The 231,317-nt window shown below is 39.2% G+C and overlaps 2 protein-coding genes across 2 annotated transcripts; one reads left to right on the plus strand and one right to left on the minus strand.

Annotated features, from left to right (window-relative positions):
• Positions 1 to 22,863: 22,863 nt before the first annotated feature.
• On the minus strand, positions 22,864 to 156,627 carry luzp2 (leucine zipper protein 2). The gene is made up of 12 exons (XM_029498667.1): positions 156,458 to 156,627; positions 85,707 to 85,824; positions 81,937 to 82,007; positions 78,432 to 78,513; positions 73,219 to 73,281; positions 50,608 to 50,670; positions 41,408 to 41,470; positions 39,084 to 39,158; positions 38,167 to 38,334; positions 30,100 to 30,204; positions 27,397 to 27,468; positions 22,864 to 23,092 (listed from the first exon to the last, which is right to left on the minus strand). The coding sequence occupies exons 1-12, from the start codon at positions 156,517 to 156,519 to the stop codon at positions 22,985 to 22,987; spliced, it is 1,050 nt and encodes a 349-aa protein (XP_029354527.1). The 5' UTR covers positions 156,520 to 156,627; the 3' UTR covers positions 22,864 to 22,984.
• A 37,588-nt stretch (positions 156,628 to 194,215) lies between these two features.
• Positions 194,216 to 196,124, plus strand: LOC115041326 (leucine-rich repeat and immunoglobulin-like domain-containing nogo receptor-interacting protein 1-B). Its single transcript, XM_075353361.1, has one exon. The coding sequence runs from the start codon at positions 194,216 to 194,218 to the stop codon at positions 196,085 to 196,087; it is 1,872 nt and encodes a 623-aa protein (XP_075209476.1). The 3' UTR covers positions 196,088 to 196,124.
• The last annotated feature ends 35,193 nt before the right edge of the window (positions 196,125 to 231,317 follow it).

The raw sequence follows: 231,317 nt of genomic DNA on the forward strand, positions 1-231,317 counted from the left end.
AGGAGGAGAAGGGCTACTGTGGTCTTTTTGACCATCTTCCAGAGCTTAGCAGGGTCTGGAAGGGAGTTTGCAAATCGAGTCCAAGTAGCATGTTGACTTGGCAGACCTGAGGCAGTAGGTTTAACTTGTTTCCTTTTTGTCGAAATGACATAAAATGGATTTGATCTGATGTCGATCTGGCTAATAACCACACTCCATTGTTTTTCGGTTGAGATTTCTAATGAGCTGATGGAAAATCATTTATTACAAATCTTGTATCTGTGATTTTAATAGCAGAAATAAAAGAATTCATGAAACAATCCAGAACCATTTCATCATGAAATATGGAAAAGGCCTCCTGATGTCAGATGAACAGAGGTCTTTTTTATTTTTTGTTTTTATGTCATTTGGTGACCACTAAACTTGCGGGGTGTTTTGTGTTTGTTTGAATATTGTGTTAGATTGCTTCTGTGGAGGTCATTGCTAAGCTTCTTAAATAGAGGGCGGTACATTAAGTCAAGGTTAGCGCCCCCTCCCACTGTTGCTTGCTCCAAAAATACAATATGCCGACAATGATTTGTCACGACTGCCAGTGAGCAATAAAACCTTTGTTGACAAAAATGGGCAACGTGGTGTACCATCAGCGGGCCGTGTAGATGAAGTCTTGAAAAGATTCTGGATTTGCTGTGGGATACAGAAGTATTTCAAAAATCTGTCTGGAGGCAAACATAGGATATGCTAATGTTTTTCTGTTTCATTTACATACGAAAATGTCATTCCCAAGGCCACATTCAGGCATCATTGGCGTAGTATTGTTTGAATGGATGCGCTAAGATCAAAGTATTGAGCTTGACATAACACAGTGAGCCGTGTTAGTAAAAGAATGGCCACGTAGCGGTAGGAGAACATTACATGGATGAGGAAAATAATAGATGAGAGGGTAAAGTAAGCACTTATTTAAATCTGGCCTTTCTCTCTCTGCATCTTTCTTTGTTCTGTCTTAAGTAACAGAAATGTTATCTGCTTTTTCATGCTCCCACCCACTCCCCTTACAAGATGAGTGTTATGTTGGTGTTGATGTTTATTGCTGTAGCTGCTGGCCATGAAGCACAGAAAACTGCTGCTCTTTCCTCTCGCAACACAAAAACCCTTCTTGGAGTTCCCATTAATGTAGACCCAAAGGACCAGACTGCAGCGGTAGGTGCTCTACCATGAGGCATTCCACCAAAAGTGATATGCTGCTGCTGCCGTTTGCCAGAAGGGCAAACCTTTTGAAATACCATTTCAAAAATTTTTTTTTACAATTATTATGGATTTTTCAGAGTGATGTCATTGCTCTTGTGGCCCATGAAAAGCAATATCATTCTGAGCTGCAAACAAATACTTCTCCCTTAAGCAACTGCACGACTCCTTCCTGGCCTCATTATGAAGCAAACTCTGCTCTGAAGCTTCCCTTATAATAACATGATGTCAGATCCGAGTTTATACCCACTATTCACATGAGGTTCGAACATTGCTCTTTAATGTTGTCCTTGACCTTGATGACAGCAGCTCAGTCAAGATTTTTTTTTTTCTCCTGAAGTTATTCACAGTAAAAGATGAACCACAGAGAGTCCATTCTCATGATGTGTCTGATTAAAGTTTCTGCAAAAAACATACAAGACACCCCTTTCTTTCTGTTATTTTAACCCTAACCCTCTCACATCTGATGACAGGACATGGTGGACTACTTCTTACACAAGCAGATAATTATCACAATGTGGAGTACAAATATTGGGGCAGTCTCCACTGTCCACAGTTTAATATCGAGTGCAATTTTTCTACACATTAACCTCAATCAGAACTTTACCATCTTAAATGCCATCTTGCGTTGTCACTTTACCAGTGAGTCAACTTGTTCTTGCCATACAGTATTAATGACTTTGCTGTGATTCAGGCTCGATATAATGCACTGATACTGCTCTTTGGTTCAAGTTCAACCGTGACTGGATTTAGAAACCACTGATGTATTTCGATATGCGGTAATTGCATGCTGGTTTCATTAAGCTCAATTTATCAAATTTTGCTGTCTCTCCTATCCCTTCTTTGGTATTCTGTTAGGTCTCAGGAATCATCAGTTGTGCAAGGAAATTAAATGTCTCTTGGTAGAAATGGTTTCATGAAGGCAAAAACACACACACACACACACAAAAACCAACATATAGACTTGAAGGTGGAGATGTTCCTTTTAATACAGAGCAGTACTTTTTCTGTATTTCTGACATAAATGAGTCATGATTATTTCAAGTTTGTTCGAGATTTGAGAGCAGGCTATAGTGTATAATAAAGAAAATCAAAATGCCTTTCAAGTGACAATGGATAATTCTGTCCTTGTTGGGGTGGCTATATTTCAAAGAGACGAACAACAGAGATGAATGTGTAATAATGGCAGAAACATCGCAGAACTGAGTGCTCACAGTTTGGTCAGGTTGAGACACATTGCAATAGGCTGAGAAAGAGATTTAGGTTTGGGTTAATATCAGGTGCCAACCAACTGTGACATCGCCATCGTTCGCAAAGCCTCTGTAATTTGGCTGTTGCTATCTTGATTTGCTACCCTTTTTTTGGAGCAGAAGAAACCATGTTTGGAGGGGAAGGTGGAGCTGAGGTGGAGCGAAGGCTGGATCTGTTCACTTACTCACTGTCAGCTACACATTAGCCATGCTCTGATGCAAAAAATGGAGATTGGAGACTATAAAGACTATAAAGTCATTAAGAAAACATTTGCTGAGCTGATAAATCAAGGGAGAAGAAGGGCCCTTTTCCATTTAATATAGTCCTTTTTACAACCAGTGGGTCACTCGTGTGGGTTGTTGGATGGAAGGCAGTTTAAAGCGCTCAAAAATTGGCTTTGCTTTTCAGACCCAGTGTCTACCTCCCCTTTTACATATTGTTTGTTGGTCAAACAGATATTTCCTCAAGATTAGGGAACTTGAGATGTCATAGTTACAATAACAATCATATAGTAAGTGTGCGGATGATCATGTGGATTATTGTGTAAATTGGATTGTTGTGCAGTTGTGCCAGACATCCCATAGGCTGTCACTGCGTCATGGTTTGTTTCTCTTCAGGTCACTGTTAGTAGTTGATTCATTCCTCACTTCAGTCACTTACCATCTGCACATAAACAGTCACAATGAGCCTGACCTTGACGTGTGACATTGAGCTAGTTAAGGATGTTCAATTTATCTACAAGCGATCATGTTGTTTTGATTCTGGGCTTTTTATAAATACAAACTCAGGCTTCAAGAAATTCCAAGACTAGATTATTTTTCTTTCTCTAAATTGGTAATTTTCAAATTTTCCACATATACTTATATACACATATATATTTAGTTACTTTTTAAAACCAACCTCACATGTCACATGTCTAAATGTTAATACTGTGGCTTTTAAGTGGAAAAAAAAACCAACATCAAATTACAAGATCTAATTACAAAGTGATCTTCCACAGTAATACATTGCAATTTCTGTTGATTTTAGTTATTCGTCAATGGTCATGGACATTAGCACCTTTTGAGCTAAGTCTGATGTTGAAGGAGCACGGATGAATCATCAGGGTGTATGCAAACAGGAAATGTAGGCGTGATACTTGAAAAATAACAACACTGTCCATCTATGCATGAAAAGAAATCTCTGTGGCTTATTTTGGAATATAGTTTTTCTTGCACTGAAGAGGTGGCAATAATGATATACACAGGACCTCCAGGTACATGAATGCTTCATTTGACTGACCAGTGAAGAAGACCCTAGTTGTGGAGCATGACAACTCAAAACTGTATTTCATATAACCATTTCCAATACCAGTTTAAAGAGCATTACCATTAAATACCAGAAAATGGAAAAAAGCCCTTTATAATAAGCTGACATCCAGTTTTTCTTTTGGGGGGGGGGGGGGGACTGGGGTCAACCAGAACCCAAAAATATGTATATGTATATATTTTATGCATTCAGAAAATTTTTAAACAATAAATATATAAAAATGGCACTCTATAAATGTGAGAATGAATGCCATTTGCAAAAGTAAATGCCAGGCTCATCCCATCGGATTGTTAACAGCATCCATGCAAAAGAATTTCTCTGTAAAATCTGCTTTTATTTAGTGTGTCATTACATGGGTGCTTTTTGTTCATTGGCACCCTGAGTGAAGGCCGTGTCTTCATCATGTTTTAAAAGATAATCGCACATCGATTCAGTCGACATTATAAAGAGTTGTTTCATTAAACAACATGTTGAAATGGCCGTAGCTGTTGCAGGGCTGCTGAGGGGCTGCTGTGAATCTGGGGCCCTCTGATAAGGAAGGTTCCACATGCAATTGCATTAATCATCTTTGCAAAATGGAGACAAGCTGTGTATCAGACATAGTTGTGGTGATAGAGTCATGCACACTGAATCTCATTATTTCAGCTAACTGAAAAACACATTGTCAGACTATACCCATTAAGCAGTCAAGAAGGGCTCAGAGACGATCTAGTGCCTCCCAATAGCCTTCTCATTCACACTCTGTAAAAGTCAAGCTCCCGGCAGGTCGACATTTTCTTCTACCACCTAGAGCAGTGCAAACACTACACACTATCTCAGCTGGCATTGGAGGCTTAGATATCAGACATAAAATCCTAACTTGGAGCTTCAAACAAATATTATTTCTGACACAGAGGCTGATCATATCTACAAAGCTTTAATGACAATTCAAAGGGAAGTTGGCGGGCTGTAGATGTTCTGGTGGTGGATTGGAAAGTCGAAGGTTTTAACAAAAGGGTCAGGGCAGCATGGGGGTGAATTTTGGTAGGCGTTAGACAGTATGTTCGAGCAGGGCTGACATTTTCTCTTCCATTATTGAAGCGCTAAAAACACAGCTACCCACTGCAGTGAAAATATCTGTTATGTGTGTGAGCAGGAGGGCGCAAAAACAAGAGCCAATAACTGGCTCACGTTTAACAGATTTCATGCAAAAACAAGGTTCCAGAGGACAAAAAAAAAAAGAAAAAAGATAATCAATGACAAAAACAAAACAGAGCAAAAACAGGAACAAGGCAGGCACAGAAAAAGGACAAAGGTCAATCCACAGCAAAGACTGAGGAAAAAAACACACAAATGACAGAGAGAGCCAGCACTACTTACCAACGTATGTGAACTGACAAAGAGAAGGGAAAGAGTGGCGAAAAACAACCGGCCTCAAATACACAGGCAGAGGGGGAGGTGGTGGGCTAGATTAAACAAAGGAGGGAAGGGATGGCAGAGCAGCAGCCCCGACACTTAACAGGTGTAAACTAAAAAGTTGCGTAGTTTGAAGTTATCACAAAACCTCCAGGCAAAGCCAGGTAATCCATAACAAACACAGAACCAAAACAAAACAAACTATATACACATGAATTCTGAGAGACTGATTGAGTTTCATTTAAGAATATATAATATTCTATATAGAAGAATGTATGACGAATGCATCACACTAAATAAAACCCAGTGGTTTATTTTTATGTCAACCTCCCAACATTCAACAATCAACAATAACATGAATCACACTTATAAACAAGCAATCATTCAAAACATCATAAAATGTTGAACTTCCTCTTCTTCTTCTGCTAAGTGCTTTTAATTAGTGAAAATGGGGTTATGGAAATACCCTGGCACAGTTCTCAAATCATCTCAGTCATTCAGATCCAACATTTGGATGCAGTTTTGAACTCATCAGCTGTTATTGTGGCCGTTAGAGGCTGTAGAGTGGAAATCAGGGTGATTGTAGGCAGCGGGGACTGACAGTTCAATAACATTTGCATGCTGACGTGATGCAGATGAGCCCTTGTTTTCACAATGGAGCAACACACGGAGGAAGCTGTGTCTTTGCTGACTCCACCGACTTGTTCTCATTGTTGAAGAGTGTTATTCTGTGTGTGTGTGTCTGTGTGTGCGTGTGGGCAGTTCATTGCTCTGATTTCTGATTTTGTGTGTGCGAAGTTAACCGTATTCTTAAATCCTCAAAGAGAAGAAGAGCTGATTCATGGATCCTGGTATCAGAGAAAACCAACAGAGAATGAGAATCATTGCTGCTTTCAATGAGCCCATTCTAACAACAGCTAGAACGCCTGCCATCGTGTTCAGGCACAGATGTTCTGACAAAAAGCAGTCGTAGTATTCCTCCGTAAGATGACCCAGGACTCATGGTTCGACCATGCCCGTGTCCAAATTTCAGTTTGCTCTCAGCTCCGCAGCAGCCCCCTCTGTGGGTGTTCCTTCTGTAGTCGGTGTCTTCAGGTTACAAACACGCAGCACAGATTGTGGAGGTATATACTTTACTTGTCGCTGTTTGGGATGAAAACAATAAGGACTGCATGCTCTTGCTTTGAAAAGTAACAAATTACCTGCTTCTTGAAAATAGTCTGATGCTACAAGACATACATTTCTGATAAGATCAGCAGAAAGTTTCCCTCAAAACTCCAAAAATCCTCACGCACAGAGGTTAGATCCTTTGTTAGGCAGAGAACTGATTCACTAATTCCTGCTTGGAAGTTTTAAATGTAGGATAATACTCACAAATGTTTCTCATTAATTAACTTGATCAAACGTCTACACAGAAATGTTTTAATTTGAGGAATCTGTGATCTGTTTCATTTTTCTTTCCATTTTTGCAAGTTGGCACATTTAATTAAAATTTTTTGTCAAAGGTGTTTTTACAGTTTTCAGTACAGTACAGTATCATACAGTAGTTCCACACATTGCAAATCTCCTCACACAAATAATATTGAGAGAGATATGCAGCCCCATAACACGCTGACTCACAAGGTGAAACAAACAATAGCAGTCGCACTGTTACAGCTGGCAATCAAAAAAAAAAAAAAAAACTTTTATGAAATGGGGATATAAATTCAACTCAAGGTTATTCCACTGTCACTCTGATCCTGGGCATTACTGAATTTTACAGAAGTAGAGGTAGAGCTGAAGTTGATGATTCATTTATTTTTTTATGTTTTAATCTAAATGAAAGGGGAAAGGAGGGAGGACTTTATGGCTCCATAGCCAGCATCTCAAGCCTTTAGTTCGCACTGCCCTTGTTATTATTTTTGAAGAACGCAAACATTAATTCTTCAGCAAGAGGTTTGACCTGTAAAATGTCGAAAAATACTGGAAAAATTTACATTATTTCCCAAAAGGGCCTACACAACATCTTGCAATTTCTCACTTCACTGCATAATAATTTTCAGCTGTTGTCAGAAGTGAGATATTTACTCTGGTATTTTCTGTAATACTGGACACATTAGTATTCAGAGCAGACACCATCAATCATAATAGCTGTTCAAGTTGACTGAGACATTATCAGTAAACATTTTTGCTCAGTAAAGACCATCTGGGTTGCATTGTTATCCAATTATTGGCAAAAAAAAAAAAAAAAGAAATGCTGTCACAGTGGGAGGCAGAAATAAAGAGAGTGTGTGTGTGTGCGCGTGTGTGTGTGGGGTGTGTTAGTTTGGTTTGTTACTTCCACTCTGTCCAGTCAGTTACAATACATTATCATGGGCTTTGCTTGTGAGACAAGTTAATAACGGCTTTTCGTGACTTCAGCCGAGGCATGAAGGCGGCTCATGGACGGGCCCGTTCTCCAGGTCTACTGCTCTTCACCTTCAAAGTTGGAGGCATGTTTTCTTTATAAATACATCACTTCACTTCTGAACTATAGCAAAATTATGTTTTCTGAACATTTTAAAATGATTAGAATATAAATATAATGCACCGGGACGCCACGCTGTGCCTGAGAATACTATACTCCAAATTAGAACAAATAAACGTACAACAACCTCATCTTTTAAACACAAATCCTGTTAAATTGTTTTCAAACTGCGGCACAACAAGGTTATCTGTTGCCTCCAATTCAGTCTGTGTCTGGTGAAACTGGCCTAATTTGCATATTCAGCTCCAATTGGCCACTGGAGTCCTGCCTCTTGGTTTCTCAGCCTAAAAGTCTCCTTAGGAGGGGTTCAGGTGTAATACGATATTTGGGACTTCCTTTTCAGCACAAGCAAATGGAATAAATCAGCACCTACTGCTAGTTTAGGGACGAAAAAAAAGAGGAAGACAAACAACAACAAACAAAAACGTTAATTATACCAACTTAAATTCAATGATGTTTTAACTTTTTCGATGATTTAATGTATTTTGTTACATGGCCTTTGTCATTATTTGCAGCACCTGAAAGCCATACAATCCCACATGTGTTTGGAAAAAATGACAATAAAGGAATGAAACTGAAAACGGAAACATGACACAAAGGTGCACTTACCTTTCTATAACGGAAATGTCAGCGTTCACACTGTTATTCTGTAAATGCATGAAATGTTTATTTACACATATTTACTACCACTACTTTACAGTTTATTTACATTTATTTAGTTTTAGGGCATTAGGGCCTATGTCAGACAATGTATTTTGTAAAATAGTGTTTAGCAATTTTACTTATTTGTATATGAAAAATTTAATATGTACCTTAAAATTTGTTAATTTGTGTAACCATTATTAATCCAAGTGAGCAAAATAAGTGAGAACTGCAAATTAAGCGCTTTAGTGCAATGACTCACCATTCATGTGCACACAAGTTATTAATTTGATGCTTCAAATGTTTAATTTATATTCATGAACTCTCAAAGTTTATCACACACAGACACACCTGCTGTCTCATAGAAGCTGACTGAATATTTAAAGAAAGCCTGTAAGTCATAGCTGCATCTTTGAAATGTGGCCTCTGTCAAAATGCAGACTTACTTCCTGACTGCTGCAGAACGCCAGGATATCTGTCAATTACCAGCTCAGCAAAAAGGACAATACTTAGGGTCATTCTGACTTGTAGTTTGAAGGCAGTAAACTGTAAAGTCTTCAGCAGTTTGACAAGTTGTTTTCAAGTTGCTTGTGACACAATTGTGAAATTGTCACAGCTGCTGCTCATAAACCGTGTTTGTGCTGGAGGTGAAAAGCAAGTGGCTAAAACCAAATCCAATTTCTTCTTCTTTAATATATAATATACAACAAAGCAGATAAGGCCCTGTTTGGTTTCACTAAAATGTGCTTTCACTGGGCTAGTTTCCTGCAAGGTCCACATCCAAATAAGCTGGACTCCATCCGATCCAAACTCATTTATGTATTTACTTTTTTTTTTTTTTTTTCATCTGACTGAGAATTTTCTGTGAATGTTCATTGGGCTTCTTTGGCAAAGTTGAGTCTTTTTGTGAGCGGTAGCTTTCTTCTAGCTGTGGATGTTGATTTCATGTCTGAAGTCAGAAGCACTGGCCCATTTGTCTTTGTACAAAGTTTGACCACGGCTGTTTCAGCTAATGTCCAGTAGTCCACTGATGCTCCTGTGCGATATCACATCTTTATGGAGTCTCATCCTTTGTCGTCCAGGCACAAGGAGTCATTTCGTTTTAGAAAGAAACCAGGTCAGAGGTTGTTCACAGGTTGTTTCATAACTTTTCCCATGCAGTCTAATATAAAAATGACAGGTGCAGTCGCTTCTGCCCATTGAAGTGTGACTTTAGGATGCATTTTTCCTGATGCGCTCTGTCTGTTGTTTTCTTTACCCATAGGATCAAACAACATACACTTGATCCAATTATTGTAGGATGAGACAGATTTGAATCTTAGTGATATTGCACAGAGCTGCCATACATACATGTACAAATGATGTACTTTAATAGTCGTTCTCTCAATAAAATCTTAAAGGAGAGAAAATGTTCCCCAAATAGGTCCCCAGTAAAATCACGAACTTCACCATCATACCCCAGCAAGTTGTCAACAGCTAATCAATTGTTTGATTAGATCTCAATCATTGGAAAGCACTTTTCTGTTGATTGATTACACACTGAAGTATGTATTAGTTTGGTTTAGTGACGGTTACTGAGGCGTGCGATAGGTCAGACTGACTTTCTCTGCTGGACCACAGGGTGCACCACTTCAGGTCTTCTAGCCGTCATAAATTTTCTTTTGGAGCGAGTCATTGTGGTTCATAGTTTACATTTTCTTGTCTGAATGCAAGTTAGTATTCTAATAAAAATGGACCGCCGACAATTATTCTTATCAGACTTATCTGGCCATTGTTTACTCTGAGAGACACAACAGGAGTTTTCAGCTTTAAATAATGATGTTGCAGATGTCTTTGAACATTAAATAAAGACTCTGGTTCCTTGTTTAATGCATCTTAACATTGCTAGGACACCACATATTTAATTTTTGAGCCATCAGCTGACCTTGACTCTGAATAAATATCTGGACAGCAGCCACGTCTCAGCGTGCTTTGACACTTTAAGGACACAATCCAGATGGAAGAATCTGGGTTGTCTAATCGATTTTTCTGCTGTTTGCTCAGGTTTGTTTGTGTCGGAACAATCCGGGAGCCCTCCTTGTAAGAATCAGCTCAGTATGGACCATGACAATCTCTTCAGTGGACTATGCCATTAATAAACGCCAATCTAATCTGCAGGAAAATAATTGTTTACATCCATTTAATACATTAGATAAATATTTTTTTCGAGTTGAGAAACTAAAACAACAAAATAAGAGCTTGAATATATGTCAACTACAATAAATTTCCTGTGGAGTGAGATATGATGCCAGAATCAAATTTTCTTCCCCGCTCTCTTTGTCTGTCTTTTTTTTTTAATGCTGAGTAACATACAGCGAATGAAGATTAATTCAACATAGTGAACACTAATCACCATATACTCTAATGAAGCTTTGTTAAATGCTAGTCTCTACAGAGTGGTTAAATCTATTGATATTCTACACCAGCTCTCTGCTGAGAGTGTTCCTATTGGAAAAATTGGTTGTTTTATCTAAAACAACCTTCTGTTTTCCTGGCAAATGTCCTCTATTGGCACTGCAAATGTTTGCCGTCTCTGACAAACGTGAAAGTACGAAGCATGGCGTTATCACACAACAACAACACCTCAAAGGGGGGCGGGGGGGACTGGGGCGCAGATTGGAGGTTTGATTTAGAAGAGCACACAATGTGAACATTAGTCCAACATGGGATTTTTCTTTTGTCAACATGATTGCTCCTAAACCCCAATCAAGCATTTTCCTTTGCCCGCAATCTCTTTTTAGAGGCCTTCGCTTGCCCAAACCTCAACTGTAAAGGTGGAATGTCCCATTGGTGGCATTGATGGACGACTTCGTTCATCCTGCCAAATGTAAAGCTTCCATAAGTCTCTGTTGGCCTGTTGACTCCTCATATTCACAGCAATAAAACTTTTACATTGGTAAGTGAGTGAAATTATCTAATTAGAGCTGATTAAATAATTAGGAAAGGAGTTTCATTGCTCCCCTCTTTATGTTCATCTGTGTAAGAAACACTGGATGTTCCTTTTCAATAAGGGAGAGGAGAAGATGCCTTCCTGCAATCAATTACAACATTTAAAATGACAGTGTCTTTGTTTTTGACACAATTAAAAGTTATGGCAATCCTTGTGTGATTGGCTAATTTTAATTTCTTCTCTTTTGAATCCAGCTATTTGAGAATCTTGTGCATGGCGGCGTAGTGGTTAGCCCTGTCGGCCCACAATAAGAAGGTCGCCGGTGCGCACGTTCTCCCCGTGTCTCTGTGCGTTTCCTCTCACCGTCCAAAGACACGCAAGGTTAACCGGTGATTCTAAATTGACCATAGGTGTGAGTGGTTGTTTGTCTCTGTTTGTCTTTGTGTGTTGGCCCTGCGATGGACTGGTGACCTGGCCAGGGGGTACCCTGCCCCTCGCCCCATGTGAGCTGGGGTTGGCTCCAGCAGCCGAAAGACCCGGAAACAGAAAAAGCGACTGACAATGAGTGAGTGTTTTTATCGTCTTTGACGTCCATGCATCATTGGGTTTGACTTTTCCCAAAGTCCCCATTCATCCTTCTTCACATCTTGAACGTCATGAGTTGTCCATCAAAATGAAAATGAAGTGGATAGAAAGGAAACATTTTTTATATACTTTTCGGTCACAGCCCTTGTAATGAGGGAAGTTAAACCACTTTTGGATTGTGTTTACGCAGCTAAACCTTTTTGCCTGTTTCACCTTGGCAGCTCTGGTCTGACACCACCTAAAGGCAGATGGCCGTCAGCCAGTCAACACAAATTTGTGTGTTGTGTCCCCTCTTTGTCCTCCCTGCTGGCAATTTTCTGGAGTCCTTTCACCTCCTTTATGCCACTCGCACAATTTCGACAATTTCTTTACACATTGAATTGCTGAAATGATTGAAAAAAAAAAAAAAAAAGTCAGCAGTGGCATTCATGTGCTCAGGCATACACAACGTGGTCAGGCCCTCCAAACTTTGCTGCCACAGCCAGCCGTTCTGACTTCCACTCTCCTGTCCAAGAACCAGAAAGCAGTAAAGGGGGGAGGGGGGGGGAGGAGGAGGGGGGGGGGGGGCACAGCGGAAAGATTTCATGCTCAACAGCTCGGAAAACACTTAGACTCTTCAGAAAATGCTCTTCCCATCAAGCAGACCTAAAGATGTTGGTGAGTCAGTTAAAAATACACTTAGAAGAATGAAAGGGAACTTGGCAAGTTAGAGACATAACAAGGTTACTTGGTCCCAGAGCCAAAGCCAAGAGCAGCAAGAGAAACTGCATTCTGTTTGGAGGCCCAGTAAACAAATTAAAAAGCAATTTTAGACTCAAATCTCAATTTATTTCTTTTTTTAACAGGGTAGAAAGAAGCTGAAATCCTCATGTATGTGTTTATTGCTAACTGTAATTATCTGTAATTAAATGAAAACAAGAGAAAAAGCCGTGACCAGAATCAAATAAGAGTCACATTTAACCTTCTCAGCTTAGCACATTATTCTGGCTACCTGTGTCTTTCAAGGCGCTTACTGGAGTTCCTGTCTATAAAGCTTTAATGGGCCTCTCACGCTTCCCTACAGAAGAGATTTTTTATTTTATGTCGGGGGCAGATCACAGAGGTCATCCACTGCTTTTGCTTGAAATGTTCCTTATGTGTCACATAAAAGTACCAGTGAGGCAGCGTTTTTTTTTTTTTAAATGTCCCTGAACAGTGGAAACTGAAAGCTCTTCAGTTTTTTAGCCTGACTCTTCAAGTCAGAGTAATACCAAAGCTTTTGTGCATTTTAATATCACTTTTTCATTTCTATTGTATGATTTACTTCTACTTTTACTTGTTTTATTTTTATAAAGTTTGGGCCTCCATTATCTCTTTTGTGTCTGTGTGAGAAACGCGCTTGGATAAGAGCTGCTTTATATATACAGTTGAGTTGAGTTGAGGCTGCTTCTCTTATCTCGACTGTCACATCTCATCTCCCCCAGAACTATTTGTTTTGTATGGTAGCTCAGGTCTCTTCCCTGAAGATACACATTTTGACGAAGCAGTATGAAGCATTTAGCAATATTTGCGGACCACTCACCTCGAAGCGTCACGTACAGTAGAAAAACCTATTAGTGAACTGTCAGACCGCTTCACTGAGGAAAATTGAAATTATTTTGCTGTTTGTCCTGCTCTACCTCACTCACTGTAATCTCCTTATTTCATGCTCTGCCTGTTTTTGTTGCATTTGTGCGATTCTTTTATTAGTTGGTCAGTGTGTAGTTTTTGTGCTCAGAGCATATTTGTTTTTCACATCATGGGTTAATTTAATGAATTATGGGAGACCATTCTGAGCAGGTCCACAGTATCAGAGGCTCATTTGCATATTTTTTTTAATTCAAATATCTAGTCCCAGCAAAACATAGGCAGGTGCATTGCAGTGTGATGCAGTTTTTATGTGTCTTGCCACTGAAGTAACTACATCATCGTGAACAACAGAAAACATTTGATTAGGCTGGATAAGTTTCAAACTAAGCTCAAGTGAGTGAGATTGTTACTATCTGCTCCACTAAATCAGAAAAAGCATAAAGGGCCTTAATCATTTAAGTTATATTAACTCTCAGTTTTGTTTTAACATTACATCAAATAACTTCAGTACTGGATGAAATCCCTCCATGTGTATTCACAACTTGTGAGCCTCTTTCATCTCATATTTTGGTTTTATGGTTTAGTTGCGCCACTCCATGTTTTTAGCAGCAGCAGGTGACTGCATAGCCCGTGCAGTTATGCAGGTGGCGGACAACGAAGTGACTGTCAGCACAAGAAAGTCACCAGTTGTTTCAGAAGCTCTTCTCCTGTCTTTCAATCAAGAGCTAGGTTAGAAAAGCAAATGTCACAAATCAGCAGGAATGATTTCCCTCTTAAACAGGGCTAATGGTGGGGGGAGTCGAAGACTGAAGAAGTTACACACAGTAGTTAAACAAAACACTGTCTTGAGCTGTCACATCAGCCGGAAAAATGGTTCTGTTCAATCCCAGCTCACATCAGGTGCCTGTCCATCGAACAGTCAAAGCTGACCAACCACTCACACCTACGGACAATTTAGAGTCAGCAGTTAACCCAAACATGATGTCTTTGGACGGTGGGAGGAAACTCACGCAGGCACAGGGAGAACATGGAGACTCCACACAGAGAGGCCCCAGGCCAGGAACCAGCCCACGACCTTCTTATTGTGGGACAGCAGCACGAACCACTATTCCACTTTAATGCTTTTCTATCAAATCTCATTGTGCTTTTCCTCCACCTGTTGCTGAAATATATATATAAGAGTGGACATGTTTTGAAAGAGCCCTAAACCTGAATGTTGCCTAATGACTGGAAGTTTCCGTGAAAACCTGTCCTTGATTTATCACCTTGATTTAAATTTTCCTGATGAGTTTGATGTTGATTTTCTTACGTGATGGTCCTATCTCGAGGAAAACAGGTATGGATCAGGATGTTGCTACCATGTGATTAACAGGCCCCTGAGGGGCGATTGGTTCTGGCAATAAAAAATCCTCGACATCAACAATATCAGACTTAGAGTGAGATACACTGATGCCACCTGGACTGAACAGAGTGGAGAGGTGAGATGGCCGACGGTACAATGGACAATTTATACCTGTTTGTTTTGACCGGTGGTTGTTTCAAATAGGAGCTAGGAGGCAGGAACTTAAATTCAAGGTATGGGGATTAGTACTGTCAGACACGACTGACTGACTCCTTTAAAAGCTGTTTTTATCAAGATGTGACATTTTTCTGTTGTGTACCAATAATTTTGCTCTGGCCTGAGTTTTCCTTGATAGTGATTTTTTTCTGTTTGAGGTAAATGGATTTGTACCAGCAGATGAAAGCAAGATGAAAAACAGACAAAGTGAAAGATCTGTAAAAGAGACAGGTCAGTATCATTTAGCAGGCTTACTATGAATGAGTCTTCTGTGGACTTAACATGATGGTTTTCAAACTCACAACAGCAGTCATTTGTATAGAAGATACACAGGAGTGGAGAGAGAACACAGCCTTGAGGAGAGAAAGTTGATGTTGTTGTCCATGACAGAAGACAGAGGACAGAGATTTATCACTCACTCCTCTTCAGGTTCTCCTCCAAATATATTTTCTTCGGGTTTCCAAAAACCAAAAATGCGACTGCCAAATTTCAAACTTTGAGGCATCACAGTGGCAGTTCACAAACCAATGGGAGACATCATGTAGGTTTAAAAGTGATTGTCCAGCTTTTTCTGTGCAGCCACATTTACATACTGTATCAGGGTTGACATCATACACAGGAAGGCTGAATACTTTGTGTTTAAATGAGAGTTCTGCTGAATTGGATCCTACAGAAGCAGAAACTCAGCCGTCTTTTTTTCAGAAGCCTGTGTAGCTTTTATTAAAATGCACCACAGTGGCTTTGAAGAACAGTAAAATTCTGGACAGTTTTCTCTCCGCAGACATGTTTTTGTGTTAACAGAAGATTTTTACAAAAGAAAAGATGCCAAATCCGGCGTACCAGCTCCACAATGAATTTCATTTGCATTTTACAGACACTTTTATCCAAAGCCACTTTTAGAGTGAGGCAATTTGTGGCTCGGTGTCTTACCCAAGGACTCCACCAGCACAGGGACAGGAGGAGCTGGAGATCAACCCGTCAGCCCAGCGATCAGCAGGGAACCAGCTTCATCACCTGAGCCCCCTCTATAGTGGCAGTAAATAGAGGGGAGTCGGGGAGCCGCTGCTCAAGAAACTTAGAACGTTCTCTCTATTGTGTTGCATGAAATATTAAAATAATACTTCCCCTTTCCTGTGATCTAAATGTAGTTATTTAAAGAAGCAGTCTTTTGCTTCAGGTGAAACTGAAATCCATGCTCCATAATTCAGTCCCATTCTATATCGTGCACAATGCGACCATATGTACAGTATTAAAAAAGGGTTCACCACACCAGCCTGTAGCCCCAGTTGAACTTTAACACGGTGGCATTTGTGTGAAGTATCTTTTGCTGGAGAGGACAGAGACACTTAATCATTAGTCTTTTTTCTGTACATCAGGGCAGTGATAGCCACTCAGAGGTCTTCATGGTGATGATGTTAATGTGTGAGGTGATGGCTGATATAAATTTGAGAAGGCTCAGGGGTTTAATGAGCTTGTAAGATAGAGGTGCACAGTTTTACACCAAGTAAGCGTGTTATTTGTAAATAATTTAAAACATGGTGTTTTTGCAGCGGCCTATTTTTAAACCCAGGCTGCTAATAATGAAACACAACATCCATCCCGACTTTAATGGCGCTCTGTTGTTTTCTGCTCTGTTTCTGTATTCTATCTGCGCTTAGTGAGCGCCTGATTGGACACCATTTCTACTGAGAGCTGGACCTTTTTCAGCCTTTTCAGAACTGTTGGTTCAGTTGGTCCTTCTGCATGTGATGAATTACAGATGCATCTATTCACAGTCTGTGCTAAGGGTGTCAGAGTGCAATCTTATTACTCACAGGACTAGTCTAAAAATCATATTTTTTGTGTAATGAAACAATTGGTCACTGCGCCAATTAGTTCACGCAGATATATTGAGGCCATTTTGTGCTGTGTTGTACTAAAACCTTGAGACCTTATTTGATAAAGTTTCAAGGTGCCAGAGATCTATCAATGCTGTTGCTGTTCCTTTATCACGGAAACGTGCTGAATTATTTTGTGCTGCCTTCCTTCAAATCGTGTCCACTTATCAGAGGCTAAAATCGTACCTGTGTAAATAGAGTTACAGCAATGCAGATCGTCTCTAATCAGTCCTGCTACTGTCCTCACACCACTTAGCATGTCAGACAGAGTGAAAAGGTTTTTACAGGCTTCAGGTCCTCAGAGAAATCCCTGCATGTTCTGCTAAAACATTTGAATTACTGCGTTTGAATGTATGCAAAACCCCATCAAGGCTGAGTACATAACAGCCTGACGCATTCTGCATATTAATGTTTTTAAAATGCTTTGAAAATGGTAATTACAATTCTATTTTTTGTTTAAGAGCTCATTTGAAAAGAGTACTTAATTTTGTGACAGCGGCCATTTGCATTAATTGGGGAAAGTGCTCATCATTGTTGCCTGACAATTTTTGAAAGCTATAAAAAGTTATAGCAGACCTTGCACTCTGATCTGCTTTGAAACAAGCGCTCCATGATTGAATGTGGGTGGTACAGCTATAACACAGTTGTGGTTTAAGGAGCATGGGGGTTTTTCTTTTATGACAACATTTTGACTTTTTGTTTTTGTCTTCTGTAATCTGTAATCTGTGACTGTTGCCATTTGTTTCTGCCCAAATTCCATAAAGTTTAATTTATTAAAGCATTGATAAAGGAGGAGGTGGATGGAATTGAGTCACTCGACAAAAAGTGGACAGCATTAGAGAGTGTGTATTACAGACGCATGCATAACACATGCTTCTGTGGTTTCTGAGTAACAGCCACAAATATTAAATTGTTGATTGTTGGTCCATTTTTGCATGAGGGCCAAACCTTTGGGGCACTTGAACTGTGTTTTGGGGCATTTAATAGAGCAGAGGGGCTGAGAACTAAGGCGGCACCGCTGTGACCTTTAGGCAGTGTGTCATCGGGCATCATCATTGAAATAAAGCTTTCACAAAAGGGCAGTGTGGTGCAGAAGTTAATATAGATATTGATTTTTCCATCAGATAATGAGATATTCTCAGGACATTACAGCACAACACAATTGACAAACTTAATCCAGATTCTAAAATAATGTTTTTTTAAGATTTGTTAGCAGGATAAAGAACATTGTGAACATTTTGCCAAGAATCAGCTCAGCTCAGATCAGCTATGCCTTCTGTGGTGCAGGCTGAGCCTGAAATCTTATTTAGTATTCCTGCTGAAATATCTGTCTAGTAGTTGGAGTTGTATTGACACATTGTTATTGATACATTTGAAATAAGATCACAACAGCTGACCTATTGGTCCAGCTCCACTTTTCCTGGATTTCCAGTCAATAAAATCCAATACAATTCCATTTTATTTATGCAGCACATTTTAAAAACAGCAAGGTTGCCAAAGCACTGCTCAAAAAAACGAAACAAATTAACAAACAAACAAAGAAACAACAACAACAAAAAACAGAATTAAAATCTATTGAAAAAGGCTTATGAAATACATAAACATGGAAACAAAATACTAAACAAAAATACTCAACTGCACCCAGACTTGACTTTTTGTGTTATAATAACTTGAAACAGAGACGCAATCAAGACCGTTGTGTGTTGGTATACTGTATGTCTCTTAGGGGTTAAATGAATTGTGCAGTGTGTGTGTGTGTTATTGACTGCAAAAATTTAAATATATTAAACATGAATTGAGTAAAACTGCAAAGAAATCATTTGGAGAAAGTTGTAAACATAGACTTTTTCTTCTGTTTCTTTGTGACCTGTTTTGCTGGAGATGATTAGCTTGTGTCCTTGGTGCTTCGCTGTCTATCTATTTCATTTTATATTTTCAGTTGTTGAATAAATAGTCCCGAGTGAGCTTCAGCAGCTGCAACTGTACCAAGAGGAAGGTAAAAAAAAAGTTGAGGGCAGCAACGCTGATGTGAGAACGATCGATGTGACATTCAGGCTTTTGTAGCTGTATTTAATTATGTGTGTAATGAATGTTCGACCATGAGTTGGGCAGTGCAGGGTGTGCTTTGACTCCACTTATCATAGATAAGCCTCAAATTTCTATACTGAGCAATTCATATGAAACAAAAGGCAAATTGTTCTGGCTCAGTCATGACACTGCAGTAGACCTTAACTCTGGTGGCGCCTTCTATCAGAATTTCAATGCGGGACCAGTGGATTCTGACCGATAAAAGGTCACGTACAATATGTAGCTCAAAAGCTTGTCAATTCAGAACTGAGACCATGACTCACCATGGCAACACGTTAAATGGCAGCTGACCCTGGAAATCTTTTTACGATTTTCTCCTCGATGAAGGATGGCGCTAAAGGTTGTTTCACAGCTGATCAGGAACTGAGAGTGGAGAGTGTGAAACTGCTGATATTTGCAAAAACAGAGTAGTTAAGAGGATTTAAAAGACATCATACCTCAAATAGATGTTGGAAAAGATAAAAAAAAAGAAAAAGTCTGGTCAGCAGGGAGAATTGAACTGATCTTAAAATGTTTTTGCGGTTATCTGCTTCCTAAAAATGCACATGTAATCTAAAACATTGACAAACGTAGTGTACAGGTTATTTTTATGTCTGAAAAATGAAGGCCTTAAACATGCTGACCATAAGGGGGGATGCATCATTGGTTGGGAAAACTTGAAAGTCAATGGGAAAATGGTCCTGCCATTCATTGTCTCAGTAAACGCTTTTCTCTTGAAATTTAGGTGCCAGTGTTTATTAAGTCTTTTTTAGTACAATGTGATGTCAGTTTCTCGTGTGATTGACAGCTGTACCAGTTCACAAAGCAATGCGTGACGACATGATGGGTTGCCAGCTGGCTGACAATGAGATCCAACAAAATAGATTTGAAAAAATCAGCAACAGCAAAAATGAGAAAATGAGAAAATGAAAATTTAGTGTGAGTGCTTTCTTTGTCTCTACAAGAGACAAATGAGATATTTAAACACCTGAAAGTAAGACAGTCCTGTTTGTTTATAATTTTCTGCTGCTAAAGACCATTTAATGGAGGTGTTTTCCATAGTGGCACTAATGAGCCCTGACAATCACAGGACCGTCAAATTCAAAGTCAGCACTGAATTGCGACTGCCATCCAACCAATCACCACAGGGTTCGTGCTCATGTTGTCCTCAATAAAGGGTTCAAATGTTTCTTAAAAGAAACACGTCTGCTGCGGCTCTTTGTCCCAGGTTTACTTTAAACAGAATTGATGGGAGTGTAAAGTGGCTCCTCCATCACAGCCCTCAACCTGATTAAAGTCATTAACTCTCACAGAGCGTTAGCAAGCTGATCTTTAAGCGCTGTGCATAAAAGAGCAGTTGAAGTGGGCAATCTCAACACACTTGTGCGCGCCCCGTGAAGAATTTTGTGGTTTTTCACGTATGTTTCAATCCGGTATCGCGCCCATCAGCCGACGTTTAAAAGGAATCCTTGTGCTGTGTAATTAGTGTGAGTGTTTAATTAGGTTTGTGTGTTTACGTAGTGAGGGGCCACTCCCTGTCATACTGTAATGCTTCCTGTGAAGAGCACAACCATTTCCCTGTCAGTAACTGTGAAAGAATCTGAAACTCAAATCCACAACACAGCAGACAGGCATGAAAAATCATATTATCATCATGCGTATATAAAGTTAATGTGCATCTGTATACATATTTGTATGTTTTCCATTCATTCAGTGTTATTGAAGTGAGTCATTGTTTTATCTCATCTCTTTTTCTTATCATGTTTATATTTCTGAGTGTTATATCAGTTTTGTAAAGTGATTTCTTAAGAGACATCTCAATAATGTTGATTATTGTTATTATTATTTACTGAAGTTATTATCATAAATAATAAAAAGTAAATAGGAGAAGGCTACGCTGTGTAATGCTGATACTGTGCTGGAGTCCCTCAGTTTCTGTTCTGAGAGTCCCTCTGTCTCTGAAATAGTTGAAATCCTTTTAAAATGAATTGTGATAACTTTAATTTTACAATCAGCAGTGTTGTATGTTCAGGCCAACCAGGAAACACTCTCCCCTTGGCTTTTAAAATGGGTCTCTAATGCAGCTCAGCAAGAAATGAAATCTGAGTAACTGTCCTCAGAAAATCCCATGAACATTTTCACCAGCCCTGCTTCACACGCAACAAAATGAAGGCCTAAAAAAAAAAAAAAAAGAAAAATCCTCTTGGCCATCCAGGTCCGTGTACTTCATAGCAAGCTTGACTGTCATTTCTTATCCTCCCATCATCTCACTCAGTAGCTTTTTGAAAGTTTAAACGCAGCATCTGCACAATCCACAGTAGGTCTCCAAATCCCAGTGCCAGGGCCTCTTTGTTTGCTTCTCAGCAAGCTGTAGACCGAAGCTGAAGGGACTCTCCAACTTGCAAAAAAGATGGATTATGGGCCTCAAAATAGAGCTGTGCACCTGTCGACTAACATTTTCCAGCCTGGACACTCTTGGATCCAGTGACCACACAAAATGTCACATGAAGGAGATGCTAAGACCGCAGAGCTGCTTGGAGCACTCGGTAGCTTGACAGGAGCCAGTGAAGTTTCTCGCATTCAGCAATGAAATTCAAACACATAAAAATGATAGCTGTCAAAATTTGTTTTGAAATGGTGACAGTTATGTCGATAACACTGCTCTGAGGACTAAGGGTGTGACTGTACTTCTTCCTTTGAGTTTTTTCCACTTTCACACATCTCCTCTGTGTGAATTTCACCGCAGCACACATAAAAAGCGTGTTTGAAGTGTGTGTATTCACCTGTTTGTTTTACTCACAGTCTGATGGGGTTCAGTTTTCTGTCGTTAATAGATAAAAATTAAGCTTTGGGTTATTTTATTTATTTTTTTCAATTTGAAGCAATTTAAATTTAGCTCGTTGCCTTCGTGTGTCTCATGACTCATTTTGATCCGCTGTTTACTGTCTTTATAAAAATCCAGGTCACATGAAATCTGTGTTAAGCGCTTGAGCTCACATTAAGACATATTTGTGATCGTGTGCCAGTAGGCATAAAAAATGTCCTCGCAACCACGCCGTTACGTGAAACTGGTCAAGTTTGGTAATTTAACAGTATTATGTCTTCTTTCTGACTTCTTATGTCTTCTTTTTGCTTCTTCTTAAGCAAAAAGAATGGGATGTTGATCACAAACATGCTCACTAATTTCTTTCCCACAAATAACCATTTATTCTTCACACATTTACTGAAAATTACAGTTTATTGAAAGAACACAGAAAGGTCAGATAACACAGATACATGTAGCTAAGAGTTACTACTCAGTGCATGGCACGTTCTCAGGGAGACGACCCATTGTGAGTCTTTGGCTCTTTGCCTCTGGAGTGTTCAAGGCAGAAAGAGTGCTGAAATATTAAATGTTGAACAGTTGGCCAGCCAACTTGAGCCTCTATATTTCAAAATGTGGAGGAGTAAATTAACCTTGCTACAATGAGTGACAAACAATATTCTAAATTGGGTAGTAGTAGTAGTAGTAGTAGTAGTAGTAGTAATAGTAGTAGTAATAACAATAGGAGAAGGTATATTTTTTTATTTGTCAACTGATTTATACTTATAACAAGGATACAGTGTCAGACCTCACCAGTGCAAAGGGATTTTTCTAGAAAGATCACACGATTAGAAAGCAGTGTCCTCACTCAGAATAAAACTCAGATAAGTAAACAACAAATGAACAATCATGAAACAGGTTACCAGTGCCATCGCTACTGCTTCAAAAAGAATTTCTAGAATGCATGCCATTTTACTATGGAGGGTTTCAGATGACAGTTCAAAACTTGACAATTCCAGTGTCTCGGCATTTGCAAACAATGCTGATATGCGTATGTATAGCCGTGTGTGTGTATATGCGTGTGTTTAAAAATGTGTGTGTCTGTGTATGAGAGCGCACGTTTCTTTTTTTTTTTTTTTTTTTTTTTTTTTAGTGAGTGTGCGCAAGTGTGTGCTCTTAGAAAGATCCTTCAGGCAATGCAGGAGCTCTGCATTTTGGATGATATGCTGTCCGCTCAGTTGTATTTATGTGGCTTTAGCTTTTTGCTGCTGCCTCCCTCTGCCTCCTCGCTGTCGTCTGAGAGCTTTGTGTTGAATTTTCCACTCTGAGCTTGGCTCCTTTGCTGTTAGGTTCAGAAGATAAAGATTTATAATGAGCAAGACTGACACCATAATATTCCACAGCAGACATGTCTGTAGTCTTTGCAGGAAATGCTCCTAAATATCTGAGGGATACAAAGGAAGTGGAAAAAAAAAACACATTGTTCTTATCCTGGCTTTATATTTAGGTCTTTGAAATGAGCAATCATTAGTGGATAATAAGGTCCTTACATTTATACCATATCATAGTTTAATTAGAAAGGAATTATTAATCATAGTATTATAAACAGTATGTTACATTGTAAGGAATTCATTCATTCATTGCATTATTCACAATAGCATTAAAAATAAGATGACTTTGATAAACTGATTTGTCAACACAGACATCATCAAAATGACTGATTATTATCCATTATTATTATTATTATCATTATTATTATTATTATTATTATTATTGTTATTATTACATGATTACATTACTCAGATATATCAGTTATTGACTCTAAGGCACGAACATTGTCTTTTGAAGGCGAGTAAATCCTTTATTAAGCCAATAAAGAGTTAAATATTCTCTTAAACTGCCCTTCAATCTGTAAGTTCTCTTAAATGAATAAATTATTCTAGTGGTGTTATAAGCAATTATAAACTTCTAAGACTTTTATTAAGATTAAGATTCTTAGGATTCCCAAAGTCCTCATGAATGTCTCTGTAATCACACAACAGATGAGTTTACAGCACTATTATTAACACTTACACTTTTTTTTTAACACTAATTACATTTCTAAGTACTTGAAAAACTTGTCTCACATGATGTTGTGAGAAGGACCTGAATATAAGGAATTGCCACTGGGAGTTCAGTGCGGGGGTTTATAGTAAGTCATTGTCGTTGTTGCTGTTGGTCACAATTTAAAAAGTTTAAAGAGCTCTGGCTTAAAAAAACTTTTAGAAAACCAAAGAAGTTTAGCATTTCGGGTTGTGGGGTCTCACGGAACCCACTGATGCAGGCCCATCCTGCAGCAATACAAAAGGCTAAATAAACACAGTTGTCATGACTGTTATGTGCATGGGAGTATACCAAAGTGATATAAAATTTAATTTATTCAGAAAGCGGATTTAAATGACTCTTTAAGGCTACAGTCGACTGACAGCTTAAATGGAGACTTCACAGCCTTGTCAGTCTGTTATGATGCAGGAGGTTTTGAAATGGTGACTTTGAAAGATGAAGCGCCCGTGGGTGAGGACACAGCAAAGGAGTCCAGCAGGTTTTTTTTTTTTTTTATTCAGCTCTGGAGTTACTTTTGAGAAAACATGCAATTAACTACCAGGTCAAAACCAGAAGTTCTGAAAATCAGCGCTGACGGCTGTCTGTTCTTGCTTCTGACGCAGCAACACGTAGTGTGAGTTTGTTTCTTTCATTGTTATCGTTTTGATGAATCCTCTCTAATGCTTGAAAGACAAAATCATTGGACTTCATTGTATTCCATTTCATCTGGGGTTTGGAATACTTTAAGTCATGTTTGGCTGTGACATGTGTAAGCATTGAGCACAGACTATAGAAAGCAATGCCCCAAGCAAAGCATCTGTTTTGTGTTTACCGACGTCACTTTGTCCATGCCTTTAGGCTTACTGCGTTACACATTACTCTGCATGGCAGTAGGTTACAGTGCTATCATCTAGCGCCAAGCAGCACGCAGCTCCACATTCATCCCATCACTTTGAAAAGAACATGATGGTACAGTCTGACTCTGACCACGTAATTTGTCAGTCAGGTAATTATTGCGCACAGACTACATCTTAAACTTGGTTATGTACTCAGTGTGATTCAGTCACAGAGACTCGGAGCTCAGTGACTTCTCCTCCATCTGCAGACAAACTCCCCCTCGCTTTAATGCACTCCTGTGGCTTCTTGCCAGCCGCAGTTGCCACCCATTTTGATATGGTTTATCTGTTTGTGTGAATATGTCATATTAATCAACGTCAACCCTACCCTGAAAGATATCTCCTGGGTTTTTGGAGAAACAGTAGCAGCACAGCCAATACAATCAAATGTACCAATGCTGACTTTATTTACGTCCATGTTGTCACTATGTTTGCCATAAGGTGTGTGGTTCGCTTCGCTCTTGTACCCTACAGATTAAATATTGGTGAGTCCTGTCCTGTTTTATTGTGGGTGTCAGTGGTTCTGTGGGTGCCAACAAACTAATTAACTGACTGTGCCACAGCAGGCAGGCGGGAGGCTCCAAAAAAACCCCAAAAAAACAAAAACAAAAACAAACAAAAAAAACAACAACCCACACACAAAAAACAAAGGAAAACAAACCATCATCTATCTGAAAAATTGTCTTTTTAAAAATTGATGCTTTTGAACAACTATATATCTGACTCGGTTCATTTTTTACCCTTCATATTCTCGCCGTTTTTATATTCCAGTTGGTGTTGCTATGCTTTCACTGGCACTTTTTTAATGATTTCAGGACTACTGGAGAGAAACAGCACTGACGCCATCGTTCCTCAGAGATGTGCTCTGTTGTTCAGGATATCAGGGGTTTGCTCAAGTGCAATGAAGTTCAATTTTTGACTTGAGAGGCAGTAGAAGAGAAACTTTTATCCCTTGCAGAATAATCATGATGGACCTAAGCTCATCTCACTAAATGCTATACAGGTTAGGTTGCTCCATATGGCTTTAAAACTTCCATAATATATTTGCTAAAGCGGAACAACAAATGTTATTCTCCTCCATGTTGTTGACATTGCAGTTAATCTGTCTGAAAACTCCTTTGCGGTTGTGTGTGTGTGGCAGCGGTCTGTCAGACTGCCGATGTTCTGGGCACATCAATGAGAGCCTCTTTGTCTTATCAGTCTGCCACAGGAGACTGAGTGAAGAGACAAGTGCTTATTTTACAATTCATTTCGAATAGAAAGTGCAGGCGTCGCTCCGTTTTGCCTGAAATCTTTCCTTTGGCTCGTATAATACACACACCAGGTGCGGGGCCACAACAATAGCCTTGTGGCTGACACTCAGTGTCTAAGTTTCACAAATCGAACACGAGAACATATAATGAAGGTAGAGCAGCGACAGGAACTGAGGCCACTTTAATGCAGATTGATCCACAGGGACTGGAATGCCAATCAGTACTAATCAAATTGTTTCCTACATCGTGAATGGCAAGTGCTGTGCATGAGAGATACCAGCAGGCAGCAGGGGCAGAGAATCGATTGTAGATTCATTTCTGCAACACAATGTGAACATTTCCCAATTAATCAGGCACAAACAAAAATCATAATAACACAGTCACAATCATTAGTCCAGCTGAGGCATTACAAGCCGTCACTTTCAGCGTGCTAACGCTGTCGGTCTTACATTTGCTGCTAAAATGCTGCTGTGAAAATGTACAATGCTCCTTCTCTTCTATTTTCTTCTGTTCTTTTGTCTTGTTTTGATAAAGAGCAGCTCAAAATGCCTCTGGGAACTGCTCTTGACTTCAATAACATGTAACACATTATGTAGAGCCATTTCACTACATTAATTCTTAAACAGAACACCATTATTTTGTTCTGCTTTGAATCAGTGACAAATCTGGCACTAAACACATCAGCCAAAGTCAAATCTGCCCATTTGTTGGGATCTCCTCTGAAATATTCCCCGTATTCTTGTGCAAATAGTGTGTGAGTCTAAAAATGGTTGTGCTGCCACTTGGAATGCAGGACAGTTGCTCAGTTGCACAGTACTGAAGCAGCATTGAAATGAGATGCATTGTTTTCCGGTGCCATCTGCCACTGCCAAACAGGTGTGACTCAATTCAATAATATGAAGAGGCAGGCAGTTATGCTCAGGCTTTGCCAGGGCATTGAATATTGTATAGTATAGGCGTAGCTGGCACATTGAATATTTGATTTTCGCAGATTGGTTGCTTTCCTCCAGGAACATGTTGGAGGCATCAGATCTTTTCAGCACACTGTATCACTAGCTTGGCTTTGTTTGATATCTTTGTGTAATACTTTGTTGCAGAATTGAATCATCTCGGTTGGTTACTGGTTGCCAGACACTGTGTTAGTTGGGCGGTGTCGGTTCCTGTACCTACACAGTTCTCCTGGATTACAGGTTTCCGGAGTCTTTGATTTACATCATCACAACAGGATTGGAAGAACCCATTAGTGCTTCGGTATAATCCGGGGCGCGACAAACGTGAAACGAAAAGTGGATTTTGATTCAAATTCGTTGAAGATAAGAAAAAGGGCTGTCCTTATAGCAAACACCTATCACCCTCATTAAACTCACTGGAGTCACGAGTGAAAAGTTGAGCTAAGTTATCACAGCGACACTCACCTGTGGCTCTGGTAGCTTTTTACTTTCTGGGGCTGTGTCCTCCGTCGTATTCTGGAAACAGTTCCCTCCAGCCTGTCGGAGCAGGGGGGAGAGTCTCAGCACAGTGAACACAAAACAAGTTCACAACTTGTTCAAAGGCAACAAAAGACGAGTGGAGCCATATCAGTGACATTAATATGCCCTTTTGATTTTCACATAAAAGTTACAAGGCATTTCATTGGCTACTTTTACAACCATGGAATGATCTAATTAACTTTCTCATTTGTTTTATGACAGCAATCAAGAACAAACTTAATAATCACGAATGATTATCGTCCTAACTGTTGTTGCTTCTTAAGAAGAGCTGCAGCATTTCTGCTTTTTCTTTTACAGCTGAAATCCCAGATGTTGGGCATTTTTCTGCATTTTCTGACATTTATCTAGTTTGTACGAATACTGAAAATCATTAACAGTTGCAGCCCTACACGGTAGCCTATATTTTGTGTTAACATGGCAGTTACACAACAATGACATAATAATACATTTGCTGTCATGTGTCACTGTTGCAAACTCTTCAAGCCAAAAAATTCTGCAGCTTCATACAGGATTAACGTCAGAAAATCCATTAATTACTCCGCTCTAATCTTATTAGAGCAATTGGGAGCGAGTTGTTGGGAGCACCTGCTGTACGCCAAGTGTTTTGGTTATTCTAATCCCAGGAAGGATGAGTGATGAATGAGTGTTGAGCTTCACATCACTATGAGACGATCTCTCGCCATTTGACGTATATGTAGTAACTTCGTGCATGAGGAGATCATTTGTTATAGTCACATTTTCTTTTCACACTGAAGCACCGATTGCAAGATGTATACATTCATGCAAACTGTCACTCCTCATTTCCTGCCAGCCTACAGGGAGAGGAGCATGGACGAAGGTGTCGGGATGTTCACAAGAAAACGCAATATCTGCGTCTCTGTTTCAAGAATACTTCCTCTCATCTGTACCAGAAAGCTCTTTTCAACCCTGCCAAAATTTTATAATCCATTACAGAACACCAGCATACATTCTATTTGCCTCGATTTCATTAAGGAACGATCTCTGTGACACAGTTTCCACAGAGAATCGTTTTCTCTTTGGGTCGCATCCCTCTGTACACCCCAGTCTCCTGTGGTCTATCCATTTTTAACTGCAAGAGTCACTTGTCAAAATCCACATGGAGCATGTTTGCTTTCTCTGCTTTTGTCAAAGCCTCATGGTTCTGACAAAGCAGGAGAAGCTCATTCTCTATGGTAACTGACAGCTCACAGTTCTGTGGGTTTTAGGTCTGCAAGCAAGTCTGCTCCTATAAGGTGCCAAAGTCCTTCACAAGAAGTCTGAATAGTAGAGGTCAGCGAGACGCTCTTACCCCGCCAAACAACTCAGACTGGCTGAAAAGGCTCCTCGATGTGAGAGTGAATATGCTAAATTTTATCTTTACCGTCACTCCAGTCCTTTGTACACATGGAGTTCAAATGCATCATTGGCATTATTGTTGGGGAGATGCAAGGCTGCAACAAACAACTATGGATCTGTTGGGTTACTTTGTTGTTTATGCCCCTGTGACGGCTGCGGCCTGAGTCATCACCTTTTCAGGTTGTTCATCTGTTTGTCTTTGTTACAAATGACTAGAGGGAACCAGTAGATTCACTCCAACTCAAGGGTGAACTGATAGGATTTATATGTTAAGAAGTCAAGGTCACTGAGACCTTTCCCACCCCGTGCACTGTGAAGAACAAGGTACATTTCTCTGTATTTGAGTTTCCATCTACAAAAAATGTGCTCAAGTGACATAACTCAAAATATTCCTCAATATGTATTACCAGGTTGCCAGGTTATTCCATATTAATTATTTAATTCATTCATCTTCTACTGATTATCAGTTTCCAGGCTTCCAGGGGGTGCTGGAGCCAATCCCAGCTCACACTGGACAGGTCGCCAGTCCATCACAGGGCCAACACACAGAGACAGACAGAGACCAACAACCACTCACACTCAGACCTACAGACAGTTTAGAGTCACCAGTTAACCCAAACATGATGTCTTTGGACGGTGGGAGGAAACCCACACAGGCACGGAGAGAACATGCCAACTCCACACGGAAAGGCCCCAGGCTGGGAACTGAACCTGAGACTTTGTTGTTTTGGAGGAACGGTGCTAACCACTACACTGCTGTGCTGCCTCTTACTCCTCATTACTATCCTTAATTGTCACAGTAATCTGTCAGTGTTTGACAGGAGGGAGCCTTCTTCTATTGTCTTCAAAACATTCAATCTAAAATTATATCGAAAAAAAAAAAGAAAAGAAATGAAACATATTCTCACAATTGAAAAGCTTCAAGTGTTTTTGCTTTATAACTGACTTGATTAATGTGACTAAATAGTTGATAAGGCTGGTTGTTTTAGCACCAGTGAGATTGTAAACTTTTAATGAGCAATAACAACTGATTCAACCATTAAAGTTGAACCATTAATTAAAGAATATGTCATCAAGCTGAGACTTTCCTGTTGCAGTTCTGGGATAAAGTTTGGCATTTAATGAACCTCCTGAAGACACCAGAGGAGTAGCAGTGCCTTGTTTAATTTCTGATGAGGGACCTGAGCATGAATTTGGTGAATGGGAGAACCTTGTGGATATGGGCCCTCTGGTCGCACAGGCCATTACAGTTTAATTACTCTAAAGGCTCACCTTTTCCATCTGGCACTCTTTAACACCACCACTCTCTCTCCTCATTATGCCAGGGTTCATGGGTGATTTAGTGGCTGTGACAATTCTCTGAACTCGAGAGATATCCTGTTGGAAAAAAAGAGAACATTTCAAATTTAGGTTAAAAATAAAATGCGTAAATGGCTTGTTGATGCAGCAGCGGTCCCGGGGTTGTTGAAAAGAAAACAGTTCTAACTCAAAGGTTCAGAATTGTTTAATTTATACTACATTTAAACTAATTAAGCTTGTTTATTTGTCGTAAATAAATTGTGGTTGGAATGACTATTTCATAGCAGGCAACAGGAAGAGCAAAGGAAATGCAGTTCTACAAGCTAAAAAGAGAATTATTGAAACGCTTAGGCTTGGAGGTGAGCCTGGTAACAGTCAACCATCATATAGCCAGTACTAAGATCAAAGCATTCCTCAGGCTTAATATGTCTGCACAAATAGTTTAAATTTGAACGACCGCAGGCCAAAGTAAAACCCCACCAACTTAAAAATCCCCGGCTGATTCTAAACTCTGATTCACAAAACAGGCTTCAAATGAGCAAAACGGAACTCATGTGATAAAAACAAATATTGTTATTATTTATTTATGACTGTAAGTTTTATTTAAAAATGTTTACAGTTATTTTAGCAGTGCTACGCTGCTGCCCAAGCAGTTCATTAAGCTAAATGTTCACAAAGTCACACAGCGTGCTAACGAGGCAACATGCGAGCGTATCCTTAAAGCACTAAAAAGAGTAGAGCAGAGGTGGGTGGGAGTGTTCATCGTTTAGTAGAGTTTGGGTCATAAATTTAAATAATGGACTAATTCCAGTTTTGTCCTCATGAGGGCGCCGGATGGAGAGTCTGGGGTTAATCAGTGTGATTAGAACTCATTCGTTATGGGCCCCGAAAAAAATGTCATGGCAGCCCATCCAGTAGTTGTTGATTGTCATCCAACAAGCTCAAGTGGCAGCATGCTTAAAAATATATGTACCTCATGTGCAGTTATTATGTGCTGCCAAAGCCGAATAATAAAGTTGTTTGTCTGCATTTCTTCATATTGTTAGAAAAAGTGTTTTTTTACACATGATACAAAAGAACAACAATCTTCATTGTTTTTCGTTGTTCCGCTCTAAATTTTTCATCAAAGAAAGTGGAAATCTAAAGTTGAGTGCCATCTAACTTGGAAGTCCCTGATGCTGGACCTTCCAACCAGCACGCAATTGATGTCTGTATAAATGTTCACAGATCTGCTTTGAGTCTGACAGGATTTTAGGAAGTGTCTTTTTCCGCTGTGTGTGCTGCACATGATGGACAATGATGTTTCAGTGAAGCAGCCCACTGCAGAAACAGTAAAGAGTGATGTCAAGATAGTGGGTGGAAAACAAGACGGACAGCCAGAGATGAAAAGGCTCTCTCTGGAGGTAGAGGAGCAATCCACACCACTACCACCTGAAATAATGTCTGTATGAAAAAAAGAGCGCTCAGAACCAGTGGTGTTAGAAATGCCCTTTGCTGCAGCATGAAAAGAAGTAAACAAAAACTATGGATTTTACCACAGTTTGACTTTTTTCCCGTCAAATAAAAGACAAGATGAGTAATGGTATAGCTCTCTTCAGCCTGACTACGCACACAACATTATTCTTAGGTTCATATCTTCAACATCCCTGAAAGTATTAATAGATTCATGTCCCCCCTTTTTCTCAATAAACTCTTAATGTGTGCCTGCTCAGTATTTCTGAACATTTCTGTGTCATTGCTCTGCAATGTGCTGGCAGTAAGATATAATCTCTTACAATATGCTTATTTCAAAGCGTGACTTCATTAGAAATGGCCATGGTAAAAGGGGTCATGGTTGTAATAAAACTTCTGTAATGACGCTATAAATTAAGACAGTAGCAGAGTAACCTAGCACCAGCTGTTGTTGTCATATAGTTGAGGCTATTTCTTGTCTATGTTTTCATGTAGTGATGTAAATATGCATTAGTGCAATCATTTACAAAGGCATAAGGACATATTGTAGTTGGTCCCATCAACATTTTGCTTATTTACGATATTATGATTGGAGTTTTCTCAGGTTGGTGGAATTTCTTTGTCAGCAGACTCCCTGACACTTTATAAAATCAGCCTTATGTAAACTGTAATGAACTTGGTGGAAAATGTTCACCAGGCTCATCTGCTTATATGAGTAATATTGACATTATTTAGAGCAGCTCAAGCTTTTATCCACATAAAGGTGCAAACTATTCACTGCTACAGTACAGCTACAGGGTGTCATAGAGAAAGCTACTTGCTCTTGGAAATAGCAAACTGGACTACAGATGTGTAGGCTTGTGGCTTACAGCATCAGCTTCAGGAAAAAAATTCAACCGGAAAAATGCCAACCTGTCAAATGTATTCTGAAATATCTTCACATTTCCAAGCTGTTCGGACATCTTTGACTTTTCCTACATTTCCTACAGGAGTTTTTTTTTTTTTTTTAATCCATTCATTCATTCATTCATTCATCTTCTACTGCCTATCTGTTTCCAGGTTGCAGGGAGTGCTGTTTGTTCACAAACGGGTCTTTCTGATGCATATTCTCTGTGTAGGAATGGCTGATTCGTTCATGACTCATGAAACAGGGTCTTCGGGTCCTGAGTCTCTCATTCACTTGTCTCATGACCGCTGCACAGGCTCAGTGTAGAAGTGAGTGATTCATTCACGACTCATAACTTCGGGTCTTTCGTTCATTATTCACATGGTTACAGCTGGAACATGGCTGATGCTGCTATTACTGGTGAGGAGAGCTATCTGACGTTAGCTATGTAGCTATGAGATGGATTTTTAATTTGCCTTTTTGTTGGAACAAATTCATACACTATGGGTCTTCAGTGACCAGCTAGGCTAAAGTGAACAGCCACCACAGAATGAGGATTTTTTAAATTTTAATCAGTCATTTCAACTTCAGTAGGCTACGGCCCAAAAGGGTGCTCAATAGTTTAAAGCAAAAGTGAAAGCTGTGCTTTTTCAGTCATGACTCAAATGCCATGATTCCAATGAACGAAATTACTAAATTCATTTTACTGAACAAGATTAAAAGACCTGAGTCAGTAAAAAGAACCAAACTTCCCATCACTGGTGAATGGCTGACTGTCTATATATGTTGGCCCTGTGGTGGACTAGCAGCTGGTCCAGGGTGTGCCGATCTCTGGCCTAATGTTAAATGGATGGATGGATGTTGAACCACTGGACAAAAGTAATCCAGGAAATGATACTTGGATTAGATGTGGAATTTTTTTCTGCAGTCTGCCACATATTGTCCTGGAAGCAGCAAACTGCAAACAAGAGATTATTCCTCCAGTTTTGTCTGCAGCAGCCAAGCCTCAGCTCAAGGCTTGACTGTAGTACAGTGCTTAACTGGGTCAAAAGTGGTCTCTGGTGAGTAAAAAAAGCCAAATGGTTTCAAGATGAACACAAGCAGTCTTAACCTGTCACTGTCAAACGCCATTCTTACTTTGTCTTCTGAAGAAATATCTTTTTAGGCAGGTTCAGTGGTAGTGACTTCACTCAGGGAAGTGACCAAAAGAATGACAGATTTGCTTTTCGGGGTGAACATCCGAACTTCTGTCAGCATCTGTCAGGATCAGATGAACTTTATAGTGCAGCAGTCGAAGGAAGGAAGGCATTTAACATGCCGTTTCATCTGCAAATCAGCGGCCATTGTGTTGTACAAACTCAATAAAGTGCTTAAAGTTAGAACAGTTATCATCATCATCAGCTAGTGTTTAGTTTTACTGCAAACATCATTCAGAGAGAAAATATGATCAACGAGATAATGGGTTTCACTTCTTTTTCTTATCTGAACCTCTTCATATCACCTATAAGTGGCGAACTGTCTGACTATGAAAGTTTAATATCGAAGAATAATTGAATTTAAAAAAGGAAAGAGCTACTGAAGTGAATCTCTTGGTAAGGTTTCCCATATTTGTTGCATAAAGCAAACGGTATTGTACCATCCAGTCAGTTGATAAATCTCTTAAAGCTACTTTTTTATGTCCTGTCAACTACCTACTTGCTCCTCCTTGCATGGCAGAGATGAATTTCCTGTCCATTTACATAGACAAGAAGACAATCATAAAAGTAAATAGTAAATGCTGAGAGCAGGGCTATGAAATGCCTGATTTCTCCTCCGGCACACTGCTGCAAGCATCTAAGACATCGTCTCCCATTACTGTGATGAAAATTGCATGCTATCGGACCACAAGAATTGGCTCTTTCTCCGAGACTGTTAAATATGAAGCAACTTCCACTCCAATCTTGCTGATCTCTGCATCTTCAGACTAATGAATCTTTCACTAGTAAGAAGACCATGAGTATGTATGCCTGTGTGTGTGTGTCTGTGGCAGAGAGAGAGGAGGAGGAACAGGGCCAAGATCTGGGGGAATCTTATCTGTGGCATCAACCAGAGCTTAAGTCCCATTATGTTAACTTGAACTACGAGTGTGAATCTTAAAGTGGTGTCAGTGAGCACTCGAACAAACATTTCTGCACTTACCCACTTTGGATTGAAAAAAAAAAAACAAAGAGGAGATTTTAGTCTAAGTGTGCTCACCATGCTCAAATGTATGCTTTTTTTATTTTATCACCCTCTAAGTGGATAAAGACTCGCTCCATATACTAAAAAAACTTTCTTGCCTTGTTTTTTCTCTTTTTATATATCGGTGGTAGCACCTTTATTACCAGCTTCCTGCAAAATAATTCTGTTTTGATTGCCAAACATAATTAGTATTAGATTAGCAGTCAGTCATATATTAGAATGTCTGACTAATGAGATGCTTTTGGCCACAATTCCCACTAATATGTCATGTTCAAAATTACGCAACAGAAACTGAGATGTAATAGCTCTGCTGAGCTCTTTCATGCTGTTAATGAACATAATGAGGAACACCATTCTTGACATTTGGCTTATTGGATTGTTTCCCAACTTATCAGCTGTTGACCCTTTGTGTGCTATTTTTTACTGCTTAACTTGAGATAAATTGGGCAGGGATTTAAATGAGATGTGACCCACCTCCACTTGCACAGGGCCAATGGGCAGATGGAGTGCTCCAGTAATCTTTACAGTGAGGGTGCACTTGAATTTATCAGACAGCATGTCATAATGTACAGCACCCACAGGAAATAACAGAGCAAGCAATTGCTCACAAGTGAAGTGGTGCTATTTGTATGCTCATGAAAGGGGGAGTAATAACGCCATTAGTATGGAAAAAAAAAAAAAAAAATCAATCCCCACCCATCTTGAGTTCACTTGTCTATACTTGTGAATATGCGAAATGCATATTTTGCCATTGTGCTTGGATTTATTTGGCTGAAAAGTGTTGCAAAGAAAATGACAGAGCATTAAACACCTCAGCCCTGTTTTGGAAAAAGAAAGTGGCAATTACGGAAATGTGTGTTGAAGCTGCAGCAGCGGCACAATAGGGCCATGTGTAGGCCTGGTGCCATCAGAGCGTGGTAAGAGGTAGATAAGGAAAAAAACAAAAAAAACAAAAAACAACTTGACTGCAGCGTCTGCTTCTCAGAAATCACAACTATCACCATTTCTGATTGAGCTTGACTTGTCTTCTTGTTGAAGGACCATAATGATAGGTAAGGTGTTTGTTTTATAAAAACAAAATTGATGTGTATATTCTTCTGTATTTCTGCAGTTCTGTTTATTTCTAATTCTATAGAATACCAGGAAGACTTTTGATTCATACACTATTGATTTGTTTGTTATTTTTCTAAACAGAAAGAGGTATTGACTAGTAAAACCTTGACACCTAACATTAGTTCTGAAATGTCAACCTGCTTCTGTAGCAAAACAAGAAGTAATATCTACAGTGAAGACATAATCCTTTTTTTTTTTTTTTTTTTAAACAGTGAATCCTCCCAGCAACTGCCATTTTTTTACTCCTAAAAAGGATTAGAGCCTGAGCTCTTAGTTGAGTCTACTGTGACCTTGACTTGAAGAGACTCCAAACAAAGACTGTGTCACACTGAATTAATAATTTCATAGAGAACAAATTTAAGCCTGACATGCCAAAACTCCCATAATGCTTGAAATTAATTGGGCTTTACTTTCAAAGCTACAGCGCCATGGAACATAAAGACTGACATAAATTACTCTGACTGCTGCTTGATTTAGACATTTTATTATTCTGTACAACCTCTGGAATTGTATTTGCCCAACTGTTTATATTTTGTAGTAATTATTTCCTGGGCTATTTCTCTCACGCGAGTGATACTCGGAGCATCAGGCTGACAAATAGCCACTTGAAAAGGAGGTAATAATCGGCTAACTCTTAAATTCATATCGCCGACAGTGTATTACTGTACGTGTGCTCTGATGTGAGGTGAGATGAATATTTTGGCACTGACTTTTATGCCATGATGTCACCAAGCTGGATGTTACAATGTGAAATGAATTTCAATTTGACACAGACAGGAGAGAGGAAGAACAGTAGCCTTCTTTATCTAATCTGCAAAGTCAGTGAGAAAACTATGCTCCGCCATTACAGAGGCAAATCCCAAATCCTACTGGCTTTGCATTTTCTCCTCACACAACAAAGTTATCACACTTTCATCAAAAAATATTGTCACTGTAGTCTTTAAACTGGGATCACTGACAACCTAATCGACCAGATATTGCATGACAAATAGGCCTTTTCATTGCAGACATTTGAAGATGTCAGCCTGTAGAAAGTGCAGAACTTATTAAGTTTAATAAGGGCACTTCTGTTTTCTGTGCTGGCTCTTTGACATGGCCTACTGATACACTTAAATGGAAAAGAGCCATTTCTAATTCTATTAATTATACCTGAGCTTCTTCTGGTTTAAAAAGTCAAAATGTCTGCTCATTGGTCATGCTTCTGATTACGCTGAAGGGCAGTAAAAATGCATTTCAAATTCAGGGTGCATTGTTAATTCAAGGTTATGGTGAATGAAGCTGCCTTGAAAAAAAAAAAAAAAAAGTCCCAACAATGGAATCTGCAATGATTACCACAGAGACTTATACAGCACGAAATGTGTTGCAAGGATCTTTTTGACTGCAGCTGTTGTAAATGTTTACACCTCACATTATTACTTAGGCAAGTTGTTGTAAGTTCATCCACTGTCCATATCTTTTATCCTTATAGGGTTGTGAGAGGGGAGCTGGAGCCAATCCCAGATGAGATATGGGGAGGGGGAACAGTCCACCCTGGACGTGGTCTCCAGTCTCTGATGTGCCCATAGGAAACCCACACAGGCACAGAAAGACATGCAAACTCCAGACAGAAAGGCCCCAGAAATAGGGTTTGAACCATTGGTTTGAAAACCACTTTACCACTGTGCCAATACAGAGTTCGCGGTTTGCTGTTACATATGGCTGAAAACGTTTGGTGTTTATGGCTTAGGAAATGCAGGCTGAAGGACCTAACCGTTGATTAGAAGACATACTGAGATGGTGAAAAACTGTTCGACAATGTGATTAATTTATATAACAAAGTAAGTAAGCCTTTTGGATGACAGGCGAAATGTCTTCAAACAAGATAAAGTCCAGTTGCTTCCTACTAAACACTCTAAAGCATAAATTATATACCAAAGCTAATTATTTTTTCTTGGCAACATGTCTGCGGTTACATGAAACAGAAGAGAGCTGCATTGGAACCACGGCTAAGTATATTCAATGGTCAAAGAAATTGTTACGGCCTATTAACTTCAGGATGAACAACCTAAACTCATAATAACGTATGAATGCTTATCTTTGACATTTCTCAGTCCCTGCAGGATCTCAGGCAATGCATTTCAACTTCTTCCTCAAAAAACACAATGAAAATTCCAAAAATGGAAATTTTGCTGAGCTTTCTTGAATTATTTCCTGGAGGGACTGCTTTCTCAAGATCAGATATTGATGTCTGGGACATACGTATAAGCTAAGATATAAGCTAGACTGAATAATAATAATTTGCCTGATTCATTGAAAAAAAAAAAAAAAAAAAAAAAAAACAGGCATTGCTCTGGCTAAGTCACACAGGACGACGGTGAATACTGAATTACCTTGGCATGTGGCTGCTGAAAGGTGACTCTGGGGCTGTTGATGAGTGATGAGTATCTGAATAAGTGACTGGGGGAGGTGGGAAATCTCTGACTGCTGCTCGGCTGGTCGTGCAGGACAGCTGAGAAGCAGATGTGAACTGTATCCTTCAGTGCCTTCAGCTGGGATTCCTGTCCCCAAACAAGATTACACACATACGAAAATGACTGAATTTGTTCATTCCCCCCTCCGTCCACATGAGGAATTAATTTAGGCATTAAAGCTTGAGAGTGACTTCAGAGCTGCCGGGAGGCATTGTAAGGCAATACATGAAGCAGAACTCACCAGAGGAATAAAAATAAGAGCGTGTAGCAGATCATTTACCTTTAATCAATAACAGCAATAATAATCGGCAGGATGATTGGTCAAATCACTTTATAACACCGTCTGAAGTCAATACTCCTGACCTAAGAGGCAGAACTACCTGTTCCTCTCATCAGCCTTCTCAACAAGTATTTCTAACCCATCTACCCTGCCCCAGGTGACACTGTGTAAATATAAAAACAGCTACATGCCACTTAAAATGAAGCTCCTGCATGTGTGCACCCAAATGAAGGGAGAACATTTTTAAAATACATCCTCAGTAATAACAATTTTCTCATTGCTGTGGATGATGTAGATTTATTTTTTTTTAACCTTTACACATATCTGCCATCCTGAAAACTCCACTCTCAGATTTACACAGAGCAATATCACCTTGCACACTTTCATTCATTTCAAAATGTGGATTATTTATTTGGTGCTCAGCAGGGTTTAAATAGGTCAGGTGAGAAAGGGAAAAAAAGCTAAACTAATCATTGCACAAATAAAGAAATGTTATCAAAGTGTCACAATGGGAAAAGAGTTTAAATGCTTCATTTCTTCTTTATTTTTTACTGACCTTATCCAGTGCGGTCTTCTCCAGCTCTTCCTTGGCTAGAGTTAACTTGTGCTCCAGGTCCATTAGCTGCTGCCCCTGCAGAGAGACATGACTTAAGAAGTATTTCTCCATCTCCACTTCATCTCCCCAGCACGGTCAACGGCACAAATGAGCGATGCCTCTCTTTTCACCTTACTTCTTAGAATCTGTAGTATGACACCTTCACGCATGATGGAACACGTGCATGACATGCTTTCAGCACTACGCAAACAGCTTGCATGCTTCAAAAGGGAAGTACTGGAATCTCATAAACCTTCACCATCATTGTGGCGTTACAGTGATTTAGGTCTTAGTTTGATTTTAGTGCTCAAGGGCTGAGGGGAATAATATGACTGGTCTACTTCAACAGACCACAGTAAAGTGCAGAAACAAAAAGGGTGCCAAAGTAGTCAGATAAGCACAAATTCACGCAAAACCAAATTGAAAAAGACAGAAAAAAGTTTAATCTTGGCAGCTATAGGAGCGGGCCCCCTGAAACAACCAAGCACGTAATGAGCATCATTGCTAGAGTTTAATCCCTAAACACAAAAGGCCTTTTTTTCAGTAAATGAGCTAACTCCATTTGAAGATCCACAAGTTTTTCAGTATTGACAAATTCATCACCAAGAAGAAAACAAAGCATGTTTGTCTGTGTAGATGTGGCCGTGGTGATGAACTTTGACTTGTTTGGGTGACAATAATAACCTAGAAGAACAACAAATTTCAAAGACGGGTGGTTTTCTTTTTCTCTCTCTGCTTCATTTTTCAGACTTATGGGGTGACTCAGCGAGTGTGGTGACACACCAGTTAAACACTGCACATGATAGCAGATTTCATGTCATTTTCATCTCGATATCTTCTTCAGGTTGGAATTTTTGATAGACCCTATCTGTCACTTCTACCGCTCAACAGGGCAGCTGAAAGTTTTCCGCAAAATCATGCAGGGAAATTCAAGGACAAGCCGTCATTTACTTCTACAGGGTTTTAAAGGAGACAAAGAATCAGCTCTTTCACTCAGAAGGTCTTTTTTTCACTCTGAGGGCGTAAGTTGTAGCTGTCGCACTCTGCTCAGGGGGTATTCCAAAAGTAATAAAGCTGGTTTTTTAATCATGGACACAGAGACTTGTCTAGAAAATCTTTATAAAAGCAAGTGGCAAATGAAAGGGAGAAGCATTCCCTGATAGATATTTGTACTATGCTAAACATAAAAGACATTGAATGGAACTGATAATAAAAAGGCTATTACAATAGTCCAACTTTAAATGTGAGATATTTGCCACTAAATTATAGCCAGTGCACATTATTATATGATGAAGAAAAGAAAATTTCAGAACACCAGCAGAAAATGTACCTTGACCGACCCCCCCTCACCCGCCGTTAGGCTGATGACATTTACGTAACTTGAGTGGAGCTCCTCCACTTCCTGCTCCCTCATCCCCAGCTGGGCTTTTCAACCGAGCATATGGGGAATACAGATGAGTTTTCAGGAATAACTCAAGGGAACAGAGGCGTTGCCACATGACGCATTTCTATCTGACCTTTCCATTAGCGAAAAAGCAGATTGCCTGTCATCTGTCAAGGATGACTATTTTTAAAAGACAAAGTACAATAGAATTAGCTTTATCCTGCAACTCTAAGAAGCACCTCCCCCCCCCCTGACAAACAAACAAACAAACAAAGAAAAAAAGAATAAAAAGTCTGTGTGACATGTTCCGTTTCACTGAGCTGGAAGATTTTGGGTGAGTCGCAAACGGGCAAACAAGTCAATGCATCTATCATTCACAACAAACAGAGGCTAGGAATAGAACAAGAAACAGGACATCTGGTACAATATATTCAAGCACCGGTCTGAAAGCATAAAAAATCTGAGGCCGGGGGCAGCAGTCCTTTTTATTCACTTATATCTGCCAAAGATTTAGGGATGATGAGTCTGAAGGATCAAAACAACATTTAAGATCTGACATTGTAGCTGAAATGTCGAGTGACATTTTGACACTGCGAACAAGAACTGAAAGGTCAGCTCATGTATCCGTAAATCTTGATAAATACAACGTGAACACTCAGATCTAAGAACATTCATTCCTTGCAATGCAAGGGGCAGAGCACAGGCCTTAGGAGTATGTAGAAGAATCACTGGCCGATTAATTTTACTGGCTGGTGCCTAGCCGGAAGGGACTTTGTAATTGAAGACTGAATTAATTGGAGTACCTTCTGCAATGGGATCATCCTTTCAAGGTGTTCTGAAGTACCTGTTTACCGATGGTATAGAGCTACTATAAAGCCACCCCCCTTCAGTTTGAGCTTACCTTAAAAATTAAATCCTTTTTCCCGTACCGGAGTTCTTTCAGTTGAGCCTGGATTTTTTTGGACTGCAAGGAAAAGATAAGGAAATAAGTGTTAGCTTATTCAAATAGCAAAATTGGTTTTAGATCACGTCTGCCAGCTGCAGCAGAAGACTCCTTTGTGAGTGTTCCCTGGGCAAAGCACTTACTTAAAGGAAGACCCGACCAAGAGGAAGAGAATATCACATCTCCCCTTCACTGAACTGCATAGTCCCAACGCTGATGCAGTCATGCGCTGGCTGCTTGCCCATTGTCTAAACCTGTATTCTCACTCCCACTGTACACATTACCACCGCCGTCACACACACACACACACACACACACACACACAAACAAATGGAACAGTTCCTCTCTGCCACCCCAAAACGCGCGCAGTGACCACTCTGCTACTCAACATTAGTGGGGCTACTCCTTGATAGCCTGATACACAACCATCCTCAAAGCTGCTCATCATGTGAGCACAGACACTCAAAGCCTCCACATGGGACCCTGCAGCCATTAGGAGTTTTTCCTCACTTTGTCCTCAGTGAAACTCGAAGATGATTTCATACTGGTGGTTTTGAAGGTACGTATCAGTGATTAATGAACATGCAGATAAAACTGCTTTGACTTGACTTGAACCCACCTTTCTTTTTATTCTAATCTATAAACTTTAAATCTCCTTAATCAACTCTGCTTCTGTGTGCAACGGTATTTTTATCCACCTGTTTTTGTTGTGCCTCTTCACCTTGCAACTGAAAATCAGTGTACATATGAAACACAAAACCCCAAAAAAGAAACAATGACAGAGGACCAAACAAGATGGACTTGATCACAGCTTGAAAATTGCTCCCTGCCTTTGTGATAATGCACAATGAAGTCCACAACTTCACTTCATCACATAGTTCTAATAAAATAATTAAATCATGACATATGATGAATGTGATTTACAGGTCACACAATGTATGGCTAGACTGATAAAAGGAAAAAAAAAAAAAATACTGCCAGTAAAAAACTAATCCCATAATCCATCTGTGTTTTCCACACAAGTGAAATATAGTTTTTTCATCTAACATTAACCACTGTAAGGTTGAATAATACAAAGTTACCTTAGGGACTCTAACTCACCTTACCATATTTGATTTGGAACCATTAAGTTTGTTTTACTGTCAGCTAGGTCATAAAACGAAGAAATTATTTTTATGTGAATCAGTTAAGTGCAGATTTTGAGGTCGTAGAATGCCTCATAAACGGAGTCACACACGGAGAAACGGAGTCACACATTGTGAAGTGTTAACTTAAAATGCAAATACCTGACTCGAAAAGTGCTGAGCTCTGAGACCTGCCAAAGCATTGGTCTATTATTTACTCAGAATACATCATGCGAGCTGTCTTCTCTGCCAAGGGGAATCAGAGCAGCATCTTTCTCATCTTTATGATGGCTGGAAATCTGCTTCATGTTGCTTTTCTGATCCCCCTAATCTTAAATAGTCAACAAACTAAACCAAATAAAGCGACGCATCCTCTAACATTGTGAAAATCTTCATAAGATGAATCAAAGAGAGTTGTCATCTTTGTGAAACTGAGTGCTGGATTTTTCCAGCTATTATTTTGGTTTGATTTGTACAAGCTCTCTATGATCACCAGCTATGTGCCAGCTTTGTCTATGAGCTTTCTGGTCATGGGATGGCAACATACAGAGTGTTCATTAAAGGCTGAAACAGCAACCTGTCTAATCTGGAAATAGTGCACAATAAACTAAAAGTGTTTGAAATGAGAACGCAAAGGTGGGAGGGGATTTTCTGCAATCTTGTTAGTAAAGTCATTTGATTTGGTAATAGCACAAAAAACGTTTTAATCTTTAAATTTAGGACCAAGTTCTTTATTACAAGCTACTCCTGGCTTTAATTCCTCTCAGCTAATGAATACTTCCATTTTGTTCAGTTTACTAGATTGTGCTTCTAAGCTGTCCTAATACTGACATCTGCATTTAATTCATCCTTTTACCCCCTTCTATATTTTTGTCAAAGTGTTACTGCAGGAGGTTCAATGGCAAATTGGCTCACGGTGTTAAAGAAGAAGCCACAGTGCAAACACCTCGGTTTATATCTGTATTCATAGTCTGTGCCTATAGCTCAGTGTACCATAAATACTCCCGCGGGAGGAGAGGACAACTGCTTCAGATTACAAAGAACAGATATAAACGGGTGACATGACATGACAAGGTGGTGGTCAGTGTGTGAAAAGTGTCCAAACATCCTTACCGTGCATTTATGCATGCATGCACAGAATGCGTACAGCAGCGTCACAGACCTGCTACACTGCTTTTCCCGTTTAAATACATTGCCCTATTAATGAAGTGTGTCTTATTGGCTGAAGCATAGGAGCTGAGGCAGACCAGGGCCTGGCAGGCAGCCGAAACGTACAGAATAAAGTATATATTTTATTTCAATCATTCCAGCCGGGGTGGTCTGATTTACTCAGTATGGGCAGTGAATCAAGTAGAATGGCAAAACAGTACGTTTGTTTTATTTTAAGGTTCTGCTCTTGTATGCTTACTGTGCTTGTAAACTGATTGTATTCTGGAGCTGGGAGAATACATCATCTGCCAAAGCAACATATTATTAAAACAACCCAACATCAAGCATTTATATGTGCGCAAGCTCTGCTCTGAATACTGATTTCTGATGAGTCATGAGCCATTTCAATATGGCATGACATTTGACTTTGTACTGTGAAAGTTTTGTTTCTCTTCAAATGCAGTAATTGTTATCTACTCATTATTATCGTAACCCTTGCGTGGAACGTGGCCTCATGAGGGAAGTGTGCTCTGCACCTCATCATGGCCTTTTCCTGCAGGTATCTGCAGACACTCCAGCCTTTACCCTCTTTGTTTGTCGTACATATACTGTATCTGCTGAGTGCTTTAGGAGGGGTCACTCTTCACTCCTTGCTACAGAGTACTGAGCTCCGTGTGACTGAGTGCCTCTTGCTGCAAGATATGTAATAAACAAAGACCAAAGTCTCCTCGTGTTACACAACAGTAATACGGTGTAGTGGCCTCAGTTTGCTGCCTGAACAGCCTCAGCTCCTCTGGCACGGATTCCACAAAATCTTGGGAGCTTTTCTTTGTAATTCTGATCCATGTTGACAGGATTACTTTACATAATTTCTGCTGATTTATCAGCTGCATGTTCATGCTGCCAAGCTACTTTTCCACGGCATCCTAAAGATTCAACTAGTCTCAGGTCTGAGGGACTCTGGGAGGCCACTGAACTTCACTGAACTCAGGTTATGTTTCAGCAAGACAGTTTGAGGCCTGTTTGCTTTGTGACAGCCTTGAGAGGATGATAGACTGGGGCTATGAAAATAATAAGAGAGACTGACATTCAAATGACGACTGACTGATATTAAGGGGCCTCAAGTGTCTCAAGTAAAAATACCTGACACCACCACACCACCACAGTGACCCTGTGATCACTGCTGTCTCATATTTTTCTTTCCCGCTGTCAGCAGTGGACCCAGATATGGGCTTCTGCTCTCTATCCCCCTCAAGGTTTGACATGTGCACTCTCAGAGGCTCTCCTGCTCACCACAGTTGTAGAGAGAGGTTAGTAGCCTTCCTGTCAGGTCATTTTCCTCTGGCCCCTGTCATCAACAAGATGTTTCCGTCTACAGTGCTGTCGCTCACTGGATATTTTTGTTTGTTTTTTCTCACCATTCTGAGTTAAATCCCTAGGGACTGTTATGAGTACAAATCCAACTTCAGAAACACTTAAACAACGCCATCTGGTACCAAAAAGGATGATGCAGTCAAAGTCACTGAGATCATATTGTTGCTCATTTGAATGTTGTATGTAAACATTAACTGAGGTTTGTGACCTTATGAGTTTATGCAACTGCTGCCACACCATTGGCTGATTGTACAATTAGGAAGTGTAAGGGAATTCTTGAGTTAAGTTGTGGGAGCAGATATGCCACCTCTATGCTGGCCCTTGATACAACGAGAAAAACTAACAACTGTTGGAGATGCACACAGAGGGAGGTGAGACACCAGGCACCAAATATGTCAGTGGCCATCACAACATCTCTCCTTTTACAAAATGCACACATGATGTTAGTAACTCCAATCTAATATAGTTGATCTAATACATATCATTGATCTGCTGATTATTTTTTCTTTATTGCTTTGTGAATAACACAATTAATGAAAATTGCCTGCCACCAAAATCTAACTAAATTTGAATCCATGCATAAACACACTCTGACTAGTCGATATGGAGCTTCAGGGCAGAACCTACTGTACATCTTTCTCACTCTGTGAGACACACACACAAAAGGAGTAACATTAATTAAAATAAATGATGTTTCATCATTAAAAGCTTGTGTAATTCAAACACATGAGGCAATGAAAGATGCTCTATTCATAAAGCCCTGTAGAATTAATTCTATGGGTATTCACCTTGAAATCAGTCATTATAGCAAATCCCCTCCAAATCCATGTTATTATGTTTCATCTGCATAAGGTTCAGGTGGACTAGCTGTTTCCATTAAGCCCCGATGCCAGACTGAAATGTAATTTTAGTAATAACAGAGGTGAAATACGGAAATGTAAAAACACACTTCATCTTAATGATAACTGTGGAGTATTACTATAAATTTGACGAAATAGCACTGCGTGACAAATCCATGCTCCAGAGGACAAAATGAGGCACAGCATCTCCTCCACTCAGCAGCCTTAAGCTTGACATTGACTGATGATATCTGAGCTATCAAAGGTTTCACCTGAGGATCGCAGCCAGGTCCAGAAAGGTAGCATGATAAGTTTCTAACAAAGAAGCGGAAAGCGTCAGATACAGTATGTACAGGAAGCAGCAGTAGCAATCTGAATAACAAAGGCCTGATCAATTTTATTTTCCAATTTGAAAGGAGGACTGAATTTGTAAATTGTTGTTGAACTTGCAAAGTTTGTGATCCACTTGTCCTTGTAACCTTTCCTCAATTATTTGTTTCTGAGCATTGACTCTGAGATGCATAAAAAAGACTTGCAACATAAAAGAGATGCAACCATTTAAAGCACTTGAACTCTTTTTACATTTAACAATGACACTTCCCTGAAATGTATTAATGAGGCTGTGGTTAATGAAATTTATTCAAATGCATTTGGAAACCTTGAGGTAGACATGGCAGTTAATTTAGCATTTTATAGCCACAAAAAATTAGAATAAAAAGGCATAGAGCCTCTTAAATACTTTAAATATTACGGCAAATTAAGCCTATGAAAGTATGGCATTAATATATTATCAGTCAACATAATTTCAATTTGGTCAGTTTGTGTGGAAAGCTTTATACCTGTTTTTCCCATTTATTGACAACATGATTAAGAAAACTCTTCCCTTCCCACGGCAAAACTGAAACAATAAGTAAGTTCGTCATTTGACAAATTGCTTTCCCTGGGAGCTTCTCCACTGAAAGGATTTGTCGTTTTTTTGTTTTTTTGTATAGTCAGTGTGATACCTTTGGGTTTTGGACTCTTGGTTGGGGAAAAAAGGAGCTTGAAGACTTTCAGGGTTTTAAAATTTAGAATAATCTGATAGACTGATAAATAATGAATTGATTCATCAGTAAAATAACTGTAAGGTCTTCTTTTTACAGCAGGTCTCGTTTCTGTAATAATAATACTTGAGCCTGAAAATCAGACATCGGGACTTCTCCGACTTCGTGATGTCACAACAAAACACGACCCTCAGCCATGCTGCAAGCCTAGTCTGTAAAATTAATGATCAGCTTCAACTCCACTTCTCTTCATGAAACCTTTAAAAGTCTAAAGGCTTTTGTGCATTTGGAAGACATGTCAGCAACAGTTATTGTATATGGAATCAGTTCACTTCCATTACTATAACAGCCACAATACAACGATCTTTATACTGCTGTTAACATGTAATTTCATGCCTTTTTAGCTGAGTAGTTTTTACCACACAACACAGATTAAGGGCACAAAGATGGATCCTCCACCTCACACAGCAAGCAAAAGCCAAGCACAAGTTAAAGCAGCCCTCTAAAAACGATTTCCACACCAAATGAAACGTTTTAATACACAATGCAGGAAATCCGAAAGCCTGTTTTCACAGGATGAGGATGCAAATTACACATAAAGGAAAGATGCTGTTTACTCAGCTTACTTGAAATGTATTGTTCAAAAAAAAAAAAAAAAGGTGCTTATGCTGGAAAAATTCATCCAAGGCCAGTGAGGGGGGGTATTTGCTTCAAAGCTGAGATTTAAGATTCAAAGATTTTAGAAACTCTGACTAAATCAAGGCTCTGAGGAATTCTCAGTTGAAAAGATGAAGAGATTGAAAGCATGAAGAGATGATTTCTAGACAACAAAGAATTCAAGAGTTAAGTTGTACTTAATGGTTAATCTGGGTTCAGCATTCCATGTCATGATGTTTATGAGATACATTGATATGTGCAATAAAACAAAAAGAAACTCTCAGAAAAATATTTTCACATGAACAATATATCATAAACAGCAGGCTTGTTAATAGGGGGTATGTTTATCTTCTTTCCAGAGACTGTGTATTAAAGTGATGATGTGTGCAATTACCTTCTCTGGTGGAAATTGTTTTGCAGCTTTAGTATCCATCTCTTTCATTTTCTCTACAGTAATTACAGTGTGATTTCGGTCCCGCCTGTAACCTTTCCCTTTTAAACAAATAACTTTCCAGGATTGTAGTAGGGGCATGGAAGAATGTGCCTCTTGCTGATTTACTCCAACTTTTATGGCCTCCCGAGGAAATTGAAGACAGTGACCTCCATCCACCTGTGTTCCATTAAAATTCTAGTAGCTATTTGCTCCCAAAAGAGCTGGAGGTTTACTGACCTTGATAACAGTCCTGCGGAAATAATCAGGCAGACAAGAACCGCTGGGCAGGAACCCAGATCAGTATTGCCAAGAGTGAGATATCGTCCAGTACAAGCACATGGACAACCAGTCTTCTTTTGTCACCAAATCATTTCCTTTTCTGTTGTTTGGAAAAAGGCTCAGCGCAGATTTCTGACAACTTCAATCAGGACCTCTTCATAGCCTCTGAGCTTATTCCAAATCTTTCCAAAAGTCTTATAATCAGACTTGGCTACATGGTCAAATATGGCATCATTATCTCATGGTTTGAATATGTGATGATGATTTGGTGAAGTGTAGCTGGTTACAGTATGTGTCAGGAATGTTCAGTCTTTCACTTTAACACTAATTTCCCTTGCCCCAACAGGGCATGAAGAGTAGCGCTAGTGTTGGAGCAGACATCAACAAAAAGAGCTTCCGAACACCAAATTCTCTCTGTGGACATTGAGCTATGGTAGGTAGACAATAAGCCACTACTGATCCGGCTGTACGATCACTAGACCAGCAGCTTTGTAGGCTCAGAATATTTATCTGTTCTTCGTTTTTATGCATAACCTGAAATTAATAATTTATGTCCCTCTACTACTTAATACACTAAGTCAACATAATATAGTGCAGATATTGGAGCAAGAGCGGACAAGTGATATTTTGAGATCCTGAGCTTTCGCAGCATCTGAGCCAGGATTTGTCTCACTACACACAGTCAGTGAGGTCCACCTAGTTAGAACTAACACAGTCTATATGCTAGTTGTGCAATAAATCCTATCTTCATTATGGTTTTAATGATGAGTATACTCTAATGTCTCTGGGAGTAGCTGATGCAACTTTATGATCATAATGGGGATATGTATTGTTTGTGGCACTGTGGAACTGTAATGCATTGTACACAAAAGGTGTTCTTCTGTAGTAGTTAACCATAATACACGCAAAGGAGGTAGTGGACAAAATAAAGAGAGTATCCCAGTATAGCACAGTAAGACAGCAACGCAAACTGCACATCCCCAAAATAACTGTAAAAGTGAATTTCCACCTCTCTAAATCAGTTCACATACTGTCGCCTTCATGGTGGTACGTTTAATTGAAGTCATCGCGTTAGCCGCTATCAGTTTAAGCTTGGTGTACTGTATAAGCTAAAAACCAAATGCATTTTCCAAAATAAAGCATAACAAAAGTGTTTAAAATTACAAGGTGCTTAAAGTGGACAAAAAGTACTGGCAGAAACATGTAAGGTTTTCAAAGACAGTGACGAAAGAAACTGCATGTAAGAGACTAACCTCAGACTCAGGTGCTCTCCGAAATGGACTGGAGGAATGTCTGAGGTAAAATGTGAGGGGAAATTAAGTAATCTGAGATCATGGGTTAATAATTCAGGAGCAATTTTAAGAGTACAAATTCCTGATTTCAGGGGCTCCAGTGTGTCAGTGTCCTCTCTCATATCTGCCAGGCTCAACAGTTGCTTGTCTTTGACTGCAAATCAAATGCAATTGTTCTGTCATTCAAAAACCTTGATAATTTCCTCAGAAACACTGATCAAACAATCCTCAGTTGCCAGGGAATTTGCAGAGAAAAATCTCCAATCTCTACCTCAAGCAGTCTGCATCACCACACTGCTCCAGGTTGTAAGAATTTAAAGGTTTTCCACATATTTTGGCCTGAATATGGCAAATACTTGGAATTACCAAACGCACAATTGCATAGTTATTGAGCCTGAGTCAAGACAGAGCACGAGCTGTCCTGACCTGAACATGTCATCAAGATGAGGCTACCTTGTAAGATCTTGCATGGCTAAATTACAGCCAGAGGATTGGTCAGCAGCTTGAAAACACAGCTCAAGGCTTCACTCAGAATGCGAACCCTGTGGATGCTGCTGACCACGACAACCGGCAGAAGGGCTGAAGTGACAGCAAAATTGACAGCCAAAATGTACTCGAAGCTGCTCTCACTAAAACCCAAGCTCCTCAGATTGCACTACACAGCCATCAAAGGCTTCACTTTTCAAAACAAGTTCTTCTGAGATTCAGCAGACATACAAAGCTAAGAGATTTTGTGTGTTTGTGAGCAAGTGAGGGATAGATATGAACTCTCACTGACCTTCACTGGATGTGAATAATAGAATTTAATTTCCTCTGAATCCTTGTTTATTCAAAAGAACACAAAAGTTTGGCTTTGATATCTGACCAGGAATTGAACCGGTTACACGAACAATAAGCAATCCAGTGAGGGGAGCTGGGAATTCATTGTAATTTTGATAAAATCTAATGCACTAATTGTGTATGCTTACCTCTTCAGCATAGGCATCACAAATTTTGTTGCCCGAGAGTAGTTTGTTTTTCAGGCTCTTGTTCTGAAAAAGAAAAAGGAGAGAAAGCGATGCCATTAGTATCTGCACCACATGTATCATAATTTTTGGAAGCTCATAGAGAGCAGCATTGACTCAGTGGACCTCAATGGCTCCAGCAAGGCATTTGGCTGTGCATGAGCTCTGACAGCGAGTGCTTGGTGGAGTCTCGATTTCAGCCCCGACTGAGGAGCAGTCAGGAATTTATCGTTTGAGGCTCTGAGTGTACTCAGCTTCATAGGCATGTAAAAGTTCAGAAATGCAGCTCAGTGCCAGACCCCAATGAACTTTAAACGTGATCAGTAAAGCCGTAAAATCTTTTGACTGGCAGCCAGTGGAAAGATGCCAAATAAAGGATCATTGAGTCTCATTGTTTGATGCCAGTCAAGACCCTTGTAACATTTTTAGAGACAGCCGAGAGCAAAGGTCAGCAACCTGCGGCTCTTTCATCCATTTGCAGTGGCTCCCTGTGGCTTTGAGGAAATAATGTGATTAAATAATGGCTATTTAATTTCAATAAATTTTATTCTCTTGAGTTTTTTTTGTATGTATGGTCTGTGATGTTTTACCTACAGAGCAATATGGTCTGTTACATTCATTTACATGTAATGTGCATAAATCACAGGTCTCTAAAGTGTGTAAATGTTTTTCTTTTTAAAAGAAAAAAGGGTGCAAAAGTTTGTTAACTGCACAGTTGGCATACATACCAAAAACCCAAAGAATAAATTAGGATATGAACATTTCTCTGAATTCCTCTTCTGTAAATATCCAAATTTCTTAAATTCAACCTGTCTGAGCTAAAAAGGGGGGGTCACACAACATCTACAGGGCTGGCACATTTTCTCAAAGAAAAGGTCACAGTCGTAATAAAACAATTTCTGGCCACAGGTGTATAAAACCAAGCTACCATGATCTTTGTTCACGTAAAGAGAACCACAATACACTTAAAGGAAAATCAGCAAAAGACACAGCCAGGTGACAGGGTGTAAAGACAAGGGAGAAGAAGACCTGAGGGTGATAGCAGCTTTGCAAAGGAACAAATTTCCTTTTAATTGACAATGATCTATATGAGCAAGATTTGCCCTAAAGGAACTTAGTGCTTCGTACCCAAAGTACCCATCCAATGGCCAAGATGAGCCAGAAAAACAGCACAATCAACCGTGACGAAGGGTGCAACACAAAATCCAAATGTACAGTCTCAGTCTGTGCTGTTAAGAGAAGGTTACTTAAGTTGGAAAATATCTATTGTGCTTTAAAATTAGGTTGACCCTCTCAGAAATGTTATTACAGAGAAAATCACTGAGCAAAAACAGTCTAATGCAGTGAAGAGAACAAGCGGGGACTGTAAAAAATAACGTGCCACCGAAGAACGGAACAGAACGGAAAAACAGACCACAGAAGCCCAATACATACAGTATAAATGGTATATAAATGCTCTTATCATTATGTGCTGTATGTGTGTCAGGCCTGAAGCGCTTTCAAACTGCTACTTAGAACATCTTTCATATCAAAGTTAAGTTGTAGCTGCAGAAATAAAGGGAGGAGCTGCATGTTAACACTTCTCAGCTGTTACATCTTTGCCATCACCTGCTGTTTGATGATAAGTCGTGCAAAGAGGATTTCTCTCCATTCTTTCCAAATCTGTGTTGACTGAAGGACTGGGGAAGTATTAAGCAAAGGGATCACACAGCCTTAAAATGGGTTGAGGGACGAAGGGGCCTGAAATGATCCTGCTGGCTGAGGAAGCCTAAAGGTGATCATATAACACTGGATTAGCGACAGGAAACTACTTCCACTGTTGTGTAATTAGGCGGCTACCACTTCCGTTTCATCTAAAGAGACAAATTAGATGCAACTTCATCATAGCAGCCAGTGGAGATTAATTAATGGCCTCCATTGAATCAGCATCACATTTAAAATACTAAATGAGTTTATCAATGAGCTAATTACCTGTAGTCAAGGATCCATTCTTCAAACCCAACTAACCGGACTCAGGCGAGGGCAATAAATATTCATTTCATTCATTCTAGCTTTCATTCGAGAAAACTGAGCGTGACGACAAAGACAAACGTGACAGCACGGACTTGGTGATAGATTTGGCCTTCGTTTTTCTCATACAGCACATATGTTAGCTACATGAACAAGCGCGTTCATCGGCAACTTCCTTCCTCTCCACGCTTGTTTTGGATTTGAAGGGATTAACAGTGTATAGGCGCAGAGTGCGATCTAACAGACTCTAACAGCATGCAGTTGGGTGCCAGGAGGGTGGTCCTCAGCATTGCCAAGACCAGAGTTCTGCTGGGCTTTTCGAAAGCACTAATAACATGACAGCACGGTGAATCCACCAGAAAACCTTATCGCAATGTTTGCTATGTGGAAGACACGGGAAAGGGGGAAGATGCGCTTGGTAGATGACAGGTGGTCTGGGCCTGAAGCAGTTAATTGCAATACCATGCCATTACAGTCAACATCACAAGACACCTGCAGACAGCCCTGGAAGGTGCAATGCACTTCATCAAAATGACAAATCTCAAGTAAACCGGGTGAAAATCAAATATTACCTATTTTGTAGAACTTTTCACCAAGATAGAAATGAGATCAGAGTTGTTTTTTTCATACCATGAGCAATGAGCAACAAAAAGTGATTTGATATAGCTGACTGCACAAGCTGTCAGTTAAAACCTGATACAGCAGCTGAAACTTTCAGTTAATGACCATAATGGATGATTGACAGTAGGATCCAATTTTGTTTTGGGATTGTAAATCTGAAACAAGCTGTTGCACAGTTAACATTAATGCAAAGAAAGAAAGAAAGTAAGAAAACAGGTCCATCAACACATGCAGGCGGATAATCATGAAGACTAACAGATCCATATGCCACATCCTTTCCCTGTTGTTTTCAACACACTTTTATTCATTACACCACATTTCAGAAACTGTTGGGGAGTTTGTCCTTTGGCATCAGCCTGTCCATGCTTTTCTTTGGCTCCAGTTCTAGTGAGGCAAGTTTTGTTTTTACTCCCTTGTAATTGGTATTTTTTAAAAGGGAAATATTTCCATAAAGAATTATGGCTTATAGATGGCATGTTAAGTTCATTAATAAAAATGAAAATTCATTATATTCATTTTCTAGATTTGACTGCTTGGTTTTCAAGACTGCTGACTGTTATTCAAGGATGATTTGGCTGTGATCCACAGAGGCAGTTTGGATGCAGAAAGAGAGGGGGTGCATCCACCAGCTGGCCCTCAAGATCTACTCATAAATGATGTCACCACTTCCACAATCCTCCCTCTGTGTTCTGGCATATCCTCACCATGATGACAGTTTAATGACTGATAGCAGTCATTCACGATGCAAGTTCATTTCTTTGTAGTAAAAATGATCAAATTGCCTTTTTTCAATGCCTGAAAAGCAGTAGAGTGCCACACACACAGCCTCACTGAGCTGCTAACATGGCTGTAGGCTCAGTTTCGTTTCCACTTTATAGATATCAAAATCAAATTGGACATATCATCACCAAGCAGTGTCATGAAGCACTGGTCCAGGCTGGCTGGCAGCGAAAAGAATAGTCAGGTACCCTGAAAATCAGCTTTCCATCTCCCTGCTACGCACCTGAATAAATGAAGAGAAATAAAACCAATAAAAGGTAAAAACTGCTGTGTGCTTCATAACTATCATTAAAAACACAACATGTATTATTACCTGATTGAGACAATATTCCACAGAGAAAATAAATACCACAGATGAAGTAAAGTTTACTTCTGAATTTCTGAAATAAAATAATATTAATAATAAAAATAAATAAATAAATAATAATAATAACACAAGAGTTTAACAAAGTCTGAATTAATTGTAAATAAATGTGCAGTCTGAGGAGCGATAACAAGCAAAAATTATTTCTCATGTAATTAATGAGGGAAAACTATAGAGTATCACTTCTGAACAGTTGAAGCTCTTGCCCTGACAAAGGGACCACCCCAAAGGGACATGTGGAACTGGCAGCTGTCATAAAATATGACAGAGTTTAGCCCCAGGACATACTGATAGTGAAAATGAGATCCTGTGGTGCCTGTATGTCACAGAGTGTCACACAGCATTATGCAAAATATGTTACACAGAGTTGCCGCCTCTACCCGGAAACAGATAAGTGGTAGAAGATGAATGAATTAGTGAATGAGTTGCATGTGTCGTAACATGTTATTCCCGCAGTACTGTCATTCTGCGGACTGCAGCATTTTTACATTAGCACGTTGTCCGTGTTTTCCATTCAGAAAAATGCAACAGCACACAAAAGAAGTTGTACAAATCTCACACCTTTATTACAGTCCCATGACTATGTTCAGCATCCATTCGAAAGACGTCAACACTCAAAAAACATCTATCTGTCTCAACTGACTGGAGTTATTTTCACACATTATGAAGTGGTGATATGTGGACAGCCCCTGAGCGTTGATATGTCCTATCTAGGCCAACTTTCACGCTACTTGACACACCTCAGTGTTGGGTCCATTTAGCCTAGGTGTCAGAAATCACCCTGACATTTTTTTTTCTTCTGGTCAAGGTTCTTCCCACATTAATATCATAAAGCACAAACAAAATCACAGTATAGTATTGTACAACTAATACTGCCATGTCACACATTAATGTTTCAGTCGACCCACACACACACCCATTTCTGCTCTTCATGAAAGAAATTAAACTAACCATAAAATGAGCAATTAATTTAGACAGTACTGGAATTCTTATTTTAGACAAGTAGAGCCACCCTGGCCATTTCACCAAAATTTCCTGAGACCACTCAGGAATGCAACAAGCAAGGACTCTGGTCAACGAGCTTCATTTCTTTTTGCCAAAGCAAACACAGTGATCAGATGTTTCTGTTGTATCAATGCTTTAATAGCTTGCACATCTCAGTTGTAAAACACAGTGTCATTATTCATAGGTCTTATATTTGGCAGTTCTTTTCCCCGGTTAATTTTGCCCCTGTTTACAGAGGCTGCTCGATCTTGGTCTTCATCATAAGTTTAATAATAGATGGACGTTGTAAAATGAAATCATTCTGGCTCTGTCCACTCGACAGGCCTTATCAAACGATAATGAAAAGATGCCATACATTATATGATGAATTACAATCTCTGACAGTCCAGACCATGAGATTTATCTACTTTCCCCAAAAAGATATGTTATGCAACTGGTGGAAGGATCTAATATAAGTTACTGGCATTAGCAAAGCAAATGTTCACTGTGAATGAGCTATTAAATATGACATCCCTCCGGACACCTTACAAGGCATTTGGCAGCTTGAGCTGAACTCATCTTGGCAGTTTTTTAAGGACTCTTAAGGTCAAAGGGGGGATTATGCATAAATGAAAAGATTGCTTTCATGGCACTGTTTCATTATTCCGATACATAATAATATGCACACAGTATGCAGGCCTAACCTGTGTTATCAAAAAATATGCAGTGCAGTGATTGTGATCCCTGCCATCATGTTAACATAGTTTTCATTACTGCTTCAGGCATACTTCATTATCTGATGGACACCGTGCCGTAACCACAAAAAATAGGAGTTTGCCTACTGAAACAAAGTATATGCAGTAAAATTTTAAATACCTATAATTTAGTTTTGCTGTAATCCTTGATGAGATACTGCATGAAAACATCAAGGGCTAAATGCAGAAGTGCATGACGTGAGCCAAATATCTGTCGGATTTCTTGTTTGCAGACATTACTTATTCCACCTGAAATCAGAGCCTTCAATTGCATTACATTCTTAAGTTGTTTTGATGCAAAGCACCTTATGTATCTAGTTTTTTTTTTCCCCTTCACTGACAAACTCTTATTAATGTTTGGCAGGTTTGTCACCCTCAGCCCCGCTTGAAACATACAGTATATACATACCAACCTGCTTCACCTATTGGGAAGAAAAATAAACACTTACACATAAAAACACACACATACATTATATCATGGAAGTTTTTACCTAAAAGCACTCTGAACCACAATTTAGTAAACACCCAAAGACCACTTATTTGTTTGAAGGATGTATGTAAATGTATATTGCGCACAAAAGGATTCAAGCAGTGTCTCAAAACCACAGAGTTCTGCATGACAGTTATACAGACCATTTTAACTACATCCCTACATGAGGTAATTACTTAGCAGTAATTACTGCTACGCAAGTAGTTCCTCATCTTCTGTTGGAAGAAGAGTAGCTGGATTCACGATTTTACATATTTGTGGTGTAGCATGTGTTAAATTCAAAATATTAAAATAATGAAGAGGTGAAGCTGGTGTAAAACAAGCTGGCTTTGCTTGTAACGGAGTAGCAGCGACAGCATGTGGAACTAAGACCTTCAGTGGTCGATAAGCAACAAGGGGAGATGATGATGACGTAATGGCTCGACTGCTGGAAGCCTCTGAGAATCACAAGCAACAGGTTCCAATCTATCCCCATGTTTCTGCAACAGCACAGCACTATAGAAGCCATTTTTTCTCATCCAATGTTAAAGTGAAGTTCTTTGACAAATCAGGAATGCCTAAAGCTTGTGCGGAAGCTAAAGCTTCTTTCCGCTTTTCAACTCAGAAGCATCAGGAGTCCAAGTCAAGAAATCACGTGCAGTCAGACCAGTCACATGCATCATATCAGAAAGAGGTCATGCCAACCACAACCACAGATCCATAGCCTATAATAACCTGTGCATCCTAACAAGCTCATCATGTGTTTCTTTGTGACTGGCTTAGGTAAAAACAATACAGCTGGAATTCGTTCCTTATCAATTTTGCTTTCGTTATGCGAAATAAAATAAATAATGCACTTGCTGTTTCACCACTGGAGTTTTTCGAGCCATGTTTTATGCCCTTGTGATGCCAAATACCTAAGCAATCCATTTGTATCAGAAATTCAATTTCCTTCAGATGTGGAGCAAATTAACAAATCATCCATATATTGAATTAAGGCGCTTCCTTTTGGAAAAGAATGTCCGGCCAAATTTTCTTGTAATGCAGCTGAATAAATTTTCACTGAGGAGACATATCCTTGTGGGCACCTTGTCCACTTGTTTTTCTTCCTCTTAAAAGCAAAAGTTAACCAGTTTTGAAGATTCTTTATCAGCTGGAACACTAAAAACAAATATTAGCCAAATCAATTACACTGTATTATTTTGCATCACCGAGAACAGAAGATAAAATTGTGACTGGATTAGGTTCTGCTGTTCTCGGATTTGCTACTATAAAATCCTGAATCATTAATGATGGACTTTTCTCGGACATTAGAACTGTTTCGTAAACCTTTAAAACACAGTGGAAAGGAAAGTGATAGAATAGTAGGATATAGTAGAATAGTGATGCTCTAATCAATGTCAGGACTGTACTGGTTCCCTTAACATTAAGTCAGCGTCATATTCTGTTAAATCTGTAGCCTTTGTAAGGATAACGTGGAATTCCAGGTTTCTTTTGCATTTTAATCAAATTAATAAGCAAAACAACAAAATCCTTTGTAATCGCTACTCCACTACCTCGTAACTGTTCTTGGTCTCCCAGGCTATTCCACTCTTTCCCAAAAGAGTCATAAATCACTTCTATATTTATCTGAGTGGAGTTTCTGTAGTGTTTTATTACTACAAGCTTCTACAAACTCACACAAAAAAGATTAAATAGAAGAAGGCTCAATCTCCCAAAAATAAAGAATCCCTAAAGAATGTTGGGGAATGGCATATCATCTCAGTGGAAAGGTCATTTTTTCAAGACCAAACCAGTCTCATTACAAACATTAGTTAGCCTCAAAGCGCATAATAAATCCCTACTTGGGCAGCCTATGTTTACCGGGCAGTCCGGGACGATGACGAATGAACGACTGATACTTGGAACATCAGTCATCACACTCATCTGGACATGGTACAGTCACCTTGCACTTCATAGGAGTTCCTGAAAGGCCATCTTACTTTTTTATTTTTTGGACAGTTGGAAAACGTCTGTGGCTGAGCTTATTCAGTGGCTCCAGTATCAACCAGCATCTCATAGGATATTGTATTGATTTTGATCTTAAACATCTGGAGTTCGGCTGCTCTCAGACTCCTTTCTGTTACCGTAACGGAGGCTCTTGTCATGACCTTTTCCAAGACCTCTGCCTCTGCCTCTGCCTCTGCCTCTGGCAATAGGATTGTAGTAAGCCAGCATCTGAAGTCTTCCCGCTGTCTGCTTGAATTTCTTCACCTGTTGTGTACAATGGTTTCAGTATATAAGCAACACTGAGCTTTCTGGAGAAGTCCTTACAACTTTTGCCTGGCTTTTGCGAACACGAGTTCACAGTTGCCATGTTGATAACAGATTTTTCCAATTCTTGACACAGGTCTCTTAGGTGAACCTGACAATGGAAAACATAAGCAGTTACCCAAGGTACAGCTGAACTCCAGTTTGCAGGTTTAACCTCTCCAGGCAAGCCCTCATTTTATCACACAAACATGCTCGAGCTCAGCCATTCTTGGTCTGCACTGGGCAACCAACTTTTTCCAAAGCATTTGCAAATAGTTTTCCACTATGCTTAGGCCCATTCAGCCGGCTCCATGGGACTAGGAGATTCTATGTGTTCATGTAATTGTTGTATAAGAGAGCTATTAAAAGAGCCATCTTGTGGCCACGTGAGATCAAAGTCAATTATTTGGTCACAAAATGGTGTTATGTAATAAGTTCATCCTGTATTGTCTTCAAATAGAGCTCTCCGTCAGGTCAATAATTCTTTCATTTGCTTCATCTATCCTCAAAGAAACTTTTATTTTTTTTTTTTTTCCTCAGCTCAGTTTCTATTATCTGGATTTGTTCACTGAGCAGTCACCTGTAGCAGTCACATTTGGCCTTTTAATTTTATCTACAAATTTCTTCCCCATTTTCTTCTAAGAGTTTTAAGTAAGGAATGCTGAAAACTGCCAATTTGAGGGAAGCCCAACTTTGTATGCCATTTTGGTAGAAACTGCACTGCTCTAGAAACCATGATTCTCATACATTATTTCAGCTGGGCCCTGCAAGTTTTTTTCTGGCGGCTGTTGACAGCACCTTTAGTGAACCTTTTCTTTCTTTTTTTTTGTTTTCTTTGACACAAAATACTAACAAACAGACAGGCAAACAGGGAGCTAGACAGACAAGCCAGTCCCAACAATAAATCAATAATCATGCATCTATAGAAGGCTTCTTCCCTCAAAGACAAATATAAGCTTACTTAGTTATCCTCTGCTTTCGAACTTCATCAGCATATATTTCTCACTTTCTTCTTTACGTAAAAAAATAAATAAATAAAAACCAAAATCTGGTCCTTTCTTTTTTAATTCTTTTTGGGTAAGCTATGTTCATACCAGGTCTTATGTATATCAGTCTCACAAAGACCAGCTATACATGAGCATAAAGACTCACAGTGTGAACGCAGCCCTGTTTTCTCTCTGGAAGTTTTGTCAGCTATTCCTGTGACCTCTTCTCTTCATTTCTCTACTGCTCTGGTGAAAAAGGAGTCCCTCTTCTGTTTCTAGGCCTTGGCCAGAGATCCCAGCGCTCTGCCTTTTTCTTGGAATTCCCTGTCCAAGCTTGGAAAACTTCCACCAAATCAGTGTGTGTTTGAACCTAAATGACCTTTAATTTTCCAGATTAAATACTAAACCCTTTAAGAATTTCACTCAGGATCACTCACTTGCTGTTGTCCAGGAGGAGCGTCACCACTTCTGACAAAAAGCTAAAATTCAGAAGCCCCGGGAGGCGATCATCCTGCCAGAAAACAGCCACAGGTGAACAGCAAGTCTCCATATCCCAAAAAAAACTTACACACATGAGGATTCAAGCAGTGTCTCAAAACCAGAGTGTTCTGCACAACAGTTATATCGAGCTCTGGAACGCCTTCTTGTTCCGGATCATTTTAACTACATCCCTACATGGGGGTCTTCATGTTGACTAGCAGGAGCTGTACCTACATATAGGTACAGAGTTGTTTGATGAAACACATATTTTTCCTTGTCACTTAATACTCCCTTGTCTGACTAAATTCATTACAGATGTAATGCTTTCCCAAGCTCCTTCGGGCATCTGTCCATTTAAAGGTTTTTATTCCATTTCCAGAAAAGGCGGGGGAGGGACTGTGTTTTGTTTCTATAGCAGCAGTATTTTGACACCTTTCTGAAAAGTTCAGAGTTTAAATTTGAGGCCTTCAGAGCAGCCATACAAAAAAAAAAAAGGCAAATCACGAGCTTTTTGGGGGAAATTTGGTGCAGCACTTTTCTCAAGATGGCAACGTGCACTTTTACTTGATGAGTTAAAAAAGACACTGACACTGATACCAGTTTAAGGATTACAACTGAATATCAGAATCCTAAAACCAGTTCTCAACCCTCCAGCAGTCATACAAACATTTTGATCCACACATACAGGAGCTGAAGATGTGTGTCCTCACCCTAATCCAGCCCTTTTGAATCCGCAAATGTACTAAGACAAGACCACACACACAAACAGCAATCAAGCTTGGGGAGCACAAGGAAATTTTACTTTTAACCTTGTAGGATCAAAATAATTGGTTTATCCTTCAACATTTGCATGAAAAGTTAAAGGCTATAGAATCAGTTCCCTACTTACTATCAAGCTGAAGTTCAAATAAACAGTCAGCCCTTTGCATGTATATTACTATTTCTAAATACTTTCCTTCTTCCATTTATTGTTAGACCACATTACATTACTACAATTTACTTTGATGGAAATATTGTTCACTTTCTCCTTCAGTCGCACCAAATGCATTAGCTTCTCTGCTCTTCTAATACCCAATGAGTCAGGGTACAAGATGCAAGACAAGCTTTGGGGTATTTGAAGGAAATAGCATAAGATGAACTCTTATTGATCCTCTGATGGAAATTGGGAAGGCCTGGCATTTCAAAGTAGCCTAAATTAGCCCATCTCTTCACTAACCCACCCACCTGAATACCAATCTTTTCAGGTGATTTCATTCATTGCCATTCATTGTATTTTCTCAAGCTCAATCAAAAATGGCAGAGCAAGCTGATAAATCAGATGGTGACAGTGAAGCCACTTAAACAGAGTGGGTTATCTGATGGATGAATTGAAGCACTACAGCTGTACAATGTGAGAAATGCCGAGACAAACTGATATTACCTCAAAATGAGTAACTGAACCTCGACAAGCACGGCGAGCCAAAAACATCGCTATCTACAGTGAGCTGAATTGGAGGATGGGATGAAAGGGTAAACATCCAACTTCATATATTGTTATGTCTCCTCTACTGCTTATAGTTTTCAGTCTGAGCTCGCTGATCTTAATCAGCCTGAGAACTAGTGAGATAGAGCAGTTAGTAGGACTGACAGCTGCCATCTTGAGCTGAGCTGTGTTGTGAATGCCCCGCAAGTTGTGAGTGTGGGGATCGTTCTCCCAGGAGATGACATGACATCAACATGACAAATACTTTAGATAAAAAAAGTTTATTAAATGTCGCTGGACGTAGAAGAGCAGTATCTGAGAGGATTCTAGCAACTATACTTTCTTACTAGTTAACAGCATTTTAGTGTAGTCACAAGGTTGTCATGGTGCATCATGTGTAATGTAAACTTACTGAATGCACTGAACAAGGCTTTTGGCTGCTTTTCAAACAGCTTTGCCAAAAAATGTAGCTGACATTTTCTGTAGCTATGCTCATTATGTAAATTATACTGCATCTCATTGAGAACTAAAATGTTTGTCTTTGAGTTACACAAAGATATTTGCAAACACAAAATAAACAATAGAAGCCAGCACCAAACAGATGCATCACTTAGAGAACAGTGTTATTTCTGTCATCTTTATATAAAAAGTACAATATTCATTTTTATTTATTTATTTACTATTTTTACCTCTGTTCAGTTTCTGCCGTCTCTGAAGGGAAAATGTAACACTTAGTGCTGAGGAGATAACTCCTCATCGTTACAAGTGACAGCTATCCCATTGTAATCTTTTTTGTTTGTTTGTTTGTTTATTGTAATGGCATCTCAAGTATTACAGGTACCGCGCTACTACCTGAATACTCATGTAGTAATGTCACTTCAAGCCTACTGTTGATGTGCTGGATTTACACACAGGATTAATAAATAGCTGTTCTTTTTCTCATATTAATGCTGAAAATACAAACGATTTCCACTGGCTAAATTTACGCTGACAAAGCAATCAAGCCTCTGAATCTGTAGCATTGTACCAAAAGTATTTTCTAAAATTGAAAGTTTTCAAACTTTGTTAAAGTATCAAAGTTAAATACTGTATATAGCTTTTGAAGAGATCTATCAAGTAATAATATGAGATGAGCACTGCCTTCTTGGTGCTCTTTTAGGGAATTTCAGAGGAATGTTTACTCTATAAATTACAGAAATTGAATATTTTCACAGGATTAGATCAATCTTATTAGATAAGAGAATAGCTAATATTGCATTACCCACATCGCCTCTGAAATATTATTCTGTCTTGATGGGTCTACAGACTGAGTACACTAAAACGTGCTGCAATAATCTATCAATACTATCAATCGAAATCATTGTGAAAAGTTGCATTTAACTAAAATTTCACTTTTACCTACGAAGTTCCTGTTTTTTTTTTTTAGGTTAGCTTATTATAAAAGTAATAAAACAAGGCTCAAATTTAAATTGTTACAAATACGCAGTAATGGAAAATTTAAAAATAACATGTGAAGCCTCAATAACACTCAGCAGGTCTGGGGTTCTTTCTCCTTTGGTAAACCAATCTGTAAGCTCTCAAAATGACAAAAAAAAAAACCAAAAACGGAAGCTGCTCTTTGTATTTTTATGTGGACTGTTATTAAAAGCTGCATTTTTCATGAAAAATCAAATACTTCAGCCCTGCAATCCTTGGGTTCACTTTCCTCTCAGAATAATAATAAATCCATCCTGCTAAAAATGTTTTTGCTGTGGGGTGCTGGTAGCCCCTGAACAGGTCCTCGTTGGTGACGCTAACCCTAACCCTATCAAATAAAACCTGAATTTTTTTTTTCTTACTATTTCACTGCTATACCGTTTTTCGCTTCTTTCCTTCTTTCTTTCTTTTTTTTTTTTTTATTTAACAATGACCGAATTCATATTGCTTATTAATTGCCACAGGTTTAGGCAGGACCCATACTGAGTAGCAATTCACAAGAATTTTCTCACAGTTCAGAGTTCAGTTAGTGTCCCTGCCAGGATATTAACCCAGTTCACCGGAGTGACAGAGGGTGTTAACAACACTCAGTAACAGGGGCAGGCTGGCTGAGGTGGCAGCAGGAACACTCTCGAAAGAGGTAGTGATAAGAACCAGGAGACACAAAGGCAGAGCTCACAGTCAGAAGGCAGGTCAGGTTACCAGGGCAGAGACGAGAAGACGTGGTCAGGGACAGAAGGCAGGTCAGGCACCAGGAGATCAGTCCGGAAATAAAAGAGTGCCGGAGAGTAGTGCGTGACGCAACGACAATCTGACAGTGTTCAAAGTTAAAATACTGGTTGGCTGATGAGTGGATAGGCGCTTCAGCTGGGGAGATCAAGTCTAGGAGATTGTGACTGATGAGGTGGTGATCAAGGAGGTGAGTGATTGTAGGCTGAGTATGACAGTAAATACTTAGTTTTTCTGATTTGAGTCCAATCCGATGTCTTGACAAAACCTCGTGGAGTCAAGTCACTGCGAAATTGAACATCCTGTCTTGCAACAGTGTTTGTTAAGATTACCTCTTACTTAAAAATGAAAATAAAACAAATAATGATAATTATTTTGAAAATCTCAAAGAAATATCTGCAGTCACAGCCCTCATCGTTCTTGAAGCACTTGGATGTATTTCTGCAAAAAATAGACTATCCACTTTACAGTGTCACAGCTGAATAGCACAGAAAACTGGTCACTGGTCTGGATGCTGAGGGCCAGAAATCAATATCCATGGCAGACGGTGAGGAATAAAGCAACGCTGCTAAGTGACAGCATGACACCAGGCCCCTGGATGCATGCAGCCTGCCTTTACCTATGTCAAACAAGTTTCTATGATTCAAGTTCAGCACCAGTGCCCATGAAGCCACACAGAGTGGAAATTTAGTGGTTAGAATCAGGAGCATTTTTAACTTTTTGCTATTTCATTTCAGCTACTGTAGTTTATATTTATGGAGTAGCTGTGTAAAACTGACTTTTATCAAGGAAATCTGTGCCTGTAGGCTCCAGAATTTATCAGGCTGTGAATGTCTCTGTTCACTGAAGAACTGGAGAACCCTGTCGTCTGTGCAGTACCAGAATAGATAAGAGGCTTGTTTCTATGATTTCTAATATTGTCAATCAATGGTTTATGAGTTAAAATTAATTGGATGATCCTGGGCTGTGGAGAAAAAAAAAAAAGGGGGGGGGGATCCTAAACGTGAGAAATATTACCTGGAAGCGAAAGAGGATTGGTGTTTTGGTTATTTCACAGACAGTAACTGCAACTTGTTATTTTGCATGTTACAGCACTTTGGTTGTGTCGGGGTGGGGGGCATATTTAATGCACCGCCCTCTTGCTCCCAGGGGGAACATGCTCTCCTGTCAGTATGAGACACTGAACCAACACTGCGTAGAGGTTTACCTGCCACTCCAGATTTCATTAAAAAACAAGCATAGGCAGAATTATTGTGAATACATGATTTGAAATTTACCTAAATTCTTCTCTTATTCTCACAGACCCTTCAGGAGTCACTCATGTTGATGTACTGAATCACTTTGTATGGGAGACCTTATGTTTAGTCTTTACTCACAGTTTTAATAAGGCCTAACTAGCTTTGTAATCCCCCAGCTAGAGGGTTATCAGTTCTCATTAAAAGAAAGACAACTAGAGAAGCCAATGTGGAATAATTCAAATTGCTCACCCTGACGTCATTCATTACATAAGCAGCCCTAGTGATAATGAGTCAACCAACAACAATGCCAGAACACATCTCCGCCAAAGCAGCTTCTGCTCTAAGTGATGGTAAACAGTTTGACCCAGCTCCCCAAGACACTCTGAGCGTGTGACAAAATCAAACAATCAATGACAAAACAAATCTCCTTCTTTTCATACAAAGACAAACTCAAATCAAAAATGACGTTTGCAAAACAATCTGACTAGACTTCAAAAGCTTGTGTACACTTGGGGTGGCACTCGTTGATACTTCATCAGCAAGGTGATGCCAAAGAAAAGAAAATACGAAGGTTTTGTTTTTCTACAGAGCTGAAGGAGATAAGTCTAGATAAGTTGTAAGTACTAGAGATGTGCTTCTTCTGGGACTGAAGCGGTGGTATAATAACTATACAAGTGGTCTGAGAACATACCCAAGGGGAAAACAAAGAAACAGGGCAGATACAGCAACAATAACACCAAAATGTGGAAAGCAATAGTAAGTGTTGGTACAGCAACAGAGCCACTGTGATACACTGTGAAAAAAAAAAAAAAAAAGCATGTAAAAATCATGCAACAACAGGGACAACCAAAGACATCCATAAACGTGAATGAAAATGGTGCCACACTGCATTTCAGATGGAAGGAGCCAACACCTCCAACTAGTCTGAGCAGCTGAGACAGACATCTGGATCTGTACTCAGAACTCAAGGTGAGTTAATACACAAATAAAATGCCATCAACAATCACAAGGTTAACGTAATAATATCTCATAATGTTACTCGGCTTCTGGCTTCATTGTTTCAAATATCATGGAAACCTTCTAATGAGTGTTACCACATCAGTCCATTGAAATCACTGTTGGAGCACTGAATGCAGCAGCTGCTTCTTTTCGACTGTTTGCTGCGGTGTCAGATTTATTTATGTGAATTATGAGGTTCCAATAGATGGAGCTGACACTACAACAACCGCATTTCTGGTATCACGACACCCTACCCGAGTGACATTTGTGACCCAGTGATTATTAAACCAAATAAGATCACTCTTCTATTCACCGCTCACTGCTTTTGCATCTTCCTGAACTCATTTCCTGCATGGCTCTTAGACAGCGCTATAGGAGTAAAGTGCTTCTCCATTTGGAATAAGTTTCCAGTTAATGTCAATGAAACAGACACTGACTCAGTACTTTATACCTAAGACCCATTTATCAAATACAACACGCATTAAAAAATGGTACCATTTTCCAACATCAATTTGTCTCCTCTTCTTCCCCTTTGCCAACAATAAGTGAGCAGCCTGATCAGTATGAGGAGCTCTTTAAAATGAAAGCTTCGTTTTTTTTGGTTGATATAAAGAAGCAAGAAAAAAAAGAAAAAAAGGTGAGATCACATTAGAGAATGTTACATTCGATTACACCTTATTTTGTTACGGACTCAATAAAAAGCCAAAGCAAAAAAAAATAAAAAATTATAATAATCCACAAGTAACCAAAAAATACAGACAGCAGCATACATACACAATAAGAAATAAAAAAATCCAGATAAAACAGGAAAACAACGTTATTGCACACTCCCCGCAGCCTGGTGGATACAAAAGAATGTTTAAAACGGTTTAGTCTGCGTTTTGGTGTCTAACGCCTTGTTCCAGAGAGTGAGAGTTCGAACTCTATGTGTAGGATGTGTGACAGGTCTGACAAAACCGCAGCAGCAGCAGCAGCAGTCTGGTGCTGCAACATAGGTTTTGACGGCACATGAGAGATTGCCAGACCGCGCTGCCATCCCGGACCTAATGATGCACTCCAATACTGCCTGAACATAATTTTCAGACTCACACCAAACACCCACAATCCCCATAAAAAAATACAATCTTTGTTGCAGGCGAGAGCACAAATAGTCGACATGATCGTTAAAAGTGAAGAGGTTATCAAGGTGGATACCCAGATGTCTGTGTGTGACCGATTTGATCTCCCCGTTGTGTTTGTTACTGATTGAGAAAGGAGGACAGATCCATAAACTGTTAACCCAACAGCTCTCCCTGAGACATGTTCAACTCAATGTGAAGCTGTCCAATGAAATAAAGCGTGCGTGTTTTCTGTGGCCAAATCAAAGATTCACTGATAAGCTTTCCAGGTTTCTCCCTGATCTCAGTGGAGGGAGAATCGATGCTTCGGGTTGAGGCCGCTGAGATCAGAGTTGTTTTGCTGCTGAAAATGGTGTGAAAAGCGCATGATGTCATAAAATGAAAGTGCATGCTATATCCGTGAAAACTGAGAGAAATACGAGAGGAATATGGCAAAGAAACATTCTCATGGGGCAGGTGAGTATTATACACTTCTGCCTTCAACTTTTCACTGCACAGTTACTGCTTGATTTTTGATTCATATTCACAAATGTCTTGACTTTAATCAGAGCTTCATTTGCTTAATCAAAACCTCATTCCTTTGACTTATCTTCAGGGTGCAGAAAACTCCAAATCATGAATTTGTAACTAAGTAGGTGTTGATTGTATGGGTGGTCTTGCCATCTCTAAGGAATGCCATCAATTGCTGCTGATTGCTCATTTCTTGTTGTTGCTGAGTTGAGCTTGGTAAAACTGCTTTGTTGTGTTTTTATTTTTTACGTCGTTTAGGGCTCATCCATCTCAAACTCATAATTTATTGGCTGTGAGATTCATGTGTTATTGTTATGCTCCTCCCCATGTTTGCAAGTTGCCATAACGACCTAAACAACACCGATTTGATGACCAGATTTTATTTTTGGTCCTTAAAGATATACAAGCCTGCTGTCTACAGAAAATCTATATTAAAATTGGTGTTGAATCGTATTAATTTTTTGTTGTTTTGTGCAACATCAGCTTGATCGTTAGCTCATATTGTTTGTTCCTCCTTAGTTCAGACAAATTTTTGTGAATCTGCACAATTCAACCGTCACAGCTTCGTGGATCGGTGTGATTTTTTAATGCATGCTTTCATTACACACAGAGTGGTGGTTTTCTTGTTTATAATTTAATGTTTCAGAAAAGCTTTTTTGGTTTGTTTGTGTTTTTTCCAGAAGTAAAATTTCCATTGTTTACCAGTGGATCCCAAGCTGACATTCAGTGTTCGTGCTTGAAGGTCAAGGGCAGACTGACAGCAAAGGAAGGATGCCAAAAAATATAAAATTCTGCCTCGCAAAATGTATTTTCTTTTACACTTTGCTCAACTTTTGACAATTATTATTTTCTTGTGCGTGCGTTATCAGATCAAGGGTGTAACTTCGAGTAGACCATTGGTGGGGTTGAGATTGCGAAGCACGTCTGAGGATACTGAGGCCCCTGTTAGATACGCTGCCCCTTTATACTATTTTGCGTTCATGTTTTTGTGGGTTTTTTTTTCTCTAAAAATTACTTAATCAAGGAGCCAAACACACACACACATCTTACTGTAGCTCCTCCCTTTTTTACATAATAAGGATTCTCTCTTTCTGGATGCCACTTCCGTCATTGCTCTTGCTTAACAACTCGAGCCTGTTGTTTCTGATATGTGCCTGTAAATCACTCTCCCTCAAAATACCCATAACAAGCCCTGAAAGCAAATCATTGATAATAACTACACAGTGAATTACAGCTGCAAAGCTTCCCCACTGACGCCACAACACAATTCACAGTGATATACAACATGAAGACACATTTTAGCACCTAACATTTGGTGTAAACAAAGGAAATGGATTGCGTTACAGATGTTCCTTTCATCTCCATAAGGTCACTGACAACACTTCCCGAAGTCACACACAATCACAAATCTGAATAATATTAGTGACATATCACATTGCAGCACCATATTCATGCAACTGCCAGTTTACTAGATAAAATTAGCTGAACAAAAATGATTGTTGTAGTAATTATAGAGACACAGAACTCACAATTGCTTTAACCACTAGAAAGAGATGTTCGATCATATGTAACGTTGGACTAAAGAAGTTCAGAGCACAAACTGCAAAATGATCATGTTTGACCTTTGTGTTTCTGGACACAGGAGTTTTCCTCGAAAGAGTGTAAAAGGTGCAGTGGACTGTTTCTCATGATTCCCTGCATGTAGCCATGACTTTAATGTCAGAGCAGCGCAGATGTCTGACTTGTATTAACCACAATGGCCTCTTCTGAGTGTGATTATAGAAGTCCTCAAACCAAAAGTGGCCCTCTCCAGCATATGGATCTGGACCTCAGAAAGACAGAACTCCAAATGTCAACAATGAATTACTCATTAAGTGGGGAATGTGTCAGAATGAACTGGAGCTTTTAATTTAGACTCCTGCTCCTTGCCTTGTCCTTCTGCCTGCAGAGTTTATCTAAGCACCCACCTCAGCCCTGCTTCGTTTACTATGTAAAAGCATTTGCATGGCAATCCTAGCAAAAACTGCTGCTCATTTTTCAAGTCTCTTAAATTCCAGTTCAGTTAACTCTAATCCAGGTCAAATTGTTGGCAACATTATTTGCCAACTCTTTGTTTTGGCAAGATTAGTGTGTACATTGATGATTGGCTTATGGTAATGAGGTTTAGCAGGAGGCCTGGAATCATAACATATGAGAATAGAAAACCGAACTGTGTGTAACAGACACAGACCATTTTAATGCCTCCTTGTAATCTTTGTTAATTGTTCTCTTTCCAAAGCAAGATGTTTGACAGAGCCAAAATGGTGGCTTCCTTTACGGGTCATTTACTCAGTTAAACCAAGCAGTGCCAACTTGTGCAACCTCCTGCTGTGGAAATCACTTGATTGATAGTAGAACTCTCTCCACATCCACCTCTGATTACCCTGCACAGATTTAATCATGCAACATATATATTGTATAACATGAACAGATTTTTCCTTAAGTGTTAACTGAGAAATGACGCCTCAGTGTGTTACCACAGAGCCTTATTGGTGTCACATTTAATCAGCTGGTAAAAGTGCCTTTTGACTTTTAACTGCAAGATTTGGTGGTGAACAAGCTGTCTTGAGAGCACAGGAGACACTATGACAAAGTTTAAATCCCCTGAAGAGCTGTGGAAACTTTTCCCAAGTTTGGAAAAACCACCGGCTATGTGAAAATGAACTGGTGCTGTTTGCAGCTCATTTGATTTAATTCAACTGTAATTTTCACATCAGTAATCAATCAGTAATATAGTCTGATCCTGATTCGTTCGTTTAAGTAAAATCTTTTCATGTCTCAGTTCCTGAGACAGAAATCATCATACATGCTTTCTATTCCTCATGCTTGTGTTCATATAATTATTAGTTAAATGGCATAAATCATTCATCTTCCACCACTTATCTGTTTCTGGGTTGCGGGGGGTGCAGCTCCCAGCTCACACTGCGTGAGGGCGGGGTCACCCTGGACAGGTCACCAGTCCATCACAGGGCCAACACACAGAGACCAACAACCACTCACACTCACACTCATACTCAGATCTACGGACATTTTAGAGTCAGCAGCTAACCCAAACATGATGTCTTTGGACAGAAACTGGAGTACTCGGAGGAAACCCACACAGAAAGGCCCTGGGCTGGGAACTACTATGCCGCCGCGTCTGTGTCATAAATCTGAGAACAATTGATATACTTATGTGCAGAACTCAAGAAAGGATCCCATCACTCACATCTTAATGTCCCTCCACTGGCTATGAGTATATTACTGAATTGATTTTAAGATTTTTTTAAAGCCCATCCCGGCTGAGCTGCAGACTCACTTGACCATTATCAACCTGCACATGGTCTGAGGTCTCCAGACAGGAAGTTGATGAATCCTACGCCAAGATTTAATACTTAATAATTTCTGAATAAATTGTCTGGTGAACTCTGACTTTGAAAATCATCATCCATTCAATTACTCCTCAAAAACCTGTTTATCTCAAAAGACTTTTGAATAGTGTCATTTGAATATTAAAATATGTCAGTTTTTTTTTAAATAAACATATAACATAGAAATTAATTCATAGAATTATTTTTGAAAACATTGTTGCCTGACTTTTAGCACTGAAAACTTTAGCACATACTGTCTGCATATGTTGGATATGCCTTTAGATATGTGCATACAAATCTGTATAAATCCAATGTTAACTGCATTCTGGTAGGCACTTCATTAAACACATTGAATTAATTACACCATGTCATTGTTTAGTTCATCATTTTAAGAACTTAATTGTGTTACCAAGGAAGAGTTTAGCCAAAATCAGTCTTAAATTAATTTGAACATCTGGCGAAAATCAGTTTCCTCCCTGTGAGCAATATGGTGTGGTAATTTTCAATATCTCTTCATCATCATTGTAATTGATCTTATGATGTAATTAAGGAGCTGGCCTGCAGTTTAGAGCACAAAAAAGTGCAGCCATTGTGATTACAATGTGCCATAACGGAGCATAATGAACCTGCCGCATGTCACCCCCTTCTAAATGGGAACTATAGTCAATACATTGGATGTGCATGTTTATATAAAGCAGAACAAGATTATATGGTATAAAAAACTGTTAAGGGAATCTGCAGTACTACTTTACAATAATGCTCTTATTAGTTTTCGTAATTGGCTTCTTATAAAAACTTTTTTAATCTTTCATAAAAGCAGTCTTAAAGTGGTAGAAAAAAATAGTAGCAGAGTAAAATGCTTAAAGAGAGTTTCAGCAAGTTTTTTGACATGTCAGTATGTTAGCTGTCAGATTCAGCTGAAATGTGCGTCTGCATATCTTGTGAGAATAGAGTCAGTCATTTGGAATGATACACAAACCTTTCTCCTGTCATTCAGAAACACGGGTGCTCCATGCTTACATGTTGTGTTAATTTAGTTATCTATGAAATTCTGTAATGTCGGGGGAAAAAAAAAGTGGCTGGCGCTGCATTATTTCAATTCATTTGCCAGAGTAGAAGCAGGAGTTTGATGTTTTTCACTTCCTTTTTTTTAATGACAGATAAAGCAAAGTTTACACTAGAAACATCCAACTTTAAATGACTATACATCTGAGGAGGCGGCAGATGTCGGTGTTACATTTAATAGCCCTTGTTGTTTTGATGTTTTCTGTTGGTGTATTTCATTTATTTATTTATTTATTTATTTCATTCCTATAGCAATCCAATTGGTGGATCATATAGTGTCACATATTGTCAGTGGTGCTACAACTGTATTTGCCAGCAGTATTTTTATTTTTTTTTTTTCCCTCCCAGCTGTCTGAGGCATCAGTGGTACACATCAGATTTTGGTGTCAGGCCCTCAGAATCAAAGAGAGAAAACCTTCTTTTTGGATGAACTATTTTGCATTGATGTTCAACGATCATGCAGAGAGAAATCCATTGCAGGAAAGACAGCAGGAGAGAGATCAGTTTCTCTGCCAACACAAGCCACAGCAGTCACGATCACAATCATGATCAAAGACTTGTTGCAGTGATTACAAACTGCTTTGTAAAATAGACATATTCATGCCGGCGTATGTCCATGTCTGAAAGCAACCCGCTCTCCTCTGAGTCTCCGGGGATTGTCAGAAGAAATTTGGCAAAAGAGGAACTCATTAAATGAAATGGAAGTAGACATGGCACGGAGAGCCTGATCACTGCATTAGAGTCTTTATGCTTCCATACATACATCAAGGAAGCATAAACATAGATTTAATGAGCTATAATACAACTTTTGTGTGATGTGATTCAAAGCAGCTATAAATCAGACTCACCTCCTGCTGTAGATCCTTGATGATTTTGGTTTTTTTCTCCATTTCCACTTTAAGAAATTTGATCTGAAGACAGAGAGGAGAAAAGAAAGATGACGACACTAAATGTCCATCCTTTCAGTTAACATCTTTCATAACGGTTATGAATGGGTATTACGAGCAGTTAAGCAGTGTATGTGACATTAAACGTATAGAATGAAGAAGATTATGATCATAACTATAAGGTAGTACCAGTGAGCCAGCAATATACATTAGTCTGTTTGACTTCCTCCGCCCAAAGCCCATTTGTTTCCAGGGAAGAGAAAATCTTTCATAATGGGTCACAAATATGTGAAATAACTGTCCTCAGTAAGTAACTGAAGCCAAATATATATATATATTTATAAATATCCATATGCAAAAAACATTCTGGTGCAGCATTAGTGCAATTGGCTGGTGAATGTAGCAAAACGTGTGTCTGCATTTGATTGATCGTCTTCAATTGAACCAGTAGGACCAGTGCTGTTGAATTTAAATTCAGGCAGTACATTAAAGCTCCTGCCATAAATAAACACCGCTCCTTGTTAACTGACAGCAGCACAGCGGCCCCGTGCAACAGTGAAATTTCTCACTTTCCAGCTCGCGACCCCTCAAGGCTTGAAGACATTCGTAGCTTATTGTGTAAAAACATTGTCACCTATTGCATTTCTCTGGTATCTTAGGAAGATAGCTTAGCAGGAAAAGAGTCCAGAAATGGATCATCTCATGTTTTTTTGATCACATATGCACATGTAATGCATTCATGCATTCACTCCTGCAGTGAGTGACTCCCTTTTTATTGCTGTGTGCCTGATTCAATAGCCCATATACTTATCATGTCAGAATGATACCTTTGATCATGAGCTCAACATGTCATGCTCGTGCAAGCCTGTATCTTGCGTTCAGCAGCCAGACAGTGGCTCAAATAACAACTTTGGATGGCAAACTGCTGCTAAGGGCTGAAGAAACTGTGTATGTGTGTGTATCTAAGCAAGAGAAAGCGATCAGCCAAGGTTTCCTTGTTTTTCTTGCTTTTCACTCAAAAAAAAAAAAAAAAAAAAAAAAAATCTCCCCTAAAAACAGAACAACAAAGGTTTTTTTCATTGCTGTTTGTCTTTGAGAAAGGTCATCAAGATGAATAGATTAACTGCTATGCACCCCAGGGAACAGTAAACTAAACCTCACCAGTTTACTCACATCAGGGCATGATAACATCAAGGTTCGTGTCTGAGCCTCTCAGTCACCACTACAGCCCGAGGGAATGGTAAAAAAAAAAAAAAAATCAAAATCAAAAACACATCTTGGTGCAGCTTCTCGGTTTTTAGTTAAAAGGAGCAAAATACAGAGGAAGCAGCATCAGCCTGTTTATATTAGCACTTCAGTATGCTCAATGAAACAATTTTTTTGTGTATATGGAGTTACTGTTAGTTCAAGGTCAATGAGTATTTTGAAGAAAAAAGAATGACAATGAGTGAGAAATAATAAACATGGTTTGTGTCTATAGTTTCATAAAATGTGAATGAATTACTCGATTTGCTTTTAATTGATTAATTGACGTGCATCAATATGAGAAAACACTTTTACTAGTTACTATAAAAGTAGCTCCTAAGATTGGTGTGCTAAAATGCTGATGTTTAACAGGTCCCCATGTTCAACATCTTACTGTAAGTGTGCTCATCTGCTGTCTTTTGTTGAGCAGCACACATGAGGACCACTACTGTAAGGGCCATGGGAATATTATTAGTTTGGCCATAAGTGAAAGTATTTCACATATTAAAAGTTGACCCCATTATGTGAAAGACTAACAGACAACATGTGGGCACCAGTAGAGGAACGCGTTCACTAGATCTCAGTGTGCAGCCTACAGTGTCAGCTGCTTTTTGATATTCATTGAAGTTAAAATAAAAATTTTGATTGCTAGTCAGCTAAAATTGTCCTGTCAAGAAATTGAATCTAGTTCAAAAGTATTAAAGCAGTCATTAGCTGCAGCATGTTGCATTTGCAGCAGCTCCGTAGTTACTTTTAAGACAATACGAAAACAAGAAACAACAATAGCAGCAAAAATGGACTCCCGTCTTCTGGTGAATGGAAATCACAGACACACTCTCAGACCAATACACTTTTCTTCAAGCAGATTTCTGCAGTGAGGTAGCGATTGGTTTAAATCTCATTCCCTGTACCTTTGGGGATATATTTTCTACTTTTTCATCTTCTCTTCCATGTGTGCTTTTGGTAATTTCTGAACATCAGTTGTGATAAATATTTTTATTTTTTCAACCTCTCTGTGTGATTCTTATAGAAGCCCCTTTCATCTACGGACGTGTCTGTGCGCCCAAGGACTCGAAGCCAGATACAGTATTTCACTGTTCTGTTGAATGATGTGATGTACTTGCCACTGACATACCATTTAAAAGACCATACATGTCAAACTCAAATCATAAAACCCCTCAACTGGGGTTTGTCCCAGGCCCAAGAATGCCACTTGAAATGTTTCTGTACTACTGTTTATCTCACAGAGCGTAGCTGAGTTTATTATTGATGGTAAGGCCACGGTGCACATTAAACCTTGTGACTGTACCTAAGAAGCCAGGACTATTACAGGACCAACTTTTCATTAGCATACACAGCATAGGCAGCTCCAGAAACTTCACTGCAGCTGTCGCAGCACCAAGATAGGCTTTATATGTGCTGAATGGTTGATAAGAAGTTTGGTCGCTGAAAGGTCTCTGAATAGTCTGGATAGTATGTGAACTCAGATGCGGGATAACACAGGACAATGCAGCATACAAATCAACAGCTTGAAACGATACAAACATCTCCACTGGCCAGTGACAGTGCACTTTCAAATGGGCAACACTGGAGACAAAGACGTTCGGTCTGAGTAATACTTGATCCTCAGAAGAATTACCATTATGTCTCCACAGTGCATCTTCTAGAGCATTATCTACACCTTTTTTTAGCAGTGCTTACAATAATAGCTATTAGTCCTTCCTATGGCTTTAGTCTACAGCAGGAGTCAGCAGCTGGAGCTGTGGGATGCCAACCCCTTTCATCCCTCTGCCGTGGCTCCCTGTGGCTTTGAGAAAATAATGTGAATAAGTAAGCTATTTTATTTAAAAAAAAAAAAAAAAAAAAGTGTTCTATTTAGTTTTTTGTTTTGTTTCAGTGTAATGGTTATGATTCTGGAGATATAGGCGATCTCGCAACATCAAAATAAAATGTTATTGTCTATTGAAATATGCGTCCCATCTTGTTTGTGTCACATGTTGCCGACAGGCTAGTGACTTCTTTTGAGCTCTCGATGCCTGGTAGGCTAAGTTAGGTTTTTTTTTGACTCCAGGTGGTTTTTATTTGGTGGGAACCATGCCCAAGTGGCTCTTTTAATGCTGAAGGTTGCTGACCCCTGGTCTACGCAGTAAAATAATCAGATTTACAAAACTTTAATTTATATCTGTATATCCATCCATCTACTATCTATATCGCTTATCTGTCAGCCAAGCCCAGCTGACATTGGGTCATTGGGTCAGTCACAAATTAACCAAAAAGTGCACCTCTTTGGACTGTGGGAAGAAGCCCTGGGAAGCCAGTATGTAAACACACAGAACACAGAAACACAGAAAAGGTGAGACAGGGTGAGGACAGACAGGAAGCAGTGGTGGTCTCAGTTATACCAAACCAATACAGAAACTTATAATTGTGGATGTCCCCATTACACTCAGAGTGCTTTGATTTTGGGTCTCCCAAAACAAAGTCTAACCAGCACTTATACTTTACATTAATGTCTATTAAATAACTGATGCATCTGACACAGGAAAAATGGACGGCAGTAAACAGTCGTCATTAAAAACATGAAATTACATCAGTGAAAGTTTTCTGTGGATGCTGTCACTGCTGACAGTGCTGTGACAGAGGAACTAAAGAATCTCTCTTTGACAAGTACTGACAATGTTGTCCAGAGAGCACACGAACTGACAACAGTCAGGTTTAATTTAGGCTGATCATTGAGTTCCTTACCAAATTAGCCTGAATCAGTTTCAGCTGAAATGACATGCCGTCGTTGACCTTTGACATTTTAACCAGTTAAAGCAAAGCTCAGCAGTCACTGGAACAAGCTGTTAGCTGAATGATTTACATAATGATTATTGGAATGATTGCATTGTATCTACATATTTTCCTAAACTCATTTACTCATCATTGTGTCTAAATAGTGTTTCACATTCACGTGTAGTAATTTTCACATGCACATACAGCGAGATCCTTTACTCTTCACCGAGTCCTCCTGTCATAAAGGATATAGGAGGACCTTATGCAAGTACTGGATCTTGATCAACATTATTTTAGCTCCCATAAAGTGTAATATAGTAACACTTTACACATATATTTGCAACTTAAATAAGTATTTATTGCCTGGGATGTTTGGTAATGTAGTCTATTTGTTCAGTGTTGATGATACTGAGACCAAAAGACCAGCAAAGCTAGTTTTTTATAATCATTATTGAGCGCTTTACCTCCCACTTGGGTCAAATTTAGATATTTACCTCTATTTTTTGCAATTCAATTCACATTTTTGCAATTTATGTCTAAATACCTTGGCTAAATCCTTGAAATTACGGCAAGAAAAGAGCTTTGTAAGCATGCATAATTTAGTTATGTTTTGTGTATTAAACAAAATATTGAATTTGTTTTTCAGATTAAAAAAAACAAACAAAAAAGAAATCTGCAACTATTTAATTATTAAATTCTTTGATCATTGCTTAAGTTTTTCCACCTTTTTGGAAGACTTTCTCTTCTCTCTCTCTCTCTCTACATATATATATATATATATATAGTGTGAGATAGTGAGACAGAGATAGTGTGGAATTAAATTAAAAACGAACTGTGAGTCCATGGAGTGGCATAGATTGGCAGATGGAAAGTGGGATAAAGTAGATGGAGCGATGGATAGATAGCTGGACAGATAAGTACATGTCTTTGGTTAATAATCCTTCGTTCAAACTCATTCATCTTTGTGTGTGGGTTTGGGAAGCAACAAAGCTCTCATTCTCTATTTCTGAGAGATTCAATTAAGCAAAAAGGTAAGGAGGTGAGAGAGCATGCTACGATGTAATGAGTGCGGATCACCCAGGGGCCTTGTGGGACAGGTGACAGGGCTGGTTAGATGAAACTGGACGCTGATGGTCAGGTCAGCCCTGTCTTACCGTGGCCTGCTGCTTCTCTGCTCTCTCATTTGCCTCGTCCAGCTGCTTCTGCAAGGCTGCCTGGAGGGACTTCATCTCTTCTCTGTCAAACAGGAGAGAAGTGAGAAGCACTGTTAGCACATCGTCCTCATACCCTGAGAGGCCTCCACTGCTCTGTCACTGAATACTGGCATTTTTCACAGAACCTGATTTGTGTAAAGCAATTTTCAGTCTATTGTCTTGGGTTAACCTCTGCTGAGTAAAAAAATAACACAGCAGTTCATACATGCTGTCGTCTGTCGTATTGAATTAAATCCACATGATGCCATTTTTGATTAGTCTATTACATCTTACTTCTAGTGGGCAAAAAGAAATGAATAGATTTAAATGTGCATCAGAGAAATGTCGAATGAGCCATGAAGATCTTTGCACAAGACAAAGTTCATGGGAAGAAATCCAGTTTCACAAATTCAGCAGCCAAGAAGCTCAAATATTTCCACTTTTTGAAGGTGCAATAATGAAGGTGCAGAAATCAAAACATTAACACCTCATTAATTATGCAATTGTATTGTTTTTAAACTAAATGCCAAACATGCTGCAAACTGCTTTTCATGAATCGTTCAAGCCTCATTTCATCTTTCCCTCATTTAAATGAAGTGATTTGTCGCATTGTTTTCCCGTGGCTTCAAAACATTTGCCTCCTGTATTTATTTTTCTGTAAGCTCAAAAACAATTTCACATTTATTATATTTTTAAGTTACTCTGATAGAATTCAAAATCTCAGCTGCAGTCAGTTTTTCTTCAGATGTACAGCTGGTTGTCCCTTACATAATGCACAATTAAACAGACAGCCCACCAACACAAGCATGCATGCAAAAGACTACTTGATTCAAGGTAAATAAGAGGACAGATTTAAAAAAAAAAAAAAAAAAAAAAAAAAAAAAGCAACCCAGTGTGTAGTATTCATTATTCAGTAGAATGTTGCAGCCTACAAGTAGCTGGCGTGCTCCACACTTTTATGCATGCTGTGTGATGACTGGTGCTGCATTCATTCATATTAACATAAATGTTAACACATTAAGATGCAGCGGGTATTCCAGCACTGTTTGATTCGCCTGTGAACAGATACCATCAACACACACTGAATTATGAATCAAGTGGGCAAATGATGTGGGTCAGTGGTTTCAGACATACTTGGAGGAATCACATCACAAGGCAGTCGAGTTAAATTAGTAGTAACAGGGTGTTTATTGTTTACAAGCGAAACGCTAAGTTTAAAAGTGCTGTCGTGGTCATAGTTGGCCAGTTATGCGGCGAGGCAGCTCTATCTTTCAAGGCAACACAGCAGCACTCAGTGTTTGTTTGCAGAACATCTCACTGCTCAACAGCCAAATACTCTCATTTTAAAAGCCACTGGTCTTGTCTCTTGGCATAAATTCAGCCTAGCAAACATCTATGTTCACAGCGACCAGCCAACCACCACTGTTTTGGCATGCCATTTATGTTCCCATCTCTAACGCATCAAAACTGGCCAAACTAACAGAAAAGAGCACTGTAAATGTGAGCTTGCCATACTCTGAAAGACCAGAACAGTGAACGCACAACAGGTGAGTACAAAAAGGTTGACAGATTAAAACTAAAATAATTGGAACCAATTTGAAACCTTAAAATAGTCCTCTTTAAAACACAACTGTTTGCACCTGTTCTGGTGGAAAACTTTTCTTCTTTTCTTTTTTTTTTTTTTTTTTTGCATTACAGTTTGCAACAAAAAATATTTTCAGAAGGCAATCAAATTGCTGTAAAGAGCTGTCAAAAATAAATGACTTGCAATGAATGGCCTGTCTACATCTGCCATGATGGAGTCAGCTAATAATCACACTTGGCAGACATGAAACTCCAAAGGTGGATTAATAACACTTAAAAAAAATTGTGGCTCACAAATGCTTGGTAGGCAACACTGAACAAAACTGCTGCTTAATGGTTTTTTAGCTTGATGACATGTGAGAGCTGCCGTGGACTGGAGATAGGCTATTGATTGGCTATCAGGATACTGCACACAGGAGGCTGGACTTCAATCAGGCTGACATTTCAGAGTGCACTGAGGCCACAAATGACTGCTAATCATTAACAGTCTCATTACACACAACATTAATCAGACAATCCTAACAGGTAATGCACTGTAGGTAAACAATTCTCCAGCTTGCCTGGAAAAAGGTAAAGCACTAAATCGCAAATGGTTGCCGTGCGTTTTCGGAAAATTAAGTCAAGCGCGTTATTTTTCAACTGTAGAGGATGGATTTAAGAGTGGATTACACGTTATCCTCCTGCTTCTGTGTGTACTGCCATGTATAAACAAACTGGGCTAAACTTTAGAACCCCCCCGCATCAGTATTGGTGAATGAGCCATTATTTACAGTCCTGAAAGTTTATTTAGTCATTGAGGATCTGGTTATGAGCAATGGGGTCAAACAGCAATACGCTGCTTTCTGCCAAAGGCAGAACTGCTTTGTTCATTTCTTCTGTGAGATTCTTCTTCCTCTTTTTCCCTCCAAGGACCTTCAACTGACAGTTGGTTGGATAAACGTGATGTTGATTCTGTTGCCATATCACTGTGGATGTTACATAGTATGATAACAGACCTGATCAGCTGCATGATTCTTCACCTCTACTTTGATTGCTGTGTATATATTTATGATTATTGAATACCATTGAGACGTGAGGAGACAGCCAAGACCTATTTCACATTATGCATTTTAAGGACACTCTTCAGGGTAGCGACATAATATTTTAAATATGCAATCTGAAAAACCCCAGCTTTGTATGCTGGGCAACATCAAAACACCCAAGAGTTCACCCACTGTTTCTGTGGAGAAGAAGCCACTCAACGGCTTATGTTGAATTGGTAATAAATTCTTGGAAACTCTGGGTACGTTTTGGATGGATTCAGTGAATATAGCACCTTGTTGTGTTTACGCATAACGTTCAAAGTTAATCGATTCAAACTGCAAAGTGTACTTGTAGTCTCTTCAACAATGTAATCTGTAGCTTCCATCAGCTGTCACTGGTGCGCATAACAGAATTTTACGCTCAGTGATCAGATTTTTCTTTAATAAAATACACACAGGCACGTGGGATTTATCATCTACCCTGCAGTTTTTAAGTAGCCAGGTTTTTATCTTTGACTTCTTATTGAATATTTTCTATGACAAATGGTTAATCTATTGTGTTGATGACTAAACTCATGCAACATCATCAAAAATGAATGGGACTTTGACTGGATTCCTGAGTCTTTTCACAAATCTATTTGAGAAACACTTAAGTTCTCACAAGTTTTAATATGGATTGAATATAATTAAGTGATTACATATCATTTTTTGGGATGAAATTGATGAGGAACCTGGAAAGTATGATGTTCAAAAAAAAAAAAGCCATTAATGATGGTCATGATCCATCTTTATGCCATTTGGGAATAGCATCATTATTATCAGTAACTTATGTCCAAGTCATTGATGTTGCCTCACTTCACCTCTGTTTGTGGCTGAGCTCCAGGATCCTCTGCACGTCCTTCTTGGGTACTGAGTCATCATTTTTCAGAGTCTGAAAGAGAACAGAAGACACCCTTTTTGTCCAAGAAACACACAGTTTGGCACAATGCATTTCATAGCCAACACAGCTTGTCAGTGTTGTTCCTTCCAGCAAACTCTGATGTCTAATGTGTTAACGATGAGTCATGGGTGACTAATGTAATGCAATAGGAAGAGCAGCACAATTGTAAAATAACTCAAGTGAATACCATGAAATAAAACAGCAGATGTAAAATTTTTGTTGATGCCCCAGAAACCTACGGCACATAACAACGGTGGTGAATACCTTCTAAAAATCCTAACGAGGACACAGGCACAGATTGGGTTCCACTGGCTCATCAGCACCTGCCTAATGGGTAATTATGGATTAGTCAGGTTGCCCTACGGGTCCTCTAAGATAGTTTTCATTTGTTATGAGACATACAGAAACTCCCAGACAGAAAATGTGGACACTGAAGGAGGGAGGGCTCCTCTTTAAATTGTGCTTGAAGGTGATTTCAGTGGCAAATAGTACCACACTTTTGGTAAATACGCTTTATTTCCGATAAAGCGGAACTCCCTCTTCACCTACTGATTTTACTTCATGCCCATTTATGTTGAAGAAGGCATGAAGGGAGCTGAGGTCTGCTCTGAAGATACGCTGATGATGAGTCAAAATTGTGCACTTACGCAACTTGAAATTGTAAAATATTAGGTCCAATAAAAACAATAAAATGAACAGCAAACGTATTTGTTGTTGTTGTTCACTGAAAAAGGACACAAAGTGTTTCAAGCTTTCTGTTCTGTTCTAAAAACTTGCTGACGTAAAACAGTTTCCAGATTTGATACACTTTTATTTTAATATGTGGCTGCCAGAAAATCTTCAAATACACATTTTGAACAGTTTCCAAGCTGCACATGCATTAGTAAGTATAGACGTGCATTTAACAAGGCACCCTACTGTAACATTCCTAACAATTACTATGCAGTTTTCGTCTGAACTCCTTCTACTTATTAAATAGATGTAGTACTTAGTACTTACACCAAGATTCCCTACTGCACAGACGCTTTGGTAATGACCTTTCCTATTTAGCTGGTAGTACTTTGGATAAAAGCAGCAGCTAAATGTATTATACATGTGTGTGTAAACACACTACCACTCAAAAGTTTGGAAACACTCACTTATTCAAATGAATAGAAAAATGTGTCAAAAATTTTGACTGGTATACATATGTATACACACACACACACACACACACACACACACACACACACACACACACACACACACAAATATAGATACACATATTAAAAACAAAGCCATAACCACTTATATATATATACACACATCTTCTTACAGGAGATGGTAAATTCTTTGCGACCTTTGAGATACTCAATTTCTTTTGTGCATGGCTTTATTGTCCACTAGCTTGATTACTTTGAGTCATAAAGCTAATCATTTAATTTCACACCAAACCTGGCCCAGTGTGATGGAATGTAAAATGCAGTGTAAATGCTTCTGTAGTTATAAAGTGAATATGGGGCTAATATGTCTGTGAGCTATTATTATACTTGCTGATTTCATTTTGAAAAACATTCGCTGGGGTTATATGACACTGAGTTTAAACTGCAATGCAGATGATTATAACTCATTGGCAAATGCGTTCTGGTTATTTTTCAGAGCACAATACAAATATTTTCAAGTGCCCACTTAGGTGGAGCAGAGCAACAGACCTCTTATTCTTGAACAGGCTGCTCACCTGGGAGCTACTGCCAAGAATAACCCCCCCCACCCAAAGTTTAATTATTAGGGTTGCTGACCTGCACCTAGAGGACAACTCATTAAAAGCATAACCACTTGCTCCGTCAAAGCTTTCCAGAAATAGTAAATGCGTCTCCCTGCTGGGTTGATTCTCCTTCAAAATTAGATGATTTTTATGTAGATGATGTTTCCCCCTCCCTGAAGAATTGCTTGGTTCCACAGCACACTAGTCGAAATCTAACCCAACCTCTGCCCTGCCCGGTGTGCTGGCACAGGGCCCGGGGCGAAGATAGATGCCCAGATAACTAGCCTGGAGAGAGCAGACATCAAAGCCTGCCCCAGGGATAAAGTAGACAGACCACTTGAGCTTTTTCTACACACATGGGACATTTCTCCAAAACACAGACACAAATGCATTCAAAACGTGACTATCATTTGTTTATTATTGATTTTCTGACAGTCCTACTGGGGCTGCAAAAGTTGCCCGAAGTTTAAAAATGAAAGCACCCTGTGAAGAGGAACCAATCACTCAGACTGCAGCTTGGGGCCTAATGCAGGGCATCTGGCACCCGGGGCCCACATGTCCAAGAGTGCGGATGTTTCACTAGATCACTGTTTGCAAACACTGATGCAAATGAAAAATAACAAATGACCAAATTATCTGAACGTACGACTGAGTTTCTTTTCATTTCTAGTCATTGCCAATAACCATTTTTAAGTTGACCTAAAGTGAATGTTGGGAAGTGATGTGTAGTATCTGGCACCAAGGTAGTTGCAGTTTGTAAAATGCTCACAGAATAGTAATATCTTCAGTATAATAAGGTACATTACTTGAGAAAATGCCCAAGACCAGTAGCTGGCAGAACCGACAGATACCTCCCTTTGTAACATGGATAATAATCCTCATTATTATCCACCTGAAGTGGTCTTATAAACTCATTCTATTCTTACTTCATGAAAAATCACCCTCACTGCAGGAGTGTGGTGGTAGTGGTGGTGGCTGGGGTATCGTCCGTACATCTTTCCCTCTTTATTTTCAGGCTAAATTTAATGAGGGCATCATTTTTATAAACTCCCCAGCACATATGCAAGTAAACTAAGGACTGGATGGAAGAGCCGTTGAATAGAGAAAACCTGCATAATTATAAAAAAATAAATAAATAAGTAAGATTTGAAAATCTGATCCCTGCATCTCATCAGAAATGCAGGTTGGTTTACATTCTAGTTAAAAAAAGATTCATAACTTTCCTTTAGAATAAATGTGTGCTGTTAATTAATGAGAGATATAACTGAGGGCTACAGCAGCCACAACCAGGCTTTCGTTTTTGCAGCTCAGACCGTTGCTTATGATAATATTGTTTCCTCCAAGGCTGCATTGCGAAAATAGTGACCCATGAGGGTTCGATGCTTTGGTGGTCAAACTGTCTTATTGGTAGCAAACAAGCTGGTGGTTCTGCCTTGGAACTTTGCTATCACCATTCAATGCAAGGGTGAACCGGGAATGCAAACAGCTGTGTATCAAAGGAATTTGAAACAATCCATCATATTTTACAGACCAGGAGGTGTGATGTTAGTTGACCTTTACCTTTCAAGACAGCCCTGCTCTGATTTTCCTCTTCCTCTTTAAAACCGTTGTTTTCCTTTATATTACAGACAGACTGAGCTCACTTGCTTACTAATTGATCCGCATTTCCAACTGTGTGTTATGTATTCATTCGCTGTATTTGTAGTCCCAGGCCTCACAATGTGTGGGCTCAAATTGGAAGGCATTTGCCCATTAATATTTAACAACAGCAAGCCGGTGTACAGCAGAGCGATCGAAATAAAAGAAGTGATAAGAGTCATGGCTGTCGCAGTCACCAACAGCTGAAATAAAAAAAAAAAAGTGGAAAATAAATTCTGGAGAACTCCCAGCATACGGAACCCTCCAAGATTGGTGTGTCTTTCAAAAAGAAACAGTGAAAATCCAACCTGAAGGTTGCCTTTTATGCTGTCCAGCTCCTTTGATGTCTTGGAAAGTTGGTGCAAGATGCTGCTTCTTTCACTGAAGACTTCCTGTAGCTTCTTTTCCAGCCCATCATAGCTTTGTCTGTTGAGAGAACGGGAGAGTGAGAATTCACTATTAAAAACCTGCCACTGATGGAGAGAATTCCCTCTTTATCGGCACCCCATGGGAGGAGGAAGGAGGTGTTTTAAACTGGATTAAAAGCGCCATCGTTAAAGCTAAAGGGTAGAGCAATAGGGAGAAAACCAATATCTGCTCAGCACAGTCTCTGGCTGAGTAAAAGAAAGAGGGGGAAAACTTTACTATTCCCTTCAATCAAACAATTTGGTGAAGGCTCATTTTACAGGGATAGGTTTTCTTGACCTAAGGAATGCCCCTGCATTTCCATTTAAATAATCATGTTCTTCATCCAATTATGAAGGGAAAAATTCTACAGGGCACATTTGTCAAATCCTGTTTTTCTCTTTGCAAAATCAAATTCCATTTGAATGGCACTGAAGAGGTGTCCTTGTCATTTATTACAGAGCTTTCAGAGAGGCAAATATTATTTCATAGCATCTCAATGTGAGGTATAACCCCAATAAAGATTTTCTCATCTATTGTACATGGCATCCCAGCCAAGCAATGTGCTGTATAACTGGGCACAAAGACGGTCTGGATGCGCAAACAACAGTCAAATGGACCAGTTGTGCTGAAAGTGAACAGGCTGAAGGGAAAAGACAGGTGGTATGCTGGATGATGCGACACATTTGGCCTTTGGTTGCTTCATCTTAAGCGATTTGATCTGTTTTAATCAACAGGATAAGAGTTACAACTTATGTGTTCCCTTCCAATGGATGACAAAAAAACTAAAACCAGGAAAATCTATTTTTCATTAAATCTAACATCCTTGTTTACTGACTCAAGGACAACAGTACCGAGACCTTTGAGAGGTGTTTGAAATCAAGTGTCTCTCCATGTGGTTACCCCCCTATTTCCCATAAAGCCCACAAATCTGATTACTTTGACGACCCTTTGAGTCATGTAATTGTTGCTGCTCATAACAGCAATCAAAACATTAAGCCAAAAGGCCAAAGACCATAATGTAATCTTTTTATAGTATAAAGCACCAATTTGTTTTTTGTTTTTTTTTCTGCCGGGAAAGGTGTGTTTATCAAGAGACAAATTGAGGTTAGTGAGTAGACTGGGCCTGCACCACACTGCCATCTTCACTTTGCCCTATTTTACTTTGCAATTTAGCTGGTGTAGGAAAAAAAATGGAAAATGTAAAACTGATTAACTAAATAAAACCCCAACATGTGGCCAATATGAGAATTAATTTGAAAATAATGGATTGAGGTTAATAATCTGCATACAGATTACAATGACTTGAACAAACTGCAGTAGATTTGAATTCAAATTGGTAACATTGAGATAGGTGGGTGAAAATAAAACCATTCATAGCTGTAAAGGTGTGTTGAAAATAAAGAGTTGTGTATATATTTTTACTCTGGTGCTATGATCCACACAAACATGCCTCCTAAATGTTGTAAACATAAACACTGAACACTTGGACCAAGGATTCAAATCCTACATGGTTAAACATGACCATAGAGACGTTAATCCTGTTTTCATAGCCGCAGGCAGATACTGAACAGAAACGATTGCAAGTAAAATGTGTTGTCGTCGAAGGTTTTGTTTCAACATCCATCACAATCATTTGCAAAATGCTAATGAAAAGCAGATTTGGGGCATCTAAACCATTTGTATATACACCGAATTTTAGGAAATGGGGTTTAAATCTGGAACCATGGGTAAACAAATAAACAAATAAGTTCTTCTTTCTTAACAAGAAAATCTAATGGATTCTCTGCTTACTTCTTTGAAATCACAAACTCAAACAACAGATTCAAGTACACTATATGGACTTGATATAGCAGAACAATTCCTTGCTAAGCACTTGCAGATGGTCCGAAAAAAAAAAGAAAAAAAAAAAAAAACACTTAGTGCGTGCATTTACATGAATTTCTTTTTAAGAATAGACTCCCATTGACCATTCTTCACACACCAGGTCCAAGTAAAAAACAGAGCGCTTCAGTGTTAAATGAGTCGAACGCTGGCACATTATTTTGATTCCATGGCTCGGTTTCAACCTGGGCCCTCCTCCAAAAGCCCTGCACGCACTATGTCATAGATCCCAGCAAGAAAACATACACAATAACACATAAATCACCAATAGAAGAGCAAGATGCGGGAAATAAATAAATAACATGGCATACTCAATCCCACACATGGCTTGCCACCATATGGCATTGGCGGGAAATTTGTTGCAGAAAGATGGGGAAAGTCAGAGATTCCTCTGTGTTGCCATATTACTCATGACCCAATGGAATGGGCCCTTGGGTATCTACAAAATGAGTAAGATGCATAATTTGAAGCCCACTGACACAGAAGCATCACAAGGTTCTTAGATAAAGTCTTCATTTCTTTTCCCAACACAATCCACGAGATATTGCTCATTGCAACAAACAAATGGTAACAGCTGGATGATTGTACCATGACAGCCTAAGAGTCCAGTGTTTGAGCAGCCTCCTCCCAAACAAAGATCCCCCTTTTTCAAGGCGGAGAAGTGTAATAATGAGGACCAGAATGCATGACAGAACGGCTTATGATCAGAAATGGCACCACCAGGCGCATGGCCATGGGACGGGGATAATGAAATCTTTCACTTCAAAACATCTGCAGTTTGAAATCAATCCCTGGCTGCCATGACACTCGTCAAACCTCCCATGACTGAGGAGGAGGCATCGCTTATTGAATCCGATTATTGAGGGCAAATATTTCTTTAGTCTGGGAGTCACAGCAGGTCTCTTGAGCTTTATGAGCCCGACCCTGCAGCGCACAAGAGACCTGCAGAGGCAAAAAAGAAAAGCCATAAACCCAAAGTTAAGATCCGAGTGTTTGGTCTCACCAACCTGATGGTAGACCTCATGGTCTGCTGTTGATAAGTGCAAGCCTACACAACATGGCTCCACAGCAAAAACATATAGTATATGTGTGTGAAATCACCATTGTCAATATATTTCTGAAATGAGTGTCAAGGCACATATTATCATGATAGCTTCATTACATTTAATTGCATTAGTTGAATTGAAGCTGAAGGAGAATAAAAAGGAATACGTAATAAACAGTGTGATTTTCACGAATGTGCTCAAAGGCGGATTTAATCATCTATTTTACGTATCTTCTGCATTCAGACTCCAGATGCAGGAACAGTGATACCTTTCTCTACATAGTTATGTCAACATTTAAAGATTTTTTTATCTGACGTGCCCTACTGTGAACCGGGCTAGGCTGCTGCGTCGATATTATGTGTGTGGGTTTTTTTTTTTTTTTTCAACTTTATTGATTTATTTCGTCTCAATCTCTTTCATGCGCTGATATACTTTTTATTACAACATATAGACATGAAGAAGCATATACTGGGGAGCCATTCCTTTGTCTGTGCCGTTTGACTGGTTAATACTGAAATAAATAAATAAATAAATAAATACAATTGATGGAGTCGACAGCAACACAAAATGATGGCTCCTCGTGTAGAGAGCAGTAAAACTTGAGGATATCATTCAACATCGTGTGCTTAGCATTTAGCTGCAGTGAGCATAATCAGAGGAGCTCAGTGTGTTAGCAGGGTGAGTAACCTAATGTCTCCCCCACCCCAGCGTCGGCTCTCACTACTATTTTTGGAAATTATGCAGGATAGAGTTGGCAGTTCAGACAAGGACAAATTAAAGGATTCCCCCGGGCTCGGTGTATTTGGAGACCCCTCCACTACCAGACTTGTCACTTTAATTCCCACCTATGCCCAATCTGACATCTATCAATCAGCCTCTCCACTCAGCTATACAAAGCACCATTATAAACACGCTGTTTTAATAAATCATGTGAGGGTGCAAAGCTGAATGGTAAGTTATCCAAAATATCAAACATTGTTTAATTAAATTATCAGCAAACACCCTCCTTATTGCCCTGTTACTACACTGCTCATTATCTTTAATAGCTTCATCAGTAGCAATTTATGTAAACTTTCTTACAAATGATGGTGATAAGATGTTTAATAAGTTGTTTATCCCAAATAAATAAGACAGGATCAATTTAGGGCAAGAATCTCTCATAAACAAATTCTGTATCCCTTGAAGCACTCCAGAGTGCTGATGGGATATCTTTTAGCCTATTTCTACCCCTGGTCTGCTGTCGCCCGCATCCTGTTTATGTCATCTTATTTATCAGTCACCAAATATAGCACAGAGAAAGAGAACACATTATCAGCCATCAGTTATTACAGCAATCTTATTATAATAAGATGACCTTTTTTTTTCTTTTCAAAAGCTGCATATATCTGCAGACAGAATGATAATTATCCAGTGTACTGGCATAAAGACAAATCAGCTCTACTAATATAAATAGTGCAATATTTGCTGTTGATGAGTTCCGATTAAGCAAAGTTTGAGCATGGACAAACAAAAGTTTGAGCATGCTGTTCCTGAATTTCCCTCTGTTTCTATCTATGTATCTATTACTAATATCTAACACTGTATCTATCTAATAGCTAGCAATGGCTACATAGTTAAGATGAATCAAACATTAATCATTGCGAACTATTGAATTTTCTCTGACACTAAATTTGGTTTCCTGTCAGAAAAACATAATGGTGATGGTCCATTATCAAGTTCACAAGTCATAAGGTTATAACATGCCCTCTGAGCGGGCTACATGCTCATATTGGAGGCCACAGTGAGTCACTATTAGACACTGATCCAGATGGTTTAGGGCAGCATGGCGGCATAGAGGTTAGTACTGTTGCCTCACAGCAAGAGTTTGCATGTTCTCCTTGTGCCTGAGTGGGTTTCCTCCCACCGTCCAAAGACATCATGGTTCGGTTAATAGGTGACTCTAAATTGCTCTGAGTGTGAGTGGTTGTTGGTCTCTGTCTGTCTCCGTGTGTTGGCCCTGTGATGGACTGGTGACCTGTCCAGGGGGTAGCTGGTTAGCTTGCCAACTTCAGTATAGGAAAAGGAGCGACAGAGACATGGATAAATTTATATGACTGCTGCTTTCCACCACTGCAGGCAGATGCCTGTCAGTGAAGCGATCCATTTTGATGCTGAACAAACAACATTTCTCACAGACTGTTAAGTAAACAGCTTCCAGTGCTAACACTAGCTAAGTAGATATAACAAAACTGTGAAGAAAGTGGGTGCGTACAAATGTGTCAATGTTCATCAGAGTATCATTAGTTCAAAATCTCGGAATAGAAAGTGAAAATACATTCAGAGCAGTGAGAGCAGTGCTAGCATGCCGTGCTAACACACCATGCTACCAAACTGTGCCATGTCCATGATTGGAGGCATCAGCTGCAGAAAGCAGCAGCTGCTGAGCTCAATGGGAGTTTATTTGCTGTCGAGCAGATTATAGGCAGACGGCAGTTTATGTGTTACCTCCAATTTCAGGCTGGATTAATTACGCCATTTCAAAGGGCAGATAAATAATTGTAATGAAGGGGACTGCCCAAAGCCTGTCAGTGAATTAATATATTCCTCTAGCCGAGCATGACCACCATCCAACATGTGGAACAATAGTCCTTCATGTTTACCAACTTGTCGTATAAACATCTCAGACAGCAGGGAATATTAATTGCACGGATGTCAGGAAATGAATGTTCCATAATTGTTACGTTGGGGGAGGGCTGGGAAGGTTATCTGACAAAACTGAAGTAATACCAATAATGAACTATTAAGAGCTTGTTGTAATTTTAATCATATCATTAGCATTATTTTTAGCTGTAGCTGATGTACGTCTGGAAGAGATATGGCATATGCAAATAATTATACGTTTTGTTCCTCTCTGTATGAGCGTGGCTTATATCATATAGCAAAATTGACTTTCTATGTAGGGTCAACTGCACTGCTGGTCACACAACCCAAATGTGTAGATTGAAATATGTTGCTAACTCCATTCTTTGAACTGATTCTGGGTGATTTTGTGTTTTTGAAAGCATACAATAGTCGTACTAACCTAACCCTTTTGAGTGTTTTCAGGTCACCAAATAAAATGGTGCTGATAGTTAAAGTTTGGGTTGAAGGCTCAACTTAGTTCCCTGCACCAATGAATCCATGATATCTTCTGTAAAAAATTTAACAGAATGAATTTTATAACTACATAATACAAACAATACAGGAAAAAATAATAAAGAGTTCCAAATTAGACTCTTTAAAATGTCAATCTTATCATACAAGTGAAAATAATTTGAAAATAAGTACCATGCAGCAGGAAGAGCCTGGATGCATCTGTATTTGTCATTTAGACAGATGCAATTAAAGTAGTGTAAACCAATTTTACACATGAGCAATAAATAAAAAATATTCAGCATTTCCCCCTTTTTTTGAATTTTATAGGCTGGAAATTGAGAGCATTCAGGGCAGGGATGAATTGAGGGTGTTTGTGTGGTGGGGATCTTAACCTCTGGTTTAATCATGTACACTTTCCACCCAGAACTTTAACTGACCTTTTTATCCCCTTTTTTCAGGTTGCATTTGAACGCTCCATATAAAATATAAAATGACACTGGAAGTGCTCTGTGATATGAAAATGATCTATGATCCCTCCAGTTTCTCATGCTTGAAAAGTGAGTTCTTCTAATTTGTTCATCACTTAAATTATGTAATTTTCCACCAAGGGAGGTTTAAGTCATTGAAATAGAAATACTTAGCATATTAGATGAATAATTCAATGATTACTCACGGGCAATTTTCATGCACAACTAGATGCCAGTTCCTTTCCCTCGACATTTAACACTATCATTCTCTACATGTGCTTGGAAACAAAGCTGTTTTTTAGACAGATAGGTGCCTTATAGTAAGGGGAAATGCAGCAGTCAAAACAAACCAAAAATAAGACAAGACACACAGAAGGAATGTGAATATATAATAAAGAAAATAAGCTATCAAAAAATACCAGGAAAAGAAAAAAAAAACGCTGATCGCGTAATGCTGAACTGAAGTACATTCATAATTGGGAAACTAGTGAATATTTGTTTGACTTCTACAAACAATAATAACAATAATTTCTCTCTTCATCGTTTCCTCAGTTCTACCTTCAGCCACATATAAAGAGGAAAGATCTCAGTGTACTTCTCTATTTTATGCTTGAGCTGAGCTCATCAGACAATCCACTTTTCTCTATCTGTTGTCAAGTATAGACCAACTCATTTTCACGGTGACGTGAAACCCTTTCAGCCAAATGTGGGTTTGGCTGGGAAAGCTGCATTTGATTTCAACTTAAGCAGGTCAGTGCCATGCCCACTTTCTCCTGGCTAATTACAAATTCATACAATCCCCTGAAATGGTATCGCAGAGGTGCTGATGCTCAGTTGAGTTTCTTTGCCTTTCTTCATCCTGCCTGTATTATGTTGATGCGACTCTTTCTTTCTTCCTATGGTGAAATCTCATACAGGGACCTATATCACACAAATTACATCTTCAAAAGCATCCTGTGAACCTCTGAAGGTTGCCAGCTTCCATTAAATCTAGGATTTAGGTGTGTCTAATGCAATTATGCCCATCCTTGCTTTTCAAAGCTGTGTAACACTGTGTTTCCAGGCTCAGTAGTTGTGCTATAATCAAGCTGGATTGTGCTTTGGACTCTTTTGTTTACTCCAAAAGACGCGTTCTGCTAGACATCAATGTTTACTGCAATTGCGAATTATAAAACAATCCCTTTAGTGTGGAAGAGACTCACCTTTTCCCTCAGACAAACTGACAACATCTAATCCAGCTTTGTTTCCCGTATTTTCAGAGAACTCTACAAGAAACAAGTTGTTTTACACCAGAGGCAGTATCCTCAGAACATCAACACTCCAACTTCAGTATAGAATTTTCCTATTTCCTTTGTCAGAGCAGCAGTGTAAATAATGGCACATAATCACAGAAGGGCCCAACATGAGAAACTAAAATTTTATAGAAAAGCCCACAAACTTAAAGACTCTAAGTCCTCACCTTTACACATTACTATTACACATATTTGCTCAGCCTCTCATTCAGAGAGTGTGACCTGAACATGTTTTACTAGAATGAGGAAGGAATATTGTATAAAGTTTCCATATACAGTATATATTATATTCAATGCAGTGATAGATAATAATGCATGAATGGCTAAAACAAACAGGAGGGAGAGCAACTAAGCACCTGGACAACAAGAACTTCATATCGTTCTAATTTGATAAACCCTATTGACTCCAAAACAGCAATAAATAACATATATCCAGCAGGTAATTATTAGATGAATGTTATCCTCCCAAACACACTGTCAGTGGCAGACCAGTTTGTTTCCATATTTCCCAACTCTTGTTAATCTTGTTAACATTGTATTTATTAGATTAGCAAATTAGCATCTTCTCTTCTTTTCATTGAAGCTTCATACCAGAAACGTCTATAAAAGGAAAGATTTTTTTCTCTATTGTATTATTTGCCCAAAAGCCAAGGTTAGGTCTTTTAAGCATTTATTTCACCTGTCCAACAGCCCAACCGTGGAAGAAAAACAAATTGCTATGATGTTAGAGATGCAGCATATCCTCATAATTGAAAAATGTCTTAAATGATTATTCAGATCAAGTGCTGATTAATTTTCTGTTGTTCAACTAATTGATTAAGAGACTAATTTTGTCTGCTCATAATCTCTGCTGGTCTGCTCACAAAGGGCGGTTTCATTTTAGCTGAGACCGTACAGGACCCCGCAGGAGAATCTAATTTGTATTGTAGTAAATTACAATACATAGCTGAGGGCTGAATTTTTGTTTCTCCTCTATGACAGACATTTGTAAAGGGTTATCTACTAGGAGCTGTGTAGCTTATTGGTTTGTTTCCTCTCATTGGACCGTTGGCTAAGTATTTGGAAACCAGCAACTAGGCAGACAGATGCATCTGATTCACATCACGGGCAATCAGAAAAGCCTCCCTGCATGTTTCAAGCATCACTCAGGGAAAACACAAAAGAACAAGTTAAGCCAGGCACAGCAGAGGAGGAAAGTTAGGGAGCAAAATGTGAGGTGGAGAATTTGGAATTGGATGACGGATGTGACTTGATTACTGGTTAACTGCCCTGCTGGTGCACCGATCTGATCTGGATGAGAAACCCGCTGGCAGCTAGATTATTAATTTGGAATAAGGCAAGACTATTTGAATCATTTCAGGCAGGCCGACAGTTACGGGGCCACGGCCGTTGACTGAGCTCAGGAGTTGGCTCACTGGCTCTTACTCCTCAGTGATTTGCCACTTCAAAAAGTCTCATTTTTAAATCTCCTATCTAGCTTTTCATCAGATTTATTAGTGTTCTGCTGGTACAGTGGTAGATAGCACCTGCACCCACTGCAGTGGGCTGGCTCTCACACAAACCCACTGGCTACATTTAGGACTGACACGATGAGATACAAATGTCCAAGGATCGGCTTGTCTAAAATCCTGTGGACTGCATTTTCTGAACCACAATGCACTTATATTATATAAAACTACTCTCAAAGAAATCGGAACTTATACATCTGTTCTGGAAAAAAAAATGCTATTTTTTTTTTCTTTTCTTTTTTAAGTTTACTGAAGGACCAGAATTTCCTACATTCTAAAATATAGTGAGGTCAAAAAGAGTTTAGATTTTATGGGCATGTGATGTATGATTAAAGAAATCGTGTGTCTTTTTATTTAATGAGAAAAAGGACTTCCTACTATTATGAAAAAACCACTCCTGTCAGATAAACATAACCTCACATTGTTCCCAAAAGCCTACCGACTACTGCATATATCCCTTCCTGCTCTCTCACAAATCTTATTAAATGGGCAGTTTATATTTTATTAGGGTATGTTGTCTCTGATGTTGGCTCTAATTTTCAACAAATCATCCACAGGCCAAGGAGCAACCTACACCAAAAGTTGAAGGACTGTGATTTTCTACACACTTATAAGCTGCAAGCGGCTGCTTGCAGTTGACATTGAGTTGACACTGATATAAAAAAAGAAAAAAAGAAATTGACTTTCCTGTTTTGCAGGCGTCACACTGAGGACGGTCCTTAATTGATTTTTTTTTTTATAACCCTCAAATATTTTCAAAACAATTACACTTTCCATTGCTTTCAGAAAATGTGAGATAATCTTAAATAGGTAGCGCAGTATAAAACGTCTGTGTAGCAATGATAAACAGCAACTGTATAAAGCACTGCCAGTTTAAAAAAAATACAGAAATGAGTGGTAAGCAGTTTATGATATTTAAATAGATGACACTAGATTAGCATTTACAGAGATTAAGATTTGCATTCCAAAGCATTTGCCGTACTACTGCTTCAACGTGTTATGAATGGGCTGTTTAATGAAGCAATTAAGACGAAACAACAGCTACAATTGCAACAGGATCAAACCACTAAATGCAGTATAGAATACTGATATACATAGTTTCAGTGACTGATATTTTGCTGATGCAAATAATGCATTTTTATTGAGTCCTAATAGCTTTCTTAGTCAGTGCAAACTGTTCGCACATCGATGTCAGATGGAGATCAGGGAAACCTTATCTCGCAACTGATATAGTATATCAGCACCCTTATAGGTTTGTCAGCTGGACCATCACCCTATAGAATGTTTAAAATAACTCTTTGGATCAAACAGATTGCAGCTGATGGTGAGATTTCTGAACATTTCAAATATCTTTAATGGACAGCTACTTAGCTGGGGCTCAAAGGGGAAGATTCAACACTGTCGCAAATGTTGCACAATGCTCTAAACTCATGTCCTCTACCACTGACATGAGAGTACAGTGTGAATACAGAACTAATGTAAGATATTCACGAAGATGATCATTGAAAACTCTTTTCCCAATAATTTGAACTATATTTTAATATATTAGGGAAACATCAGGTTCATACAAGCTAAGCCAAAAAAAGATTCATGAATTCATTTAACCTTAACCTCAGTCTAAAATGTTGTTTAATCACTGAGGAAATTTTTAATGACGTCATGAGCCGAGTGGAAGCTATAATTGTGTTTCATTTGAATGTGTCTTAAAATGTTCTGTGTTTTTTCAGCACAAAAGCTCAAACAGTTTTTTCTCAGTAGTAGCCAATCAGGTCAGATCCTGTCTGTAAATCAAATACTGGCTTTGGGATCAGTTTAATGTGGAGGTGATTTATGAAATCTTACTGTGAGAGCCTTTTTGCACAATGTTCAATGTCAAGTAGAGCAGATTCATTACTGTCACCAGTAATGATCCTTAGGGCAGCATGAGGACAGAAGTGTATAGAAGAGCGTCAAACTCCTTTTTCACAAAGAGGTTGGGGCGGAATGATTATTCAGCAAAACACAGTAACATGACGCACAGAGGTGCAGTTTCATTCCTATGGAAGAGGCTTTTGGAGTAGCTTATGTTAGCCCCAAACCATTCAACAGTGATATTTATTCTAACTCAGAGTATGATCTTTCCCAAAACCTCACCATCGTGACCATTATTATAGTAAGCAGGGTCTCCATAGTGGCAGGATGGTACAGTCTGTTTGTTTATTACTGTAACTGTGACCATACCGCGGTCTGGTATGACTGTTGCCATGGAGCTGCTATTTCAGGAGAGCCTGCCAAGAGTCCTATCACAGGGTTGATTAAAAGACTTGTGTGGCTGTTCAGGTTGGAGGACCAGCTATATTTGGTCCCTGTTTGACTCGCTAATTTCAACGGCTTTTCAGAGTTTAGAGGTCGAGGGTGCAATGTTTGCAAAGAGATATACAGCTGTATCATCTGCATAAGGTTCGGCGTAGCAATTTGTCACAGAAGGTTGAATATTAACATACATTATAAAGAACATTCAGTTACAGTGTGGTGGGGTCAAACACACTCTCCTCCTCAGTAGTTCTGGGTGTCTGGGGGGAGCACACAAAAGGATGTCACAATCGTAACCACATTGTCTGATTTAAGGGCTGGCCCAGATGAGATCCAGTCAGATGACTGGGACAGCCTTGATTTAAACATGTAAACATGCAAACAAAAGCTGCCTTTTAAACATAGCCACGTTCTATGAAATTGCATAAAAAGCAAAAGACTTATGGTAGAATAATACAAATATTTTTTTTCATGGTCTAGGGAAAGATTCTTCTCTTGATCTGCATCAGTCTCACATCAAATTTATAATTTCACCTAAGTATAAAGTTGAACTCTAATTTTCAGGCCATTTACACTGCTTTTTATAAACTATGCCACATTATACTACAAAGAAAAGGAAATTATCTATCATGTCCACAAAAACCATCATCGGAAAAAGACTGAAATGAACCGCTGTTAATTGAGGTCTTCACCCTTAGTCAATCATAAACTAATGTGGGCATCTGTGATCTTATACATGTGACAGGAAGGGCAGTGAAGGGAGGTGATTTTATTCTGGCCCATCTTAGATAATTATCAGGTTACCATATTTTATACATTCCTTCAAAAGACAGTCCAGTCATTGCTTTGCCTAATACTTACTAGCCCTGAGAGCAGGGTGCTAATTGCTGAATACTGGAATAGGGCTATTTATTGTAATACCAGTGTAGAAGAAAATTAGGCATTTTAAAATCGATTATCTTAGGAGCAGATAGAGCAGGAATAAGCACATATTAACAGATGGCCAATCATCCTCTACCAGGCTGCTTTTAAACTAAATCATTTGAGGGCTTGCTTCAAACAGCATATCATTGAGAGTTAAAAGAGCCTAACTACATAAATACAGGTGAGTTGAGTCACTCACAGTTCATAAATCTTTCCTTATTCCTCTCTGGAGGAGACTCTACCAGCATTGATGATATACCACTGAAGGGCACCTGTGTGTCAAATCTGTACTTTTCACACAGAAACAGTAATCAAGTATACTTTGGAACACATTTTAGGCAGACATTTTCAAGCAGCATTCCTTCAGCACAGGGCTAATTTCTTATTCCCTAATCCCAGTGTACCGGAATAACTCAGCTTTCATTCATTGTGCTACTTCATTGAAAATGTCAGTCAAGCTGTTTATTGCTCTGCTCTCAGGTACCTGGCTGCTTAAGATTTGTCATCTGTTCGTGGTGCTAGATTCTCTCTTTTTAGCTTGACCATATCTCAAAAGGACATTTCTGCAACAACACCAACAACAAGTCCATCTCTTTCTGTGTAGCCTGCTGGCTTAGTTTCTTGAACAAAGCTGCATGGGGAGTTGCTCAAATTGCTTGTGTGATAAACCACCAACTGAATATTTTTGTTGGAGTAAATACTTTGTCCTAAAGCACAGGACAGTCTGAAATGGGTTCATCATCCATTTCTCAAATCTCCTGTGATAGCCAGACTGGTCAATGAACATTAATATTGTAATAACAAAATAAGTCCTCTCTTACAGCTAAACACTGATGAAATGCAATCTTAGCGTGCTATTCTTGAATCTTTCATTAATTCATTCATCTTCTACCGCTCATCCATTTCCGGGTCATGGGGTGCTGGAGCCAATGCCAGCTCACACTGGGTGAGGGCGGGGTACACCCTGGACAGGTCCCCAGTCCATCACAGGACCAACACACAGAGACAGACAGAGACCAACAACCACTCACACTCAGAGCTACAGACAATTTAGAGTCACCAGTTAACCCGAACACGATGTCTTTGGACGGTGGGAGGAAACCCATACAGGCACAGGGAGAACATGCAAAAAAGCCCCATGCTGGGACAATAAAGACTTATTTTATCTTACAAAGACATAGAATAAATTCTTTATAATAAATACTTGCAGAGCTGAAGAATACAGAATACTGAACATTGTTTTGCATTGTTGACATCCATGTTTACCAGCTGTCATTTTTTTGTCAGTCCTCTGCCCCCCCTGGTTCACTGCTTGGCAGATTATGGCCACCAACTGTCAATCAAAAAGCCAGAAACCAGACATCTGGAATGCCTATCACGTTGTCTGCAAATATTCACATGCCTTAGAAATAAACAAAGCAGTCACACATTGATGTAAAAATTACTCCATAGTACTGCGATCTCAACTGAATGGCTTTTAATACAAGTCAAAACCATGTATTATTGTATAAGCAGCATTTCATTGCAGAAGCTGATCTGCATTGTCATACATGAAGCTAGACAGCCATATGGCCTTCTTGCACTTAGGTTAAAATGCTAAATCCTTGTAGGGCAAGTCTCATTTTGGACTGAAGAGTCCATTGTTCACTGTCTTAGTAGATCAGTCTGTATAGAGTAATAAGATCTTGTGTTTAAATCTTGTCTGGGACCTTTGCTACATGTCATGCCCTCGGCCTCCCATCTTTTTTGTCTCTCTTCACTGTGAAATGTATGTAATAGAGCAGAAATGCCATTAAAGGGTCTTTGAAAGGGCACTTACGCAGTATTGCCAGAAAGGTCTGAGGCCATGAATTTCCCCAGTGAGACCTTTTAAATTTTTTTCCAAGTCCACTTCCAGAGTGAATATTGCAGCGTGCAGATATCTTTTAAAGTTTAAGCATCTTAGGTCCTTATTTATCAGCTTTGGCAATCACATTCACCAAACTTTGATGTTGGAATTGACGTTTGCATGGGCATAATACATTTGCCTCGGGGCAAGACGGCTACAGAACAAGTTACCTTTCAATTCATGAACAGGATAACAATGTGTCCTTCCTGCGCCCTTTAAATGCTCACCATTTACCAGCGTGTAACCTTGAACTAAAGTGCACTGAGTTTTAATAGGCTGTGCACTGCAGCACGACTGCTGGTTCTTCATAGTTCCTGTGCGACCCTTTTACATCAAGTTAAATGTTTTGACATTTAAAGTAAAGTCGAGGAGGGACAAACTAGAATCCCAGATCGAATACTTTGTACAAGAAAAAAAAAAAACAAAAAACCCAACACCTTAACCTTGTCCCAAAGGACTTCTGCAGTAATAGTATTTCAGACGAAACAGCATCATATGATGGAGGAAGTAGTGACTCCTAAAAAAGGATAGAGTGAAAGGTATAATAGGTATAAAGGTGTAAATCAGAAATAGATGCTTACGTTAGTGGCTTCTGCAATATGGCTAATATGTAGGACTCTACTGGCCAAAGTTGGTCTGTGATAACAGTTGATAGAAAGTGTCGGCTCTTTACCAAACACCATCTCATCATCTAAACCTTCACTTTTATGGTTCTCCGTAACAAAGCAGCTGGTGTGTGTGGAGTATATCGCAGTATCATGTTCAGGAATGTTAAATTATATGCTGGATTTGGAATAATTACCAGTTACTGTTAAGAGAAAACTGGTTGGTAATTTTCTACTAGCAAAATGTTGCCAAATTGTTATTTTGCTTTAGTTAATCACTTTGCAATTATGTAGCTCCGATTCTGTAATTTTGGGACATCTGAGTCATCCAATTTGATTTTAGCCTTGGGATTCTCATTCTCTTTTCATGCTACAACCAAGAGCACAGAGCAACCAGAAGAACAACAAATGAAGACAAATCCTTCAAAAATATCTTTCTTTAACGGTCAACACCAAATTTGAACAAGGGGAAGCTTGTTCTAACAGTTGCACTCTTCAATCACATTAATTAACTGAGCATGGGCTGGCAATCGCTAATCCATTGCATTTGGACTGTGAATACAAGTTCACAGGAGAAAATGAGACACACAAGAGGCTGTGCAGTTTAAAAAAAAAAAAAGGTGGTGTTGGTGTATCCAGAGAACAACAGACGTGTAAAGAATAGGTTCATGGCACTTGTTTTGGCTAAAATGAATGTTTTTTTTCTTGTCTCAAAAGAAACAAACTGAGAAGATTACATTTGTGTTTCGTTTGTTTTGCGTATGTTAATGAAGGCAGATGTAAGGGATCCATTTGTGGACACTAAGTGATCCAATCTGGGTCATTCATTTGGCCGTTACATTCGAGTACACTTGAACTCAAGGCTACACAGGAAGCCCAGTCTGAAAAGAGATGCTGGCTTTGTCAGTTTTAAATCAAACAATATATCATTTACATATTTGGCAAATTTAAAAATATTGCTGATCGAGCTTTTTCTTCTTCTTCAGTACATTTCTCCGACCCCCACAGGATACAGACACGGAGATAAGGATTTGAGTCAGTGGGACCTTTTCTGTAGGGGAAAGTGCAGTAGCAGATACTTTTCATTCAATCCCTCACTTCAATATACAGCATCATAAACCGACAGATGAAATATCACGTGGCAGATGTGATGTCAGAAACACAGTATAGCAACATGCTGGCTGTTATATAGGAACACTGAATCAGTCACAATGACTTTTGTCACCGTGGAATTGATTTAAACTGTCATCCGACCTGCACATTGTACCTTTATGTGACATATACTTGATGAGCCCCATTTTTCCTCCAAAATTGGACAAATGGAGGATGAATTTGCATGCTGGGCACAAGAGACAATTTCATTGCAGACAAGTCTTTAATGATGTCTCATCTGCATTTTTCAATTTGAATGGGGCCAAAAATAGATCACAGGCCAAGCTTTGGCGAACGAGTCATGTGAAATGGATAGCAGTGAGACAATCACTTATCTAAGGCTTACGTGTCTGTTTTAACAATGACTCATTTATATGTTTATCAGATCCCATAGTTCTAATTGAATGATTATTTCCTATTGAACAAAGTAAATAGTTTCTGTTGTTCATTTACATAGTTTTTTTTTTTTTTTTTAAATCAAAACAGATGAATTTTTTTTTATATTTTTTGTGGGGGGGTTGTAATGTTTACATTAGTAGGCATGCGCGCTTTAAAGAGTTTTGATTAAATGAATTAACAATATGAAACAAATAACAAGAGCAGTAAACATAATGACAATAATCTAGAACAGCAATAATTCAACAACAACTTATTTATTAGCTACACAAACACGCATGTGAAGATCAGTTGCTTTTCCAGGTTTTAGATATTACTGAGTTTTGATATGTTAGGCTGACTAAACAACTGATTTGACATGATCTTGTACATTAAAAAAAAAAAAAACTCCTTCATGTTTTTACTTGCAAATATCATACTCATACAGTCCCATTATACAAATCAATGCTAACTCAAACTCAAAATTAATATCCTAAGGAGCAAATAATCTCCTCTGCTGTTGTGGCCTCTATTTTGCATAATACATGCATTTGAATATATCATATGCAATATTAGACACTATGAGTAGAGCCAGCGATACTTTTCCTAAAGAGGCTCCTGCTCTGCTAAAAGCTGGGGCTTCTTGACCTACCACTTCAGATATTGGCTGAGCCAGTGACAACACTGGGGCGCTGTCAGCGCTGCTACATAGCCAAGACCATAAGATAACATTTGGACAAATCCTGCTGGAAGACTGAGGAGCCCAGGATCATAAAGTGATGCCTGTGATGAAGCCAGACAGATAGTGGCTGCAGATCACGCTATGTTGGGGGTCAGAATACCTTGTTTGTCACTCTGGGTTTTGTATTCCTCCCTCAACATGGCTCACGCTGTAAGCTCATCACAGTGTCTCCCATCCTCACAAAGGGGGAGAGGGAAGAGCTGGCTTAGGCTCAACCCTCCCTCCCTCCCTCCCTCCTGGCTCTCATGTCTATTTATGTAAGTGTCAAATTCAGGGCAATCGCTTACTCTTGTTGCTCTGGGTCTTCAGTTCATCCATGACCTTTAAGATTAGACATAAACCACAAAGTTTTAGCCTCAGTTCATCTGTCCTTCTTCGCTCATTTCTTGCTGGTTGGGCTTTGATTAAATATTTAGGATAGTATTTTAAGGAGCTTCAAATTGAATAGATGTGCAAATGAAGCATTAGTGTGATGATAAATCAATTCTGAGAAATAGGTGTGAGGGGTACTGACGCAGAAAACTGTGATGGAAGGATAAGAAAATACAGAATGGCATATTCCCCTCTGGCAGGACGAAAACATCACACAAATTCAAGCCAATTTGTTGCTGTTGTTGATTTGTTGAATAATTAAGCGTACATTTGTCATTCTCACCACCTTTTCACAATCAAACATCAACAAAGCTCTCATCTATGGAAATTATACCACTGCCTACCATTTCCTATTCAGAGTGTGTTTACTGTATAACAATAGCCCTGTTTAAGTACTAAGATTCTATTGTATGGATGTGAAGAAAAATTTATGCAGTTTTACAGACTTTAGCGCACACACACACACACACACACACACACACACACACATTGTGAAGAGAATGTATCTGTGGTTATTCATTGAAGCAACATGGACGGAAATATTTGGAAAATATCAGGTATGTTCACTTTATTTTTCAGTGTGATGAGAAGTAAAGTCAAGACTGACAATGACTTTTTTCAGTTCAGGTGAAACTCAGCTGTACAGTCCTTTGCTATTTCAACATTCTGCTCCCACTGGATATTTGTTACGTGTCCCTCTATTAGCCCAGAAAGACACTTCTGAGATTTAGGTAATTGGATGTTTTGACTCCACTAAACAGTACCACAGCTGATAAGGTGGATAGCACTTGAACACTTTTTTTCTGTGTAGATCCCTCAACTGTGAACTGTGTTCAGAAACAGAGGTGAACATTTATCATATCATGCAACCACCTCCTCTCCTGCTGTTGTGTGACAACAGCTAAAAATGTCTTCCATTTCATCTGTTAAGCTCATCATAGTTCTCATTAATGCCCTCTGTTCATTTGCATACCAGTTTGTAAAAAAAAAAAAAAAAAAACAAAACTTGTCAATAAGTGTTGCTGTCTCCATGGTGCCAAGATTTTATGCAAACATGCCTGCAGGCTCGATTGGGTACAGTGATACTTTCTCAACCTGAAAATCTTGAGACTCCAAACATGTATATAAGATATCAAATATCCTTCAGTATCACTGCACTTAATTACAGAGACATCGCTAGTGAAATGGAATAAATAGCGCAGTCAGAAGCAAAGAGCAAATAATAGAAATATGACCTGCTAAATATGAGAACTTGGAAAGCTATTGTTCCATTCAATATAATTTATTTTGTCGGGGCTTATTCTCACCATGCCATATCACATACACACGTCTCTAAGTACAAAAGCGCTGTGTTGGATTGTAAAGGTAGTCTAAAATAAATCTAGAAAAATATAGTTTCAGGCAGGGTGTTATGTTTCAAAAGAACACAAATGAATATAACATAGACTGGAATTCATATAAGCAAAATATAGAAATGCAGTTTGAACAATCACATCTGATTGAAATTAATAAGAATAATTGTGTAAAGTGCAACCCTCCTACTCAACACCCACATGCAACCGTAGAAAAATAAAAACCAGAAAGTGCATTTTAAACTTTCCTGAACACAAAAAAGAAATGGTTATAATCTGAAAGATTTGAAGGGCTGCAACATGGAGCCAACAACTGAAAATAGTTCTTCATTGCAGATAATACACTGCACTGCACTGAAAGCAAATAAGTAAGAATTGAAGGTTTGGGAAATGTTTTTGTTGTGTTCCTTTGCTCAGGGATCGAGCTGATTGTGCTTGAAATACCACAATCAAAACTGATGACACATATACACAATATATACACAATATATTGATAATATATTGAAAAAATAAATCTTAAGAAAACTGTACAGGCAACATAACATTACAGTAGGTGCCAAAAATACATTTAAAGACTGTTTTTTCTCAGCAAGAAATTATAACATTACTCCCCTCTTTATGCTTAGCCTATTGACTGCTCTCCAAAGAGCAAAAGTGGTATGTTGCCAGCTCACCAGCGCCGCAATTTGTAAAAGAGCCTCAGTGGAGGGCAACAAATAGAAAGGCAGAGAACAAAACAACATTCATGATTATTCCTTATTTAAAATTACCTTACTGGGTTCAGCTTATTGGAGTGTTTAGCTGGGAAAAAAAGACGCAAAACCCTGCTAAGTGTTCAAGCCCATGTTCAGCCTTCAGATGGTGCAGCAGTCAGTGTGGGGATGGTACATCTGTTTCCATGGTATTATTAAGAGAAAGATTTGGAAGATTTGGATGGCTGACAGGGAGCCATGATGATAGGGATCAAATACAGCTAATGAGATGAGCACTGAGGTCAAAAGGAAGTTACAGTAAGTTACATGACTACTTAGCTCATAGTTCACCTCAATGTCGATAAACAGATGGAGAGACATTAAATGTTCCTCCCACCGTCCAAAGACATCATGTTTGGGTTCACTGCTGACTCTAAATTGTCTGTAGCTCTGAGTGTGAGTGGTTGTTGGTCTCTGTGTGTCTCTGTGTGTTGGCCCTGTGATGGACTGGTGACCTGTCCACGGTGCACCCCGCCCTCACCCAGTGTGAGCTGGGATTGGCTCGAGTACCCCCCGTGACCCAGAACCAGATAAGCAGTAGGAAATGTGAGAAACAGACATTAAACAGGGGGATATACAGTGTGTTAACAGTAGTTCTAATTTTAATCAGAATTTCTGAATTTCTCACTCACCCAGCGAGGAGCACACGGACTGCAGCTGTAACACAGCATTGCGCCACAAAGGCACAAATACAAAAGAGCTCTCCTGATGTGTGTTTGTGAAAGTGGTGTTCATTTTTTTGAACCATGAGGTCCCAGTAAGATAGAATTTACATTACAGCAATTTTGGATTGATGGAAAATCAAGAAAAACAAGTATACGGCCCATTTCCTATTTAGTTTATGACAACTTAGAAGTTGTCAAGGGATGCACTTTCATCTAGCTTCTTATGTTAGTGCAGATTATGATATATCAAGAGAGCATAATTTAAAAAAAAAAAAAAAAAAAAAACACGAAGTATCCTTGCAATTGAATGACAGAATATAGCCAACAGATGGAAACCATGAATTTCATAATGACCAATTTATTATGAGTGATGGCGTCTGGATCACCTGTCCAAGTCAGAAGAAGGGTGAGTTCACTCGCTGGTTTTCAGTGACAATACAAATATTTACTCAGCTACAGGAAGACATTTGCATGTTATTATCACATTGTTTAGCGAACACGGCGCCACGGCGGCGTAGGGGTTAGCGCTGTTGCCACAGATAAGAAGTTTGCAGTTCCTGGCCTGGGGCATTTCTGTGGTGGTGTTTACATGTGTTTGTGTGGGTTAATTGGTGACTCTAAATTGTCCATAGGTCTGAGTGTGTGTGGTTGTTCCACTCTGTCTGTCAGGAAAGTAGAAGATGAACAAATAAATAAATCTTTAGCAAACACACAGCTGTGTGGGACTTAACTTAGCTTGACATACAATATTAACAAAGTGTAATTAAACCACAACTGCGCAAAAGTAATGCAGTTTATATTTCGTGTTTTAACTTTAATTTTGGTTATTACTTATTTAGTTATGCATTTTACTGGAGGTAATATTGAGTTGACATTATGTTCATAACTACTGTTTACTGTGGAGAACAAAATGGGTTTATCTTCTATTCTTAAAGGTCTACCAGCCCTTTATGGAAGTAAGTACCAGTCTGTAAACACAGGCTGGCACTGTAATCAACGTTCCAAACTACATCAGTAGTTATAAAGAGAGAAATGCTCTCATTCCAATCAAGGCTTTGGATGATGTTGGACAAATAAACTTTTAGTCTTGAGATTCACAAGGGTGAGTTTTGTGAAAGGATTTGCAGAGAGGTTTATTTGGATGTCAGTGTTCCTCTCTGACTTCAAGTACACTCAGCTTCAGGTTGTCTGCAACACCGATATCCTTGTGTTTGGCCATCCAAAAACTAGTGTTGCAGACATCGCACGCTGAGCCCACATATGTGCTTTCATGATGTGAAACATCACTTTGATTTAACTTATCGTTGCATCAAAGGCTTCACCAAAGTTGCTTCATAATGTATGACAGCACATGGTACAGTGTGCCTTGAGGAAGGGCTTTTTAGAGGGAGATCTTGTAAATGCTGATGGATTGTCCCCCTATAGGAAAGGTTAGGTCTTCTGCCAATTACCAAAGAAAGTACATTTTCTTGTTCTGCATGTAATTTGCATGACTTTATACACAGACCATAGACCGATGCACAACTGAAGACTTGAAAAATGTATTAGCACAGCAAAGCTGAAAGAAATAGGCTTGAAGTCAAACTAGGCTCTTTTTACACCGCTGGTGTGTGGAAGACAATACCTTGTCCAGACAGTTGTGCAATTCAGTGGCTAATTCAGAGAATGGTACAACACGACATGTAATTTGCAATTCCTAGTACCCGGCAGTTTTTAAGTGACACACTAATGAATGCTAGCGCAGGTGTTCATATCCATTTAATTAATTAATTAGCAGACACCCAAACAATGTAGCAGTCTGCTCGAATAAAAACGCCACACAAATGATCGATTCACTAGGACAGCCCGGGAAGACCAACCTGTTTCACTGCAAGGTTGACTGTTACATGTGTGTCAAGTGGATGGCACTTATACATAATTCACATGAGCAACCTTGTCTTTGACCATCCTTCACACGCGCACACACACACACACACACACATCCTCAGAAAGGACATTGTGCCTCATTAGAATCAGGTCAGTATATTTACCAGAAAAGAGATAACAAGATAAATAACAAAAACTCGTACATACACATATGCCTACAAACACACAGCCCGGACATTTAGAAAAATATATCTCACTGAGTGATCTGTTCATTTACTAATTCTCGTTTGCGCAGATATGCAGCATATCTTCTTGCAGAGCATGAGAGAAGAGTATTGGACCCATTGAGAAAAAGTAATGTGGGACATTGTGTAAGTGTACATGGTATAGAAGAAATTCAGCTGTTAATCTCAGTGTTCAATTTTGCATGTTATAAGACGTCAGGGGATGGATTTTACAGCTAATTCCGGCTTCAGATTTTCAATATGCCTTTCCATTCTTAGGGGCTTGATCTTAATGTGAATGTACAACACTGGCTTTTGTTATAATTACCTGACACACACACACACACACACACACACACACACACACAAAAACCAGCCTGACATGCCAAAAGCCATCTTAAGAGAGACAATTAGTGTCCTCCAAAATGAAAATGAAATTCATGTGACCAAAGAAAACCCTTGGGTGGGTAAATTGACAAAAGTATCTGTAGAAACTATTAGTATACTTGAGTGTTGCCTCTTGGGCGCATTGGAATTTACAATACGGATACGGATAAACAACATGGATGGAGCCACGTTCATTTATTGTACTAATGGACAATATGGTCTCGACCATGCGGTCTTGCACATCTATAACCTCAAGGGATCTGGCTAATAGGTATGAATAAAGACCCAGGGTTTTTCTGGGTCACTTTCTCAGATTGCACATGTAAAAAATATTATTATTTTTAATTCTGAAATTTAATACTGAAAAATAAGCCCCAGGCAGAAAGTGGCTGTAGCTGTAATACACCCAACCCCCCTTTGGCCTTGTTGAGCAAAGTGCAACTTTTCCTTGTGACAAATGTATTAATTGCCACATGGCCTTAGTGTGATAGCCGGCTCACTAAACAGCCAACAATTAAAAATGTCAATCATGATTGAATGTCTTTTCCTCTGTGTGAGAGCTTCCAAGCATAATGAAGCAGCCAGCGGTGCATTAATCAAACAGATACCCCTGCCATGTTGGTGTTGACTAGCCACATTTGGAGGAGCTCTGTCTGTGCGTAGCAGGGCTCGTTTGTCATTTGCTAAAGAGGGATGGAAACGTATTCACGCTGCTGAAAGTGCAACTTGTAGTGAAAAACTGTGAGCATTTTTTGAAATTTTCAATTAAAAACTCATCACTGGGAAATCAGTTCCGATTTTTTCCCCCATCAGTTGTCTCATAAAAAGCATCAATTAATAATTTTGATACATTTTTCATCTTTCCTCTACCCCCCAGTGTAAATCTCATCCTGCTTCAGTAGGTGTGGCTGTGTCAATTCTAATCTTCCATTAATATTAATAACTGAATTGCCTGATTGCGCCGTGCAAACACAAATTCATACATACACACAGACCTCTTGTAAACTGTGTTTACTGTATGATGACTCATAAACATTGAGGAGAGATGGTTCACAGAAGTTTCATCTAGTGATGGGGGAAAGTCATCCCGAACTTCTGTAAGTCACTCCTTTTGATTAAATAGTTTTCATTAATAAAAATACACTATTTTTTTCCAATGGTGGTACAAAAATAAATAATATCATTAAAAAGAATACATTTTAAATTCAGTCAGAAGAAAATCCTATTAGACATCCTCAACTTAACATAAAGAGGGAAAAAAAAGTTCAGTAATGGGTAATCAAACTAATGACTGTTTCCATCGTTTCAACACCGTTAGCCCCAATTACATGGCCATGTTACTGTAGGTGAGATTATTAAACCGTTGTCAGCACTTTCTACTTTCTGGTGGGGGAGTACACCTGCATCATAAGTGATGATAATTGGCTAGGGTAGAGTAAAATTTCATGGTAAGCCATTCAGAGGCAGAGGTGAGCGACCGTCCCAGCACGAACTACAAAGACATACACACACGCACAAACAAACAATCCTGACACATGCAGTTATGGTGAGTTGAGATAATTCGAAGGTAGCATTTACAAACTGGTAGTAAAGACATTATAATGTTTTCAGTTATTTAACTGTAGTAGGCGTCCAATTTATTTATTATAAAATATATATTTGGTGTTTATATATATATAAACAAATAAACTGTTAAATTTAGGATGGAAAGGGGAAACAATCAGATTTTTAAAAAATATTTGTGAATAAAAAAAATGGAAAGCAGTAGTTACTTCTACTGGTAACTAATTACTAATTTAACTAAGGGGAGCACGGCGGCATAATGCTTAGCACTATTGTCCCACAACAAGAAGGCCCTGGGGCCTCTCTGTGTGGAGTCTGCATGTTCTCCCTGTGCCTGTGTGGGTTTCCTCTCACCGTCCACAGGTTAACTGGTGACTCTAAACTGTCTGTAGGTCTGAGTGTGAGTGTGAGTGGTTGTTGGTCTCTGTCTGTCTCTGTGTGTTGGCCCTGTGATGGACTGGCGACCTGTCCAGGCGACCTGACCCCACCCTCACCCAGAATGAGCTGGGATTGGCTCCAGCAACCACACGACCCAGAAACAGATAAGTGGTAAAAGATGAATGAATGAATGAATGAATGAATGAATGAATGAATGAATGAATGACTTACTTTTTTTATCAGTAATGCACCCAACACTAACTGGTAACTATACTGGTATTGTAGGTTGATTATTGATAAATAATCTTTGTATAAAGTTTATTTAAATGACTTTAAAATGAACCAGAGGATGTTTATATTTTAAGGAATAACGAAACTGTGGAACTAAGTAAACTGTCAAGTGTATAATTACTTGGTTCACCTTGGCATATTAACCCACTATATTATTTTTGTGCTCATGGGCTGGATAAGGAATTTCCTACTACTAAGGATATCATTTAAATAAAACAATAGGATTAAACTCCCAAAATGACCAAATAAACAGCAGTGGATCAGCTATAAATTACCCTCAAATAAGGACAAACGGGAAATGTAAAAATATAAAATGTCATCTGTGTGCATGTTATTCCTGGATGTGTGTTTCAACAGAAAAGACATTAAGATCCAGGTAGACTACAGCTTTACCCTCGTTCATACGCATGGCAAATCCTGTTTCTAAAAAAGGTAACATGACATTAAGGTTGACCGAGTTTAAACGTAAGCACAGAGGCGTAGTAGTGCTACCTGTATTTAAGTTAGCAGATTCTACAAGCTTCAGCTACAGATGGAGATTATTTTTAACTATTAAGTGCCATGGTTAATTTGTTGCTCAATCACTTGGATTATTGGTGCAGGAAATAAAAAGATAAATGCACATATTTTGGCTGTCTCTGTTTTGTTTACAGTACTCATGAAAGAGTTAGAAATTCAGAAAATATTCACATCTAAGCGGCAAAAATGTTTTGCTTGGAAAAACTACTTGCACAATTAATTCCTCATCAAAACTGTTGCATCTTAATTTTTCTGTTGGTTGATTAATGGATTCATTATTTCTGAAAAGTTCTGAAAGAGGATGGGCCAGAGATTGAAGCTAAAAGAATAAGAGGGAACACCAACAGACCAACAGAGAACTGGTGTTAAAGAAAAAGATAATGGAGACTTGATGTTTTCCTTGCCTGAAATCGGACTTGCTGCTAATATTTTGGCTGATTACCAGGAGTCTTTAAACCCTGGATATGCTCAGTCGAATACCCCATTTGCAATCTGCATACTACTTATGAGTGAAAAAAAAAAAGAAAAAAGAAATCACTCACTGGGGCCTGAAGTTTTGTTTCCTTTTTTTCTTTCCTGCTTTCATTACTGTTCTTAAAGCCGGTAAGAATAGTAATAATAGTAATAATAGTCCATTTCTGTTTCTTTGAGAAAGCCATTTTCTGAGTCATTGTTGTACACCAGAAATGAAACCTCTAAAACTTTAAAACTGTCCGAGTAAGAGTGCAGCATACCATAAAGATCTAACTTCCTTTACTTTTGGGATCGTTTGTTTTTTAGTAGTCTTCGCAGCAAACGAAGACTCCAGGCAGAGAAGACTTTCAGCGGCCACTTATATTAGGCACACCTACTTTAAACTGATACAATAACAGGATGAAAAATTCATCTGGTTTGAAGGTTTTGTGGAAACCTTTTCAATAGTTGAGTTAGAAACTTCAGTCCTGAGCTCCAATTTTAAGCCAACAATCACATTGTGGGAAGCCCTGAAAACATTTAACAAAATAAATATTTGAAAAACCTACAAGATTGTGACAACTGGACCAATGAATGATATAATTAAAAACTATGGAAACCCTACTATTGTAAACTGATGTGATATTTAAAGTCTATAGCTGCTTGACAAAACCATATCTCGAGTATCTGCAGCAACATTAGAAGCTCTGAGATGTTGTGTGTGGCATTTTTTCTTGTTGCAAAATGATCAGGATGGTCATTTGGTAAGAGCTTTGGCCACTGTTGTATTTCTTCTACCATGATAACTGATATCTGCTGATAAGGCTATCTAGCAGTAGCAAAGCTTGGAAATAGCTCCATTGCGCTAAATCCTACCATCAGCATGTCAGGATTTTTTTTAAATGTCACTGCTGAAATGCTAATGTTAACCAGGTGTGATATTTGCCCAATATGTCATTTTAGTTTAGCTTGCTCGCATGGTAACATTCGCTCACCATCATCAAATATGAAGCACAGTTGAGGCTGATGGGAATAGCATTAAGCAAAGTATTGTACATATCACCAGATTATAAGGTTCTTCTGGGGGGGAACAGGGATGCCTGTACCAAGACTCATGACAATCTCTTTTTGTCAAAACATCTCACACAAAGCCATAAAATCCCCTCATGGTGGGCCTACGGGAAAAGACAGGGCTCAAAGACATTAGGAGACACAATGAATGCCTACAAACACATTTGTGCCAGTCCATCAGAGATTTTGATATATTTCACAGGCCATCGGAAAACCTTGACGTGATGCAGGCTCTACAAGACAAGTCAGGAGATCATGCAAGTCATTAGGAGTCATCCCTTGGGGACCATGACAGTTTGCGCAAAATGTCATGGCAATCTAGCCAATATTTCTTGAAATAAGTTGTGTGGACACAACTGACATCCTGACATTGTCAGGATGTCAGCCAGATATATCCTGCTGGGCTGCTCAGTATTACTCTTGAAAAGCAGTAGGTTATCCATGAAAATTTCACCTGCAGTGTAGCAAAAAAGGTTCCACGGCATATCTTGAATGCTCTGTATTTTATTGATTTTACTGCTCTCTGCCTGTGTGCACTGCTGATGCCCTCTTTTCCATTGCAGCCAGTGGCCTTCAGGTATTTCCTGAATGTCAGTATTGTCGGAGAGCAGATGGCTACATCAGGAAGACAGACACGGCGCGTGCTTGTTTAGCACGGCAGACTGAAAGCGGATGATTTCATCCACGATGAAGCATCATGAGGCTCTCATGAATAGAGTAGTTGAGCTATGCAAGCATCATCTTTAATCAAAAACAGAGATAAGACTGTTGACGATCTATTGACCAACTTGTACCTTTAAATAATCATTTATTTTACTAAGATGGGAGTCTTTATGGCTTCTCCTCTACAGCCGTATCAAATAAATTATCTTTTATTTCAATGTTTACCAAAAGCAATACTGAGGAATAAAAATCAGTGTTCATTCAATACAGAGTAAATCCAGAGCCATAAAAGTTTTAAGGCTCTAATCGCAGATTTTTTGTTTTCAATATTGCCTGATGTGCCAATTATTTTCTCCATTAACAGTTTCTTTTATAAATTGCCAGAAGCCAAATGAGAAGTCTTAAGATGTTTTATTTCACCCAACAAATGGTCTGAATCCCGGAAAAGTACTATCTGATGGTAGTAAAGTTAGATTCAAGTTGCTGTTGTTTATCATACACAGCAAGAGGGGGCCCTAATTTTTCAGGATGGGAACCAGAAATTAAATTTACTCCATCCAGAATAAAGTAGGAGAAAGATTACGTGATACATTATTCACTCTTCTTTACACCACTATGAGGCCGGACAGAGTGGCTGCCAACATGACCATGAAAAACCTGAATTGACTGTGAAATTGGATGAAATGAATAAAATTGGAATGTAACTGGATGGAAAACTGTACATTCAAATTTAATAATAATTTTAATTATTGATAGATGGATATGACAGGTGGATATTTGATGCAGATGTCCCCATCTGATTCCCTAGCCCATGTTTGACGCTGCAGTGCCACCCCTGTCCAGTAAACAGCTTTAGACAGTTTTTCATTTTCTTGCGTGAATCACGTCTACACGGCTGCTCTGCATGAGATCCTTCTTCATGTGCTTTATATATAATGTGTGTATGTCAGGTTTTTCTTCGGCCTTTGTCAGACCATCATGGCTGTCCTCGTGCTTTTTCTACTCCACATCCTCCTGTTGAGTTTTATCTGTCTGCTGGTTGACGACTGTAAACCTGATCCACGTGGAGATAGTGCATTTGAAATTCGCCTCGTTCATTACATTCAATATCATGTATTCGCAGCACGACAGCCTTATTCGACAGACGTCACACAGTTGGAGTGCTATACACTCATAAAGATGAGAGAATAATGGAAAAATATCTCTCCATGGTCTTATAAGCTATAAGACTGTGTTGCTTTGCTGCAGTGTTGTGTATCGCACTGATGAAAAGCTGCTCATATTTTGAACACATTTCCATTGTGTTAATACAACAAATGCACACATTTGTTCAACCTGCCAGCTATTCATTAGCTAAATGAGCCTCAAACACAGAGTGCAAAGTGCAAAAGATATTTTCATGTCACTGACAGGTTGAAGGCTCACTGTGCAGTCACATTTCACTGAATTAAATCCCAGGGCAAGTCTAATCTTTCAGAACGGGTCAATAAAGCAGCACTGCTGGACCTCTGGATCCATCTCTCATGATCAGAGGGTTTTGCTGGGACCATAAGCTTTCTTTATCTGTAATGTCTGTTGTCTTTGGGCAGAAATCTAGTGTGACATTGCATGAATACCACCCCCATTGCCCAAATCCCCATAAATGCTTTCCCATTAACCTTGAAAGAATTCCTGGGATGACAGTGGAAGCTTGGAGCAATTTTTCCTGCCTGCTGCTTGATAAGAATCAAAATGGCCAAAGAGCCTTACATTCTTCAGAATGACTGTTAGACACGAGGAAGGCTTGAATCTGAATAGTGGTTCAAAAGACAGGGGAGCTTGTCCTGATAGATTTTCTTTCTCTAAAAAGGAGATTTTAATGCATTCCATTAAAGCAGGTTTTTGATGATGAAACGTCAGAGAAACGTCATGGATATGATGGATTGTCCAAAGAAACTCCCCAAATCTATCTGCATTGCCTCATTTTGTCAAGTAATACGAAATCGAACTTCATGAATTGTTTAACATCGGCAACAATCAATTTTACACGTCAGGATTTATGAGAAAAAGCAACAAACAGAAAAACGACTCAGTCACATAATCTGAACATCAAAATATTGTTGAAGCAGAAATAGTCTGAAATTCAGGAAATCCCCTGAAGTTGTTACTAAGCTACTGTAGTAAAAAAGATGGGACAGATGAACGATACAAACAACATGATTACTGGGTTGTGATAAAAAAAAAAAACAAAACAAAACTTACTTACCAACTCATCACACTTCAACATGCTCAGAGGTTTTACGGCAGCCTTACTTGGTGTTTAAACCCTTTAACGTCCTGTTGCCGGCGACTGAATGAGCTACACATCCTCGACCACTTGCGCTATCGACGTAATTCAAACGGATTCTGAAAGTGGAGACTTGTAGTTCCTCTTGAATATACAAGAATTTACAGTAGTGTCACAGCGCGTCAGTGGGGGATTGTCTGAAGTGAGCTTGGGGCCGGGGGGCTGTAAACAACAGGCTGACCAGCGAAAGTAGAAATATCGAGGACATCTACCAGATAAAGAAAGGTCCCATGCAGATTTGTGGAGGTGGCGTAGCTTCTCACAGCTAACATTGTCTCTGTGTCACAGGCAACCCATTGGCTTCATCACAAAACACAAGTAACACACAAGTTAGTGCACCATTGTCCTGTATTTGCTGTCTCCCACCACAGTGGCTTCTGTTCCACAGGATTCAAATTGTCTTGCTATAAAGCTTCAATTTTATCACAAGAGTCAGAGGATCATGATTAAAGTCGAAGCAGCACGGGCCCTAGTATGTTTCCAGCTCCACGAACCCTGCATTCCTCTTTTCCAATAATACAGTAGCATTTTTTATTTTATTTTTTTATTTATTGGTTAATTCCTTCCTGCCTAGTGAGCTGTCAGTCTCTCACCACCACACCCCTGCTTTAAAATAAAGGCTTTGCGCTAAAACTTCTCAAACCGAATTTTAAACAAACTCATCGACTTTATCAGCATTGATCTTTTGGAAAACTCCACTCAGAGCTGCTGATGAAACTGTGCGACTGTTTTTTCAGGCTCAATAGCAGAGGTCGTGGCAAGTAAATTGATCTTCATTTATAAAACATTTACTCGATATAGGTTGGACTTTGCATGGTTTGAAAAGAGCCTTTATATTTTTTGAGGCAGAAACCAATATTTCTACTATCATGACACATTGATCCCTGAAAATTTTCCCAATCAAATGAAATGAGACAACTTTCTATTTCGGAGTTCCTCTAAAGGTCAGGCTCTGGGAAATCAATTGATCATGTGACCGTCACATCTCCTGAAGAATTCATGCAGAAATATAATCAGGGAATGTTAGCCAGGGTTCAAAACCAAATTATGTCAGAAGGAAGCAGCGTTGAGTGGTGGCACAATCTTCAGTATGATTTAATTCATTGGCCAGAACATCTATGCTTGCTTTGTCTGTTAAACATTACAAGAACAGTTGGGGCCTCGTGAATGTCCTCAGTCTCTGATTATCCCTTGACTGTTGCATGCAGGGAGCCTGTGCAAAAGAACAGGCTTTGCCAGAGCCTCGCTAACATGCTAACTTTTCCACACATTTCACAAGATATCTGCATGGACAGATTAAACATGTTCAGCTAGCATCCCTACATTTCCTGCTGCTCATGGTTTTTCTTAATCAAGTAAATTGTCATGTGCTGCACAAGATCCCTGCGGGCTGCATGCACCATCCATCACGTGCCTCCTGTCATAAACATGTTGCTGCCCCTAAAATTTATGCTACATCCATGTAAGTTAATCGCAATTTGTCAAAGCCATCTGGGGCATGAAGGCGGAATATTAAGAAAGACAGCTGAGTGTAAAGTTTAACAACTTGAAATACTGTATGTTGATTTGCCAAACTGCAATTTTACGATGAGACTAGATCTAGTCATAATTCATTTTTGTCTCACAATATGCTCCAAATAAGACCTTAACTGAGGGACATGACTGAGTTGGGAGAAATTCAAATGTAAATGACTTTGACATTTCTTGTAATGGCTTATTTTGTGAACATAAAAATAAACAAAAACTGACAGGTTATTTCCTGCAAAGTTCTGTACTTTGTGTGCATGAAATTTAAATACCGGTGTGAAATCCTGGTATTTGTCTGTAAAAATGCTTGTAATTAGAAAAGAAAGATCTATTGTTGCCGTTTTGAGTGAGGATGTTGGGCATCGACATCTGGAATGCTTTGAGATGGTTTTAAGATGTCACATTTAGAAAGATTGAAAATGCAGAACCAACCAGCTTTTAGTGCTCTTGCAATAACAAATGAAGATTGCATGACAGACAAGGACATCTGCTTTTTAGTAGCATACGTTCACAAAAAGAGATTAATCTGATCGGCTTCAGTCCACCAGAGGAGGCAGACAGTCGCACCGCTTCGGTCAGATCCCCTCCTGTAAAAGATTCCTTTCCTTGTCTGTGGCAGATTGATTTGTGGGATTGGCCAGGGCAGGACAGTGAACATTTCACCTTTTTAATGTAGTTCCTCTGAGAGTGTTTAGATTTGTAGTGGATCAGACTCGGTGCTCGAAGCCGGCTGCATCGCCACACCTGATAGCCTGCATGCCTGAGCTGCAGATGTGAGGCTCATTGCTCACTGAGCAACTCACTCATCCAGCCAGTCAGCCTACAAGGTTCCAATTTTCCCCCAAATGTGCTCGACAGTCGCGCTGAGCCTGGTGAGTTGGTAATTTGATCACATTCGAGGCATCTTGTCTTTCTCATCAGTTTTCCAAAGCAGACACTCCATCAAGTATCTCCTTTGCTGCATCTCTCCAGCCCCTTGAACAGACCTCCTCTATTAAGAGATTCTCACTCCAGGATTCTTAACTAGGCTGAAGCATGTGATTTCGCTGGAGTCTGGGAGAGATTCAACACCGTATCAGATAGTCAATACACATTTGAGCAGCGCTGAGCATCTGATCGCAGTTATCCGAGGTGCGCAACATCAAAACCTCAACTGAAAGCCAGCAAACCCTTTTACTGCAAAATGAGCACAGAGGCAAGAGCCAATGATTTTAAATCGAAAGGCCCTTTAAATGTATTTGATGCTCAACAATTTTTCCCCCCATTTTCACAGCTCATATATCCATTTACTATTTTTGCAACACACACACTCAGAGCTCCTATTGCCCAGTTCAAGGTTTTCCCTCTTTTTCCTCCAGCCCAGCAGACTTTTCTTTGAAGTCACTGTGCTTCACGTTTTCATTTTAGGCTACAAAGGTTGGTTAGACCTGTTTTCTCATGACAGAATATTTCCCCTCTATTGTTTCCTTCGGTCTTATTTTCTTGGAAATTTTATAGCTTGCTCTGGTTTGACGCAGTTGATTTTAACAAACACATCTGTAGCCCCACATTTTTAAAGGTTACAGAAAACAAAAACAGTAATTGGCTGAAACCCTGAAAAATCAAGATTTTAGAGATGTGAAGGGCCCTTGAAGAATAAAATTACAAAAATAAAATAAAAATTACTCAACCAGCTAATTACATCAGAGTTAAACAATTAGTTGACTAACAGAAACAGTTATGATGAATAATTCATCGTTTATTTGGCGATTTATGGTACACTCTGATTCCAGTTTGAAAATGTGAGGATTTGCATCTTCCTTGCCTGAATATCTGTGGATATTGGATTAATGATCTGACTAAATGAGCGATATGAAGCTGTCACCTTGACTCCTGGGAAGCAAATGGAGATTTTTCACTGTATTGTGATGATTGTTACACCAAGCAACAAATTGGCAGAAAAGTAATGCTAATTAATTATTAATATTATTAGCCATGATTCCACGAGTGAGCAATTATTTTGTCTTAAATGATATTTAAAAATGGTGCTTTCAGTCTACCTGGTGAGCAGGGAGACTACAGGAAGCAGCAGGTATAAAGATGATCAAATTTAACTGATAAAGGTGGTTACAGTGTTCTTTGATGGATTTTGTTTTGTTTTGCTTCTTTTTCAATAAATAACATCAGTCCAAAGACATATTAAGAATGTATTTGTTTTAGCGGAGAATGGTGAACAAATTGTGACAGAGATAAGTGATTTGGACACGTTAATGGCTTCAGCAGTAATGCACTGTGAGCCTTTTGAAGCAAAATACATTCAGAACATTTGGAACTGCTTTGAATCTCAATTTCTGTAGTCAGCGTAGCAGTAGTAAAAACTGCATTCAACCCATGCTGAATCATACATGAAAATAATCTCACAGCTCCATTAAATTATACTTCTGAAGTGTCATTCATATTTCAAAATGATTTTTAAGTATTGTCCATTTTTAGAAACATGGCCGAGTGATGGCATGTAGATTGCAGGGGACTTGAAGGAGAATAGCATCTGGAAGTTACACTATGCAGTCAAGTCAATTCTCACAGACCTTTTGGGAGTTGCTCCAGGATCTTATCATCTATAATATAAAACATATCATATCATCAGTTCTTTTTTGGAAACTGAATACATTTCATCCCAAGAGAAACTTCCACAATCACTCCTGATGTTTTCTTGTCTCTAAAACAGGCATTTTATTGCATAAATGTACGGGGTTGCCTAGCCCACAGAGCTGGTGAGTGTTTTTGAAAGAGTGCATCCTAAAAATATTATTTCCATTGTGAAAATTTTGACATTGTGTTGAGAGCTGTTTGTTGTCTTGACATGAAAGGAGGTGAGAAAACCAAACATCAACTTTTCAACAGTTTCAGCTTCCACTTCCAAGGTACAAATTATTGCTTTGGCTGGCACCTTCATGTGTAGATTTTTGCAATAAACTCACAACGAAAGCATCACTGAAAATCTGAAACCACTCATTGCAAATAGTTTCAACTTTAAAATATAAAGCAATTCATGTTATTAGCACATTATACTGATCCATATCAACATAAGGTACCTTCAGGTTACTTAGACTCTTCTTAAACAGTAGCATCTCGTCACTTGACTACTAAACAAACAGAAATCATTTTTTGCTGAAACCCTGCAACCCAAAACAGACCTATTTTAATTAGATTTATGAAATCATCATGAATGCTGACATCTGGAAATTATGATGGATGCTCCAAATTTCTCCGTCCCCAATCCATATCAATCAATCAATCGAGGCTCCAGCACAGGGCAGAGTGCTCCCACGTCCCCGTTCTTAACCTCAGTGCATGTTTTTTTTTCTCTCTCTCTCTCTCCTTTCAAAATTATGAGCCAAACTGAACAGTCTCTCTAGGGAGGTCTCGGTGATGTGCCAAGTACAGGATAGGGGATAATTAACTCAGCTTTTAAATTAGGCCAAAGCAATCTGCTGAGACACAAGAAGGGAGAGGATAAATACTGGCATCAGACTGGGAGGAGGACTGGGGCAGGCAGACAGATAAATAATGTGTGGGAAACTGAGGCTAATGCTAAATACATATTTAAATACTGAGATGTTTGATTGATGCAACAGCTTTGCTTTGTTCAGTTTGCAGTACTGTATGCCACATGCCTTGTGAAGCAGGTGCTATCAAATGGCCTGCACGATATCAACAAGATTAGGAAAGCTTTACATCTGATAAATGCGTCAATAGCATAGTTTTTCTTTTTTTGTTTTTTCAATTAACAGTTGTGAAAATTTTCTGCAGTTGATTTTCAATCTACATTGGCCCGTGGTGTAACACAAGTGAGCTGTAGACAGCACTATGTTACACAAATTGTACAGATGTTGTTCTTAAATTAGTTGTCTTTCTGAGAATGCACTGCTCTCACTGAATAGAGTCTGTACACCATGTTTTTGCCAGTAGCCCAGGATGTACATGGCCATTTTCTACAGAAGGACCTGGTGCAACAGGTAAAAAGCAAATGAGAAGGAAAATAAAAAAACACCAGTCTTTTTATTTGAAGTGTGTATTTGTTTCCAATCTTTTCCACTGCAGATCAAAAAACTTGCTTGAGTCTTTGCTAATGATTTCACTGAGAAAGTTCAACTGCGGCCAGTCTATTTTTTAGCGGATACTAAGGTTACAAAAGAAAATGCACTGAGGAATAAAAACAAAAGGCATATTCTTGTTGATGCTTCTTCTTATTAGCAAGATAACAAATCCAGTCTCATGTGGTGCAAACAAAAATCCCCCCAAACATGAATTATCTTGTTCCTTTTAATGACCAAAGTCTCGGTTTCTGCACTATTGCTGATCTACTGACCATTAACACAGGCCTAACATTGAAAAACTGACCTTATTAGTTGAAAAAAAACATTTGAAGAAGTATAGATTGCAAATTTGATGGTGGCTAAAGCAAGTCTCCAAAAATATTAAAAACACATTTTTTGATCAGTTCAGTGTACACTAACTAATATGTAGTTTTTTGTTAGTTTTTTTATTTTTTACTTTGGACACTACATTCTGTCCACATCTCTCTGTTGTAACAATGCTAAGGCTTTGGGTCAAAACGACTAAAAGAGGGTTTTGGTTACACAAAGCCTAATTATTGTAACACAATGTTTTCTGTGTCCACTGTGTGAGAAATGTGCTGAAAAAGATGGTTTGATGCGTTTCATAGCAACAAAAAACTGTTAGTTGAACAATCCCAAAAATGGAGGTGAACATAAATGTAATCAGTCTTGTAGTGGCAAACATTCAACTCACTTCCAAAGCCACTCAATTTATGAGCAGTAGGCTGGTATATGTTGCTGTTTGTATTCCTTAGGCCACTCACAAATCACGGGAGAGTCAAGTTGTAGTTTTGTGGTTTTATTTCTTGTTGTTGAATCCAGGTATATTTCCATTAGTATACATCCAAGCTTCTCTTGGTTTTCACATCTGTCCTCGGATAACACTTTCAACTGCTGTACATCCTAACAGTTAAGTTATGGTCATAAAACCTTTTTTCTCAGAACCTACAGTATAGCACCCTGCTCGTCTATGTACTGAACTCTAAAAATGCCCTTCAGCGTGTTGCAATGTACATGTGCAGTGTCTAATTCAGGCACTATAGAGCATTTGACAACTAATCAAACAAGGCAGTAACGGCATAGCACAACAAATACCAATTATAAACCACACCGTGATCTACAATAAAAATTTCAGTTATCTTTAACACAATATTGGCTCCTACAAGTCTGATACTTTGATAAAAATCCCAAAGTTCTAGAGACCTGAAATGAGGCAAGATCGTGTTTCTGAAACGAGAAGCTCTAAAATACAAAATCTGGTTGTAAAACAAATTACATATAACAAATAACTCAGCTTCTTGGCATCCAGCTTGGGAGTCTCTGAAAAAGGATCACACCATTGGTCCGCTGACCTAGTCATGACTCTTCCCACTGTCTCTTGATGTGATGATTTGGAAAATAATTTAAATGGAAGTTGTGCCAAATTAAGATATTTCCCACAACTGACTTTCCCTGTCAGCGATTTTAAGAAAAAGCACTTGGCAACAAATCCAGCAACATTTTTGAAAAGGCTTTGCAACTTCTCAAGAAAAAAAAAAAAAGAACAAAACTGTTTCCAGGATTGTCCCATAAATATGAGCTGGCCTTTCCATCCACAGACTGGATACCATCTGGTTTAGGAACACCTGATTAGCTATTCATAGATTTAAATTTGATTAGATGATGTAAAATTAGAGGGTTTGTTAAAATGAATTTTTTTTTTTTTTGATAAATCCTACAAACAGCAGGGAGGGCACAACTGAGCATATGAGATGAATACTTGTGCTGGAAAATGCAGAGAAAATCTATCTGGCTGAGGGTTTGGTGTGTCAGTGTCTTTGAGTCCCACTTTCTTAATTGACAGTGCAAATCAGTCGCGCTTCATTCACAGGGTGTCATCGCCCATCATTAAAAAAATGAAGACGGCAGCTCAGTGTGTCAGTGTAGTGCAGACATGGGGAAATACAACAGAGATGAAGAATATTGGAGGGATACAGTTTTGAGAGAGAGGCATGTATTTATGGCTGTTCAGTGCTGTTGAGTCTATTAATGTCTTGGAAGTGTAAGTGCCAAAAGCGGTCCTGGCAAATGCTGCGGGGGGATTAATTAATCATTTTTAGTTTCTGAACCTCTGGTTCAACAAATCCTCTGTAGATAGTTAAAACTGTCATTTTCTTTTATAATAATATGGTGGTGGTTAGGTGTAAACTCCTAACCAAAAGCATGCATGTCACCGTTATGTCCATACACTACCAGTCAAATGTTTGGACACACTTTCTCTTTCGAACAAATAGGAAAGTGTATGTGTACTATTTCGACCATGATTTTCTTCTTCAAACAGTGTGGAGATTTGTCCTCACTTCCATTGTGAAAAGCTTCTGCTTTACAACCACATTTTCCCCGTTTCCCCCCTTTTGAACCCTTCTGAACCCAATTTAAGAAATTTGCATTGTTTTTTATTGTGACACCAAAACTAAAATGAACTACAGATAGTCACACTGCATGCAAAAACTTTCATATTATTTTTTACCCACATACAAAAGGGAATCAATGAGTTACAGGCACACATCAGGAATCCTCACAGTGAAAAAATTTGCGTTCATTTGTGTCTTCATTCGTTCATTCATCTTCAACTGCTTATCTGTTTCCAGGTTGCTGGAGCCAATTCTAGCTCACACTGGGCGAGGGCAGGGTCACCAGTCCATCACAGAGCTCATGTGTGTCTCACAGAAAATATTATTGTAACTTGTAATATATATATATATTTTTTTGCCCTTGGGTTAGCTTTAAGCATTTACTTGAACTCATCTGCGAGTGGACCTCTCTGCCATCCAAAAAGCAAAATGACACACAATGCTTTAAGTGTGACAACATTGGTACATTTGAAAGTTTGGTGACTATCAGTCAGCTGACTCAGACATTTGAGAGGTTCAGACTATTACATGAGGCTTTCATATCTGAGGATAAAATATTTAAGTGGGTGTAAAATTCCAAAAAACATTTCAACATAATTCTGTTAAAGGAGTGATGACTATCAAATATCTGTAATATTAGCTTGAAGTAATTCAGTGTTTCCAATATTAAGTTGAATTTAGTTTATCATTCAGTTTAAAATGGAATACCAGAGACAGATTCAGAAGCTCCCTGTGCCTGGTGTGTTCATGAAACTACTGCGACAAGTTGTCATGTTGTTGCTACAACACAGTAGTTTAGTAGTTACTGCTCTTGAGCCAAACAACTCAGCAGGAGCTCTGACACTTTACAGCCACCCTTTTACAGAACAGCATTTTAAAGTATGTGTGTGTGTCTGTGTTTCTATGCATGAGTTGAGAAAAATAGTGGAGGTAAATGGTTGGAGGTGACTGCAACAATTATTTGATCCATGCAGAGATGCAGCCAACACTCCAACGTCATTAGATGATTGTCTTTATAAATCTGAAGATATACTAAAATGAGTTTACATCTTAAATACTTAACTGCATAAGATTCATTTATTCATTCAAATAATATCTTTACTTAATCGAAGTAAATTATAATTCAAATGCCTGAGAACTATAATTCAGCCTGCCCTGAGACATATATGGTTTTCCCAGCTAGTGTTTGACCTTTTTTCAGCCCTGGAGTATAATGAAGCTCAGACGGCTTCATAATACTGTCTGAGCATCATAAGTGTAAATGCCATACAATTAATTCATTCGTTCATTCATCTTCTACCTCTTATCCGTTTCCAGATCGTGGGGATTGCTAGAGCCAATCCCAGCTCACACTAAGTGAGGGCAGGGTACACCATGGACAGGTCGCCAGTCCATCACAGGGCCAACACACAGAGACACACAGAGAACAACAACCACTCACACTCACACCTACAGACAATTTTGAGTCACCAGTTAACCCAAACGTGATGTCTTTGGATGGTGAGAGGAAACCCACACAGACACGGGGATAATATGCAAACTCCACACAGAAAGGCCCCAGGCTGAGAACCGAACCCACGACCTTCTTCTTGTGGGGCAGTAGCACTAATGACTATGCTGCCATGCTGCCTAGAGCCATATCAATATCAGGAAAGTTTCTCCTCCAAAATGTTTTTTTTTTTGTTGTTGTTGTTGTTGTTGTTGTTGTTTTTTGTAAAATGTCACTTCATTTTGTCGATTTAAAAATAGGGGACTGTCAAAAGATAGTTGTTGTTGTTCTCCCTTTGCAGCAGTCTTATATCCCTATATTTGGATCTAATGTTATGCGTTTGTATGTATATTTTCCATATTTTTTTTGTTCCCCTTGTTTCCCATTTTTTATGTTTTGCCTTTTCTTCATTTATCTGGAACCATTTAATTTGGACAATTGCCTTGTTTGAAATATGCCCACTAAAAAGACACACAAAGGTTACGCATCATTATTTATCATCTTTACTGTAACTACAATTATGCGATGCTGAACTGTTTCCACAAATCTGATACGTTCACCCTTCACCTCTGACGCTGTAAAGAATTTTGGAACAGTCGCCTCTGACAAGTATTTGACGTAAAAAATCTCATTATGTAAATACAACTGATTGGGGGCACATTTAAATGACCAGAGGAGACCACAAGGTTAAGCTGATAAACTCATTCACAGTGAATATACATTTTTTTTAAACCAATGAAAGTGATGATGTAGGTGGTTACATGACATTACTTTTAAGGACAGCTGTCAAGTCCAACATAAATTTGTACCCCTAATTCCCTTAGGGGTCAGCGCAATCGATGTGGCCGTAAGGACAGACTGTCACATTAAAAGCTGGGGTAAAAGCATATCTAAGTGAATGGAGTGGAGTGGCTCTCAAAGGCTCAGCAGGAGTTCTTGCTGTCTGAAGGACAAGGAGTGTGGCAGCCATTAATAAAAGAGGTCTAAAATGTTCTTTACTGGTAACGTGCTTTGTTCATGTCTCTGTGACTGGAACACAATATGATACACCTTGACCACAGTAACAGGGAAAATCTCCCCTGCTCTGACAGAAGGGCTCTGTTGTCTGACACCACATAGCCATACAACAAGTGCACAAAAGTGTATAAATAAACTGCAGGCATCCTCTGGAAAACAGACGTTCCTGTTGGAGGCGCCTGCAACAGTGCACCATATGTGCTTGCTGAGATAAAACGGAAGGGATGAGCATACCCCCTGTAGGTAAATACTCATCAGACCAGAGGCTGTGTTTCCACATAACTCCATCATTTACTGGCACTGTCCTGCCGTCCCTGTTATCCTCTGAAGAGCTGGGACCCTGGTGGGCTGGAAACTGGCTCAAAAGAATTCCTTCCGCATCCCTGGAAGGAGCACATATGTCATTTTTTTTTTTTTATTGGGGGGGGGGGGGTAATTTGGCCATTTAATTTTTAGCACTAACACTTGCAGTATTTCAGTGCAAACTTTAGTTTTGATCAAAAGTGCTTTTATTCACTCTCTTGATGTATTTCTATCTGTGGCCCCCCCTTTTTTACAGCTTCCTGTATTCCTCATAAGTACATTGCAGTGAAGTGGTGTTTTGAATTGCTCTCACAATGCATGACTGCCTCAATAACAACTGGTCAAACCAGATGCTTGTGCAGATTCAACAGACGGGGGTGTGATTTGGTCATAACGGCTGAACTGAGAGTTGCCGCGGAGGGCACAGATCACATGCATACAGACATACAGCGTTCATGAACCATGACATTTTGTTTGCATGCTGTGAAGCACAGATAAGTCTACTGTTCACATGACACCCATTAAAATTCAATTATCAGCAATTCCATAGTCTGATACATGGCACATTGAATTGTTCAATGAACTTTAATAGTCCCACCTCACATGCAATGGGTTTTTCATGCTTCAATGAAGATTTAATAATAGCTATTCAATACGAGATTCTGCTTTAGCCTGCTCTCTACAGAGATAAGCACTGTACTCTGGTCGGAGATGGAGGAAGATGAAAAACTTAAACTGCAGATACTATATATGCACACTCATCACCATTTCAGTTCATGAACACAGGATATTGTTGGTCATTATGGCTTCTGTGTTACTCCTGAACAGCGCCACTGCCTTTATGACTGATGTGATTGTGTCGTCACCTAGCTGCTGCAGCTATGTACTCACGTGTGATATGAGTCAAACAGCCCGTCACTTGAAAAAACATTTGGCTATTCTTTGTGATCTGGGACTGAATCATAGCTTCTCTAGACTGAACTGTCGACCATATACACCAACTTATATAAATTAGAAGAAAATTACACAAAAAAAAAACCCATCTTAATTTGTTGTGGTTTATCTTACACTCATATTTGATTTTATCTTCAGAAAAGATGTGGACAAACACTGAGCCAATATCACCACCCCAGATACACGATATGCCCCTCTGGTCACATGAAATATTATTTCTATGCATTGGCCTTCTATGAAAACATGTTTGCATGTTGTTGTGACAACACAAGATTAAAGCATTTCACAGAAGATTGCTTCAACAGCCACAGTATGTAGCAAGCTTCACTGCCTTTGTCTGTTAGGGTTCACACACCAAACCCACTCTGTGAAATACACTTATGTATTGAAGAAAGAACCCATCTGGCTACCAGCTCGCAAATTTGAAAGGAAGGGATGGATTTATCGCCTTAAGCAAAGATAGAATGAAAGTGCTTCATGTGAACTTTGATCCAATGGCTGTAATAACAATTTTAAAAGCAAAATTAGTTTTGGGGAAAAATCTTTACAATTAATTTTTATGAAAATTAGATTTTATTTTAAAGAATAAGCAAATACCTCACAGAAATTAAACATTTATCAAATAAAGAGCTGTTGTGATGGGGAAGTAAGATATATTACACAATTATATATAGTGGTAGAAGAAATAATATAATACATTATCTTGTCAGTTCTAGGAGTCAGTCCCTTTACTAAAAATAGAGATTAAAAAAGTAGAACTGAATCCATTGAAAGGTTAACGCTAAAAGGAAGGTGGCTGCATATCTACTGGAACTCACGTGAACAGCAGAGCTGTCACACACCTCATCTCATTAATGATAAACCCCAATTAGTGGTATTGAGCCAAGAAATAAGGGTGACATCAACTCGGTGTCAGACATGTTAGACTCCTGCAGGTACTACAGGAAAAATCTGTTTTTAATTTTCCAAAAGAGGGACGTTCAGGACATAACTGCATGATCTACAATCACTGGATTTGATTAAAGACCATGACAAAATAAATAATGGACTTCATATTTTTCTTCTTGCTTCCATTATCAGTATGAATTTTTGCAAAGATATATTTTGTGCATTTGGGGGGTAAAAAGCACACCACACATATACTGGTTTATATTATAAATTGGTGACTGCTGGTCAGTAATTAGTTCTTGTTTAACACCTTTACATTAACAACTCCTACTGGTTACTGTATGGTCATCTACGCTATCTTAAACTCTCAGAAGGAGTTTCATTACCTGTCTCTCTATAATGTGCTGTGCTTCTTTCAGCTTCTTTACACATTCTTTTACTTTCTAGCAAAGACATCTTTGATAAACTTAAACTTACCATGCTCTTTCATTTATTTTCCTGTCCTTGTTTGAATATTTTCCATACTTCAGGGGCTCCCCTCTCATCCTCTGAATTTCTTCTTACTGTATGTCAACTGCAATGTAGATTTGCCTTCATCTCATTCATAAATGTAATGGATTAGATCTGGTATTGCTACTTGAAAGAAAGTAAAAAAAATGCAATTGCTTGAGCACAATAATGACACTATCAACATCATGAGCTTCTGCATTGACCATCAGTGTGGTGAAATGGGTGATGGGGATTTTTTTAAAACTCAAATTCTGTGGCATTTTCGAGCATATGAAAATATGTGAGGCTCGTCTTGAATATAATGAATAATAAATCCATGGACTTCATTGTGCTTGGTTGTATCATCACAGGTTTCTGTATTGCTGAATATTTCAAGCAAAGATTTTAAAAGTTATAAGTCTGTTTAATGGTGTGATATGAAAGTAGATGATATTTGACCAATGTTTGAATCAAGAGTGTCTTAGTTACTTGGCTGGACAAAGCTGTCTCCAGCACAGGAAATATATTTAAGAACTTTTGTACATTTTGAAATATTTCAAATTTTAAAAATCTACATTACACCACATTAATAGCTGAAATGCACAGCTTTCAAACAACATTACCAGAGCAAAAACATTCTGCAAATGTCTCAGACTCAATATATTATGATAACCCTTTCAGCAACGGTAGTTAAATATTAATAAAGTAAACCATTATTATCATTACCATTATGTCGTCAATTTAACTGTTTTTTTAACTGTCTTTCTACACTGTAAACCTGAATGCTAAAAATGAATGAATTGAAATAAGCAGTATAGACTTAAAATTTGGTTAAATTTCCACTAACTTAAAAATGTTGAGTTCCAGAAGTATTTTCCTTCTTTTGTGTTGAATAGATTGATAATTTTTTGATTAAAATTAACCTTATGAGGATTATGTAACACCTACACCTAAATAATTATTCATAGTTACTTAAAACTCTACAGTTTAAACATGCATTTATGTCATATTTTGAAAGAATAAATCAATTAGATTAGAGAAGAAATCATTAGTATTGTTGTTATACTGGTAAACACACATAATACACACATACACATACAGTACAGGCAGAGATAGATAGGGCTGACTAGTTAATTAGTTCATTAAGTAAAATCAACGACAAAATTGCTTCCACCGGTCTACAAGGGTCTACACGAATTTATTTTGTAGTACTTGTGTGTACTTCCTGCTCAGACAGTGGAGCAGAGTGAAGACTGCTGAGCTTCGTTAACCGTCAACTCAGCACTACTGGATTATTTATACCGTAATGTCCAGATTACAAACCACTACTTTTTTCACACGCTTTCAACCCTGTGGCTTAAACAACTATGCGGCTAATTAACTCGGTAACAAGCTTCATGCCACCAATACATTTAGCATCACATCAGACCAATGAAACTACCCAACAGGTAATAGTGGACCCATGAAATTGTTCGAATTAAATTAAACACACCCACACTAAATTCTTCAGAGCTACTGCTACTTTAGCAAGCTAATGAGCAAAGTTGGGATGTACCTGTAAAAACTAAATCAAAATTTGCAAAGCAATTTGCAGAGCTTTATGTATCCTAAAACTGGTAAAGTTAAGAGCTGCAAGGAAAAAATACTTGTTGGTTGAGGCAGTGTTTGTTTTTTGATTTTTGTCACTGTACTATCCTTTTCTTACATGTAGGTGTATGTAGAGTTCCAACGGATAACCAACCAGAACCAGCCTAACACTTTTTATGCCAAGCTTGATCACCACACTCTTCGTTTGATTATTTTTATTTAGACAGAAGGTTTGCAAAACTGGAAAGAACACACGAACACAAGAACACACACGCTTTGGCTGACATTTTGACAGTCCATGATGATCAGGTGACTATACATTTCACAGGTGAACTCTTTGTGTAATGTTGGGGTTAAGTTCAATGATTTTTTGAATTCTTTGAATTCCACAATTGCTCCACTCTATAGTCCATGTTTTTTGTTTTTTTTGCACTACATAAGTCAGCAGGTTACTAGTGAATTTATGTGCAGATATTATTGTGGTGCCAAATTGGTTGGGGACTGTTGGGCACTGGGTTTGATTAGTAATCTTCTCACATTATTTACACAATTTTTTATCTTCATAGGAATTACATGATGTCCACACAAGTTGTATTACTGTTCTCCATGCTCTTCCTTTGGGGATACCTGGCATGAGTACTAGTACTCATACTCATAAAATTGCCACCGATACCAAAAAAAACAAAGCAGAATGGAAATTATGTCCAACAAAACTCTTGACAGGAGGGACAAAATCTACCGCTAACAACCCAAGCACTAATGTTGAATGTCACTATATGACAATTTTGTCAAATTTGTTTGTCACAAGTTTCAATACAGTGCAGTCTCCCATGTACAAGAAAATCATACTGGGGAACTTGGTTCAAATAACAGACGATATCTGTGGGAAAAAAAAAACCTAAAAAAGTTCAAAGTAACTTTATGTGTAATGGTGGAAGTACTCAGTATCAGAGAATACTCAAATGCAAGTACTCGTATACTACTCATTTTGGCGTGGTATCAGTGCGTCCCTACCTTCCTGTGTATCTGTGTGAGGAAGTCTCTGGATTTTTCAGAACATGTGCAATAAGTCCTAGTAAAGAAATATCAGGCCCACTGTACTGTATATTATCCAATTCATATTTTTGTGCCCTTTTCATTTATCTATGTATAAGGACAACACACATTAACAACATTTCTGTAAATGTGCCAGTGTTTCAACTGCAGACTTGTTGGTGACATGTTTTGAAACCTGAAGTGTGTTTTTTGACAGTCACTACAAAGAAAATCAAATAGTCATCATAGCCTAGCATTGGCACACTTAGATGTCATCTCGCCTTCTCAGCAGTTGAGAGCACAAAGCAGCAGAATGAACAAGGGTCTATCAGACTTGCGTATTCATTGTTTTGGGTTTTTTTTTGTTTTTTTTTTATGACAATCAAGTATAATCAAAATTGCCACAACCTTGGTGTCCATGGTATTTCAGTAGATGTGATCAGTGTATGATCTCTCTTTCATTCTTTCAGGATGATATTGATGAGCCAGATCTGGGGGATGCATCAGTGGCCCTCGTTTCAACCGTCAGTGACAATGCCACAAGTCCAGTTCACTACCACTCAGTGAAAATCTCTGTTGTCTTAGACTTGCTGTTGTCCAGACTTGCTGATGCTTTCCTGGTAATGTTTGGCCTGATCTATGCACTACATCTCAGCTATCCCAAAGGATTGACCAACACTTTTAAATCCACACAGAAAATCTTACTTGGTCTGGATGACTGTAAACTGTCACCGAGGCTGCAGACTCTCAAGAATGACCTGATGATATGTGTGTATCTCAACATCTGAACAGGAATGGTGGATTCTGGTGTCTCACTTCAGAGTATGGTCCACAATATAAATATGCCAGTCCATATTAACTACTGTTAAACTGTTAACGTTCAAGTTGCTGCTCTATTCAACTAGTTTTCTGCCAAGTGGCGCAAAGTACACATTGCCTTTGTACTTGTTGATATCATAATTTTACATTTTAATATAAAAGTATATTGTATTAACAGTTTAATACAGTCTTTTACGACAAAGTTTTTTTTTTTTTTATCACAGAACTATGTTTAACCCTTTCAGGAAGAAATTTTCAGAAGAGAAATTTGTTAATTGATATATTTTTGTGAATAAATAGCCAAACTGCCCTCAAAGGACCATTTTAAAGACCATTTCTCGAGCTTCAGTGTTCAAGGGACTTTTTTTTGTCCTTGAAGTACGGCAAGTTTTCATTGTCTTAGTATGTTAATTTTGCCTTTCTGAGTCTGAATATTTTCCACTACTACAAAGTACACCTTAAAGTTTAAACCAGATGGCCAGAAGTAGGCTTCACATTGCCTTCGTACATAAAAAGATACAATGTTGAAATTCAAAGTCAAAAGCAATTTATGTTTAAGTTAATTTACTACAAGTTGACAGCCAGATGGCCCAATGCAATTTGCTAAGTTGGTTTAGTTAGAGCTAAAAGACCAGGGGACCAAAAAAAAAAACGACTTTTACTTTTTGATGTTTATTTTTGTTCGTTTGTTTGTTTTAGTTAAAAACACTTGATGTATTTAAGGCAATCAGTGGCCACAAAAATAAGTTTGGAGGTCAATGAGTTTGTTTTATTAAGTCTGTGTTTTTGATTAGCAGTTAATCAAAATATTGAAAGACGAAAAATTAATTAATGTTTATTGAACATAAAATACTGAGTTTCCATACTTAAAATTATTAGGTTAATATTCTGAGTTGCATATACTGAAAATATTTGAGTTGGCTTAATAGGTAATTTAATTCAACTACACTCAAAAAGTACATGTACCATAAACTCCAAATAATTTAAGCTCTGATATACTCTTTTGAGTCCTGTTTACTTATTCGAGTTTACAGTGTATTTTGGTCCTTTCATGTTAAATCTATTTTGATATGATTTTTCACTGAATGTCATTTTATTTTTTTTTTGTCATTCAATCAATAGCTAACCCTAATCCTCATTACATGCTGATTACTACATGAATATAGTTTTCTACTGAATATTTCAGCAGCTAATCAGTTAAGTGAAGTCTTAAAATTAAATGGTTTATCTAACATCAAATGGCGCAAAACTGTAAAAGAATTCTGGCATCCTGCAACAGGTGAAGGCAAAATTGTTAGAAAAACTTGTTTTTCAGTTTGACCTTTTCTGTATTTGTTTTACGCATTCAATTTGCTCAGTCTCTCAAATCACCACAGATAATGTTTTATGATAATCGACTCAGTATCAGACCTGTAATATATATATTATTATTTTATTTGTATTTATTTGTTTTATAATTATTTTTGAAGACACATTTCTCTGATATTATGGCAGCTGCTGTGAAGCTGTGCAGTAAGTGGATCCTAACAAGCTGCTGATTGGAACATCCATATAATCTTCACTCTTATAGCTTGATGAAAATCAATAATCACAAAGAGTGAAGGGACATTCTCATAGTGTATTCTTTTCAGCTGGGGATTCAGATCTGCCATTCTCCTGCATAGGTTAAAGCTTGCTTATTGATACCATAGTTCTTCAACCAGACTTACTGCACATTGTTAAGGTATCGTCTTAAGTCTTAGTCCAATGGAGGGCTGTGACTGGAATGTCAAATGTGCATCTCTGCAGTAAAAAGCCCCAGTTATGATACTGCAGTGCAAACACAACTACCTTTACCTGTCAAAAATAGGCTCTCAGTACTGTCACCACATATTACCACTGAGAGGTAGGTGTAGCTGTATTCAATAACTAATACAGAGGATCTGATGTAAGTATCATGTGCACCTTGAAACTGGGGGTTAAAGGCAGCGGTGAACAATACGTGTATTGCGTGCTAGTGGAAAAGGTAGCTGAAAATACGTAGGTATTGGTCAAGTCTTGTCATACAGCATTTAATAAATTAAGCCCCATGACACCACCAGAAGCCTCTTTCGTCACTTACAGTATCTCTGAATTATTCATATTTATTTCTATGAATGACACATATCCTGGCTATAGTGAACATGTAAGATATGGCTGTAATTGGTCCAATATATATGTGTGTTTTTGTTACTACAGATTTCATCATTCATCACCTGCTAATTTTAGATAAACTCTAAGGTTTGGAAACTTTTTCTGTTTTCTTTTTGTTCACTGGTTCACTTTTTGGGTACCTCAGATTTGAGTCTAACATGAAATTGTCCTGAGCTGACCTCTTCCAAGTGTCACTGTGATTATCGCTTGAGGCAGGGAAGCAGACACTGGTAACTGCCTGTTGAAACCAAAGCGCCTTTACGCTCTACAGTATGCTGAAAGATGTGTATTCATACTGAGTTCACTTTATTTTTTTGTGTGCTGTTGATGGACGCTGTGGTCCCTCTGTGCACTGCACAATAGAAATACAGGAGCTACTCGCAGTTGAAAATAGCAGTGTTGAGAGAAGGCTCCAAAAAAAGATTTCAGGGAAAAAAAACATGCATTATATCTTTGGGATAACATTTGTTTCCTTGTTGTGAAATTTAAACAGATTCTGTAGAGATTCTGGCCACTGCTTGTACAAAAATGCTCTTACAAGTAGGTCTCCATTTTTTAGTTTTATTTTTTTTTTAGTCACACACATGAGGATGTACATGTACACAGGAGCATGCAGTGGCATAATACTTTGCTGTAATAGGTTCCTTGCTATTCCACTGATAGACAGTTGGCAATGTAAAGAAACACAGCAATGCACCAGCAAAGATGGTAAAGCAGCCAACAGTGAGCTATCACACATGGACTTAAACAGCACATGGTTGAAAATATTAAACAATTTGGGGCTTTTACAGATCTTCTATGGGAAGGAAATTCACAGGAATTTCCACAAAGCATCTTTAAACAACCGTCAGTTTACACACACATCTAACACATTTAGTATCTTGCTTACTTTTTCCTGGTCAATATTCACCGTTGTGCAAAGCTCCTTCTGGAAAATTACAGGATTTGGTACCAGCCTTGAAAGTTAAAGTGCTCTTGTTTTGGGATTTTGTCTAACCACTCACACATTAGGAGGATATTGCAGAAAATTCAGTGATCCTAATCAGCCGATTCACAGTGTGGCTCAGTGTTCTGACTTACTTGCTGATTCATAGTGTCTCACCCTTTCCTTTCATCGACATTTTCTGTGGCATGAAGTTTAGAAACTGCTTGTATTTTCTGATGCTTAGTATTCCCTTGCTGACCAACAGTAACCTGTGTGTACTTGGCATTAATTCAGTTATATAGTGAGGTGCAGCAGTAAGCACATAAACAGCCTGTTTAAAGAGCCCAGCCATTTTCACCCTCTTGTTTGCCCAGCATGCATTCATTATCCTTTTTCCAATCCACAAACACAAAGCAACAGAGGTGAAATGAAGTTGTTTAAAAGCTTTTGGATTTAAAGGGTGTTTGTGTAGAAAAAGGCAGCTCAACAAATTCCCAAGAGCATGAGATCACTGTTAATCCGGTTTGGTTGGAAGTAATATTTTATTATTAGCCCTATCCATTTAAGTGATGGGATTCTTCCCGCTACACAGTCAAGCACAATATTCAGAGTCACCTGTTGTCAGCTCAGGTTGGGAGGTGCTGGATTAATTTTAAGGCAGTGTAAGTAACATATTATACAAGCTTTGAGAGACTCACACGATGAAGAATCAACAATATGGGACACACCAATATGCTGGTGATATTGCACAATACAGTAAGATGGCAGGAAACCGCGATCAATGACACTGTTACTCAGAACAAACAATCGATTTATGGGTAAACACCACAGATGTCCTACTGGGATTTTAAGGTCACTGCCGTAAAATGCAAATGTTGAATTTGACCTTTTGACACCTTGTGTTCTTTCTATAAAGTACACCTGAACACAACTGGGCGATTTCAAGGACTGTACCTTTGAGTGTCTCCTCAATTTCGAGGACAGACAAGTGTAATGAGCGTTATGCACACTGAGTTGCAGTCCCTGCCCACAGCAGGTTACACCACAGCCCCTTTGTCTGGACTGACACTGATAAGGAGAAGATTGACAAGGTCATGTTGCACAGGGACAATTTTTAACTCCCACTGGTGACCATTGTTCATGTCTTTTTAAACCTGTCAAGTTCCCAGCTTGACACCACTCTGTGACATTCTCTCAACCTCAGCCAGAATGCATGTGAGCCCAATCCCTTATAGAGCACTATGACAAATAGAGAATTATGTATTGAGCTGCCACTGATCATTGTTGATTAATCTGTCTGATACGTCCTTGATGAATTCACCATCCAATCAACCAACAGTCCACACTCTATGATATTTATAGCCTTTAGGAGAAAATCTGAAATTTTTACATTTTTCCATCTTTATTTGAACTAATGAGTTGACCTATCCCTGCAACCATGACAGATAAGTGGTAAAAAATGAGAAAGAGTGAGAGAGACAGAAAAAGAGCCTATGTTTTTAACAAATAATCGATTGGTGTTGCAGATGAATATTCAGAATATCGAGCCCTTTAACTGTATAATCCAGTCACTCTTTGATACTAAGGTAGTGACTCTACAAGAAATGTGTTCCCCACAAGTATTTGTAAAAAACAAACCAAAATATGAATAAATAAATAAATAAAAACACTACCCCGTTGACTAGGGATACACATGGCAACAAGCACACATTTGTGTGCTCATCAAAGCGAACATTGATGCCTGCAGTTGACAGATACAATGCACCTTGCAGTGCAGATCCACACAAAACGCACATGCACTCATGTATCCACTCCCTCATCCTGACTTTGTGATGAGTCCAATATAAGTCTGAAGGTAAAAATCAAACTCAATTACATACTGAAGGTCAACTGACATCTTGCACACTGTTTAAACTTAAGTTGTTTCAGGTCGCCAATGTGCTACATTCACTGAATATAAGCTCTTAGGCCACAAAACTGTTTGTTTTTTAGAGAACATCTCAAGTGACATAAGAATGAAACATAATTTAAAAGCACTAAATGTTAAATGTATACTAATTGCCAACATGAGCAATAATATGCTAATTTTGCTCAGGATTTACAGAATAAACAGGTACATATATGATCACTTAACTCAATGGAATGCATTGACTACTTGTCATCCAAGATGCCTAATTAATATTAATATCCACTGAAATCAAAGCAAGTGATGTTGGCAATAGGAAGCAGGAATATAGCAATTAAGCCTCAATAGAAGATGAGAAAGTAATCTGTGAGCCTGATCTCACAGGAAGCATATTGTTGTATTTTGTACTGTTTCAACACAAAGAAGTGTGGCTTTTCCTTTACTGCATCTACACAAAATATTGTGTGGACTCTCAGCTATAAGCAGATGAGTGGGCAACATTGTTATTTGACATGACAAGAGAATTGAGGTACATTGATGACAGAGTTGTCTTTTTCAAATTTTAAAATATGTTTCGTAGGTCTGCAGTATGAATCGGAATAATAATGAGATAGCTAGGAGAACACACTGCACAATTTCCTCGAGGGCTTGCAGGGTATGAATACATTGACTGGCAATTGCTACAAAAAGGCCGCAGAGAGAACAGATCAAGCATATACTAATGCATTCATAAGTTATTTTAATAGACACAGGAGGTCAGTGAAACTAAAGGACAAACTTATTTAACTACCATCTAAATTAGTATCCTAAATAACAATCAAAGGGTGCCTTGGACATTACTGCCTTGCATATGACCTTGTGCATTTCCCATTAAACTTGCCATCAAGACAAAGGAGGCCATCATGACAATCATTTTACAGACTCATCCAAGGCAAATCAAAGGTTTTGATGAAAATAGTTAAAGATTTCCATTCCTGCAAGGCATGTGTTTTAGTTGCACATCAGTAAGAAGCAGTGGTGTCATGTTGTGATGCTGGTTTTGTGTTGTTCTGATGGTGGTTATGCACATAAGAACATAGACACATTTCAATGGATTTGGAGCAGAGATTTTTCCATTTGCCTGTCTTTAGCAGTATCCTGGTAGAAGGTAATCCCAAAACCCGGATTCATCCTCCAGGGACTCCGATAAAGCTCATTAAATCAGTGTTAATCCAAACACCTGCCATCAAATGCTAATTTGCTTAACACACCAGGGAGGTTATTTGGTGTCATTTATTTAACATATGAGGTGAGTTTTATGAATGCTACTCCAGACAGTTAAGGCAGTAACAAACAGGAAGACTTTGGGAATTCTAATGTTAAGATTATAGATTCAGATTTGTACTAAGTGTTTCCCCAATAACCTCCACAATGCCCAAACCCAATTTGTATTTATACATTATAGGACTCCAGTGTAACTGTGCCCCTATTAGACCAATAACAAGATTAGAGACACTTTAGAATGCATCCCTAATCCCAGCAGTCAAGTCAGGACAGTAAGCAATGCAAGGAAAAGCTCTGGAAACACAGGATCTGTGTGAGCGCACAACACTTAATCTGTGCTTAAACACACACAATCGCCATCTTGTTGTGGCAACAAAATGTGAGGCAGCATTTTGTTGGCAATTTCTTTTATTTTTTAGCACATATCTGTTGTCTAGATTTGATTTCCTATCGGGGTCAGCACATTTGAAGTACAGGAGCTCTGTAGTGTGTGTTGTTTTGCATGCATTGTAGCCCCTCTATATTTTATGTAAATACCAAAGTCTGTGGGGCTTTCCTTATTATAAACTACACCTTCCCCTCTCTTCTGTTTTGGTGTGTCGGCACATCAGCACTCCTGGGGAAACGGTGCTTTGCAGCCAAATTGACATTCACTGGAGTGTGCCCCCCTCCTGTCATTTTGTCAACACCATCACTGTGTGGAGCTTAGCCAAGCAAGACATCTGACAGACAGGCAAATGGGAGTGGTGGACTTCAGCAACATAAAACCCTCTTGCTGCCCTCTCTGTGCCCAGTGGTGGGGTTCAACGCACACACTGTACATACACACACATACAAAAGAAAAAAGACAGAAAAAAGTATTTTTTAAGCTGAACTGTATATTGGCACTGTGGTAGTTTCCAGCTGCTTTGAAAAAAATAAAAATAAAAATAAAATAAAAATAAAAAAATTCACCAACCCAGTGAGCTGCATGAGTGAGTTTCTATTTGTTGCCCAGCAGTAAACCTGATGCTGAAAATTGATTGGCAAGTGACAATTCCCCCTTAATCCTGGAGGCATGTTTCCAAGAGCATTGTTAGAGGGTCAGACAATAAGACTAGGTGTCCTAGAGGATGATTACAATTTCATTTTTTTGTACTGCCAGTCAAGGGAGGGCCATTTTTCAACCTGGACACTTGCCAGTCCAATAAAATGGCACATTGCTTATTGAATGCTGTAAAAGCAGAATGCCATAAAGGCACAATAAAATAAAATATCAACGCAGATGGAAAATATAGCTTAATTTACATATGGTGTCAGCCTCACAGTGGCCACAAATTCATGCAATTGTTCCTCTTTCTAACCAAGCCTTTGGGTTAATGACACATCCGACACTTCACATTTCCTCTGGACAATACTGTTCTTTTGAAGAGAATAAGAGTCTCAGGGCTGTCAAAATGTTGATGTCTGTGGGTATAACATTCACAATCAAAATATGAAACAAAAACATTTCCAAGATGAACTGCCACCCTGAGCTCTAATGAATGGCTTTTCTGTGCTAAATGCCGCATGTCACTGCTAAAATCCTCTCCTTCTACATACACACTGAACGACACACTTATCAGTCAGGTGTCATGGCAAAACACTGGAAACACAGGGCGATAGGCGACTCAAATGTAACCAGCACTTGTCAGCCACGATGGATTCTGACACGAGAATATGCTAAGAAATGATTAGATAAAAATAACAGAATCCGCCTGAGCGTCTTCAAGGAGGTGTGCTGCCGACTGATAAAGGATTCAGATTTATGTAGCCTTCACCAAAAGAGGCAGATATTATGTTTCTAGAAAAATGGTAGGGAGCTTGGGTCTGACGTACAGTATACCCAGCAGAGAGCACAGAACAAATACCCAAGGGTTAATAAAAGACAGGAAATGAAAAACAACACCTGTTTGGCAGGTGATATCTGGAAATCATTTTCTTCTTATGGACATTTGTTCTGTTTGTCCTTGAATATTGACAGTGTTTCTCTGTCAGACACACGTTTTCTTGACATAGAAGTAATAAAACACGATGTACTGCAACTGTCAAAAAAAGACAGTGTATATTCAAAACATATGCTGGGTTATTTCACTAAAGCAGCAGATGAGTTCAGGTTGCCGGGTTATAAGTTGGGTACCTGGCATCATGGGGCGAAGATGCACTCGGTAAAGGAGGCTCATAATTCCTTGCCGTTTGCCATGTTGCCATGATATCAACCTGACCTGAACTCGAGTATCTATTAGAAAACTGTAATTGTAATTAAGATATTGATGTTACCATGGCTTTTTATGGTCAGATTATTCATTTATACTGTTGGCATTAACCGGAAATTATACTGTATTAGCTGGCTTCAGAATTAGTTAACCTTAGTTCACACAAGCCTACAGTTCGCCAGACAATTAGTATTAGCATTCAGCAAGTTAGAGTGAAGATTCAGCTGCGCTTTGCTGCCTTGTGCCATGTAGCAGGATTCCACACTATTGGTGCTGATGTCATGGGATGGATCTATGATTCAGAAATAATGTGGCACTTTTAATACCCATTACCTGTTTAAGAGACATTAAACAGCTGGTTAAAACACAGGTAAAGTGTTATTTGTTTAGGAGCTGACCTAAAAGATCTGTAAAGGGAAAACACATTTTTAGTTGTAATTTCTTAGTCGATGGATATAATTGAAAAAGTTTTTGTGTTTTGTATCAGGCTGAATTTATATTTTATGCATGAATGGCTGGCACATTATGTGCGTGTCTTGTCATTTTATAACTCTATAAAGTTTAATTTCCACATTAACAGTGGAGGTTGACTGAATAAAAAGTCATTGTTTGGTAGTTTCAATTCACCATAGTTTTTACCACAGGCTAAAAAACCCACATCTGGGTCAGTCCCTTTTTGATCCAGCACAGTTACCAAAATAACTTGTATTGATTTGTTGTTGTGTTTTTTTTTCCCCAATTCCAGTTTTAAGAGTGAATGTGATTTGTGTATCAGAGCAACAAGGTTATAAATTTGGGTACTCACATCAAAAATGTTTTGTTGAATTACACTGAAGACTACACTGATCGAATCCCTGATCTCAACACTAACACGAACCAAACGTTAATTACTCAACAAAGTGGTACCGATGTGGAAGCTTTCTCTTAGTCCAGTGTACTGCAGCTGATTAATTGGTGAGTCTGTTATGCCAATGATTAAACAAGCATTAAGCATTTCTTCAAGAAATATATAATGGTACTTAATTGTTTTTCTACTATATAAGAATTTTCAAATATGATGCTTTTTCTGCCACTGACACGAATGGAAGGAATATTCCAGGGCTATTGTAAGTAAGTATTCCAGCATCGTGGGTCTTGGAAAACTTGGTTGAGATCCAGCAGCAGGTGATGCTGCATTCTAAACAACTTGGGGAAAAAAGGAGCTCTGAGATGTCAAACTCTGAAATTACTGCTTCTAGAATAAACATAAATGGCTGCTGCACATATTTTACTGTTAAGCAAACATTAAGCAGGTGACAATATGCCAAACGTATATTTTTCTCCTCCTCCGAATTAACCTGCAGCTATGATATTGGAATATAGATTCCTCCGAGTTTTCGTGAACGCAGCATTCAAGCCTGCGTTTTTTTCATTAAACTCACTGTTGGAGATGATGGAGAGTAAGTTTATGAAGCTGGGGGAAGACATCCTAACAACAGAAAAAAGACTTAAAAATAAGTGGTGCTGGGCGTGGACAGAAGAGAGGGGCAGAGATGACAAGCCTTTTGGTTATTTATTTAAAATTTAGTATTTAGAATCAGAATAAAATTGTTTACTGATGCACTGTAACCTTTGACAAATTGTTTTTGTATAAATTGTCCTTTACTGAATTAAATGGCTGCTAATTGAATAGTTCCTCCTGATAATTAGCTTGACTAAGTTTAAGTATCATCTTTATTTTCTCAGGATTTTTTCTTACATTAAGCCCTGATATTCATAAACTGTAAAAGTCTCACCAATTTGAAGTTCTGGTTAATGGCTTGTGAAAAATAAGCACCTGAGCAATAAGACATTACACCGACCACTCCTTTCACACACATATAAGATGACTACTCTTTTTAATGGGCAAACCTTACACACTGGTTTTTGAAACCATCTCACAGCAATCATTATTTACACAACCAACGCCAATCACATTTTCATCGTCAGTAAAGTGTACTAGCACTCAAACTACAGTTTTCAGATTTTACCTCATTAAAGACTGCAGCCTTTTGTACTTGCATATACACCCATTTATTGCTGATTTACCACAAAAAAAAAAAAAAAAAAAAAAATCCAGATTCATAAGTTGATTCCACTTATGGGATACACCCATAGCAGCATCTACCGCCACACACTCACACATGTTGGCAAAGTTGGCAAAAACAAGTTGGGTTTCACCTTGAAACTCTCAGAGGCTGGGGTCAGGAATCATTTGGGTGTTCATTTCATTTTCTGGTGAAAAAGCCCATAGACAAGTATGTAAACCTCAAAGGTCCATTAGATTGACTTAACAGAGTCAGAATCAAATGCTCTTAGGTGAAAGACAATATGCTCAAACACAGAAAACAACAAGTTTTTGTTTTTTTTTTAACTGCTTTGCGGCTCAGCATCTATTCAGCTTCAGATTTTGAGCAAAAAGCAAATGACAAAGGGCGGCAGCAGCAGCAATTTCACATTTTCTGCAGGAATTGCATAGTCTAGTTTCAGATTTTCTCCAGTCTCAACTGAATTACCTATTAAGGGAAACTGTCCCACAATAGCTTCAAATGGCCCGCAACATTTCAGAAACCACCATTATATCAAGCAGAGACTAACCTGATAGCTGATGCTGAAACAGACCACTCAGCGTATGGGGGGGTGGAGCACGGATCCTCCACAAAATGCTTTGTGAATGCAAGTTCCCCTCTCAATATTGTACAATACCCACACAACAGCAACATGTGGCAGATTTTGGTGCGTATGGGAAAATGTAATCTAATGGGCAATATAAGAAAATAATGTATATAAGAATATTCACAGTTCAGAAAAAAAGAGTCACAAATTTTCATTATCAATCAATCTGTCTTATTTTCTTGAATCATTGATTAGTTTGTTTGGGCCACAAAATGTCTGAAAATAGAGAAAAAAAAAATATGATTACCATTACCAAAAATCCAAGGTGACTAGCCTCAAAACTACTAATTACTAGAGATTTAACTGGATAGTTAGCAACTAATTAATTAACTTATCATGCAGCTCCAGTTAACAGACATGAGTGCATCTGTGGCATTTGGATGAATAAGAGGTTAATGACCCAATTTAAAGAATAAGTTAATTGTTCAAGAAACAATCTTCTACAAAATGAACATTTTTTAATGGTGCTTTGCACATAGTTAAATTAATCGTTGTTCAACGTATTGTTTTAATCTGGTATGTGTTTAAAGCTAACAAAAAAACAAATCCTTCGTGGCCTAACAAATAAGCATGTTCATTTTATACATGTTGCTGTAGATGTTATTTTAACTCATTAGAACATTACCTTTGTCTGGTTATCAACAACATTTGTATTTTAGCATTACCAGAAAATGTAGGGTGCTACTGACTAGTCTGAATTTTACGTTTCAGATTTAAATAAGCTGTCTAGGGGTGCACTATGTTGGAGAAACTGACATTGCGATATTGTTGCGTTGTTAAACAAGCCTGTCTCTGTCACTGCGCTTTCTACAACCTGTTGCTGTCTTTGGTTGAACTTTGCACATTCAAAGATAAAATTTTATCTAATTGTTTTTCAGTCATACTCACTCAGGTTCAGCCTCGTCACACTCGTCATCCATGGTGTAAGTCAGGGGTTTCCTCCGGCTCCAGTTCTGATCCTGAGGCTGTCCTGTGCTTCTCAGTGCGGTGAATCCACTTTGGCCACTCTTCGGACTTTGTGAAGTAAAATTTTGGCGGCGGAGTAACTTGTAACTGATTCACGTTGCCGGCGGGGGATGCGCTAACGCCAATTAGCTCGCTAGCTTAGCCTCTTACCGGTGTGTCAACCGATTTGGTCCCCCCCCAAATTCCTGTTCCCATTTACGCTGATTTACTGCTGAGTCGTGCGTAGTTGCTAAGTTACCGTGCGTACTCAAAGAAGACTTTCTGCTCCTCGGAAACACCCACCGGATACTGTTCGTATGTTTCATAATTCACGAACTCGTTGAACACAAGTTTGTCCATTTTACCATAAAGAACATACACTCACATGACAAACGCTCACCCTGGCCGCCCTTTGGGAAACTGGGTTGGGAATTAGTTTATGCCCTCTGTTGGTTCCAAGTAAGTGCGTGATTCATACGAAAGTCAATGATCCATTCACTGAGCACTTAAAATATTTTTCCCTGAAAGCCTACACATTTTCTGTTATCTCTTGCACGACATGCCCATAAAATAGGCTACAGGTCTACATAATTATCATTGATCGATCAACCGGTTAAACTGTAGCATATACGCAAGAAAAATTCAGCAACAAAGCATGGTATTTATTTACTCATAAAAATTATTAACAAGTCAACAGGGGTGGAGTCGAAGCTAAGAAGAAGAGGTCACGTGGGGTGCTGGAGCCAATCCCAGCTCACTCTGGGTGACACGTCATCACGGTTACGTCAGGTGACGTAAATGTGAAATGGCGAAGTAGCGCAAATGTTTGCTGCAACTCGACCAGCGCTGTGGCGCAGCGGCAACGCTGCCGCCCCGCACCTAGGTGGGAAGGGGTTCGATTCCGGGCTAGGGTAGGTGATGTGAATGTATAATGTAATGTAGCCCCGGGGCTTAGTGATAATAAAGTTAATATGTATACATGATGTAATATAATGGTGATGTAATGTGATTGTATGACTTACTGTAACTTAAATGTATGTAATGTTGAACTTGAATGTAAATGTATGTAATATGAATATGTATGTATGTAAAGGTCCATTCCCGGTGTGGGCACCTGAACGTGTCTACGGAGTTAATTGGTTGCGAGTGATGGACTGGGCTAATGCAGATACGGCGCCCCCCCCAGGACCTAGGCCGAACCAGACCAGACCGGTCTGGCACCCCTCCAGGAACGGACCGAGACCAGACAGGAGACAGGACGTCCACAGACTAGACCAGTAAAGCGAACAAGTCATTTTAGTGAAAGCTTATGTAATATTTCAGTATATTAACTTGTTTTCTTGTTCTCTTCCTAATTGTACCCCCCCCCCCCCCCCCACAACAAATGTTTTGGACACCGATCCTTCGCTAAGCCCCGCCCCCCTTGGTTACTGTTGCTATGCTAGCCTGTTGTCTGAAGTTCGGTAGGAAAATGTCCAGTCAGCATCAGTCCATCATCCATCATCCAAGGAAAAGAAAGAAGAATAAGAAAATAAAGAGTTGACAAAATTTCTATACAAATGTTTTTTAAAAAGGTTGTGACGGTGAATTTGGGACGAGAAACGTAGAGCAAGGTAAGAAACAGGGCCGTTAGCTTGTAACGTAAGCTAACTGGGCAGCTCTAATGCTAACGTCCATTAGCCTAGCTTGTATTAAAGCCCGACACAAAACTTATCTTTGACAGAAACAGCTGAGTTTGGGAGCCCCATCAGAAAGGAAGAGACAGAGAGGAGAGGGCTCCAGCTGCAGTCAGGTAACAGAGAAAGTGGCATGAGGGGCAGAGGAATTTATTTAACATGTTGGCTTTATTTCTGCACAATGATATTGACCGCAAATGTAGAAGTACTCCATATTCAGACACAACACACACAAGGAGTGTGTGTGCGCGCGCAGGCAGACAGACAGACAGACCTGTATTCTGTGATGAGGAGTTGGACCGTGTTGTTGTAAGTGATGTCCACAGAAGACATCCAAACTCTGGCTACAAGATAATGCGTGTTCCAGGTAATAATACGTCCACCATGTATGATGTAGAATGACCCGATCGTTATGGAGAAATAATCCAGGGAGGATGAGGATTATACATCGTGGCCATATTCTTAACTGGAACATGTACAGACATGGCCACGATGTATAATCCTCATCCTACCTGGATTATTTCTCCGTAACGATCGGGTCATTCTACATCATATATCTTGGTCGTATTATTACCTGGTGTGTATCACCACGTTTCCTCTTTAAGTACTCACAGTAACATAGCACCTACGCACGATTCAGCAGTAATTCAGCATAAAGGGGAACCGGAACTTGGGGGGGGGGGCGAGTCTGTTGACACACCGGCGAAAAAGTCAGCTGGACGTCTCGTCTTTTTAATCAATTTACCCGCTGGCACCATGTTATGTCAGAATAACTAATTACGTTGTATCAGACACACGCAGACCGCTTCCTGATCTCATCGTGAACAGTTGTTTATTATCAGCCAGGTATGCAGTAGGCAACGTCTGGAGGAGCAGCACACTTTTCCTCAGTTGACAACGCGCATGTGCGCATCGCGAAGACGACGTTGAAACGATGCATCGTGCTGTCCATTGAAATGGGACAGATTTGTCAGTGGTGAAGATATTTTTGGCAAATGCTGAGGATATACTGTAAATCTACAGAATTATCTGTTTTAGGATTAACAGAAATATCCGTAATATTAACGGATAAATTGCTGATATTTTCTTTTCTTTCTTTTTTTTTTTTGGGGGGGGGGGTTAAGAAAGTTGAAGATAAGTATGAGGTCTGAAGGAAGCGTCTACATTATTTTCATCTTTAGCGCTTCAGTGGTGTTTGTGTGTTTATGCTCTTCTCCAGAAACCCCATGACCCTGAATTCACAGCACAGGTGTTTTACTGACTGTAATTTTGCACAGGTGTTCCTGACATCGTGCCGATCACTTCAGCTGGAACAGATTTCACGTCTATTACCCTTTGTTTACTCGGAAATCATTATAATTGAGGTCTTTACACATTTCTAATTATTCATAAGGGTTTAAGGCTCCAGCTGCAAGAAACAGGTATCTGAGTCTATGCTCGATTTTCACTTCAACAAGAAATAGGCTGCATTAAATTTGGAAGCACTGAACATATATTAAACTTTATAAGTGGTCTCTGAATAGGCAACAACAAAACTACAGTACAGAGTACAGACAAATAGTATGATTTGATAAATATATTGATGAAAAGACAAACCAGTAAGGTCTGCTCTTTTTCTTACAAGTTAATCATTTTGTGTAAACGTGTATAATTTAAGATCCTAATTTTTTGTTCACAGAAAAACTAATAAATCCGTATTATCTGATCCCTTTGATTTTTTTCTGAGTAATACTTTTCAACACTTTGGTTCATTCTGCAGTGAACCAATTATGACCCATTAAACATCTGAACAGAGTTTAATTGGGGAATAGATAAATTGCTGATGGCACCTTAATGATTAGAAAAGTAGCCCATGCCTGAGAGTTGAATCTCACAAAAAGCAGAGAACATTGAGGTGTGCAAGTTGAACATGTGCCCCCCACCCCCAAACTAACCCACAGAATAACTGCTTCAGTGGAGCTGTTCAATGGAAGAACATGTGATGTGTGAAGGGCATCTCCCCAGTGTTAGAGAGAGCAACTTTATGAGTGTGAAACATGCTGTTGGTGAAAAGGGCTGTGCGGGCTTGGCAACTGCTACCTGGATAAAAAAAGTTGGGAAGTAAGGAAACATTCAAACAGCAGGAAACTGTTTTTCTGCCTCCATCTGAATGACATTTATTTGTGATATTTAAACCCATTGTGCTGTGGCTGTTGTGATTAATGAATTATCAGAGTATGTTGAAAATGTCCTTATGAATATCTGCTCATGAGGAGAGTATTAACAGAGGATTCATCTGTAATCTCTCGTAAAAAAAAGAAAAAAGAAAAAAAGGTTGTCATGCAAACTGAACTCAAATCAAAATGTTACTCTAAAACCTGTTGGGTTTTTCCACAAAATAATCAGCTTCTGCTATAGTTTGGCTTTTTAAATGACTCACTTTGCACCCACTGGAAATTTGGTCCAGCATCATTTAATTTTTAGGATTTATTCCTTCTTAGTCTTCACCAGTCAGTGTCATTTAACTTGTCTCATGAAACGTCAGAGCAACAAGGTGTTTGGATGTCAAATGATCTACCTTCAAAGCACCATTTCTTCATTGAAAAATTATTTGTGCTTTACAAATGCAGAAATGGACAGCACGGCGGCATAGTTAGTGCTGTTGACCCACAACAAAAAGGTTGCAGGTTCAGTTCTGTGTGGCGTTTGCATGTTCTCCCTGTGCCTGCATGGCTTTAATCTGCTTTCCTCCCACCGTCCACAGACATCATGTCTGGGTTAATTTGTGACTCTAAATTGTCCGTAGGTCTGAGTGTGAGTGGTTGTTGGTTTCTGTCTGTCTCTGTGTGATGGCCCTGTGATGGACTGGTGACCTGTCCAGGGTGTACCCCACCCTCGCCTATTCCGAGCTGAGATTGGCTCCAGCAGCCCCCATCAACCCAAGAAATATTGCGTTCAGTACAATACAAAGTACTAACAATGATTAAGATAAACTAATCATTTAATTCTTTTTGGGTTTGTCTAAGATTAAACAGATTATTTCTTTCTCCTCATATTTTTTCAAGCAGTAAAGCCAAATGTCCAATATGAGGATGTTCTGATTTTCTCAATTTGTTATCTTTGTAAACTCAGTATCTTTGGGTTTGTCATTCAAACCAAACAGGACATTTCGTGGAAATTGTGGAAAGCCAGTATTTGACAATGTGCGTGTTATGAGATACTCTGGGGGCTTGATTAAAATGAATGTCAAAACTGAAAAAAATCATGTAAAGTGGACGTTAATAGAATTTGACTTACATCTAATGTCATGACCAATTCACTACACTGCATTACAGGTCACAGAACATATGTTGAGCTGTGAGCATCACTCTACATGCATGAGCAAGAGGGGGAAGGGGAGGTTCACAGAGGAAGGACTTATTGTTGCTTAATAACAATCCACTGATGAGAGCAGACGCAATTTATATGTCATATGTACTGAGGCGGGGGATGCTGCACAGCTTTTGTTTATAATGGTTATACATATTGCACTTCACTGCAAAACAAAAAGCCAAGGCTTTCACTAATGGCTCATTACTAGAAGAACACAGACAACCTGTTTACAGGAACTGAATAATTAAGTGTCAGCCAATTACATTAGTGGCTGTGACAGCGAACACTAAAGAAGCATAGTGTCCTCAAGGCAGCTCTTATCTTTATTTTTACAACAACCATCGATGAAATAATGATGTGATATGGAGGTGCTTGGAGTGATGGACCTAGGCATAGTTTGGATCTCAATCTCCAGCTCTCCTCAGCTTTGCGGGGCCTGATAGAGTTTCAGCTCATTGTGTTGCTGTCCTGTCCCCAACTTTACTGCTCTGGTTCAATCTAACTCCATTCTAACTTGTACTTTCATTTTCAGCAGTAGCAGGGCAGTCAAAAGGAAAAAAAAAAAAAAAGTGGGTGAACATAGTGGAACTTTATAGTGGCTCCTAAGGCAGGCGGTCGAGCGGAGCTGAGATGGTACAGATCAAAATCAAGGCTAAAAGATGGCAAATATTGGACATACAGCAGGTGGAAGCAAATGGGATTTCAACTGATTTCATCTGTTGCTCTCTAACTCCTTGATGTGTGAAGACACGCATTTCCTACCATGTTTGGGAAATCCACTTCAAATGTGATATGTGATTGTTGTGTTGATAACTTGTTTCACCTGAATCCATGTGGCCAAAAAAATGATAGTTACTATTAAGAGAAGGTACAGTATGTGTGAAAGACAAGCATAGCAGAAGAAGAAGAAGAAAGATAGTTTGAATCTGATGAAACTGGTCAGTAGCATTTTTCCAACATGAAACAATATGGGCAGAAACGTACTGCCAGTTACAATATTCAATGTTTGATATAACACTGTAAAGGCAGAACAAGAGATTTCATTACTCACTGAGACAAACACTTAGCAAATAATATTATGAATATGTTCTATTCTATTGCTACTCAGCTTCTCACAAATGGTATTTGCACTCTGCATGAAGTGCATTCATCTCTCAGTGTTAAGTGTAATTATATGACTCGTTCTTAGCTGACGTTTGTCACATCAAGAGAATGATAATTGTTTTAAGCCTTTGAAGATGCAGTTAATGGTAGATCAGATACATTTCACTGAGCAGAGGCAGCAATATACCGACTCTCTACTCTCTACTATAACACCCCTACAGTAATTTGTGATCATCGTATATTATCCCGAACATGCCCTTTTTAACAAAGAGCCAGTGCTCAGTTCCTTGTGTTCCACATTTGAAAATGCTGATAAAAACTTGCGTTCTAGGAACCATCATAACAACTAATCCATGACCCAGACTTTTAGTGTTCGGAAAATAAACACTGGTGTTGTTTCAAATGTCTTCTGAGAGCAATGGGAGCAACAGCACAGCACCTGAAATGTGGCCTTGAATATAAAACATCTGGCTACTCTTCAACCTGCACTGATCATGGTCCGTTTAATTACTTTCTCATTTGTAGGAGCCACCTAAGGTTCTGTTTATTGTAGCCCGCTTCATTACTGTCATGTGGCCAATGCGGTTGCTATGGTGTGGCCATTGTACTATGTCCTTTGAATTTCAATAATCACTCACAGTCTGATTTATGCTCAGGGCATTACCAGCCTCAACATATATAATTTTGTCATCTCTTAAGGACACAAACCCCATCCCTGAAAGTCATATCTGTAATCACTCCTTTCCTGCAGGTTTCATTGGATGGCAGGAATACCAGTCACATTTGTCTTTTCTCAATGCAATTCAGTCATACCAGTGTTTCATGTAACATAACAGTGATATCACTGCTGCTTTCTAAAAGTCACTCAGAGGTTGCTTGGCATGTGTGTCAGGTGCACGATTACTTTAACCACTTCCCACTAAACTACCGCTCTGCAACAGATAAAGGTTTGCACAAGCCTGTTAGATCAAACATGCCAGACTTCTACGATGTCCTTTAGTATCAATAAAGCTCAAGTTCATTACAAAGTGATGGATATCTCAGTCAAAAGCAATTGAGACTAATGCCAACACAGCTGAGTCTCTCTTCAAAAGAAAATATAGGAAGACTCTGCTCTCTACATTTACTTACTGTAGGTAAGCGTTACATATATTTTTTTTTTCAGAGTAATTGTTCTTTCATCATCTGAGTTCTAAACAATGCCCCTAGAAAAGAGGTGGACTGTTCCCACTCAGTAATTATCCTTGCTAACCATTTGTAGTCCATCCATGTATAGATTGACATTACCGTCTTCCTTCCTTGGTCAATAGTTCAGCCTGATTCTACATCTGCTCCATACTGCACCTCAAGTCAATTCTCACTGTCACAATGTGTCAGGGATTGTTTGGGAACACCTTGACTCTGTAGGCTGCAAATTTTAAAACAATATTAAAACAAAACAAAAAACTAAATTCAGACTAGGAGCTCCTGTCAATGAGATATCATGGGGAGTTTTTCTCAGCTGCTGCACATCTTGATTGAATTTCTTCATTGTCACTTGTAAGAAAGTATTGATCAGATGTAAATGATGATCTGTGGGATGTTTTCAACACAGCAAACATGTGACTAATTGACCAAAGAAGGCTGAAGTAGGCTGAGCATGTTTCCTCTCTGTTTCATCTTAAAAATCCATATAGAGAATACAATAGAATCACTTTCTATTTGAATCCTATTTCAATTGATTTGTTTACTTGTATGATATTTTATTTAACTGCTGAAAGTCTCGTGGCTTGATATAAGGACAACATGCTGTGACAACAAAAGCTCATTGCACAGGGAATTTAAGGTCAGCAATACAATGTCTATAATCTTAGCACAGTTCTGCCATTAAATAACTACATCTTATAAACCATCCTCATTTTCATGTCTGACCCTAAAGACAGATTGAAGACAGCCTCTGTTTCATTTACAAGAGATCCCACTAGAAACATTTCCAAGAAAAGGCTGCAAAGGTAAGACACATCAAAGATGGTGCCAAGAAAACATGACAAATATTTTTGAGGAATTTTTCAGAAATTGAGTATTTGAAAATGTTTTAAGGTGGAGCTGTTTGATCTGAAGGAGGACAAGCGAGAGTCAAAAGGAAAAGCACGGTCTTGCTGTAGTCTCCATCCCAATCCTGACCCTGAGGTGGACGGACGGTCATATCTCATGGGACGAGTGCCAATGCAGCCTTGTCTTCTCCCTAAGTACCGATTGACTTCTGCAGTGACACATAGCCCTGCACCGCCATTATGGGGCCTGAGTAAGCCACTCAATTCATTAGAACCAAATCCTTCTTAATCAAGCTCTTACATGATGAGGGATGAGCAACAAAATAGTAACATTTTCTGCAGATTCTTGAATTTCTTGTGCTTTTATTATATTGTTTGTTTGTTTTTGTTTTTTTTGGGAAGTACCTCAATATTTCAGCAATAAAAGTGACAAATCTTGCAAGATTCCCTTTGAATGTTGGGGTATAAACCAGAATTAAGCATCGACCAAAGGCTTAACAAATGCCACGATCATGCATAAAAATTGAAGAGGTTCATATTCCATTATTTCTCATTCCTTAAGGCAACTCCATCAGGTCACATAATGGCAGGTTGCAGTTAACGTATGAAATGGAATCTCTCACGCACCACTGATGTGACGATAGCGAATCAAGCAAAGCGAGGCAGCGCAATATGTAGACTAGACAGCTCAAGTCACAGTTCATTTTACTGCAGCAGATACACCTCGCAGTCAGTCTCCTCAGTGATACACTACAGCAACAACAACAAAAAAAAAAAGGTAAAAATGAGAATGTCACAAATGATAAGCCATGTTAGGGCCTTCAGAACAACAATGAAAATATGACAGGTGTTTTAAGAACCATTCAACTCAAGAGAGGCTTTGAGTGCCGTTGAGATCAAAAGCAAAAAGATCTGCCTACAGCATTACATTATCCCCTGTCCAGACAGAGAGAGGAAATTTAAACTGAATATCTCTTCAAGATTTTCAGTTTGAAATAAGCTTAAAAGAAAGAGGGCCATAAATCAAATATTCTGTTCCGCTTTCAACAAAATCCAACCATGTTAGCAATAATAAAAGCAATTTCAAGAGTTGTATGTTAAATGCATCTTAACCAACTGCTACTGCCTCAGTCAAACCTCTCTAAGTTCGGACTAGATCAAAAGACAACAGAGTAATAATACACCGGCCAATTTACAATGACTATTAAAAGCATAGCTAATATTCATATTTGGCAGTGGCAAAAGTTGACAAAACAAGCGAACCTTTGCAGGACGGGTGAAACAATGATGGAGCAGACATGTGCTGTGGATCCAATAGTTTCCTCTATTAACTGGTGACCTTTCATCAAATCAATCCATTCTTGCAGTGATGACAAATCTTTAGAAATATAAAAAACCCTTTAGCTATCCCTGTAAGTGCCTTATTGCTGTCCTTTGCACAGTTATTTGAACTCTCTGAGTCCTTGTTGCCAACACAAATGGCCCTAAACTATACATTTTGTGTGAAAGTTCATTGTTGGTCTTGGAAACCGTAATAGCTTGGTGTTGAATTACAAGCGTGATCACAATCAGGATAACTAATTATGAGAACTCCATTCACTGAGGAAGAAGCTGCGGGCAAAAATAGGACCTTTAGTTAAGACTTTTTTTTTTAGGGGGGTCAGGTCAAATCTCTCAGTGTATTTTTATAGTGCAATCAAAGTCAATATCACAAATTACAGGCTTTCCTGCAACCTCTCTGACACAATGTCTAAGAAACTTATTATACTCAGCATTTAAGTAGTGGGGCTGTCTAAATTTTAAGAACCACATTGAAAAAGATCTTGGGGAGGAATTTGCGTAAGACTAGAAGTGATCTAAATGTTGAGTAAAACTTCCTGTGTTAACAATGTGTAATCATGGGCCATTTATAATTTAAATTCTCCCAAATAGGTCTCAGCCTTCCCACTATCACTCCCCAATCACATCATTATAAGATTAGCTGGTCATAGCTTGTGCTTCCTGTGAGCAAAGTAGGCAGATGTAGTGCTGCAGATCATTTAAGGCCTGGCGCGTGTTTAGTTTACTTCTCCTCCTTTTAAAAATAAATCAAGGTTCAGCAGGTCACAGTTGACTAATCTCCTCTGCCTGGAAAATCCATCTGTATTTCCCAAAACAAAGACTTTTGAGGACAGTCAATTCATGGCAAGTTTAGAAAATGTACTAACACTGATTATCTGTGTTGTGATAATTAGTTTTCATCACATTTCCCCTTCAGCAGGCACCATACAATCTGTGCTAACCATTGTTCTGCAATTACCACTGTAATGCCCCTGTCAGCAACTGGCTCTTTAAAAAAAAAAAAAAATCACCTTCAACTATGATGGCAAACAATATTTTACAAATCAAATCATGTTTGAAGATTGTTGCAAATTTCCATGTGAAGGTTATTAATGCATTTCCCTGATGTCAATTTTAGGAGTATTAAAGGGTGTGCGCTTTAGCACTTCTAAATGCTTGGGGTTAAAATATCAATTGTTCCCCCAGTTACATGACTCATACATCATCGATGTACCTCCCTGGTGTTGACAAATATGTTGGTTGTTGGCAATAACCTTGAGTTCTCGCCCTACAAATCTCAATGTAAATACATAGTGTACATTGTGTGTGTTCATGTGTTTCACATTGAATTACGGGAAGATGTAGGCATCTATCGATTTAGCTAATGACAACTAAAAGAAAAATATTGACTTCAGAAGCCATCGGGCTCTCCGTACATGCATTCCTCAGCAACTGCATTCAACAAATACTCCAAGAAAAGATGAGAACAGTATTGAAATGTTTTGGGGCACTGAGGAGAAAAAGGAAAGGCAAGTTTTATAATGCATGCCTTTCTGCGTGTGATGTCTCCACGGTATAGTCAAAGCCCTGAATTTCCACTCACAGCTCTCATTAAAGCACCGGTGTCAGGCACTGGCAAAGAAGAAGGATGATTTTATCAATGATTTAATTAATGATTAAACTCCCCCTGTCCACACATTTCTCTTTTATTCATTCTTCTTGGCCATCACTCTCGCTTCTTCCAAACCCTTGTATCATTCGCGCATGCACATATAAACACAAACACACACACAGAGAAAGACACACACAACTGCTCTTTTTCAAGACACTGCAACACACAAGTAGCCTTGTCCTTTTCTTGCAGTTCCCATGACTTCAACTTGCTCCCTTCAGGACCAGCAAGCAGCAAAAGTCCCAAAAAGCAATGTCACCACTATTGAGGAGGCATCACATTCAGTGAATTACCACCACAAAAGGACAACTGTCCTCAGCCTGCCCAGAACTGAGGAAGATAATAACCTAGTTCAACAAATCAGCTCTTCCGTCAGCCTTTAAAGTCTTTCAATATCTAACATGCTTAGCACACACAGAGCTCTGCCCGGAGAAATTAAGGCTTCAGTGTTTGACAGGACTGCAATGACCCTCAGATTAGAAATCTAAGACTGCTCTTTGCATGCTTTGAACCTATGCAACCCCTTCCTTTAAAGTATCTGTCAGGGAGAAACTGACTAAAACCCTCTCCTTTTGCACTTCTCTTACCTGGTGTTGAGGCTCAAAGCTGGACAGAGAAGCAGTAAGCAAATAGCTTGGATGAATTTCATAGCTGTCTCCCACTCCCGTTCCTTCTCCTTTCTCAGATGCTTTTTGCCTTTCCCCCGTGTCTCTCTCCCTGCTCTCTAGCTCTCCCACTGGCTGCCTGGGTTTTTTAGCGCACTCTCTCTCACACACACACATACACACACACACACACACACACACAAACCCAGACACACAAGCAGCAAGGCAGACAAATGCAACACAGTGGCTCGGTGAGAGGGAGGATCTCTGGCTTTAAATAACACAGGGACACGGACTGACTTGCTAATGGAAAGGAGTGGGTGGGGCTGAAATCAAGAGAGAGAGAGAGAAAGAGAGATGTGGGAGTGATATGATGTCAGCGCCCGTACAGCTACAGCTATTGGTGAGAGGCATTCTTGGCATTGTTTGGTGCTGGTTACTCCTCCAAGAATACACCTCTCCATTCAGTTCATCCTGCCTGTTTATACCCAAGATAGAAAGACCGGGCTGATGGGTGGTGATAAGGAAACATTTAATGGAACGAGTGAGAAAACCAGGTCATCACTGCAGGGAAAGACTCAAGGGGTTTAACAGTTCAGTAACAGCAAAGTCACAGCTCAGTTGAAGCAAGACACTAATGGTTTTCAAATGTAATTGGCTCCGTACGTAAAAAATAAAGCAAGGTTGGTTTGTTCGTAAATGAATGTTTAAAATGATAACATTAAATACCTTGGGAAGGAGAAAACATTGAAACTAAGTGAAATAAAGTGTTACCAATTAAATTTCTCTCTATGTGCTTCTTGTCATCATTTGGCTTAAATGTTTTCCCCCTGCTTTACAGATAAAAGTCATGTCCAATCACACAGAAGCAGATGAATCAGTTGTACTAAACTTGGACTCTAGCTGGCGAAATGGAAAAAGTAAAACGGAAAATGAATCTTTTCCCTTATATTTCATATTTAGGAAACTACAGTGGAATCAATCAAAGATATGTCTGTTAACACAAAAGAGAAACAGTTTGCACGATGAAGAAGTGGAAATATCATGCTAGCAACCAATTTTTCCTCATTAAAAGGTAAACACTCCCCAAGAAAATATAGGAAGGACAACTTAATTTAAATTGTTTGTTTTATAATATAAGCCAAATCCTGAAGCAGCATGGGGAAAAGGGATAGAAATGTCTTTTACAATATGTGACTTTATATTCTGTCTCAGGTTCACTGATGTTTACATACATATTCCTAAAATACCTACAAGAAAAAGAAATGCTGTTCCTCATTGACCATAGTTGAACAGAGCAGATACTATCAATAAGGTTTCATGTGAAAAAAAAAAGAAAAAAAAAAGGAACATTTATGGATAAATTGACTACTTCAAACATAAAAGTGCATGCCCGTTTATTCACCATCGATGAAGCTGTCTGTCAGTGATGCAATTTATTTGTTTATTTTATTTTTTTTTTTTTTTGGAGCATGCTATGTGTTAATGAAAGACAGTGTCGTAAGATTGCCACGTTATAGAATAAATTTTAAAAGTGCACTCTAGTATTGTAAACTAAAACACACAGCTCTTATTCTTTAGAGAAACCACATTGGAATAAAAGCCAGAAATGACTTTATAACTCCCAGCCTCACTTGCCCTGCGAGCTGCTTTGAAGTTCGAGGTTAACCTTACAAAAGTAAAAACAGCTCAAGAACAAAATGTTGAAGAGCGAGAGGGCGTTTCAAGTCAGACTCAAAGCCATCTAATACAGCTGGAATATTAAGAACTCCATACAAAAGGTGGAGGTCACACACCATAAGCATGATAAATGGTTTTCATTACACATTTAATAGAGTTTGGAGTCTATTGTACCCAAATAGTATCCCATTTTCCATACTTAAAGATTTCCACCCATTTACTTGGTCTAATTACAAGTTCATGCTTGGAAATCCACGGTGACCAGTTGTAATGAGTCTGCTAGACCGCAGCTTGCCTTGGTTACTTGAGAGAACACCCTCAGTGTACCTCTGTAATCTGTCTCAATCATGTATCACATCAGCCAGAAACTTGTAGGCCCAGTCTACTGAGCCAACCTGTTGTGTGTCTCATCATACTGAAGAATAATCACCGTAAAATGAGTCCAAATTGTTGACATTATGCAAGATTATGTTTGTATTGATCCCCATAGCCAGGCCTGAATCTTACATCAGTTGATTTGTATATTAAGTTCATTAATGCCTCATTTGAATTTTTATCATGCTCAAAGTGGGATGGTTTGATTTTTTCAGAGCCAAGTCCTGTTGTAATGTTTCTTCATAAATTCTGCATGGATGAAAATTCATTTTTGATAGCCTGTAGTTTGTAGTTACACAGCCAAAGATTTTTATTTGTATATTTTCAGTCATTTAAAGTATTTCAGTATTTCATCTGAGTTGTTGCATTAGATATTTCATACATGCCTCTCGGCATGTATGAAATATTATTATGAATGCGTTTCTTGTTGCCTGTAAGCAAAGTGACAGTGATAAACAGCCAAGAAATGATGAAATAAAAATCTTGCGTTGGCAATTTTTTGAGATTTTGGCCATTAAGTACAAGTCTAAAGTTGATATATCAGCTTTTTATCTCACTGCGATCACTGGAAGAAATAATAAATATTGGACAGTTAGACTTTAGCTTTAAGGTGTTGTACTGTACAAGTTGTTTACGTTATGTCAGAAAGATGTGACAGCCCTAGAAGTTGCTGGTACACTCAAATTGGGGGACTTACTTTGGTGTTTATCTGTTAATTGCTTTAAATGTGTTGGTGTAAAGTATTTCAGTATCTGTGTATGTTTGGGTGCATTCCCGTGCTTCTATCGTTATGAGGGCCACTTTGAATTTTTGACAGTTTTGCAAATTGAAGGTGGTACTGACTTCAAACACACATTTGAAGGGTATGCTTTTTAAGGATTTGGTTCGAGAGATAAGGGTTGGGTGAGGTTAAGATAAAGATTAGGGTAGAGGCTGAAGTTGGGTTAGGGTTAGTTTGTTTGTTATGTTTCATGTTTTAGTGAATTTTATTATTTCTTTTATTTATTTATTTTCATATGCATAATAATAATAATAATAATAATAATAATATAATCATAATACGAATATTAATTCAACTTAAAGATTTTTTTTGTTTGTTTGTTTGTTTCTTTAACTTTTATTTGTCCATGGGGGGTGGTTCACAGCATATAGTAGAGTAGATCCTCATACACCTCCAATCCTTTAAATCTCTTCAGCACATTCATTAACAGTGTTGATAAAAAAAAAAAGAAAAAAAAAAAACACAACTTTTTTCCAAAAGTCTCTGCAGTGGGAAAACTGCCTCAAATATCTTGCTAGAAAGTACATAGCTATTGGCCCTTGAGGAATGCCATACTACATCTTCGTGTCTTTTTCGTCCACATTTCCCGAGACTAGAAATCTCCTCTCTTTATCTTCTGGTCTCGAGCTACTGTTGTCACCTTCAGGCTACAGTCCCTGCAGACAATGTTTCACTTGTTGGCAGTAACATATTCAAGGACAACAATATTGACTGGCAGTTGCCCCAGTAAATCAAACTATTCTGATTTGAAGTCAGCTAAAATATTGGCCTGTCTGCAACATTGCAGCTCTCACTCAACTGTTTGTGTTCAGCAAAGATGCATCTCATTTCTCCTCCACTTTTCCTCCACATGAATATTGAGCTCCAGAAAAAGTTAGCAAGTACTAAAATCTTCAGTCTAATAAGTATGTTTAAGAGGGTTTGCAATTGAAGAGAGAAAAAAATGCAGCATTTTCTTGCATACATTTCATTTCTCAATATCTACAGTGCCATTTTTGTAGTGGGGAAAAGAGAAAAGTCCAGCAGCAAAGCTGAAGCTTAAGGCACTTCCCTGTCAGTTAATTCATTCTCTCATTGCATGAGTATAGAAATGTGTTTTCACAGAACTGGTGTTTAAATAATAAAAAATACATTTCCTTAGTCAATATTGTTTCTGTGGGAGATAACAGTTGTGCTAGATTAAAAAAAAAAAGTAAAATTAATATATTTAACTTCAGAAATTGAGTAACGGGGAATTTAAGCATTTGTCTGCAATGAAACTCAACAGGCTTTCCCACCAACAGGGTGGTCGAGGTCGAAAGAATACATGAAAGCCAGGACACCACGGCTGATACCGAATTTATCAGCCGGATTTAAAGTTATTAACTAAACTGGTGAACTGTAAACTTTCCTTTATTACAATGCTTAAAAAGATTTGTCCTATTATAAATATTTTCATTAGTTGATACTTGGATTAAATAAAATAATTATTTTAATCATAGTAATTGTGTGTTTCATGTAGTCATTTAATAAATGATGGGAATATCGCATATAAGCTTTAATGTTAACTTTTTTTAAGTCAGGCTGTATGTTATGTAAAATGTTTGGTTTGTGAAGTGATTCCAGTTTTTTATAAAAAATTATATAAATTATATAAAAATTATATATATATATATATATATATGCATGGGGATGTTGCACTTTGCCAAAGAGCATTTCAATCACATTTTGTTAAATTGTGCAGCTCTGTTTTTTTGCCATTTCAGATGTAGGTCATGCTTTTTCTGACTATATAGTTATCAGACTGTTAGCAGCACTTCAGGTCACTTTCAGCTCCTTTGGGGTGATTTTTAACTTGATGACCTCGAACAGTCAGCATGATATTCACATAGCTTTGCCTGAGTGTTAGTTCTTTGACACTGTGAGAATGTACCACAGTCTCTGTGTTGGGCACTTTCCTTCTTATAATAGAGTTATTATATTTAAGTAAAAATTTTACATCAGGCTAAATTAAAGGAGCGACGTGTAGCTCAGAGGGATGGATTATTTCATCATTAGATGTTAGACCAAAAATACAAAGGATGTTGGCATTCAAGTCAAATCTTTAATCTTTAAACTGAAACTAATGCAAATTTGATCAATTTCATAAACCTGTAATCCCATCACACCAGGGCTAATAACTGCAGGACAGCTAAACATAGCAATCTGATCGTGGGGTTACAATAGTGCAAAAATAAAAGTCAGTAGGAGGACACCCACAGTCAGAGGCAAGATGCCACAGCACCCACACTTAAAGCCGCTAGACTGTCAGGACACCCACTTTTAGCAGTAAAACAGCAATAGGACATCCATGTTTACTGACAGTGACGATGGTTGCGCACTGTAATAACACAGCACAGGGTTTCTAACCCCGCTGAGAAGCAAAACCCCAGCCCTGGTAGCCCAGTTTTGTTCACTCCAGTTCAATGTAATGTTCTAGTGAGACCCCTTGGAGCAGAGCCCTGGCTTTAAACCGTGAGATGATGCTGCCACAGGAGAGGGGCTTTTGTCTGGGATTGCGGCTCAGTTTATTATGATTGTGTGGGGTTGTTAGTCATTGAGCTTCTTACCCTGCGTCCTCTGAGTGGAGCTAAAAACTGCTAAACAGCTTTTTCTCCAGATTATTCACCCATGTTATTGTTATAAGAAGACTATTATTAATTAAATTGATTAATGTATAATGAAGTGCCGGATATACTTTACATTTAGGAGCTTTAGTTGATAATCTTACTGAGAACCATTCACGGCAGAATACTGTTACATCAGCAACATTACGTCTCTTTAATTTTTCAGAGTGGGAGTGATGATTAAAAAAGTTATTTTGACTAAGAAAAATGAGATAAGGCAACTGGCAGAAGATACCTCTTAACATGCGGGAGAAATGTCACAAGGGAATGAGGGAGCAATAAGAGAGTGTTAAGGGTAGTAAAGACTAACTTAATTTTCATCAGCGTTAGTTCTAATGATTAGATTCACTCCCAACAATATTATCCTACACGGTGACCTTTCTGAGAATTAGAATATCATACCTGAGACAAGCTCACAAGAACTGTTTTGGCTACGCACATGAGCTTTAACTAGCAAAGAACAACTGAAGGGTTTCATCTCTAAAAGTGAAACTACAGTGCCTGCTAATTCCACGCCTTACACTTCTTGCCTTGAAAAGAATACAAAGATGGCCTTTTTGCTGACACAATTCGATTGTTAGTACTGCACTGTATCTGCCTCTGCTCTGGGCAAGGAATCTATTTGTTTATAGATCTATAAACATATAGATTTGCACTTTCCGTAATGTCAGCAGTTCTGCCATGTGGCCACCCCCAGGTTGTTCGTTTTTAACATATGTGTGTTCCTTACTGAATTGCTTTTGTACCATTAAATGACCATTTGTGGTACTGAGGTTCTCCGTTTCACCCTCTTCTGCTCACTGGAGTCTTTGGCCTTCACAGCATACAAATACTGGGCTATTACACTTTATGATGACCGTTGCTTATAATATCAGTTCTGCAATAAAACTGAATAGCTACTATAGCGACTATACACAACGTGGCTTAATGCCGACCTTAACTTCTTACCACACAGCATCATGCATCCATGATTTTTTTTTTCCCCAAAAACCCACTCAAATAGGTCACCTGTTATTTTATTTTTCAGTTTGCATAAGATCATGTTAACTTGGAGTTTCAATTTTGAAATCTTGGGGGTAAAAAAACCCCAAACAACAACAAAAAAAAACAACAACTGGGCACAAAGATTCCCTACTGTCACACAACAAAATGCAAATTGGGATTGTTCCATAGACAGAGAAGTGAATCTCTCAATGCATATTCTATTGATTTGTGCACCTACTTTGCACTTAAATAAGGCGTCCCTCTTGGAAGAGCAAGTGAATCAGCCAAAAATATGATTAACTTCTCATTCTTTTCTCATAATTGTAGTTCTCACACTGCTGTGCTACCACATGGGTGGGTGTCCTTGACACATTGCTTCAGAAGAGAGCAAACAGTGAAGTACATACAAGAAAAATTCAGAAGCAGTAGCCTTATTAAAATTACTGGTGGATTTTTACTACCATCTTCTGGCAGCTTCTCACATTACAATTCATGTTTTAGCTGGCTAAAGCTTCAAACCAGAAAGAGAGATTCGCTGACATCAGATGAAAGGGATGGGGGAAAAAAAAAAACAAAAAAAAAACAAAGAGGAAAAGGGAGACAACAAACACATTTGAATAGAGTTTGTCCTATAATCTTTATGACGTGCTACTGCTTGTTTGTTTTTACTCTGAAACCACTGAATTGTCTCAAATGCATATTTAAGACAATTTAAGACCTCACATAGTTGCTTCTGTCAAACATCTGCTGCATGACCTGGATAAACAAAATGCTGCAGGGATGGCAATAATAACAGCATACTGCTACTCAGCCAAATGCACTACTAAGGACACGGGATTTGTTATTTGAAAATGGTTATCAATCTACTACATAATTAAAGCAGCACCACGATCAGGACTAAACATCACCAGTGGGAAATTTGTTTTCTCCCATTTAGTTTTGACCTTCACTGTTCCAAGCAAAATCCAGGGACGTTCAATCAAGCCATTGTCAGATAGTTCTGTTTGAATCTCATGATTGGAACGATCTCTGTATGAAAATCCATAGGTAATGGTTTACAAAGCAAGACCTGAGTATATTTATATATTTTTTGACAGCGTGATCTGATACTGCCAGACAGACTTTTAACGCAAAATGCAAAAGTGTTACTGTAATAACAACACGGTTAACTTTACAAAAGGTCATGATTAATAGAAAAGTAAACTGGACCGGAGGGTAATACAAGTCTCACTAGATGGCTGCTTACAAAAAAGCCCAACTGTAGGCCATAATAGCCTTTTGCAAAAAGACCTTAGGACATAATTTCAGGAAGACAGCATTGGAAAGATATGCTGGAGGAAAGACAACTTGGAATGGGAAGTAAAAAAAATTCTAGTCAAACTGCATTGTGTACAGTACAGACTGGACGCTTTTCATATCTGTAACTATATCTTCATACACAATTAAAAACTGTCTAAAAAACCCCCAGTGATAAAGAATTATACTCCCTATTGGATTGTTAAGAAATACAACCAAACCTGTATCTGATCAGGTCTTCATATTCACATTGGAATGCATAGTTAAAATGGAAAATCACATGATTAACTGGGGGTAAAGTTCAGAAACACAGACATCCACTCATCCTCCAACAGAAGGAGCCAGGAGGACATAAACATGTAGCTTCATCAGCACATCTTTCAGGCAGTCACGCTGCTTGATAAAATGATGGAGACTGACAAAGTGCAGCTGCACCGCTGGAAGGGGAGCATAAAAACTCAGCCGATGGGTGCTATTGGTTTTAACCAGCAGAGCAGAGTTAACATGCAGCAGTGATTTTAAGTTGGGATTATTTTTGTCAGATTCTGTTGGTGATGTCTGCAGACACTGAATGTGTCTACAGGGAGTTTACTTCAAAGACAAACTGAAATAAACTAATGCCACGGGGACAAAGAGGCCTCCTGTCTGTGCAAATGTTTCCGACCTAAGCACAGCTTCTCCCTGACATGCAGCCTCATATGTCATATGATTATGTGTACTAATGACTGCTAAATAGATCAACATCTAACCTTCCCCAAACACATAAAAAGTGACACAAACTGTTAGTGTCTGTCAGTAGGAAAAGATGTGAATAAACAATGAGAACAACAAAATCTTGATCATTCTGTACAAACCATGCCAACCAGAGCTAAACAGCATTCAGTGTAGAAAACTAGCTTCTCAACCTGTTCAGCTAGGTGTTCTGCCTGAGGAGAGAAACTTGAATTCCCTATTAAGGAGATGTAGAGAATCCAGCAAACAAACACACGTAGGTGTGTTTATGTATGAGCATTGGAGTATATACACGTGTGTTTTAATATTTTCTTCACAATTTTACCTGTTGTATCTGTGGTTCATTTAAATTCAGTGTGGAGGGGAACTCTATCATACTGACGAAGGTAGCCCTTTGCAGGTTATTTCAACAGGAAACCTCATGAGGTAAGGTCGTACAAATTGAAAACATGGTTGTGATTTCAGAATGCTCACAACAAACGCTGAGGCTAGACAGGCCCTGTTTTTGTGCTGAACAAAACAGATGAAAAATGCAAACATATCAGAGGACATCAGTCATTTGCATTCACATCAACTTCAAACTGACAATTAGTCCTTTCATCAGAGTCAATAAACATGAACAAAACAGAAAAGTGACACAAACTGTTAGTGTCTGTCAGTAGGAAAAGATGTGAATAAACAATGAGAACAACAAAATCTTGATCATTCTGTACAAACCATGCCAACCAGAGCTAAACAGCATTCAGTGTAGAAAACTAGCTTCTCAACCTGTTCAGCTAGGTGTTCTGCCTGAGGAGAGAAACTTGAATTCCCTATTAAGGAGATGTAGAGAATCCAGCATAACTCTAGCCATCCTGACAACCTGCCGCTGTGTGGTTGTGACATGTCCAAGTAAATTGGGGCTTGGGCCTCCAGGGTCCCACATGCTCTCTGCAGCATTTGAAGGCCCATTTGCTGGGTGGGGAAGAGGGACACTCACAGCAACAGCCTGACGCAGCTGTCATGTGACTCTGTCAGATATTGATGGCATGTGAACTTTACCTCAGCTGGAGCGATGAGATGTTACCAAAGTTCTTTGTTCCCTCTAAGCACACAGAAAAGAAGTCAGCAATTCTGCCCACTTCATTAAAACACACATACATACAAACATAGAAAATTTGACAGTCATACATTTTATTGTAGTCCGTTTTTGTCATATATACAGTACAAGGTAATTACTTGGCTTATTTTATGGTTCAAAGATGTTTCATTTCATCTTATATATAATTCCTGTTGGGCTGCCCTTCAGCAGATGATAGATGTGGAATAATTTCCTATTCAAACTATCATCACACAATCAAGGAGACTAATGTGAGTCATTAGGTCCCTGATTACTCTGAATGGTCATCTAATAACCAAAGAATGAAGAGAAAATTTAAAGTGGCATGTTCACCATATGCTCCCTTGTGTTATCCTCATATTCAAAGTTGATAAAGCTGCTATAGAAACTTTGGCAACATTAACAGCTTGATGAGCACCAGGAAGCTCTTCTGCAGCCAAGATGTAAATATTGGAGGGGCGTAGTCCGTTAAAGCAGAGTACACTGCAGTGACATAGCCCACTACCCAACTACATATTTTATATTTAAACCTAAGCACGATGAGTCCAAAAGCATTTTCATCAAATTGAACTACAGAGCAAAATGAAAATACAGTCATTTTCCATTCTGTCGGCTACAGCAAGGTCACAGAAAATGGTGCATGGCTGCCAAACATAGAAGGTGGACACAGCTCATACAATTGTACACACTTTGAACACAATCAGCTCAGTGTTCACTGGCACTCTGTAATTTAGGGGACAGGTGTTCCCTTTGTTTGTCATATTCCCTCACTGCAGCAAAAAAATATCAGTTATGTCACGCTCAGGTAGCATACAGATAGGTGGTTCTTTGACATGCTTCCAGAGCAGTCAGCATCATGCCAGAGGAGTCTGTCACTGCCTGCTATTCTGGGGGTAAGAAAACTGCATGAGTCCAGGAAAAAAAAAAAAAAAAAAAACCTCTCACAGCTGCATGAATATAGTGTTAACAGTGAAGAGGATGTGCTTTTTGCAAATGTCTGTGCAGCTTGTATGGCAATTTCAAATTTTATCACCAGTAATTCTATTTGTAATAATAACAATGTCGGCGTGGGTGTGAGCAGTCATAAATTTCAGATAATAATGTGATATTGATGGCTCCCATTTGGGTGCTGTCGATAAATGGTCTGACAGAAAGAAAAAGACAAAACTGAATGTTGAAGGAAATTTAGAAGGAGGGAAATTACTAAAGAATTGGGTTCAATAATTGTCATTACAGCTCTTATCCACAGGGTGGTGACCTTTTCTAAATTTTGGGCAGCAAATGTGACGTTCATTCCTTCTCTCAGTAAATGAGCCCTCCATATTTGTTTCTATATCCTAAGCCAGTTAAAGATGCTGTCAGCCATTTTATGTCAAAGTAAAACTGTTTTATCCACATTTAGTATTTCAGAGTCTGACTCATAGACTCCAAGAGTAGCATACCTACTCAGTCAATCATAAGCAAAAAATACAAACCTGTCTTTAAATAACCTTTCCGGTCATCACAAAAGAACATATTTTACAGATTTGTCATGGCAATCGTTATGAAAAGAGAAATAAAAGATGAACAGATCAGATCAAAGATGGAGCCGCTAACTGAATGGAAAATAAACACTGTATTAAACAAATGTGGTTCTCCTGTTGGCCCTGTGATGGACTGGTGACCTGTCCAGGGCGTACCCCGCCTTCGCCCAGTGTGAGCTGGGATTGGCTCCAGCACCCCCGCAACCTGTAAAATGGAAAAGCGATACAAGATGAATGGTTCTCCTGATACACAGTATGAGTAGATTTTACCGTGGTAGAAAAACAGCATCCAACAGGAGATACTTAGAAACCTCCAACCAACAATTTATCCACTTTTTGCATTCCCTGAACACAGAATGACCTATGCTATCATATTTTGGTTGTGCTATGACAATGCTTATGAAATATGAATCTGACTAAAGAGACAAAGTTATCCATCCGAGTAGACGAACTGTCAAAATCAAAGAATCTTTAAAGACAGCCGCGTTTTTTTATCTTATCTACAGAGTCAACCGCTCTGTGTTGAGCTCAGTGAGTGACTTTTGTCTGACTTAGCACTCAGACGGCCGCTTCACTGGTGGGGGGGCGTGTATTATTAGTGACCCCCTCTGAGAATTTTCCTGACAGATAGGTGCCTTTAAAAAAAAAAAAAAAAAAAAAAGACAGGGGTCCGGTCTCTGAGGAGGGGTCCAGTTTCTCGTCTGATCTGGTCTGGTCTCTGGTTTGGTCTAGTCTCTGGGGAGGTCCTCTCTCTAGAGGGGGGTCCAGTCTCTTGTCTAGTCTAGTTTGATCTGGTCCAGTCTTGAATTGTGAGATAGTAAAAGATTCCCACCCCCACTACTTTTACACCACAGGCATACACGTTCACTCTAATGTTAATTTCATTCTAAGTGGCTGTTCTGAGGTACAGCTCATTAATTCTGAAAAACAGTCTCTACTGCATAAATATCGGACAGCAAATCAGCTGCCATCTTTTTATCTAGCTGGTTGTTACCATTTTCCCCACATTCTTGGTCACCATCTGTCTAGAACTGAATAATTGAGCACCATATCTACTGCTGTTTGAAATTTGTTTTACCAGGATACTGGCTTTCCTTTTGCTTTGGCACCAATAATCGACCGAAGCAAAAGAAACTGCACTGGTAATTCTGATTCTATGTTTGTTGGTATATTTTTTCTCTACTTTTGTAAAAGCCCTGTGCCAGATATCATACATAAATAACTTCAGCCCTTTCCTCCTGGCTCATACAAGCAATTGCCTTCATGAGCTTTTCATTTTCAAGGGCATTTCTGCTGGATTTGCCCTCAATTAGCCATCTTGTATTGCAAAAATGTGTTTTATGATTCATGACAACCTCTTAGATTTAACCTGCAATCACTGTCTTCTGAACAATACTTTCACCATGGCAAATTGTCTCTATCAGAAATTCATCCACAAGTCTACAAAACCTAGTTTTATGATCGTAGTAAGACCTGTATGATTAGCACACTGTTGACTTCTTGCAGCTTTTTTATGCCTGTGAATGACCTTTTGTCATTGGGGTTGTGTCTTTAACTGGCTCCAGACCATTCAAAAACAACATCAACATCAGTGTAGAGCATGCCAGAGTAACTGTCAGTCAAACGTTCTATTTATTATACAAATGTTGGTATGATTTTGATTTCAAATAAATCCCTGTTTTTATAACATGTAATGTGCTTTGGGAACTTGGGGGAAGTGCAACAATCTGCAAAAAACACACTGAACATCTTTTTGAAAAACAATCTAACCAACGTGGTGTTAACTAACATAATTCTGGAAGCGTAGCAAATGTAAGCCCCAATCTTCTCCCATCATATTCTCCAAACGATCCTGCTTTTGGTCTCACTAACTCCTGTGGGAAATATCTGCTTCTTTAGCTGTAAAATGCTCCACTGGGCTCAACAGCTCAATGCATTCATCGGCATTCATAGTACCAGCAGCAGCATTGAGGTTACGGTTCATGTAAATTTTGATCAGCATTATTTTATTTTCGTGTGTAACCCCCCCACCCTGCTGGTACTCTGTCAATGTAAATTTTGAGAATGCTTCTTTGGTGCCAATAAAAACTGTTGCAGCAGCATTTCTGAACAATGAGGCAGAGCTGGGAGAGAAAAGACCATTTAATAGCCAAACTGTTAGAAACAAAGATGTTAATAATTTTCACTACACAAGTTAAAGGTTTGAACTGGAGGAAGTACAAATTTATTGAACACTAACCACGGCGTCAATTTGCTTATCATAATAATAAATGAGTGGAAGATAACCCTGGACTGGCAGCACGGGTGGTTGAGCGGTTAGTGCGCTTGCCACATTAACACAACGCCCCAGGTTCAGTTACCAGCCTATGCTTCAAGGTCATTCCCCATCTCTCTCCCTGTTACCTATCAGCCTTTCCCCCACTTACTAGTCCAAATAAAGGCATAAAAACCATAAAAAAAAAAAACATACACCCTAGATAATTTTTTATGTGTTACTAATAGTATGAAGAGGTTTTTAATGGTAGTAATGATGAAGTCTGGGAGGCCAACTATGATAAACACAGATTTGCTCTCATTAAGCATGACAAGGACTCTCCCTAGGAGGCCTTTAATTGTATTTTAGTTTCATTTATATGGATGAATCTTGGATATTAATATGTTTAAAATATCTATTCATAGAAACAGACATAGACCTTTGAACACAGACCCTAAAGGCCTTTTGTTTAATTTCATGTTTTCTAGTGGTCCTTGTTCAACTCATGAGCTACCTTATCCTCATTATCTTTATTATTAAACGCGGCATATGCTGTGTCAAAATGCTTCTTTTTGCGCTTCAGGCTTCCACACTTTAGCACTGGGTGCAGGCAGCAGAATCCTCTTTACAGCTGACCACTTGAACTTCCTGAATAACTTGGCTCTTTGTCGAGCTGTAGCAGTTTTCCTGCAGAGGCAGACTGAGGAGAAAACCGCTGTGGGTATTTTGGGCAAACCCCACCACGTGTTTGCAGCTGCCTGAGAGACACTTAAAACCAGAGATAGGAGGTCTGAACAAGCAGAATGAGAGATTAAGAATTAGTTCGCCAGCATTTCACCTGGTAAAATGAAGGTCAATAATAACATACACAACCCAGTTGGGAGTTAATTCCTCCCTGATCATGCTTCACAGAGAAAAAAAAAAGAAAGAAAAAATCTCACCCAAAATGCCCTCTAGATGTCCCTTTACATTTGTTTTTTGTTTTTGTTCTGCAGCGGAGTCTTATTACTTCTGTGGGTGTCTGGAGAGATGAGGATTGGATTATATCACACTGACCTATTCAGAATGGGTATTATAAAATTAACAATGAGTAGGCGACAGGCCAAGACCATAAAGGACCTCTTGCTTGATGTCGACATCTTTACACTCCAACTAAAGATGGCTCAGATTAATTGAGGTGATGGTACGGACATCTTGTCTGAGCATTACTATGATATAATGTTATATGATAAGACATTTTAAGCCATTGCAACAACTACAGAAGACAAATAAACTGACTGTAATTTTAACGTAGCACTACATAGTAGCCCTTAACTCTTCCACTCCACTGTTCACGCCCTGAATAGTCAGCCACTGTTGTCAAATAAAATGCCAGTGAACTATGAGATAAAAGCTAAATAAATGGGGTACACCGCAGAACGCATCTGATTTTTGATTGGCTGAGAGGTGGAAGAAGCCTTCCGGGTTGTAGCTCCTTAATGTCCCCTGCCAGAGATTCAGCCACTCAACCGATCATGAATTTGTAATGTGTTCATGTCCTCAACACAGTGCCACTACCAGATTAACAGGAATTTCATACAGATTGCAGTTGCCAATTTTAAATGTATTTATACCAAAGAGAAGATTTTGTGCATGAATTGTTTCTCATCTCTTGCACACTGCTGAGGAGAGTTTGTCTGAAAGCAGTGATTTAACATTTTAAGCCATGAGGCTCTTTTTTTCCAAACATTGTGTAATTTCATCATTGTAGGTGAACTATTTAACATGCTCAGGCACAAACCCTGGAGCACCTGAAGAGCTCAGACACATTTGTTTAAAAGCATGCACTTTATTTATTCAGTTTGTAAATTGAGTATTTGGGGTTAAAAAGCAGAACTTGATCAGTTGGCAACAACTCCGCAGGGACAGTGCTGAGCTATGCAACGTTTTCAGCAGACTGGTCAAAATATGTACTGCAGGTTGCCTCGGAGTCTGGCTTTATCCCACACATAACTTGTTAAAACTCCCGATCAGCACAACATCTAACAGATGCTCTTTGAACTGACAGTTTGCTAAAGTTCTTCTGTGAACAGCAATTATTCAGTCACATCTCGGTAACTGTGAGCACAGCAGACCTCTAATGCTTTGGATTTCCCCTCATGTTGCACAGTGTGAATGGGCCTGCAGTACTCTGTATATAAGGAGCTTGGAAGTAAGTACGTTCCTTTCAGCCTTTTCAAAACTAAAAAGTGTAAGAGCAAAAGCAACCACGGCCAAACACATCACCCAAGATCCTAAAGCCCTTTTTCTTGTTACATTAAAAGTGAAAGCATTTTTGCTTGTATTTTCAAATAAGGTTATGTTAGAGCAGAATTGCACTCTGAGATTACATTTTTTCCTTATTGATACCAAGACTAGATTCCACTGCAAAACAAGAACAGTGACATTTCTTTGTCGACATTTTCTGCATGGATTTTAAGCCTGAGCTCCTGCGCATAGCCAAGTAAATATTCAGCCCCCCAGCTTCAGTTAACAATATTACATAGCAACAGCTAACAAAATCTGCCAACAATATTGGAATGTCCAGACTGCAAATGAGAAGTCTGTTTTACTTTGCCTCTGAAATAAGGGACCCATAAGAGACTGTTAAGGATTAATATGAAATTGGAGTGAGAAATTGGCCCGTTATTGTTTAAAAATGCAATAAATGTAAAGATTGACAAACATCGCACACAAAGTACGGCACGCAGACCTTGACCAGTGGTCGTTTATCAAAAGTTTGAACCATTTGGTCTAATCTGCATTTTACAGGCCATCAACAGCCACATGAAGATACAGTTTTGGTTTTATTGAGCAGTCTGCTAAGCAAAGCCGCAGACAGACACTAATGCATATGCCAACTTAGAATGAACCAACACCAATTGTTTTTTTTGCCATTAGAAGCTTTCAAGGGGATCAGCATCTTGGTCAGCAGGCATACCTCAAGTAAGTAATTCATGCTCTTTCTGCACTATTCTAAAAGAGACATAAATCATAATACAAGGTCATTGCATATTTTGAGCCATTATGGGAAAAGAGTGCTTGTATTTTAATAAAGAAAGCCCTAAAATCAAATATCTAAGCAGTTCTGGCACACCACAGTACATATTTTCAAGCCATCTCTGGGACCAATCCAGTCCCAATTCTGAGGTGTTGAGTCACATGGACTGAGGCCTTCATCTGCTAACACACAAAGAGAAAAATTCATCGCACCATTGAATGTGAATGCAGATGTCATGAATCACTTGTGCAATCTCTTTCTAAGTGGCCATAGTGGGGGCACTGCCATTCAAAATGTAAGAAATGAGATGAATTCATCCTGCTGCATGTCAGGTGCTTTTTATCCTCAGCATTATCTATTTAAATTTCTCCAACACCCACCTTTCATCTGGTTTTATTTCTTACAAGAAGCATAACTCACCTCTTTTAGATTAGCTTCTAGTTGGTGAAATGAGCCATATATTTCTTTTATGTTGTATTGGTGTAGAGTGCATCCCCTTTTTCAACTGCCTGAATAATTCTTTTCCCTCTGTATGTTTTATTGTACAGCAGAGATGTACCGCCATTGACTGTCTTCAGCTCTGTGTACTGCTGTTTGTCTAGCAGATTTAGTACAAAAGCAGGCTTGACTTACTTGTACAGGGCATATGCCAGCACCTGACTTCGAAAAGATGAAAAATTAAAGCGATTAAAATAAAATCAAATAAATATTCGGACATAAGCAATAAAATCTAAAATCAGATGTATGAAATAAAAACACAGATGTCTTTTTCTAAGCCTTACAACATCTGTCACAGTTCAGTCAGTGGCCAGGAGCCCTTCATGACTGCCACAGCTCCACTAAATCCTCAGCCCCCTAATCTCCCATAAACACTCCCTGACTGTGGAGGCTCCTTGGCACTGCCAGCATTTGTGTACCAGCCCCATATACCCATTAGCACCGTTAAGCCTCTGCTTGCAACCACCAGCCTCGACTCGTCAGCGGAAAGGTGAGCTCTTCTGATGATTACCTCACTTTCATCTCACTGCAGGTGGCATTTATGCTCAACTCGGGCAAGGAGTCTTGAAAACAGCAAACGCACTTTGTTTACAACGCATCTATGGTCTTATGTTGCTTGTCAAAAGTTTGCATATTGCAGGAATTAATCTTCAGTTGCTTGATATTCCTGTAGTTTTATAAATCCTCTCTACCTATCATAACACATACATACACCCCCCCCCAGCACTTTTATTTTGCTCACCTTCATCCCTGTTCAGGTTTCGTTTATACTTCTCCCTCTCTGGCATCCTTTCCTGTCACCCCACATATCATTTTTCTCCCCCTTCCTCACGCAGCAGCAGCCCTTACCCAGATCATTCCCATCCTTCCATAAATAGGAAGTGTACAGTAAACAAAAATCAAAAGAAGCTGCCTGTGCAATCACAAAATATTTCCCTCCATTTCTTTTTAACTCCCCTCTCTGCCTGTGCTCTGTCTCTCTCATACTCTCAGTGCACTGCAGCTCCTCCTTCCTCCTCTCTCTCTCTCTCTCTCATCGACAGCCCCTCCCTCTTCCTTTCTCTGTCTCTGCTAGGTGCAGCATGTATGTGAGCGTGTGTGAGCCAGCAGAGCCGCCTGTGTGTTTACATGTCAGCCTATCACTGCCGCCGGATTTAGTGCATCTGGAAAGGACGAAGGCATTTCTCAAATGCCCCTCAGACAAGGGATTCTCATCACGGCATCTAACCCTCTCCCCCAATTGAATCCAGCTCATCTTGAATCCTGCATTCCTGTCTCCATGCTTTCAGATGCATTTTGAATTTCCTTGGCAACATGGAGCTGCCTGAATTAGAATTCTCTGCATGACAGTCCTGGTAAGTACTCAGCCTCTATGGTGGGCTTTGACTACTGAGGCGCTGGATCAGATTTATTATGGTGCAGTGGTGGGGCCACTGGATCGCCAGAGAGCAAATTAATGTCAGGGATAAAATAGTGTTTTATAGGCAAATAATAGGGATGGAAAGAATTGTTAATTGAGAAGAACTCCAAATCTTATTTGTGCTTTGTCATTCAGATGCGTTTCATGCTGTTGTATGCTATGCAATCTGGGTTTGTGCTGATTGAATACACACACACACACACACACACACACACACGATGTGTGTGTGTGATGGCAAAATGTACATCTTAGATCATTTTCATGCTGTCAGCTGTGCAAATAAATACCGGAATCGACTGCAAATATAGCATTGTTCACATTTGCATGAAAGTGTGATAACAGACATATGTCCTACCTTTAATACCACAGCTGAGCAGGAGAGTGCCTGTTTGGTGTTTCTGAGTGTCTGTCAGGTTGGTTGTGGCTGCTTCTTAATCTGCCCTCATTAACATTCAGGTTCTTTCAAATGCCAGTAAACCTCCTTTACATTTATTAATTCTCAGCAGTCGTTGCTGACAGCTCTAACTAGTGGCAATATGGGATGCTATGAAAGTGTTAGATTTGCCACAGGTTTGGTACAGATAACTAGGGTGGTGGTGGTCGCGGCGATGGGGCGGGTGAGTGGTTTTGTATGATTATTTAAATGATCTCTCATAGCTTAATTTCCACTTCCCATTATATTTGCATCTTCCTAATCATGGTTGTCATGCTCTAGCAGGAAGACAGCTATGAGGCGGACTCTTGCTCTATTTTTTAACTGTGCAGTAACAACCTCTGCCAGCCAAAGATCCCTAATAGTCTCTGAGTGAAGGGTCAGCTTAGAGTGGAGACTTTAGGAGCTAGACGATGGTTTGAATTGGGCCCCCTTGAAAAGGTGATGATACTTGATTGAAATCTTTTATTTTCTTTTTGCTAGTTATTAATGTAAGTCAATTTGCATGCAAATCTATGGAATTGAGCAAAGCATGAATCTGATGGGAATTTCTGATTACAGCTACTGAGCAACTGAATAATTCAATTTTTTGCATGTTTTTCAACAATCTACATTTTGTCAATATAAGTTGCTTCAGTTTGCTCTGCTTGTGTGTCTGCAAGTACCACAGTGTATGTAAATGTAAGTGCAATATCAGCAGAAGTTGCTACTTATACAGTTTACACAGCACATTTTAGTCACATATTACAGCTGGAAGACTGGGGGGGATACATTATGTCATGCTGTAGACTGCACTTCAATATAATCCACATTCATTTGATTATATTAGATTTTAAATTACGTTGAATCAGCATGTAAGCATATTATCAACATGACTACCACTGAACCTGCACCTTCTAGCTGTGCTTAGTTTTGCCTTTTTTGTTTTTTGTTAGCCGAGGGCAGCACAAGATGTATTTACAGAAATTAATGAGAATGTATCAAGACAGGCATACAATGAAAATTTACCACTGCCGCTATACTAGATATGGTGAATTTGTTGAAATTGTTTTTAGACATTCAGATACAGAGCACCATTACAATTTAGTTGGAAAGATGTTTATCCCCTGATGAATGTAAATTCAACATTCCCTACGCCCTGAATGACTGACTGCAGCTGCTGAAGGGCATTAATGTTGACAGGCTAGTCACCGTGTTTCTCTATCTGCCACACGGCAGATGTGGTTAGAGTAAGGTTATCATCGTAGTCATATGTGAACATGTAAAACTAGCTTGTATATTTATTGAGAGTGACATTTGATCAACTGGCATGACAACCTTGCTTCCCTTCACTTCCACTATTTCTCACAAAAACTTAATCTATGAACCCTGCACATACGAGACAATCCAAAGACCACTGGAGAGCAGGACCTATTGTTTAGATGTCAGTGCGAGCCACACACCTTCAAACCGACCTTTGAGGCTGCTCAGCAGTGAACAGAATACGAATAAATTTGGGTGTATACAAGCAACATCCCATGTTGATTACTGGTTAAACAATTAGTCATACTAGTAGACTGATTAAGACAACGCACGCATACAAATAAAAGTGAGAGAGCCTACAACACTTAAGTCAATACCAAAGAAAACAACACAGCTAGACGTAAACATTCTGTTCTAGCCGTAATATTCTGTTATATAGCAGTCGGCACATAACAATGAACCATAGCCAACTTTCTCACAGGTGGATTAAATCATGATTATCAAAGCCAAGGTAATGTTTTTTTGGATTTTTTTCCCAGTTAAAATGGAATAATAGTTGAGCTAACAAATTACATGTTAAAGGAAGTTACTATCTGCAACATCTGTAGCAGCATCTAAAGAGAACATCAAGTAAATTTAGATGAAAGCCATATGCAGCCTTTTAATGTGAGCATGAGTGGATGCGCTCCAGGATCCACCGTATAAGCTGTGTGTAAATAACAATGTTACAGAATAAATTTCACCTCCACTTGAAACCTTTAAATGGCTTCTTATTTTCTTTTTTTACTGTGGGTATTAATTAGAGCCTATTTCATTTACAGCTCAAACCAGGACACCCCTCTACATAACAATTCATTTGTGCTGGCCTAGAAAGGAAGAGTGTATAGTCTGGTCAGAAGTCATCTAGGGTGTTACTATTAAAGCATTTTCTGAAACAAGATCCATCTGAAATCTGCTGGTACATAGCAACAGCAACCTTGAAAGAAAATGGTCAAAGGGATTGTGGTGAAGACTGCCAGACCATGTGTTTATACAGTGTCTGCTGGATGGCGAGGTGACAGAGGCAGATCTGTCACAGGATACTCAAACTTGCATTCTACAAATGTATTCAGAAGGTCACAGTCCTGCTGCTCTGCCGTGCCTTTCCTCATTTAAATTTAATAATAACAGCTTCATGCAAAATATGAGAGTCAAGTGCTAGTAGGGTGGATTACTGGCATCGCCTCTTCTTCATCCTCCTGCCCGACTTCAAGCTCCGGCATGAAATAGCCTACAATCACATACAGGCGAAGTAATCATTCACTGTCTCCTTCCATTCATCTGTCTGTCTCCCATTCTTTTAAGTGGGCTGGTTTTCATAACATCTGACACCAGCAATCCATTTTATTTTTTAACCAAAAGTAAGAACAGGATCTGATATTGTAAGGACATAGACATCTAGTAATTAAGCCTCTGGAACTGTCAGATTTATTGGGCATGTGAGGAATTGAAGTCACCCCAACAATACAGATATTGTTTAGACAATGTCCTCATTATTTACAGAAGACATACAACATTCAGAAAATATAAACTAGGGTCCAGATAAGTTACTAGTATCTACAGAAAAGCAAACAGTAATGTGCATCAAATGCATGCATGGAATCGTGATCATCTGAAGAAACAAGAGCAGCTATTCCATAAGATAATATCACGAGGAAAGAAACTGCCCCTGAGTCTGCGTACCGTCACTGTCTGCATAGCTCCGTCTGGGCCGAGGGTGGATGTTGGAAACCAGTACAAGACCAATCTGAGTGCAGTTTAGACAAACTTTTTTATATGAAATCCAGGTCAGGGCTCGGTCATGTCAGCCAAAAATCACTGGCTAGTGTTTGACTTTTGAACAACTAAAATAGGGTAGCCTACCTACCATGGTGCTTGAAATTATTTTTAAAAACAATAATTAAAAGTTACAGATAACCCATCTTTTATTAGGACACTTCCTGTTTCTACAGCTGCCTCAGCGGACACACATCTGGCCTGCTTCTTCAAAAGATACCATGATCCAAGGCGAGGAGATGCTGCAATCATTTTCCCTGATTGTTTACTTTCCACATCAGATTCAGTAATGTGATGGGAACTGGCAACAGCTCTTATGGTAGACCATACTTAATCAGTTGCTGCAGTGAATATATCATTTACTGGGACTTTTAGAAGATGGAGAATTGACAACTGTTGCTGGATAATGTGCAGTGGACCAGTGCTGAAGGGTGCCTCCAAAACTCCAGTGTCCTCAGTCTGGACCCCAAGTTGTTCAGAGTGCATCAGAACATCAGAGGTGCACAGGCCACAGAATCATAGTTACCCTCAGCATCAGACATGTTGCTCAGCTGAGTAGCAGTGACATATGTCAATCACAATGCGCCCCTGGAAATGAAGCCCATGTTGCATAGAGAGAGGTTTGCCCATGTCTTCAGTCTACGCTGACTGTCTGTATACCAGGAGTGACTTTCCCCAGTCTCACACGCTGTTCCCTGAGTCCGTTGGGAACCTGGTGATCCACTGACAGATGGCTGTGAATACATCGGATGAGGACTAGTTTGGAGAAAAGATTATCTGGAATGATGGCATTGAACACCAAGAGTCAACAAACAGGATGCTGTCATATACCCGTGAGCAGTCAAGGTGCTGCAGGATGTTGTCCCATTCTGAGTGCAGCAGTAGTCCACAAGTGCTCCAGCAAGTGTTCTGTGATGTTCTTCAAGTGGGCCGACATCTGTCACTTAAAGAAATTCATGAACACAGACAGAGCGACAGAACTGCTGTCATTCAGTGCTCTGATGGGGTGGCGTCCTGAGGACAGGGATGAAATGGAGTCTTTAAAGCAGGAGGAGACTTCACACAGCCCCAGAAACCAGTTTAAGATCTGCATGACAATTGAAGCCAGTTGGTCAGTGCTGCAGGAGACAACGCCTGGGGCTGGTTATTTCCTGGTTTTCTGTACCCAGAGCAGCCACCTCATGTTCTCTTAAGTGCATTCTAAGTGGGGGGGGGGGGGGGGGGGGGGGTTAAGGACATTGCCTGACTCACTGGATGAAGACTGTGGGTATAAGCCAGCCATTGGCTGCAAATTTAGTGCAGCCTCCACAGAGCCTTCCAATGAGCGATGGTACACTTCTCAAAATCCCCTTCGCTACAGGAAACAATAATTGCGACCTCCTTGCTATCAAATTACATGCCAAAAATTGTGAGCTTTAAAATACATTAACAGTTGGCACGTCTTTCACCATCTCTTTGTAGTTTTTTTTGTGAGGAAGCCATTTTACCAAGTATTTGCCCCCAAGGAATGTGTTTACATGGTCTTTAGCGTCCTGGTTTTGATTGGGTTTTGAGGTATGCCGTTTTTGTGTTTGTGCATATAAACACCGTATCCTTAATTCAGAAAACGGGTGATGCTATTTTCCCGGCTTCGAGAAACCCAGGGTAAGCCCGCTAGAAGCCACAGAGGTCTCATTTTTATTTTATCCTACAGTTCACGCGCAATCTGTTGTGCGGCAACTGTAAACAAAAGACGCGTAAGACGTCACACACGCCTGCGCAGATAGGACGCAGTGATCAGAAAACAGGTTTCTGGTATTCATCATCTATACAGGGATACGAATAACCGGGTTTCTCTGTGCTCCATATAAACATCATATCCTGGTTACCATGTAAGACCATGTAAACAGTAATTGTGCAACTGTTCCAGCAAAACGAGCTCCACTTCACTCCAACCTATTTTCACTATTGCTTCACCATTAAGAAATACAAGCAAACCAGTTTTTAACATTGATGTTTGGTACAGTAGAATGATAATGGTGTCGGCAGACCACCCTCAAGTTCTGACACAGTCTGTGGAGAAAGACTTTGACCTTTGTTTGCTTCAGCATGAAGTAGTTTGTGATGTCTTGCAGGCCTCTCCATACTGATGCAAGGCTTTAGGTTTAAAATACCTGGTTTTCATATTTTCACTGCAACTCCTTTCACACCGCAGAACTTCCTTTGTCATTGAGTAGCTGCTGAGCTGTTTGCATAGGCCCTGAGCTCCACTTCTGTGAACCATGACTTATGATCAGCGTATGTTCAGAAGTTCTTCGTTTGATATAAACATCCTCAGAGAATCCATGTTTTCAATTGCTGCTTCAAAAACACTCAGTGCAGTCACAACAGTCCATTTCTTTACTGCTTTGCCCCCAAGTTTCACAGATTTTAGCCTCTGCCCACAGGTTTAAACAACCTGTGATCAGAGTGTCCCAAAGCTGCCCTTAGAAGAGAGCAGTATGCATCATTAAGGTTCGTATAGCAGTTTTCCACAGTTTTACTTTTGCAGGTCAATTAATTTATTAAAAGTGTGTGGCTTAATTTTCCTACATCCTAAAGCAGTCTTTGATTTTGTTGGGCAGCACTTATGTTGGCCAGATCTTACAGTACATAATTCACAATGGTCTGACGTGCAATGTAAACACCAAAATGATGGCAGAAGAATCTTGCATGAAAGGAAAAATGGTTTGAAGCTTGTCAACAATGTCCCCAAGTTCAGACTGCAGTATTTAGACAGCAAGCTACTGAAACTTCATGTTATAGCTGGTAATTATTGCCTGAGTGAATTGGTGTGAAATTCTCCCATTGTACTCTCTTTGAAGGGCTTAAAGAGGCTTGTCTGAGGTAAAATTGCTTTTGGCATGGCATTTAGTGCTTCCTTTCAATTCCAGACCAAACATTGTATATTCTGTGATGGTGAGTAGGGGATAAAGGTTTGTGAAATTTCCAGTTTACCCTACTTTTGCAGTATTACTGTTAGATTTTGTCAATAAACCAGGAAACAGGTTGACATGGTAATATTGCGTCATGGGTTAAACGTACTGCACGGACCAGACTAACGACAACTGGCAGCAAGCACAAGTCCAACATAAAGATATAACATATATAAAAAAATATTAGGGTTGGGAATCTTTTACTATCTCACCAGTCTATTTCAATTTTTGGGGCTACGATTCAATTCAATTTTCGATTCAAAACAATTTGATTCATAATGATTTCTGCTTCAATCTATAGGTGTGCAAAGGATCCTCATGATCTACTCCAGTCTGCTTTGCAAGACAGAATAACAAATGGAGACATTAAAGTGTCTTTTTCACATTTATTAAGTTTTAATCGATTATCCATGCTGAGATGGAATTGCATTGCTGAAAAGCTATATCAGATATTGCTTAAGTCACAAAAGTAAGTGTCTCTTTCAGGAGAAAAAAAAATTGTGCAGTTAAACGTGGGTTCCCAAAGTGCTTAATCCTGATTTTGTAAACCTGGCACACTGTGAAGCTTGGTCTTCCCGGGCATTCAGTAAATAGGGCCCTATAAAATCTGCGATCAAGAAAAAACTGAATTCATTATAAACATGGAACTAGCCGACATTTTACACAAAATTTTTATTGTTTTCTTTTTCCCGGAATAAAAGGGAATGTATCTGTCGGGAAAATGCCTTGTGGGGGTCACTTATAACGCACGCTCTCCTATCCATGAATTAACAAATAAATGAATGAATGAATGAATGCATGAATGAATGTGGTGACTTGAGAGTAGTGGGTGCGGTTCAATTCCCAGTGGGCGTACCCAAGCATGTCTAGGTAAATTGGTGACGAGTAATGGATTGGGCTATAGCAAGGAACAGCAACACCCCCAGCTCCTAGACCTGACCAGACCAGACTAGGTGACAGCACCTCTCCAGAGACCGCTAGAGACTCGACCAGACCAGAGACACAGCGCAGAGAGGTTGACTATCACGTACTTCAGTGGAGATGTCAGTAATCCGTGGAAAACCAAAGAGCATGGGGATAGAAGAAATGAAAAAGTTTACAGTGGATGTCATATTTCCACCAAAGTTATGGGACGTATGTTTCATTCTTATGTTTTTGCTTAAATGTGTGGAAGCATAAAAATTTTCAGTTATAATTGAAGAAATTGTCTATATTTCATTACTTAAAACTCTGTCTCTGGGTTAAATTAGTGTAAAATGCTGAAAACGGAATTCTCAAAAAAATGTAATAAAAAAATAAACGAATATGGGAAGAATGTAAACAGAATTTGGGAAACAATAAAACAGAGTTCATAGGGCTCTAGGTAAAAACCAAAATGAGTCCAAATCTTTGCCTTCAATGAGGAAGGGGCCGATTGAATCTCTCTTTCCTCCTTGTTTTGGTGCTCTGGTGCAGATTTTGCCATGTTCGATACGTAGCAGTTAGCTCGCTTCTTTTGTCTGACCTCCTACATTTGCATTTACATTTTAAATGACGCTTGACTTCCGTTTCATAGTTTAGCGCAAAACTTTAGCATATGCACAGATCAACTCCTCCAGCTCCAGTTCAACTGCCCGTATACATGCAGCAGTAGATTGACTTTCAATTGCATTATCTGGGTGTGTTAGTCCAATTTAAGTCAAACTAATGTGTTTCCATGTACTTTAAAAATCCAGTTTTGGTCAGACTAATGCAATATATATATATATTTATTTTATTTATTTATTTTTTTTTTTTTAGGTGTCATGTAAAGTGCTTACTTTCCTTTTAACAATTGTAAACCATGGCTCAAATACCTCCCACTCAACCCACTGGAAGGTAGCACAGAGAGCCACTCTCTTTTAGAGAGTGGATTGTCTACTTAGACAGTCAAACATCTACGAGCACAAAACAGACCAAGAAAATAAAAACACTGCTAAACTGAATGTGACTACAGATTCTACAGAGTGTAATACTAAAATGCTTTTATTCAGGTATAGTTGACATCCACATGCACCAGCTATAGAAACTTCTTTACGGTGAGATACTTGGGCATGAGTTAAAAACGTTCAGTGATCTGTAATTCACCTTTGCTTTTGCTCATGCCTCTAAATTTCAATGCTAAACTAACTTTTTTAGGTATTGTATCCCACTTCTCCTGATTACAGCAGAGGGGGCACTGAGTTCTTAAAGAAACAAATTTCTAACTGTGAATAAAGCCCTGGGAATACTACGTCTGTCTCTCCCCTTAAAATGTAATAATTTTGATAGTTATGTGTTGCTGTAAATAATAATATTTTTATGTACACTTAATGGCAGACAGTTACTATACTCACCTTTAATCTGGGAGGGATGTCAAAGGAAAAAAAAAGTATCAATTTCTTACTTCAGCTTTAAGGTTAACCCAACAAAATACTAGTACACCCTTTTATTAAAATATAAACAAAATTCCTTATCTTTTTTTAAAATCACAACAGGATCTGGTTGACCGTCAGCTATGAAATTTAACCAAAATTAGCACTTCACGTTGCAGGAAAATACCTATTCAGTTTAAATTGAGTACTTTTAGGTAAAAAGGAAAAAACAAAAATGCTCCTTTAAGTTTAAACATAAAATACCCTCAAAGTTTCACAAATACCCGCGTACTTAAAATACATTTAAACACCCCAGATATTTAGATGGGCCCACACTCACGCAGACATGCTCTCAAAACCAAAGTAACCCCCTTTGCAGCCCTGATATTGTGACGCTTGAGTGTGAGGGAATCCAGTTTTAATCCAAATGATCCAGGAACAATGAAAGGAAAAATGTTACCTCCAGGTATAACTGCAGGTAGACTAGGCAGGTGAGAAGACGATGCAGTCCCTCCCAGGCAGAGGAAGGCCGAATGAGACGAGTGACGAGTCCTCACGTTCCCGCCTTCAAACCACAAGGCCTGGCCAACAGCAGCGGCTGCTTTAGCTGCTCTCCGCTAAGGCAATTCACTTTGCTAGCCAACGCTGAATTAGCTCAGAAATTATGTTGAGCTAAAACGGCCGCATCTACAACAGCAATTTTCGAGCTAAAAGTCTTTGGCTGCACACCAAACAGGTGTGGTCCAGACAGACAATCTCTTAGAAAACTACACTTCATCTCTGAAGACGCCACATGTCTCTGTGTGGTCTCCTTCCGACCGTTCTTCTCGTCCAGCCCCTCCCACACTGTTTCTCTTCCTGTCTGACCCTGTCAATCATACTTTAACCAATTAAGGACCCTGTCAATCACACGATTGACCAATTAAGGACCCTGTCAATCACACCTTGACCAATCAAGGACCAGGATTGCACTTGTGCTCAATCAGTACTTCCGCTTTCCCAATGAGTTTTTTCAAAATAAAATGAATTATTGATTTACCAATCCACCTTTGTGTCCTTTTAAACCTTTTTAAACATATTTATTACACTTCACTCTTTTATCAAACTATTTTAACCATTTTCTTTTTACACTTTTAATAACAGCTTTAAACAGACATGCACATATTTAAACATATTTTATTATTTATCACCTATTTTTATGGATAGTGATTTTTACCAGGGTTACAGTATATACTGTATATATATATATTTTTTTTTTTACATTTTAATTAATATATGTTTTAGTAGTACATAGTGGCAACGCAGTTAGCACTGGTGCCAATAAGAAGGTCGTGGTTTGGTGAATGAATGAATGATAGAACTCCACTTTTCTGTTCCTGAAATGGTAACATGTCACAAGGACTGCTGAAGGACGGGAAAGATTAGTATCAAGGCATGTTGAAATCTGTGTAACCAGAAAGCTTGTTCTCTCTGGATGACATCAGCTCCAGGCCATGTTTTTCTCTGTTTGTCTGTGCATGAATGTTTGTGGCCAAATTACATGAGGTTGTGACATACTGGACCAAAAGACACACTGCTACCGTGTCCTTCCTTTTGTACTCTAGCGCAGTTTTTGCTGTCATTTTTTGCAGTGTTTCCTGTGACTAGTCTTGTGCTACTGAGTGACTCTTGTTTACTTGCTAATGTTTTTGCAATGATCCACATCAACTATTCTATCTTGTGTTACACTAGGGGCCCATAATGAGCCTTTTTGACAGCAGACATTTTGAATCATAATACGAAACAAAGTTGTTGCTGCTAATAATGTTAAAAAATGAACATGAAATCCTACTGACCCTGGGTGTGCTAATTCAACTATAACTACTCTTAATTTGTGTGTTTTTCATAAATCTTCTGTGAAAAAATCTCTCAATATAATTTTCAGGGACTCAGGAAAGATGGTTTGAGATGATGCAGAGATTGAAAAGCCCCTTGAGCCAAATTTGCGTATTGTGATATATACAATAAAGCTGCCAGCCGACTAAGTTTTCTCTTGAAATGTTGTGGCAGCAAATTATCCTATCTCCAGCTTGCGTAAAGGTGACTGTCTCACACACTCGCACTACTGAAGATGGAGATCAAAGATGATTAGTCTACATCAGGGGTCAGCAACCCGCGGCTCTTTCATCTCTCTGCCGTGGCTCCCTGTGGCTTTGAGAAAATAATGTGATTAAATAATAGCTATTTAATTTCATTACATTTTATTTCATCTTCTAATCATCTTCAACCGCTTATTCGTTTCCGGGCTGTGGGGGGTGCTGGAGCCAATCCCAGCTCACACTGGCTGAGGGCGGTGTCACCCTGGACAGGTTGTCAATCCACTGCTGGGCCAACACACAGAGACAGACAGAGACCAACAACCACTCACACTCACACCTACGGACAGTTTAGAGTCACCAGTTAACCCGAACATGATGTCTTTAAATGGTGGGAGGAAACCCATGCAGACAAGGGGAGAACGTGCAAACTCCGCACAGGAAGGTCCAAGGCCTGGGAATCAAACCTGTGACCTTCTTATTGTGGAGCAGCAGCGCTAACCACAATGCTCCTGTGCTGCCCTAAATTTTTATTGATTTTTTTTTTCAATGTAATAGTTATGATTCTAGAGATTTAGGTGATCTTGCAACATTGTGCAAAACTTTTTTTTTTATATTTTGTCTATCTAAATATACGTCCCATCTTGTTTGTGTCACATGTTGCCGACAGGTTGGTTATTTATTTATTTATTTTTTTTTTTGAGTTCTCGACTCCCTGTAAGCTAAGTTAGATTTTGTGCCTCCAGGTGGGTTTTTTTTGGTGGGAATCACCCCCAAATGGCTCTTTTAATGCTGAAAGTTGAAGGATGAGAGGGGTCTTCTTGAAACTGGTCATTTTTAATGCAGTCGTATAGAGAATGCATTTGTGAGAATAATATTTTTTTTCCCCTTCCAGCATTCTTGGGATGACATTGAACATGAAACTGGTCCTGGCAGGGGGGAAGGGCGTGCTCTGAGGGACCAAGCCCCCAGGGCTAGAGCTGAAAAGGGTCACAGTGCTCAATGTTAAAGGTTCTTTTCTGTGGGACAGAGGACATGTAGTGAACATTTATTATATTTTATTATTTTTTTATTTATTTTTTCATAAATGATACCAACTGATACCAAAGGTTTTTTATAAAAATTTGGATTAAATATGAATTGCATTACAATGAAAGCCTTCAAACTGCTTGGCCTGAGAACTGGATCAATCACAGTTGATCGGGCTGCAGTAGAGGCACTTAGAGGCATACAGAGGCCACTGGAAAGCCTAATGGACACCATTTTCCCCTGGCTACATGAACTACAGTTGTTGGTGGCAGAGAACTCTCTGTCGTGACCATTCATCTTAAGTGTAACCTGTCAAATTAATTGCTAATCATCATGAATGCAAAAGCTTAAATGTGTCTCTCAGGCTGTTAGAGAATCACACTGAGGCTCAGGCCAAGATTTACTGTCACAATTACATCCAGCACTTTCACTATTCGTGGCACTTTGCTCCACTTCACCTCAAGATGTGGAGCAGATGAAGGAACATGCAAAGCTCATTTTATAGTAATTGATCATTTTTCTTCCCAATCAGCTGGTCAGTGAACACGAAAAGACATCCAGTTAAAGAAGTCTAAATCTGCAGTTTATCTGCCAACTTTTCAATATTATATCTGTACAACATTGTGATGATGTGATTCCACAGTGGCACAGAGCTCTGTAGTACCCACTGCTCCATTTCAGACACATTCACCACTTTGTTCAAAAGCCAGAGAAATGTATTCTGTAAAAACATTTCAGGTAGCTTTTGTTGGGCCACAGCCCATTCAGGAAATGGATGAGACAACATGCTCCTTCATTCCAAAGAAAAAGGAGGGTCAGTTGAACTCTCTCCCTCAGATTTTCACACCAATGTTAGAAAACTCAGGAGCAGCAAGCAGATACTGGTCAGTGTATAAAGTGTGACCCAGGTCTACGAAGACCCTTGCTACTATTTTGCTCTTTTGCCTCTTGGCTTGGATCCTCTCTCTTGGATTCTCTCTTCTGCCTCAGTGGTCTCTCTTGGCCTTCACTTCCCCCACGACTCTTTACTGTCCTCTGTCCAGGTAGCAATGCAAAGTCCTGCCTAAGATTCCTAAGAGCTAACAAGGTAAACCCCAGCAAATCTGACACATCCTCCTGTTGTTTCCTTCAAGCATTAAGCATCAAGTTAGTATCAACTGCTACCTTAATGGCAACACCGGCACCACGGACAACTTGAGGAACTTAATCCAAGTACTTAAACCTGCAGCTCTGGACATTGGACATTGGACAAAGCACAGGGAAGAACAGCTGCTTGTCCTAAGACTGGGCAGTGTTCATTGGGCCAACCTTGCATAAAACGCATAAAAGAGCAGGACTGTTAACCGTTGAACATGTAAATGTGGATTTGGTTACTATTTCTATTTGAGACTGAACCCAAACCATGACAGACTTATGGCAAAGACTTGTATCTGTTTAGGTTGTTGGTGTGTCACAGCAGAAGTTGATGTTAGCATGTTCACACATACTAAAGCACACCACCAGCCTTGGATGCTAACTAACCCTCCCCTTTTTTAACTTTAAATTACTGCGGCTGGCCTTAAACAAAGGACCACAGGGAACATGCGGCTCCAGCAGCCATTTTGTTTGGAAGATAAGATGCAATGACTTTATTGTCACTAAATATGATAATATAGTGAAAGCGGTCTCCCGGCAACACTGAAAAAAGAGCACACATTTACATACATAAATATTAATGTATGTTGCACTACCTATTCATTCACACAAAACAATGTATACATGATATACACATGCACGAGTAATAAATGATTGCACAGGTAAATATGAAAGTCTTACTGACGAGCGAGAGTGAGTTGTAGTTGTATATAGTTACATATTAGACCAGCATTTGTGTTGTCGTTTTATGTTTTTTTTTTTCATTTGTTTGTTTGTTTTTGTTGCTTTGTTATAAATGCTTTTAAATATAACCGGTCAATTTAATATTGTTTATCTCTTCTCTGAAGAAGTTCAAATCCTTCTATGTTATTACCAATTTATCTGTAGTTACTAAGTTCACTACGAGTCAGAGATCTAAAGTAATAGCATTTCATGAGAATTAATTGTTGATTTGGCTATTTCCTTTTTTATCGCGGTACAAGGAGGTTACCATTAGTATTTTGAATATTAATAAATGCCCAACAATAGTTAAAGCAAAAATAAATAAATAAATAAATAAATAAAATGTTCAGCGTAAATATGGTGGACTCCAATTATTTAGCTTTTAAAAAAAATAACATTCTGGATTTATATAAGGCATGAGGTTTTGTTGGGTATGTTTTTAACAATTTATTTAGCTCCCACTTTGGAAATTGAAAGTGTCACTCACAGGCCTTTTTTTATTTTGAAACAGGCAGTCTTGAGAATAAATGTATTTATGTATTTATGATTAGTTATGGAGTTATTCTAATTTTTTTTCTTTCTTTGTTTTTTTTTTTTTTTTGTTTTGTTTTTTTTTTTTTTTACAAGAAATTACTTCAAAACAAGCTTCTGTGCATTTTTGTGCATTTGCTTTTCTTCCACAATGAATGAATGAATTGTTCAGGAGTACATGTAGATTTCTTCTGTGCAGTAACTTCCCAGGCAAAAGCCTATCTGACTGAGCCCTGCTAGCTGAAGGATAATGCTGTCAAAAAAAAAAAGAAAGGGAGTTCGATGACCCCATGCAGGTGATTTCTCCATCCCAACACCATTAGTTCACATCGAATGAACCATTTTGTCCTTCTCTATGTGTTTGAGCACAGTGGAGCATCAGATCATGCTGTTTCCTTCTTAGGTTTGCAGTGGTTGTTACCTTTATCTCAGGCTTCCATGGAGGATTTGTTTTCATGGGATTCCTCATATCAAACTGCTTACTCTTGTGGAAGATGTAGAGTAGCTGGCAAACATCCCTGCTAAACAGAGGATCTGTGATCACCCTACAGTACATGCATTTATGGCAATGTAATTATTACTGCAGGGCATTTTTTATATATCTGTGATATAATTAAAATTATTTGCACATGCCAGACATTGAGCTTTCTACTGGATCTTTCTCTCACGGCCCTCACAATTCATGATGCATTGAGGACAGAATATGAATTCATTGTGATTTACTGGTAATATTAAATACACTACGATGCAACCTTTTGTGTTATTAATTAAATTACCCTTGCGATGAAAAGAAAATGCTGTTTGCTGTTTCAATATCACACATCTCAGGTTTAGGTCCATCTCCTAAAAGAGCCACTTAATATTCTGAAATACTTCTGAAATACTTCTTCCATCCTCACTACTGTCTAAAGAGTCAGACAATGATCACATCTCTCTAATGAGCAAAGTGACTAATAAAAAAAAAAACTGAAACAGCTAGTAGTCCTGTAAGAATAATCATTAATTAACTTTCGTAAAGAGAAACTAATGCATTCGTGATCAACAAAAGTAACTTTGTTTTCCCACAAGTCAAAAATATGTATTGGATTTACGGACTAACTTTATGTATTGTATGTATCTGACTTATGAATGGACATCAGGTTTTGTAATACAACAAATCACCAAAGACATTACAGATATCCTTCCGCTAAATGATGTTTTCCAAACATGAAAATGTTCACATGTACACATCTGTGAGAAAATAACACGAGGCACTGCAGCAATTTTATCAAAGCTTTATGTTGCGATGAAGCTGGGTCTCATTATTGAATCTTGAGAAGCAGCATTTTTCCGCAACCGAAATAAAAAATAGACAAATGACCCCTGCCTGAACTCCAGGAGCATCAAATAAAAAACTGAACGATTCAAAATACCAAAGGGAGTTCTCACCAAGTGCAAGTTGTATTCATGATTCATGACAGCAGTCACCGGTTAAACTTATTCAACAGAAACAAAGTGCATGTGAGTGAGAGTTGATAGAGAACTGATTAATACGAACTGACTAATGACTGATGATGACGCTTAATATTTTCACCTCACAATATGGTTCTTCGGGAGGGTCAGTCATTTTTATTGACATTATTTTGTCTGCCACGTCTTGGTGAAAAGGTTACAATAATCTTTCATTTCAGTTGTGAGAGTAGATGTAAATATTCCAGCAGTCCTATTGACATCACAAACAAAAGCACAGAACAATCATTTAAAAGTACCCAAAGGGCATGTATGTACTGATACATATGGATAATTTATCCATGTATTGATGGCCCTCTCTTTCGGTTTGCTCTGTATCAAACCAAAAAGCCTCATAAGGCAGGAGACAAAGAATCAAGGCAACACCAGATGCGATGTTGAGCCCAGACATGTTTTTGAGAGCGGGCTGCGACAGGGTGAGCGGTCTGCTGTCAAAATATGAGCAGTCATAGGAGAGAAAGGAAGATGAAGCCTGTCTCCTTCTATTCTTCCTCTGGACAATTGGAGGAATTTGAGGAATTGAAAGAATGAAGGTGGCCACAGAATACAAAGAGCAACAAGTTGAAAATTACATTTTTTTTCCCCCTTTGAAAGAAGACATGACAGCAGAAGGCCGCTCTTAGCATGCAAAGGCTGCTTTAGACTTTCTCTACGGTACAGAGCTGTAATTAACAGGTCATTTGGCCACTTTGTTTTGCAGAAACTCAGCTCAAGGTCAGAACGAGGTAGTGATACATTGATGAGATTTGGGCTGTGAGGCCAGAAAACATAGGCAGTGACCCCGCCCTTACAACACTGAATTATAAATCATGCATGGCTCTCTAGTAGGAAAATCACTATTGAATTGTCTCTTATCAATGACATTATGGGCATCACCTCTTATATTCCTGACTTAATATACAATATAAAATCATATTCTGTTTCAGACAGATAAACACATCACTTTCAGCATTCTGTAGCTTATTAATATTTGATGTGACTCCAAGATTTCACATCTCTGACAAATAATCTCATGCATACACCTTGTAAGATATTTTTGTCTCTGAATCCACATTTTTTCAGAAAATAATTCATTCTGTTGGGATGGAAATTAATGTTATGCATTGAGAAGAAGCCGCTAAAAGACACTTTCAATCTGAGACTAACTCCCCATATATACTGTGCAGATACCCAACATGTCTGACATATTCAGGGAACAGAAATAACGAGAGGACTAATTGAAAATGGAAGCAGAATTTATTGTTGCACTGGAACCACTCAGGGCAGAACGGCCGCACACTGTTGGTTTGCGCTGTTGCCCTGGTTCCCAGCCTGGGGCCTTTCTGCGTGGTGTTTGCATGTTCTCCCTGTGCCTGCGTGGGTTTCCTCCCACCGTCCAAAGACATCATGTTGTCTGGTGACTCTAAATTGTCTGTAAGTCTGAGTGTGAGTGTGAGTGGTTGTTGGTCTCTGTCTGTCTCTGTGTGTCGGCCCTGTGATGGACTGGTGACCTGTGCATGGTGCACCCGGCCCTCACTCAGTGTGAGCTGGGATTGGCTCCAGCATCCCCCATGACCCAGAAATGGATAAGGGGTAGAAGATGGATGGATGAATGAATGAAACCACTCAAAACCCACAGAAATCCAAGCTGCCTCAATCTGGGGACTTTAATTTAGTGGTCTCTAATTTGTGTTGATGCAACAAAAGCAGAATCATTCTCATTTTTGCCATCAGGTTTAATACTTTCAATCTACAGCTGTGTGGTAGACTGCAACAGGTTTCAAAAAGCAGAATTTCAAGCATTCTCCCAAAACCCCTTTTGTTACAGAAATAATTTAAAGTGTCCAATATAATCCCACATATCAACTTGCTGAATACTTGGACGGAAACTATTAATGAATTCACACACACACACACACACACACACACACAAAAATCACATTACTCCTTGTTCTCTAATCATTCCAATAAAACTAAGGCTTCTATTTCCCAGTTGTAAAATAATACATATGTACTATGTGTTTTGTTACACACTTTAAAGTTTTCCTTTGTCTTTTTTTCTTCTACTGTGTACATGCTTTTGTGCCCAGATGAAAATGGCCTCGTAAAAACATCAATTCAGTCCAAGTTGACATGATGCAAACAACAAAGTGGGGAGGCCAGTCTTCTCGATAAAAAAAAAAAAAAAGCAACCACACCATCATTGCTCTTGTTTCTCATGAGGTGGTTCTAAGAGTGTGTCCCACAGATAGATCTGTGCCTTATACCATATGATTGATGTGAGAAGTAGGCCTTGAAGGTTTTAGGAAGTTAGAGTGCCCCTGAGTCAAACTCAAATAGGGGTTTAACGTCCTCTGACAATCTCCCTCTCTCCATTTATCACTACTTGGCAGCAATCTCTGCTTTCTATCACTGAAAGGTCAGTGACTCAGCGGTGGCATGGGTTGTTTTAAGTTTGCCAGTGTTTTAAGCATCCATTTAAAAATATACAATGGCATTCCTGCTGGCCAATTAAAAATGGTTTACATGAGCATGGACAATATGCTGCGAACATTGACAGTAATTGTTCTCAGCACACTCAGAAGTGGCAGAGCACAGCTGGGTAGTTATAGTGTGTGATCGATACCTTTTATTGATTGGCTGATTTAATTTCTTCCAGGAAAGTGAGGAGAAAATGAAATTTTATGCAACGAAAGGAAAAGGCAGTCTGTAGCTTTGCAAAGCAGAATTGTCATGAGAGTTAATTTGTTATGAAAATCCATTTTGGACAAAGTCTTATGATTTAATAATTGTATTCAACTTGCACTGCCGCTTTTGTAGAGAAAGGAGCCAAGATATTCATAAACCTTTCTTTCATATTGGAGGGTAAATAGTTATTCAACCATGGTTCATCATGTGGTTACCGTACAGAATCCTGAAAAATGTCACAAGAAAATATTTCAGTGATAGTAAAGTATTTCCAGACACTATTTACTCTTCCTATTAAAATACATTTGGACAGTATAAATGATACATATCTATGGACACCATATCAGCAAGTAAACAACTTTGTTCATCAGTGTTATAGTTATTTATTTAGTCATTAAAAATCAATATTTCATAAAAGACGTGCTAGCCAAACACTGGAGCAGCTTTACTCATAAACACATCTCACCAAAATATACCACCAGGGAATTATTCCTGCCAGTGGCCATCACAATTTATGACGTCGTTTTCCGACACTGTGAATTAGTAACAACTTTGCAATACTTGCATCACTGCTGCACCTTACGAACTTAATACTTCTCTATATATATGGCACTATTTATAGTTTGATATTTCCAACGTGATCCTATTTAATAAAAAGTCCATTCAATTTCATTTTACATTTTGCTTTTTTTTTTCATTCTATCCATGTCAATAAATAAAATGTAATAACTCTTGAGTATGTACACATTTCCACAAAAATATTTCTATTTCCCTTGTAGAGCACCTGTAATGAACCAAAAGAAAGTTTGTAATTAATAATCCGTTAAGAGCAAAAATTAGAAGAGAGGAGCATTTTGATATCTTCTTTTTTCCTTTGTTGTTTCCTGATATGGTATTGTTTTTGCGACCTGTACCACCAGTCCACTCCACCAACCAACCCCACCTTTTCCATGTCTCCGCAGGTAAGCAGAAGGATGGTGTCTGCGGAGGCAGGAGGGCATAGCTACCTGGTGGCGTGCTGGCAGCCCATCCTAATCTTAATGCTCGGTACCGTCCTTTCTGGCTCCACCACTGGTTGCCCATCTCGATGTGACTGCAACGCTCAGGAGCGTTCAGTCGTCTGCCATCGACGGAGACTGACTGCTCTTCCTGAGGGCATCCCCACAGAAACAAGGCTGCTAGACCTCAGCAAGAACCGTCTGAAATCTCTTGGGCCTGAAGAGTTCATTAATTACCCTCAGCTGGAGGAGCTGCAACTTAATGAAAATACAATTTCAACCATTGAGCCTGGGGCTTTTAGCAACCTTTTGAACCTCCGAATTCTGGGTTTGCGCAACAACCAGCTGAAGCTCATCCAACTGGGGGTGTTCACCGGCCTGACCAACCTCACCCAGCTGGATATTAGTGAGAACAAAATTGTCATTCTACTCGACTATATGTTCCAGGAGCTGTACAACCTGAGGGCTCTGGAGGTTGGTGACAACGACCTTGTATTCATCTCACCCCGATCATTTCATGGCCTCAGCAACCTTGAGAGCCTCAATATTGAGGGATGCAATTTGGCTTCAGTGCCCACTGATGCTCTTAGTCATCTGCATAACCTGCTGTCACTTCGGTTACGTTATCTCAATGTCACTCTCATTAGGGATTACTCCTTTAAGAGGCTGTATCGCCTGAGAGTGCTGGAGATTTCTCATATGCCTGCCCTGGACACCATGACTCCAAAATGTTTGTTTGGACTCAACCTCACATCACTGTCAATCACAAACTGTAATCTTACCGCTATCCCCTACCAAGCCATCAGTCACCTGAGATACCTTCGATTTCTCAATCTGTCTTTCAATCCCATTAATACAGTGGAAGGGAACCAGCTATTCAATCTGCAGAAGCTCCTGGCTCTTCATTTGGCAGGTGGAAGATTAGCTGCCATTGAGCCCTACTCTTTCCGAGGGCTCAACCACCTTCGCGTACTCAATGTGTCCAGCAATAGCTTGAGAACCCTGGAGGAGTCTGTCTTTCACTCAGTAGGAAACCTGGAGACTTTGGCTTTGTATGATAATCCACTGGCATGCGATTGTCGCTTGCTCTGGGTCTTCCGTCGGCGGTGGAGGCTCAACTTTAACAGACAGCAGCCCATGTGTGCTTCACCTGAGATTGTGCAAGGAAAGGAGTTCAAAGACTTCCCTGACATCCTCCCTTCTGACTATTTCATCTGCCAGAAATCAAAGATCATGGATTATAAAGTTCAGGAAAGCCATGTAGATGAGGGAACTACAGTTTACTTTGCTTGCCAAGCGGAGGGGGATCCTGTTCCTGTGATAATGTGGCTATCCCCAAAGAAGGAGTACATCACAACCAAAACTGTGGGGTCAAGATTTTCTGTGTCTCATGAGGGCACCTTAGAGGTGCGCTATGCCCAGATCCAGGACAACGGCACCTACATGTGCATTGCAAGCAATGCAGCAGGCAATGACACCAAAGCTGCTCATCTTTTTGTGCATAGCTACTCCCCCAACTGGCCCCACCAACCAAATAAGACATTTGCCTTCATTTCCAACCAGCCCAGTGACGAAAGTGCTAATGTGACGCGGGCTACAGTTCCATTTCCATTTGATGTAAAGACACTCATCATCGCAACCACCATGGGATTTATCTCTTTTCTCGGAGTTGTTCTCTTCTGTCTTGTAATATTATTCCTCTGGAGCAGAGGTAAAGACAATACTAAGTCAAGTATAGAAGTTGAATATGTGCCACGTAAAGAAGAAACAGAGGAGACCAGCCCAACTGAGGCTCCGATACAATTCAACATGAAAATCATGTGAATGTCAACAGGAGATTGTGTGAGCTTCCAAACTGCAGTCGGGATGCATATTTTTCTCGCTTCAGATATGTACTCAGTTCACGAGCGCTAGAAATCGAACAGCAGCAAACGCATCTTGACACTATACTCTAGACTCCTTTCTTTTTTTCTTTTTTTCTTTTGTTTACTTCAGGGACTAAAACTTCTGAGAAAGTATTGAATTTAAAACATTACAATTTCATTAAATTTATATTGGAAATACACATCACTATGTTAACATGCACTGAGCAACAATACTGTGTGCAACCAACTTAAGGTCACAGTTTCAATGAAGCACATTGGCTAGAGGGATTTCCCCAATAAACCAAGTTTACATGATAGGTGGGTTACTATATGGAAGAATGTAGAAATTATCCTTTTTTCGCGTTCGCTATCTTTTGCTTTGATGGCAACACAAAGCACAACAACCCACCAAAAAAACTAAGTTCAGCAATTTGAAATCCTGTCGTGAAAGCAGTCTCTCAGATTTTTCCTTTCCTTTCAATTGTCCCATAACAAGCAATGGCCATGTATTCTCAAGGAAATTCACATGGTTATGGAGACAATGTTATAAATTATGAGAAAGAAAGAAAATTCATTTCAACACTTTTTAGTCATATGAGGTAAATGAAGTTGTAATCTAATAAGACTTGCAATGTTACCAGAAGTTGTGTTTGTTTGTTTTGTCAAGGACTCATGTTTGGATCTCAATCCTTTGAAATGTAAATTTTAATATCAAGGAGTAAGTGTACCTCCCACCCATCAGATGTCAGTGAATGTTGGCCTTTAACTATTTTCGAGCATCATTACATTTTATTTAGATTTTTTTCTCTGCCCATTTTGGAACCGCTGTCCAGAAAAAAATTATATCCAAAAATAAAAACTACAGCCTGTGTTCCCATTAGCTGCCATGGAAAAGTAATAAACATTTTACAGTCTAACCATTACAATGACAAAAATATTTTTCTTAATCTGGTAAAACTCAATTAAGTGTGCATGTTAACACACTGAATACTTTACATAAGCCAGTCCTACAGTATGTGCTCCCTTCCACCAACAAAGGAAGTTTGTCATTAAATGTATTGACTTGTTCAACTATACATATTTTTAGTGTATTTTATTCTTTCATTGTACATTAAGCTATGGCACAATAGTAATGCTTTTAATGACTGTGGCTTTGGAACATACTACAATCTAAAGAGCAGACAAAATGTTCAGCAAACTCATTTTTATTGTTGCTAGACTGAAAGACAGAGTTTATAAACATACCATTGAAAGATATCAGATTTAGAATTTATCAGCTGGTATAATGAAAGTTAATTTGTTTACCGTTTCGGCAGCTCAATACGTGAGAGCCCTGTGCCCAAGTCCTGATTTCAACTAAGCAATACACAATATTTATGTGTGAAATTGAGTTTCATGCTGCATAAGTATTTTATGTTGTATGATTACATTCACTGTCTAGGTCTGCTCTTAAGATAATGTGTTCATTAACGTAAAATATTTGTTCAAATGGGATGGGCAGATGGAAATTCTATTAAAATGAGTAACATTTTATAGCATGGTTGTTTGTCTTATCTGGAATTACTATAAAAATGGATGTGACTACACACATTCAAGAAAGGTGACCCCTCCACCTGCCAGCAATGTTCAGAGATACTGCTTTACCTGGAGTCCCACTCTGAATTACTCTTTGACCTAATCCCTCACTCATGTCATGGCAATCTTTGATGGTAGTTGCCAAAGTAGCCATAAAATCCTATGGTGCATTAAAACATGCACACATATGCACATCTCCTGCATTTCAGAGATCTGTGTATAAGTGCACTGTAAACCACAATGAGAAATATTGAACCGTACCTGTTCTGTCACAGATGGCTTTCATCAGTTATATTTGCACTGTGTACAATTCGCTCAGCATAATGCTAATATTGGCATGCTAAAGTGATTAAATGTCACAAAGGGTTTGCACAATATTTTGCTGAGGCTATTTTTTATCCGTGGGTCTCAAGGACTACTGGAGAGGAACCAGGTTTTCATTGATGAAAAGTGGGAAAGTGTACTAAATATTTCTGAATGCTATTCACAGTAGGTGTGTTAGCAATGACGAGTGCTGGTAAATGGTTGATTGTACCAACAACAGAAATTCAAAACATGAACCTATCGCTGAAGATCCATCATGACACTAAAAGTTTAAGGGTATTAACATATCAGGTCATGGTTCTGAGCAGAAAATGCCACTTTGATCAAAAACCCAAAGACATAATTGAAAAGTAATGTAGTTAGCGTTTTTATTACATGACTTGGCAAAATTCAAAACTTCCACTCGAAAAAGTTCATACAAATATAATTCCAGTGATTCTTGAGTCACAGGTCGTCGGATCGGTTCAATGATCGGCTTTACAATGTTTTTGAAACTTGTTTGGTGATGAAAAGTGTCACCATATCTTGGTTGTAGGCAACTTCCTCTCTCATTTCTCAGTAAAAGCTTTTTTACTGCCTGCCTGTTTCAGCTGGATTACATGGTTAGCTGGATACAGCAATAAAGGCAGCAATGAATATAACAATTGTAAAAGCAAGAAAGCCTTAAGACAAAAAGGGCAATTAGCTTCAAGAAAGATAAAAAGCACCAAACATAAAACAGGTTTGTTATCATGTCAGTGGAGAATACCTCTCCTTTCCCTTTGTTACAGATTTTTCCTTGTATGACTGTAGGACACTGACTAAAATGGAAGTGTGTTCATAGTGCAACCTACTTTCTTTCTTCCTGACGGGCTGACACCAAAACTGGCCACTTACAATGATTCATGAGAATTGTGTTGTGCTTTGACACTCAATCACTCTGCAGGAAAGTCTGTAACATTGTTTAAAAGGATAACATTTTATTTATATCTCAATTTCAAGCAAGAGGAGCTTGCTGGCCATACTTTATAGAATTAGAGCTTCACTCTGGCTCATAAACAGACAAGCAGTAAGCAGCCATGCATTACCGAGCCAAGTAATCAGGGAAATTTTAAAATCAATTCTGTAATAAAACCCGTGTGGAGTTGCTGAGAAAAAGAGGCTGATATGCATGAATGAAGTTTGTTTATTCTCTATCAATAATAAGCGACTAATTGGCAGTAGAATTATGCACAAACTGAAGCTAAACCACAGCTTCCTGAGGACAGAAAGAAAAAAGAAAAAAAATATCAGCTACTCAATATTCAAACGTTGATTAAGTAATGGCCTAGTTCAACATTCGAGGCACAACATCCTGAATTTATTTGGCTGAACTTAATGTACAGTTTTATGGCTGCACAGCCAATTTGTCTGGATTTGTGTTCTGACCATAGAGACAGACTGCATTTACGCTAAAAGAAAAATGTGGAATATTTTCGTCAGAGCTTGTAGTAGAGGAGATTAAGATTAATAACAGGACAGAAATAACCTTCAGGTAGAAAACTGAAGACACTACATGAGTAAATAATGAAACGTGAAGCATTTTCTCCTTGACAGATAAGACAAAGGCATAACCTGGTGGTTATTACTGGCTGTTAACCGAAGCCTAAATCTAAAACCTTTTCAAAAACCTGAAAGCATTCCAAATATCATATTTTTGATCCAATAGATGTTCACTTGCCACATTTGTCTCAAATCCAGATACAATCTAATATTTATTTTCACCTAGCCATGCATCACTTTTCGTGAGATAAGAAATCCAATTTGCTTCGGTCCATGCTAGATGCAAATCTAGATCATAACAACCTTCAGTGAAGGCAGAGAGGGTGAGGAACCTAAATCTGCCCTAGCGTTTTGGGGAAACTAAACGACCAACAGTATCAACTATTTGCCGAACAACCAACCTCTAACTAAAGTAGGCAGATGGCCCAAATGGAGCAACAGTTTGGTTTCCTGTCCGGACATGCACTCATTCACTACGACACTTTAACCTGTTTGTTCAGGGGCTCCATTGCACAGTAATGAGATGAAAGTCACATACAGAGTGATATATGAACCTTTAGACACTCCGCCTTTGTATAACTTAGTTCGAGGCAATATGAAAAACAATTATTATGAAAGCATGGCCTTTCAAGCAGCTTCTTTCACACACCACGTACTGATGGAGTTACAAGTGTAGGAAGAGACGACTGAAAGTCAGTGGACTAGAAAGCACTTCAAACCACCAATTCGTAATCCGTCTGTTTGTTCCTGGTTGGTTTCAAACTCAGTTTTCACACATATGTTTCTGAAACCTCTTCCTCCATGCATACTCACCTACCCATATGTAATTTTCCTCAATTATAACTTCACTCTCACTGATTACTATCAACTGCCTGTGGTGAAATGCACGTAACATAAGTAGAATACGCCATTTAGTAAAAGGATGGCAGATAATCACCGACTGAGCGACAGAGGCATCCACAGAAAAGCATAAAGGACAGTGTTGACTCCAGCAGGAGACATATTTGACATCTCAGGTATTTCTGTCAGAAGACCACAAACATTTTTTCCTGTTACAGTATCTCAAAGGGTGATCGTAATGGCACTTTCATGACACTGAAAGAGAGCATTGGTCATGACACAGTTATTTTAGCTGATGGTGTAATTGGATGTGCGAATGCAAACAGTGCACATGCTTGACAGTTAATAGTTGTTGACCTCACTGTGAAGCAGGTACCTGCTGCCAGCTTCCTGGAGCTTATCAACATGTATTACACTTCAAGGGAGCGAGTCTGATTACCAAAATCTGAAGATAGGTTGTCAGCCTCATACAGTTAATGTAATAATACGAACAGATGCCTGATTAATTTACATTGAATTAACTTACATTGATGGAATCCAGGTTTTTAGGTTGACAGTAATCATACAGACAAGTCACACCATGCTCCTGTTATTTATGTATACATAATCCTCAGATGTCAGGACTCTGACCTGGGACTCAACCACCTGGCTGCACTCCAGTACAAGTCAGAAAACCAAAATGGATACCTCCAGGAAAACTTCAAGTCAGTACGCAGTAACTTCTTTTTTTGCATACGAACACCCAGCAAATTGTCCACAGCTGATTTAATGAGACACAGACAGAAATGCTAATAAATGGCATTACACTTTCCACCACGGTTGCTCAACAGAGCGGCCAACTCTGATTTCAAGGCCAGGCAATGATTTTCCCCTTTGCTGAGTTGTATAATCCATTTCAAATTTCTACCCGGGAACTCAGATATCCCCAACTGCTGTTCATGTTGCCAAGCTGCAGTTGTACGTAATCAATAAACATACTTAACTATATTCTCCACTCAAATTTGTTTTTACTTACTCATATCCAAGTACTTTATGTGCTTAAATTGGAGTTTATATTTTATTATTGTAGATAATGTAATTTGGGACTCTGCCAACAGCCTATGAATGTAGTATAATAGCTTTGGCTACCCTCCAATTTTCAGCCAAATATGCCTCCATTAAAACATGTGAAAATACCCTTCTTGTTGGTGGAGGAAACATAATGTATGGCCAAACTGCCTTGATTCAATCATTTCATTTCAAAAAGATTAAATTGTTTTCAGATTCAAGTTTAGCTTCAAGTTTTCTCAAAGGCTAACAATTCCCCACACACTATGCTGTATAAGAAATGAGAGAAGGAACAGTTCTGATTGGAGGGAAGCGGCGTGTGTGCGTGGGTGTTTGAGGAGGTTCAGGCTATGTGAGAACTAATCTGTTATGTCATAGCAATGATCACCTCCTTTCACACTTCCCTCTTTGGTTTAAGATGAATATTTTTTCAGAGGACTAAAATTTGATGATGTACCACCATGTGTGGTGCTTTATGTCTATTGAAAGGAATACCACATATGTGGGTATTATAGTGTAAGGTTAGTACTCAATTAAAAAATGTATTCAAATTTGACAGCAACTAATCTCATCCTAATGGCACTACAGAGTACACGACATTTAAGATATATACTTCACATTAACTAATTGCCCTCAACTCTTAAACAAAGGGGTGGTTTATTTATAGTCATTCACTGTCCGTTTGTCCGTAATGGGCACTTTCCACAAGTTACTCGTCGTTAAGCAATTATTAGCATTTTACAATTTTTATATCTGGAAAATCATTGAAACCAAATTCTGTTTACTAAGCAATAAAATGCATTTAACTGTATGAGACATGCTGGCCAACTTTGTCCCATATTAACCATTACCACTTGTGACAGCATCTGTGTCGCAAACAAGTAGTGTGTAATAAAATCAACACAATTTTAAGTGAGAATGGAATATTAATATTTTATCAGTGGTCAAACAAAGACCACCATAAAGGCTGATGGCACTCTGCTAAACAGTAGCTTTAGCTTTGTTTTAATTCGAGTGATTAAATTGACGTATTAAGTCAGATCAGCACAATGTAAACACCTGGTTTCTGTTTACCATTTTTCTAAACACATCTCATGTCAAATTATTTTCGTCATATGTTGTGTTTTATTCATCATCAGGGGACTTTGTTGGAGTGGATTTCAACACTGGTTGTGTTTTTTGAGTGCTGACAGTTAAATGTTTTGGTCTTGATCTGATCACACTTAATATCACTAATGACACCTTGCATTTTGTGTACTTTAAGTAATTATTCCTCTACTTCACATTCTTCAGTAAATACAGTGCATTCAAAGAGTATTCAGACCCCTTCACTTTTTGTGCTTTTTGACATCTCAGAAATCAGAGAAGTTCTCAGGGCCCCTGCCCTGTTCCATCCCATCAGAGAAGCATGGTGGTGGCAGCATGATTATATGGGTGCTTTGTAATTGGAGCTAAGAAGGAACTGGTCATAGTTTTGAGAAAGCAGAATAGAGAGAACTAAGGACAATTCTGTGAATGTCCTACAGTACCCCAGCCATAGACCTGAGCTGAACCCAGACAAATATGTCAGAAGAACCATGAAAATAGCTGTCGAGCACTTGAGGAAAAGAACTTTAAGAACTCCTCAAATTCAAGTAGGAATGCACAAACAGAATATCATTAAAAATTGGTAGAATTTACTAATCTCAGCCTCAGCCTCCAGATCTGCATTCCCTCATGGAGCAGCAGAGTTATGCAAAAAAGTAAAGAACATGCAATGCATATATATTTAATTAATTTTTATGTTAGCCATTGGTGATGAGTGTGGTTTCTGAAACAAGCCACGTTTCTTTTTTATTTTTATTCATTTTATTTATTTATTCTTTGCTTTGTCATTCCTTCCTGATTGAATTCCTGAGAGAATATTTTCAGTTAATTCTGCAGTGAGATGAGCAGGCTGAGACTGACAGCTTCTGTCTATGTGACCATACTCCCAGAATGACAGTGATGGAATTCATTTATCATTAGCAGCCTCCAGGCGTCTGACCCACACCCAATATGCCTGCTGTGAAGCCTGTTAAACTGAGCCAGTCAGTTAGCGCAATAACACATGGATACCAGGATTATTGGGTTATACAAATATAGATCTGCCAAAAGGAATAAAATGGTGTGATTGGTGTTTGGTGTTTTCAGGTTTACTCACTTCCCGTTGGCACATGATAATATGCTACACAACCTATAATGTGAGCGGCTTATTCCAGAGCAGCAGAGCCAAGTCCAAGAGTGAGCAAATGATTTAAAATGGAGCTAACTGCCCTCAAGCAGGGCCCTCACAATTGAGAATGATAAGAAATGACAAAGTGTCCACATAAAAGTAAAAATAATGCATTTCAAATCAGTTATCTTTAAACGTGTGCAGATTTTTTGGCTAATTTGTTCACATAAGAATGGACATTCCTTCCCAAAAAAAAAAAGAGAAAACAATAAGTCACAACATACTCTGGTTAAGATGCGCCTCTGTTCTTTGTTGCTATGCTGCAGCATTTCAACCCCTGAACGGAGAAGCTCAGGAAATGTCCCTTGAGTTTTCAGGGAAACAGACAGGCATTTAAAATGGTAGCTGCGAGCTCCCAGGAGGAAAGTTGGATGGAAAACAACGACAGTGTTTGAAAAAAAAAAAAAAAAAACAACAAACTATTCCATTGCTGTATTTTTGGTTTAATGACTGTAATCGTTCTGCAAAGGTATGATGGGGCTTCTGATCAATACAGAGACTTGAAAGTTGCCTCAACAGAAACCTCAGGTGATGTGGAAAAACACTTCTGCTTTGGCGCACTGTCAGCTCAAGTCACAAACAAATGTACATATAGACTTCACCTATTAATCATTAATTAATCATCAGCATTATAAGTAGTTAATAAATGTGAATAAATATTTCAGAATGTAAATATTTAAAAAGGTCACAGTGAGCTGGAGCACATCTGTGCAGCCTCAGTCTGCTTTTAGCCTGAGGTCCATTTATTGACACTAAAACTGCAACAAGATATAAGATCCCAAGTCCTATACTTGAAGGACCAAGTTGAGATAGGAGCTAAGAAGTTTCTGTGAAGATAAAATTTACCCTATAACATGGACTTTGAAATTGTATGTGTTTGAAACGCAAACACATACAATGCCTGACATTCAACACTGACGCAAAAGCCTTTATTGGAAAAGCAAGTATCAACAAAAAACAAAACAAAACAAGTGTTGGCATCCTATAATATCCAACCAACAGTATATCACATACATGAAATATAAATATAATATACATATTATAATTTTTTGTACATACTAACATAAAATCTAATACATAGACTGTATTAGCCCTGGCGCCAAGAAATTCTGTCATTAAATCATTAAATTATAAATATATATACATCCATAAACACACACAACTAGCGATATTGAAACTTCGAAGATAAATTTCTTCAGCTATGGTGTTGGTCTGCTGTGACCACACAGGGCAAAATCTAAAATGTCACTCAAGTTTGGTAGGTTTGACGAGCCATGTAGCTGTTGTGCTTCACATACAGCATTTCACAGTAAGCACGTCCATCCATCTTCTACCACTTATCCTATTCCAGGCTGTGGGGGGTGCTGGAGCCAATCCCAGCTCACACTGGGTGAGGGCGGGGTCAACCTGGACCACAGGGTGATCACAGGGCCGGCACACAGAGACAGACAGAGACCAACAACCACTCACACTCAGACCTACGGACAGTTTAGAGTCACCATTTAACCCAAACAGGATGTCTTTGGATGGTGGGAGGAAACCCACACAGGCACAGAGAGAACATGAAAACTCCACACAGAAAGTGTGGAACACACAACCACTACGCAATGCTGCCTCAGTAAGCATGTGTTGAAATAAATTCAATCAGATTTTTTTTTTTTTCCCATTGAAACACTCTTTGTGTTATTCTGACAGTCAGTGTTTCCAAGGTTAAGGTTAGATGCTCTGTTTTTTTTTTTTTTTATTATTGTGGAGCAGATTTATTCATTCATTAGAGTCAGTGTCTCAGTATTTTTTTTGTCCTCATAGTTTAACACCACAGGGTGTGTCAACTTTTTATGAGGTTGATGCACTTACAGCCTTGCAGCTAAATATTTTATTATTTCACTGTGTCTGTGTCTGACCATCATTAGCCCTCCCTGGAAGCTAGTTTGTTGATCTTTATTGAGTGAAATGACATTTGTGTGGCAGGGAGGGCAGTGCTACACCTCGGTGAATATGGGGGGGGGCAAAGGATGGACAAGATGCAGAAGGACGGACAGAAGAAGGGAAGCAGGTGGTGCTGGTAGAAACTATTGAGTGAAGGATGCTGAGCTTTTCCTGTCACCTCACTCAGGATTATGAGAGTCCAGAAGGTTTCTGTGCAGATCTCTGGAGAGATGGGAGTCCAGACAGGTGAAGGTGTCCCAACAGAGGAGCTGAGTCAAAGATGGGGTACATAGAGATGAAAGAGCAGCTCAGCCCATTTTTGGCAGGATTCATCAGTTCTTCATGATGTGACCCAACATGAGTTGGCAAGAGAAACCACACATGCATGTGGGCATTCCCTAAATATGACTGAGGCCATCACCGGGAGAAGCCCCCCACCTCCAGAAGGGAGAGAAGAAGCAGCGAGCTATCGAATACTAGCCAGTGTCGGACCTGAAGGGGGCACCAGGAAACAGAGTTGCACGGCAGAGATGTTTGCAAGTCTTTGGTCACGAGTCCAAGTCAAGTCTCAAGTCTCTAAAAAATAAAAGTGTCTTGTTCTATCATCTATGATCCAGTGTAACGGTAACCTGATAAACCTGTAACCTGCCTGTAAGCCGACAGTGTAACTATGTTATTTTTCCCTGTTTAACGTAACGTTACCCATCTATTTTTTATGTCATGTCAACGTCACTCAATGCAAACAAGTGTGACAAGCAAACTAACTCACTCATCTTTTCAAATAATCCGTTACAAAGCTAGCATCAAACTAAGTTAACGTTACATAGCTGATGCTAAGCTAAACATGTTTGCTAACCGTCCATATGCTTTGTTAAAGTTTTGAAACCAAACGTAAGTACAAAGGGTAAGGTTACAGAAGCAGCTGCTGGTGTGCCAGTCGCCATGGTTACTGAGGTATGAGTGGGTGAGGCGCACACCCGATGCCTAATATGGTTATCACCGTGACAAAAAGGAGGTAGTGACATTAGATAGTCAGATGTTTCTATATTTCCTCCATGTTAATATGGCAGAAAAAGGAAACATTAGTGATTGTTCACGAGTCCCAAAGCACCAGTTTTGAGTCTGAAGCAGTAACAGCACCAGAAATTCTTAATTGGGGGAGCTAGGGGGGGTGGATTTTTCATTGGGGGGGCATTTTTTTTTTTTTTTTTACTGTTGGTACTGTTGGTGTTGGTCACACGTAGACACACGCACGCTAGCTCTCTCGTATGCACACACGATCAATCATACACACACACTGCCCCTCTGCGCACTTTCGGGAGGGTTGGGATGTCTGCGAATGAGCTGTCAGAGCATTCTGGTTGCAGCTGCTTACATTTTTTATTTTTGTGTGCGAAGACTTCGGGGGGGGTAAGACATTTTGAGGGGTGGCCCCAGAAGAATCAGGACACCCAACTGTCTGCCGTAGGCCCCCAGACTGCCAGCCCCACATGCCACCCAACTGTGGAGAACCCCCAGTCTAGACTAGTGACAAGTAAGAGTGTCCCCTTTCTTGAGGAAGTATGTGCACTGTGAAAAAGTGACCCTGGATGTGGTGTGGTGGGGGCAAGTCAGAGTGCCCCTGCCCATTTTCTTGTAAAGAAAGTCAATATTTTTTTTGTTTTTTTGGGGGGTAGTAGATATTTTCTCCAATGATACATGTTCTCCAAGAAGGTTCAACCAGTGGGAGATGTATTGGCTGTATTTTTCCAGTTAACTAAGATTGTTTTCTTGGTGATGGTTACAGCTGTGCGAACAGATTGGAATAGATGGTTAGGTAAATTGGTTGTTGTCAGGTCACAGATGAGGCAAAACTTAGGGGTTAATCGGACTCTGCAGTCCAAAATGGAGGTGAGTTTCTGTGTTACCATTGAGCAGAAGTGCTGCACTGGTGAACAGAGCCAGAGAGCGTGGAAATAGGTGTCGACTGAGGTCTGAGTGCATTGTGTGCATGTATCAGAGTGACAGAAACCAATTCTATGCATCTTGTATTGAGTTGTGTGTCATCTGTGAAGTACTTTGAAATAGATCAGCTGTAAATTCAGATTTTTTTCATTTTAAATGGATTTGGGCAGATCTGGGTCCAGAAGTTGAAGTCAGTGGACAGGGACAGATCTGCTTCCCATTTCGATCTTGGTAGATTCATAGCATGGGTGCTTGAGAGTAACTTACATGTTTTAGAGAGGTCTTTCTTCTTTTTTGGAGAAAGCTTTGTGATGTTAATGACGAATTCTGGAGGCTGTACGGTATTCTGGAGCGATGGAATTTTCTTCTTGATTGTCTTGATCACCTGTAGGTAGTGAAGAAACTTTCCATTTTTTATTTCAAAAGTCTCAAGTTTCCAAAGTAAGCTGCCCTGGAAGAGGTGATGGAGGAGGAAGATTCCTTTCTGTTCCAAAGTGCAAAGATGTAGAGGAACTTGGGCGATAGTTAGAAGGGAGTGTTTGAAATGTATCTGGTTCTAAAAATAATTTAATTGCAGCTGTATTCATGCTGGCTCTTATGTAACCTGTGTTTTTGATCTCTGTCACTGTCCTGAGGAATAGAGTCGCCAGCACCAACCAGAAATGTTTCCTAAATTCTGCAGGGAAGCCTTCTGGTCAGGGAGCCTTGCCTGCAGGCATATTTTCTAATGCAGTTAATGGTCAGTGGTCAGTGGGGCATCCAGGGAGTTTTTTTTATTCTACAGTGGGCAGTAAGGCAGACTTAGATTTTTGAGGAAGGGCTGAATGCCTTCTAGGTGTGGGTGGTCTGCTGGTGAATATAGGTATTAATAGAAGCTGTTAAAGATATGATTGATTTCCTGGGTGATTGTGTAAATTTGCCTTTTGAGTCCTGAATTTCAGTTATAGGACAATTTTCTTTGTTGCATTGGAGTTCATTTGCAAGAAATTTACCTGATTTGTTAAGTATTTTTCAAGATGTTGGTGTCTGAGTTGTTGAATTATAAACCCAGCTTGTTTTTTTTAATAGGATATTTTCTAGTTGTAATTTCTCATTTTGTAGTTGGTCCATAATTGTTTGTTCGGTTTTGTTGCATATTGTTCTGTTAGTTATTTAATCTTATTATCTCAATGATTTTTTTCAGCCAGTTGTTCATTTTTTCTTCCAAGAGGAAAAAGATATAATTTTGCCTCTGATCAGTCTTCACAGATTCCCAAATCAGAGATGGAGATGAATTTGAAGAAAAATTTGTTTCCAAAAAATTTTTCAATTCCTTCCTTATTAACGAGTCAAATTCTGGATCCCTTAGTAATGAGGTGTTAAAGCACCGAGTGAGTGACGGTTTCAGGGTGGATTATAACTGAAGGTGGAGGGACACCGGTGCATGATCACTGATTATAATTGGGTCTATGCTGGTGCTAATTTTTTGTGGAATAGAGTTGTTTTACAGGATAAAGTAAATTCTTGAAAAAGAGTGGTGCACCGGGGAGAAGAAGGTGAAGAATGCTGGGCTGAAGGAAAATCCTCCTCATGGCATCCTGTGATAGGATAGAGCGCAACGCATCATACTCAGAAAGCCCCGCCCACCAGAGGGGAAAACAAACCAACATTAGCTTAAAACATTATTTCAACACGGTGGCTGTACCGGAGACAAAACGGTACAGTGAAAAACTCACACATGTGGGTCTTTCTCATTGTCACCTCTGCTTGCCTTCATTTTCATGGAGAAATGATCCCACTGAATGGCCGGAGCTGCCATACATCGATATTTACAACTACCTGATGGAGTCCCTGTCATGGCTGTCAAGTTTCTGTTTATTTTTGCACATTTCATGTTATGTCCTGTCTTTCCTGTTTTATTTTGAAATCACTAACCCTTTGTCTCTGTTCTAGCTTCACCTTGCCCCATCCTGTCACACCTGCTCCCTGATTTTTCTCCCCACCTGTTTCCCATCTTCCCTCATTACCTGTTGTATTTGACTTGTATGTCTGATCGTATTCAGTCATCGCCTGTTTTTTGTACGACCTTGCCTTTTGCCGCTCACTTTTTGGATACCGCTACCTGTTTGACTGCTTACCTGCGTTTGTGTCCACCTGTTCTGTGCTTCGGGGATTTTGTGACAGTCCGGTAAGATCATCATTTAACCTGATAGCAATTAAAAAGTTAAGCTACATCCACACTACTACACCATTTTTAAAATAGCTTTTTATAACCCAAATGTTTCAAATCAATGGGGTAAGAATTTGATTGGTAACAGAAGCGGCGTTTGTTTGACCAAAGTCTTTCTTCTTTGTGGATTTCTTTGTGTGCTGAGTTATGAGGCTGATCTATAGAAGGATTCAGGACTATGTTAAAGTCCCCTCCGATGGTCGTTGTTGTGGTGGCTGATATGTCGGATAATTGCAGAAAAAGTTTGTGGCGGAAAGCCGGATCATCGTTATTAGGAGCATAGATATTCACAGTTGTTAGAACTGATAAAGACTGATGCCTGGATAATGATGGTCAGTTACCGTTCTGTTTAAAGTAAACAGTAATCTCCTACAGACCTAAATGGAGACTCCTCTTTGTTCACTATTGTAACAGGAGGAAAAGATTTGGTTAAAATTTGAATCTAGAAGAGTTTTTTTTTTTTTTGTTTTTTTTGTTTTTGTTTTTTTTTTCTCTCCTGAATCTTGTAAGTGGGTTTCTTGAATGAGGAAGATATCTGCTTTTAAACTTTTGAGTATGGATACTGAGACTAGTCTGCATGTGTCTATGTGACCTACTCCTATCAGTATGTAGGGGGTTACAGTCAGTGATTTGAGTGGATGTTGGTGGGCAGCAAATGAAAAAAATTATTGCATAGGGGACGTGTGGAGGGTTGAGTGAGGAGAGGGAGACGTAGACAGAGGGGGAGAGGAAAGAAAAGCAGGTGGAGACTGATGAGATGAGTCAAAGGATAGGAGAGGTGACAGAGTAATATAAACACCTTCTTGTCAAAAAAATTGACCAATGACTGTTTCCCCGCCCCCAGCAATGAGGCAAGAGCGTTCGAGTGCAGGTATTAGAAGAAGAGCGCTTAAGTAATTTACAGGTTGGCTGGAGAAGAGGTAGGATGTATCCTCTGTTCAGTCCTGCTGTAGTGAAACAAGAGGAAACCCCAAAGTGTTGAGAGCAAATTGAATATGTATTTAAAAACCAATGATATTTACATTACAAGGTAGACAGTGTGAAATAATGTGAAAGCCATGTTTCTCTCTCCATGAAGGGGGTAATCCCTTGGGTCTTTTGTAGATCAGGGTTGACTGGAGACTCTCATTCCAAGGCAAGACCCCCTCTAATGTGTTTTAAAAGAAAAAGGGGAAAATTATCAGGGTGACGGTGAGTCCATATGGGCGAGATTGCCGACTCTCTTGAGTTTACCACAAAGCACAAATCATTTCAGGACCCCAAAGTCTCAAGATGGGAGGAATGTCGATCAGAAGCTCGAGGAGAATCCAGGAAAAGATCCCGTGAATTTCAGGCAGTTTTTTTTTTTTTTTTTGTTTTTGTTTTTGTTTTTTGTTTTTTTGTTTTTTTTTTGTCCACTTTTTTTTTATTTATTTATTTATTTTTATTTTTTTTTTTTTTGTCCACCAGCAGAAACAGCATTTGTTTTCCTAGTTGTAAGTTTGTGTGGGTTTTTTTTTTTTTTTTTTTTTTTTTTTTTTTTTTTTTTTTTAATTTTAAATAACTGGTTGTTTTCAACGCTTAAAAAAAAAAAAAAAAAAATCTGCCAGTACTTCGCTACAGAAGAGAATACGTCCAAAAGACCCAGATCGGCCTACAGAAGGGAGGAAAGAATAGCTAGATTGCACTCCAGCTGGAGGATTCTGTGCCGACTGCGTTATGCATTGGCGTGTGAGGGTGTGTTTTTTTTTTTTTTTTTTTTTTTTTTTTTTTTTTTTTTGGTGTGACATGGAACAAAAGGTAAATGACCGTCTGGTTGAATTACATGAATGTAGAAGAAATACTACTTCACAGGACCCCGTCATCGCTATAAACCTTGCTATAGATGAGCTGAATCATCCTCAAGCTGTAGTGAATGCTCGAAATCAATTACATTTATTAATCTGTAATAAACAATTTAATCGTAGAAAATGATTCCACAATTAAGCCTTCACTCTCTCCTCACTTCTCTCAGCTTGATTCGCCTTCTCTGGTTGTTTCCGACATAGAATGCCATACAGCTGTTTGAGGCTCAGACTCAGGATGGGGGGGAATGCTGCTGTAGTGGGGAGGGAAGTGATTAGAGATAGATTCAACAACACAGAAATAAAACAAATTTTAAATTTCCCAACTCCATTGGGCATGCCCGATTGTGGAGAGTTTTACTGGGGTGTGATGGGAGCTGCTCACAAGCTGTCTGAAAGAGTCTTCTCACAAGCACAGCCTTGTGACGTTGTACAGATGGAGCTGAGAGGGGACAGGCTGAGTAAGTGCGTGTCCTCCGTAGTCAGAGCTGAGAACGCTGACGGGTCTCTCCGACTTTCAGAATCTAGATGAACTGGTGCAGTCCAACATGTCTGTCATGACGGACGGTGGTCTTGAATTAGTGGTGCAGTTGAGTCGCAATCCTCGTGGCAGAGGGAAAATAAGAGTAGATAAAATGTTGGATGAGGAAGTTTTGAAAGTTTTGTGCGTGGTGGAAAATCCACACAAGAAAATCTGTCCTGCTATTAATTTGGCACACCTGCTGCAGCCCCATCTCTGCGATAGAGAGGCTGAGAGATTCAGACAGCTGTAGGTTTTAATCATCAGACGGAGGTGACCTTTGAGTCGCAATTTCAGAAGGTCCAGATTGTAAAACTGTGGTGGTTTACAGAAGCGAAGGCACACAAGTCCTCACCAAATTCCTCACACCTAATCCGAGAAGAGACAAAACCGTTTTTACATCAAAATCACTTACGGTCTTCAAAAATCTGAAATCCCTTCTAGGGGTCTGTCGTGTGAGAGTACTGTTACACTTGGTACAACAGTGTTTGCAGCCACTGCTGTTGAGGGCAGTGCTCCGTGTGTCAGGTTCGAGCACGTCCTTTGTGTAGAGTGTAACAGAACGTGTCCGTCAGCTTACTGTTTGAGTAAACGGAGACCGTAAAGAGAGTAGGGTCGGTCGTACGCCAGTCAATGCGAGTTGTACAGTGCCGTGGATGCTCTCAGCCGGTCGACCATAGCCTCGGCCTGCATGAAAGTATTTCTCACCAATTTTCTCAGGCCCAAAACCTTAGCCATTCCTCCTCCCGACTATTACAAACATAAGTTTAAATCTTATTCGCACGACAGCTTGCAGTGGTTAGAAAGGGTCTCTAGTACCCAAGGCGTCTTTATACAGCACGCTTTGAATGTGGGTGATAAACAGCTGGGAAACTACTACGTAGACAGTTAAGCAGGAGGCGTGAAGTACGTCTGGGAGTATCTGGGTTGTTTTTATCATTGCTGCTCTTTGTGTTTTCCACCTCAAGAATGCTCTCCTCTGATGGGGACAACATTGAGGAGCTCCACTCTAGCACCATTAGGTGACTACAGAGGTTATGTTCGGTAAACGGCGTAACACCAGTTGTGGGGGGGGAGGGGTGAAAGACTTCCTCAGACGTGATGCTGCTCCTCAGCCTCTGTCCCCCTACGAGGCTTTGTACAGAGGCAGGACTTGCACCATGAAGCTGAGGCACACAGCAGAGCCTGAGGAGACCATCTGCTACGTGGACGTGACCTCCCTGTACCCCAATGTGAATTGCAGTTACCCTTATCCTCCAGGTCACCCTAAAATAATCCTTAGATTTTAAACATCCCAGCACCTACTTTGGGTTAATCAGGGCCGTTGTTTATCCGCCCAGAGGCTTCTTTTTCCCCGTTTTACCTTACAGAATACTCTCTAAACTAGTGTTTACGCTGTGCTGCAACTGCGCTGAGATGAATTTTCAGCGTGGGTTGTGCACTCGCGGTGACGAGGGTTCTGGGTCATGCCTGAGTTTAACAAGGCTTTGGTGATGGGTTATTGTTTGACCAAGATCACAGAAGTGTGGCATTTTGATTGCAGGGATGACACTGTTTTTCTAAAGTACACAGACCTTTGTGAAAGGAAGCTTTGGGCTACCCTCCCGAGGCCATAGACGACAAGAGCAGTGAAAGATGCATCAGGGACCATCAGACTCATCAGGGTATTTAGTTGGATGCCTCTCAAATTAAACCAAATCCAGCAAAGGGACGAATCTCTAAATTGTCTCAACAGCTTCTGGGGAAAGTTTGCTCAGAGAAATAACCTTAAGAGTTTTCAGTTTTGTTTTCAGAGAAATACAAGGTCAAATACTTTAACTTCATCGACAGAGTGGCTCTGATCCAGTGGATGCACGGAGATTGCTACATCGACCCTCCTCACAAGGTAGACAACATGTTTGTAAAGGCTTTCACCACAGCCTAGTTGTTTAAAGTTGTACAGTTATTTGTAACCTATGCAGGACAGAGTTCTCTACTTTGACACAGATAGCCTCATTTACACCACTGGAAAGGGCCAAAACACACTGTCTCTGGGTAAATACCTGGGAGCTTTGATGGATGAATTAGACGGAGACAGCATACAAGACTTTGTGAAAATGTATGCTTATCAAGCCAGAAAAAAGCGGTCCTTAAGGTGAAAGGTATTACACAGATGCACAGCTGCTGTCGACTTTGACAGTGTCCACCAGTTGGTGGAGGGGACGAGGAGGAGAGGGGTTCATTGAAACCCCTCAGCAGAACATTGTAAGGGATAAAAGGGGATTTCTCTTAAATTCATTTCAAGAAAGAAAATGTGAGTTGTTTGACAAGAAACGGCAGGTGCCTATGGGTCATACTTTACCTTTTTGGTTTTAAAAAAAAAATTCCACACCTTGCTGAAGAAATTGATTTTGATCCTAGAGCAGTCTTGCACCAAAGCCATCTCATTTTGGACAACGTGTTATTACAAGCGGTAGATCACCCAGAACTATAAGAATTTTCATGCAATGCAGACACCATTAAAAATGAGTGTGATGTTGCTGACCAGAATGTATTTTACAAAAGTAAATACAGTCATACCATCCGCTTAAACAGTAATTACCTGATGCTGTTTCAAAAACCCACGGAATAAATTGCAAATCAACATATTGGTCAAATATGTCCTGGTCAAGAAGATTCTTTTTTTTTTTTTTTTTAATATTCAAAGTTTTGAAGACGCTATGACGATCCTACGTTATTTATTGGTGGACCTCACACCCTGTCCAGAACGATTCAGACTCATGCCTCATCAGCGGCCGGTGCCCTATCTTCCATAAAACAAAGTTAAATAATTATATTTATTAAAAAAAAAAAAGCAGTATGTCAGTGCGACTAAAAAGGAACGCTCCTTTACTGAGAGCCTTGTCATGCCACACCACAGAAAAGTTAAGATATTCTCAAGCACTTTTCCTCAGACTTTCTTCAATGTCTCTGTGAGCTCTGTTTAAACATATTAAAGGGAAATGTGCTGTTGAATGCTTGTCAAAATAAAAAAAACTCAAAAGCCAGAAGAAAGTTATCAGACTGCTGGCAAACAAAAAAAATTGTGTGAAGAGAAAATGAGGGGTTTTGATGAAAGAGTCTGGTTTTCTTTTACCTCTGCTCTCCGCCATGGTACCCATGTTTGGTCAGCTTCTGCGTGGTCTGATTCACAAAAACTAAGTCATGATTCAGAGGGTGAGCCCAAAGATGTTTCTGCTGAGCCGACTGACGCAGACGTCAGGCCTGACGGTCATCGCAGGTATGGAAACTCCGGCTCAAACCATGAGACGTACGGCCGAAAGTGATTTGGATGAAAAAATGAGGGCTGTATTAAACAAGCCGCGACTAACACCCTATGAGAAAATTAAAAAATACTTTGTTGCAAAGATATATCTCACCCTCGTCAAACAAGATGACAGAGAGGGGGCAGTGAAGAGACAACCTACACCTGCTGCTGCTGAAGAAGAATAAGAGTTGGAGCTGCTGCAACAAAAACAGGACAAGACAGTCTACTGCAAAACCTCACTCCTCGCAACCGTAAAAATACCCCCTATATCATGAAGAATGATGACTCCAAAGGGTGAATTTGTTTATAAGGGAAAGACTGTGAGAGATTCTCATATAGTGGACCTGTTTAAACATTTGTCCACATTTTGAAATTAAAAGTCCCAGAGACCGACACCAAAGGGCTGGATGGTTTTTTTAAATACTCTAATGGAGGTCAACATTCCCCTGTCCTCCATAAGTAATCCTCAAGCTCACACACAATACAGCAGACTCAGAATGAGAGATGACAAGGTGGTGGTTCTGAAACTGCTCGGAAGAAAATCATCCTATCCTCGCGATGGAGCATGCCTCCCAAAGAGAGAGGAGATGATGATGATGATGAAGAAGAAAAGGCCCCTCATCCATGTACACCCTCAGTGGGGAAAAAATATAAAAAGAAGAGGAAATCTCTGTGGATCAAATTTTCTCCCTAAGCAAATTAGCATTTTCAATAAAATTAATAGTTGGAAAAAATAAAAAAGCACGCTTGACACCGGTTGTTTTCTGTGTGCGTCTTTCTTATCCAACTTGTAACAATCTTTAAACATTTGTAAAGAACAGACGGTGTGGTGAGAGTCTTTAAGACTCCTTGTACAGCTTTGATATTTTTTCACACCGTGTCATTTTTTCAACGCCTCGTCTTCACCTCCGTACAAAGACAAAACATTTTCAAAACTTAAACCGCAGACTGTAGACAGGGTGTGTTGCAGCTGTCTGCCGTGATATAACACGGTTTTGCAACGTTTTTCTAAAAATGTTAAAATATCTTTAGGGTAGTACATAAAATTGGGAGGGAATCCAAAAGAGTCGAAAAAAGTCCTCGTTCCCTCCTCTTCCAGAGTAAGAGCCAGCCAGTGCTCTCTGGGCTCGTGTCCCGGATGCGTGTTCACAATCATGTAGGCCAGGAGTATTAAAGATGACGTCAGTGAAGGCAACTGGTCCGAGGCCCAAACTCTGCAGAAAACATTTCCCAGCACACGTTGCATGAGACTTTTCAGTTGAAGGTTATTCATTTGTCCATAATCGCAGGTAAAGGTAAGACCTCCGTATAGAGTTTTTGTCATTAGACAGCTGGGTCGTGGGCGCTGAAAATAAATGCAGGCTATAGTTGGAGGCTATATTTTGAACAGCCATTTTGATATGAGGTTTAGCGACAGCAAAGCCCTTTCTCACCAAAGGCACTACAAAATTAAATAACTTACTAAGTACAGAGAATATACCTCTCCCGTACATCACAGTGGACCTGTAAAAGCCGGGAAGTGCTCCCCCTACTTGACTTTCGTAATAACTCACAAAATGGTGCGTTGGGTCCGTTTTGAGAGTCTGACTAATTTTTTCTTCTTTACTTCTTTTTTTCTTTATACGGCAGAAAGAGTTTTGACAGGTCTGAAATGTAATTTCAACACCGTCTTGCCAAAGGTGAAATCAACAGGTAGGTTTTGATCAAATTTAATCTCTATGTGAATGTTTTTAATGTGGTTCTTGGCCACGGGCAGATAGTAAGCAGGGTTGAAATATTGTGTGATCACGTCCCTGAACGTTCCTTGTACATCGACAATTCTGAAGAGAGGAGCGTAAGCGTCACCCACCACCTGATGTTGTACCACATCTGTGGAACAGTAGAGGAAAACCTGATATTTAACTCTCGTGAATGTCGTTAAAAACTATTCTAATGTCCGAATCGATACGTCAAAGAAAAATGTTGAACTCGTCTGCAAATTGCCCAGCACTTCGGTAATAACCTTCCGTAAACCTTTGATGATGAGCCCTCGTCTCTTTCATGGGCTGTCCCACAGTTGCCGCTGTCGCCACCACCGCCTCACCTTTGGGATTTCTCTTTAGAGGAGCAACTTTCACCTCTTCGCCACTCGCCTCACAGTTTTGTATTCGGCTTCCTTATTCCTTTCACGATGAACCTTTTTCTTGGGCTCATCCTCCCTTTAGGTTTCTTTCCCCGATCAAAGTATCCTGTGCCTTTAGGCACGTTAAACCAGGTGTGTAGGTATGAAATTTCTTTCAAGGCCACCTGCCACGCACCCTTTAATCAATGTATTGAGGTAAATCAACTTTATCAAATTATTAGCTTTTTATTTTTAAAGACATTGTGGCTAGCGTGTAAAAACCCTCACTATCCGTTCCATTCATGATTTTTTTTTTTTTTTTTGGACAAACACTATGAGGACGAGGAAGAAATGAAGTGTGTACATGGGTGACGTACGGGATTTGTTTCATACATTTTTCAGAATTGGCCTGAATTTTTCAGGCCAGGCCAAGGCCTACATATCGCAAAGATCGGCCTGAAATTGAACCAACGGTCGCGGTACACTAACCCTAACCTTAACACTCTATTTTGAGGAAAATGTACTCTGACTGGTTTATGCAGAGTATAAGTGTCCTGCTCCGATAGAAATTCTTTCAACATTTACTTTTTTACCGGTTTCAGGCCCTGCGGAGTCCAAAGTTGCCAAGGTGAACTGGGCAACTTTTTTCATGACACTTTTCTCAGACATGTTTGCACCAACAAGAAATCAACAAGACTTTTAATTTTTCACAAAGCATCAAAAAATATATGATGAGGGTACAACACATTGAAAATATTTGGTGACGGTACAACACATATAATACAGTAGTATTTAAACGTCATCAAGGCTGGACACAGCCTAACACAGTAGAGCTTCAACAATTCATTCGAGACGTGTGTAGGTACATTGTTTCGTACTTGTCGACTTATGACATCTAAAATCAAAATGTATATCATAAATGGATGATCAACATTCTTATAATTCATCTCTTTGATAATTTCATCAAATGCATCAGGTAATGACCATTGATTGGTGAATTGTGAGGCAACCACGATGAGTACACCCCACAATGGTCCTGCGTGACGTCGAACTGAGTCCAACCTCTTTTTCATTTCATCGATATGTTTATCATTTGGTGTGTTTTTAATCACCCCTTGTAAAATAAAGACCGACTGGCAGTCCAGTGTTTCTCCAAATGTGCCATAAATTTTCCACAATAATCCCCCATTATTTCAACTCTTTGCCATTCCATTGGGTAAAGGCTTCTTTGATGCCTTTCAACTCTGTGGCGTTTTCTTTTTCAACCAGTTTACCGTACAGGTCTGTGATTGTCTCCTCCACGCGTCTTTTGAATTTCAGATCGTCAAGAAAGGCTTCCACCAGACCTTGGATCCTCTCATCAGAGATGTGGATGGAGTGATCTTTCAGGGCTGTGGCGATGGCGGGAATAAATTTATCCGTCCAAAGTCTCTTGTTCACCTGCTCAAAGTCAGGTAGAAATAGTCTGTTGCATCCTCCAGGCACTCATGCTCCTTCTGACTGGGGTGGCTGATGATACAGCTGTAGCAGATTTCTGAACAAAAAAGGCAGATGATGTGGTTCAACCGATGAGACACCACAGCTTTCACTATGTTCAAAAGAATGGTGGACAGCCGTCCATTGGTCACATCCCCTCTCTCCAGTTCACTTTCCGATGAAGATGTTGAAGGCCGTTTAGGACTAGCCTGCGAGGAGGAAGGCGTGTCAGAAACAATCTGCGTAACTGTCGGGGAGCTCGGCAGATAAGTTGCGATCCGTGTGATCGCCTTCTCCGGCGAGACTGCAAGGTTTGCGGTTTTTATCTTCTTGTTTTTCTTGTTCTTTTCTCTCTTTTTTTAAATGTACGGCTAAGAGGAGGAGGAGTTACTCGCACACCAATGGAACAGAACTTTTTCTTTAAGTGTGTTGGAATTGGTCAGGAGAAGGACGAAGAGGAGTTATTCGTAGACCAATGGCACAGAAGGGGGTGGATTCTAATACACCAGAATTTTTCTCAACAGCAGAATGTGTCTGGAACGGGCGGCTCTATACGGATATTCTTGGTCTCCCACGCAATGCTGGCTGCAATTTTTTTTTTTTTTTTTTTTTGGTGAGGTGAGTGTTGCTCTCGATCCCCTCGGGCTGTAAACCAACTGGTAAAAACTTGTCTTGAGAGGTACAGTTGAACACGTAACCCCAGGCACCGCTGTCCGGCAGTTTCCACTCTGTGGAGAGCCTCGGGCACTCGAGTCTGAATCCGACACAAATATGTCAAATATGTCGTTTCTTGGGAGCTGCTCGTAATTTGTGATAACTCGTTACAGGAGTCTCGCTGATCACCACAGTCCGCATGGTAGACTCTGATTGTATGTTGTTTTCAGCCATTTTTTCTTACTCTCACAAAAATACTCAATTTGCTCTCAAAATTTTGGTGTTTCCACTCCTTTCACTACAACAGAGGATACGTCCTACCTCTTCACCAGTCAACCTGTAAATGACTTTGGCGCTCTTCTAATACCCGCCCTCGAACGCTCTCATTGGTTCTCACCTCATTGCTAGGGGCGGGATTAAGGGGGCCGGGAAACAAGCTCATTGGTCAATAGGACCTGTCAAATTTTTTGTAGAGAAGGTGTTTATGTTACTCTCTAGTGACATACATGAACATTTTTGTGCGTTTTTTTATTCTATGTTGGTTGATATTTTTACGTGTATATATATTTTGTTATTTAAGCAAAGTTGATATTTTTATTGGACTTCAAATAAGCAAGGGGTGATTTTGGCAACCTGGAACAAGTTCTATGCTTTTCAAATATCTCAACACTGACAGCAACCAACAGCAAGGCGGACACATGGCAGCAACTACGCCACGTGGCACTAAATCAACAGGAAATTTAGTTTGCTTAGAGAAGCACTGGCCTTGAACCAAGGTTTGTGGTTTAATAGGATGCATGAAGAATAGACTCATAGGTTTTGATGTCTTCAGATGTCAGAGTTCAGGAAGAGATGGTTTTGAAAATGAAAGCACCTTGACCTAATGACAGCAACTGACCCGACTGAATGAAACAACCTCTGCAGCCAACCATTACTCTTTTGTAGGAAAATAGCCAGCTTTTAAATAGGGCAAGGCTGCACTGGAAAGTTATTTGCAACCTCTGCCTACAACTCCCTGGGTATTTTAGAGAGGGTTTGGCATGAAGCAGTAGGCTAATTAACCAGATTAATTGAATTAATGGTCCATCCCTAACCTCCAGATTTTTAGATGGTGCCTGGTTGCTTCAGAAAGATGTAAAAGCCAGGAAGAAATACCACTGAGAGGAAAGGCACAGCATGATAAATCTGCTGTCATGCTTCTAAATTTCCACCTGCATTTTCACCTGGATGCAAAGTGTTTATTCAGCACCATAATTATTATAAGTGCAAAAAGACCCTACAGCAGAGAAATTAATAATGACTGACAGACTTCTTCCTGAATAACAACTCAGGTTCATATTTCTGTTTTCTGTTTTGATGAGAATAGACCCTGTGTGCAATGGTTGCACCTAGGGTACAAGATGAAAGAGTACTCCCCTCCAAACATTTTCCTCATAATACAAACATGCAAATGATCAGCACACTTGATTGTTGTTTGGAAACGGTTCAGTATAATGGTCTGAGAGCTTTTGTGAAATATAGCCAACTTCACAATCTCAGGAGTTTTTCCTCAAAGCATCTGCCTTCAGAATATTTTCCAAATCACATGTGGTCCCTCTACAGTCAGCCCTGTAGACACAGTTGTTTATGTATAGTTATATAGTATAGTATAGTTACATACAGTTTTATATATTTTTTTTTCTCCCCCATTCATAATCAAGGGACTAAGGCACATCATACCATTATAAATGACCCATAGTGGTGTTACGGAAATGCTACTGCCTATAAATCATATTCTCCAGTGGTGAGGAAATATGTTTGTTTAGTTTGGACCCCCAAAACAGGAGAAAGAAAAAAAGATCTTTATATTTTTTCTGTGAAAACTTGAAGTAGAATTACCATTGTCACTCCCACTGAGGATTTGTGCAAATTCTCATCTATCATGGTAAAAGCTCTAATGACAAAATACATTTTTTCCAAGTTATGTAGATTTAGTAAACAGTCTTTTGCAAACATCTGTCAAGACTGGGGATATTAAGACTGATTAGGATTTTAACAATTCAAATTCCTTAACGATTCCTCTCTCTCTCTCTCTCTCTCTCTCTCTCTCTCTCTCTCTCTCTCTATATATATATATATATATATATATATATATATATATATAAATAATACTTAACTATAATCTTACAAATACAAAAACTTTATTGGCTAATGAAACATCTCCTAAAACACAACGTTGATCTCAGGGAATGTACGCTTTGCCTCGTTTTCTTTAAAATTGCTATTGCTATTTTAGTGTGTTTTTTTTACGTATTTTAAAGATTATGGTGTTCTTGCATTATTAAAATATAACTTCTTTTTTTTTTTTATCACCAAAAATTTGCGTCACAACCGCTGATGTGCAACACCCACAGGTTGACAGCTGACTGCTTGCCCCATTACATGCGATGATGACGATAAAAGGATGAGGGCTCACAGAAGCAGACGGTAGTTTTGGTTTGGTGCAGTTGGATAATTTCAGTTTGGCTTTTTATTTCAGAGATAAGAGGAGGACTCCAATAGACATTGAGTATTTTATTTGCAAGTAACCTTCAAACCCAGCATCTTTTTTTCGGAATTCAAAATGTTTTTGGTGCCTGCAAAAATAAAAAGTCACTTCCTTTGTTGCATTCATTTGATTTCATAAATGTAAGCATAAAGGCAACACATTTTTATAATTAGTAATATCTTCATTTTAGATGTCAAAATAGTTTTGTGGCTCCCATTGATCTCTTTTTTTTTTTGTGGGAAAAGGGTCCGACTGGCTCTTTCAGTGTTTAAGGTTGCCGACCCCCAATGTTAGCTTGTTTTTATTATGAAAATGGAGATTACAGAACCTCCAAAAGTATTTAAACTTATAATATATATTTGGTTAAGGCTTAGTGAGATATGGGCTCACTTGAATAATTCTGCTGTTAGCATTTGAGCTAAACCTTTCTGAGAGAGAGTCATGGGTGAGAGGGTGCATCAGATATCAGGATCAGGGAAATGGTTGAGGGCTTTGTGGTGAATGTTTGAGGTAAAAAGCTTATGTAAGGTGAAATACATGAGTTCACTGAATACATTTGAAACCACTAATGGCTAAAGTTCTCATTACATAGTTAGTGGAAAAGATCAATGTGATATAAACTCTTGGCTGCTCTTTGGTGAACAACGTACATTAAGAAGTCATTACTATCCTGAACATATGATAATGAATTTAATAACTGCAGCTAATGAGTGACAATGAGTTTTTCTGCTTTCCATCCCTCATAAGAACACGACTGATTAAAATGGGTAAACCTTTGTTCATGGCCAAAATTTAGGCGCAAATGTTTAAAAGGAATTTGAATAAAGTAATGTTCTTAGGTAAAATCCAGCTGATAAAATAGAAACATTTTGATTCATATGCTATGATGTTGCTTGTGTTGGCCATTGAATTTGAGCTACAACAATTAATGGATTAATAATGTAATCCAGCCACAGCAAATCAATCTCAACAATTTTGATAATGGAAAAAAAAAAAATAAATAAATGCTGATTTCCAACTTGTTAAATTGGTGTTTGAACCGCTTTGTTTGAAATTATAATAAGCAACTGGCTCTGGGTTTAGGATCCTACATTACCCTCAGGTTTAAGGAAATTAGCTGCACATTGATCTTAATTCCTGTTGCATTACATAACTTTTTTTAGACTAAATAATGTGATTATATCAGTCTTGTAGACAGTTAACAGAGAAAATAATATAGAAGGTTAAGGCCAGATTACTTCCCTTAGATAATATCTGCTACTGTCTCTTAACCAAGATGAGTCTTTGCTGCAGACTGATGCGATAGCAGTGGCCCTGTTTCAGCTCATAGTGCTGTCACAGTCCATCAAAAAATGTCACATACATGTCAGGTTCACCTTTAAGGACAAAGTCTCCAATTATCCTGAGCTCTGAAACCTTTACTGCCTTCACAAAATGTGAGGAGGAAGGTCTTAATCCATTGAGAGCCAGAGACAGACAGACAGACTCTCTCTCGCACACACACACACACACACACACACACACACACACACACACACACACACACACACACACACATCTTTTGCCTTGCAATCAGGACATGCATATGAGTTATGGCATCTTGATTAGACATACTTTATTACTAATTCTTAGCACCAACATTAAGTTCCTTCCAACATCAAACCTGAATCTATGTAAAAAGCAGATGTGTGACTGCTCCACATTATGTAATTAAGTATAAATTTGGAGTCGTTTTATTATTTGATGCCCAAGGTCCCAATTTGATTTAATTACCGATTTGGTCCAGTTTAAATGAACGTTGTTTAAATTGAATATTTTCCAAATAAAATCTAAAATTTGTTTGGGGAAAAAAAAGACTGAGTGCATTATTGAACATGTTTATGTCAACATCAAATATGGACGACATGGTAATGACATCTTTTTAAGAAACGACCCAGTGATCCTCAGTGACATTTGGAAAAGGCCATTGGAAAATTACATTGTGCTGATCTTATTTTTGTGAATAAAGGCTAATAATTGAAATTCAGTGTCCTCTCTGGGACTGTGCTGTACTGCACTTCACATAACAGGTTTTACAAAACAGAGACCTCCTGTAAGTCTCCTTACTAAACTTATGTCAAGTGTAACTAACATCTTGTGTTGCTTATGTCACACAAAAACAAACAATTTATGCTCTAAGATTACATATTAATCTATTAGGTATTAAAACCAATGCCCATCCTGTGAGAAGCTCCTGGTATCTTTTCAACAACTGTTCACATCTCTTATGCAAATGTGGACAGATAAGACAATGGACTAAGAGGCAAGACTGTTTGGTCGTGCTGTATCCATGTGCTAAACCCTTGTTTTTCTGCTGCAAGCAAAGTCCAATTCAGCTGCAAGAATGGTCTGCAATGCCACCCCATGAACAATTGCTACCTTGTAGGCATGTTGGAAAAAGGATAAAAAGAATCAGTTCAGACTCGTCTGAAAAATATTTAGAATGCATGAATTCGTCACATCACGAAATTAACTTAAATGGCATAGGGCTCTTTGCAAATATTTTTAACTGAACCCGTCGCTGAACCAAGTCACTGTGGAGATGTCAACTTACATCTCATCCAGCAAACAAACCTTAGATCAGGCACACATAGAACAGAGGCAATTTTATCAGTCAATTTGCTTTTTTGTATTTATTAAAAAATGTATATTGATGAAATAAAAACAAAGTCACATCTATATGTCTATTAGTTTAACTTTTTGCCAAACTTAGGAACAGTTTTTTTTTCATCGCAATAGCTCATTTCACTCCCTGGAACAGGCTTATTATATCACATAAGGGGGTCGTCAGCCCCTGGCGAACAATGCCTCTTATATATAATATAATAAGCCCGTTCCACGGCCTTGCTTAAAGGTGGCCCACACATCTGGTCACCAAGAATGAATGCACTCTTTATTCTGAATTACAACCCTGCTGGGACGGAAATACATTTATACGCTGACAGTCGCAGTCAGAGCTATCAGCGGTATTTTGATTGCCATTTAATAACCAAGTTTTTAAAAGTGACACACAGGGATTTAATGTGAATAAACGAAATGAAATCATGCTTTTTGCAGACGAGCGCCATCTATTTCCTCTCATCAGAAATGGCCATGGGAATTCATTCTCTACAGACACAAATCTGACAGCTGTGTTGTGCTCCTCTGATGCTAAATCCGATGTGACAACGTCATGATCGTACCTACATTTGAGAATTTCACTGCACACTTCAGGACTTCCGTCCCTCTCCTCTGAGTTCACTTCAGTTTTCTGAGGGCCATGAAATGAGATGTAAAGATGATATATCATGTGAGATGAACATCCTGACAGAAACAGGGACAGGACCGAAGTAACCAAAGCCTGACAGCCAGGCAGTGGCATAATGTGGCTTGAAATACAGCACAGCCTACTTTATTTTCAGGAGGCTTACCTCATGCTGCCAGGCCCTATATTTTCAGCTGAAAATAATGAAATCACAGTAGCACTGTTATGCTTCCTGAGTGCAGAGTGCTGTTACAGGCCGACTGTAAATGGAATTGTAATTGAACCAAGCAAGAAATTAATAATTTCTTTCGAAAAAAAATGTGGGTGAATTATTTTTATGAAAATAACTTTATCCAGAGTGGTTATGCTGATATTATCCTCATATTAAAGTGTCTGAGTTAATTTCACTTTTCAATGTGTAGTTTTGCCTGTTGTAATAGAAACTTGGAAGAAAGCATGAAAATTCAACGATATTTTAAAACATGGTGACTTGTGTTGTGACAGGTTGAAGTGTAGTGGTTCATTTGCAGACTTTAAGGTTGCCTTTATCCATATTTTTCTAAGACTTTTTGAGATATTTGAGGCCAAGACAGGACCTTGTAAAGTGGCTGAAAGTTTAAGTTGATTGGCTTGATTGAAGAGAAAAATTTGTAGCAATAATTTTGGTGACCAAGAAATTTTCTGAATTACAAAAATGCCATTGCTACCAACGTAGTTGTGAGTCTTTGCCAGTTTTATATGCCTTGCATGATACTGAATTGATTAAATATTTTAAGGTTTTAGAATTGAGCCAAACAGGATATAAAATGTCAGCTTTCCTCCTTATTTTTCTTTTGACAGACCAAGTGAAAATTATCTGGAGATAAATCACAATGAAAATAACGATTGAAATCGCAGAAGCTGCAGCCCGAGCAGCAGCAGTGCATAAGTGCTGTAAGGATGCCGTGCTGGTAGTAAAATATTGATTATCATCAGCCTACACTACCGTCCCTCCCTTGCATGACTCCTGTATGTGTGTAAAACTCATCAGCATTTTGTGTATTCAAGTGTGACACCTTGCATTGCAGCTCTGCTCCATCAGACACATTAAGATCTAGTGTTACATTGTGATGAAAAGAGCAATGCTTAGATTCCAGGTTGAAGTCATGGGCTTACACAGAGGCAGGTCAGGACGTTTTTCCTGGTAGTGGAACTGTTTTGTCTCAGCAGACAAATTCATTTGTGCTATTGTGTTTTTTTGAGGGCGTGGGGGGGGGGGGGGGGGGGCGACAAATGGAACATGAGAAAGGATTTGTGCCGTGATGATGGCACTCCAGAAAAGGTCATGGGAACACCAGACATAATAATGTGTTTCTTTTCAAGCAAACGTTGTCGGTGGACCAAAGAAATGGTCAATCACTTAATCATTGAAACTGTCTCAGCTCGACAGTGGCATTAAAGGAAAGGCCACGGTATAATTACGTTTAATCAATTTCTTCCTCTTTGGAGTTTGAATGTGCAAAATTTATTTCATGTCAATCTAATAGGCTGCACAGTGAAGTCACGACCATCAGTTCAGTGCTGTATTGTCCTGCTTTCTACAGTTAGTGCCTACAGTTTATTTGGCGTTGTTGTTGTTGTTGTTGTTTTTTTACTGTTTAATCTCAGGCCATAAATACGTCATAATTTACTTTTTTTTTTTTTTTTAGGGTTTTCAATCATAAAAGGAAACAAGCCACCAAGGATTTTGCCTTAATTTGCTTTGTGTTATTTCATCACTGAATGGAAGTTTTAATTGTAATGTGCCCGAGCTTACTGATAAAAATGTGTCTGGATATACATTTACATTCAATCCTTAACTAATGAAAAAAAAAAAAAGCATAGATAGAGTATGTCATTTCAGACGAAGCAGCTTTGCAGCTTGGGATACAGTAAAATGACCACTACCGAATTCCAAATACACAAACACTTCAAAAGTGAAACCACTCTTGAGGGCTCCTTCAAACATTTTGTTTGTGCAAATATAAGGAGTGTTGGAGTGTATGCAGCCAGTGTTTGCCTCATACCATGCAGGTGTTTATGTTATTTTATCCTGCCCCAGAGTATCCCACTCTGGGACATCAGATAACAGTGTAGACTCAAACATTGAGTTCAACCCTCACAGCCATATTTCCCATTTGTTTACCCCCACTTGCCATGTGGTGTGTTTCAACAAGTATAAGGTACACAAGATTACTTTCAAAATGTAAATACAGAGCTTGTACTTTTCCAGTATCCATTTCAGCTGAGGCAAATGAGTCAGTATCATCCCTCCACACCTCCCCAGCTGCTTTTTCCTTCAGTAGAATCATCGCCTTGAGCAATTTCAAAATCCTCTCAGGGCATTAATGCTTTTGGGCCTCATGAGTTGGACAGATTTTTTATATTTAGTATTATTGGCAATGCTTTTAGCCAACATTAAAATCAAACACTGCTCTAAACTATGATGCTGCACCCAACATCAGGACTGCATGAAGCATGAAAACATTCGAGACAAGCTACAGCAGTGCTTCGGATTATCAGAGATTTTATAAAGGTTTGGACTGTGATCCGCTTTTAGACTTGATCCAATTAGTTTAGCAGTTTGGAATAAAGGCAACTCAGCGAAAACCGAGTGAGTCACAGTCGCTTCAGTCAGTCCCTTGTTCTCCTGCTGCCGTTTCTCCCCGTAGGTATCTCACACACAAACTTGCCTTTTCTTTTTAAGGAATTCTCGGCTCATTTTTTGTTCTATTACACTACTGATTATACATCACTCTGCCTTTTTTTGTCGTCATCCAGCTACACGTCTCTGGCTCTCCTTTTTGGTTCCCACAATTGCTCATCTGAGGGCATTAGACATTACAGTGCTGTGTGATGTCAGGACAGGATGAGTCTCCCTGTGCTCCACAGCACCAGGAAAAAAAAAATCCACACAATGCAGTGCTGAGTGTGTGAACTGGGTTTTCACTGGGCTGAGGTCCAGAGTCCTACAAATTGCTCTGCTAAGCAGTTGAAGCATTGTTTTGCTCCTTCTCGGGCACACAGCACAATGATATGAAATCTGCATCACACTGAGTGTGGACTCCATGCTTGCAGACATACTTTGGGAGAAAACTCTTGACTGTTCTTTCTGTGTTGATTGTGTCTTTTGATAACAATCATCCATTATTGTTGACTTGGACATGAAACCAGAAAGCAGTCACAAACTTTTAGCTTTTCTGCATTCATTCAGAGACAGGCAGACTTTTCTTAATCTTTTCATAAAATTCTGTTGCCGAAATGGTAAAAAAAAAATGTTCTTGCATGAGGGTGGCTTAGGTTGGGGCCAAATTTCAGGGCCTGGAGTGCTGACCCATTAGCAGATCCATCCACCTCGCTGCAGTGCTAGGTCACATCAGCTACAACAAGTCATTTATTTGGATTATCTCTTCGGATTTCCCGGATCACACTGAAGTTACCGCACGGAATTTCAAAATTTATTTAAGATTAAAAAATATTGCCAGAGTGGAGGACCTGAATTGCCATGTCCTGTCGAGCTTCTCATTTCTGCTCTGCACCTCCTGTTTTATTTTGTCTGCTCTGCTCCTGTTTCAGCTCTTGACTTCCTGTCAAGATTCCCCACAGTTTGATTACCTGCCCCGCCCTAATGTGTTGCACCTGCGTCTTATTGTTTTCCCTTGTGCATTTAGTCAGTGCGCTCCCTTCATTCTCTTTCAGTTCATCTTATTCCTTGCGTTAAGAGTTCCAGCACGTTGTTAGTAGTGTCTAATCCAGGTGGTTTTTGATTTCCTGCCTGTTTTTTGGACTAGCTCTTACCTTCGCCCTTCGGTGCCTCTGCCTTTGTGCTCTTTTGGTTTTGACCCTGGACTGCCTGATGCAGCCTTTTGAAATGCTCAATAAATATTGGGCTTTTTGGACTCTTTGGACACTCCAGCCTTGCCGTGTTATTGGCTCCTTAATATGAATCTTGTCATGGAAAGCTTCATCAACAGTTGTTACTAGCGGTGCATCATCGAGCTTCCCGCAGACAACTTGGCCAAGAGGAAGAAGGCCGACTCCTCCACAGACACACAGGATCTCATAACCGCTGAGGTCTCCGTGTTTGAATCTAATAAAAAAACTGGATCTGCTCAGCTTGCTGCACCGGGAGATCAAGGATCTCAGAGGAAGCCTGGAGTTCTCACATCAGCAGATCAACAACCTGCAGAAAGAGTCTCCTCCGTTACAGCGGAGGTAGACCTGCTCAAAAAGGACTTGACATACAGTCCAGGAATATCCAGAGGCCCTGATTATGAGCTTTGTCATCCACTCTCAAACGTCTGACGGAGACGGTACACATCACCTTCCACCACGTCCGCCAACTTGGAGCCCGAGGAGGAGTTCAAGTTCAAGCATTTCGGAAGGGTCTCATTAACAGCCAAGGAGGCCAGCTTAAAGGCACTTCTTTCAGGATGAACGAACAGTTCCTGAGCGAGATCAACGAGCGGCGGAAAGTGTTGTACCCGATCCTAAAGGAACACCGACGGCAAGGAAAGACGACGACTGCATTAACTGTAGACCTGAATGGGTAAATACCATGGAAATATTGTCATGGCTTAAATGAGTAATATGAACGTAGCACAAAAAGTAAGGAAATCTGTGTTTGGGAGATTATATCTTTGTTGCAACAATACTTCTTGCTAATAAATTTTATACAATGGAAGAGGTGGGGGATGGCTGCGGCCACCCCTGGCAAAACGTCACAGCTATCAGTGGTATCCCACGTGCGACGTAGCATTTCTGGTCGGACACTTAAGCTGTACACAGTTTAAATGTCGGTTAAGTGTTGCGCACAGTTCACCAAGAAGAAAATTTAAGCGGCTGTTTCAGCAACTGCGTGCACGCATGCTGACTTTTCTGACATGAAACAACTAGTTGGCCAGGCGTGTCAGTACTGCCTCCTGTGAACGCAACTTTTCCACCCTCAACCTTGTTTTTGCTGCAAACCATGATAATCACAGAATATAGTTGTAAGCTGAATGTGTGACAAATGAAATGAATGCAATGCTTTCATATTAGTGTTTTGTTCATTGTCGATTTTGAAATTGAATCAGATGTCGCTCTGGCACAAACAGCACCCCAAGCTGACCCCACAACTGTTCAATGGGTTTGAGGTCAGGACTGCTGGTGGGCCATTCCATCCTCTCCACTCCCAACCTGGAGGTAGTCTCCGATAAAGTCCGCTCTGTGGGGACAAGCGTTATCATCTTGGAGGATAGAGTTCGTTCCCAGACTGTGGAGATATGGGATTGCCACTGGTTGCAGAATCTCATCTCGATATTGCTCTGCATTGAGATTGCCTAAAATGAGGACAGGCCTCATTTTTCCAGTGAGAGAGATGCCGGCCCACACCATCAAACTGCCTCCACCGAAAGATGTTATCGTTGCAGGAAAAGGCATAGTGTTCTCCGTGTCTGCCAAAATGATCCCACCTTATAAACCATTGCTGAAACGAAACAGATCAGGGTCTGGCCGGAGGACGCAGCCTCTGTGCTGCATGATTGTTTTAGGCACGCTGACTGAGAGAGCTTCAAGTCGGCAGCATGGCAGGAAGACCACACCAACTACAGTGCCAAGTGTACAGAGGACATCAATGTGGTAAAGGCCTCCACAGCATGGAGCAACCAAAAGCCGTGGATGACAGCAGAAGTGCGTTTCCTGCTGAGGGCCTGTGAGGCATCCTACAGGGCAGGGGACAAGGCAGCTCTCCCCTCAGCCAGGGCTGCACTTTCCACGGGAATCAAGACAGCAAAGTGCTCATAAGACCCACAAAAGGCAGCAGGTCTGGACAACATCCTGGCATGTGTGCTCAAAGCCTCTGCATATGAAACGGCAGA

The sequence above is a fragment of the Echeneis naucrates genome, chromosome 3, assembly GCF_900963305.1.
Source record: "Echeneis naucrates chromosome 3, fEcheNa1.1, whole genome shotgun sequence".
Taxonomy (NCBI): domain Eukaryota; kingdom Metazoa; phylum Chordata; class Actinopteri; order Carangiformes; family Echeneidae; genus Echeneis; species Echeneis naucrates.

What these genes read in the sequence shown, in the direction of transcription:
- luzp2 (XM_029498667.1), bottom strand. Translation starts at nt 156,519, where the DNA reads ATGAAATTCATCCAAGCTATTTGCTTACTGCTTCTCTGTCCAGCTTTG. An exon ending in TCAAGGATCTACAGCAGGAG is followed by an intron (nt 50,671 to 73,218) that starts GTGAGTCTGATT and finishes TTTCTTTTTCAG; the next exon opens with AACAAGAGCCTGAAAAACAA. An exon ending in TTCAGCAGCCACATGCCAAG is followed by an intron (nt 30,205 to 38,166) that starts GTAATTCAGTAT and finishes TTTTTCCAACAG; the next exon opens with GATATCTCTCGAGTTCAGAG.
- LOC115041326 (XM_075353361.1), top strand. Translation starts at nt 194,216, where the DNA reads ATGTCTCCGCAGGTAAGCAGAAGGATGGTGTCTGCGGAGGCAGGAGGG.